The 288,358-nt window shown below is 45.8% G+C and overlaps 1 protein-coding gene across 1 annotated transcript; it reads left to right on the top strand.

Annotated features, from left to right (window-relative positions):
- The first annotated feature begins 84,065 nt into the window (after nucleotides 1-84,065).
- PI16 (peptidase inhibitor 16) lies at nucleotides 84,066-253,228 on the top strand. Its single transcript, XM_086923274.1, has 6 exons — nucleotides 84,066-84,325; nucleotides 183,638-183,859; nucleotides 201,075-201,184; nucleotides 229,542-229,630; nucleotides 231,110-231,562; nucleotides 252,223-253,228. Exons 1-6 carry the CDS (start codon nucleotides 84,176-84,178, stop codon nucleotides 252,351-252,353), a joined length of 1,155 nt encoding a protein of 384 aa, XP_086779400.1. The 5' UTR covers nucleotides 84,066-84,175; the 3' UTR covers nucleotides 252,354-253,228.
- The last annotated feature ends 35,130 nt before the right edge of the window (nucleotides 253,229-288,358 follow it).

Below are 288,358 nucleotides of genomic sequence, written 5' to 3'. Positions count from 1 at the left end.
AGCCAAAGAAGGTGAGTGCAAACAAAGACTTCTCAGTGCCCATGCACCTCCTTAAAAGTCAATCAGCTGGAAGATAAGGGAAACAGGAATTCCAGACCTGTTTTGTAGTCTGAGCTGCTAAAAATGTGTTTAATTACTCATGAAGGACCATCTGGAGTAGTTGTAGGCGTCTGATGTTGAGTGAAAAGAAGGGGTGGGAGGAAAGATGCAACAATAAAATACAGGGGAAGCTGAACACGCGCCCACAATGTAAGACCAGCAGGAAAGTAATTTAAAAAATAGTCCCCCAAACAATATATAAAGAACCACAGCGTAATGATACAGCACTTAGTCTCTGCTCTTTAGAAGAAACCAGACAGACAAAAGGAGGGATAAAGAGATAGATTGACCACTAGCAATTAAGGATTTTTAAAGGACACTGAAACAAACAAATGACAAGCAGTGGGCCGACTGTAAGCCCACAAAGAAGATACAACAGGTCTCGAAAGCTTGACCTAAAAAGACAACAAATAAGAAAAGGTATTTACAATGTACAGTATTGGCCCACCAGCTCTCACACTGCAATGTTCTTCTTTTTAGTCCAATGTGCACATGTGATCAAGCAAGATGCTGCTCTCAAAGTGCCAGAGGATAATGGCTGATGTCAGCTAACCTATTGCCCCTTAGTGTATGCTCTATCGGGTGGAAGAAACATATGAGTGACACAATAACAGACCAATGGATGAAGTCGGCTGGCTGGAAAATTCTTTATGAATGTATATATGTAGTGACAAATTTATGAAAGACATGCGTCGCCATAGCGCAATGCAATGGGGCACAAGAGAGACGCATCTCTTAAGTTAGATTTATCAAGCCTCTCTCAAGGCCACCTTGCATGGCGATGCGTGGCTTGATAGATGTAGAGTAACGCAACACAGCGTAAATCACTGCGTTGCATTACTCTGCCCCAGGGAGGCATTCCATGAGTGATGCATGGGTGTTCCCATGCAACCACCCGTGGATTTTGAAGGATTCCCAGATTTACCAACACTGGTAGACCTGGGAATGCATCAAACTACACCTCCCCAGGTGAGGCATGACAAGGAGAAATACCTTTATTTCTCCTTGTTACTTCCTTTTTCTATGTGTGCTGCATTTTGGAGCACACATAGAAAGAGGAAAATGTCCCAGAGGATTGTCCTTCCTGAACAAAGACAGTTCTGCTTACAACCATGGTGCAAGGGTGGCTGAGTTGGCTCTAGGCAGCAAATTTTGCGCCAGCGCAGGGAAAAGACAGGAATGCGCTGTATAATGTTAAATACGATGCATTCCTGTCCTTTCCCTATCGTGTAGTTTTCCGTCAGCAGTACCCCTGCGCGTCAGTAGGTGGCGTTGTGCGGCTCCGCATCCGTTGCTGGTGGCATAAGCGCCAAGATGACGTCACAGAGACTACTTAGGCGCCACCCATGTGCACTGACATCAGTTCTTTCTTTTTCCGCGCCAGCAAGCTTAGATCCGGTTCGAGCATGTACCCTAGTCAATTTTTGACTAACTTTTTGAGACTTTTGTCTTTTGAGTCTTTGACTCCAGGTGCCACGTAGGGAGCCTGGATTTAAATCCTCCGGGGTCTGTCACCGTAAGATGCCTGTGGCCGACCCCCACGGCGTTTGTCTCTACAGTCTGAAGCGCGACCATGACTCCCGGACATGTTCCGACTGTCTGGCCATGGCTCCGAAGGCTTTGCGGGAGCGATCCGAAAGCTGCTGAAGGCCAGGCAGTCGTCTCCACACTGTTCGAGGTCCAGGGGTCGCTCAACGGACCGACCGTAAAGCCATCATCATCGCTCCTCGGACCAGAAAAAGTCAAAGAAGCGTGTTTTTGGACACAGATGAGGGGGCCAGGGGTCCTTCCCCTGCGGCTGTTTGGAGCCTGAGAGTCCCGCAGCCTACCGGCCCTACCTGGGTCCATCGACGACTCCTGCCCAGGTGCAAGAGTTTCTTGTCGCCTGGCCTTTTCTGGCCTAGGGCTCCTGCCGGCACGCCTTCGGACCCCATGGTCCCTATGGAGGGCCCTTGCTTGCCACAGGCTCTGCCATCGATGCTGTAGGAGGTTCCAGCCCCGGTGCCGCAGGGTCCTCCGCCGGTGGCTCTGGCCCCAGAGCCACTGGGTCCTCCGCCAGCAGCTCTGGCCCCAGTGCCCCCTTCGGCTCCGTTCCTGGTACTGGCATGGGCTCCATTCATCCCACCACTACCCTTGCCCAAGTTTACAGGCAATTTTGCTCCGGCTTGGGACCCGAATTGGGACATGGAGCCAGATCGACGCCGACCGGTGCCGTTCCCGGTGCCGTTCCCGACGCCGTAGGAGCATTTGCTTTCTCTTGTGCCTACCCCGCCGCTGCTGCCTGTGCCTCGGGCTGTGGAGGAGAGGGATGACTGGGAGGGGTTGGTGGACCCTCTTGCACGGCAGTGGGAGTCTGAACATGAATGGGCAGAGGAATCGGAGGACACAGGTGGCCTTGACCTCTCCTCTGAGCCTGGGTTTCTGTGTCCTCCAGCTGTCATGGAGGAAGGCGCCACATACACTTGATATGCCTACTGTTACCCTTAAAACAAACCTTCTTACTGAAGTGCTTCAGCCGGCAGCAAGGTCTCTGGAACCTCTGCTTTCGTTGAATTAGGCCTTGAAGGATGTTTTGATGGGCATTTGGTCTCGCCCAGCCACTGGGGTTCAGCTGCATAAAAACGTAGCCAGGTGTCATTGCCTGGCACCGGTGACCCTACCTTTTTAACAAATCATCCGACCCCGGAGAACCTGGTCATTCAGGCCTCCTCTTCCCAAAGCGCATTCCTTACCGCTCCGCCGGATAAGGAATTGAAGAAACTGGAGCAGTTTGGCAAGAAGTTGTTTTCCTCTGCCAGCATGGGGCTGCGGTCAGTCAACACCACATGCCTCTTGGGCCGCTACTCTCACGCTCTGTGCGACATGGTGGTGCAAGCTCTGCCCCAGTGCCGGGAGGAGGTTCGGGCTTTACTTTCCCAAGCTGTTGCGGAGGGGAAGGATGCAGTGAAGTTCACCATTCGGTGTGGGCTGGACGCCGCGGACTCTTTGGGGGCAGCCATCTCCACGACGGTGGCCTTGCATCGCCATGCCTGGCTGACGTCCACGGGGTTTTCAGGGGATGTCCAGAGTTTCCTCATGGACATGCCTTTTGATGGGACTCGCCTGTTTGGCGATAAGGCAGACAGTGTGCTGGAGCGTTTCAAGGACTCTTGATCTACGGCAAAGTCCTTGGGTCTCTCCATCACATGCCCAGCCACGTCTACCTTTTGTTCCTTTCGTGGCCACAGAAGGGGCACCCCTACATGTTTGTTCAGCCAGAAACCTACGCAGAGTCAACCTTGCGGCAGCCACGGGCATGCTGTCCGCCGTGGCGGCACAGTGGGTCAGCGTGCGGGTCAGTCCACCTCCGCTCCCCAAGCATCAGCCTCAAAGCCTTCCTAGTCCAAGCTTTGGGGTGCACCCAATGCCAGTGGGTGGCAGGATTCAACAACACCTCCCCCATTGGTGCTCTGTCACTTCGGACAGGTGGGTGCTGTAGATCGTCTGAAGGCGATATTCCCTCCCCTTTGAGTCTACCCCGCCCCAGCCATGCCACCTCAGTTCCACCGCATGTCGAGGGATCACTTTGTGCTTCTCCAACAGGAAGTCACAGCCCTCTTGGCCAAGGCGGCCATAGAGCACGTTCCTGGGCCAGAAGTAGTACGTGGTTGTTATTCCCACTACTTTCTGGTCCCCAAAAAGTTTAAAGGGGGCGAGCACCCCTTCTTGGACCTCAGGAATTTCAATTGCTTCCTCCGGAAGCAGAAGTTCAAGATGTTGACTCTGGCTCAGGTCTTGGCTGCCTTAAATCCTGGAGACTGGATGGTAGCGTTGGACTTGCAGGACGCATATTTTCACATTTCCGTCCTGCTGGCCCACCGGCATTACCTGTGGTTCACAGTAGGCCAGGAGCATTTTCAGTTTGCCGTGCTCCCCTTCAGCCTTACCAGCGCCCCTCGGGTGTTCACGAAGGTGATGGCAGTGGTCGCAGCTTATCTGCGCAGGTCAGGGGTGTTAGTCTTCCCCAACCTTGACGACTGGTTGTTGAAGGCAGCTCACCCCAGACAGTCGTCACCCACCTTCAGACTACGTCCGACCTCCTGCATTTGCTGGGGTGCTCCATCAACATGCCAAAGACACACCTGAGTCCCTCTCAGAAGCTCCTCTTCATCCTAGCGGTTCTGGATTCGACGCAGTTTCAGGTTTATCCTCCCGAGCAGCGAGTCTGGGATATTCAGGCTATGATTCCAATCTTTCAGCCTCTGTCCCGGGTTTCAGTCAGGTTGACCCTCTGGCTTCTGGGCCTGATGGCCTCCTGCATCCTGCTGGTGCAACATGCCAGATGGCATATGCTGGCTCTGCAGTGGGACTTGAAGTTCCAGTGGGCACAGCACCAGGGCAACCTGTACGATCATGTCCAGATCTCGGAGGGCACTGCACAACAATTGCAGTTGTGGCTCACAAATCACAATTGAGTCAATGGCAGATCCCTCTCCCTTCCTGAACCGGAGCACACAGTGGTGAGGGATGCGTCCCTCCTGGGATGGGGCGGCCACTTGGGAGAGGCAGAGATCAGAGGCCTCTGGTCTCTGGCAGAGTCCCGTCTCAATATCAACCTTTTGGAGCTTCGGGCGATTCATCTGGCACTGAAGGCATTCCTTCCCTCTGTCCGGGGAAGTGTAGTGCAGGTGTTCATGAACAACTGTGTCAAAGGGTCTATAAAGTCTATGTGTGGTACATTAAACTAAAGAAGTCTTTGTCAACCCATTCAAAAACTATGAAGAGACATAGATATGTATCCTCGACGGGAACCCAGAATTCCGACGATATATACTTCTTCCGTGAGGCAGAGGACCTAACCATGAGGCTAAGGAAACGTGGCTATCCTTCAGGGTTACTCAAACGTGCAAAAAAACGTGCATGGTATTAACCACAGGAACAGCTACTGGAAGTAAAAGAAAGAACAGAAGAAACAAGGGGCATTGTCTGCGTGACCACATACAATACAAGGAGTGCGGAGATCAAAAAGATCATCAAAAGATATTGGAATCTTGTGGCAACTGAGCTACAAATGGAAGAACAACCACTCTTCGCATTCAGAAGAGGAAAAAACATCAAAGACACTGTGATCAGGGCATTTCTAGAACCCCCCAAACAACCAGACCTGAGAAGTATGCTGAGCCTACCGCCAGTGGTTGGGCACCACAAGTGTGGGAGCTGTAAAGCTTGTGATCTGTGTCAGGAAGGATCCAGTTTTACCTACAACTCTAAAGTACATAGACTACGCCACTTTACAAACTGCAATAGCACCAACGTCATATATACCATCACTTGTCCTTGTGGGTTGATGTACGTCGGGCAAACGATGCAAAAAGTTAAGACTAGAATCTTACAACACATGAGCAGACTGAGATGTAACACAACTGGGGCCCCACTTGTAGAACACTATAATACCCACAGACACAAACCAAATGAATTGGAATGGAGGGTGTTAGAAAAAATAACCACAGGTGCAAGAGGGGGGTCGATATCAAAGGCAATGAACTATAAGGAATGCAGATGGATACACACCCTAAATAGTGTACAGCAAGGGTTAAATGAGAGAGAGGAAACAGCGAGGCAGATGGGGCAGCTGTAAAATGTACACCTATGAAATGTTTAACAATATGACCATGAGCTATCTGTACAACAAAAAAACAGCATGTGCTCATATGTAAGATGCGATTTTCGCATTATGATTTTGAGCTTTTTGTATAACTTTTTTATGAAATCTAAACCAATGTTATTAATGTTGTCTGTGATTTTGAGTTTGAGTTAGTTGTACAATGGTTTTCCTTAAAATAATTCAGTATAGTATTGTGATCAGAATCGTATGACTATTGTCACACTGCCCCCTCCTTCCTTCCTATTTATAAAATAAACCCAGCAAGGTTTCACATAACCAGAACATACGGCATGTTCTACATGGATGTGTGGTTACAAGGATCCTGTTTCGAATGGGCAGATACGCGCGGTAGTAAGTCGCCTAGCAACACAATCAGACACATTTCCAGGCGTCATGACGTCATATAGATAGGCGGGACTTGAGACGCGCACGCAACGTATCCTAGCAACGAGGCAACGTCCTCGAGGGATCAACCAGGCCAGCTCGGTGGTTCCGCGTCCATAAACTGAATAATCACGGACGATTAACAAAACAGAATCCCGATATGGAAAGCGACCACCTACCACAGGTGAGTTTATTGCCAACACAGAACGAGTAGAGTGCTAGGTTCGGAAACCCGAAAAAATGTTTACCGCTAAGGCGTTGACCTATGTGGGTTTCCTTTAAATCCACAGATCGCCATAATTAATTGAAGGACGATCTGCACACAACAGACGGGATCATTCATTAAGAAATACTTTTTCTTTACGGTGAGTCCCAAGTTATTTGTTTCTCATGTTTAATGGAAATGGAACAATCTCTGAATCTATGAAAGACGCTTTTTTGTTTAGATAATAAGATCGTAAGCGAATCAAGTTTGAAATGCTGAGAGCCATATAATTTGCATGTCTACAATGCTTGTGACACGGTTTCCCCCTTTTTTAAAAAAATCTACAGATCGCCAAATTAATTGAAGGACGATCTACACACAACAGAGGGAATCATTGATTGAGAAATACCTCTCTTTTATGGTGAGTCCTAATTTACTTGACTCTCAGGTCCAAATTAAAATGAAACAAGCCTAGAAACAACGAAAGACGTTAATTGTATATACAATATGACTGGAAGCATTCTAAGTATGAAATGCTGAGAACAATAGAAATTGTATGTGTACATTACTTGAGACACAGTTTAATGCATAAACATTGACCGACCAGCATGTTTTAATTCGCAGATCACCTACTAGAAATCGCTAGATGGTCTGGGTACCACTACTTAAACGCACTGGAATAAGATACGTCTTTTAAATCTAACCACCGGAGGCTCATACGTGAATGCTACGGTGGTGAGTCAAGTTATATATGTACCCTATGCATGTAATAATTGGAGAGGGAGTACATATGTGACATTCCTGATAAAATTCTATCATGTTACACAGATTCGTCATCCGAGAATGAGACCAACGTAGTTCCATGTTGTCCAAATAATTAAGGGAACAAAGGTGAGTGTCTTAATAAATTAGTCACTCCCGGGACCTTTTGCCCAATTTTATATCCCCTTTTAAATTCTATGCAGAATCCAAACTGATGGTTTTCCATCTAAATTCATAGGCGCAACATCACCACCCCTCCCCCGTCCTGAAGAAGACCCGCCAGAGACCCACAATTAGGGCGTCAACAGGGTCGAAACGTCGATGAAAAACTTTGAGGACCAGCCAACAGAATCCAACACCAGAGCCAATTAATATGGCGAATCACTGACAGAATTTCGATTACACAAAAATCGACCTACTATAACATCGAGTCTCAAACATCGATATCACTAATATCGACACCCTATACTTAACATGAAAACGACAAAAATATCGAGCAAACTATATCGATGTACAAAAATATCGTCGACACAAATATCGTTAACAGTATTTTCGACTACCATAATATCGACACTCAATACTACATATAGCACACTACAATAATATCGAATACTAAAAAATCGAGAACACTATTTTCGTCTATATAAAAATATCGATTGCTAAATAATACTCAATTTTTAATATATAACACCAATAAATCTATTCTCTTAGTAATACACACATTTTAAAAGACTTCACTATTTTCTTTTTCAAATTATTAAGTAAGATAAACTGTAAAAAATTGTGTTTTCGCACACTAACGATATTTGGATATAAAGTCATTGTAAACATACATTTTTTAGACTTAGTACTCATTGTACATATTCTATATTAATTACAAGAGTTTTTTATTACATAAATATATCATTTCAGTTCCTCTACATAAACAATATAAGAAGATATATCTTAAATGTTTAAGTTAAAAAAAATTCAAACTAACCAATAGTAACTCGTCTTTACATATCTGACCAATCAGATAGCAAACTTAATTACACATAGACTATCACAAAGTCACCAGTCACAAACAGCCATACAACTTGCAGGGAATATTCTTCGTGACCACATACTGCCAATTTTGGGAGCACCATCTATATTCTTCTGTGCAAGAAAATTCGTCCTGAAACTACAAGTAAGTAATAATATAACTCTGTTAATAAATGCTAATCTTTTTTACTATTACTTATAGACCAAGATTTGTAACCTAAATTGTTGTTTCTTTATGTACTTTGCCTTTAAACAGACTCTACAAACAAATAAAGTTATACTTCAACTTCAAGATACTGGACACTTTACATTTAAAAAAGGTATCTATATATTTTTAGTATTTACTTAACGTTATTTGCCAATTAGTGTCCTAATTTCTAACTCTCTAATTTGTTTCTTCGGCTGTAACTCTTAATACATATTGTGAAGCCAGAATGTTTTGGGGAAAAAACGTTACAATGCTGTGTGAAAAATTATTTAATCCTGTTCTTAAATATGTTTCTTTTGCTTTAACTCATAATACATGTGTCATCCCAGGTTCTTTTCAGCAAATAAGTAACAATGCTTTATAACAAGTGTGTATTTTTTATGGGACATATAAACGCATTGGTAATTTTCATAAACTTTCTCTCTAAACAGACCTCAAAGCTACAGAAAACAGATACTTCACATCAAAGAACAAACATTCTGCTACTACTCTAATTCTCTAGGTAAGTTCAGAAATAAAACATAACTAGTCCTTATAAACTCTATAGAATATACTTGAACAAAAAATGACTCTTTGTATGCTTCTGTTAATATTATCTTGGAAATGTCTCTTTTAAAATCCAATTAAACTAAAGTATTAACTACCAAAAATGTAACCAAAAAACAAATTGTAACTTTTACTATAACAAACGTAATTTTTTTTCAACAGCCCGTGGCAATAGAACAACAACATCGGACTCAACAAGCACCTACTTTCGATACATAGAACATTACTACTGGTAAGTAAATTACTATAAGAGTACTTGCTTTATTTAAAATCTTTTATACATTTCACATTTTATTAATATTTATATATTAACTTTTCTAGATACCAGAACTCAAGAATGACTGATGATGCAAGATTTATTACATCTCAGAAAGGCAAATTTTTGTTATGCTATATGGGCTACATTTATACTCAGGAGAAACAAAAAGACCTAAAAGTAAATTGGAAGTGTACGAAATATTACTCCAATAAATGCTATGGCCGTGCTACAACAAGGGAAACTAGTGTTCTTAATACCACTGAACATAATCACCCACCAAACATCTCGGAAATCGAAGTGAGATCCACTCTCGATATTATCAAAGAATTAAGTAGCAGATCAGAACTACCTACCAACGTAATTCTGAAAGAATTACTACCTAAAGTTCCCAGAGAAGCAAGAGGTCAGCTGCCATCTATTGCTTCCATTAAAAGAACAATAGCAAGGACAAAGAAAGCAAGTAGACCCAATATACCAACTCCTAAAACTTTTGAGGAAGTCATAATTCCGCCTGAGCTTGTAATCACTTGTAATCACTCATAATGACGAGCCATTTATTTTGTATGATAAACATAGCAAGGACAAAAGAATAATAATGTTTGCAACTAATAACAATATGAAAAAAATAACAGAAAGTGCTACTTGGATGATGGATGGAACTTTTTCTATATGCCCAAAACCTTTCTACCAATTATACACAATTCATGGGCAATATCATAATACCTGTATCCCCTTCATATACTGTTTATTACCGAACAAACAAGCCACAACTTACTCAGAAATTTTGCAAAAAATAAAAGAACAAACTTCTGACTACTTCCCAATGAAAATCATCATAGACTTTGAACAAGCTATGATTAATTCTATTTTGAAAAGTTACCCACACACATCCATTCAAGGATGTTATTTTCATTTCAATCAATGTCTCTGGAGACATTTACAAAAATCTGCCCTTAGTGTTGAGTATGCAACAAATATAACTTTTGCATACCAAATCAAACATCTCATTGCTCTGGCATATGTACCAGTAACTGATGTGGCAGAACATTACAATCTATTAATTGAAAGTCCTTTCTACACCCAAAATGAGCAAAGACTCGCCCCACTTTTAGATTACTTTGAGGACAACTGGGTAGGAAGACTACATAGGTCAGGCCACAGACGCCAGCCTAAATTTTTAATTCCCTGGTGGAATGTGTATCTACCAACGCTGAACCAAGAGGCAAAAACGAACAATGCTGTTGAAGGTTGGCACAATGCCTTCCTCTCTTCTACTGGACGTACAACACCCACATTACACAAGCTACTCACAGCTATACAAAAAGAGCAAAGCTTTCAGGAATTACGTATAGAGCAATCTGTCATACAACTAAAACCAAAAATCTCTAGACAAACTGCTCAAATGTATCTATATCTTCAACAGCAAGTCCAACTATATCCTACAACAAGAGGACTGGAATATTTAAAAATGATAGCCAAAACATTAAACTAATTGCAATAAGTAAATCAATGGATAAACATCAAACAATATCCTGAATATGATAACACACATATTCTAATATAATAAATCTATATTTATTTAGTCAAAAATAATTTTTTACACTATTATAAAAAGACTAAATAAATATATCATTATATGATTTTTTTTTTTAAATACTGTTTCCATCAAAACAAAATAATAAAAATGAATAACTTACCTTTAAAAGAACATCATAAAGATTAATCCTTTACCGACAATTGGGCTCGATTCCGATCCGGTAAAATGCGCTCCGAATCGTCGTACGGAGCAATTTTCCCCGTACGAATCGTACCCGTACACGTCCCCGTACGTACGACGAAGTACGATCCGTACCAGGAGCCAAAGACCGTACGAGTCGTACAGGACTCCGTACGACTAAAATATCCGTACGAGTCTCACTCGGAACGCGCTGTACGTGACATCGCTACGGGTCGCGGCTGGTTTTTACGACCCAGCAAGTACGATTCGTGTCGGGTACGCAACGTACGAGCCTTTTTTTTACAGGAGCTGGAAACAGCCGTAAACGCATAGTTCGCGCCGAAACAAGTACAGAACGCCCACCCCCGGGGACGCCGCGTACCCCACATGATCGCCGGGGTACGCGCCGTACCCCTGCGATCATGTGGGGTACGCGCCGTACACCCAGCGTACATGGGGTACGCACCGTACCCCATGTACGATGGGTGTACGGTGCGCACCCCATGTACGCTGGGTGTACGGCGCGTACCCCACATGATCGCAGGGGTACGGCGCGTACCCCGGGTATCATATGGGGTACGCGGCGTACGGTGTGTATGTGATTGAGCGCTTTTCCGTACGGATCGCCCTTACCTGACGCGGACCGTACGAATAGCCTCCTGGTCACCCGGTCCGGATCGTACTCGCCGGGTCGTACGGTGTGTTTACGATTCGTACGGAAACGGCTCCGGATACGAATCGTACGGGGATTTTTTTTACCGGATCGGAATCGAGCTTGTGTAAATCTCAAACACTTAATCCAACAAATCATTAAATATTTTTCTATTAACTGTGCTAAAACTATCCATCATCCAAATAAAACGACTATTTAAATGCCATTGAAAATGACGACAGTTATCTAAAACTGTGATAAATATTTCAAAGAACTCAAAATATGAAGGAAGAATGTTATACATCTCCGTTCTAACAACTGAAACACACTTCCTTTCCCAAAAAAAAGAGTAATCGGAAACGGAAATAGCTATTTCAAAATACGAAACAAAAAAAATGAAAACAATCCCACCGACATAACACTAAGGAGTATACCATAATATATAAACATAACATTCCGATTTGTTTTAATTTTAATTAAATGATACCACATACTCATTAACTCCAACTATTTCAAATGGCCCAAAAACTCGTTAACGAAAATACGTATTGAGTGCACTCCATTATATCATACTTTATTTACCAACCCCAAAATAACAAAGGAGTACCTTTAATTTTTAATTACAATACTGTAAAAAGATAAAAGTAGAATCGTACGTACTCAAACGTGAACCTGCTTCCAACCGCGACTTTCCCTTTCCCAAAATAACGCAAAAAGACAAAGAGTGGTTACAAAATAAAAGAACCGAATTATATGTAACTGTGAAAAGTACTACTATAAATGTCCATTATTGTTATAAAAATGGTTCGAAATTATGTGTAATGTATAAAATATTGCATAGTACATTGTGAAATGTACATATTTTTTGCTGTATATTAATTATATTTTACATACTTTTAATATTTATTACATTAAGTATAAAAATGTAGAAATATTTAATGTAATATTTATTAAAATTATTATATAACTAAATGTGTAATATTGTATTTTTTTTCCTGATTTACTTTTTTACAATATGACGAATATGTGAATATTATTATTATTAAAACGTATTTATTAATAATAATAATTATACATAACAATATTGTATTGTTAAAAAAATCATTGATGATGATGTAAATGTTCCAATAAAGATATTTATATTATATTATACATTTAAAAGTGTTCATATATTAATATCATCATCTGTATATCACTATATTTACAGAAAATTTGTGATTTATGTTTTTCATTACACATGTTTAATGTTTTATTAAGAAATAATATTTATATTATGTATGTATAATATCATATATTGCATTATGTAAACTAACCACTTTTTCTCTACAAATTAAAAGTACTTTTCAAGAAAACTACTCAAAAATGTGATTATTAAAAGAACATTGTCCTTCTTTTTTTTAATATTTATACCAAACATAGCTTGATAAAATGTATATGTGATCGTATTTTTCAATTGTTCAATTAAAAAAATTATAGTCAACAAAAATTGTGTAATTATTTTCTATTACCTATTACAAAAGCATTTTTATATATTTTTGCAAATGTATTATAACTGTAATGTTCTATCTATTTCTATATACCACATGTAATTAGAGTACATACTATACACTGAACCTATAACAGTTATTAATCATACACCCATATACATATAATATCAATATTTGAAGGACACAGAATTAATAAATATAATATTCCGACTCCAATCACCATTTACTTTAGGTAATAGCTTGTCAAAAATCGTTAATAATTTACTATTACAACTGCAATCACCATTTAATTAGGGTAAGTGCAGGACACAGAACCTATTTAACTTACTATTCTAACTCCAATCACCAATTAATTTGAGTAAGTGCTGGACATTAATTCAATGTAAATTACTATCGTAAATTAAATGAATTAAAAAAAAGTAATGTAATATATTATTTTTTAATTTCATTTAAATAATTTAATTTAAATTTAATCTTAATTTATTTTTTTCCCTGTACCCCTGTACCGCAAAAACTAAAAACTGACCCAGAACACCATAATACCCCTTTACCCAAAAACTAACAACTGACCCTGAAATCTGAAAATACCCCTTTACCCACAAACTAAAAACTGACCCTGAAACCTAAAAATACCCCTTTACCCACAAACTAAAAACTGACCCTGAAACCTGAAAATACCCCTTTACCCACAAACTAAAAACTGACCCTGAAACCTAAAAATACCCCTTTACCGACAAACTAAAAACTGACCCTGAACCCAAAAAAACCCCTTTACCCACAAACTAAAAACTGACCCTGAAACCTAAAAATACCCCTTTACCCACAAACTAAAAACTGACCCTGAAACCTAAAAATACCCCTTTACCCATAAACTAAAAACTGACCCTGAAACCTAAAAATACCCCTTTACCGACAAACTAAAAACTGACCCTGAACCCCAAAAAAAACCCTTTACCCACAAACTAAAAACTGACCCTGAAACCTAAAAATACCCCTTTACCCACAACTAAAAACTGACCCTGAAACCTAAAAATACCCCTTTACCCACAAACTAAAAACTGACCCTGTAACCTAAAAATACACCTTTACCCACAAACTAAAAACTGACCCTGAACTAAAAAAAAACCCTTTACCCACAAACTAAAAACTGACCCTGAAACCTAAAAATACCCCTTTACCCACAAACTAAAAACTGACCCTGAACACTAACTAAACCCCTTTACCCACAAACTAAAAACTGACCCTGAACTCTAAAAAAAACCCTTTACCCACAAACTAAAAACTGACCCTGAAACCTAAAAATACCCCTTTACCCACAAACTAAAAACTGACCCTGAAACCTAAAAATACACCTTTACCCACAAACTAAAAACTGACCCTGAACTAAAAAAAAACCCCTTTACCCACAAACTAAAAACTGACCCTGAAACCTAAAAATACCCCTTTACCCACAAACTAAAAACTGACCCTGAACACTAACTAAACCCCTTTACCCACAAACTAAAAACTGACCCTGAACTCTAAAAAAAACCCTTTACCCACAAACTAAAAACTGACCCTGAAACCTAAAAATACCCCTTTACCCACAAACTAAAAACTGACCCTGAACACTAACAAAACACCTTTACCCACAAACTAAAAACTGACCCTGAAACATAAAAATACCCCTTTACCCACAAACTAAAAACTGACCCTGAAACCTAAAAATACCCCTTTACCCACAAACTAAAAACTGACCCTGAAACCTAAAATACCCCTTTACCCACAAACTAAAAACTGACCCTGAACCCTTAAAATTTCCCTAGAAAAACACTACCCACCCTTATTCACTATAAACTCGACATCCCGCTCCTAAAATTATGATACATTTCTTTATTAAATATCTAAGAAAATATATATTTATTATACTTTTTACTACATACACAAAATCACAAAATTAAAAAACATCACATAATTGTGTATAAAATTACGCATTTAACAAATATGTTTTTAAAATTTCGAAATGTAGAAATAATTTAATAAAATACGAAATTTATTATTGTATGATTAAAGTATACTTTTTTTATACACTACCCACCCTTATCCCCTTGAAACTCTACATCCCACTCCTAAAATAATTATACAAATATATGTTAAATATATATAAAAAGTTTATATTTACAATTCTTTTTAGTACATACACAAAATCACACAAAAAAATGTTGTACTATACTCCATAAATTTCGATATAATTTCGACTTGTTCAAATATTTATTTCAAATTTCTAAATTTAGAAATTTTAATTAAAAAGCGAAATTTTAATTTCTATAATTAAAATATATATTTTAAAACACTACCCACCCTTATCCCCTATAAACTCTACATCCCGCTCCAAAAATTATTTTACAAATATTTATAAAATTTAAAAAAATATTTAATATTTTCTAAACTTTGTAGTACATACACAAAAGAACATTTAAATATTAATTTATATACTCCCAAAATTTCTAAAAAATTTCGAAAAGTTCTAACATTTATTTCAATAATCGAAATTTAAAAATTTAATTGAAATTTCGAAATTTTAAATTGTATAATTACACTATACTTTTTTAAAACACTACCCACCCTTATCCCCTATAAACTCTACATCCCGCTCCAAAAATTATTATACAATTATTTCGTAAATATTTAAATATCAATATATATTTTCAAAAATTTCTACTACATACACAAAATCAAACTACAATTAATTTAACAATACTCCATAAATTTATATAAAATTTCGCCTTTTACAAATATTTAAATCAAATTTCGAAAATGTACAATTTTACTTAAAATTCGAAATTTAATATTCAATAATTACAATATACTTTTTTAAAACACTACCCACCCTTATCCCCTATAAACTCTACATCCCGCTCCTACACTTATAACTAAAATTATTGGAATTATATATATAAATTACCTTATATATAGACAACATTTTACTATATCATTACTTAACTTACTTTAAAACATCCCTTTTACATATCGATATTTTTGACTATCGATATTTTAAGCTTCGATATTACTGATTTCGAAATTCATGTCTTCGATAATATTGACACACACATAAATCGATATTTTCTACAACGATATTTTGGTTGTCGATATTTCTAACCATCGACTTTTAGGACTCGATAATATGGTACTTCGACATTAACAACTCGATATATAGACTGCCTACCTAATATGGCATGCTGGATTCAATATCCATTAAGTTATAGACTGGCCCGTGGTTTCCAAAGAATTCCTTTCTTTCCTATATCCGTCACTCATGTGTATATAACTCACGTATCACTATGTCACTTAGTCACAATGTTTTCACGATATGTCACTCTTTCACTTAAATGAATGCGCCGTAATGTGTGATTAACTCTCATGTATAACTGGAGGGTCTCAATGAAAACTCAGTGAAAACCAAATCCTGAATGAAAAACAACTTAATGATTAAAACGTCTATTTGACCCTCCTCCTGTTTGGATTCGCACTTTATAATTTGGTTTAACAGTGATAAGAAGTAACAAAATTATGTCTGAATGCAGGTTAAAACAGATGTACATACTCTGAAGCAATCAGGTTCAAACCTGACAGAACCACTGTTGATATTAACACCTTCCTGAACCGGAGCACACAGTTGTGAGGGATGCGTCCCTCCTGGGATAGGGCGGCCACTTGGGAGAGGCAGAGATCAGAGGCCTCTGGTCTCTGGCAGAGTCCCGTCTCAATATCAACCTTTTGGAGCTTCGGGCGATTCATCTGGCACTGAAGGCATTCCTTCCCTCTGTCCGGGGAAGTGTAGTGCAGGTGTTCATGGACAACTGTGTCAAAGGGTCTATAAAGTCAATGTGTGGTACCTTAAACTAAAGAAGTCTGTGTCAACCCATTCAAAAACTATGAAGAGACATAGATAAGTATCCTCTGATCCCTAACAGGATACCCATCAGTCACCACTCGGAACCGCCCTTCATCATTTGGGATTCCTGTTAACCATATGATAGGTCCACTACCGGTTGGGATGGAAGGTCAGATATTATAACCTCTTGTGAACCTAGTAGTGGCCAATATGGTTTAGAGTGTCACAAACTACCCATCAATAAAAATTAGGGTGACCGATTTGCAGTGCTAGTGAAGAAAAGTGTGCTCAGTGAAAATAAAATTGCGTGCACTTCAGATACGAGATACGAGAGCGCACGTTTTGGGTTCAGACGGTGGAGCCTCTCTTCCTCTTTCGAGTGATGCGGAGGCGGAAAGAATGAATGAATGAATGATGATACTTATAAAGCGCACTGTTACCCCATCTCGGGGTGTCCTGGCGCTGAAGACCGCTGGGGAACCCGTCCTGGCTTTCCCTGTGAGATGGTCCCTTCTGGGTATCTCCAAGGTGAAACCAGGCATCCCCGGCGTCTGTGGGGGGCCGTTGTAGAGATGAGGCAAGCTTAATGCCCAGAGTTGCCGAGTGTGATCCCTGGTTAGAGTAGGCACCAAGGCGAGAATTATCGAGTCCGTTGACCCTGGTCCACAACCCTGCCGCGTCGGGAATTGAACCCTGGTCCCGGGCCGTTCTCTGCTTCCCGGTCTGCCGCCTCTAACCAGTGAGCCACACCACTCCACTGAAGGTGGGCAAAGTGGGCAAAGTGGTGGTCTGCCCGATGTGGAAGGGCATGACAACCTTTGGCATGAAAGAAAGACGGGTCCAACAGTTCCGGGTGGATAACCAGCTCTTTGTTGGCAATGTGGGCACCAAAAAAGGTTGGGCCATGCACAAACGAACCATTTCTCGGTGAGTCATTTTGTGCATCAAAGCATGTTACTCGTGGCCAAGAAGGAGCTTCCTGTGGGGCTGCATGCCCATTCTACCAGGGTGACAGCAGCCACTACTGCCTTGGGACGCGGCGTTCCCTTGCAGGACATTTCTCAGGCAGCTACGTGGGCCTAGCCGCACACGTTTACCAAGCATTATTGCCTTGACAGTCAAGTTCGGAGAGACTGCTTCTTTGCCGTTCTGTTCTCCATGACTTTCTGGTATAATCTTGTTCGCAGACCCACCACCGGGGTTGGTATTGCTGGGGTATCTATTCTAAGGTAAGGAATCTATCACTAACGTGTCTCTTTCAGATGCACAAGTTACTACTTGTGTAACAATATATCTGTAAGAGGCATTAGTTTGGATTGTGATTGACTCGTGTGGCTGATCCCATAGAGGTGCTGCGGGACAAAGCAGCGGGCGCCTGAACGCAGGACAGAACTGCGGCCACGGGGATGCAAAGAGGTACAACACGAATGCTGAGTCCAGCGAGCCCCCGGCGGGCATGGTATCTGCAACATGACTCCTCGCCACAGCTCTCCCCTTGCCAGAAACCCGGATGGAACAGACCGCGGGGCGGGAAATCAACTGAGGGGGGGGAGAGCGCAACTCGGGTTGTGAGACGGTGCAGCATGGAACAGCATCATATATATTAAGGACACTGCCAAAACCCATCTAATGAGGTGCATACAGTGCGAGGGCCCCTGGATATGATCTGAGTTGGGGGGGGTCTATGAGGCTAAGAGTAACCTGAGTGGAAGAGCGTCCCGCCGCCAGTGAGGCAGGGTAGAAGCCACCGGAATTGCAAACGATAAGAGACACGCCACTACTCGAACACTGAGGCACATAAAGTGGGTGGCCCCCTGACTTAGAACAAAGTCAAACACCAGTTCTGCTTGCCTTCGGAGGTTCCTCAGCACCGCTATGCACAGTAGAACAAAGTCCCCGACTTAGCTCTCAAAAGGCGCTTGTCTGCCCGTTGCCTGTTACGTGCATAGCCCTCGCCCGACCCATATACCCTCTCATAAGTGTCCAAAGTCTCTGCTTGCACGCTTTGGGTTCCGATGGCCGCCATTTTCTAGTAGCATTAACTGGGACCTTGTGGTTTCGGTTTCAGTTTCTGTTGTGGGTCGGGAGCCCACGACTATGTACAATGGTTTACTGATTTACCCCCTCATTGCATCTTAATGGGGTCGCGATATGCCTAACCCGCCTCTGGCTTGCAGTTTCCCTGCAGGGTCTTGCAGCGTTGGGACACGATTTGTGACCACCGTCGCTGTTGCTGACACACTCAGTCTGGCACCCTGCCGCTAACTACTATACGCTTTTTCTTTCACCTGTGGTGCACAATGCTCACAGTTGTTGGTTGTTGCTGTTCCGGTGGGGTAAGCACTATGCCTTCGGTTCTCACACTGGTGTCTCCCCCGCATCTGTGGATGGCTCCGACACTGCAGCAGGAAGGGGAGCTGCCATTTTCCACTCACTCGCCCTCACTCTCTCCCACATTCCCCTCGCCTGGGCCCTCATTCTTACTGCCGTCTTGGCCGCATTCATCCTGCACGGTGCCCAGGCCGCCCCCTTCGATCTTCTGCCCGTTCACCTCTGCACAGACCTCGGCATGGGAGACAGGAAGTGTGGGAGCCCTCAGTCCACTGCTCCTCCTTCCACACGAGCCGAGCACATCTAGTTCCGGGAAAAGAGGTTCCTAGGAGGAGCTTAGAATCAGAGACTACAATATACGTCATTGCAAATCTCATACCCGGTAGCATTTATTCTTATTTATTGAATTTTTATATAGCACGGACTTTACCCGAAGGTGTCAGAGCGCTGTACAAGCAAAATGGTGGCAGCAGCTGCGGATAAGCCCCGTCCTTTTCAGACTGGGAGGCGTGTTTTTTGTTGAGTGACTGAAGACGTCACGGAGAGAAAGGACAGCAAAAAACACGCCCCTCAATCCGAAACGGACGGGGCTTAAAGTGACAGACAAAGCTCTTCTCCAATGGCTGGCCACCGTTTAGGAAGTCAGCCAATGGAGAAGAGCTAGCTCGTTTACCTCCGTACTAGAAAACATTAAATCTCGCCAGCGAGACTGCGCAAGCGCAGCCTACGCTAGCCGATACCTAAAAAACAGCCGCAGCGCAAACCTTCGGGTCAATGCGCAAGACCATTCCGAAGAGAACTCGAAGGCTGTAGTTAAGGGAGGGCCGGGTATAAAGCTGGACTGTTCCGGCCCTATTACTCCAGGAAGCAGAGGTGCCACCCGATTGTCTGAAACTTTTGCAAAGAGTCTAGTGTCTGTATTTACGAGTGATACCAGTCAATAGGAGGAACAATTATCGGATGGTTTGCCTGGTTTCGAGTAAGGTGACCAATAATACTTCATGCATTGTTGGGGGCATGGAGTCATCCTATACTATTTCCTCAAAAAGATTAACTAAATGCGGAATGAGTTTTTCCTGGTAGACCTTGTAGAAGGCTACTATCAGCCTGTCGGAGCCCGGCGCCTTGCACCCTGGCATATTTTTTAATGCTGCCACAATCTTTGCAGGATGCAGCGCTGCCATTAGCCATTCCCTATGTGTATCCGACAGCCACCTCATGGAGATATGTGCTAGGTAGTCAGCGTTAGCCCGTTTGTCATATGTAACACATGAGTTATACATCTAAGTGTAATGGCGGCATAACTGCTCTGCCACTTGTGCTTCCCCATGTATATATTCCCCATTCCCATCAATAATGGATAGCACATCACTGTCTTCATGACTAGGCCAGATTAGGGCAGCAAGAGTGGCGCTAGGTCTCTTTTCCTCACCATATACTCTGACCGTGACACACTCGCCCAGGTTTGTAACCTCATTCTGAGCCAGCTCAATATACTTATCTAGCTTTGCTTTAATGTCACCCAATAACCTTTGCTCTGCCTTTTACAGATGTGAACGTTCTAGGTTAGCTAAGTCTGCTTCCAGTCGTTCAAGATGGCCCTAAATAGAACAGAGCAGTGGCAGCTCCTTCGCTAAGGCGGAGGAGCATCACCCCACTGCATTACAGCGTTGCGATTGGCTTAGGGGTGGAAGCCTGCTGGCCTGCTACCTGTTCCGACCTGGAGTCGGACACAGGCGAGCAGGAGAGAAGATGTGGGACCCGGCGGCAAGGTAAGAGTTATGTTTTTAAATGTAGCCCACGAACGTGTGGCTGCACCACCCACCCGTGAGTCGTGCCGGCCGCCCTTGGAACAGAGAACCCCTGCATGTTTTGAGATGGTGACTTCACGTATGTAGACCTTAAAGGCCTCCCCTTTGAAATCAAATTTTGTTACAGAATCCAGTTTGGTGTGGAAATATCGGTCAATTGCTTGCTCTAGTTCCTCAGGAGCCTTGCGTCCAGCAGTGAGGTCTCTGGAAAATGCCAGGAGAACGCTCTCGGGGGCAGGTTCTCTAGCTCTAAAGCAAGGCGAACTGGGGAATGATCTGAGTAGGTGCAGGGTAGATGCTCGCACTGTCTAACTATGGATAACACACTACATGAAATAAGCCAATAGTAAATCTGCATATGTAATCATGGCCGGTGGAATAGTGACTATACTTCCTACCCTGTGGTGTACAATAATGCCATACATCCACAAGACCACAGGTTTCCAATATCGCTACAATTACACAGGCTGCCGTGGAAGGTCTCAGAGGAGGGCACCGAGAAGGGTCCAGCTCCGGTGCAAGAACACAATTGAAGTCGCCTGTCCACATGTGCGGCATAGTACCATAGATGGCAAGTTTAGCATGCAGTGTATGATAAAATTGCGGGTCGTTGTAACTGGGTCCATAGATCCCTACTAACAGTATGTCAAAATGGCCTTTGCAACAGCATGTCACCACGTAAGCAGTAGGTATCCTCTTTTTTTCAGGGTCAGCGCGGCTCTTCGGTCTTTCTTCTTTCTTCCTCAATTCTAAGGATGCAATGATTGGATTTGCCCCTAAATACTAGATTTAGTGGTGTTAAAGGGGTGTGCAGGTTGGGACTAATATGTCCCTTCATTGGGGTGGGTACAGCCCCTATTATGCCACCTTTCAGTGGGAGGGGACATGAGCCTCTCCCTGAATGGCTGAGTTCCCCCATCTTCAAAATGGAGGGGACTGAGATGTGTGCTTCACATCACCTCCCCCACCTTTGGGGTAGAGTTGGCAAAGGTGGGCATACCTCTATTCCTAGCTTGGCCCAGGGATCCAGAAACCTGGTCAATTTTCAGGGGGCCTATCTAAGATGCCCTCTGAGTGCATTTTACATTAAACCCCACACTGGCATCAGTGTGGTTTTAAGGTGCTGAGAAGCTTTCTACCAAGCTGTGGAATAAATGACCAACTCCCAGACCATATACTCTTTTTAAGACTTTACTACACTTACTGTGTTTAAGAATTAACTTAGACACTGAAGGGGCACAGGGCTCAGGCCACTGTATCCTCACCTGGTGGCTAGTGCACCCTGCTAGAGGGTGACTTACCTAGGCCTCAGGCCTCTTCACTTTTCTCTGCACCAAAACATGAAGCCTGCAATGGCAGTGTTTGGGTGTTAAGGTACAGGGCCTCTAAGGGTGGCACAAGGGGTGCAGCAGCCCTTGGGGGCCTTCCCTGTTAACAGTGCCCTTGGTACCCATGGTACCTTTTACAAGGGGCTTACCTGTGGCCATGGATGTGCCAATTGTGGGTGAAAAGGTACAGTTTTGGGAAGGAACACAGGCCCTGGGAACCTGATTGGCAGGGGCCCGGGGCACATCAGAGGTCAGGGACCCAGGGAACATCAGAGGTCAGGTGAAAAGTGGGGGGTAACCACGCAAAAATAGGCTGTTTCCTATAGCTCCGAAGCAGCACATCTCCTGTAGTATAGGATTCGGGGGACACGTCGCACCACGTGGCAGTATGTTGTGAGTACAGTCAGCCTGCGCGCACTTTCACCTTATAACGCTGTGCTGCACCAGGACGCCGCAGTGCAATGCAAATCTTCAGGCCCTCGGGGCTCAGCCCTCCACATGGCAACGATGTTGGGCCGATGGTCTCTGGGTCAAGTAGGGTGTTGTTTAGGGTCCGGGGCAACCTCCACTATCTGCAGCCCCCGTCCGCTGACTCCAGGGGTTCTGCTAAGCACCAGCAGAGGGTCACAGTCAGGCAGCCGTCCAGGCCAGGCCCAGAGCGTGTCACATCCCGGTCAGCGGGTAGGCCGCATCGGGATACAGCAAACCTCCAGGAGCCTCCCCGCAGCTGGAATTTTGGGCACAAGAAGTGCAGCGGTGCACAAGGAGCACAGATTAACATTTGAAGATATGCTCTGCAGCCCGATAGAGCAGGATGATTAACTAATGGCCGAAGGAGCTCGCCTAGCAGGAGGTCATCTTCAGGCCAGGCAAGCTCCACCCCTGGCCCCAGTGAAATGTGCTGAATATATCCCAGTACAATTTCCTGACACCAGGATTGTCTGGTTTCCGTTCAGTAAAGAATACGTAAAAAAATGAAAGGTGGAATGCTTGAATTAATCTTAGCCACTGTAATTAATCTGGGCCACATCTAAGTCCATTGTTATTTGAACTTTGCAGTTCAATCCAGATTGTTCCCATTGGAACAAGGTCAAAATTGTTTTTAGACAACTGGATCCAAACTGAGGCGGCATAGTATGCAAAAATAACAATGGATTGGGATGCGGCTCTAGTGATTACCAGTGCCTGATATTATTTTATGGATTCCATCCATCACATTTTGGTTCCCTCGCATACTCACTTGCTGTTTGCTATACTTCTGGGAACTGCTGCTGCTAACTCCCTCGCTCCTGACCTCTGGGAATCCACCAGCAACTTGCTGGACCCGCTTCGCGGGTCCCGCAGCGCGAGTTCAATCAGCGGGAGTTGCTGCTGGGAGAGGGGCTGTCTTCACGAAAGGAACTCTGGGCGTGTTGGCGTTGCTGGCAGGGCTGCGAGCACGTAGGCAGGGACTCCATCACCCAGGAGTCCCTGCGAGCCTAATTTGTTTCATCTGGGCTGCTCTCCCTGCTGGCCCCGCCCCCCGCCCACGGAGTAAAAGTGATCTTCGGGTCTTTGTTTGTGGAACCCTCACGTACTCACTTGCTGTTTGCTGGACTTCTGGGAACTGCTGCTGCTAACTCCCTCGCTCCTGACCTCTGGGAATCCACCAGCAACTCGCGGCCTGCTGGCCCCGCCCCCCCCCGGCCCATCATCTTTTTTTACTGTTATATAAGAAGGACGTGCAGCCGCGGCACTGGAGCGCGCGGGAGCGTCCCGGGAGAAGCCCGGGACAAGGGCGGGACCGTCTGTGGCCATCAGGGGCTGAAGGAGGCTGGGCTGGGCCCGCCCTCTGACATTGCGCCTTTTTGACGGCCTGACACAGTACGTTCCCTGTTTTGAGAAATTCCTGGTGTTTGCTCATATAGTATTGTTTATTTTAAAGTTTGTTGGCTGCAAAGTATGTCTTCTCCTTCAAACACCACTGCCCAGATCCCTACTCAGGCTGAGGTGGGGTTAGCCATCTTGGGTCCTCTAGACAAATACTTTAGTCAGGTAACCCAAGATATTGACAAAGAAATCGCTTTGGCGGAGAGGCGCGCAGAGCGTAGGTTATCTATTGAACTCCTTAAAATTCCCCTGGAGAAACAGCTACCTCAGGGTTTCCCGGCATTGGCATTGGTTCCTCCCCTGTCATCTCTGACCCTGCCAGTTGTACTGGAAACGCCTTATGCCTTTCCCCCCTTCATCAGAGCTGTTGGCTGGCTCGTCTGCGGGTCACGACGTGCCCATTTTGCCTTCCAACTCGCCCACAATACCAACTGGCTTACCTATAGGGCAGGTGGCCACTACCCAACCGAGTGTGCCCATTTTGCCTTCCACCTCGTCCACAATACCAACTGGCTTACATACAGGGCAGATGGCCACTGCCCAATCGAGCGTGTCAACTCACGTAGATAAAACCAAACCAAGTATTAAAAGGAAAAGAAGTGCTGCCCCGAAGAAGTGCTATCTTCCCAAACATCCGAAAAAAATAAGGAAGGTTGGAATATCCCTGCGCCCTTCCTGCGAGTCTATTGGGGCTGGCTCTGTTGGGGTTGAGACTATTAAGGACGGAGTTGTTCCGGCTAGTTCAGTATCCAACACGAATGACCCTTCATCGATGGGATCGGCTGAGACCTTATCTTCTGCTCCAGCCCTGCTCTTCGAGTTGGAGAGGCTGATGAGGTCTCTCCTGATTCCTATCGAGGAACGAGTTAAAAAATTAGCTGATCGTTAGATCATTTCGAGCAGGCTACTCTAGATAACTTTTTTTCCACCAAAGCCCTAATTAAGTCCCACCCTAGGACGGGGGATAGCATTAATTCTCTGAAACCTAATGGCCAGGTAAATGGTGTGTCCATCGCTGTGCCCCCTCCCCCCATAGTTAGCATTGCAAGTAGGCCTCAGTCAAAGGGACAAATCCCCAAGACCAACTTAGATTTGTCGGACCGCCCAAGTAGTAATACCACCAAACAAACCAAGCTCCATGATACTGTGGCTATGGGTAATAAAGACAGTTCCAAAAGTGGCAACCCTGTATCTAATGGTTCCCAACCCTCACCAAGCAGTTCAAAACCTCGTCTTGGCGTTCCTGTTAGGGGTAACAAAGACAGCCCCAAAACTAATAACACTGCATTGAATAGCTCCCAACCACTATCAAGTATTTCAATATCCCGTCCTGCTGCTCCTGCCACTAGCCTGCCTAACACCCTCCTGATGAAGGCACCCCGTAGGATACCTCCTATGAATCTCACCCCAGATTCCTATCCTTTCGTGGCTGTCCTCACTAATATTCCACCTTTGTTGGCCGGGCAAAGAGAATCCTTCCAGATGCTAAAAAACAAGGTAATGCACTGGTTGAAGGCAAATAGACCACTGCCCGGGAAGTGGACGGGCTGATTATTGGAGTGAGAAGGACAGACTGGATAGGTTGTACTCCTAAGAACTTGGGGGGGGGGAGTGGATAGTTGTTAATTTTCAAGATCCTAGGGTGGCACGTCTGATTGCGAAGCAAAATTGGGCACAAGCAGTGGTGGAATTGGTGTTGTTGATCTCACATTCTTCTATCCAAGACGGACAGGTGTTCAATTTGGTATGACCAGTGAATCAGGTTGCTGTAACAATTTACCCTCCCCAGGGTTTGTTCCTTTCACTGTACCCTTACAACGGGGCAATTTTTATAATGGACCAATGTATAATCGTTTTGAAGTAATGAAAGATCCAGGGTGGGTCCATTGACCAAATTCTGATTATTGCCCGAACAATAGGGAAGGTATGACCGGTTAGTCAAGTCAAGTCATAAAATTTGTATAGCGCACTACATACCCAGAGGGTTTCAAGGCGCTTAGGAAGGGGGTGAGGATTATTTGTCAAATATCCACGTTTTAAGCTACTTTCTGAACGCTAGGTGGTTCTGGGTGAGGCGAAGGTAAGCGGGGAGTGAGTTCCATGTTTTAGCAGCCAGGTATGAAAAGGATCTGCCTCCCATGGTGGTCTTGTTGATGCGAGGTACAGTGGCGAAGGCTTGACTGGAAGAACGTAGTTGGCGGGAGGGGGTGTAGAAGGACAGTCGAGAGTTGAGGCAATCTGGTCCGATGTCGTAGAGTGATTTGTGTGCGTGGGTAAGCAGTCGGAAAGTGATCCTCTTATGACGGGTAGCCAGTGGAGGTCTTTAAGGTGACCAGAGATGTGTTTGTTGCGTGGGATGTCTAATATGAGCCTGGCTGAGGCGTTTTGGATTCGTTGGAGTTTCTTCTGGAGTTTAGCGGTGGTACCTGCGTAGAGGGTGTTTCCGTAGTCCAGTCAGCTCGTGACCAGAGCGTGGGTGACTGTTTTCCTTGTTTCGGAGGGGATCCAGCGAAATGTTTTTCTGAGCATGCGAAGAATGTTGAAGCAGGAAGAGGATACGGCGCTGACTTGTCTGTTCATTGAGAGTGAAGAATCCAGGATGACGCCTAGGTTCCGTGCGTGGTCTGTCGGAATGGGTGCTTTTCCGAGGGCTTCCGGCCACCAGGAGTCGTCCCAGGCAGAGGGGGATGTACCTAAGATGAGGACTTCTGTTTTGTCTGAGTTCAGTTTCAGACGGCTTTGTTTCATCCATTCGGCGACTTCTTTCATTCCTTCGTGTAGGTTAGTTTTGGCGGTGCTGGGGTCCTTGGTGAGAGAAAGGATCAGTTGAGTGTCATCCGCGTAAGAGATGATGTTGAGGTTGTGTTGGCGGGCGATGGCCGCGAGGGGGCTCATGTATACGTTGAAGAGGGTGGGACTGAGTGAGGATCCTTGAGGTACGCCGCAGATGACTTCAGAGGCCTCGGACTTGAATGGAGGAAGGCGGACTCTCTGGGTTCTTCCGGTGAGGAACGAGGTGATCCATTCAAGTGCTTTTCCTTGGATTCCGATGTTATTGAGGCGTTGTAGAAGGGTGCTGTGGCAGACTGTGTCGAATGCTGCAGAGAGGTCGAGGAGGATGAGGGCGACTGTGTCTCCATTGTCCAGTAGAGTTCGAATGTCGTCTGTTGCTGCGATGAGGGCGGTCTCAGTGCTGTGTTTTGCTCGGAAGCCAGATTGTGAGGGGTCGAGGGATTTGTTGGCTTCGAGGAAGGCGGCGAGCTGGTTGTTGACGGCTTTCTCGATGACTTTGGCCGGGAAAGGAAGAAGCGAGATGGGGCGGTAGTTTTTGAGTTCGGTGGGGTCCGCTGTTGGTTTTTTCAGAAGGGCGGTGAGTTCAGCGTGTTTCCAGTCTTCTGGGAAGGTAGCGGAGTTGAAGGAGCGGTTGATGACGTCTCGGAGGTGCGGTGCTATGGCGGAGTCTGCTTTGTTAAAGATGTGGTGAGGGCATGGGTCTGTGGGGGATCCAGAATGGATGGAATTCATCAGGCGGATGGTTTCCTCAGTGGAGATTGGGTTCCAGGCGTTAAGGGTGTTTACGGGGGGAAGATGGTCAGCAGGTGGTAGGGTGGGTTGGATTTCGGGTTGGTTGTCAAAGCTGTTGTGGATGTCTGCAATCTTGTTGTGGAAAAAAGAGGCTAGGGAGTCGCAGAGGGTTTGAGAGGGGGTGATGTCGTTGGAGTTGGCCGAGGGGTTGGAAAATTCCTTGACGATGTTGAAAAGTTCCTTGCTGTTGTGGGCGTTGTTGTCAAGTCGATCCTTGAATGCTATTTTCTTGGCTTTTCGGATCAGTTGGTGGTGAGTGCGGGTGGCGCTTTTGAAGGCGTCCTTGGTGCTGGTGGATGGATCTTTTTTCCAGGCCTTTTCAAGGGAGCGGCAGAGTTTCTTGGATTTCTTAAGATCATCGTTGAACCATGAGGTCTTCTTGCTGCCAGGTTTGCTTTGACGTTTTTTCAGTGGTGCTAAGGTGTCGGCGGTGTTGGATAACCATAGGGTGAGGTTGGCGGCGGCTTCGTTGGCGTTAGAAGAGAGGGCTGGGGAGTTTCGAAGGAGCGATGCGGAGATTTGGTCCGTGGTGATTTTGTTCCAGTTTCTTTGCAGGGTAGGTTGGAGGTGGATGTTGGGTTTTGGTTTGTTGTAGGTGAAGTGAACGCAGCTGTGGTCAGTCCAGAGGAGGTCCGTGGTGTGGCTGAAGGAGACATGATTGCTGGATGTGAAGATGGGGTCGAGTGTGTGACCTGCGATGTGGGTGGAGGAAGTGACTAGTTGTTTAAGTCCGAGGTTGCCGAGGTTGTCCACGAGGGTGGCGGTGTTGCGGTCGTTGATCCTTTCAAGGTGAAAGTTGAGGTCTCCCAGAAGGATGTATTCTTTGGAGGGGAGCGCGTGAGGAGTGATGAAGTCCGTGATGTCTTCACTGAATTTAGCGCGGGGTCCTGGTGGTCTGTAGAGGAGAGTGCCTCTGAGTGTTGTTTTGGGGTCGATGTGGATCTGGAAGTGAAGGTGTTCGGAGTTGACGAGGTTGGCGTCAGAGCTGGTTGAGATGCGGATTGATTTCTTATGGACGATAGCGAGTCCTCCTCCTGTGTGGCTGGTACGGTCTTTGCGAGTAATCTTATAGTCTTCAGGGATGGCAATGGTGATGTCTGGTGCGGAGGAAGCGTTCATCCATGTTTCCGTAAGGAAGGCGATGTCCGGAGAAATGGTGTCTAGTAGATTCCATAGGTCAATGGCGTGCCTGTGGACCGATCGGGTGTTGAGGAGGATGCATTGTAGGTGGTTGGGGTCGGGAATCTGTGGTGAGGTCGTAGCGGAGATGTTGACGGTGCCGCTGAATTTGCAGGAGTAGCAAGAGAAAGGTCCATGGGTGCGTCCAGGAGCGGCTTGGACGCAGTTGGGGGTGCGACCGGGGTTAAGGGCTAGGAGGGAGGCGGCATCGTAGGTAATGCCGGAAGGCTGGGAGCCGTGAGGGGCAGGGGGTCTGGCGCTGGGCGCGGTCCAGGCGCGGACGGGCGTAGACGGGCTTACCTTTGGCGCACCTTCGGCGTGTCCGTAGCGCGTGGACGCTGCGCGTGGGGGCATCTGTCCATAAATGGAGAGGGGATGGGGCGGAGCGTGGGAGGGGCAGCAGCTGGGAGGCGGTAGCAGGGAGGAGGGGCGGGCCAGGGAACACACAACAAGATGGAGGGTCAAAGGGCACCGGGGGCTAAAGGCTAAATGTATTCAATAAACACAGCGCGAGGCAGAAATAAATAAATAAACACAGCGCAAGGCAGAATTAATTAAATAAATGCAGCGCGAGGCAGAAATAAATAAATAAACACAGCGCAAGGCAGAATTAAATAAATAAACCCAGCGCGAGGCAGAATTAATTAAATAAATGCAGCGCGAGGCAGAAATAAATAAATAAACACAGCGCAAGGCAGAATTAAATAAATAAACCCAGCGCGAGGCTAAATTAATTAAATAAACCCAGCGCGAGGCTAAATTAATTTAAATAAGCAGTTACAGCTCTGTAGTCTCGAAGCAGTGCCACCAGCCGGCCAGATCGTCAACAGGAGCTGGGATCAGGGAGCATGGGGGGAGCGACCGTGCTGGAGGAGGACCAGGTGATCACAGCGCGTCAGAGGAGGTAGGGAGCACTCTGTTCGTGGGTGGGAGGGGCAGCAGCTGGGAGGCGGTAGCAGGGAGGAGGGGCGGGCCAGGGAACACACAACAAGATGGAGGGTCAAAGGGCACCGGGGGCTAAAGGCTAAATGTATTCAATAAACACAGCGCGAGGCAGAAATAAATAAATAAACACAGCGCAAGGCAGAATTAATTAAATAAATGCAGTTTAGGTTGGGATATATGTGGGAAGCCTGTGTTAACTGTTTTGTCTAAAAATGTGGAATCAATTGAAATGAGAACTGGTTGGGAGACTGTGATTTTGGAGGAAACTTGTGGGGAGTGTATTCCAATTTCTGGGGACTCTGGAAATGAGGAACTAATTACACTTAGCACTGTTGGCACCCAGGAGGTTGATCACAACATAGAGGATATCAGCCGCGAGAGGGAAGGACATGACGGAATTTTAGCAAACGATTCTGGGATGTCCTGTGTAGGAGCAGTACCCACGGACGGCCCCAGTCTAGGGAAGTTTTTTTCATGGAACATCGCGGGGTTGAGTAGCAAGCTGATGTCCCAAAACTGTATTGATTTCGTCAATGGCTTTGAAGTCTGTTTATTCCAGGAGACATGGGCTTGCGATCCTATATTTCTCCCTGGCTATTTAAATTTTTCAATTCCGGCCAGTAGAGGTTCTAGGGGCCGACCGATGGGAGGCCTAACTATTTGGGTAAGGCAATGTCTTCAGATAACAATCAAAGTGGTGGATCTGGGTTGCAAAGACATCCAAATGCTAAGAATAACCTCAGGAAAGTGGGGAGGGATAGATATATACAACATCTATGCCAGGGGCAGTACCCCTGGGAGTTCACCCATTCTAGAGGCCTTGTCCACTTTTTTGGAATCGCAGTCCCTAGGTAACAAAGTTGTAGTAGCTGGTGACCTAAATAGGACTTTCGAACCATTGGATAGTTCGGACGATCCCCTAGGGCAAGAAGAGGATATACAATGGGGTGTTCCGACTTTATATCTGGCTCCGGTTAAGCGGTGGACGAAAGATATATAACAACTGAACGCCATTTGCTTGGAACATGGGTTGAGAGCCCTAAATGGGAGGACGAAGGGCGATAGGGAAGGGGCCTGTACATTCGACAATGGTCATAACCAAAGTCGGATAGACTATGTCCTTTGCAGCCTTAGTATGCGACATGAAAATCGAGGGTAGACTGGAAAGTGACCACAATCCCCTCTGTGTGACCCACGACTGGTGGATGGCCATATTAGGGAACCCTCAATCAAGCGACGGCCCAATGCCTACTATGGCCAATGACATGCGCAGACTCAACTGGCCGAGTGTACTGGCGAATGCAGAGTCTATGTTCTTTATAAGTTCTGAGGTGGATGCTGCAATTGCTGCTATGGAGGCTGCAAACTCTGTAACCCCAGGTCCAAGGGAAATAACGGACATACACAACAAGCTCTTTTCCCTTTTAAAACCGCATTTTTTGAGGTCCCGCAACACAAATAGGAAAAAACCACCCAAACCAGCTAGGTGGTTTAACCATCAGTGCATGGAAGCCAGGTTAAGCTTGGGAAGAGCAATCAGGAATAGGGATAAGGCAGCGATTGGCGAGGCTAGGAAGCATTACAAGGTTAGCATATCACTAGCAAAAAAAACATGGGACGAAAAGTATTGGGCAGAACTAAAGGAGGCCTCAGGGGCTAAGGATTCCAGGTTATTCTGGAATATTGTCAAGTGGGGTAGAGGTGGATCTCCAAACAAACCCGACAATAATGTCGCTGAGGGTGCCTGGGTGGATTATTTCAAACCCCAATATGCTGAGACTACTGAGTTTAATGATGTGGAGGTAATTTCAGCTGTATTCCCCACTGGGAATTTATTTTCCCCTAAAGAAACTGAAGTTGCAATATGCGCTGCCAAAGGGAGAAGGGCCCCGGGTCTAGATGGGATACCCTCTGATGTTTTTATAAACGATAAGGCGAGGTGGGTTAGGTATGTATTCCTTTTAGGAAATGCAATTCCAAAGGGAACGGCAGTCCCAGAATTATGGAAGGGAGCAACTATTATACCCATATATAAAAAAGGGGATCGGTCCCTCCCGGCCAATTATAGGCCGATAAGTTTAACTGCCACTATACAAAAAGTGGTGGGGAGAATGGTGGTAAACAAACTAATGGATTGGGTAGACGAGAACAACGCCCTGTCCCCATATCAGGCTGGATTCCGGCGGGCTACAAGCACAGTCGACCAGGTGTTTCGCTTTGCTCTGCTGCAGTGGGGGACGGTGGGGCTCGGCGAGGGCAGCCTGTATGTTGCCTTTGTCGATTTGCGGGCTGCTTTCGACCTGGTCCCAAGGAGAAAGCTCTGGGCAGTTCTGAGCGAAATAGGCCTTCCGGCTGAGTTACTCACCCTGATAATGAGGCTGCATGAGTGTAACTTCGCCAAAGTTCAGTGGGGTACAAATGGTAAATCATCTGCCGACTTTCCAATTGGGCGCGGAGTAAGACAGGGGTGCACTATGGCCCCCCTGCTTTTTTCCCTATTCATTAACGGTATTGTGGCTCGGATGCTGGATGCCAGTGTTGATGCACCTTCGTTGGCGGGCCTCAGGGTTCCGATCCTGATGTTCGCCGACGATACGCTGATTTTATCCAAAACACCGTCCGGCTTGCAGCGAGTTTTAAACATCTTCGATCTCTTCTGTGGGGAACATGGCCTGGAAGTTAACGTTGGCAAGACTAAGCTGATGGCCTTCTCACCAAAACGTAGACCACGGCCTAAAATACTTCTGAACCATTGTGAGCTAGAGGTTGTTACTGTATTTACCTACCTTGGGTTGAAGATAGCAAACAATCTAAAATGGTCCCAACCCATAGAAAAGGCGGTCCTGAGGCATCAACAGATTTCGGGGGCACTTCGGGTGGAAAAGTCAAAATCAAAGCCTATAAAACCAGTCCTGGCAGTATATGATGCCAACGCTATTGGGTCTGCCCTATATGGGGCTGAGCTGTGGGGCTTCGATAGGCTTCTCCCCCTGCAAATATCGGAGAATAGGTTCCTTAGGGGAATCACGGGTCTCCCCCAGAGTACACCTCTAATCCCGCTTGGTCTTGATTTAATGAGAAGATCAGTTAGCGACCGAGCGCGATTGTGCCCGATTCTCTATTGGAGACGCCTCTGGACTACCCAGAGATACGGCACTATGCAGAGGGGTTCCTTGCCATAATGAAAGCTGACACCTTTCATAAAATAGTATGGTTAAAAAATCTTAGGACTGCTCTAGGTGACCTCGGCCTCTCCAATCTATGGGATAATCCATCTGGGGAACCCTTTCCAAGTAAAAACATAATTAAAAGTTTATATTGGGATTGGATAGATGGCAGACTCTGGAGTAGAACGAGATCAGATACAATGGCGGGGTGCTTCTTAGAAATCAAAAACTGTGTCCTATTATGGAACTATACTGGGACAGTATTACTAACCCAGGGGATAGGAAGCTTTTCTTCCAGTTAAGATCAGGTGCCCTCCCTTTGAGATCACTGACGGGTAGGTGGAGGAGTGCAACTACCTCGTGCTGCCCGGTTTGTGGTGCAACCGAGGAAAGTATAGGTCACTTTTTATTTTTGTGTAAAGCTTATGCCACCCCGAGAAGAGTTTGGCTAGCTCCCGTTTGTAGAAATCTAGGGACATCCAGGGTTGTTGAGGCGCTACGAATTATTTGCACCGCCACTGATATGCCTATTGTTCTAGGAACAGCAAAGTATCTGGGGTGGGCATGGTCCATTAGACGGAGGGCAATTTCTATTAATGTAATATAATTAGGGTATCAAGTGATTTCTGTGTAAATGTACACCAAAGATTTTTATTGCTTATGCATGTATAAATGTTTTAAAAGTATGTATAAATAAGATTTTTTTTAATGTGATGTATTTTAAATGTATGTTTATGCTTTTATGAGTATATACCTCGAATAAAGCTTTGAATACCTACCCGGTTTTAGAGCAGCAATCTGCAATGGTGAGTGGATTTCTTATTTTCAATTCCAGCTGGGTCTAATATAAAAGCATCATTTTGTTACAGTTCCATCCTGGGTGTGAGCAATCTGGAGCCTACAAGCCACCACAATGGAGGGAAACTAAAGGCACCAAGATTGTTATCACTTCAAAATTGCTTAAGAGAAATTATGATTTGGAGGCAGTTTGACTTTGCTTAGCCACTGTCCACTGTCCCTGTCAGGATTCAAAATGTAATGCAGTGCTTGGATTTCCCATATAAATAAGATTGTATTACTCCTTAAGGAACCGATTTTAACAACCTTAAAATGATAAAAGATTGAGGAAAAAATAAGGCTCGAAACCAATGCCTTGTAGTTTGATTGTAGCTCCTTGATCACTCAACATAACTCAGCATGCTGTATTCGAATAATTTGAATCTATGTATGTAGGTAATAATATGATCTCTGTGACAAAAGCAGGAACCAACTGAGCTAACTACATACAATACAAATCTGTGATCTGTATGTTACAGGTTGTGCTTTGTAGCAGGTACATAAAACCTATATGCTACCTTATGATGAGTCACATTGTTACTAAACAAAATACAGATCTCTCTAACAACTGCTGTCTACCTTAACTGTGCTGCACATTGCCTCACTACCGGGCCTGGGCCCAATCTCTTTCTTTCTGGACAGGTAGGGACCAACTTAGAACTCAGAGAATACATTACAAAGGACACTATGTCATGACAATGTATTTTCTATTTTTATCTTAAAACATTGTTGACATGCAAGCTATAAACACCACAATAAATAGTGCATCATAATGAATTCATCATTTTATTACTAGTGGGGTAACTGTACTGTGCAACACCTAACAATTTAAATACGGCAAGCAAGAAGACCACCTGCTTTTATCTGGTCACCATGTAAGTAGAGTCTCTGCTACGAGTATAGGCTTTAGAGCTGTGAAAAGAAGTTGCACAGGAGTGAGAAAGGCAAAATGTTCTCTGGAAGTGCAAGGATCCTCATCTTCCTTCTTGTGAGCCTCTCACTGCTATGTGGGCCACTTGCGGCACCTAACATTTGGTTTGACCTGAGGCGACTCCATAGCAGGGAGGTGGTAACAGCATTCATTGGCTTCATGATACAAGTGCATGCAAAGCTTTAAGTGGGACGAAGATGAGCAGTCTCTAAAAGGGGTGTGGTCAAAGAAGCATAAGTAGCAAGCCTTTACCAGAGGTCTGGTATATACTCTGCAACACTTTTACGCTGCTGTTGCGTCACTTTTGTGACACAGCGGCATCGTAACAATTCACCACGTTGTGGCACATTTACAACATGACACATATAGGGAGATGCGCCACGTTGTAAAGCCCTGCTTCACGTCATACCTGTGTCAGGTATAATGTATGCAGATTGGGCGTTCTGACGCAAGAAAGCCTCTTAAAAGTGATGCTGTGAAATCTACAAGATTACACAGCGTCACTACTACGACGCCCCTGCTTCAAATCCATACGCCTGCTTGAAGCTGGCATAGGGAGTGACGCAGCACAATAGGAATAGGCATTCCCAAGCATTGCAGGAGTTGCGTCGTGCTTGCGACACAACTCCAGCAATATATTACCTTTACACCAACAGATGCATGACGCATCTGTCAATCCTTGCGCCGCGGTGTGCCGCATTGTATGGTGGCGCAAGGGTTTTATTGCATGACGCAATTTAACTGACGCATCTCTGCTAATATGCAGAGATGCGTCAATTCTTGTAAATCTGCCCCTCTGTGCTTTCTGTTAGTGCATCCAAATACATTAGACAACAATAAACACAAACACCTAAAACAGCCTAATGGTTTTGCAAATGCTTGTTAGCATTCACTGATTTGCATTCAATATCAGATACATAACACAACTTCGCTTGCCATCTCTTTGCGAACTATGTGTTAGTCACTTAAATCCTTTATCTCCATATATCTCCGTCATGTCTTTTCATTCTCTCTTTCTCTTTATACTACTTTTTGTCTTCTCCTTTGGCACTATCAATAGTTTGACAAATGTATATCTCTTTCAGACACTTGCCCAAAGAATCAATCTTGCAAGTGACACATATTTTACCATTGCTGTGTGCACTATGCAGGAAGGCTAATGACTGGATCTCGTATTTTTTGCTGGGTTTCCTGATATTACAACTCTGTGCACAACGTTAAGGACCGTGGTCTCTTTCAATCATCAAAAGGTAAATGAGTTCAAATGTTAACCATCAAAAGGTTTATTCCAAAAGATAAAGTCAATGGACATTCCAGTCCGTGAAAATATGTCATCAAATATTGATCATCGGAAGACAAGTCTTTAGGTGCGTCAAGTTGCCACAAACATAAACATCAAACATCCCGATGCATTTCGGGCGGGTGCCCTTTGTCAAGGGATTACTCTACGAGGCAAAAAAGAATAAAGCAACACTGTAACTATATGAATACATAGACAATGAGCAATAACATAAGCATGCAATTGGTAAAACTGAAAGGAATCAGGTAAGATTACATGCTAACCAAAGAGTGGTGTGGAAGGTGTCTAACGAAATAAATTAGAAAGAGAGAGTATTCCGAAATATCAGTGAATCGCCCAACGTGTGAACTCTTATGAAGAAATCACCCAGTATTGAAGACGCTACATGCGTGAGGAAACCAACGTGCCCGGAGGGTGAAATTGAGCAAAAAAACGCTCGAGGGTGAAAACGGAATATCGGCGAGTCTGTGTGTGATAATACAATATGATTGAAAGAGACCACGGTCCTTAACGTTGTGCACAGAGTTGTTCTTCCCCGAGTAGGGGGAGCCCAGGACAATCTTCATTTACACTCACACTGCCTGGCCAGACAGTGTTTTTCCTCTTGCTGCACACTACAATCCATCACCATCCTACACCATTGGAACATTTTGCTGTGCGAGCTCCTTCCACATTTGAATATTTCCTGATATTACCACAGCATTGTGTGCATGAGGCACAAATACATTTAGTCTGCCATACCTTGAAAAACAGTTAGTGTGCCCTTGCAAGTTCAAAACTGCCCCGATTTGCAAATATGGCCCACTTTTTTAGTTAACGCAAGGAGATAATGGAGGGACCGCTGAAAAGTTTAAGACACTCACCTCCAGTCACAGATCTGGATTGAATCCATCATCATTCTTTAGCTCACTTCACCACCTCAGTTCAGACCCAGCTATATGCAAATCAGTCTTGACCCTGTGCCTCATGGGAACAGTGCAGCCCGAACTGCCAAGCCAGGTCTTCCCTGAACCGGAAACAAGCATCCTGGGACCAGTTTTTTAGCTAGCTGAATCACTAATGGGGGCCACTTTAATTTGGGTGCCCACGTTTATTTTCTGTCCTTGTCCGACCATGATGCCCCATCATGCACAATACAGACGCCTAGAGGTGACTCAGATTGCTGTATGTACTGTACAATATTTCCATACTGCATGAAAAACAAAACCACAGAAATGTGTGGAAATAAAATACTCATAAAACCAAGGTACCTTAAGTGTTCATGCACATATTGTTGAGCAAGAGATAACTGATATTAATAACTGATAGAGACATCTTGCCACAGATTACTTACCCAGGCGTCAGACTGGATCTGTTAGATTTTTATTGAACAGTACCCCTGCATGCCGGTAGGTTTGTGTGGGTCAGCTCTGCGTGGCATCATCGCCAGTGTTCGTGCCAGAACTCATGCCCGCGTCACCTATATACATGCCACTTTGGCGCGCTAACATCAGTTACTTTTCGGTTCTTTTCTTTCCACGCCAGCCAGTGCAGATTCAACAAGAGAGCTACCTCTCTGTCAGTTTTTAAAGTATTTTTACCTTCTTTTTTGAGGTTGCCTACCAGCATGCCAAGGAATGTCATCGAAGAAGACAGGTTTCCTGTCACCGCGCCATGTCGGTGACAGAGTCTCACCTTGTGTGATTGTTGTGTTTAGAGCACGACCACGGTTGCAAGTGGTGCTCCAACTGCCAGATCATGGTGCTAAAGGCTTTGATGGAGCGGTCGCTGAAGCTGCTCACGGCCTGGCATGCAACTCCACTGAAGTCATGATCCTGCTCAAGAGAAAGGTCTTGGAACTGTTCCAGGAGTCCAAAGTCCTCTTCGTCCCACTCCAAATTGTTGGGGCACTAAGGTAAGAGGCATAAAAAATAACCCTGGGCAGTGAACACCTCTCCACTCGTGGAGTTTGCAGAGTTTTCTGCACTCCGCGTTACGCAGAGCTTGCGGAGTTCCGAAAAATTCTGCTTAGTGCTGCGGAGCGGAGTTTTTTCCTCGCTCGCGTTAACCAACATCAAGTTGGTGAGTGCAAGCGAAGAAAAAAACCCTCCTGGCGAGATTTTTCCTTGTTAGCGATCATCAACATCAAGTTGGCGAGCGCGAGCATTGAAAATAAACCTCCCGCAAGATTTTTCAACGTGGGGGGGGGAGGTTTCTCATTGTGAGTGGTTGTGTATGTTCACGACTGCTCATGTTGAGAAACTGCCCATTCGTGTTAAGAAAGCTGCTGCTCAAGTAAAAATCTACTCGAGCAGCGGAAAATGAAATTGTGCGCTGTGCATGGTGCCGTTCGCAATGATTGCACAGGACACACTCTCGACGGTCTGTTCACGAATAACCCTGACACCCCGCTGCTTACCGTCCTCCCTTTAGCGTGGTTGGACCGCCACGCAGTCATCTTTACTATGAGAGCCCACAATCCTAACCCTCCCCAGTCCAAAGCTCGCATTCCCAAGAGCACTCGAGTCTGGAAAAACCTGGATATCCCTCTATTTACTCATATCCTTACTAAATCCCCTTATGAGGCCTCTTCCAATCCCAGTTTAGTGTCCAATGTGTACCAGGACTGGATCCAGGATGCGGTCAATCGGGTAGCTCCGATTAAATCCATCTTTCCCAACCGCGCCACTCCATCTTCTCAATGGACCTTAGACTCCAGAGACAGTACTGTAGGAACCTCGAGAGACACTGGCGCAAACATTACAGTCCTTTGGACAAGCAAACTTATAAAGCTGCGCTAGCTATATATAAGAGATCCATTGTCACGCACAAGAGCACCTTCTTCTTATCCCAAAATTGAGTCTGCCCAGACCTCGGCTAAGAAGTTGTTCCAAGTAGTTAACACTCTCTCCAATCCCCCGACGGTATACAACCGTTTCAACGCAACTTTTACAACGGACTACTTTTACAACGCAACTACTACAACGCAGGATCCTTTACAACGAATGCCTTTACAATGCATGACATTACATAGCAGATGCTATTACAAAGCATGCCATTACAACGTAAGTATAGGTAAGTATATCATTTTATTTAAACATTTATTTAATTCCAATTTTTTTTAATCAATTTAATAAATATTAAAAATAAATTAAATAAATTAATTTAAGTAATTTTATATATATAGTTTTGGGTTATGGAGTATAGGGGTATTATTAGGGTTCAGGGCTAGGTTTGGGTTATGGCGTACAGGATTATTATTAGGGTTCAGGGCTAGGTTTGGGTTATGGGGTACAGGGGTATTTTTAGGGTTCAGGGCTGGGTTTGGGTTTTGGGGTACAGGGGTATTTTTAGGGTTCAGGGCTGGGTTTGGGTTATGGGGTACAGGGGTATTATTAGGGTTCAGGGCTAGGTTTGGGTTATGGGGTACAGGGGTATTTTTAGGGTTCAGGGCTGGGTTTGGGTTTTGGGGTACAGGGGTATTTTTAGGGTTCAGGGATGGGTTTGGGTTTTGGGGTACAGGGGTATTTTTAGGGTTCAGGGCTGGGTTTGGGTTATGGGGTACAGGGGTATTTTTAGGGTTCAGGGCTGGGTTTGGGTTATGGGGTACAGGGGTATTTTTAGGGTACAGGGCTGGGTTTGGGTTATGGGGTACAGGGGTATTTTTAGGGTTCAGGGCTGGGTTTGGGTTTTAGACTAACTGGATTTTGTATACTATTTTTAAACAACTACACTATTTTGAAAAAATATATAAATATATTTACAAATATATTAATAAAAAATTAATTTAATGAATAAAATTAAGTAAATATTTATTAATTACATTTAAAAAAAACCTATATTTTTACCTAGACTTACGTTGTAATGGCATGCGTTGTAATAGCATCTGCTATGTAATGTCATGCGTTGTAAAGGCTTTCGTTGTAAAGGATCCTGCGTTGTAAAAATTGCGTTGTAATGTTGTGCATTGAAAAAGTATGCGTTGTTACGTCATACATCCCCCCCGACAGGCCCTTCCATTGAGGCATCTCAAGATCTCTGCAATTCGGTAGCCACATTTTTTGCCACCAAGGTTACCAATATATACTCAGCTTTCTCTTCCCAAAACCACCCCGAGGGCTCTGATCTCCACCTCCTGCCCTCACCCCCCAGACCGACTTTCTCTAATTTTCATACAGTTTCGGCTGAACAGATTAGTAAACTCACTACCTCCATTAGGTCAGGCTCTTCTCTAGATCCGTGCGCTCCCTCCATGTTGAATCTAATCACTGAGGTTATTACACCTCCCCTCACGGACATTTGTAATTCCATCTTTCTGACAGGCTCATACCGGAAATATGTAAAAAAGCTGTCATTACACCGCTGCTAAAAAAACCTTCACTTGACGCCTCTGATTCAGCCAACTAAAGACCCATTGCTTGCCTTCCCTTCCCCGCAAAAATATTTGAAACACTTATGAACCAGCAGCTCTCTGAGTTCATCGATCACCATCAACTCTTAAACGATACCCAATTCGGGTTCAGGAAGGGCATGGTACAGAAACTGCCCTGATAAAGGCTTCTGATGAGATCAGGGCTATTCTAGACCAAGGCGGGGCTGCGGTCCTCATACTTTTAGATCTGTTCGCTGCCTTTGACACGGTCGATCATTCCATCCTGATCGACCGTGTCTCAACCTTAGGGATCAATCATCTGGCTAAGGATCTCCTCGCCTCATTTTTGGCCATCCGCACGCAGGCAGTGAAGTTGGGCACATTTTATTCGCCCTTCTTCACTCTACCCTGTGGGGTGCCCCAGGGTTCTTCGCTAAGTCCGACACTATTTAACATATATGTGTCGGACTTGGTGAGGGTCATTAAAGCACACGGGCTGTGTTTAACCACCTATGCGGACGACACCCAGCTGGTGTTGGCAGTGCATAAGGATGGATCAGCGGTTGCTTCGAGATTCCAGGAGGGGATGTTAGCCATCTGCTCCTGGATATCGAGTAACTGCTTGAAATTAAACTTGGACAAAACCGAGTTCATGACCTTTGGCAACCTTTCTCCTGAATGGTCTTCCATCTGGTGGCCTAGCGAAATTGGTCCACCGCCAGTCCCAGTGGCCAGGGTCAGAAACCTCGGGGTCATGCTCGATGACAAACTGTTATTCAAACACCACGTGAACACAGTGGTCTCATCCTCTTTCTACATGTTAAGGAAAATTAAGAAGTTACTTCCATATCTCACAGCATCAGCAGGAAAAACTTTGATCACCACTCCTATCTTTTCCAAAATGGATTACGGTAACGCTCTTTTCCTTAACACGCAAGAACAGGTCTTAAATAAGCTCCAATCTATCCAAAATGCGGCAGCTAGAGTCCTGCTTAGCATCCCTAAACACCACTCCACCTCTACGGCCATACGTCACTTGCATTGGCTACGAGTCAGAAGCCGGATCAAATTTAAAGCGCTCTGTATCGCCTAAAAGGCCATTTACAATACTGGACCACGGTTCCTGAAGAAAGCTTTCCGGATTTATGCCCCTATCCCTACGCTCATCTTCCACCTGTCTCCTACTAGTCCCATGTACTAGAACCTCCACCTGGGGAGACAGACGTTTCCTAGTGGCGACTCCTAGGCTTTGGAATTCGCTTCCTTTGTCCATCAAAACCAGTCCTACTGCGCCGAGACACCTCAGGGTATTTGTGCGCAATACAAATCACGAAAACATAAACATAAACATAAACATAAACAAAAACATAAATACAGTGCGGACATGCATCTGGCACTGGGCAATCATCGCAAACAGCATTTTTCAACCGCACTCCGCCACTTGCAGAGCTCCGCGTAGTGCAGCAGAGTTTTTCCCCACTTCCCTGAGTTTCGCGTAGCGCAACTCCGCAAACTCCGCCAAAGGTTAATAAAAAACACAAGAAGTTGAAGCACGCTTCAACTACTCCTCATCTGTTGGTCAACACAAGGAAGGAACATTGGCGTTCAAGGTCTGGTTCCTCGGAACCTGCGCCGGAGCCGACTGCACGCCCCTCCTTCTTTTCCAGGAGAGTGAGCAACCCCCGCTTAAATCAAGGAATTTTATGAGGCCATGCGCCTGATTTGTGTGTAGCCCTACCCCTCCAGCATGCCTTCAGGGCCTGCAGGGTAGGAGGGGAGCCACCTGATTCCAGCCCGGCTCCGATGGGACCCAATGCTCAGGACCGGTTCCGATCGTGCCACTGTGTCTTTCCTCTGCAGTGGCCTGACGCCAATGCTCCCCGCACCCCCGGCAACCACTGGTGCGCTAGCCCCATTCTGATACTCAACAACACAGAGCCAGAGCCATGTCAGCACTGACAGAACCACTGCATCCTTGATCGAGCCTACACCATTTTTACTTGAGCAAAAACATCTTCAAAAGACAAGAAGCGTTTGGCAAAGCAGGAACAGTTTGTTTAATTTAACAATGCGTCCAGGAGCACAGTCACAGGCATAAGGTCTGAAGACTGTCTCAATCTACAATTGGTCTAACATAGATTCTTATACAGTTCATTAAATGCAATAAAATAGTTCCAGAGATCCTTTTTTGGTAAGGAATGTAAACTCTGTCTTTAGAGCCACGAATGAATGTACTGGATGAGGAATCCAGGTGAGCCTCAACCTTGCGTGGACACAATGCGGCCAGTGGGTAACGTGTCCAAATGCCTGGCATGGGGAGCGCCTGATCACTGTTTGTACTGTGTGTGCTGTATCTTGATTGGCTAAGTGCTCCTAACTTTATGTAGTATCTGAATGTATGGTGTTTTGGGAACGCTTGCAACCCTCTGGCCATGTATGCTTTATTGGGGCTAATCTCCCTTGATCATTGTGGTGTCGCTATGCCTATCTGTGGGATTGATGTGAGATTTCCTGCTTGCGCATTTGTCTGCTGGCTATGTGTGTCAGCCACATGCGATCTGTTAATCAGTGACTTCAGGCCTGGGTTTTAGGGCCTGCCTAACTACATATTTCTGAGTAAAGGTTGACGTGAGTTCTCAGTGGGTGAATACATCAATAAAGGTGCGATTATGTTTTTATACATGAATGTGTCACTATTCATATTGACATCAATTCTTTCAATATTAACATTCCTCCCTCTAGTTGAATTTTCATCTCCATTTGGCTTGAGGCTTTTAGTTTTTGGGGGAGCTGTTGTAATTTCACACCATGAAGGAAATATGGGTCCCTGGCCGAATGCCTGAGATTGAGGAGCTTTCGATGTGGTAATTGGAAACCGTCCCATTTACTTTGGATGCGGGAACCTGGGTGCCTGCATTTAAGTACTTGGCAAGGGAGCCGCCTGCACCCTAGTCAGACTGCCCTCCACCTGGAGTGTGGCCTGCCAAACTCACCCTGGTGGATCAGCAGGAGAGTGGGGTCTTGGCTCAGGCAGGCACCCTTAATGGCAAACTTTAGTGAGGATACCCAATTGGCAGAACAAATATAGCAGCCCTGAATCATCATAAGCAAGTCAAAGTTTGTATTCTAAGAATTGTCACCTTGGTCTTTCTTTTGGCTTTCGAACAGTAAATTCTTGAGATGTGGTTGAATGGGTTCTATTTTGCTCTGAGCTTTATCTTACTGTGCATATGGACTCTGTGTTTATGTGACGGTATTACGTCCTCAGACAGTTACCCCTCTCTGCCAAGGCTGAGGCCCTGGTTCCTGTTGGGCTGGGTTTCCTGTCTGCGCTTGCTGTTGCCATGTGTTTGTCCAACTACCTGAACACTGTTGCGGGGTTCGGCAGCTGATTGGCCTCTCTGCTGCTGAATGTGTTTTCAGGTTCACCAGGCCTTGGTTTTGTGGATTATGGATTTGTGGTGGCTTACACTGGCCCAACGATCTCTGTCTGATCTAGGCCTGGGTCGATTTTGTGGGGTTCCGCTGAGTTGGAACCCCGATAACTGACCAAAAAACCTCCACACGCGGAGTTCCGCAAGCAGTAGAGTGTGTTACATCACGCCGTTTTTAGCACTGGGTGTTTGTCCCATGATGTAAAATCAGTGCGAATGGTACCACAATCAACGTAAGAGGGCACTGCTTCTCTCTGTTGCTCGAGTAGAAGTTCTACTCGAACAGCAGCTACCTCAATGCCAACAGAAAGTTTCTCAACATGAGCGGTAGCGACCATCTCGCTGGGTGATGGTCTGGAGTAAGATTTTCCTTACTCCCACTCCCCAGCTTAACATTGTAGAGCGAAGAAAAAATCATTTTGGAATTCCGAGCGCTACGCAGAGCGAGGAGTGAGAAAAACTCTGCAAACTCCGCGAGCGGAGCAGAATTTCACTCCCGGGCCTACTTTTAAGTGCCATCTGTCTATTAGATGGCAATAGTATTATTCCCAGTGATCTGGTTGCTGCCGACCTCCCTGGCATCTGCCGCTATAGATAGGACAGGATAGAATAGGATAGGATAGGATAGGATAGGATAGGATAGGATAGGATAGGATAGGAAAGGATAGATTTTATAGAGCACACTAAAACCCAGAAGTGCCAAGGCGCTATAGCGGATAAGAAGAGACAGCAAGAGAAGTGCAGCTAAACAGTAAGGTTTTCAGAAGTTTTTAAAGGACATTAATGAATCTGCTTCTGAGATATAGGTTAGGTTGAAACCCTCTGAGGTTTTGCAGTGGAGCCCCCTTTAAGACTGGTACCATTTGCACACTTGTGGCCAACGTGGCCTCCTTGAGGGCGGTCTTTTCCAAATTTGTGTTGGACCAATTTAGCAGTATCTCTCTGGGCTTGCTCCTGTTTTTCTCTATCCTTCCCCTGCTTCTTTTTGTGGTAATGCAATATACAGGCTTGTATCTCCTGCCAGGGCTTGATTTCTAACCCAACCACGCTGTCCAATACACTTTGTATCTCAGTGGCAGCCCCTTTTTGAGAATATTGCAAAAGAATGCTACAGGTTGACCCATGTCAGTCCACGGCTGCCCTGTCTCTTGTCCGCATTGTTCCCTCATCCTATTGGTTAGTGTCTCCCCAGGCTTCTTAGTCTCCGGCATTAACCTTCCTACATTAGGGTGGTCAGGGAACGTCTTCCTCAGGGCATCCATATTCGGAGTCTGTATGAATTGAATGCGGCCCGTCAAGCTCAATGTTTGTTAGTGTAATTGCTGGGATGGTAGCACGAGTAAAACCTTGTTAGTCTGCTCTCTGATAAGACTAATTAGCAGACTTTTGATATCGCCTATCACTAGGTTTATTCCCCAGGTGTTTTTCTCAAAGCATGAGATTTATTTCCCCGCTCCATCCAGCAATAGTGATATCTTTGTCCTTAGTCATTCCTTATCCATTTGAGCCCACAGCACATAGATGGTCCCTGACATGTCCTTCTGTAGCAGCAGGTACATTTTTACTTTGGGTAACTTTACTGGTATCTCCCTAACATGGCGTTCACATGTTTTTAGGCATTCCTGCCTGTAAGGGAAGTTCCACTCTGGATCTCTGCCATGCCGGATGCAGTCTTCCACTATGGCCATGTCCTCTGGTTTAAAGGATCCTCCTCCCTTGTCCCTATCCGGTTCCTAAAACCATTTCTTACAGAACAAAAAAAATATAAGCCCAGTACTAGGACGCAAATGGCCAAGTCAGGCACCCGCAGCATGGGTCACGGGCCTTGAGCCATCAGCTCCACCAGAATCCATAGATCTAAAAGAAGTGGTCATCTTGGATAAGAGGATCCATAGACAGTAATTTCAGGAAGCCAGGCCCTCTAAAACCAAAAAACACTAACAGATCTTCTTGGTTTAGTCCTGAACTGGTCACCCAAAAAAAACTTGTAAAAAGCTCGAATGAAGTTGGAGAAAAACCTATGACCTGGAACTCAGAATAGCCTACAAATCAGCCATTCAGCAATACCACAAGAAAATCAGGAACGCTCAAGCGGCCTACTTTGAGGAAAAAATTGAGAACTCCTCCAACTCCTCAAAGGAGCTGTTCAAAATAGTAAAATCTCTCTCCACAATCGGCCCAGATGCCAATAGGCCCCAAGGCTCAAAAGAGAGATGCAGTGAGCTAGCCTCATTCTTCAAGAGTAAGGTGGAAACAATCTACAACTCACTACACACCAACACAAGCCCGACTGCAACATCCACCGAAGCCCCCGCATCCTCCATAGAACGCCACAAGACTATAGAACTGCCACCACCCCCTCCCCCCTGAACTACATTCTTTCCCCAAACTGAGTGAGGATCAGGTTGGCTCCCTGTTATTAAACATAAAATCAGGATCACCCTTAGACCCAGCACCCCCACACATTCTTGCGCAAGGGGGTGGGGGGGGAAGATTCTTACTCAACTCTCCTACCTCATCTCCTTATCCCTCAAAAGTGGCACAGTACTCAAAGAGTGGAAACATGCCGTTGTGAAACCCCTTCATAAAAAACCCCAACTCGACCCGCCTCACTGTCAAACTACCGTCCGATCTCACTGCTATCCATCTTGGGCAAAATCACGGAAAAACATGTGAATAAGACAGTTTCACAATTCCTGTAGGACAATATAATCTTATACCAAACACATATCGGATTCCGACCAAGACACAGCACAGATTCAGCCCTGCTTGTTGTCACAGAAAAACTAAAAGCCACCCTAGTGAGGAGCTTCGCGCGTTTCCAAGATGGACGCGTGAGCACAGGGCTCCCGAGACCCTCTTCGCCTCCCGCATCTATCCTGCCACAAATCCTGATTTGGACGACGGGTACCTATTGCTGATGCCCTGCTGATTCCAAAAACTTTTTTCGAAAATCAATTTGGCCGCCGGAACCCGGACTTATTGTGCCTTGAAGTTTGCGGCCTACATCGTAGACCATCTCCGGACTTGAGTCCCCGAGGTACCCAGGTGGCAATTGAACAACAACGGCTGGTGTGACACGCCCACAGCCCCTGTGGTACTTTCGGTTTCGCTCTTGGTCATTGTTGACGGCGATCTACGGCCGTTCTACACGACTGTCCTGATCTTGCTGCCGGACCTACACTTGCTTTGGACCCTAGCCCTCTCGCCTTTGCGGGCTGCCGTGAACGGGACCATTTTGACCAGATCCCACCGGTTCCGTCGGAGCTCATCGCTCATCATGGCGGGCAAGGCGGATGCCGAGAAACGGAACACCAAGGGTTCATATCGTGGTGGAGTTCCCCAATCCCAGACCATAGAGCGCTATACTCGCCCTAAAGGATCCCCAGGCGGAGCGAGCAAGGCTCTTGAGGGGACCGGAGATGGTCCTCCTCCAACTGTGGAGCCGACATTGAAAGATGTTATGGGCGCCATCGCAAGTGTTAGAACAACTATGGGTCAACAGTATGAAACCCTTGCTGCTAAGATCGACACGGTGGCGATCGAGGTCAATCTTATTAGGACGGACTTGGGCAAAACCAATGAGCGGGTCAAGTCCCTGGATATTAAGACTGCGAGTCTGACCACAGATGTCTCGGACCTCCAGGCTGAAGTTCGCAATCTCCGGACCTCCAATGACTTGTTTGCCCGCCGGCTGGAGAATTTCGAAAGCCGGGCCAGGCGCAATAACGACCGCATCGTGGGGGTTCCGGAGAACTCTGCGGATGTGTCTGCGGACCTTCTGGTGGAAGATCTTGTCTTAAAACACCTTATACCTAAGGGCCTCAGCAACTTTTTCACGGTGGAGCGCGCTCACAGAGTCCCCGGTGGAAAGCCCAAGCTGGGGGCCACTCCAAGGCCTATCATAGCCAGGATTTTTAATTTCCGGGACAGGGACGCTATCCTGCAAGCTTCACGTACTAATGGTCCCACTACGTTTGAAAACGCGTCAGTCAGTTTTTATCCGGACTTCACGCAGGCTGTACAGAAACAACGCATGGGTTTTACCGGGGTGAAGAGGCAGCTCAGAGATATGGGACTGAAATATGCCATGCTTTTTCCGGCCCGCCTGAGGATTGAATACGAGGAACGTGCATTCTTTTTTGACCGCCCCGAGGTGGCCAGTGACTGGTTGGACACATTGCCTGCAAACCGTGGCAACAACGAGAGTTTGAGAGGGGCCGAAGGTGGTTTGGAAGAACAGGAGTAGTGAGTCTGCGCCGGCGAGCCAATTTTTCTGGACTTATGGCAGTGGCTTTGTGTTCGTTCTGTTCTACAGTGTGGATACCCGGGGGTGGGGGGAATCGGGACTCTCCCTCCTCTGGGGACTTTTTTCTCTCTTCTTGTAGGTTAGTTTAATGGGGCGACAGGCACACTGCAAGTTGGGGTGGCTTTCTGGTCTACCGCAGGGGTGTAGTGTGGGGGTGTGTGTTTTGAGGGGTTCATTGGGGATGGTGGGGGGTCTTTTCCTTTTTGTTTCTCTCGAGGCTGCGCTTTGTTCTGGCTTTTATCCTATGTACCTGTTCCGGGGCGGGGGAGGCAGAGTACTCAATGCTGGGATGGGGGGTAGGGGGCTAAGGGTGCTAAGCTGGAACGTTAACGGTCTTGGTGATAGGATAAAACGGGGGATAGTTTGCAATATTTGAAACGATGTTCCCCAGATATGATTTTACTCCAGGAGACGCATTTAGTTGGAAATACGTGCCATGCACTGAATAGACGGGGCTACCGTTTGGTGGCCCACTCTGGATTTACCACTGGTTCGAGAGGGGCGGGGGTCCTGGTTAGAAATTCCCTCCCCCTGGAAATAGATGACGTAGTGTTGGACGACAGGGGCCGCTATGCGGCTATTACGGGTCGTTGGGAGGGGAAGACGATCTCCATTTTGTCTGTATATGTTCCGCCTGGCCTGCAATCCACCACATTTGCGGATTTGAGTAATGTGATCCCGGGGTTTCCTGACGGCATACTGGTTGTGGGTGGCGATTTTAATTCTGTAGTCAGTGGGGATGAAGACCGTAGCCCCCCCAGAACCCTGCCCGCTTCACAGTTATGGCTGGGGAGTCTCTTGGACACGTTTGGTCTAGTTGATTGTTGGAGGCAACTGCACCCTGGACAGCTCCAATATACTTTCTACTCGGGAGCTCATGGGAGTCTCTCGAGACTTGGTTATATTCTCATGCCAGCGGTGCAGATGGTCTCTGTAAGGGAAATCAGACATTTGGCTCGGGGGATCTCTGACCACTCTCCGCTTTGGCTTACTATTGATATACAGATGGGGGCCGAGGGCCGGATCGCTCCGATCAACCCCTGGCACTTTCGTAATCCCAAGATTAGGTCGGAGGTGGTTAAGTGTATGGATTACTACTTCGCTGAGCATGAGGGATCGGTATCCTCCCCTGTCTCTTTGTGGGAGGCGTATAAAACTGTGATTCGTGGCCAAACCCTGTTCCTAATTGCTAGCGAGAGAAAGCGCAAGAATGCGGTGGTCGTGGGCCTGGAGAATGAAATCATCGAGTTGGAGGAACGGATGGAGTCTGGAGTCACACCTGAGGGGCTACATTCTTTGGCCCTTAAACAAGCTGAATACAGGGCACTGGTCACTGACGTGGCCAAGGTGATGAATCGTGAGCAGCAGGGTCATTTGTATGATGTTGGTGATAAGGCGGGAAAGTTGATTGCTTGGCTGGATAAAAGGGATAGATTGAATCGGGTGGTGCCTGTTGTTGAAAGGGTGGATGGTACGCGAGAGGTGGACCCGATTGAGATAGTCCAGGTCTTTGCCCAGCATTTCCAGGCGGTTTATGCGCCGGTCTCGGATAGGCCGGAAGAGGACTCGCATTTGTTGCTTCGAGATATCGCACTGCCCAGCTTGTCGGATTCGGACAAGGAGCTTATGGAGGCGGAATTTTTCACCGATGAAGTAGCGCTCGCTATCCGCTCACTTCGTTCTGGGAAGGCCTCAGGTCCGAATGGTATACCAGTGGAATTGTACAAATTGTGCCCTGACAAAATGGCGCCATATCCTCATCGGATGTTCTCGTTATCGCGAGATCTTGGATCTCTTCCCCGAGATCAGAGATTAGCGTCCATTGTGGTCATCCACAAAGACGGCAAGCCTTGTGAACACTGCTCATCGTACCGGCCGATTTCGCTTTTGAACGTAGAACGCAAAATCCTGGCGAAACTTTTGGGAAATTGGCTGATTACGGTGATTACTGACTTGATCCATCCGGACCAGTCTGGCTTCATCCCCCATCGCAATATCGCGCTCAATCTTCGTCGTCTTCATGGCGTCTTAGCAAGGGCGGGGTCCCTTGAGGAGCTGGCCATCTTGGTTTCGCTCGATGCCTCGATGGCCTTCGATACGGTGGAGTGGCCATATTTGTGGGCAGCCCTTGCTAAGTTTGGTTTCGGCCCTAAATTCATTGGGTGGGTCAAGCTTCTGTATGAGCAGCCACTGGCTCAGGTGGTGGTTAATGGCAGGGCTTCGGAACCCTTTGCTCGCGGACGCTGCACGAGACAGGGATGCCCGTTGTCGCCGCTCCTCTTCGCGCTTGCCCTTGAACCCCTGGCCGCATGGCTTCGTTGGGGACCTTCGCTTAAGGGCATGCGATGGTCCCCTGACTTCGAGGACCGAATATCGCTATATGCCGACCACATATTGCTGTATCTTACCTCTCCCCGTAAGTCACTGGGTGTCCTGTTTGATGTATTGAGTTCCTTTGGGAAGAACTCTGGTTTGGTCATTAACTGGGCTAAGTCCTGTATCTACCCGCTCACGGGAGACCCACCCTCTCTACCCCGCGTTTGCCCGATACCTGTTCCTAGAGTCTGCTTTAAGTATTTGGTGATCTACATCTCACTGGACCTCACAGTCCGCTATGAGCGGAATTTGCTACCTCCGCTTTCCCGGCTTAGGTCGGATGTTGCGGCGTGGTGTGGCTTGCCTCTATCCCCTTTGGAATGAGCGGCCCTGTTCAAAATGATGTCTCTCCCCCAATTCTTGTATGCCATCCAAAACACACTTGATTTGGTACCGGCCAGCTATTTCCGTGAGATTGAGGGCCTACAGAGGAAGTTGCTGTGGGGCGGGCGACCGCGCATCGCGTTGGCAAAATTGACTTTGCCCTGGTACGACGGTGGTATTGCGTTGCCTGACATCAAACGCTACTACTGGGCGTCCCAGTTGAGTGCTATAAATCACGCCATGTACGGTCCTGTCCCGAATCCCGCATTCGAGATGGACAGGTGGCAGCTGCCCGGAGGCGACTACAATAGAGCGCTCTATTCTAGAGTCAAAAGGAAGCACCTGACGGGCCCCACTGCGGTTGCGGTGCGAATATGGGGAAGTGCGACCGCGGCCACGGGATGGACGGATAAGCTGACTAAATCGACCCCCTTATACGCTGCAGAGAAACTGGGTGGTCTATGGACGTCGAAGGGTTTCGATAGGTGGGACCTTATTGGTATTAGTAAAGTGGGCGACCTCTGGGCTAAGGGCAGAGTTAAGACCTTTGATGAACTCCAGCGGGAGTATAAATTGAGTGACAGGGAATATTTTCGTTATCTCCAAATCCGACACGCACTCGATTCGGTTATCCCGGCTGGAACTACGATCCCGGAGTCCTCCCCCCTTAAGGATAGAGTGCTAGACGGGTACATCCCTGACAGCACCATCTCTCTTATTTACAAAAAACTGATTAACGACCGCTCGGACCTTCTTGTACAACTTCGGAGTGCCTGGACCAGCGACGGGCTGGAATTGGATGATGAAGACTGGCAGGCGGCGATATCCTCCCCCAAAGAGGTCGCGATTCCGGCACGTCTCAAACTGGTGCAACTTAAGATACTGCACCGGGTCTATGTCACGGGTCCACGATTGGTACATATGGGTTACTCTGTGGATGGGTTGTGTAGGCGTGGTTGTGGTATGCTGGCTACATTCCTTCACATTCTGTGGGAATGTCCGGAGGTGGCGGTTTTCTGGCATCGAGTGCATGCGGTGATGGGTGAGGTGACGGGTGTTGAGTTATTGCCTGAGGCCAGACACTGCCTATTGAATGTTTGGGAGCCGAATGACTGCACTGTTGCTCAGACTCAATGGGTCACACTAGGTAACATGGTCGCGAAACGAGACATAGCCCAATTGTGGGGTTCTCAGAGGCCACCATCACTCTTAACTTGGAAAGAAAACATGGACTGGTCCCTGTTTTGGGAAAAAACTGTATATGTCTCCCGTGGAAGGCCCAAGAAATGGGGTAGGATCTGGGGTCAATGGAATTCGTACCGTGGAGAGATTTGCACCCCCCCTTTCACTGATGCTCCAGATCCGCTTCACCTCCCTTGACTGTGCGTTTCAGATTCTTAGCTCCCCGATGTCTGTGTTGTATCATTTTGCCCTTGGCCCCCCCCCTCTCCAGGATTTCTCCTCTTTCGTAGTGTTGCACATCCGTCACCCGTCTCCCCCTGCCGTAAGGGTCAGCCAATCTATTGCACAGTAATGCCTCGATCTTTTTTGTGTTTTGTTTTTTTGTTATTATTTATAAAATATAAAATGTGAAACCTTTCACTCATCCTCTTTATACCACATGCTTATCACATGATTGTGACTTTTCGCTGCCGGGCCCTCGGGTTGTCGGCTGGTGAGCTGTGTATTATTGTGCTATTACTGATTTGTGTAACTGACCAGCCTCCGTGGTTGTAGGTCTGTAACTGTATCTTCTTTTTACAAAATAAAGGTTTAAAAAAAAAAACCACCCTAGATCAGGGAAGAGCCGCAGCACTCGTGCTCCTGGATCTCAGCGCTGCCTTCAATACTGTTGACCACGCAGTACTGATAAGCAGACATTGGAATCAAAGGCACAGCCAACAAATGGCTAGCCTCCTTCCTGAATGGGAGAACATTCCAATGCATGGAGGCTGGAATCTTCTCAGACGCCCTCTCAGCCCCATGGGGGGTTCCTCAAGGATCCAACCCTCTTTAATATATACTTGAGCCCACTGGCCTCTCTATCGTGTCATACGCCGATGACACACAACTAGTGGTATCAATCTCAGAATCCATCAACTCGGTCCACAGGCATCTTGCTCCTTGCCTGGAAAAAAATTGGGTCCTGGATGGCAGAGTGCAGCCTTAAACTAAATGGGGATAAAACAGAGCTCATGATCCTAGGCAGTAACTTCAGCCCACAATTAGAGATACCCTGGCCAGCAAAATGGGGTTCCCCCCCACCCAAAACCTGTATAAAAAAAACTTAGGAATGTGGCTTACCCAGAATCTAATGATGGAGACCCAAGCAAAAAAACTGGCGATCATCTGCTTTGGGATGCTTCGAATGATTAAAAAAATATCGGGCCTGCTCCCAGAAAAATCAAGGAAGACAGTGGTTAAAGCCTTAGTGGTGTAACTAACCAATGTTTCTTACAGATATATTGTTACCGAAGGTAAGTTATTTGTATATATATATATATATATATATATATATATATATATATATATATATATATATATATATATATATATATATATATATAAAAGGAAATGTTGCCATCTAGGAACTTCAATGTGATGATAGACCTAAAAGACAACACGAATCCCAAGCTTAGGCATGGATGTATTTATTTTCGGAGCTGCAAGATCTTATGCGTTTCGGGCGGTTGCCCTTGTTCACAGATAGCCAATTCTTGGCCTGCCATTTTTTTAAATACTTTAACAAACACCACATGTGACAATGAACATGGAAAACATACTATGCACAAGTTAGTGATCTATCAGCTGTATCCTGTATGGTAAGTCTTTCTCCTTTTTAATTCAATATCGTCCGATATTTAAAATTAAAAAAAAGGTTTTAATAAACTTGCTTTTAATTTTAAATATCACCCTGTATTTATAACTGCATAAATGCATATTCTATGTGAAATAAAACAGCCAACAGTTTTGTCTATCCTTTCAATTTAATTTACATAAAGTTTAAATATTGATAACCCGTCTTGCCTTAAAACCATTTAGTAATCACAGAAAAAACAGCCATTTATCCTTTGAGGAGTGTGCAAACTTATCGCAATTATCTGTGCAGACAACGCAATAAATATGTAAAAACATCCATATATAGTATGTGCAAAATCCGCAAATATTATGTTCTTGTGCAAAAAAAATAGCTTTTGTACATGTGCGAAAATATGGTGAAATGTAAACAATTAGTATTTCACTTGTGCAAAATGTACTTCTTTTTTGAAACAAGAATGCGGAAAAAGGCTGTTAAGACTTTTTTTAAACTTGATGGTTAAACATAATTATTTTCTTACTTGCTTTAATGCTGAATAATTCAAAAAGGGCAAGAATAGCTATATATAGAAACTTTTTTCGAAAAGATGAACTGATGTTATCTACCATTCCCACAAGAAAGCACCTGCCACGTTATTTCCTGAACTGATTTCTAAACTGCTACAGTATTGTGTGCAATCCATGCATAATTATATATTGAGAAAATCCCAAACTAAAGTTTAAAAAGTGTTATACATTTAAAAGTAGAAAAAAAGAGAGAGTGAGCAGAGCGACAGGGAAGCTGCCTTTTCTTGGGTAGTATTAATCAATTGATCATTGCTCTTGATCCAGCGGGTCTAAAGAAATTCAGTGACAAATATATTTTCTACACCAGGATACTCACCATTATTTATAAATATATCACTCGGTCCATATTTAGCAGATAGCTGTATTTGACCTACTGAATCATATGACCTAATTATCTTAATCAAACAACACTCATTAATTAAGTCACATATAAAGGCAATGGATTAACTAATGGTAACACAAAAAGAAACAATCAAGATCAGCTTGTTATTTCAAAATCTATTTTATTAAATTTTATTTCATAAAGAAAGCTCAAACTTTTTATTAGCAGTTTTATTTTTCAATCATTAATTATTAATGGCACAAAAAGTCATGTAAATTCAAAGAACCAACATCAGCATGAGAAAAGCTCAAACAGTTATTTATTTATTTCTCCATAGCCTATTTCCCTAATTTAGCTAAAGAAGAGACCTGTAAGTAAGCAAAATAATAGAGTCTTACATGAAAGGGAAAACTGGCAGCGTCTCTGGAGCACAGGTTCGATCGAACAGAGCTCTTAGCAAGGGGGCAATTCTTATAGTATTTTCCTATCTAAAACTAACTAAAAGAATACAAATATTTGAGCAAAACTGAATCTCATTGGCTGTTAGATGTCATACGATGCAGTCATCATCCGTCTTCCACATAGCCAGAGTCACTTTCAAAAGTACTATTGTTCATGAGTATGACACCGGCAGCTTCCGAAGAAAGTAACATTTAACAAGAGCAAAGGCTTCCTTCGTCCGCTCATGTTTTTCCGTCTTTCCGTTGCCGAACGACAAGTACGGCCTTGACCAAGGAACAAATTGAACCAAATGTCCTAAACTTCCACACAGCCTTTGTTTGCAAGCCTCTCCAAGAATTAATGTAGAAAGATATTTAATTTTTTATTCCTGCGTAGCTGTGCAAGGCTCACTCTGGTCAAGCTTTTTATCATCCATTTTAGAAGTAGGCCTCAAGCCTTTTGCATGCAATGCAATGAGGGTGACTAGTATGCAAAGAAACACAAGACAATAATTAATTCAAGAAATATTAATTATTCTGTTACCCACCCTTTTCCCACTAAGTTTAACCCATTAGCTATGTTACCTAATTTTGCATTACAAACAAATAAACAAACACATACACATGAAATGACAATACATAAACAAAAGCACATTTAAAGAATGCACATGCTATTATTCCAAAATGGCTACAGTTAATAAATGACAAACGAAAAGACAAAGTGAATGTATTATTTAAAGCAAGACGACAAACATAACAAGAGCACAAATGATTAAACCCGCATGTTCATGATGGTGCATTTAAATCTAAGTTGAGTCAGTGAACATATAAATCATGCAACACACGTTAGTAAAAATAAAAATCACGAGTTTCATTTGTCACGAACTTTTTAGAAATAAATCTGTAAGTCTGCTCCATCAACTCCCTCCTCTGGTGATTTTAAAATCACCAAAAAAAAAACACAAAAATTTATACTAAATTTTTACTTTTATAAATGTCATATAATGAGTTCTCTCAATATTAGTAAGTCTAAACTCCTGTCTCATCATGCTGTCTCTGTCTTGGTCTATCATTTTGAGTCCTGCGGAACTCATCTATTTCAATCTCTTTCTATTGAGCCTTTTTGAGCTTATAAATCCTCCTTTTTTCCCTCATGTGCTTCTTTGTTATGTGAATCATGCAACTGATTTTCAACAGAAGTGTCACTATAACAATAACTATAACAGGATAGAGTACTTTGCCAATAATTGAACTGCCAATGTCAGCGAACCATTCCTTAATTGCCCCAAATCTTTTTGCCAAACGTTCAGAAAAACTGTCATCTTCCATAGGTTCTATTTCAGAGTGGAATTCTGTAATATTCTTAATTAAAGATTCAATATTCTGGCTTTTATCTGGGATACATGTGCAGCAGTGCTGAACATGCAAAATCCCACAGACTCCTCCCTCTTTTGCTAAAAGGATACCAAGGGCACGCCGGTTTTGCATAACCATACTTCTGGTAGCAATAAGCTCTGTGTTGACCAACTGGAAACCACTTGCTGTGTCAGTGGACAATCTATCAACAATTGTGGAAACTTTTCTAATTTTTATTGCGTTCAGGGTAATTCCCACCATAGGAATTATTGCACCAAATATATCTCCCATGATTTCTGAAAAACTTTCCCTTTTCATTCTATTTAGGTGTTTGCCAATTTCAGATGATCCTTCATTATTTCTGTCAACATGGAAAAGTTTAGGAAAAACAAGACCAAGGTAACATGTGCCATACCAATGGTCAGGAAGACTAAAATATGCCTTATTCCCACAGACAAAATAAATTCCTGGAAAAATCGGGTCTTTGCCACCTTTAAATCCCCAACCCTCAATAATCCGATAGGTATCTTCACATTGACTTGAACCAACAAAATAATTATCATATAGTGTATTATCTCTTCTGATACAAAGTTTTCCACTCACTGGTTCATCAATATGAATGGCAGCAAATCTGTTTTCTCCATTATGTTTTTCATCCTCTATCTGCCAAAACTTTGACTTAGTCTGTTTCAGCATTTCATTCCTTTTATAAATTGCCCTTCTCTCCTCAACCTGATCAAAAAATGATTTCTCTTCATCTCAAATTTTGCAAGTTAAATTATTCTTAAATGCATATTCATAAGTTAGTTCATTAGTAACCAGAAAGAATTCTCTCATTTGTTTGGCAGGCTTAACTTTGTTTAGACTGCTCACAACTTTCAGATTTGCAAAACTGTCGTCATAGTCTGAATAATAATATTCCAGACAACCAGTTTGATAGAACAAGCTTGATATAACACTACAGGTAATCCCATATGTTAGGGGAAGCATATTGTACTTGACCCCTTCAGAAACAGAAGTAGGAAGCTTAACACACACGTAACAATCTTTAACATCCATGACTCTAACATATTCTGAAAGAAGTCTGGAAAATGAGTTAGTAGAAAAATCCCCAACTGATCTGTCCTGATGGACATCTGGTTTATGCTCAATAATTGTATTAGTTTTGCCTACTACATCATGATTAACTTGCTTTAATTCAACTTTACTTGTTAAATTTGCTCTAAAATGCTCTTTGTCAATTCCAAAAGGGAAAATGACTGCTAAAATTAGCCAAACTAAAATAATCATAATAACACAAATTGAAGATATTTTACAGCATCTCCTAAAAATAGCACGCCTAGAGTTATCATCATTAGGCATTTTAATCTATTAAACAAAAAAATTTTAAACTATGTAAAAATATATTACCCTCCTCTTAATTTTATTTTTTTAAGAGAACCTTCTAACAGCTTTTCTTCGACCTTGCGTCCGTAAAAAGTATTCAGCTGACACAATTTCTTCGACCTTGTGTCACCTAACACAATTTCTTCAGCCTTATGCCAGAAATAAAATCAACCCTATCTTAACTGAAATTTAAACTTCAATCATTGTCACTGTTTTCTTCCAAATCCTCCTGACTGCTGCTGCTTACTTCAACTATCGGTGGGATAATTAAATAGGCCCACTCTGGAGATTTATACTTCTGATTAGGCTTCAATGGTCTTTTTACTTTTTCTGTTTATTACTTCGATTTTCTTTCCAACTTGATCTTGTTTGTCTGTATCACCTTTTTGACTTGAAATCTCGTTTACTTGATCCTTCGACTTGTTGATCAATTTGAACTTCAAATTTTCTTTAGGCCAAACATCACCTTTTCTCAAGACTTTCTTTTTCGGCTCTACTTCATTATTCTCAGCTTTCCAAGCCCTTTTTCTGAATTTTCTTATTTCTGATTCTTCATCACTGTCTTCTGAGTCAGTTTGAGAGATTTCAATACTGTATCTAGGAACTTCTTTACTCGGCAGTTTCACTCCGTTAGGAACCACATCTCTGTAGCTGGTACTTGGTAATTCGTCTTCTTCTCTTTCCTCTGGAATTACTTCTAACTTCCCAGTATCAGAATTTCCGTTCCTGTCTTCAGAATTTTCAATCTGCTTTTCAATACTCCCCTGATCTTGAATCTCTTCTGACACAATTTCCTCTTCAGTTCTTTTCACTAAAACATCTTCATCATTATCCGAATCAACAACAACAATGTCTAGATCTTTCTCATTAGATGCTTGTTTTGCTTCTGATTCCTCCAGATGTCGACTTCTGTGTCGATCTGCAGAATCTGGATTTTCAGGATTTTCTTCTTCTTCAGAATCTGAATCTGATGTAGTCTCGTCACTGTCTTCAGGATTGTCTGGGGCAGGTACACGAATGGTATGACTAGGATGCAGCCATCTTTTCAAGCCCTAGCATTTGACAGCATTAGTTGTTACCAGAATTACTTGCCTTGCTTTCTGCCACTTAGGTACCAAACAGTTCCTTCTTCGATGAACTTCTGTTCTCACCCAGTCTCCCGGCAAAAGATCATGAGCTTGTTCCTTTTCTTTTGAAATCACATCTGTTCCCACCTGATGGAATACAGAGGTTACCACGTCAGAAAGTTGCTTACAGTAGTCTAAAATTGCACTGTCATTTATTGCTAGCAACTTTCCAACTGGAACATGAGCTTGTCTCATTACTCTTCCCATAAGCATATTCTCTTCCCATAAGTATATCATGAGGGCTAAGACCTGTTTTCTTATCTGGAGTGCTTCTCAATGACATCAAAACAAGTGGAAGAGCGTCTGTCCATTTAATTCCTGCAGCTAGACACATTTTTGAAATTCTGTTTTTAATTGTTCCATTAATCTGTTCAACAACACCTGATGCTTCTGGTCTGTATGCACAGTGCAGTTTCTGTTTGATGCCAAATGCTTCACAAATCAGTTCAATTAGTCTGTTTTCAAAATGTCTTTCGCAATCACTTTCAATAGTTACTGGAAAAACATATCTAGGTATGATCTCCCTCAAAAGCAATTTTGCCACAGTGATTGAATCATTGTGACGAGTTGGGAAAGCTTCAACCCATCTTGAAAACAAACAGACAATTACCAACACATATCTGAGCTTATTATGTTGAGGCATGTCAATGAAATCCATCTGCAATCTGGTGAAAGGACCACCCTCCCGACCTATGGTTCCCATGCTCACCACAGTCTTTCTGTTTGGATTGATTTGCTGACAGATCAAACAACGTTGGCAAAGTGACTCTGCAATAACCCTGAATTTTGGATTATACCAAGTTTCTCTGAATTGTCTAATCATTGTGTCTCTACCTAAGTGACCTGGTCCATGGTACATCCTTGCCATGCCAGCAATCATACAATTAGGCATAACAGGTCTTCCATCTTTGTAAACCCAAATTCCATCTTCCTCTCGCTGTCTGCAATCTTCCTTGAGCCAAGTATTTTTCTCCTCATCTTCAGCCTCATCTTGTAAATCTTTTACTCCCTGCCATGTTTCTACCACAGATATTAGCATGAGAGAATTCATTACATGCTCATTGTTCTTTTCCCGATTAAGTGAAAGATTATTCTTTGCACAGTAACGTGAAGTTTCATCAGCAAATGCATTTCCTTTAGTGATGTAATCTTGACTCTTTTTATGCGCACCACATTTAACTACTGCTATTTTTTCTGGCAATTGAATTCCATCAATTAATCTTTTAATTAATTTTGCATTTCTGATTGGAGTCCCTGCAGATGTTAAGTAACCTCTTTGAGACCAGAGCTGTCCGTAATCATGGACCACTCCATAGCCATACTGACTATCAGTCACTATGGTAACTTTTTTCCCTTCAGCTGTTTCACAGGCACGAATTAAAGCCACCAATTCTGCTATTTGTGCAGAACGAATTCCTTCAAGAGTTGAACCTTCAATTATCTCAGAAACTGTACAGATTGCATGTGCTGCTCTTAGGATGCCTTCATCTGTTCTTAAACATGAGCCATCCACAAAAAAAAACAATGTCGGATTCTGGCAAAGGTACATCTTTAATGTCCTTCCTGGGTTTAGTGCAATATTCTAGAACATCCAGACATTGATGTTCTACATTATCATCATCATCAGGAGTTACATCAGGCAAAAGTGTGGCTGGATTGAGATTCAAACATCTCGCAATAGATACATTATCTGATCCCAGAATAACTTTTTCATATTTCGTTAACCTATTGCTAGACAGATGCTGTGTTTTACTTCTAGTAAGAAGTGTTTCAACAGAATGAGGTACATATACCTTTACAGGAAATCCCATTATGATTCCTTCACTTTGCTCAAGACTTACACTAGTTGCAGCCACTGCTTTTAAGCAACCTGGCAAAGCCTTTGCAACAGGATCTAGGACAGCTGAAAAATAAGCTATGGGCTTTCTCATGTTCCCATGCTTCTGTATGAGAACTGATAAAGCACAACCTTCTCTTTCACTGCAATATAGTTCACATTCATTGTCATAATCTGGCATATCCAGTGCAGGTGCTTCACAAAGGCTTTTCTTGAATTTTTCAAAAGCTTCTAGTTCTGTTTTTGTCAAAACAATTGGATCTTTAATGTCCGCCTTTGTCAATCTTTGTAATGGTTTTGCAATAACTGAAAACCCACAGATCCATTGGCGACAATAACCAACCATTCCTAGAAACATTCTGATCGTCTCTGAGTTGTTGGTGGCTGTATTGCTCGAATCATTTTTATTCTCTCAATTGTCACTTGTCTGATGCCTTTTGCAATCCTGTGACCTAGGTATTTAACCTCTTGCAGGTGACACTTTATGCCCTTCATCTGCCAAACGATTCAGGAGTGTAATGGTGTCAGTCACACAGTTTTCTCTTGTTTTACCTGCGACAAGAAGGTCATCAATATATTGAACCAATGTTGACTCTCCAGGCAATTTTAAGTCTTCCAGGGACTTTTTTAACAACTGATTAAAAATGGATGGACTCTCTGTATACCCCTGAGGAATACGACACCATGCTAATATTCGATCCTGGAACCGAAATGCAAAAATTTGCTGGCTATCTGGATGCAATGGAACTGTAAAGAATGCATTGCACAGGTCAATGTCTGTGTACCATTCTGCATCAAGTGGAATCTGATATAGAATTACTGCTGGATTTGGTACAACTGGACAACAAGGAACAACTATTTTATTAATTCTTCTCAGGTCCTGAACTATTCTATATATTCCATTTGGCTTTTTAATACCCATAATCGGTGAATTACATGGGCTGCTTTCAATTTCTTTTAAAACTCCTTGTTTAATTAATTTTTCAATAACAGGAATTACACCTTCAATTGTTTCAGGTTTCATTTTGTACTGAGGAACATTTGGAAAATCTATTCCCTGCCTCACGGTTATTTTAACTGGGTCAACATGCTTCATTAAACCCATTTCATCACCTGTCAAATCCCAAATTTTTGGATTCACTGTTTCTTTCAGCTCTTCTGGCAAATTATTTTTATGAAAAGCAGGAAACATTTTATTTTCCTCATCAATCATTAATTGTGTCAATTTATACAGACCATCTTCTTCTAAAGTCTGTAGCTCAATACCTTCAGGTGAACATTAAATTTTGCAGTTCATCTTACACAACAGATCCCTACCTAACAGATTAACAGGACTACTGTCACAAACAATAAATCTGTGTTTATCTTTGTAGTTTCAAATTTCTACATTTACAGGATTTGTCAAAGTAGTTTTAATATGCTGATTAGCTACACCAACAACCTGGATCGTGTCACCCGAGAGAGGAAGATTTTCAATTTCCACTGATCTAACAGTAGAACGGGTAGCAGCAGTGTCCACAAGAAAAGTGATATCCTTATCATTCACTTTACCATTTACAAATGGACCTGACTGATCCACCTCAAGAGTTGCTCCAATTACACACTCTTCTTCCCCTCTCAGGCACCATCATGAAAAATCTTCCGAATCACTGCTCTCATTTTCTTTAAACCAGAACTGTTGAGAAACATTCAACACATTTTGTGATCTTTTTACCGCAGAAACCTGTTTCCGGATTGTATCTCTGTGTATTACTGCAATTTGGTAGAGGTGGCTGTGGAATTTGGCCTTGCTGAATGAATTGATTCTGTTGCTGATTCACTAACTGTCGCTGTAGCTGTTGAGGCTGACTTATTTAATTTAACTGTTGCTGAAGCCGTTGCTGTTGCTGCTGATTTATATCATTCTGCATCTGTGGATTTAATGATGAATTCTTTAAATTTCTGGGCGGATTTTTACACTCTTGCTTCCAGTGTCCAATTTCCCCGCAATTAAAACAGGGTAATTTTTGTTTTAACTCTTCAATGTTTATATTAAATTTTGGCTTGTTTGTAAAATTTCCCTTAAACTTGCCAGGATTCTGATTCTGATGAAAACCTTTATTTTCTAAAGCTGCTATCTGTTGCTCAGCTACCTTCACTTGTGCCCACATTGCCTTTTCCTTGAGTTTCTTCTGTTTTGCATCTATTTCATCACTGCAATATTTTGCTTTTCTCAGGATGTCATCAACTGAAAGAGCTTGCCAGTCTACAATTCCTGTTCTAATCATGTCCCCTATTTCAGGTCTCAGGCCATAAACAAATCTGTAAATGAAGTGGCTCATGTCACTTTCACTTAATTTTTCATAGCCACTGTATTGTTTAAATATCAGAAGCAATCTTTCATAATAAGAGTGAACTGATTCTTTTGGTTCCTGGTTAGTTCTGTCAATTTTAACCCAGTCCACTTCCTTCGCAGGTATTTTGTCTTTCAACCAAACAATTACTTTGTCATAATAATCCATGACAGTGTCTGAAGGAGCACCTGTTACTCTATGCCTTTGTGGTTCCTCTATCGGCCAGCCCACGGAAATTTTGCATTCTGTCCAGAGATCTGACGGGACAACAATGTCAAAGAAACCATCAAGATCAACCCACAGAACTTTGGAAACTTTAATAAACCTGTCTACCTGACGATACCACTCCACTGGCTTTTCTCTGAGTCTGGGAAATCATTTGTAAATAATAATATGTCCTGTCGTGTCCATGGAACATGAACATAACCCCCACCAGCTATTTCTCTCATTGGGAATTCACCAAAAACTTCTCCCCTGTCCTTCTTTTCTTCTTCTCTTTTCTTTGTCCATTTAACTCTCCATTTACTTAAGTCGCCTAATCTTTTCAGGAACACAATTAATTCTTTTATATGTGTTATTCTTCCTGTAGTATTAAGATTTTATATGTCCCTTTCAGAAAAATCCACTTTGTAATGCTTTTGTAATTGTTTTTGACGAGTCAAATCTATTTCCAATTCAGCAGCCACCTCTTCAAACTGATCATATTTATTCTTTGTTTTCCACTGAATACTTTTACATAGAAAAAGCAATTCATCATCCTGATATTGTTTCAGACGATCAGTACCAATTGTGCCAATAATCAATTCCTCTAAATCTGCTTTTAATTTTGCAATATCAAGCTGTCTCGATTCAGGAATTTGTGTTAACTCTGTTCCATTTACAGAGCCAGAATCTGATTCTGCAACCAATGGTGTGACATTTGACAAACCTTGATTTAAAGTTAAATTTGGCATTGTTTTATCTTTATGAATTTCTGTTAATTCAGAATAAAATTTTTCAGCCACTTTCTGAATTTCCACATTCAAAGGATTCGCTATCAGTGACTGCCTTGTTTTATTTTCATCAAAAACTGGCACAACAGGACCAATCGTAACTGGTACTGTTACTGCTTCCATGCTTTTTGTCAATTGTTGAATTAATTCTCCCTTTGCCTTCAAATGATCTGTTATAATTTGGAATATCAGACAGAGTCTTTTTATTATTTTTCTGAACATTATTTCTAGAATTCGAATTTTCTCCCAAGGACCTTGTTTTGCTTCTCGATCTTTCTCTATCAGGTAATCTCAGAAATCTGGGTGACTCCTCAACTTCCTCCTTAGGTGCAGAAGGAGAAACACCTGAAACATTTCTTGGAGTTGAATGTGAACAACCTGGTTGCTGATATGGCGGAGGACTGTTTAGCATGTCCTCTAAAACGCCATCAAATTCTTGATCTAATTCGCCTTTCTCTTGAGAGCCCTTTTGATTGGTTTCTAAAACCATTTCTAATACTGGATATAATCCTTCCTGCATATCTCCTTTCCTCCAACGACGTACTTTTTCCTGATGAGTTTCTTTATATAAACTCCTTGGTGTTCCCCAATTTTATCGCTCCAGCTCCATCATTTCAATTTCCCATTCAACTAATGCTTCAAATTGAGTGGGTCTGGGTCTTGGTGAAAGAGCCATCATTTTATCTCTTAAATTTCTTAAAACTTTAACATTAAATGACCCATCCTCCGGCCAGGCTAAAACTCCATCATCCCTTGTATATTGCATCCAATTTTCAAACCAGAGAACAGTATGATACCCATATTCTCCTTCCATATATTCCGCGGGTGTTTTATACTTATGAAGCAATTTTCCACCACGCGTTTTAATTTTCTTGTCAGGAGTAAATACATTTTTAATTTTCTGAACAAATGAAGGCTTTTTCTCTTCTTTATACCAATAACTCATGATTTAAAATGAGTTTGTAAGCTTTGAAAAAGATCGTAATAATTTCCTTGTTGCTTCGCTACTCCGACCAATCCGTGCGCGAAACACACCAACAAACCGATGAGGTTAAGCCACGTCACCACCTTGCTCAACCAATAAGAACCCTGTTTTCAGAATCAACCAATCAGCTAACAGCTCAACTTGATCATGTGAACCAATCAGTGCGCTCGCTATGACGTTTGTCAGCCAATCACAGCGCGAACCCTGTGACGTACACTGCATGAAATAGACGACGCTATTTTCATTTAAAACATGTTTTCAGCAATTCATACAGAAACCTAACCATTTATACATGAATTCTTCAGTCGGACTTTAACCAACCAATGAATCCCTGCTTACGCCAGTAAGAAAAAGCTATCTTACCCTTCACACAAGTTCGGAAAGTCCTACTACTCTTTTTACATCGAGCTTTAAAACTGGCTCCAAGTCCCTATACTTCAATGCTACGATTTCATAGTTAATCCTCACTATTCATGTAATCTGTCATACCTAAATCCCTAAACTTGTGTTGTACGTCCACAACACTTAGTGATAATTCTGTACCACTATTCTGAAACGGAACAAATGAACTGTGTAACTTCACCTGTCACACTACTCTGCCAGCTGGCTCATAGATTTTTCACACTGCTGGAAAAACCTGATAACAAACATATAACATCTAGACAAAACTTAACATGTGTTAAACATGTATCCTATGTAATTACCATGTAACATGTATGTTACCATAGTAACCGAACTCTGCTACCAGAGATTTGATCCAGCGGGTCTAAAGAAATTCAATGACATATATATTTTCTACACCAGGATACTCACCATTATTTATAAATCTATCACTAGGCCCATATTTAGCAGATAACTGTATTTGACCTACTGAATCATATGACCTAATTATATTAATCAAACAACACTCATTAATTAAGTCACATATAAAGGCAATGGATTAACTAATGGTAACACAAAAAGAAACGATCAAGACCAGCTTGTCATTTCAAAATCTATTTTATTAAATTTTATTTCATAAAGAAAGCTCAAACTTTTTATTAGCAGTTTTATTTTTCAATCATTAATTATTAATGGCACAAAAAGGCATGTAAATTCAATGAACCAACATCAGCATGAGAAAAGCTCAAACAGTTATTTATTTATTTCTCCATAGCCTATTTCCCTAACTTAGCTAAAGAAGAGACCTGTAAGTAAGCAAAATAATAGAGTCTTACGTGAAAGGGAAAACTGGCAGCGTCTCTGGAGCACAGGTTCGATCGAACAGTGCTCTTAGCAAGGGGGCAATTCTTATAGTATTTTCCTATCTAAAACTAACTAAAAGAATACAAATATTCGAGCAAAACTGAATCTCATTGGCTGTTAGATGTCATACAATGCGGTCATCATCTGTCTTCCACATAGCCAGAGTCACTTTGAAAAGTACTATTGTTCATGAGTATGACACCGGCAGCTTCCGAAGAAAGTAACATTTAACAAGAGCAAAGGCTTCCTTCGTCCGCTCATGTTTTTCCGTCTTTCCGTTGCCGAACGACAAGTACGGCCTTGACCAAGGAACAAATTGAACCAAATGTCCTAAACTTCCACACAGCCTTTGTTTGCAAGCCTCTCCAAGAATTAATGTAGAAAGATATTTAATTTTTCATTCCTGCATAGCTGTGCAAGGCTCACTCTGGTCAAGCTTTTTATCATCCATTTTAGAAGTAGGCCTCAAGCCTTTTGCATGCAATGCAATGAGGGTGTCTAGTATGCAAAGAAACACAAGACAATAATTAATTCAAGAAATAATAATTATTCTGTTACCCACCCTTTTCCCACTAAGTTTAACCCATTAGCTATGTTACCTAATTTTGCATTACAAACAAATAAACAAACACATACACATGAAACGACAATACATAAACAAAGCACATTTAAAGAATGCACATGCTATTATTCCAAAACGATGCAGTTAATAAATGATAAACGAAAAGACAAAGTGAATGTATTATTTAAAGCAAGACGACAAACATAACAAGAGCACAAATGATTAAACCCGCATGTTCATGATGGTGCATTTTAATCTAAGTTGAGTCAGTGAACATATAAATCATGCAACACACGTTAGTAAAAATAAAAATCATGAGAGTTTCATTTGTCACGAACTTTTTAGAAATAAATCTGTAAGTCCGCTCCATCACTCTAATACTGTTTATTACAAAGAATTATATAAATCTTTTGTAGTGTTGAGCCCATTGGGAAATTTGCTGTCAAGTTCTAAAATCATTTATGATTCCATTTTTCTTAACATTTTCTCTCTGTCTCCTCCCCTTCGCGGTTTGGCAATGGCTGTTAATACAAATTATTTGAGGCACTGCAAGTCATTATTGTGCACAGACCTGAAGTGCCTTGCCACTGGGTATGAGCTATCGTTGTTGATGATAGCCTGGAGATGCTGGAGAATCCTGACATGCACCCGTAGCTTTGTGCTGCCCACATATCTCAGGCCACAGGTGCATGCCAGGACATAGTCCGCAAATTCCGTTTTGCAATTGTAGGACCCCTTGATCTTTACTATGTCAGAACTGAATGGGGTGGAATATTCTGTAGTATTTGCTCCAAATCTGCAGGCTCTGCAGCTGGAGCACTTCACAAATCCCGGCCAGGATTGTAATCATGTTTGATTTTTGCTCAACTCCGGAAAGCTTTTACTGATTTGAGCTTTCATGGAAGGTCCCTTCCTGTAAGTGATCGTTGGAGTATTGGGAAGTCTGGGAGCTAAGACTGCATCAGTTAAAAGAATAGGCCAAGAGTGTGTAACTATGGACCTGATCTTTCTTTCCTGATGATTGAAAGTCGTTATAAGTCTGGGGGCAGGATGTGGGTCATTTACCTTTCCCATTGCTTTTGGACTTTCATCATGTTTCAGTAATGAATCCCTGGATCTGGCTTGGACTTTCTTAACTGCTTTATTTAGAATAGCACCCTTATACCCCCTTTGCTTGAATAGTTCCAGTGCTTGTGAGGTACAGATATTTAAATCCTCCTCTGTGCTACATATGCGTTTCAGTCTTAGTAATTCCCCGTAGGGAATATTGTTAATGACATGTTTTGGGTGAGCACTGCTGGCGTGCAATGTAGTATTGCCAGCAGTGCTTTTCCTATGGAGTTTTGTGGTGATTTGTCCCTCATGAATAAAAACCTTCACATCTAAAAAATCACATTCCTGTTCGCTAATAAATGACGTAAATTTAAAATTTTCATGATTTTTGTTAATTTCATTCACAAATTCCATGGCACTTGATTTATCACCCTTCCATAAGACAAAAACGTCATCTATATAACGTATCCATTGTACAACATGCCCCGTAAAGGCTGCATTGTGTGTGCGCATGAGGACCTGCTCCTCCCACCAGCCCAAGCGTAAACACGCGTAGCTGGGGGAGAAACAGGTCCCCATCGCCACACCTCGTTTCTGCAGATAGATTTCATTGCCAAATATAAAATATTTGTTATTTAGACACTATGTTACCAATTCTAAAATCATTTTGTTATGGTTATAACAGTGTATTGGTCTTGTCCCCAAGAAATGTTCCAACGCTTTTATTTGCGTATGATGCTCTATACCTGTACATAATCGATATCAAGTGTCATGAATATCAAATCTTCGGACCATAGAACATGTTTCATTTTTCTGAGGAAATCACCGGTGTCTTTAATGAATGTTGGCAAACATCTTGCCAGATCCTGCAAGAAATAGTTGATCTATTCTGTGATGTGTGCCGCACACTTTGTATCGCTGATAGAATAGGACGCCCTGGGACTGGGAATATTCCTTTGTGCACCTTTGGAATTAAGTACAGTCTAGGTAGAACAGGATTCTCCACTTGTAGGAATTGAAGCTCTTGTGTGGATATCATTCCCTCTCTTTTCCACTTGAAAAGGATCTTTTTGATTTGATCTCGGGCCGCATTGTATTGTTCAAAGGTGGTTTTGGCATAACAACTCGGATCCCCAAGTTGTTTGTGCACTTCTGCAATGTACTCTTTTTGCGGCCAAGTAACAATGTTTCCACCCTTGTCCGATGTTGTGACAATGATTTGATGGTCGTTGTTTAACCTTTTGATTAGGGATTCGTATTCCAATTCCTGTTTGCTTTTGTACCTTCTTCTATGTTTGATTTTAAAGTGCAATTTCTTCAAATAATTCACAATAACATCGTGGAAGGTATCTATGGTGTCCTTGGGCATGTTGGGCATGAATACAGATTTAGGTTTGAAAAGGACTTGTATTGGCTCCAATTTGCGTGACTGCTGCTTCAGCTAGTTCGAGTTGAGTCGATCTTTGTTCTGATTTTGCAGCAGTATTGTTATGTGCAAGCTGGTGCATGGTAAGAAACATTTTAGTATCGGCCGCTGTGAGCTCGAGATTGGATTGATTGTTTGCAAGGGTTTCCATTTATTTCAAACCTTCTTTTATACTAAAAAACGTTCGCAACTTTAACTTTCGTATATAACAAAAGATATCTACACGTGTTCGTGTGTAGTTGAAATCCGAAATAGGGCAATGCGACAGACCTAGCCTAAGAAGTTGTTTCTCAGCCTCGGTAAGAACAGCAGAAGACAAGTTGATTATAGTGTTTGCATTTATTGATTTTTCCGCCAGTACTGCTTTTTTGGTTTTCTGAAGGAGTTTCTGCTTTTTGCGGTGCTCTCCCCGTCTTTTGTTGTTTCGTTTTCTTTTTTCTTTTGGTGGTGTGGTCTCAAGGTTTGCAAGCGGTCGAACACTAAAAAATCAACCTCTTCTCCTAGGTCTAATATTCTTGATTTGTCAGCTATATCCGATCTGCTTGAGCTTCCCTCTCCACATGACATGGAGCTCACCAAAGAATCACTGTCACTGCTGCCTGCCACTAATTCAGTGTTGTCATTCTCTCCTGGTACCCCTGTTCGCATATTAGATGGAGTTTGCTGATTGAATTTTGACCTTTTAGCATTTTCATATTTTCGCGCAAACGTGTAAATGCGCCCTTGCTCATAATCTTCCTTGTCACGAGCGAACTTGTATACTTTGCGTGCCTTCATTTTTTCTTCTTGCTTGGTTAGCCTTTCTTGCATTTCCTTTCTAGTTTTGTTTATGAGCTCATTTGGTTAAAAAATTGTTATTTGTTCATTGAGATCATCAATCTCAATGAACAAATAACAATTTCATCAATCTCGATTCCAGGAAACGTTGGTAGAGACAAGATGGCGGTCGTGCTCTAGACCGCAATGCAGCACAGATTGAGGCTCCAGTGATGTGAAGATAGGAAACCGGGCTAAGATCACGAGCCAGTCTCTCATTACGAGGCAACTCCACATTTTTATGATTACTATGAAATGCGGGATGAAACCGGACTTCGCTAGCTTCTAAGAATGCAAGAATGCATGAGCACATATACACTATCAGCACCTACATTTGACTTATGGTGCTTCGTGCTCTTGTAGCCAGAGCCTACCCCTCGGCAGATGAACGCCACGCTAAAATGCAAATAAAAGCGAATTCAGGCACTCAGCTTCAGCCTTACCAGCTACGCGATCCGGATACCTCCTGCAGCAGCCTGAAACACTCGACTATGGCTCCAAAGATAAACCCGGCTCAAAAACCAGCAATGAAACCTGCGGCGGTGGCGATTCCACCATCAATGTCCGCGGCCGCCAAAACCAGGGCGGCGAAGTTAGCAAAGCAGGACGATGTCCCGGGGGTAAGCTCAGGCTCTCTAAAAGCTCTTCCACCCGACCCTCCAAGCCTGAAGAAAAAGGGCACCGCTCACCGCAGCACCGGCCCTTCCGTTGCAGATCTCTTCCGTGGAACAGGAGCAGGAAAGCCGGTTCCTGTTCCGGGGCGCCAGAAGCAGAGTGAGCTGGCTCCCTCGGAGGGATTACAGAAAGAAACGGATCCGGATCAGAAGCAGCAGAGTGAGCCAGCTGTGGGAATACAGAATAGAGCCGGACTCACGGAACCAGACCCTGAGTCACCAGCACACAACCAGGAGGACGCTGTTGCCGATGGTGTTACATTAATGACCCCAGAGGTGAGAGGAGGAAATATCTTGCCAATACTCAACACTAACTGTAAAGCTAATATGCTGATAATAACCCCTGATGCTAAAGGTGAACAATTCGATGATAATATTATAGCAGCCTGTCCTGAGAGGCAGGGGGTAGCCGGTGACATGCTGCAAGAGGGAGGGGCTGCAAGCAGGGAGCCTCATCCCACAGGATCAATGGCAGAGGATGATATGTTAGCCTTAGCAGACCTTGAGGCTGAAAAAGATCCGAGTGACTTTTTTTCTTTCTCTGAGAGGGGTGAATGGTCAGATGATGTGGATGAGCTTTCTGCTACTACCGATGAAAATCCCAGCGATCAATCAGATGCCCCAAACTCCAGGGCTAAAACTGTACTAAGAAAAAGAGGCAAAAGACAGGGATCTAGAGATCTAGCATGGGATCATTCGATTAATCCACTTAATACTCCACTTGAAACTCTTTCGAATGATCAACCGGGGTCAGAATTTCAATCACATACATTACCAACCTCTGCAGTACTATTCTTCAGGCTATTGCTACACACAGAGAAGAAACTCGGCATGATGCACGCAAAAACCAAGCCGCAATGCGCAAGATGCAGGGGGTAGTGCGTAAGCTAGCCAAAACATGTAGCTCTTTTGGGGACAGACTTACAGAAATGGAGTCTCGCATTGTGACCAATGAAGCAGAGCTGGCCACTCATCAGGGCCGCGTTGATTCTCATGAAGAGCAATTGACGGATATTAAGTGGAAGCTGGAAGAATTTGAAAATCGGAAACGAAGAAACAACTTACGAGTTTTAGGCGTTCCGGAAGGGGAAGAAGGGGGGGATGCCTGACTATATGTTATCGATCTTTTACGTGATTCCCTTCCTGAAATTACTGCATGGAACTGGGCGGCTGAGGTCCAGAGAGCCCATCGGGTACCTCTCACTTTGAAACAACCACAGAAACCCGGGGGATACCCTCGGGCCATTTTGGTTTATTTTGGAAACTTTTTGTTACGTCAGTTAGTTTTTGAGAAGGCCCGACCCGAGGCAAAGAGAGTCAGGAATGAGGTGACCTATTTTGTCCGCCCGGATTTCTGCCACACTACAGTGGAAAGACGTTGGAGGCTAGGCCAGCTTATTAAGCCATTTCAAGATGTAAAGGCCCAAGCATACCTCAACAATCCCGCCCGATTAAAAGTTATTTGGGAAGGACAACCTAAGTTTTTTACATCAGAGATAAAAGCAAAAGAATTTCTGGATGAAATCTCATCCAAACGTTAATAGTGATGAACTTCCAAGCTTTAATCAATGTCATGTAGATTAGGCTGAAGGTAACATAAGCAAGATGCCTGATAAGTTAATTTCACGGGGGTATGGTTGATCTATATGGCTTATTGAAAGGGTGAAAGGGTGGTGGCTCATTAAAGGGAGTTTTGATGTTCTAAATGGAGTATAGGCGGGGGATTGGTTTGCGATTTGATTCTTACAAGTATTTTGTTTCTTTTTTGGTAAAGTTGTAGCTCGGTTTCTGTTAGAGATTTATTATGATATGATAAAGGAGCCTGAATCACATGCTGCATGCTCATCATTACGGACTCTTACAGAGTCTGTTGTCTCATTTGGGTGGGAAGGGTAGAGAGGGGGTGGGATGGAGGGGTGTTTGTCGTGAGGGAGGGGGGTGGAAGGAAAAATCTAAAAAATATCAGCATCACTGTTAAACTCACAACTACATGCTTTAAAGTTGCAGTAAAAGTATTACTAAATTTATGGAACCCAATAGAAAGCCATGATCAGACCAGGTCAGGAAGAATACTTAAAATTTCAGAGGACTATATAGAATATTTTTCTAAACAACAATGGGGAAATTAACTATATGCTCATGGAACGTGGCAGGTCTGAACGATAAAACTAAGCGGATTCGTTTGAGTGAGATTATTAGGCAAGGCTCCTTTGACATAATTTGCCTACAAGAGACCCATCTCCCTTGGGATAAAAGAGATCTACTAAGGTTCTTCGGTTATAATCTATGTGTCTCCACATCTCGGACATCTAACACCCGTGGAGTCGCGATTATTACCAAATATTATTTGGGGGAGCCTGTTCGTAAGAAAGGTGATACACAAGGAAGATGGGTTATTGCAACCTTATCTTCTGGCTTAACCATCTGTTCAATATATGGTTCAAACTATGATGAACCCGCAATTATAGAAAATGTAGAAATGGAGCTTGCCTCTTGGTCCAAAACACTTATAGTATGTGGAGATCTGAATATTTCATTAGGGACAGGTTGTAGAAACTTCGGACAAGATACTTATGTGGGCCGAAAACCCAAGGTATTTAGAGCCATTAATCAGCTAATGCAGAGCCATGATTTAACGGATATGTGGGATTTAAAAAATCATAACGATCCCGGCTATACATACTTTTCATATCCGCATAACAGATATGTGAGATTAGACTACTTCTTAATAGTACGGGGCTTGACAAATAGAGCTGAGATCAAAAAACTCCCAAAGATCCTTTCAGATCATAACCCACTAGTTTTAACGGTGGATTTATGCAACTTTGTTAGACCAGCTACTAAATGGACTTTTGATAGAAAACTCTTGGTTGATGAAGGATATGTGAGTTTTATCAAGAAATGGGCAGAAGGCTTTTTTGATATGAATCAATATAGTGCTTCTAGATTGATGGTATGGGATTGTTTTAAAGCAGCACTCAGAGGTGAAACCATAAGCTACATTTCACGTATTAAGAAATTACGAGTAGCTAAGAACTTACAGCTAACCCGCGATCTGATTCATGCTGAAGAAGAACATATCTTAGCAATATCCCAGGGTATAGAAGGGAAACATATCCTGCACCGGATAATTATTCTCAAAACTGAAATGAATAATTGGTTAACTAAGCGCTCTGCTGCGACATTCCAAACACAACAAAACAATTTGTATGAAAACGGTGAGAGAGTGGGGAAACAGCTGGCACTCCGCACCCGTCAGAAGGCCTCGTACAATGCGATACCGTGTATAAGTATAAATAATATCAAATATACTGAACCCCAGGAAATAATTGAAGGGTTCCGGCAGTATTATCAAGACCTCTACTCCGATGATAATTCACAAACTGAACTCGAAGTTAGCAATGCAATAAATCAATTTATTGATGACATAGACTCAATAATTACATTAGATAATCTATCGAAACTTGATTTGGAGAAACAAATTACTATAACCGAGTTACAGCTAGCATTGGCAGGTCTGGCATCAGGAAAAGCAGCCGGCCCAGATAAAATTCCTTTGGAATTATATAAAATTTTAGGTTCAGTTATAATGCCCTTTCTGTTAGACCTCTTTACAGGCATACAAATAACGGGTACAACTCCAGATTCTTGGAAAGAAACAGATCTAATAATTTTTCACAAAAAAAACAAACCTGTTGAGAACCCAGCGTCATACCGACCCATCTCCCTGATCAACTCTGATTCTAAACTCTATGCAAAAATTTTGGCTAATCGGCTCGGGGGGGGTAATTGAACATCTGGTTTCCCCCTGGCAACACGGTTTCATTCCTGGCAAGGGTACGATCGATCATATCTGCAGAGCCATTGCGCTATTTGATTTCGTGTCTGCAGAGGGCGGCCAGATGTCGATGATCCTCCTCGATGCCGAAAAAGCCTTTGATCGCGTATCATGGGAGTTTCTGTGGACTATTCCTCGCCTAAAGAATTTTGGAGACAATTTCATCAGATCTATTCAAGCTATGTATTTTCAACCTAGAGCCAGGCTTCAGATTATGGGGAAAGAATCAAAGGTAATAGAGGTGTCTAGGGGGACAAGGCAGGGGTGTCCCTGTTCTCCGATCCTTTTTGCCTTATATATTAATCCTCTAATCATAAAATTACTTCATAATAGCACTATCAAACCCATCTCTATAGGTAATTTTGATACGAAGGTTCTAGCCTATGCCGATGATGTGGCAATTGTAACACCTGATCCCGCGGAGGCAATTGAACAAATTGAAGCAATAACTCAACAATTTGGTTCATTTTCAGGTTATTCACTTAATACATCCAAGACAATTATCATTTGTACTGAAAATACAGATTATAATGATAATCCTAGAAGAGTAGAAAAGGCCACATATTTAGGGATATGCTTAACACCGAAAGTTGAATTGATCACTAATTTGAATTTTAATCCTCTAATTAAAATTATAGGAAAAGATCTCAAGAGAGTAGACAGTCTACACTTATCAATTATTGGCAGGGGTAATTTTGTAAAAATGAATATTTTTCCAAAACTTTTGTATTTATTTCGAGCAATACCATTAGCAGTGGAGGACAGTACACTCAAAGCGATAGAATCACTAATTTCATCTTTTATGTGGCAATATGGGAAAACTAGAAGGTCTCTTAAATATTTATCATTACCACAGCATAGAGGAGGCTTAGCCATTCCTAATATTCTGCTATATCAATGGGCGGTTTTTCTCCAACAAATGGCTCCCATGCTCCATACAAAAATGCTAGATTCCATAACACCAACAGTTCCCTCCATATATGAATTACTACTTGGGAATAAACATCATGGTCTTCTATTAAAACAAATAGAACCAAGTTATTTCAAGAAAATAAAATGTAAAATAATTATGAGCTCTTGGAAAGTTTGGGTAAAGATCTCGAAATTTTTATCAATCCCAAAACATAATAGATATACTCCTCTTTGGGACTCCTTCCTTCTTCCCCGGTTGGTAAATGATGATATGGCCAAGAAATGGAACAGAGCTGGTATAACCACAATATCGGATTTATGCGAGAATTCTACAGACCTTCATTTCTCTTATATTCAGGAGAAATATAATATTCCCAATAATCACCAATTTAAATTTTATCAGATTAAAGCGATCTTGAAAGCAAAAATTCCAGAGATATCATTTGATACAATACCTATTTTGAATATATTGACTATTAAAACAGTAAGAATAGGGATAATATATGATTTACTCTTAGAAAAAATAAAAGATGATATAGAACATACGGAATCATCATGGGCATCTAGATTAAACGATCCAAATGTTGATATTGACTATAGTTTACTATTAACATCTAAAATAATTATGTCTTCAAACTTACAAGCTCAGGCTTATAAAACGATTTTTAATTTATATTTTACTCCAGCAAAATTGTTTAAATGGGGTAAAAGATCTGATGATCTCTGTCCAAGATGCGCGCAGGGCCCCGCTGACCTAATTCATATGTTTTATGGCTGCCGTGTGTTAATTCCACTCAAAAATGATTTGATTAAATTTTGGGAAGAATTATTTGGACAACAGCTCCCGGTGTCAGCTATGCTATTCATGTTGGGCTCCGATAATACATTGGGATTGAATAAAGTTCAAGAATCATGTTTATGTATTGGGGTAACTGTATATAAAATTTTATTAGCAGCCAGTTGGAAGGATGCAAATCCCCCAACCTACCAAATGTGGCTGGCAAGATTTTTGGCTATTTATAATCAAGAAACAGCAATATATGCAGCTAAAGGATTGCGGTCTCGAATGCGGGGTCAGAAAATTTGGGAACCGGTTGAAAGATGGATGCATGGGTCTAAGGGGTAATTACTTAATCGTTAGTTAAATAGTTTAAGAAAAAAAAAATGTTTTACCTAACCAAGTTGAACACATAAGAAAAATGGTCAAGCATAGAATATCTGTATTAACAGCCTTCTGAAGAGTTTCTTTTCTTTTCTTTATTTGTCTTTTTTATTATTTTATTCCTTTATGCTTTCTGTTCTTTATAAATATTGAAACGCTTATATGGATGATTAAGTTAAAATATTTTCATGACTGTGAATTTATATGTGATGCTGTTTAATAAATACATTTAAAAAAAAAAAGAGATCATCAATCTCTTTCATCAATGCTACCCTATCAATGGTTGCATACTTCGCTAAAATTTTGACTAAGTTTGTTGATGCTTCTAAATTGCTATGTCCCCATTCCTTCAACATTTCAGGATTCACGCTCTCGTAACTTGGGGCCAATAAGATACGAAGTCCTCTGGGCAGTAGCGGTCGGCAGTAGGTGTTTCTATAGGGCGGTGACGTGGGCAGGAGGAGGGGCAGGGTGGGGGGAAATAATGTATGGATTACGGAGTTTTACAGGTAAGTAAACATTTAAATACATAAAATCACATTTGGTGATGCAGTGTGCGCAACGAAATTCGTTTTATGTATTTAAATGTTTACTTACCTGTAAAACTCCGTAATCCATACATTATTTCCCCCCACCCTGCCCCTCCTCCTGCCCACGTCACCGCCCTATAGAAACACCTACTGCCGACCGCTACTGCCTCTGGGTACTCGCCCCTCCTCGAGATATTTTGATAACGATTTGTGCTCCCACCATTTGGTGACTTCTGAGCGCATGCATTTTTCCAAGCGCTTGAGCAAATTTCGAATTTGGTTCTCACTCGTGGTTTCAACTTTCCCGGGCGTCGTCTTTGCCGACACCCCTCTGCCTGTTATTTTTGGCAAGTTTGAAAATAGTGCATCAGCGGCTGCCTCCCTGCCGCGCACTGTCTCTGCTGACATAATTCTGCACGCTCCTGATTTTTACAAATGATATTACTGCGGACACCTTTTCTTTAGTGTTTGTTTAAAAAGGGTTCCGCTTGTGCCTTTTAATCCTCCCCACCGTTCATATCTCTGTTACACTCACTGCGGATGGGTTGCGTCACTGCACGAGCAGTGTGGCTCGCGTTGTCGTTTCCCTTCGTCACGGATATGTGTCCTGCTGAAAGCGGGGGCTGCTGCAACGAACTTCGTTATCCAAAAATCCAAATGTTGGTTGAAAGCAGCAGCCAACTTCCGGGGAGTGGATTCGTCTCGGAAGCAACCACCTTCCCGAGTCTACATGAAGGAAATTTTGCCGTCTAGGAACTTCAATGCGGTAGACCCAAAAGACAACACAAATCCCAAGCTTAGGCACAGATGTATTAATTTTATATATATATATATATGTATGTATGTATGTATTCCTATCCGCATAGTCCCATTTTTCTGGCTATGTGGGCGCTTCTAGGGTGGTGCATTCCGAGTACGGCAGGACCAAGCCGTTTCAATTATTGCCACACTTCCCCTGCAAGGGATTTCTCGCCACACTCACTGCTCTGTGTATTTGAAAATAAAAACGACTGTTTGTCTGTTTTTTACCCCGTGAACAAGGTGAGACAAAAACGAGTTGGGGTGTGTTGGCAGATTTTAAATTAAACAACCTTGAACCACAAATGGATGGATTGTGATACATTTTTTTTTTAAATACACGGAGCAGTGAGTGCGGTGAGAAATCCCATGCAGGGGAAGTGTGGCAATATATATATATATATTAATATATATATCCCATATGTATACATCCTTATGGCGAGATTTTATACATCAAGCATATTTGATGAAACCTATAGCAGATTCACAGCTGTTTGGTGTCATTTTTTTAAAACATTTTTACAATGTATGATGTAACCTTCTGGTGGTCATTTTGTTCAAGCAAATGCTCTTTATACCAGGAAGGTTTTATTTTTCTCCTTTAATGGTGGATGGATTATGTCTTCAGTAGGTACCGAGGCTCATTCATCTTAGTATGGAGATGAGCCCTGGAGGGTCCTTCACATGGAGTATATCAAGACGGCTCTGTGCTGATATTTCTTTATTGATGCGAAGAATGCGGATTACAAGGCTTTTGTCTTTTTCTTGACCCTCATGGGTCCACAAATTCTCTTTCCCTTTAGAGGATAGATACTAGCATGTGATAATTGTCAGATAGTTATTAGAGTTTCTCACATTTTCCCTTGATTTTTTTGGGCCTAGGGCTCGAAAAATCTGAAAAATTGTACTAGTCCTGCAGGTCTAGTACCTTGAAAAATCTCCTTGACCTAATTTCAACCTACTTGACCTCCGTGGAGCAAATGTGACAAGATAACAAGATTAAAAGGAATCTTTATTGCTCATTCACTTTTGTGAGCAATAAAAATGCCTTTAAATCTTAACTTGTCACATTTACTCTGTTTTCAGAGACAGAGGACAAAATTTAGTTTGCCTTCTTACCCACCAGAAAGGGCGAGTGGGACCTAAAAATAGCTTGTCCTCATTAATTCTACCTCGCAGCGGGAGAGTGCATTTGTCGAGCCCTGGGGCCTATAGGGTCTTATTATTTTTATAGTGGCTCACTGGTTAGAGGCGGCAGACCCGAGAGCAGAGGACGGCCCGGGACCAGGGTTCGATTCCCGGCGCGGCAGGTTTCTGGACCAGGGTCAGCAGACTCGATAATTCTCTCGCCTCGGTGCCCACTCTAATCAGCGACCACACTCGGCAACTCTGGGCATTAGCTTGCCTCATCTTCACTAACAGCCCCACCAGACCGCCGGGGATGCCTGGTCTCACCCTGGAGATACCCATTAAGGGACCATCTCTCAGGGAAGCCAGGAAGGGTTTCGCAGCGGTCGAAGCGCCTTGGGACCCTACGGGTAAGTAGTGCGCTATATAAATGCCAATACATTTACATTTACATATTTTGTGAAAGTTATCATGAATGCTATTAAGACCCGGGTTCTTTTCCTACTATTCCTACATACATTTAGACCTTTTTTGATTTCAACCAGCGGCTTCTCTTTGAGAAATGTTGTAGGATTAGTTCGCAGACCCCCCTCCGGTGGGTATTGCTATGGTATTTAATTCAAAATTAAGGAACCGGCAGCTCAATGTCTCTGTCAGATGTACAAGCTACTTACCTTCGGTAACGTAATATCTGGTAGAGACACAGTCTGGCCGCAGATTCCTTAACGCCCTGCCCATCCTCCCCACTCTGTAAAAGACCTTTGAGACCAAGGGTTATAGCCTGTATCAATTCTGGTTTGTATACCAGTGGTCGATATCTCATGTAATGGTGACTATACAAACATTTTGTTGTTTCATGAGTCTTGTATTGGTATGACCATATCTTTCACTTCCATTGCTAAGTAGTCTGTAGAGTGGAGGGTGTTCCCCTTTTTAAGGATGGTTCTGCTTCGAGGTGCAGGGTTTGTGTACCCTAAGAATCGTTGTTTAATTTACGTTAAACCCTTTGGATGGTATTGGCATACCATTTCATGTTGTTCGTAATTGGTGTTTTTTTTAAAAAGGGAAAAAATGTTTTTTTAATAATTTTTGGGCACACAGCCAGTTTCTAGAATGACTCCGCGTTTTGATGCATACTTTTTCACAGGAGAAACTGACGGTCACGCGCCGGAGGTGACTTATATGGCTCGACTGACATCATATCCAGAGACAATTTCATCACGAAGCTGTATTACGCCGCCCCCTGGCGTGCATAGATACTGCTAGAAAACATTTCCAGATCCAGACTGGCGCCTGGGGAGAATTCAAAGTTAAGGATCTGCAGCTAGACAGAGGGGCCAAATCACAAAAGTAATCTGAGCCAAAAGTTCAAATTTACGATTTTTGGTATTTACAGAAGTCACTTATGATTTTTGGTATTCACAAAAGTAATTTACTACCTATATCTTTACATCGGATTTCCGCACTTGGGCGGAATTTCCGCACTCAGGCCAGAAATCCCGCACCTGGGCTGGAATTTCCGCCCTCAGGGCAGAATCTCTGATTCCAGGCTGGAATATCTGTATTCGGGCGGGATGATCATTTTCTTCAATGCTATACATAGTGCAAGTACCTACCATCCCCCACCATGCTCCAGCTGAAACACTGCCCCCCAACAGCCAATCCCAGCCCTCTAGCACATATAAAATCAGAGCTGACATACACAAATCTTCCAACAAGTTGCTGAATGTGTTTGTTGCTCTGCCCCTTGCCATGCAGCAAGAAGACTTGAGGAGGAGGAGGAGGAGAGTAGAAAGGCTATTCAGACAAAGGATCAACCTATTTGAGATGTCCAGCCAAGATGTCAGGGCCAGATACCATTTCGCTCCAGAAGTCATCTTGGAGATGGTATGTGAGTGGGATTAGGAACTTGACTCTGTGACCTGCTGCTCCCATGCCAGTCCAGCATTTCTCAAAATATTTTCTGCTCTCCATTTCTATGCTACGGTGTCGTTCCAAAGTGTCTCCAGTGACCTTGTGGGCAGCACTTAGGCAAGCCAGTTGCTGTCCTTGCATCAGGTATTGAGCTGCATCAATTCAAGAGCCCAGCTCCACATATGTATACTGGACAGGAGAGAAAGGGCAGCTAGGGATTTCTATCTCATTTCCTGCTTCCCACGTGTGCTGGGTGCAATTGATTGTACCCATGCAGCTCTTCAGCCACCCCTCCGCATTGCACACATCTTCTGCAAAAGACACCAATGGCATTCCATCAATGTGCAGGCTGTCTGTGATGCCAGTGGGAGATTCATAGATGTGCATGCAGTGTTTCCAGGCAGTACCCATAACAGCTTTGTATTCCACATGTCACCTCTTGCCCGGCGGATGGCTGTGGGAGAATTTGGCAATGTGTGGCTACTGGGTAAGTACCAAGCACTAACAATGAGGGATATGTGTAAATGAAATGTATGAATGCCACCTTACATTAACAACTATTGTACAATAGAATCATCAAGCCACATACACGGCCTCAACAGAAAAGCATGTACCAAAGTAAAGATCATGTTCTGTTCAAATTTAAGAGGGAAATGTAACCTATTGCCCTATCTTCCCTCCTCAGGCGATGCTGGGTGTTACAATAGGGCACACATACGAACTTGAGCCATCTTAGAGCCACTTTTGGTCTTTTCAAGTCGTGATTCAGATGTCTTGACCATACAGGGGGTGTGCTGATGTACTCCCCTGAAGTTGTGTGCAAGATCATATTAGCATGTTGTGTTTTGCACAACATAGCTTTAAGTCAGGCTTACACATACATCTTGTACCTTGGCTAGGTCTGTATCCTGGCAAATGGGCCATTGCACATAACTGAGATCAGAGTATGCAAGTCTGTGATCAGCTGGTTGCCACTTTTTTTCACATGAGCAACCTGCTGTGTTATGGACCAAATATGGTATGCAGTCTGTTCTCAATGATGAAAGTTGGATAATTACGACTGTCCAAAAAATTCCATCCTGAGACTACTTTGCAAGCCACACTAACTGTATGTAAACAACAGCTGTTGACAGGAGTCAAAAGATTGACTTGCATCAGGTCATGTACCGATATCAGCAGTCAGTGGTGTTGATGTCCCAAAGGAATCCATTGACCCAGAGGATTAGACGTATATGTTCTGAGAGATGTTCCAGTGCCTTTTGATAATGGGTGTCTGTATCACAAAAGGCCCTAACTATTGCATTGTTGAGTTCTTGCCCCAACTGATTTGACTCCTCCACAACTAATGGGCCCCCAACGTGAGTGATGATGTTCTGAGTGAATATGGCACTACGTGTCTGGGATACACAGCACTGTTTCCCCCGAATTTACTGTAAAACAACAGTAAACTCTTGTGTTGAGCAGAAAATATGGACTACATGTACCATAATGCAAATGAGGAGCAAACTCTCCTGGGGTGTGATGTTTTTCCATACCCCCCCCCCCTTGTCCCAGCCCAAATTTCATTTAATGGTCTGCTCTAGCTTTTGTTTAATGTCTATGATGTTCTCTTAAACTGTCATTTCAGGTTTCTCCGCTACAGAATAACAGGATGGCAGAGGATCTGATCTGTGATGGACAATGACTCAGAATGAACACAAAATGTCTGTCAAAAACTTCCTGTGATGTATTTCCTGTATGTCATTTCTTGTATGAAAGAATGGGTTCCATTCCGTTTTAGGAACTTCCGGCCCAAATACGGAGATTCCGACCGATTGAGGTAATTCGAGCCTGGGTGCGGGATTTCCGGCCCGGTTGTGGAAATTCCACCCCAAGTGCGGAAATTCCAGGCAGAGTGCAGACTTAAAGATACAAGTCCTAAGTGACTTTTGTGAATACCAAAAGTCGTAAATTTAGACTTTTGGCTCAGATTACTTTTGAGAAGCGGCCCCAGAGTCTCTACCAGATATTACGTTACCGAAGGTAAGTAACTTGTACATTAGTGCATTGCAACAAGATGAGGAATAACAAAGACGAGGAAGAACACATGTACCTCATCCATGGGCCAGGGAGGAGATAACACAAGAAAGATAGGGAAGCCTATGGGAGCTAAGCAATTGAAAGATTGAAAATAAAACTGACAACAAAAGTCGTCCAGCACAACATGGAAACCCTTCCCAAATAGACACAAAGCAAAGACAATGCACTTCCCATCACACATCGACACGGTATCCATATAGATAAGTGTTTTGTTTCAGTGCCAAAATAGGGGTAATTAGTGATGTGCAAAAGCTAAAATACAATACGTTTGCCTAATACTAAGACCAATCATAGGGCAGGAGGCCCGCAGTATATTCTTTGTCACACACAAAAGCATAATATGGACAGCAACATTGCAATATTCTCCGGATTCCCTCACATTTTTGGGTGATAAAGCTGTCGAAGTATCTCTGCGATAACACAGAAAAGGTAAGCCTCATATAAGATAGCACGTATGCGACAATTTACACCTGTGTGATTCAGAAACCGTGTAAAATTAAATTAAGATGTTCTACCCGTTGACACCAATAAACAAATTTATACACACAAGTTAAACTGGCTTTGGATTTGCTTTATTTGTACATCTGGAAAAAAAAGTATTCGCATTTTCAGATATGGCCACCTGGAGAAAATAATGAAATATTTTTTCAGCAAGTTTCGTCTGTCAATTTTCAGTGATTGGTGGTTTGGTACATAATGACAGTGATTCACCAACAGAGATGAGAGCACGAATAGGCTTGACCGTGTTAAGCCACTTTGTAACCATGATTTAAGTTCTCGAAACAATGTCTGGGTGTGGCTGTGAAAAGCAGAACCATACGAAATCCAAGGCTCTGCTCCCAATTTGAGACAGGGAGTTCCTAACGTTTTGAGCTCTTACAAAGCAGTTCGCCGGTTGCTCTGACTGCGGAGAGGAACACGAACAGCCGAACAGCCAAGATGCTTTGTCCGCGTGCCGTTGTGCTGCTTGTTCTTGTGGCTACAGAAGGAAGTTGGGCCCTCACAGAGAAAGATAAAAGCTCGATTGTTCAGCTGCACAACAACTATCGCTCAAGGGTGTCCCCTTCTGCCGCCGACATGCTTAAAATGGTAAGTGATGAATTCATGTTTGGTGTTTTCTGCAGCGCCAAACACATCTCATCCTGCGGCTTTAGCGCGCTTCTGGTCTTAGTGCTGTGAGTTAGTAGAGACATTTCAGTGTGTTCGTGTAATGTTGGCAGGTAGGACGACAACGGCGACGAATTCACTGATAGTGTTTCTCTGTAAAAAAAATGAACATGTGGAATAAATGCGCTGTATACATATTTTACACATGTAACATAACACATTTGAGTTTCTTTTTATATAATGCAAAAGAAAAATATTGGGCAGTCCTGTGACACATGTGAGAAGCTTCTCTTTTTTAAAATGTTGTATTACTTTACCAAAACGTTGCCTGCCAGGTAAGATTGCAGACCTAATAATTTGACTAGCCAGAGATCCCGGTTTGCTATGCTGGTAGTTAGCATAGCGTGTAACATGCTCCTGACCCGAAACGGACTGAACCCGGCCTACTAGACCGCTGATCGTGCAGGTGGGGTACATGGGTGCAGTTAATGTGCCTCTTAATAGTTGCATCAAATATGGCAAAAAATCACACACGTCCTGGATCGAATGTGGGCAGCAGAGCGTAGACCCTGAGCATGGTGGTGAAGATGCCTGGTACTGATTTCTTTAGTTCTCTCAAGCTTTATTTAAAACCATTGATCACAAACTGCTTTCATAGGTCTGGTTGGAAGGTCGTGTTTCTTAACAAATCAGTCAGTGCACCTCCTCACATTCACGCCTCACACATTAGGTCTGGCTTGACAGCTTGGCTGCCAAACACATATTTTAAGCAACAGAAAATATAGCTTCGTGGAATACTACAGATTGCTTTCAGGAGTACTAAATACAAAGTGTGACTTTGGCCCTGCCCAGATGTTGGTTATCCCGAGTACAGATTTTGATTTGACATAAGTTGTGTGCTTCCACTAAAAAAGAGAACTTGTGTTGCAGTTGTGGGAAAGTGTGTGTTGAACACAGCAGGACAAAACGGGTTAGGGTAGGAAGCCACTGAGCAAGGCTATAGGACTGATCTGTTTATTAGGACAAAGGCAACAGGCCTGACTAATTTATTGTGAAAAGCATATGTAAAAAGCCAATTGGCCTTTAAGGGTGGATTGTCATTACATTGTGTTAAACCCTGGACACCGATATTTTGTTACAAGGAATCACACAAATTACCATCATGGGCAAGGATTTGTGTGCTTTTGCTGAAAGAGCGTGCTTGTATTGCACTTTTACCTTGTAGGAAAGCGTATCATTGTAACAGCAGGGGTGAACTGGTTATTATGACTTTCCACTGAGCAAGGCTATAGGCTTGATATGTTTAATATGATAAGTTACAACAAAAGCATTAGGCCTGGCTAATTTATTGTAAAAAAAAAACAGGCATTGGCATAGCCAATAGGTCTCGCCTTTGGGACCTTATAAGTGTTTTGTCAGAGCTATTGGCTTTGCAAATGTGTTCAAGCTATGTTGTGGAGCAGTGTGGCTGCTGTACAGCATGTTGAAAAGTAAGTTATAATAAAGTGTTATACACATTTTTGTTACGTTGGGGTGGTGCTGCACTGGGGCTGAGTGAAGCTCAGGTGGTGCTGCTGCTGTAGTGGTGATGAGTGACACTGACTGGTGCTGAGCAGAAGCTGGGGAGGTGCTGTGATAGTGTTGCACTGGTGCAGAGGTGATGCTGTGATGCTAAAATGGTGCTGTGCTGGTGCTGAGTGAGGCTGAGGTGGAACTGAGTTAAGCTGAGGTGGTGGTGCTGTGCTGGTGCTGAGTGATGCTAAGTCAAGCTGAGGTGGTGGTGCTGTGCAGGTCTATGACATTTATTTTATGAAATTCCGTCTGCTTACAGTGTCTTAAACCCTCTGAAGATGATAAAGTGCAACACATTGGCTGCCAAAACAATTAAATAAACATACATATAAATCAGCCTAAACACAACAGCACCATCATTAATTTATAGTCAATACAATTTTACAGCTTAAAATAACTACGACGGAAGAGCAAAGCAAAGAGAAAGAGCTGCAACAAAAAATGTCTTTTTGGCACAAAAAGAGAAGTTCCTTGTTTTAAGTCAACAGCACAATAACTTTCTGTGTGGTGCAACTGTAAGAGTATTGAACAACATCCTATGAAAACAAATACACATTTGGACTGTTGAGATCTGGTTTGTGTTATATCCTGTGTCTCCAAGTTCTTTGCTGCTCAGCCTGCGTGAGTGTGATGTAATAGAATGTTCATGAGTGCATGGTTTGGATGAGTGACTTACATTGATATGCCTATCATGAAGTGTATGCAGAACACCGAGCTTCAGTTCTCACATTCTGTTTATCTCCCAGAAACCTGATTTATGTGGGAGTTAATAAATAGAAAGAAACTTAGCTGGCTGGCAGCAACTGCTCTCATTATGATGGACCTGTGAATGTGAAAGGCTATGTGGACCAACCAGGATTCCATGAGGTGGGGCGGTCCAAAGGGCAGATGCTTAGATACCTTGCATCTTTCCTCAAAATCCCTAAACTATCCTTTTGTGGAGCGAGTCACCACATTGAGGTTGAAAACATTTGGCCAAATCAAAGTACAAATCCCCCCCCCCCACCCCCCGCTCCCCTTTGGAGGTCAACTTTCTTCAGGCTGCTGCTCTACTGTGCACTTAATTTGTGCAGGTGCTATACATTAGAGTCATGGAGGGGGCTTCTTTTTATGCATCAGTCTTTGAGGGCAAGGGAGAGGAAGTACGAAGAATGCAAAAGTAGTAAAACGGCGATGACAAGGGAATAAAGCCGGGATGAAAAAGAACTTATACAAGCGATACATGGTGACAGGAAATGTAGGGTGGTAGAAGAAAGAAGCTGGACTGGGAAGCCTCAGAATTGAGACACCCAGCATTCGTAGTGGGCCTCTCTAATAAACCGTAGACCCCGGCACTTATTTACAAATTAAGCAGTGGCAATACCAGGAAGTGCATCTATAGGAGTGTTCCACTTCCACTGTTCTATTCCAGACTCTTGCACCCACGTCACTGCCCTGCAACAGAAACTGAGCAATGTGCACCACCGCCCACACCTCAGGAAGGTAAAACATTGCCGGAAGGTCAATGCTGCCCACTGATGTGCAATAGTACACTGTGTTCTCTTATATGCACTAGTCGAGAGAACCTTGCTCCACTGCTCTGATAGCTTGTATTCTAACATAAAGTGTTGCAATGTGGGTACTTCGTTATTTCTCAAACCCATATGTCGAGAAGCCAGTGTGGTTAGACGAAGACTGTTGAGGACCGTGCGAAGGGCCAGATCAAGCGATTACAAATCATAATAGACTCAGAAATGTTCAAAAAAGATGTACATTAGTGGTGCAGCTGTAGATGGGCGAATTAAACAAGGCTCGAGCTGAATGTCTGGCTCGGGTCAGGCCCTTCTACCATGGAACTGTCAAGCCGTAGTAGAGCAGAGCCCGTCCCCCTGCCCAATCAACTAAATAATTACATTTTTAAAAGACAAAACGGCTAATATGAACACAGCTGGAAATTATATCTGAAAAGGAAAAATAAAGAATATATAATCCGGTGCTCTGTTTCTTAAACCTTTTTTCATTGACATTTGGGTTTAAATGTTGAAAATGTCTGTGAACACCTATGGGTTTCAAAGCCTCGTCGGGGGTAGTAAGCGCCACATAAATGCAAATAGAAGCCAATGTCTGCAATTCATACATGTCCCACTGGTGGTGTGAGCATAAAGCAAACCCTCTGGGATCTCTTAGGTTTGCCAATCCGCGAAATTTTGCTAATCTGTTCAATTTTCTTCATTTGGGATGTGACACCGGCTGGGACATTTTTATGAGTAGTTCGGGGGATGTCAGTGGGTCTAACAGAGTGTCTTGTCCTTACACGTCACCTTGTACAATGGACAGCAACTTAGATGCGCTTTCCATGCACTTTGCTCATGTGTTACAACTACTTTTTTTTTTGCAGTTTTGTATAGCGCACACTGCCAAAGGACATGAAAGTTACATTACACAGGGTCAGCTTCAATTTTTTTAGAAGATTACCCACATTTCTAAAGTTGGCAACTCTGGTTGTTAAGCCCCATCTCCTCTCCTAGTCATTCTCTTTTCTGATTTAGCCCTTCTTTGTAATCAATCACGCAAACATCTACACCTATGAAGACACCCGCCCCCCCCAGCGTCAGAGTCCCATAACAAACATAGATCAGCAAGCAATTCAATATAACCTATGTTTCCGCCTTAAACTAGAAAGAAAGGATTGTATATACAATGACCAAATTGCACAATGGGGTGATTCAGGCGATTTACTAATTATATTAACATAACACAATGTGTTAACAGGAAACCTTTGCTCAATTCCGGGGTTCTCTCTGTACAAACTGTTGATCTTATGGAAAACGGTTTAATTCACTGTAGCTCGTTTCCATGACTGTCCAATTAAGAGCCCCTTTAAGTAAGTTGGGTCAGCATATGCACCATACAACCCCCCCATTCAGATACTGTTTCACACAATGCATATTTGACCCCGGTATAATAGGAACAATGGCCATATATATTTCAGAACTGACCCGAATCATGGCGCTTGGTTCACTCATGGATACACCGCAGGGCGTGTAAGTGTGGAGAGGGTTTTGGTGTTGGTTTCCCTCTAACAGTCCTTAGTGGTACAATATTTGCACTATTCCTTGTTATGCCATTTTAGGAAGTGTTGTATATTGGTTTTCCCACTGTAATTTTGTACATAGTTTAATGACTGCGTACCGATAGTTGATTTGTGTAAAAGCTTATGCATTATAGTTGGCCTGAGTTGGTTATGGTGACAAGCCGGTGATAAATGCTATACGCCTGATTGGTTTATTAGAAGTTACATCGTAGCCTATAGGTCTAATATTTCTGTTATGAAAGTTTACGACAAACGAAGTAGGCCTGACTTGTTGTGAAAGCAATATTTTAAAGTCAACAGCCCTTTAAGTGTGGATTGTTATTTTGCTTTGGGAGAGGTGTAGCGCCGTGGCCAGGGTGAGGGAGAGGTGTGGCGCCGCGGCCAGGGTGACTGACTTCGGAATCTGGGGATCAAGGTTCGATCCTTGGGGACAAAGACAGATTAGCCCAGCACCATGTGACTCTGGGCAATAGCTTGCTTAATCTTCCTAACGGCCCCTAGAGACCCTAACGGGTGATGGTTCGCACTTTACAAATGTGGATTATTATTATTAAATATATTTGTTCTGACTGTATGCCTGAGGGCTGCGGTGTGGAAAGCTTATAAAGATTTCAATAGTCTTGATTTGGTTATGTTGACAAGCCAATTATAATGGCTATAGACTCAGCTGGTTCTTTGGCAAAATGAATGTCAGTTGCCATAGGTATGATATGATTGAATATGTTATCAAAGTTACGAAAAAGGCAGTAAGCTTGACCCATTTATTGCGAAAAGCAGTCTATTCGCCCCAATAAAACTTTAAGGGTGAATTGTAATTACAATGTCTTAAAGGCTTAAAGACTGATATTTTGTTAGATAGATTCCAACAGATTACTGCAGTAGGCAATGGTTTTGCTGTTAGTTAACCCATCTGACAAACACATAGAGTCGAAGATTTACAATGCGATAATCCTTCTTTGGCTCTGTTCATAAAAGATGTTGAAAGTTTTGACAGCTGTAATTTTGTATATATTTGTGATTTTATGACTTCCTGAATGTTGCAAGCCGTTTGCACACCAACATAAAATAAATCTATATATATACATACACATTCATAGAGAGTCTATGGGGGTCACCCTTTTCTGTTCAAGCATTATTCTCATTCTGCTTCACCCTATGACAGCATACTGTATGGGGTGATCAGTTAGCCTATTTATGCCAATAGCTCTATTGCAATGTGAGCAACAGTATTTTGCTTATCACATGTGCACATCTATCTAAAAAATTAGTTTGCTTCTTTGTCTGGGTTGGTGGCCAGTCCTTTAGTTTTACATAGTTTACCTTCTTTATGTCCCCTTTCACTTCTTTACTTCCCGTTGTTTGTGCCCCCTGTAGCTCTCCTGAAAATCCTACTGGGCTGCTCACTTACTTCTCATTTCATCTGGAGTTTGCTGCATCCTAGGTGGCCCATAGTTCTAAACCTGAAAGCCATCTCCGAATGGTATTGCCAGTAATGAATAATGGTTTTACTATTCCAAGATGGCCACCACCTTTAGAAGGATTATGAGGCATATTATCAAGGGTGGGGATAGGGAATTTTCAGCAGTTAGCGACAGCTTTTAGGTGATAGTGAGTGGTTTGGGGCACGCTTTGCATGTTAGCGATATTTATCGCTAATGGCATGCAAAGTGGGCGTACCCAAACTGTTAGCGACTGAAAACAGTCGCTAACATCGCTATCGCCTATTAGCAAGGCAGGCGTAGCGCGAATATCTCCAAATACTAACACCTGCCCAGACCAGTTCTTAGCCATGTTATCCAATGGGAGGTGGATAACATGGCTAAGAGCATTTTGTCGCTAATGCGTGAATATCGCTTTATTCTCAGCGATATTCACGCATTTCACTACTATCGCCGGAAAATGTATCGCTTTGGAGATAAACGTTGCTAATAGCACGTTATCCCAGCGATAAATTCCGGCGATGCTCAGCGATAAATAAATCGTCGCTAAGCCTATTTAGCAATAAATATCGCTACTTGTTGGTAATATGCCCCTAAATTTCTACCTTAGTTTCATACAGCAGGCATGCACTATACACGTTAGCATTTGTAGATGTATACCCAGTGCGAATTTTGCTCAGAGGACACCTTGTATTATGAATAGTGTATCATTGTTTTTACCGCTGCGAAATGGTCAACGCATTGCTTCGAAATGTGGTAGCTGAGCTGGAACTTAGAAACAATGATATACTTTGTACAATACCAATGAAAGATGGCTACCCACTACTATATTTCCGTTTAATTTTTTATTGTAAATACATGCTGCTAAGTTTTTTTTTTAACTTTTATTCTTATAATTTATTTTCCACATGCCTATGGGATATTGTGTGTCAATTTTATTACAGATTGGGAAGTGAGAAAGTGCAAGAAGGAGTCAGCGAGTGGCTAGCATGATGTATGAGGGCAAGAATGAGTGCCAGAGTTCATGCATGATGATTTATTGGTAGCCTAAAAATATGTAAAAGACACTTTTAGTTATAAACTTAGGCCTATTGACATTGTGAATGGTTGTTTATTCATTTTTTATTGCTATTTGTCTAGTGGCACCAGGGACCCACGTTTATAAATACCTTTTTACCTTTTATCTTTAGAATCACTAACACCCATGTTGGGTCTAAACTGAATGGTGGCGAATGGTAATGAAAAGCCCTATTGTGCTGCGTTTATCTTTCCAAGACCCTACTTTAATGGATCTAACTTTTCTACAAAAAGTTTAGTGAACGTGTGAGTAGTTGAGCGTAATATTGAATCAACGGGTGGGTTGATGGATGGATGAATGAGAACGTGCATGTATAGATGAATGGATGGGTAAATTAGTGCCTGGATGAATTGGTGAGTGTGTGGTTTATGATTGATTAGGTGAGCGAATAAGTGATTGCGTATAAGAAAAGTACACATTGCTTTTCAGCTCATTTCGGGCAGTCTAGAATTTGCTTGCTCTCATATGCAGATTATTTGATTTTTTATCAGACTCCAATTGGCTTACAGAGATTGTTAAATTCCTAGACGATGTATAAGAACATCAATAAACTGTCAATGAGCATCTCCAAAACAAAAGTAATATCCTTTGGAAGACATAGTGATAATCACACAAATGAGTTAACACTGGAAATAGTGCACAGATACAAGTTCTTAGGAGTCACCTTAGCCTCACCAAAAGAGGAAACATCACCTTATAGACCTTACAGTAGGAACCGCAAATTGCTTCAGCAGATCAATGTTTCAACATCCAGCACTGCATGGGTTATAGTTTCCCTTATTGAAAGTCTTCTCGGCCAAGGCGATCTCCAGGTTGCTATTATGTTCCTCTCTGTAATTAATAGAATTGAAAGCAGTGGGTTTTGGGAGCGCTTTCGCTTTAGCTTCATGACACCTCAATGTAAGATTAGATTAGAATTATTTGACACAATACGACCTAGTGACAGTTTGGGAAGCAGTTAAGTCATCCAAGCATGGTCTGAAGGTTTTTATTTATAGGAAACTGCTTAATATAGCTCTATACTGATATTACACACTTTGGTAGACTGGAAACTAGTGGCACATTAGAAGGTTCCTATAGTTTATTTACTATCTTCCCATGTTTGTCTGACATCAGGGCTTCGCCTCTTTACTCGTAGATCCTACACAAAAATTCGTTTTCATCAGTTGGACCTTAAGGCGAGTGGTGGGCACTCGAATATCCCTAGCAATAGAAGTCAATATTATTGATTATGAAATGAGTCCTTGTGTCACCTAATCTCTGTCTGTCGAAGCCTTGATTTTGTTAGAAGAATTTTTCTTGTATGAGTTATTTCATGAAAACAAAGTAGGATCTTCTATAGATTTTTTGCTTTGTGTCCAAGTGTTCAATATAGCAAGATTTTATAGTGACTGGTTACATTAGTCTCAGAATCCAACAAGACATTCAATCTACATGCAAAAGACGAGGCATAAGGTTAGATTTTGTGCTTCCACTTGCTGCAGTAACAAACGTGCTCTTAGCTTCTGTGTGAAGGGCCTGTTCCAAATTGTTGGAAATTCATTTCTGTATTTCAATTTTATATTGTATTTAGACTAGAATACAACATCATACAAGAACGTAAACAAATCCTGGGCACACGTATAGATTTAAAGGTTGATACAGTTTTTAACAGATAATGCAAATGACACCGCTGGTTTTCTTAAGTGTTTTTTTATGTGAAAATGTTCATGAGAAATACAAAACGCCAGCCGACACGTGTTTTGTCAACAGGTCAGTGCCTGTGACTCTTCAGGGCTGGGAAATTTGTGATACAAAAAAATATAAATAACAAATCTAGTTGTAAGTTACAAATGAGACCACAGCTCAATGAGCATGAAAAGGTGACTTGGGTGGGGTGACTGATGTAACACCATTCTTACAGTGGAGACCCTATGGAAATGCATTTTGGACATAACAATTCTAAAGGCGGATGCATCGGAAAAGTGTAAAAAGTAAAGGAAACAAAAGTATTAAAATACATAGATAAATTAAGACCCGGTTGATTCTCTTGGAAAGCATACAAAAGTAGTAGTTCTCAAGGAATGTGATGAAAAGACATTGTTCAACAAGCGATTCACTTGGATAGCATACAACAGTAGTGCTTCTCAAGGAATAGGAGCATACATTGTGATGAGCTGTCAAATAGCATAACAAGCGGTAAGAAGACAACATCATACAACTTGTCTGTTTTCAACACATTGTAGTTGAGTTGCATGCCTAAACGTAAGGCTAGATGAAACTGTAACCTGTAGCTGAATGAGTGAGTGAGTGAGTCGATTCGATTTGAAAAACTGTATTCGCTATGCATAAAACAACCATATAAGTATACATACTTCAAAAGTAAAAGCAGATAACATCTGATGTGCAACATCTGTCCAACATTAAAACCAAGTAAATTACATATAGAAGAATCAAGTAAAACGGAGCAGATGGCACAAGGTTTGTGACATGGGGCCAAAATTAATCACATTTAAAAGACATAAAATGTTATAAAAAAGGCACACACAAATTCATAAAAGACTTCAGAGGGTCATTACTATATCGATACACTTTTACTTTTGCGTTCATTAAAAGCATTTACAATATAAAGTGCCACGTTAAGACAAACCCTAACGTCGTTAAGTTCAAAGAGATATTTTAATGCAGCACGTTGTGAACCACTGCCATAAGCAAGCAAAAGTGGTTTTAAATGCAAATTTCTAAAACCTGAATACAACCCGCAAAACAGCATAAAGTTCACAGTGCTCTGTCTGCTCTGTCCATCGCATGGGCAGGGAATCGTGGCTGAAGGGCACATTTTCATGTTAGGGAAAGCCACTAAATGGTGGACAATTCCCAATCTAAATCTAATACAAACCGATGCATAAGATTGAGAATATATATTAAGTAGTCTTGACAGCCCACGTTAGAGGTAAGTGAGTGAGTCAATGTGTGGGCGAATGGGTGGATGAGTAAATGTGAGTACTCGACTGGATGAATGAATGCGTGGATTAGTGAGGCCATGGATAGATGAATGAGTGGAAGGGTGGATGAGTGAGTTTGAGTATCGATGGCTTGGTGGATGAGTGCGTGCTCTAGAGCATCTCTCTTTTGTAGCCCAGAGACTGCCTGCCATGAAATGCCCTACACACTCAGCCAGCCACCCAGAATGGCAACTACACAGTGTGAGACATGGTATCAGTGGAGGATGGTAGGGAACGATGGGGGGGGGGGGGGGGGGGGGGGGGGAGTGGAGAACATGCTAAGTGCGCATTATGGTTTGGCTGGCCCAAGACGGCCGGCCAAACAGTCATGGCACTTATGGTGCAGCAGCAACCACTCCTCCACCCTCTCTCTGTGACAAGTCCAGCCCCGCCTCAACCTGGCTCGCTCATTACTGAAGAAGACACTATTAACGGTATTAATGTTGCATTATTATCATTTTCTTTTTCCACTTAGTTGGGCAATGCTCATCCACCTTAGCGGAGAAGCCGCTCCTCAATGGTATGTGTTGTGCTGCACTCTCAGACTACATCTGTATAGCTTGGAGCACATCCTGTTCCATGGCTACCACAATCTGCCTTAGAAGTTGCCACTTTGATTGAAATATAACGAGGTACATGCTACGACTTGATTGGGCTTGGTTCATCCATTCCCACTGTGTCTCACACAGAGAGAGCCTGTCTTCTTTTACTCGGTGCCTTTCAAACCCAGCCTCTTATCTGCCACTAACCCAGCCTCGCCTCTGATTCCGACCATTCTTGGCAACTCCTAGGCCTGCTTCTAGTCATGCTCTATGCTTTACTCTGGAGGGATGAAATGCTAATTCATAACTGGCACTATAATGTACGACCTCGTTCGTGGCAGCACAGGCGTCTTCTGCGTCCCATGCTCTAACCCAAACACCGACTTGACCTCGTCACAGTGACCCCTGTGGCAGTTCGTGTGCTCCACCCTGTCCTGAGCGCAATTCTGTTAATACAATTGTTGATAGGGCAGAACCTTGGCCTGCGCCCTCCCCACAATGTCCGCAGGCCATGCTGCAGCTGTCGGGTTCTTTTATCTACAAGAGCTGCTCCCTCAGCCAGAGACAGAGTCCAGAGCTTTGCATGCCCTTTCCGAGCACTCCTTTCATCATAAGTAGCAGTATGAACTGAAGCCTCAAAGTCTCGGCGCACACAGCCTAGAGCACCACTGGCCCGTGGGTGGCTGGGGATCACTTCCGGGCCAGCTGCCGAAGCGGGGCCCATCAATAGCAGCAGCAGGGGGGTACTTTCAACGAGGACCGACGAGGCTCTAACGTGGATATGTATGTTTTTAACCGGCTACAGGATTTATGGGACAGTACTTTCTGTTTGTTTTTGTTTTTTAAAGTGGAAGTGTTCCAAAATAGATAGCAATAGAGGGGCACAATAATAAGCCATGAACAGAAAAGTATCAGATTATTACAACATGCAAAGTTCCAGGAAGTGCCAATCATTGCACCAGAACCTTCCCCCAATATGTATTAATGTGAGGGCATACCCTTGCGATGCAGGAAACCAGCCTCATCACTGCTGGATTTCCCAAATTTGTGATCCTCCACTAACCCACATTGTGGCAGGCTTAGAGGCTAGCAGTTGGTTATTCCATCACAAATACAAGAAATATCCTGTCATTCTTATTACAAGTGTCATAGGATATAATGCACTTGTAAAAAGGCGGACAGGATATCCCTCAAGCCTGTGACTGCATAACAAGACCGCCAAACTCGAAACCAGGGCCTTAATTTTGTATTATAAATTCTATGAATATATTTTAAGTGAACTATGTTGTGTTTACTAATAGGAAACAGACCCCATGTCTGTGAAGAACAAAATCTGCAGTCATGATTGGAGCTCTGCTCCCCAGCTCAGTGCACCATTTATCCTGCGAGGATGGTACCATATTCAGTGTCTCTCTGTGCAGTAGAGAAGCTATGCACCTCAATCAATCAATCAATCAAGACATTTATAGAGCGCACTACTTACCCGTAGGGTCTCAAGGCGCTTAGGGAGGGGGGGGGGGGTGCCGTTACTGCTCGAACAGCCAGGTCTTGAGCTTCTTCCTGAAGGAGAGGTGGTCTTGGGTCAGGCGCAGGTCGGTCGGGAGGGAGTTCCAGGTCTTGGCGGCCAGGTAGGAGAAGGACCTTCCTCCTGTTGTAGCTCTACGGATGCGTGGGACGGCGGCGAGGGCGTGGCTGGTTGAACGGAGGTGGCGTTTGGGAGCGTAGAAGTAGCATTGGGAGAGGAGAACATCAACGTCAACCATTTGAACTCCGGATTTTCTCGACAAAATGTAGGGAATTCACTTTTGTTCGCCCGTCGCTGCCCTTAGTTTATTGTGCAAACAAACATCTGAGGGGGTGTGATTGGGTTTCATCCTTATGCCTTGATGAGCTTCTGAGAACACTACAGAGGGTAGTTAAATCAAGGGAGCGAAGCTCTAAAACTTTTTTATCATGTTATAGTCAGGGTGATTAAGCAGAGGCTGTTTTAGGAAATACATATTATCCAGCTGGGCTGTATAGCGAAGTCTGCACCAAGCCTTAACAGTGCAGGCCACCGTGTCTATAGTGAATGGTTTGGGTGATGGCAGATGGCATAGCACAGAATTAAGAGATTTGGGGTGCACTTTGCCCCTTCCAATAGCCACAGGAGGCATAAGAGGTGGTGGGAGGTACCAGCAAGGAACAAAATGTACCTATGCAATCAAGTAATATAGTTCTAAATCTATGGTCATCAAGACTCCTTGGTCATACCAGAGAGCTAGCTTTGTCCACCTTCTTGTAGGCTGCCTGCTCGCCCACAGCAACTTTATCTTTAAGGATCCTCTAGTCCCGAAGAACTGTGGGGAGACACTAGAGGGTACACTAAGGAACAAATTCACCAATTATGGGACAGTAATCGTCTTCATTAGGCTATATGGTCTGCCATTGACAACAGAAGTGTAACCCACCACTTTACCTGTGCCTACATTCGTGTTATAGTGACATGTTCCCTGATAATAGTATGTGCATTAAGACTATTTCAAATGCCTAGATACTTTGTTGAATCTCTATACCATTGCAACGGATAGTCTGAGGAACATTTAGGGGAACTGCTTTTGAGGGTAGATATTAGGGATTTGTTACAATTAGTGTACGCCTGGATAGAACACTAAACCTAATAATCCCATAGGCTACTGATGAGTTATTACTACTCGGTTCTTTGAAGAATAGCACAATATAATCTGCGCTTCTTCTATCGAATGGTGCTTCCTGAGTTATGAGCAGGGAGATGGATTGCTCAGGCATAAAAGATGGGGTACCATGGACTTCACTCACGAGTGCAGCTGGTAGAAATTCTGATTCACTTGAATGGGAGCACCTCTTCATTATATAGGAAATGATGGGCATTCTGAAATCCTTTCTGGATTGGATTGGGCTACTTTATGCCTGTCCCAGGGCCTGGATTTAGGTAAATGGCTAGTGGTCCAACTCAATTGCAATACCAACTACGGTTTCGAAATTCAGTCTACTCGTGTAGTTAACTACCAGGTCCCTACTTTCATCTTTTAGTGTAGCCATATGCTCTTTAAGATATCCTATTTTTTTTAGGCATACAAACTCCTCTGGTGAGAACTTTGAATGTACCCCACAATGTACTGACACTTTCCACTGACCTCCCACATTTTTAAATTTTCTGACTGAGATGCAGACTGATCACTATCAGTGATCCGGCGGAGTGTATAGCGTCAAGAGTGAGTCTTGATTTCCTGGCTCATTTATGCCCATGTTTCTGATGAGAAACTACAAGTAGGTGTAGTGCTATTGCCTGTCCTCTGGTCCCCGTCGAGGGTACTGTTTACAGGTTGGTGAACGTTGTATTCCGCCCACTTTGCATAAAAAGTGAACTAATATGATCAGATGAGCACAATAAATAGCAGGCGATCATGGTCTCTGGAAGCAAAACAACCATGTGTGTGTTTCACTCATCAGTTGCAGCAGTTACCCTCATAGATGTAGAGTTCAGGTGAACCTGTATGGGGCAGATAGCAGTTTGATACCTGGGGTAGTGCCTACAGATGCCCGGCAGGAGTTTTGAACCTGCTCCGTGATTCTATAGAGCACCACTCCTCATTAAATATGAACTGACACAGCTAGGAAGCCACGGCAGTAGCTCCAGGCCGATACATAACCTCTTGATCTCCCAGCGAAGCCTGGTGAATTTTAACCAAACTGTGCCTGGCCACATCTGCTCAATGCTGAAACGACATGCATGGGCACCTACGACCAATCGCAGGCAATCAGGTTCATCCAACCAGCTGAATGCACAGACTCCTACACACCTGCAGAGCAGGTAGGCCAGCCAAAACCAGATAAGGTCCGCAGGATCTATGCATCTTCCCTTCACTCGCTGGGCGGGATGGAATAAACCTCCCATGCTCCTATTATCCAGACGGGAAAACAAGGATCACCCATCCTGGCAGTGACCCCGTGCAATGCAAGTGTCAGCAGTGCTCGTTCGCTAGCCCTAAGACAAACAAAATGCCCAGCTCACCCTACTCTGAGGCAGATGTGTCTGATTGACTCTAAGTTGTCTGCACTGTGTTGCACAGCCATGCTTCAGGGTTTCAGCGGGATCACATCTGTTCGACTCCAGGACACAGACTTTGGCACAGGTGGCCACATATCCATGGGCAGATTGCACAAAGCTCTAGGTATCAGCGCCTCCCATATGGGCCCAGCGTATCCCTGACCGTTGGTGATTCCCCCATCTGCCAATCTCAGTCCCGGTTCTAGGAATTTTCATCTGGATGGGCAATGGATTCGTTCGGGTGGGCCAATGCGGTCCTAATTTTTGTCAATTCTATAGGTAGCCTAAAAACCCAACATTTACATCATATCTTCTTCCAAACATGCAACAGTGCGTCTAGAGAGCTACTTGAGAGTAAGAGTTGATGCCTGATGCCTATACTCAATAGCCCAACCTTTATAACTTCCAGCAGGCTAGTCTTTAGCACCAATATAAATGAGCAACAACGGTCCTTGACAAAAGGGAGGTACAATATTAAATAATTATAGGCCACAATCTGCGCTATAATGAACAGGAAGTCCAGCCGGACCTCAAAATGTAATCGATAATGTAATAAGAGAAATAACAAACCAACATATATACAGTGGGACACAATACTGTCGACGGCGTTTCGATCCTGTTAAAATCAAGGATAATCATCAGGACAACCCATGTATTGCCTGAATGTGCAAGCCTTGGGTGAGGGACCGAGGAAGGCAATTGCCGTGCCTGTGTGTAGTAGCCTCGGTGATCTGCAGGATTAGATTCAAGGTGGATGAGCGTGGGATATCGGGCTCAGACACCTAAGTGGCGCGGGACACGTCTGCAGCGTGTACCGCTACGATGAATTAGAGGAGATAGTCCAGGTGAGGATCACCAAGATTGAAGGTAGATCCCAGGTTTTGAACTCCAAGGTTGCCTCATTGTAGGCTTACACTGCTACGCGGCATTATCCAATCTCTGGAATCTCCGTCCCAACCTGGGATCTACTGATGATGATCCTTGATTTCAACAGGATCGAAACGCCGTCGACAGTTAATGCAGTCTAAACACTAGTTCACTACTATGTGCCATAATTGCATTTTTTGTACATGAGCCAAGCTAAATTGATTCCATCTAACTTCTAGCTGCTCACAAATTGTAACTTGCCTGAGAAACTCCCTACCCCTTGTATACTGTAAATTGTTTGCTTAGCCTTGTTGGATATAGGAGTGGGACCATTTAGTGGCCAGTAGCGACATCCTCCTCTTTCAAGAAACGTGGGCGCGGGACACTGTAACCAAGAACGGGTTTGAAGTATTTGAAATTCCTGCCAAATGGGGTGGGAGGGGGAGGCCGTCAGGTGGGCTGGCAATCTGGATCGCGAGTCACACTGGATGCCAGGCGGAACAGGTACATACGTCCTCGCAGGACATCCAGTGTGTTCGGCTCACATGGCCTGGTAAACCATCATGGGCCATTGTGAATGTCTACTCTCGACCGGGTGCCGCGCCAAACGAATCCCCAACCCTAAACGACCTCTCCTCCTTCCTGGGGCAACTCCCGGGAGACCTCAGGGTGGTGCTTGGAGGAGACTTCAACTGCCACTTTGAACCTCTTGAGGGCATGTCGGAGGGTGCCCTCACGGCAGAGGATGATTATTGGGGTGTCCCACCCTCGTCCTCCCCCTATCCCAAAGCCTGGTCCCCCCTTGCAATACAACTCATGTCCCTTACCCTGAACTACGCACTGAGGGCTTGTAATGGACGCACCCCTTCCGATACCCCCTCAATGTGCACTTTTAATAGGAGGGGTCACGAGTCGAGGCTAGATTACATCATGCTAGACATTACACTCTGGCCTAAAGTCCTCGACTAAATAGGTCAGATAGCGACCATAATGCCCTTTGTTTAAATAGCCAGTGGCCCCCCCATGTAGCGGGTAAAGTGGTAGAAAACCCAGGGGGAGATGAGGGGGAATTGGTTCTCACAACCAGCAGGCGCCGGGTTAAGTGGGGAAAACTTGTGAGCTCAGAAGAGGCCATTAGCAAGCTATATGAGTTGGCACTCCCAAGGTTTATGGAGGTGGATGCACTTCTAAACGCACCAAGAACTCCGGAATACAATGAGAAATTGGGTGATATCCATCAGGGTCTTGTAAGAGACTTGGCTGAGGTATTCCACCCGCTGGTGCCAAATAGAAAGAAAAAGACCCATGTTCCCACCTGGTATACCTCCTCTTGTAGGGCAGCAAAGTCTGAGCTCATTGCTGCAATAAAAGAGGGGTCAAATAAGGCCAAGGTACGTGACCATAGGAAAAACTATAAAGCAATGATGGCGTCTGCCAGGACCGAGTGGGACTGGAACCATTGGCAAGATCTCCATGATGCCCTAAAAATTAGGGACTCCCGCAAATTCTGGGCCCTTGTTAATAATGGCATAGGGGAACTCAAAAATGCAGTGGAACCCAATATTGCCCCCGAGGTTTGGGAGGCCCATTTTGGGGAGCTCTATCAAGATACCAATCCGTGCCCTGTCACATCTCTGGTTGCGCCCTGTGGTACACAGGACTGTGAAATGGAACTATCCCTGGGGGAAGTGGAGGCAGCCCTGAAGCAATTATCAGCGGGGAAGGCGCCAGGTCTGGATAGGCTACCTGGGGATTTGTTTAGGCACCACTTGGACATCTGGGGCCCATACCTTCTTATTCTTTTTAATGCCATCCTAGGAGGTATGTCAATCCCCGGGTCGTGGCTGGGGGCAGAGATTGTTCCGATCCACAAGAAGGGATCCACTCTGCTCCCCGCCAACTACAGGCCCATTAGCCTAATAGATGTACCCCAAAAGCTTTTTGCGCGCCTCATCCTTAATCACCTCCTGGACTGGGTGGAGGACAATGACATCATGACCCCCCTTCAGGCTGGCTTCAGAAAGAACACGTCGACCATGGACCAGATCTTCCGCCTTCTTCTCCTATATTGGAAGACTGTAACCATAGAGGGAGGAAGACTGTACATGGTCTTCGTGGATCTGAGGTCAGCCTTTGACCTAGTCCCTAGAGGTAAACTTTGGGAGGTTTTGCAGAAGCTAGGAGTGCCCCCACACCTTCTTAGTATTATTATCAGGCTCCACGAGAACAACTATGCCCAAGTAAGGTGTGGGAGGGATGGTAAGCTCTCGGGCGAATTTCCGGTCCGTAGAGGAGTCAGACAGGGCTGTGTCTTGGCGCCAACCCTGTTCTGCCTTTTCATTAACAGTGTCATTCAACATCTTGCCACTGTTGAGGACAATGATGCCCCGGTTTTGGCAGGCAGGAGGGTTCCGGCAATTATGTTTGCTGATGATACCCTCCTGCTTTCCAAATCCCCCATGGGGATTCGGAGGATTGTGAATGGTTTTGGCCTTTTCTGTCGGCAACACGGGTTGGAGGTCAACACAGAAAAAACTAAGTTTATGATCTTCAATCCCCCCACCAAAACCAGACCAAATCCAAAACTGGGGGAAGTCAGTCTTGAGAGGGTCTCGACCTTTATTTATTTGGGGGTAACATTACAAGAAAACTTGGCTTGGGACTGCCAGATAGCGAGATCAAGGCTGAAACTATCCCAGCTAGCGGGCGCACTCCTGAAGGTGGCCAATAAGTCCACCTTTAAGCCAGTAAGCCCGGCCCTTGAAACCTATAGATCCCAAGCGAAGGCAGCAGCCATGTATGGCAGCGAGCTGTGGGGTCACAAAGCAGGGAAGGCACTGGTAGCGGTGGAAAATAGTTTCTTGAGACGCCTACTTGCTCTCCCGCAAGGCACGCCACTCCTCCCCCTAAGATTGGATTTGGGGTTACACTCCATTGCTGAAGATCTCCTGTCGAAACCCGTGAAGTTTTGGCACCGGATATGGACTACCGAGGAATTGCACCATTATAGACAGGACCTTATCCATGTACTGAGGCTGAATGGTAGTAACAAAATTCCCTGGCTGGCTTTTATTAAGTCAGAACTGTCCAGTTTGAATTTGCCAGACCTTTGGGATGATCCAGCTCAGGGTTGTCAAAGGATCACACGTAAAAGTCTTGCCCAGCTTTACAAAAACAAAAATTTGGCTGACATGGACAATGCTCATAGCACCGGCACTTTGACGGGTCGTTTTATGGAGTCCAAAAATTCTTACCTTTTTGAACCTTTTATGGATTTTATCTTTCCTCTTCTGGCGAGGAAACTGTTCCTGCAATGGAGGTTTGGCACACTCCCCACTAAAGTATTTACCCATAAATGGCACATTGGGGGTGACAAACTCTGTCCTTGTTGTAAAACCAAGGATGAAGATGATTTGCACATAATGTTTGTTTGCCACGCATACCAGAATCCCAGGAAGCGTTGGATTGCACCGCTGTGCCGAAACCTGGGTTTTCGGGAATACCTACAAGCATACAGGGTCATGAAAACCAATACCCTGGGACATATTGTCTTTGCTGTATCAAAATTCCTAATGGCAGCTTGGTTAATAAGGAAGAAAATGTCCCCCTGAATTGGTGCTACTGTGTTCTCCTTACCCCATGCAGACCCTCCAGACCTTTTTATATGTATATATTGTGTAATATATGTATTGTATTTTACTGTGTAATATATGTACTGTATTTTACTGCATCTTTTATGGCCTATGCGGCCGAAATAAAGAATTTTTGGAATTGGAATTGGATATAGGATTGTGTCCCACTGTATATATGTTGGTTTGTTATTTCTCTTATTACATTATCGATAACATTTTGAGGTCCGGCTGGACTTCCTGCTCATTTATACCTATACCCTTGGTCCTTGCTTATTGATGGGTTCCCTTGTTCTTCTCAATAGTCTTTAGCACCAGCACCAGGATTCCAAGCAGTAGTTCAAGGTTAAGGAGGTCACTGTTACCACACCTAAGCCTTGACATTATGCACTACAAAGTCTGGCACTGAATGCCTGATCCAGCTCGAGGTCCTGTTGGAATGTCGAGCCCATAATGAGCCGAGCTTGCATGTACCTTCTGCCTGCCACCCTCAATCTACCCAGGATGTGGCCTTACGGCAAGAGCTTCCAACTTTGGCACTGAAGAAGCTTGGACAAAGTCTCAGCATTGGCTAAACATTCTGAGATTCTAGGCAAATCTCTAATGCCTAAAAGAAATTAATGTGACCGTGTACAATGTAACTGGTGTTCATGTAAAGCACTTCAATATCGCCAGGTCGAGTTCCCACTATAGAAAAACAGCAGAAAACTGCACAAAGTAGTAAACACAAAACATTAACATAAAAAGGAGAGACAAATAGATAGCCATTTAGTGGCTGATTTGTACAAAGTGAAAAAATAAAACCTGGATAAATTGGAGCTTTCCCACTTAAATTGTGTGAGCGTGGGCAAATATTTTATTTCACCAAAATTTGTTTTTTTTTTCATATTTGAGCATGAAAGCACATTCAAATACGCCAATCAGAAAACCAACTATACAAAAACCTATTGTGTTTGATTTAATAGGCAACTGTTGCTCTATAAGAATCTGGGCCACATACAAGGTCCACATGACAACCATCTTGCCTCTCGATTCACTAATGGCTCTGTCACCAGTGTGAGGACAGGGCAGGAATGACTGTAAGCTCATGTTAAAAAACTATCCATTTTTATAAGTACTTCTCAGTGCAGCGCTATATTGTGAGATTAATGTAAAAGCTTCCAGGTGTTAAAGAAATACAAATCTTTGAATTTTGAAGAGACTGTCATATTTGGCAAGATGTTTGTTGTATGTTTCACATATCACACATTTTCAGGGCTTGGCTTGTGCATGGGCTCCAAGGGCCAAGCTAGAGCCTTAGCTCGGCTCTCCCTTTTAATTTGTTTTCTCGCCCACCTCTATCCCAAAACACACCACTCAATTTCAGTTTTAACCACAGTGGAACAAACATTTCGACATTCGGACGTTGAAATTGAGGAAGCACTTAAGGGGCCCAGCTGCTAGAACCGGGCCTGGCCAGTCTCATTGCATATGTCACCTCTTCTACCTTAGCAGATATTCGAAGCATCGTAATGCGGTTATGAGCCGAAAAAACGCCCTCAAGGCGCCGATGTTGTTGGATTATTGGCCCTGGCTCAAGGACACTCACCGAAATATGGCCCTCTAGGAGCGGAGCACTTTGATTCTCAGTTTTTTCAGTTTATTTTATTATGATTTAGAATTCCAAGGAATTCCACATAAAATACAAAATAAAACATCATTTCATACATGTAAATATGCAAAACACAAAATTACAACGTCAATTTTATACTAAAATACATCCAGTTAAAAGTAGACAATTTCTTCTTCATTAGTCTAGGCACTACAGTGGTCGACATATTTCAAGGCAGATGCGCTTGCAGCTGAAACAGTCTTTTTTTCAATTAGAACGCACTATTGGCTATCACACTATGGGCTATCACATTAAACTACTTATAGAAGGCACACAGAAGAAATAATATGCGGTTGTCATCCAATATGCAAATATCAATCAACTGAAACAGTTAAAAAGCTTATTTTAGGGAAATAATCATGGTATAATGCTAGCAGCAAGAAATTTTTATAAAGTGCTTAAGAAAGTGCTAATGCATTAAATATCCTCTTCCAGGACATATTTTTTACCGATAACTAACTAGCAGCAATATATCTAAGGAGATGCACGTGGTAAATTATATGTCATAAGAAAGTGCTAGTGCTCAATACGATTTAATAGGAGAGTATAATACTAGCAGCAGAAAACTTTTATAAAGTGCTTGAAAAAGTGCTTCGATTCTCAGTATTTTCTTAACCAGCTTTCTGTTTGCCTCTCCTTGCCTCACTTAATGAAGGTGTTTGAGCTTAAATCTGTGGAGACAATGGGATGTTTAAGTTCTTAGGCTAAGCCCGCGTTCGGAAACCTACGGTCTGAGGGTTAGTGCATTTGTTGGGATGGCATAAGGTGTTGATAGAGAGGCAATGTAAGACACAAACAAGACAGCGCCAATACGTCTCTGGGCATACGACGTACTTTTACAAAATTTCAATCAAATCAAATACGTTTTAGTATGGCTACCATTACACCAAAGGCTCCAGTGAAATGAGTGCCCACTGCATATAATGTAGCAAGAGTGAAACTCAATATGTCAGCATGACTACCGAGTTCCTCATCAAAACAACACAACTGATGAGAACCAAAAGAAACCAACATTTTATTTACATTACACAAAACTCCTTAGGTGATTCTTACATTTGAAATGAATGTTGCCCAATACCGATAATGTCACTAACAATGTGATTACAGTTATTATCCCAAACATTGGTTGTATTGTTATCCAGAGTCCCTTCTCTTTCAAAATTGTGTTTCTATCCTTGTTTTATTTCCTGTCTGCAATTTGGCTGTGCTCCAGAGCTGGCTGTCTAAGTGTAATTATCACAATTATCACTAACATTTCATTGTGAGCGTGTTCCTAATGTATGCATAGATAGATTTGTTCTTGTTTTAGCTCTGTGACTGCATTTAACCTTCTCTGCTAAAATTGTTTTCCATTTACTGTTTTATTTCTGTGACAAAATGTCATGGATACTTCTAACTACAAGTCCGTGAGTCTCCTCAGGTGAGAGAACGAATCTGGAAATTCTTTGCAATAACTCCTGTGCACAGCCAGGTGACACCATCGACATCCACTGCCTCCAGACTTAATGCCACAAATTCACATATAGGCTCCACCCCTACTCGCTGACTTGAGGTGCCCTCCGCTGCTAATAGTTTTGGTGCATTCCAAAGTTTTTTCCAAAATTGTTGGCAGTGTGCGGGCATGTTGCCCCCTAAAAAGAGAGGATTTAAACCATGTAACAAACAGATGTCAGTTTGAGGCCTCTGCGTCGTCTGTTCTTGTTGCTTCTGCACCAAGCATGGCTCCCAGCAGGGCCGGACTGGGAACTGAAAGCAGCCCTGGCAAATTTTGGCAGACCAGCCCCCGCCCGGCGCGTAGCGAGCGAGCGCAGCGAGCGAGCCCGACTGCTACTAGGGGGGTTTGGGGGGGTTCTCCCCCTACGAAATTTTTGGAAAAAGACAGACCAAAATGGTGAATTTTACAGCACCTTTTTCATTACATATTCAATTGTATCAACTTTCAAAGCCAGTAAATAGTAGATGATGACCTTAAAGAGCACCAGGTTACCCACCCAGTCATATGTACTTATAGACATTCTTTCAGAGAGCACCAAAAATAGGCACAAGTAGTGAATCTGCGAGAACAAAGTAAAAGTGAACTGGCACAAGAAAAAAATTCTATACAATTTCAATGTTTTGCATATGCAAGTGAATTCAAGCTTCACCATTTCCGAAATGTCCATCCACAGCACAAGATTCCCTAATGCAGACAGCACAGTTACGAGATGTGCATCAAGCATGCGCACTTTCCTAACACACGGGCGCAAGGGAACATAAGAGGAAGCAGTGCAAGCTTCCCCCTCAGGCAGGTACATATCACGGTCTGCAGTATTTTTTTTTGTTTTTATTTAATGCAAAAGATCAGTAAAGCACAGCGACAGTGCATGCTTTGCCAACACGCATCAACATGTTAGCATGGGCAGAATGACTGCAAGGTTTCTTCACACAAATTTCAGTGAGAAGGATAAGCTACCCTCACCTAGTAACCATATAGGAGAATGCGGGTTGAAAACAGCTAAAGCCATGGCAGATTTAGAATGCCCACAAAAAAATTTGCATGCATCTAAATCCAAACGAGAATCATTTACGTAATTCAAGATTACAAAATAGATGTGGAAGTACTTCTAAAGCATGAATGTGTTTGGAGAAGCAATAGAGCAATAAAGGTCAGGAGCCCAAGGTACATTGTAGATGTGTAACCAACAAGTAAGGTGGCAGTATTTAGTGAACAAGGGCTTTTTCGAGATCTTCTGAACCGCAGGATTTGAGTAGTTTTTAGGTCAGTCTGGATGCTGCTCCAGACTCCTGCTATAGAGGGCAGCGTTCCAGTCTTTTGGCCCAGTGTCTCCAGGTCTCCAATTTGGCAATGTTTTGGCTTCCTGTGTGCACTGCTCACCTGAGATTGCCAAGTTCTGGTCTAGGTGTGCAGGGATGTTGTTTCTGAAGTCCGTTTAAGTGACGCATGATGGTTTTAAACATGATGCAGCTCCACGGCCAGAGCCAGCATGGCTACTTCAGGGAGGGAATGGCTATTTTCTACATACCAATGAGAAGACCAGCAGCAGTATTTACGATTCGTTTAACATAGCTGCCAAGGTTTCAGAATGTTGTGTGTGGCATTTTCACAATTTCAGTGTAATTATGAGTGACATTTCAACTTCTATGAGTTGCACTTTCTTGCAAACAAAAATCAAGCATTGAAGAGGAGGGAAACATAGAAATATCAGACATTACACCCATTGGAGCATCGAGAAACTTTAAGAAGATCTTGCAACTGCTGCAAAGCACCAGAAATCAGGAGAGTGAGGCACACATTACAGCCAGCCAGGACACTGTATTAGACTTGACTATAGAACTGCTTGCTCAACCCTAATAAAAGTGATTACCAGCACTGCTGAGCGGTGTCTGCCCCAGTGGGCGCCCCGCTGCCTGCTGCACAACCCCGCAGCACCAGATGACAGCAACAGGTGGTGGCTGCCAAGGAGCTACTACAAACACCAGGCTCTTCACTATGTCACGCCGGATGCACTGAAAGTTGGACCAGCACCAGCGTGGTCACTGCGCGCTAGATCTATAATTATAGGCTGCACTGACTAGGGCTGCCTGAAGCTCCAGAGCTCTCTTGGTACTAAGAGGAGTTATCTCAGGCCAGTTTCCTAGGAAGCACTGTGCGGCCATAGTCCGCGTCCCACCCAGTGTGGGTGCTGCAAGATGGCATCAGGTTGACCACTGCTTAGAAGAGGTAGCTGCGTCTGATACTAGTTCTGTACACCATTTGATCATTGCCCAGATTGACCAGATAAGTTGCAGAGCCTGTGGTATCAGGCTAACACCATTGGCGCTGCGAGGCACAAGCAGGGACCAAGGTAAAAGTACTCAGAAAGCCACCACTGTAGACTTTGATGCGAAGTGTACAAATACAGGCAAAGAGATGCACGTATTCAGCAGATGGAGCAAGATAGGTGTGACTGTGTGTGCATTATCAAGTATATAGTACCAGGTAATGTAACACACCTGTATTGTATTCAGGGGCTGATGCTGTTTCTCCGCCTTTGGGTTTCAGGTATGATGATCAACTTGGCTTTCTGGAATATCCGAAGCGGTTATTGTGTCTGTTAGTGAACAGAATGAATGCTTTTACTGTGTTACGGCGTATAGTGTCACTATAAAAACAATTACAGGGGTTAAGCCCTTCCCAAGCGGAGCAACATATGTCCGGGATTCGTCATCCCTGTGTGCAATGTAAGAAGGACCTGAAAATGCTCCTCAGAAGGTGCTGAATCAACGTATGCTCCTTGTGTGCAGCGATGCTTGAAGAGCTGTTTCAGACACTGGCTTACGTCTGCTCCTGGGGATAGGAACCCCTGTTATCTAGGCCACAAAGGCATCGGCTACAAGTGGCATCTCTCAGGCTGCTGCCACTGATGGCTGTCATCACTCAGGCTTGAGACTGCAATGGCGGAAGTACAGCTCACCAGAAAATCATTCACCTACAATCCACCCTTTCCGGAATAGCTAGAAATGTGATGTATGTGCACGCCAATACAGTATATATCTAAAGCCAGTTACTAGCAAGAGAATCGAGGCTGCCGATCCTGCGCTTTAAGTTCAACGCAGAAAAAAAATTCTATTACCATGTTTTTTTTCTCCCCGTTGCATTTCTATTTTTGCAATATCTTGCTACGTCACTTGTCTTGTCTTTTTATTTGACACTTTTATGCATGGAAAAAGCTTGTGTCATTACAAATAATGAATTTCATAATGTTTACCTTCTTGTCAAATACATTGAGGCAGCAGGCCGTGGTTTCAGGCTTACCCCAGGGCTCTGGTCCCATCACCCAGACTGAGCCACCCTTATGCCTAGGAATGCAGACACTTCCGCTAAGCATGGACAACGAGGACAGTTCAAGTGGTTCAAGCCCTGCTCCTTGATCATTAAACCATACACTTCTCGCTTTCATCCTTTTCCTGCTCTGCCTCCGACCAGCACTTGTTTCTGTACCTTGTGATCTGCAGCGGCTCTCTCGTCCAGCCCTGCAACTAATTTAAAAGTCTGAGTTGATCACGACTTTATTGTGTGCCTGTGCCTCACTGCTAGTGTCCCTATGTTCAAGTGATGCTCTCTTTGTACATGTGCCTGGTTGTGGGCCTTTGCCTCTCTGCTTGTGTCCCTATGACCAAGTGATGCTCTCTTTGTACCTGTGTCTGGTTGTGTGCCTGTGCCTCTCTGCTAGTGTCCCTATGTTCAAGTGATGCTCTCTTTGTACATGTGCCTGGTTGTGGGCCTTTGCCTCTCTGCTTGTGTCCCTATGTCTAAGTGATGCTCTCTTTGTACGTGTGCCTGGTTGTGGGCCTTTGCCTCTCTGCTTGTGTCCCTATGTCCAAGTGATGCTCTCTTTGTACCTGTGTCTGGTTGTGTGCCTGTGCCTCTCTGCTAGTTTCCCTATGTTCAAGTGATGCTCTCTTTGTACCTGTGTCTGGTTGTGTGCCTGTGCCTCTCTGCTAGTGTCCCTATGTTCAAGTGATGCTCTCTTTGTACATGTGCCTGGTTGTGGGCCTTTGCCTCTCTGCTTGTGTCCCTATGTCCAAGTGATGCTCTCTTTGTACCTGTGTCTGGTTGTGTGCCTGTGCCTCTCCGCTAGTGTCCCTATGTTCAAGTGATGCTCTCTTTGTACCTGTGTCTGGTTGTGTTTCTATGTTCTAGTGTTCTCTTCTCTTTCTCTTTGTTTGGTTGTGTGCCTTATCCTTTCTTTCCTGCTGGTGTCGCTCTGTTCTAGCAATGGTGCTGGTTCATTTTTCAGAGTGGGGGTGCTGCCATCAAGGTAACTGCACTGAAGTCACAGGAGTTGTGAAACATCCAAACATCACACAAACAGCTAGTGTTACAAATGAGCCACGCCCCTTCAGCAGGAGAGGGGTGAGGGTGGGGTGTGTAGCCTGATGTGTATTAGGTCACACTCTCACAAATATACTACTAACGGGGTGTATAGTAGTACAGTCATTTACAGACAGCACCTTTTCCATCGAGATGGGCATTACATGTGCACAGGTATCCAGTTTTACTTGTGAAACTACCTACAGCATAAACAATAATATTTGTGGAAATCTGTTTTCAGCAAATATTTGTTGTGTACATCCCCATGTAAAGTCTTGTGACTTTGTTTTGATCCTAGTAAAATCGTTGTTTCCTTCACACTTCTAAATTACAAAAAGTGCTTATTTTCTGGTTTCCGAACAGCTGACGCAGAAAATAAAGAAAACACCAATCTCCAGGTTAAAAGAATAAGCATTGATTTGTCTAAAGGCATGCATGGCCTGGCGTTTGACCTCCGTCTATGAACTCACAGTAAACGTGACAAAATAAAAACACAAGTTAAGGCGTTTTATTCCTAATTCACTTCTAAACTCCAAGGTGGTTATTTTGGGGTTGCAGCAGCCCCCCTACACTCAGTGCCGCTGGGTTGTAGCAGTCCTCTCTATGGTGTATCTTTGTCTAGTGGTGTGTTTGTGTCTCTCTCCTCATGTCCATGGGTTCTAGGGTTTCTCTCTTTGCCTGGTTTTGTGTGTGTGTTTTTCTGCTCACGTCTCTTAAGTTCTAGTTTCTCCCTCTCTTCCTCTTTGTCAGGTTGTGTACATGTCTCTGTCTGTTCATTTACTTCTGTTCTTGTCTCTGCATCTGTGTTCAGTTGTGTGCCTGTATCTTTCTGCTCTACTGGTGTCCCCCGGCTCTATTGTTCCTCTCTCTGTATCTTTATCTGGTTGTGTGTCTGTGTCTACCAGTACCTGCTCTAGTTCTCGAGAACAATTCGTAATGTATGTTCACAACAGCGCTCCACGTGTCTTAAATTCAAAGAAACACTTTCACGGCTGCGATGCCAGTTCCAGCAAACTCCAGGCAGGCCCTGTATTTTGGCGATTAATGATCAGGAGCTTCCTTGCCGATTATCATGGGTATGGCTTTTGTTTTTAATTGCGGGCCGGGTGGAATTTCTGCAGGACACACACGTCGACCTCTCCGTCTCACACGGAAGATAGCCACTTATTCCGGGCCCTGCTACTGTCACCAGTGGTGGCCTGGCGAGTGGCGACTGTATTTAGCAAGGGGGTAGGGTATCTGATGGGGTTGTCTGTAGAGTAAACCCTTCTCGCCTGAGTCACCTCCAATGTATAAACTACCCCCACCCAGGCGTGAAGCTGCCATTTCAGAGTATTCTCATCCCCCCTCCCAGATCTCTCTCAATAAAAGGGTCTGCGGCAAGGTGCGCGCAAAGGAGACTTGTATATCCAATTAATTATAATAAAACGTTAGTGCAGGACATGCGGACTGAAAAATAACATGCCAATTTAAAATTTACATGAAACTTACTGGCAAAGAGTGTCCCTCGAGGATTGTCAGGGTTGTACATGACAAAGTACAGAACATCAACTACAATATGGTGCGCAGTTTATGATGAATGCAATAACAATAACATGAATATTAATAAGTACAATTATTTTATATGAAGGAGATCGGCGTATACGAACACTTGCAGATACAACGGCTTGCATTAATAGTAATTCATGGTCGGTAAACTCAATACCATTGAATTGGTTGCTGCTAGTAATGTTTACAGCACATACGAACACTTGCAGATACAACGGCTTGCATTAATAGTAATTCATGGTCGGTAAACTCAATACCATTAAATTGGTTTGCTAGTAATGTTTACAGCACATAGAGCGATAGAGGTGCTATTGAAGCGCTACATTTAAAACATGTTGTTATTCGGAGAGCTGCACCGGGGCGAGCGTGGCTGAGACCGGATGTGACACCCCCATCGGACTACTCCCACACTGCTGGACGGACCGTCCTGGTGGTGGTCGCAGAGGGGAATGAATGAGTCCTGCAGTGCAACCGCTCTGGAAATGTTGCAAAGGCTGCGAAGTTAGCACTTGTTAGGGGCCTACTGCTAGTGCCAATTCCTGCTGCCTGTACAACCCCCCCCCCCAGCACCTGACTACGGTGGGGCATTGTCTGTGGAAGGGTCGGTCGCCCCTAGAACAACACAACATATTAAGTGTATCCCGCGCCTGAGAAATAAACAGCCGAGATGACACATGATGGTGGCGCTGCCTCTGTAAGTGGGCCTGTAGACCACTGGTCCCGAATAGCAGTTTGCTATCCTGTGTAAACTCCCTCAGCTGTCGAATTACCAGCCCAGGCGCTATTTGTGCCCGGGCCCGATCGCACGGCATTCGCCCCCACTCCCTCCCTCCACCCCACCCCACCCCCCAGCCTGGCCATGAAAATCAAGCAGGGGATGGCCTGTCACTCACCTTTGGCTGCGGCCGCCGGGCGGGAGACACGAGGGCAGGCTCCACTCCATCCATGCCAGCCTGTCTTTCAGTCATCTCTCCCATGCGCACTTTTTATTGCCAGAACCGCCGACCCCCAATGCGCTTGCGCTCCCTCCAGGCTCCACCCTAAGGGTGAATAGCTATACCGCGGCACGTGATCTCACTGCGCACCGCGCATCACGGTGCGGTGCACCCTGGCCCATCACCCAACCCAGGTCAGAGGTGACAGGCGGAATTTTAATAATTAAAATAAAATCGGCTGACCTCAAAAACACGGTCCCGGACGGTGCGTGCAGCACCAGCAGCAGCTGCATTTTATACAGATTGTGCTTGTTTGCTCCGTCACGCCTCAGGGTCCAAATCGGCCCCAGAAACAAAACCGGCCCCCCTGTCACCAAACCGGCCCCCACCCCGTCCAGCCTACCGGGGAATTGCCCGGTGCCCGGAATTGCCAGTCCGGACCTGGCTCCCAGCCCCGTGACAAATGCTCCTTGAATCATCTGAAGGCATCAAGAACACAAAATACTTAGGGGCATATTTACAACAGTTTATCGCCACAGGAACGTCACTTTTTATCACGTTCCTGTGGCGATAAACCCTTCGCCTTATTTACAAGGTGGCTTTAAGCCACTTTCACGCTGCACTTAGCGTGAAAGGGGCAGGTAATGTGTTTTGTGTAGGCATTCCCTCACAACACTCATTGCTTTTTGTTGCTGCCCCCTATTTACAAGGGTGGCGTAAATCTGGGGCAGCGCCAAAATTAAGAACAAGAAAAAACATGATCTTAACATGGCGAAACAAGGAGAAATTATACATTTCTCCTTGTTTTTGCTGTTTCTACGTGTGCTGCACTCTCCAGAGCTCATGGAAACAGCAAATCACCATGAATGATTGTTTATGTGCAGGAAGGTATCCCTTCCTGCACATAAACAATCATTAAACCATGACGATTTGCAACTTCTAGTGTGCTGCACAATGCAGCACAAATAGGAGTTACAAATCACCATTAGTGATTGTTTATGTTTTTTTTCCCCGTAATTCTATATAGATCAAACTTGACCCAAAGATATCCGGTATCTGAGCGCTTTATTTGAGCAGCTTATGCGTTACATAAGGACACATTCTTTTTTGTTAGGCACGGGCAAATTAAGTGATTTGCCCAGAATCATAAGATGTTGAGCGTTGTTGCTGAGACTCAAACCCGATTCCCCACATTTCAGGTAGAGCGCCCTATCCATTAGGCCACATCTTCTCCCCAAGGGACACCTTCCTGCACATTAACAATCATTCCCTCAATCCAGGCACCCCTGCACTATGGTGCAAGGGTGCCTGCAGTGGCTCTAGAAAGCTGAATTTATCACCATCGCTAGGGAAAACACACAGATGGTACGTATCATTGTGTAAATACGGCGCATCCCTGCATTTTCGGAATGGCAGAGCGCGGCGTTAGTAATTTTGGCTTAAGGCCGCGCTCCACCATTCTCTTGTAAATATTCCCCTTGGTTGGTTCTATTCAAAGTCTTGAGTCTGCTCCTGTTCTCGCTTGTCTTCCTCAGGTGTGTCCAAGCAGAAGTCGCAGGACAAGTTCTTCAATGTCCAGATGCATTTGTTTGAGATAGAGGTCATAGGGTCAGTGTTGGAAGAACCCAATTCTGTCTTTGACTTCTGACTTGGACACAATGCCAAATCTGAATCCATTGCACTCAGAGTTGCCTTTACCATCGTCAACTCCATAGGACATTGCTTCCTCCAAAACAGCCTTTCACAAACGTTTCAATATGATTCCAGAGCTCCCTAGCCTCCTACTTCCCCAGGGTCCTGTCCAGGTTTCCAGCTGGATTTCTGTTGGAAAAATCCTACCTTGACAGTGGCGTAGCTAGAGCTTCTGGCGCCCAGGGCTGTCCCTCAGATCCCTCAGATTGCCGCCCATGGCAGGTAGCGGTGGGAGGGAGCGGAGTGTCTATGGACAAATTACGTCGAGCAGCAGGTGTGGATTGGCAGGGTTTAAGTTACTACGCCACTCTCTACTCCACTGCATAAGAAAGGGCGTGAAGCTGCAGCGTAAGCGTAGAGCAATCCTCGAAGGTCAAGTCTCAGCTGATGAAAGCCCACCAGCACTAAAAAACTGCAGCACTGCAATCCACAAACTTCAGAAAATACCGCAGTGGTAGATTTAGTGAGAGGTGCTGCCAGTACAAACTATAATAATGGTAGTGGGGCAAGGAGTTGCACATACAAAGAGAGTACAGGTTTGGTAAGAAAAAAACAAGGTTGATAGAAGGGATTGTCTGTATAATATTGTGGTGCTCATCATTCGAACACCCTGCTACCCGCAGGTGTGACACAAATGACCAAAAAGGAACAGTCATTCATAAACAAAGATCAGAAGATGGAGGCACACCAATGAAGCAACATAGGCCTATGATTCTTTAATAAATATACATGAGCACTCAAAGTTGGAGTAGTGAATGTATCTGTTGGTGTTCGCAGTAGTCTAGAGTTGGGATACCATATCAGTTACATCGTTTACATCTAACAAGTATTTCATCTTTAACACTTTCTCAAGACCCTGGGGCACTTTTTTACACAGCACTCCGTTTCATGAAGAACAGTAAATCTGGGCCTTGGTTTTCTGACGGTTGCTTTGTTTTAAGACTAAGTATGATCTTGTTTTGGTATTCCATATAAATAAAGACTGGGATGAGGACAAAAGGCGTAGAGATAATGGCCCAATTACTTAACAGTAACCTTCATTCCACCCAGTCTTCCTTGTCCCAGCCATCACACTTGAATGTATGGCCTTTAGGTAGGCAATGTACTTCTGCATGATGCAGTGAATGCCATTCTTCTATGGCACAAGTGTGGGTATATGGGCTGGCCCAAAATGATGCCCAGGGCCTTCAATGGTAGCGCTTTCGCTGCTACCCCTACGTCAGAGGGGAGCTTACAAATACAGCTAAACCTAACTAGATGTGCCCCCCTGTCGCTTTGTGCTCCCCCGACATCAGAGGGGAGGTACAAGTACAGCTATAACCTGCATGATGGTGCCTGTCCATATGTCTATGCCTCCCCTAAAGCGCTGCAGCTGTTTGTGCGTGCGCCTGACCGAAAACTGTTATGGCATGCGTAAAGTTGACAAACAATTACTGCTTTAAGCAATAATTTTGAATCTATTTTCGTATGTGTCTTCACAGGCTGGTTACCTCATGAAAGTCCAGGCCTGGTCCATGCAGCACGCTGCGGTTGCGCGCTGTCTTCAAAGGCGGGTTAACTGCCACAATCACTGGTAGTGGTGGTAACGCTGCTGCGGGAGCTTCAAATTGAATGACAAATGACTTAGTGCGCATGCGTGAAATGTAACGCATGCGCGCTAAAACGGAAGAACACTGGGGGAGCGTGAAAATACCTGTATTTAGGAAAAGAGCATTCTGCGCATGCGTTTACTGATAAGCATGCGTACAAACAAGGAGGGAGCACAGCCAGATGGGGGGATGGAAATGAGGGAACACCGGCCGCCCCCAAAATAGTACCGCCTGGGGTGGACAGCACCGACCGCCCCCCAGCTACCCTACTGTACCTTGGTGTTGACTGACCTGTGCAAAGTCAGTTGATCCAACATCCACGCCCGAGGAGCTGAGGAAGCCTGCCATAAGCTGCATTTTAGAGACTGGGCCTTGGGAGGACCACACCTCCCAGACTCCCCAGTCCCCCGCTGTGTAACTGCCGCACCTGGAGGTGCTTTAAGCATTTCTGCAGGCCCACGGCGCAGGAAGCTCGAGCAGCAAAGGAAGCCTCTAACAAGCCGCACTTTGGAGACCAGGCAGGGGAGGACTACACCTCCTAGACTCCCCAGTCCCCCGCTCCGTCACTGCCCTGCCCAGAGGCACTTTAGGCATTTCTGTAGCCCACCGCATGGGAAGCCCGAGGAGCTGAGGTAGTCTGCCACAAACCACATTTTGAATACTGGGCTGGGAGAGCACTACACCTCCCAGACTCCCCAGTCTCCCGCTGCATCACTGCCATGCCCGGAGGCACTTTAAGCATTTATGCAGCTCTGCAGCTCAGAGCCCGGAAGAGGCTGTGCTGGGCCACACCTCTTACATCTGCACTTCGAAACCCCACTCAAGCTAATGTGTACATTTGTGAAAAGTTGGCCTTGTATATGCTGTCCACTAATTAAGGTGGGCAGCCTGTACCCGTCCAAACAACCCTGATGGTGATTTAATAGGTCCAAGATAACCTGAGAAAGCTATCAAGTGGTAGCTGTGGAGAGCAGCCTTCAGGCTTAGTCTTAAAGGAATGTTAAGCAGTTTGTTTTACCAGAATGCAACCTTATACTATGATTTAATGAAAGGGGAACCGCATAGCAGTTATACAAATATGTATTTATTAGTATTACACACTAAAAGTATGACACAGTATCTTCTACATGAAGATACTCCCAAAGCACACAATAGAACAATCGGAAGTAGCGCTAATACACAGTAGGCTCCCGGGGAAGACCAAACCATATACTAAAATAGTGGTATAAGAACCACGACTCGGGTCAAGACAGTGTCTAGAGGATATAGAATCGTTGGGACCTCTAGGAACCACCCAAGGTGAGTAAGTAGGGACTCTACTGAGAACGTGTGCTGTGTGGGAACACGACCGCGTGCACCATACAAATCTATGGGAAAGTCGCAATTGCAGTTTTAAAGTTTAAGGACCCTTCTGAGTGGACTTCAAAGAAACCCGTTTGAACTTAGGAGGTTGGAGAGCCACCCCACCCGTGGATACCGTAGTACCAGAGTTACCTATCCCAGGGAAGCCGGGTGTATAGGTCTGGAGTGACTTCGAAGAAGAGCCATTGCTGGGAAGAAGAAAAGTGTCAGTCGGAATCCAAAGGTGGATTCTTGGCGAAGATTATCTGAAAGCAGAGGGGACAGAGTCTGGGTCACTCAGGAGTGACCAGGGGCTCGGTAGACAAATGCCTACGAATGTTGGGTGCTTCAGGTGCATTGAAGGGGTTCTTGGCTCTGCAGCCACCGGGACCAGAAGACGCCGAGAATGACCAGGAGCCGGATACAATTTGTCCCACAAAGGATGTTGAGTGTTAAGGAGTCGGTGTCCAGCTGGAGCACCAACAGGCCTTGGCAGTGGCAACCCACGAAGAAGGTCAAGAAAGGTTATGGTTCGGACCAGCAAGGTCCAGGAGACCCACCAAACAAAGGGGAGCTGGGTCAAGCCTGGAGCAACCAGGGGAGGCCAAGAAAAGCAAAGATGACCCTCAAGAGGACCCACAGGCTGGAGGCACAGGAGTCGCGAGGGGACCTCGAGCAGTTTCACCAAGCTACAGCCCACAGAGCATTCAGTACGGGAGGCCAAAGTTCTTTGAGAGAAAGGGTGCCAGAGGTTGGGGCTACTTGGAGCCCAGTGCACTGCTTTCTGAAACGCCAACAAGCATATGCACTTGCAAAAGTATGCTGCGCACAAGGGTACGTGTATTGCAGACTCCACAAGGGATTCTGACCTCAAACTTGATGGACGGGCAGCTTGGACTTCGAGTGACTTGGAAATCCATCTTTTGTGTTGCTGGAGCCTTCAGAGTCCATAGGAGCTCAGGAGCAGCAGACCGGTCATTCGTGATGTGGTGCCTGCAGTAGCAGGGGAGTGACTCCTTCACTCCAAGGAAGATATCTTCGGTTGTCCTTGATGCTTCATAGGTCCTGCATGAAGTCTGTATGGTGCAAGGGCGCAGACGATTCTTTGGACGGAGTGGGGGACGAAGTCGGGCCCAAACAACGTCCAGCGAAGTCCAGAGTGTCCAGATGGTCGAAGTTCAGTGGTTTCTGGTTCAGAATCTTGTCCACGTCAAATCTAGGGTCCTTCAAGCCCTTTTGTACCCACGGGAGAGGGTTGGACAGATTCAGGGGACCCTTCCAGGGGAGGGTTTGGACAGTGGGGAAGTTACACCCATGTCCTTTGTCTAGTTTTGCGCCAGAGCAGGAGCCAACAGCTCCCAGGACTGGTTGGAACTGGACTATGCACACGGACACCAAATGGACCCCTCATGCAGACTTTCGGTCACTGGCAAGCACACCCACCAAGGACTAATACACTAAATCCTGTCTGGGAGGTGGACACACCTCCCTGTGACAGGATGTCTATTGTTCTGCCTTCCCCTGATCGAAGCTTGGCTCAGCAGCAGGAGGGCAGAAATGTGTCTCTGGTCAGCAGCAACCCTTTTGGGTTGCCCGGGACTAGAAGGCTGGTACCGGGAACACCAGTGACCTCACAAAGCTTGTTTCTGAGGGGTAGAATCAAACCTCCCACACCGGTTACTGAGGTGGGGGCATGATTCCACAATGTTTGATACCAAATACGATAGGGTTACTTTCAGCAGTTTTAGAGTTGATCATCCTAGTGGTCGCGTAATGCCACTCTGTATGTCGTAAAAGGCTGAAAAACTAACAACTCATTAGAATGGACTCCGTAGGCTGCAGGGCTGTCCTTCTCATGCAGTGGCACCCTCTCACTTAGAACCAAGCACCCTGCCTTCAGGATTGTAAAGGCCTGCTAGAGGGGTGACATAGGTTTTAAGTGTAGTGACCCTCAGATAAAGTAAACCTACACCTTAAGTAAGTAGTGAAACTTACACAGGCTGCAATGGCAGGCCTGTAGGTCCATTTTACATGGCCTCCCATGGGTGGCCTAACATAGGATACGCCTATGAGAAGGAGAACTTACGGCTGGCTGGAGTTCCTTTGTGACAGGAAGTGGAGAGCCGGTACGACTGACTTGGGCTCCCACATGTAATTTTTAGTAAGTTGCACTAGTGTCCGATATTAGTGATGAATGATCATGCCCTGACAAAATTGCCTGAAAGATTGAATGACAATGAAACATGTCAGCTGAGAAAAGAAGTGGTCTGCATACATGCAGCCGGTTTTAAATTTTTGAATAAGCGCACATGAAAAGAATAAAATTGGTAAACTGTCCGTCTTATTTTTTTTGGACACTATATATCTTTTTGTAAGCAAAATGGTTACCAATGATGATACAAGTGAGCATAGCTGGTGAGTACCAATCAGCAAGCTCGACTGGTGGTGCGCATGTGAGGTGCCATTTTGCTTTTTCGCAATTTTTGTAATATAAACACATCTATTGGTGTGATTTTTGGTAGACACACCATTACTTCCCAGTCTTGAATATTAGATGGGATATGTGACTGTCATTTGATAAAAACACTATTTCACAAAATAGGGCAAATAAAGTGGAAGGACACTATCTCGTAAGAAAGTGAGGAGTGATTAGTGTAGAAGAAAGAAAAAACGTACACGTCCACTTTTATGAGTTTAAGAGCCCAAGGTGACAGGTCTTTTGTGTGTATTTGATATAATCTGAGAGGAGGGCGACCTGTTCACTTTATCCCCTCTGCAGCTCCGTATTGATAGAGGGTAACATCTTGTACCTTCTGGCCAGGATTTGAGTCTAGGTCATAAAAGGTGTCACCTTCTGACCTGTCCTCCTTGTGAGAAGTTGGCCTGGGATATGCTGACCACTAGTTATAGTGGGCACCTTGCACCAGTCCAAACAACCCTTATTGATGATTAGGTTAAAGACAACCTTTAAAGAAAGCTATCCCAGTGGTAGCTGTGGAGAGCAGCCTTCAGGCTAAGTCTCGAAGGAATGTAAAGCAACTTGTTTTACCAGTCTATAACCTCCTGAATGACCAAATGAAAGGAGAACCACACAGGTGTTTTTTTTCATAAAAATATGTATTTATTACTAAACACTCTCTACTAATCTCTTCATGAGATTAGAGCACAAAGTACACTATATTAAATCACTAGAACCACAACACAGCACAATTCACAGTGGGCTCCATGGAAAGACCAAACCATGTACTAAGAAAGTGATATAACAACCACAACTTGACTAGACACAGTGCCTAGAGCATGCAGACTTGCTGGGACCCCAAAGAACTCCCAAGGTAGTGACACAAGGGATCCACGGGGGACGCGTGCCGTGTGGGAACACAGCTGTGAGCTCCGTACAACTCTTTGAAAAAGTCGCAGTTGGAATTTTAGAGTTTAAGGACACTTAGGAGAGGACTTTGAGCAAACCCTTTCAAACTTAGAAGGTTCTAAGGCCAGCCCCCATGTGAGCACCAGAGTACTCCTGTTACCTAATCCAGGGAAGCCGGGTGCATAGGTGTCAAAAGGTGTTGGGAATCTTCGTTGTTTTCAATGGCGTGATGCTGAAAAGTGCTGCTGCTGTGAAGAGGAAAAGTGTCCGGTTGGATCCAAGTCTGGATTGGGGATGAGAAGAACCTAAAAGCAAAGGGGACAGAGTCTGGGTCACTTGCCAGTGACCAGGGGCTCAGTAGACGAATGCCCACCGATGTCGGGTGCTTCAGGTGAGAAGAGGTGATGCTTGACTCTGCAGCCACGGGAACCAGAAGATGTCGAGGACAACCAAAGTCCACAGGTGAGCTGTCCCACAAAGGATGTCGAGTGCTAGGGTGTCAGTGTCCGAATTGAACACCAACAAGCCTTGGCAACTGCAACCCACAAGGTCAGAGAAAAGATGGTGACTCCCCAAGTGACCCACAGGCCAAGGGACCCGGGATCATAAAGGGACCTTGAGAGGAATCACTAAATACTAGCCCATAGAACACTCGTGGAGTGTAGGCCAGTAATCTGTAGTGAAATCACTGCTGGGGGTCTGGACTACAAGTATCCCAAAGCACAGCTTCAGGGATTGCCTGAAAGCAGATGCTTCTGCAAATGGACACTGTGCCCAGGGGTTCAGGTTGCACAGTCCCCATGAGGGATACGGGTCTCAGGTTTGCTGAGCACTCTAGTTGATCTTGATGACACTTGGAAATCCACCTCCTGTGTTGCAAAAGTCTTCAGAGTCCTCAGGAACTTCGGAGTTTCAAACCGGGCAGATGCATCTTTGGTGCCTGCTTAGCGGGGGAGTAACTCCTTTACTCCACGGGAGATTCTTCAGTCATCTAGCGCAGTGTAGATCATTGAAGTACTTGGTTATCTGTAGTAGAGTTTCGTCCAGGTAAATCTAAAGTCCTGTAGTCAGGGGTTCCTACTTTATACCCAAGGAAGGGATGGGACAAACTCGGGGGACCCACCTATGGAAGGGTCAGGACAGAGGGGTGACTACACCCATATCCTTTGTTCAGAGCAGGAGCAAATGGCTCCTTCAACCGGTTTGAGCTGGACTATGCACAGGGACACCAAATGTGCCCCCAGTGCAAACATCAAAGCACTCTCAGAGTGCACCCACACAGCCCCAATACACTAAAACCTGTCTGGGAGGTGGTTACTCCTCCCTGTGGCAGGAAACCTATTGTCCAGCCTCCCCTGCAGAAGTTTCGTCCAGCAGCAGGAGGGCAGACGCATGTCTATAGCTGGCAGCATCCATCTTGTGATGCCAGGGTTCTGTAAAGCTGGTACCTAGGAGGGAGGAATCATACCTCCCACAGCAGTTACTGGTGTGGAGGTATGATTCTAAGGTGTTTGACACCAAACACTACAGGTTTCTGTGCAGCCGTTTTAAAGTTGGCGTTTCCTGTGAGGTTATAATGCACTTAAGAGTGTATGGTAGGCTGCATCATAGAACAACCCTGGATAATAGATTCCAAAGGCTGCGGAAGGGCTCTGCTCATGCAGGGGCACCCTCTCACATAAAACCCATCACCCTGCATCCAGGATTGATAAGGCCTGCCATAGGGGTGACTGATAGGTTTATATGTGCAGTGATAGGGTAGATATACTGAACCTATATCTAAGTAAGGGTGCATGCACCATGTTACACAGATTGCAGTAGCAGACCTGTGGTGTCAATTTGAGTGGCCTCTCAGGGGTGTCATAATACATGCTGCAGCCCCTGGAAGGCCTCTGGGGTACCTTTGCCGTGGGTATATAGTATACCATTTACTAGGGACTTATAAGGGTACACCAGAATCCAATCTGGAGTGTTCCTAAAGTACATGCAATCAATGTAGGGAGAAAGCAGATAGACTGGGGTCCAAATTATCAGGATTCCAGTCAAACTAAGTCGAAAACCAGCAAAACACCAGGAAAAAAGTGGGGGTAACCATGCAGTCAGATTCTACCTTCCTACACTCATTCCCTGTCCCACCCACTCTCTCCGGTTCATCTGACCCTGGGGTTCTTCCTAAGGTCATGAAGCAGTAACATCTCTATTAGACATTGAGTGCTGACATTTCTCCCTGTCTTCAGCTTTCTTGAAAGGCACAGGTCTTTCAATTCTTGGAATGGAAGCTCACTGTATCTAGAGGGCAGAGAGCCACTGGTATCGTCTTATGAGACATAATAAGTGTGGTGAGGTGTTGCATCTGCCTAACCTAGTGGGAAATAAACTCTCTGAGGTTGGAGAAAGGGTGTGTTAGTCCCTTGACCTACCCAACCCTAAGTTCAGTAGAACTTACTTATTCTAAGCTATTATTATATGTACCTAGTACTTAGTGGTTTTCAGTTATTCAATACAAAGATCTATCTGGTAAAACAATGCAGGCTTGAATCCCAAACTCTGCACACCAATGTGAGAAGTTGGCCTGGTATATGCTGTCTACTAATTAAGATGGGAACCCTGTACCAGTCCAAACAACCCTGAAGATGATTTAAGAGGTCAAAGATAACCCGAGAAAGCTATCCAAGTGGAGAGCAGCCTTCAGGCTTAGTATTGAAGGATGTTAAGCAGCTTGTTTTACCAGAATACAACCGTATAGTTTTCATTAAATGAAAGGAGACCACACAGTAGTTCTAAAAATATGTATTTATTAGTATAACACACTAAATGTTCGACACAGTATCTTTTACATGAAGATACTCCCAAAACACACAATCCTGTAGCACAGAAAAAATTGTAAGTAGCACTAATTCACAGTGGCGACCCGGAGAAGACCAAACCATATACTAAAATAGTGGTATAAGAACTACGACTCGGGTCAAGACAGTGTCTAGAGGATGTAGAATCGCTCTGACCCCAAGGAACCACCCAAGGTGCATAAATAGGGAACCCACGGTGGTCAGGTGCAGTGTGGGAATATGACCGCATGCGCCGTACAATTCTTTGGGTAGAGTCGCGATGCAGTTTTAAAGTTTAATGACCCTTCTGAGTCGACTTCAAAGAAACCCCTTGGAAATTAGGAGGTTGAAGAGCTACCCCACCCATGGATACCATAGTACCAGAGTTACCTATCCTAGGGAAGCCGGGTGCATAGGTCTGAAGTGGCGTCGGAAACCGTTGTCGTTCTTAATGGAGGACTTCAAAGAAGAGCCACTGCTGGGAACAAGAAAAGTTTCAGTTGGAATCCAAAGGTGGATTCTTGGTGAAGAGTAACTGAAAGCAGTGGGGACAGAGTCTGGGTCACTCAGGAGAGACCAGGGACTCGGAAGACGAATGCCCACCGATGTCGGGTGCTTCAGGTGGGTTGAGGGGGCTCTTGACTCTGCAGCCACTGGGACCAGGAGATGTTGAGTACAGCCAGGAGCCGGATATGAGCTGTCCCACAAAGGATGCCGAGTGCCGAGGGGTCGATGTCCCGCAGGAGCACCGACAGGCCTTGGCAGAGGCAACCCACGAAGATGGTCAAGAATGGTTACGGTTTGAACCAGCAAGGTCCAGGAGACCCAACCAACACAGAAGAGTTGGGGCAAGCCTGAAGCAACCAGGGGAGCCCAAGAAAAGCAAAGATGACCCCAAAGAGGACCCACAGGCGGGAGGCACAGAAGTTGCAAGGGGACCTCGAGCAGTTTCACCAAGCAACAGCCCAGGGAACACTCAGTGCGGGGAGGCCAAAGTTCTTTGGTGGAAAGGGTGCCAGAGGTTGGGACTACTTGGAGCCCAGTGCAATTGTTTCGGAAATGCTAACAAGCATATGCACTTACAATACAAAAGTATGCAGTGCACAGGGGTACAGATATTGCAGCTCCCACGAGAGTTTTTGACCTCAAACTCGGTGAGAGGGCAGCTCAGACCTCGAGGGACTTGGAAACCCACCTCCTGTGTTGCTGGAGCCTTCAGAGTCCGTAGGAGCTCAGGAGCACAGACAGGTCAATTGTGATGTTGTGCCTGCTGTTGCAGGGGAGTGGGTCCTACAGCCAGGGGAGCCCTTTTGTACCCACGGGAGAGGGTTGAACAGACTCGGGGCCCTCCCAGGGAGGGTCTGGACAGTGGGGAGGTTACGCCCATTTCCTTTGTTCAGTTACGCGCCAGAGCAGGAGCCAACGGCTCCCAGGGCTAGTTTGAACTGGACTATGCCCAGGGACACCAAATTTGCCCCTCATGGAGACTTTCAGTCGCTGGCAATCGGACCCACCCAGACCTAATACACCAAATCCTGTCTGGGAAGTGGTCACACTGCCCTGTGACAGGATGGCTATTGTTCTGCCATCCCCTGCTTGAGCTTTCCTCAGCATCAGGAAGGCAAAAAAGTATCTCTGTCGGCAGCAAGCCTTTTGGGCTGCCCGGGACTAGAACGGGAACATGAGGGACCTCACAAACCTCATTTCTGAGGGATGGAATCATACCTCCCACACCGGTTATATCTTAAGTAAGTGGTGCATGCAGCAACTTATACATGCTGCAATGGCAGGCTTGTAGGTCCATTTTGCATGGCCTCTCATGGGTGGGATAATACATGCTTCAGCCCATGGGAGGTCTCTGGGGTACCTTTGTTCTTGGTACATGGGCACCCTATACTTGGGACTGACAAGGGTACCCCAGTATCCAATCTGGAATGTACCTGAGTACATGACATAACAGTTTAGGGATAAAGCAGATAGACTGGGGTCCTGAGTAGCAGGATCCCAGTCAGACTATTCAAAAACAGTGTACCATGAAGCAAACTTGGGGGTAGCCATAAGAAGCAGATCCTACTTTCCTACAGCATTGTAACCTCATTAGTGTTTGCTACCTTTTATTATTTGACGTCTTGGTTTGGGGCCTCAAAGCTTTGCATAAGGGAGCTTTACTTAAGGCACTGTGCTTGTTGAAGTCCAGATAGGGCTTTATTTACACCCTTTTTTTGGGTGCCCTGACCTGGGAATTTATCTTTTCCCCTTGTGTTTCTCTTTTTGTCCTCCTAAAGGTTTTTGGAGGTTCTATGGGGAAAAGGAAGGTTGTGGAGGGATTTGGAGGGGTTGGTGGAGTGCATAAAGCACCCAACAAATCTAAGAAGATGCAGAGTTATGCAAAGGGGAGGTGTGTACTTGATCGCATCGACGATTTACTGACCAAGTGTGAGGGACTATTGGCTCCTACTGCTACTAACATTGTGCCTAAACCCAAGGCGATACAGTTCATGGATCTACTGCCAACAAAGGGTGCATACCCAGTATGTTTAGGAAGATGAACACTGGAAATGGCAATCAGCCCCGGGAAGCTCCAGGAATGCTTGTGGACGATTCACAAAATATGACTATTGACTTATTAACATCAACTACTGAGCTTCCATGTAGCAATAGATGCTTACCCCTGCTAGACCTGTCAGAAATTAGCAATACTATTGAGGACCAAGACAAAAGGGTGGAAGCCAAAAAAACAAGTACCTCTTCACCTATTGATTTTTTTAACCATATTTTATTGCCTTTTAGAAAACATCAGTACATTATATTTGAGTATTCTCATTTCCATATCCAGTGTTTATTGTACATGGCATTCTGCGTTCATTCCCTGGCGTATTTTCTTCAACATTCCCTCTGTAAACCAAACTATCCCCCTGCCCCTTTGAGTTGTGCTTATGTAAACATGTGAGTGTGTCTACGTGTTGTTGGCTTCTCACACATCTATCGCTTAAAGTATGTGCGTTGTGGCGCTGTACCGTCAGACTTCTTTAGGCTGTATGTCCCTCCTGCCTATTCTCCTTCTCTGGCTCTGCCAACCTCGGGGTTCTTGCCCTACTATTGTTGTCCTGCCTGCCTGCTCCCAACTCACACACTAGGATTTTCCATGCCCTGGCACTCTCTATTTTGCCTTTTCCCCGGTTGGCCTCTCTGAGCAATAGTCTTCCTTCTGCTCCTGCCCACTTCTCTAGCTCTTCTTTCTAGGTGACAATCCGCAGCCCTCCCTGTGTTTTTCAATTCCTGGCCATCTCTCTCTTGGCTAGAACGAAGCGAGATCCTGGAACTTTCCCATTACTTTGTTTTTGGCCGTGTTTGGGAATCACCCTAGTAGGAAGTGTGCTTTGGGGCCTGCAGGAGCTCTTTGTCAATAAGGTTGCCTACCACCTGTCTTACCGCTTCCCAAAAGGATCTCAATTTGGGACAGCTCCAAAACATGTGAAGTATGTGCTCCTCCCTCTCCCCGTGTCTCAGTCACACTGCCGTTTCTGCCCCAAAATATCTCCTCATTTCGGCCGGCGTTAGATACGCTCTATGTAGCATGTAATATTTAACCAATTTATATCTCATATCTCTAGACACTTTCGGGGTTTGCTCTAGGATGTTGTGCCAATCTCCCTTCGTAATCTATTTACCCAGGTCCTCTTCTCATTGTAATCGCAAATGATCTAACAGCTTTTGAGTATCCCCCTGTATTGCCTTGTACAGGCAGGACACCGTCTTAATTCTCCGTGCTGATAGCACAACATACCTACACCCAGCTAGTGCTCTAAGTTCCGCACCCCCAACATTCCTGCGCTTTCTAATCCTTAGTGTGAAGGCCCGTGCTTCAGGAAGTGACCGCCAGGTAAATCGTATGCAGGTTGCAATTCTTCAAATGATAGTAGCGTGGACTCTTGGTATAGGTCCCCCAGAACTCTTAGTCCTGCCTCAACCCTGTCCTACAGCCTCTGCAGAAGATAGCGTAGCATTGAAATAGGAATGTCAGGGGAATAGGGGGTCGCAGCGCCCCCCCTCCCCCTTCTCAGGTACCTAGCCCAACAGCGCACCACCACCTTAGTTTTGGTTGTGTCGTCAGACGTATTCCAAAGCACTCGCAGCAGGATTTTTGCCAGGGTTGCGGGTTACAATGCGCTGCCAGCCATTTGATCAGCCAGTATACCTGTTCAGCTAGGTAGTAACTCTCAAAATCAGGCACTGCAAACCCACCCTCTTTCGTGGGACGGCGCAATGAGGCCAACGGCACTCTCCTACGACCTGCACCCCAAAGGAATGTCGTAATCATTCAGTCAAGCTCTTTGAATATCGCTCGTGGGATCCATACTGGGAGAGCCCAAAAGTAGTACAGTGGCACAGCAGCGTTACTATCTTCAAGACGGCCACTCTCCCAACTACTGACAGCGGCAGCGTACCCCAAAAATCCATCGTCATTTTCACTGATCCTATCGCTCTGCCCACATTACCTTCCAGTAATTCCACCTCTCAGTGATATATTTTAACTCCCAGGTACTGTAAGCAGCTAGGGTCCCACTTCAAATGTTCTAGATCAGGCGGCAGGGGGGTATCCGGCGTCATTGGGTATAAGCGGGATTTTTACCAATTGACTTTAGGGCCAGACACAATGCCAAATCGGGCTAGCATGTCAAGCGCTCCGCGCAGTTCGTCCGTTGTATTACATAAGATCCTCTTCACCCATTGATGCAGTCCTAGTTGACCCTGAAGTTACCAGCTCTGCTTCTGACTTATATATATTTTTTTAAACATACTTTGTTGATTTTACAATCACATCTAGAATTGGAGCGAAAATATTGAATGCATAGGCAGAGCTACTAATATTGAATTAGGAGAAACTTCTCAATTCAGATAAGATACATTCAAGAAATAGGCGGCTACCTATGCTAGACATCAACATTGTAACACTCACATGCGATTGAGGATTTATCGGAGGTTAATTGTCAATCAATGACCATATGTAAGCATTATAATTTGAAAAAACATCTCTGGAAACCCACCCTCCTCCCGCTCATCTGGCTCACTCCTTTTTCTAAAACATATCCGGAACTCGGTTTTGCTCTAGCCTTCCCCTCACCGGGGGATTTATTCATTCAGCAGGGCGTTTTTATTACTGCCACGTCATGTGGCCGACCGTGGTGGGGGCCCGGGCATGGCAGTATGTCAGGGGAAAGGGGACATGTGCTTTGTTTGCTTTGTGGGATAGGGGATTTGACTGCCTTGAGTGCCTCAAGCATTAATTCCCATTCCACGGAGATCAGTGTTTTCCTTAGGCCCCTATATTTTTCCCTCTTGATGGCTGCACTTTCTGCACTGCACCATCGGACTACCTCACATGCCATTAGTGTAATGTTGTGGGAAGGGCCAACTTTCACCTCATAGTGATGGAGCGCTTCGCTATAAGTAGGGCCAAATCAGCAAACCCTGTGCTGTACTGTCTGTGACTTGGGGTGGCAATAAAGGCCCAATAGACACCGTCCTCTGTTTCCCAACAAGGGATACCTGTAATGTCTTCCACAGTTTGGGCAATCTCGGACAAGAATCCCCTAAGACGTGGGCATGTGCATAACCTGTGCATTATGTCTGCATTCTCCGTCTGGCATCTTGGACAGGACACCTGGGCGGTGGGGTACATGCGGTTGAGGCAGTGTGGCCTGAGGTAGGCCCTGTGAAGTGAGGTAGGCCCTGTGAAGAATTATATATTGTATGAGCTTGAATTTGGCGTTACAGGATACTTTTTTAGAGTATTCTAGAAGAGAGGTCCAGTCCTTGTCCGTCAAGTCGCTACCCAGGTTATTCTCCCATTTTTCTGTAGGTGTAGTGAGGGGGTCTCCCCATGTGCCCTGATGCCCCTATAAAGACATCTAATCAGGTGACGCCCATTATCCATAAGGTATACCGCATATGTCAACTAATGTGTCGGAGGTTCCTCGCCATTTGGTGCCCAGTATTTCTTCACGTAACTAATCAGAGCTGCATGCAATAGAAAGAGAGAGGGCAAGGTCCCTTGTGCTCAGGAAAAATTCTCATGTTGCCTTCTGTAAATAATGCCCCACCGTGAAGACACCCTCACACGTCTATTTAAGTATACTACGTGAGGTGGAGGGCGTGGCTTCGCTGGGCTGCGAAATGGTCGCACACTAGCACGTCTCCGCCGGCCGGGCTCTGATAATCCGTCCAAAATCCAACTAACAAGCAGAGGTTCAGGCAAAATAGGAGGCAGAACAAACAGGACTCACCCCAGAACTCGGTAAAGGAGAGACGGAGGCGTGGAACCCACGGACACCAAGTGTACGGCTGAGCTGTGCGCGGAGCTGAGGTGCGGCCTGCCCGAGAGCTGCAGCCGGGACCTCGAGTAGCTGTGGTCAAGAGACGAAGGCTGCTGTGCGCCAAATCTAAGGGCGGCTACTGAGTACTGAACAGGGCAGCGAGAACTTTGTCGAGACGAGAGGATCAGCAGGAAGGCATGGGGCACTGGCCGCGGAGGCGGCTGAGGTACTTTGCTAGCGGGGACAAACTATGTCGGAGAGGGGGTGGATCATTCCGCCAGGCTGCAGTTTAAGGGACAGATGGAGGGTGCGACCCATGCGGATGGCAGAGTGCCTGATGCAGCTGCTGATGCGAGTGCGAGTGAGCAACGGCTTGTCCCCAGGCGCAACTGCTACCTGTTGAAGAACTACTCAGACCCTGGGGAAGGCGGTCCGCGAAAGTAAGCGAGGAGACACTGCCATGTTGTGAACCACGGACTACGCATCGAACGCTGTGAATGGGAGCCGGAGTGCGGTAGGAGGCCAATGCACATTAATAGTAGTGAGGTGCGGCACCCCCAACCTCTGGAGATGGAGAAAAGGAGTGGACGACGCAGTGGGGTGCAAGTGTTCACTGCCGTGGTAATTAGGCGGATTGGACGTTATCTGCGCGGAGGGGGTGCGCCCACTGGAACAGACTGCTTTGTAACTGTAGGGGGCAAATGCTATGAAGACGGGATACCTGTAAAGCTATGCGGCAGGGTTGTGTCACGGGGTAGTGGATGACCGGACTGCGAGGGGGACTACATGTAAGGACCTGATCTATTTATTCCCTGCGTGCGAGTGATGAGTGGTGCCTGACCCGTGGAGGCCGGACAACGAAGGCTGGAGGTCGGTGTATGGACCATGTGAAACTTAGCTGACCACGACACCCCAGACTGGAGGGCACCTTATATGGAATATTGTGGACATCTGGCCACTGCGGAGGGCAATTGCGGTCCAGTTGTGTGGCTAAACAGGGACACCTAGAGACATAGAACACGGCGAGTTGGGAAACTCGGACACTAGTGAGACCCTGTGGGCGCAGTGACGTGGTGTCAGTGAGCGCGGATGGAAGTCTCTAAGGATAATTGAGAATCAAGACGTGACTCGCGCTCATACAAATCACGCGATTGATACTGCTGGAACGAGCTGGGAACCATCGGCCGCTTATATTATCTCCCTTCTGTTAAGATAAACACGTGACCATGGGCAAGCCGGATACTCGACAGCCCCGGATCAACTTCGACAAAAACAATCCAAACAGGCTGAGAATGATGTTGGACACCAAGACAATGGAGAAGATGCAGGCTCTGGGCAGCTGCCAGATGAAGGCATACGTACCATGTTTAAAGAACTGAAACCAGTTTGCAGGGCATAGACTCCAAGATGGATACCCTAGCGGAACGCATGGATAGAATCACGCAGCAGGTTGAAAAGCAGGAAGGGTGCCTAAGCGTACTGGAAATGCGAGTGACGGAAACTGAAGAGGGTCAGACTGAAGTGGACAAGAAGCTACGTGGTATGGACAAGGTGCTGGAAGTGATTCAACAGAAGAATGAGGATTTAGAAGCCAGTTCGCGAAGGAACAACGTGCGGATCACGTGAGTGGTGGAAACGACGGACATTCAAAATATGGAGAAGTATATTTAAACAATGATGAGAGACCTTTTTGGCCCTGACCTGTCCGCGATGTTCCTTATTGAGAGAGCGCACAGATCGCTCGGCCCAAGGCCGCGGCCGAGAGCACCAGCATGGCCGATCATAGCGAGAGTACTAAATTATAGAGACCGGGACACAATACTCCGCCTAGCCAGAGAGAAGGGCGCTATCCAATACCAAGGAAACAACATTGCGCTATATCCTGACTTCACATTACAGGTACAGGCAGCCCGCAGGAATTTATTCCCGCCAAGAAAATTTTCCAACAAATAGGTACGAAATATGCACTGATATATCCGGCCATATTGTGCATAGTGGGGAAATGGAAGCCCACCTTCTTCATGGACGCTAAAGCAGCATTTACTAATGCGAAACAAATGGCAAGGGACCAAAGGAAACGGAAGGTGTCAGGTAAAGAGCAGGCGGAAGCTGGACTGAGTGATAATGATTGAAACTAACAAACGGTAATACATGCTGCGGAGTGTTGCAACACGCTTGGCAGAGCACCGCTGGAGGGGCTGACAAAAAATGGTAAGGCGAGCACACGTCATTGAACGAGGGAAGGTAGATGTCTCCACCCGAACTGTCGCCTGCTCCCGCCATAGCTTGTTGTCATGTAATTTTGTGAGATTCCTGGACCCTGGGTGTGGTAGTACATGCTCGGCCACCCTGCCACAAGTGCAGGGCAGTTAGCCGGCGGCCCCACACACCCCATGGGATGATTCCCTTGTTACTGTTGCTCTATATAGTTAGATTAAAATTGTGGGAAGTGGGAGGGGGTATTACACAACCTGATTGGGGGGTTGGTGTGGATGGAGGGGGGAAAGTTGTATTGTTTGTTAAGTTCGCCCTGCCAGGTACTGCACTAAGAAGAGGACACATTAAGGAACTGCCATGCATTGAGAAATGTGCCTATGTACAGGAATATAATGCTATGCTGCATTTCAAGCACACCAACAGCTTCCAGCCGCGAACTGTTAGAAAGCGTTGCCACTGTAGGCCTAACACACTCATAATCACTGATGACACAACCACCTAAACCACCTTCCTTAACATGCCTTCCGTGGAATGTAAGAAGCCTGAATGACCGGCGGAAAACAAGACTAATCCACTCTTATCTTACACGAAATGCGGTAGATATATGCTTTCAACAGGAAACACACTTAACTAGTACACTAGCTGGAATGCTGAGAAACAAGCGGTGGGGCGAGGTGACAGAGACCGGATATTCCAATTACTCCAGAAGGGTGGCAATACTGTTGCGAAGGGGGTTGCATTGGCAGACTCACCAAACAATTATAGACAGAGAAGGTTGGCATATTATATTACAGGGAACGCTATGCCACACCCCTGTGACGTTAGTGAATACATATGGACCAAATTCAGATATCTCAGATTTCTTTCAGAACATTTGGCAGAAATTACAAGCGCTGGGACACACAGCAGTAATGTGGGGAGATTTTAACGTAGTACTCTTGACATACGCAGACAGGCAAGGAACATCCTGAGTGCATCCCCCGAGAGCGACAGAAATGTTGCATAGCATAATGGAAGATCTCCATTTAGTGGACTCCTGGAGGGCACTACACCCGTCAGCTAGGGAGAGGACATGTATTACACACCATCGAAATGCGTGGTCGCGTTTAGATTTTTGGTTGGTCTCTAAAGATCTACACACATGGTTGCTAGATGCCACACACCTTCCCCGTACTTTTTCAGACCATGCACTCGCTCAGTTGCACTTGTGCTGCCCTCCTGCATATGTCCAGCCTTTTACATGGAGATTCCCCTCTACAGCATTATTGGATCTGGTCTTCCGTGAGGAGTTAAGGGACAAAATAACAGAATACTGTACGCTAAATGATGGCACAGTGGACTCGCCGGGAATTTAAGGTGGTTGTCAGAGGCGAGTGCATAGTGCTTAAATCAGAAGTATTGAAAGATATACGCAATACCTTACATAGATTAGAGCGGGAGATAGGAGACTTGGAGCGTACACAAATGTTGAATCCGGCCCCTGAAATTTCATCACAAATATGGACCGTCTTGTCCAAATATCAGGAAGAGGCGTTAAGGGAAACAAGATATATAAATAAATATACACAAGCGAGAAGGTATGGGGAGAGTGATAGACCAGGGAAAACATTAGCAGGACTGTTACGTACACCCAGAGGGTCAGCGTACATCACCTAGCTTCGCTCAGAAAGAGTGGACTTAGTTAGGACACCACCAGATATACTAAGTGAAATGTCTTCATTTTATAAAAAGCTATACACTTCACAAACAGACCTGTCCCAATCGGAGATAATTGACTACCTTGAGATATAGCACTGGCATAGTTTAATAACGGAGCCAGGGAATATATGGAGCTGCCAATTACGACTGAAGACATGAGGCAGGTCATTGGCAGTTTGCCGGCTGATAAGGCCCCAGGAGCGGACGGCTTGACGGCGGCATTTTATAAGGAATATGCTGATATACTGACCCCTAGTATACTGCAGGTATTTTTGGAGGCAATGGAGACTGGTGTGCTGCCTCCAACCCTTCGCGAAGCAACTATCATAACTATATTAAAGCCAAATAAGGACCCAGTTAACCCGGATTCATATCGACCATTGTCCATAATAAACTTAAACGCCAAAATTTACCACAAATTAATAACAAACAAATCAAAACCCACGCTACCTCAGATAGCGTTACCAGATCAATCGGGATTTATACCAGGGCGCTCCACGGCACACAATTTGAGAACGATTTTTGGCATGCTGCATTATCTAGCCCCCCACGTACAGGCCATTGCGGCACTGTTAGACGCCACAAAAGCGTTTGACTCGCTAGAATGGAAATTCCTATTCACTTTACTGACTAGACTGGGCCTTAGCCCCATATTCATCAGGCAGATTCAAATACTATAGACGAACCCAACAGCGCGAGTTAAGGTTAATGGACAGACATTTGAACCTTTTTCTATTACGAGAGGGATGAGACAAGGCTGCCCACTGTCGCCATTACTGTTCGCCATCGCTACGGAGCCTCTGGCTGTTAAGCTAAGGTAATATCATACACAAAAAAGCATTGGGTTCACAACGAGGGGCCTTTTAAAATCTATGTATGCAGATGACATGACAATATATCCGGCTAATCCCAGGGAGAATTTTGACAGGGTCATGAGGGAACTGATTAGGTATGGAGGTCTAACTGGGATGCCACTAACAGATGATAAACTACCGTTTGACTCAGAATTCCCGATCCAGTGGACAGAAGGGGAGACACACGATACCTGGGCATTTCGGTTAGTTGATCGATGCAGGAAATATGGGTAGCTAATCATGGCAAAGCAATAGATTGGCTGAAAAGTAAAATTCTTAAGATGGAAGAAGCTGCCACTGTCCTTGATGGGGAGAATAGCCATCATGAAAATGGTTATATTGCCTAAACTACTTTATTTACTTGTGAACATCCCTATGCCGTTGAACGCAAACTTTTTCAAACGACTACGGTCCAGCATTTTAGAACTTATCTGGGCGGGCAGGCAACCTTGTGTCTCCTGGAAGGTGTTGACGCTACTGTTCATGCAAGGAGGGTTAGGCGCTCCAGATTTTGAACTATATGCCTAAAGTGCGCAGGCGCAGTTTTTACATTTTTGGCACCACCCCACACCGTATCAGCCCCATGTTGCGATAGAAAAAGATAGAGCCACGCCCCTTCTACTGAACATGGCTGTATACGTGCCCTATAAACGTCCACATCAGGAAATAGATACAGTGGAAACAATGAGATGGGAGTGGAAAGGTATTGCGAAAAGAGCGCAACAAGAAGTATTGTATGCTCCCTCTGTGCCCATAGGAGATAATCCGTTGAGTGGGCCATTATTAGTCAAGGCAATTAAGCTGAGACAAATTGGAGATAGGCAGTGATCTATTTCCAAACAGTGAATTTTTAACTATAACGCAGATGTGCGATTCACAGACGCTCACTGCATCTGACATGCTGTTGTTTTACCAGATCAGAGCAGCATGCAAATCCAGATTTGCCGCGTTCCCTAGTGCACCGCCCACGCTATTAACACTGGAGAATATTCTAATTAATCCATCTCCCTGTAAACTAATCACACATATATATATACACCATAACACAGAGGGAATATCCAATTACCTGCACTACATCCAAGGGGGACTGGGAAAGAGATGTCGGTATCACCATCACGGAAAGTCAATGGCAATTCTGTTGCTCCCAGTTGGAGCAGCTTTCGCCAAACTATAGGCTACGGCTCATCCACTTCAATTTTCTACATAGATTGTACCGCACACCGTCGCAGCTGCATTGCATGGGGCTACACCGAGACGCGAGGTGCTGGAGTTGCGGAGCACAGGAGGCCACCTTTGCTCATTTGGCCTGGTATTGTAAGCCAATATTGCAATACTGGGCAGATATATTTAAGTATACAGGTTGTATAATACATGCCAAGATACTTGATACACCTCTGATGGCACTTTTGGGATGTGTAAAAGACGTACCGAAAGAACACCGCAAGCTAACGGCTATGCTCCTGATATTAGCGAAGAGACAGGTGGCCATACACTGGAAAAAGCAGACACCACCCACGATCGCAGGATGGATAAGGGCTATTACATATTGCAAGGATCAACTGTACACTTTCTGGGAATTAATGCCTAACAGATCTAGACCGGTTGACATTTGGGAACCATTTGCGGACTGGATGAGGTCAGGTGAGGAAGGCTTGCAGCTGGATCATTCCACGTAGGAAGGGGTGGAGGAATAAGACCTATGGGACACTATAGGGGACATGGTGGTAAATGGAATATGGCCAAACTTTTATGTGGCACATGAGGAGCTGCGAAGTGTAGGTAATGTGCAAGCTGTTTATGCACAACTACATTGATGACTTGTTTACGAATGCACAACTAGAGTGGTTTTTTTTTATTTGACAGGATGGCAGTGGTTGGGGGGGAGAGGGAGTTCTGAGTCCCGTTAGAGTTCATGATTATACAGTGCAGACCTCACAGGTGCAAGCCGCATACAGGAGAGACATTGCATATTGATTGATTGTCGCTGCCTGCCCATGGGGTGTTGGCAAATACAGCTGTGTAAAATAACCTCAAAATAACGCTGCCGGCCTCAGGGTTGTAGGCAAATGGCTGTGTACTTTAACGTATTTTTTGCAATAAACACTGTTTGAAACAAAACCAAAAAAAAGTATACTAGCGGAGTGACCAAGCCAGTGGGCATAGGGATTCCTAATAGGGGAGTGTAAGGGGTGTAGGGAGTGTTTGGCTTGTGTATTGTAGCGTCCGCTTCCAGTAGGCAAACGGTGTGGACAGCAGTAGAGGAATTTCTGAGGGGATTATACTCTGTGGGAATATTAAGGTGTAGAGGGTGCTGTGAGAAAGCAGTAGCGGTGTGTAGTCCAGTTCATGTAGGTTGTGTACTGCTAGCCAATATGATAGCCATTGTAACTGGCTTACATAGCAATAGTCTCGAAGGTCTGGCACCCCTAGGCCTGCCTTGTCCGTCCCCGGTTGTAATTTGGCCAACCCCACTCTCTTGCGGCCCCTTCCCTATATGAGGTCTGCGAGCAGTCTGTCCAGTGTTTTAAAAAGGGGCGTGGGGATCAGCAGTGGCAAGTTTGTGAAGAAATATAACAGCCTTGGAAGCATGACCATCTTGGAGATTGCTAGTCTGGCCATTACCCAAAGGGGCAGTGAAGTCCAGAAGGATGTCTGTGTGCGAAGCGCTTTTATTGCCTTCAACAGGTTGCCCTCTAACAGGTCCTGCCGGGATCTATAATATTTAGATGCCTAAATATTTAAAGGTGTCTGGCTCTACTTTGAGAACGAGTCGCCCAAAAGTAATAGCGTCCAAGTGCCCTACTAGTCAGATAAAGAATGCATGATATTTCTTCTCGTTAATAGCTAGGGCTGAGATACACTCAAAATGAGCGAAGATATGTGGTAGGGGTTCCAGATCATTTGCCAAATTATTAATGTATAGTATGAGGTCATTGGCGTAAGATGACATATGTGTTGTATTGCCCACTCGGATCCCGGTTTCTACCGCCTCCTTTCGGATTCCAATGGGCAAGGGCTCCAGTGCTAGCACAAAGAGCAATGACCATAGGGGACAACTATGTTGGGTGCCTCTGCTCACAAAATATGGTCGCAAAATGTGAGCGCCAGTTCGGACTCATGCTGTGGGGGCTGTGTAAAGCAGCCTGACTCATTTTACATTTTCAGGAGGTATGCCAAACTTATCCAGTGCTTCAAACATATATCCCTAGTTTAGAGTATTAAAAGCTTGCTGCAGGTCAAGGGTAATGCATCCTGTACTCTCAAAGTTATTGGAAGTGACCTCCATTACATGGTAGCAGCGTCTGATATTCAAGGAGGTACTGCAGGTTGCGATCCGTTCTGGTCAGTGTGGATAAGTTGTGGCATGAAGGGGAGTAGATGGTGAGATAATATTTTACCCAGGATCTTGAATTCTGTTGATAGGAGTGATAAAGGGCGGCAGCCTGACATGTCCAAGGGGTCCCTGCCTAGTTTAGGAAGTGAAGTGACCAAGACTTGCGAAGTGGTGAGGGGGGGTGCCCTCCTCTGGTGCTGTTTGATACAGTCGCTCCAGGTGTGGAACCAGAATATCCGAGAAGGTGTCATAGAATTCCACCGGCAGGCCGTCTAGACCAGGAGCCTTACTTCTGGGGAGCTCTCGGATGGCTTCCCTGATTTTCTGTTTATTGATAGGGCCAGTCAGACTTCATGGTCTGTCTGTGAAATTTGGGGATAGTGGAGATCATTTTAAAAGGTTTCTATGTGTTCCTCCATTGTCTCCTCAGGGGCCTTGTTTAAAGATTCGTAATATTCACAGACGGCTAAGTTTATGTAGTGTTGTGTGTTCACCTTAGTCCCATCTGGTAAGGCTAGCTCGTGTATAGAGGTGGGGGAAGGTGCCTCCTGCAGCAGTCGTGCAAGAAGCGATTCCGACTTGTCGGCTTCTGTATGCTTTATTTGAGTATATGACAGGTAATCAAGTATTCGGAGGTGCTCCAGCAGTTCAGCATGTTGTATGCATGCTTCCTATAGCTCCTCCTTTTTAGTGGGGCTGCTAATTGTCGCTTGTTCTACCTTATTCAGAGTGTCCTCCACAGACTTCATTTTTTTTTATTTTTTATGTTATTTGAGCAAGTTCAATTCTATATCACAATAGAGAAAGAAAAAGAAAAAAAGAACATGGTTCAATTCATATGTAACAGACATTATAAACAGTTAATAATACAGAATATATCTAAGGTTCTCAAGTCATGATCTCTGATTACGAAGAAAATAAAAAAACAAAGGGGAAAAGGAAATAATAACAGTGATCACATACACAATTATAGAACATTTAAGAAAACTGATACTGATATAAAGTAGGTGTTTCTTGTCCTAAGGTCTCCTTTCATTCTCATACCATAGGGTTATGGGAGCCCATATCTGGGCTCCGAGCAATCTAGATTTCTTCCCTCTTGTTTTATATATAGCTGATTCTTGTTTATAAGCCCCCAAAAACCGGCTTAGCCACATTTGAAAGGTAGGTGCCTCTAGATCTTTCCAGCGGGCAGCAAGTATGATTCGAAGGACTGCCATACCTAGAAATACGGATGTTACTTGCTCCTTTTTATATCCCAAAGAATCGTCATAGCCAAATATATATAGGGTCAATGAAGTTCTTAGATTATGTCCAAATATTTCTGCCCAATAATCAGAAATCATTTTTTTAATTAGATCTAATTTGGGACAGTCGGTGAACATATGTACAAGGTTCGCTGGAGACAGTCCACACCTTGGACAATGATCGTTAAGTCTTTGGCCCCAGGTAAATAATTTGGCGGGTGTATAATAAAGGTCATATACAGTTCAATAGTGTTGTGCTTTTAGATTAGATGCCAAAAATAATTTAGAGGATAGCATCAATGACATATCTAAATCTATATTAGGAGTATCAAGTTTTATTGCCCATCCTCTCTCAACTAGCTCTAAATCATCACGATGACTCTTAATTAGAAGATCATAGATATGGGCTATCCTAGTGCCCCGCCTAGTTATGATTTCAAAGAAAGGGATGGTCCCTGATTGCATATTCGGTAAGAGTTGACGAATGATAGTGTGCACTTGTATATATTTTAGATAATCAGTGTGAGAAGTTGGCCTGATATATAATGTTCACTATTCTAGTGAGCACTTTGTATCAGTCCAAACAACCCTTATTGATGATTGGTTGTAAGTCAACCTTATAGACCAGCTATCCTAGTAGCATGGATACGAGCAGTCTTCGGGCTAAACTCTAGAGGGCGTGTTGAGCCATCTGTTATACCATCACATATACCCCTTGAACACCAAGTGAAAGGACACCACACAAGTGTTATGAAAATAAACAGTGTATTTATTTAGATCACAACAGCCCTGTACTCTTTATGAGGACAGGGTACTAAGCACACAACAAAACTCTTACGAAAATACTTTAAGTTGCACAATTTACACAAATGCCCGAGGGGCACAAAAAACCATATACTCTAAAAGTGGAATGCGAAATTACTAGCAGGTAAGTACTAATCTCATAGGGTTTGGAATCGCTAGGACTGGACTACTGAACCTTCAGATTGCTAGCAGGAGGCCTAGGGGACTCGGGTGCAGAGTGTGCACTCTCACGCGGGATGCGGGACAAAGTCTATGGATACTAGTAAATGCAAAGTTAGTGTTCTCGGGCGAACCCGACCAGGTAGGTCAAAAACGAAAGTGGATCTAGGCACTTAGGGCCCGATGTAGGTAGCCCTTTACCGATCGGAATCGGACGAAAATCGGTATTTTAGGCTGATTCCGATCGGTAAAGGGCTATCGAGATGTAGGGGCACATTTTCGGTAATTTTACCGAATCGTTATCATTACCGAATCGGTAAATTTACCGAATCGGTAATATTTACCGATTCGGCAATGATAACGATTCGGTAAAATTACCGAAAATGCAATGTAGGTAGCCAATGTTCCATCAGCACATGGCTTACAGAATCGGTATTTTACAATGGAATACAAATCCATGGTAAAATACTGATTCCTGTGTACATGCACATCTGTGCATGTACACATGTGCCATGTGACAGACAGACCTGCCCTTAGGGCATGTCTGTGTGCCACATTGCACACATGCCCGTTTTGGGGGTGCTAGAGGGTGTCAAAGTGACACCCCCTGCACCCTTGCCAAATTCGGTATTTACCGATTCGGTAAATACCGATTCGGTATTTGACTTTAATCCTATGGGCTTCAAAGGCCCATAGGATTCAATAGCAAATACCGATAAGGTATTTACCGAATCGGTAATTACCGAATTTGTAAGGAATCGGTAACGATTCCAGATGTTGGGACCTACATCCCATTTACCGATTTTGAAATACCGAATCGGTAAAATTCGGTATTTCAAAATCGGTAAATGGGATTTACCTACATCGGGCCCTTAGAGAGTTGTTCTACGCTGGAGCACCGTGGTACTCGGTTTACCTAGCCCAGGGGCTGCGGCTGCAAAGGGTTCAAGTGTCGTCGGAAACCCTCGTTGACGAACCAGGAGCCTGAAAGAAGAAGTTGCTGGCAGGCGACCAGTGAAGAAATTCGGATGGATCCAAGCCTGGATCGGAGATGGAAGACACCTGTAAGCAGAGGGGACAAAGTTCTGAATCACTAGCCAGTGATTAGATGGGCACCAGGATGGCACCGGCTGAAGTCACCTCGACCAGGTGAGTGGGCGACGCTGGGCACTGCAGTCTCACGGACCAGGAGGCGTTGTCGGCAACCAGGATGGAAGTGCGAGCTGTCCCACAATGGTATCTGCTGTCGACGTCGCTGGACCCAGGATTGGGGCAACAAGTCTTGGCAAATGCAAGCCCACGCGGTGGACTCAAAATGGCGTCTGGAGTGGACCAGGAGGGTCCGGGGTGCTCCTCTTTTGGAGGGGAGCAAGGGCCAGTCTGGAGCAACCAGACCAGCTGTGTTGATGTCGTCGTTCGTCGTCGGGAAGGCCACAAGCCAGCGGGCTAGTAGCCAGACAACGCGGTGAGCAGCAAAAAGCAGAAGGGCCCCACGCAGATCTGGTGGATGCTGGAGGGCTGAACTTCGGTGCTGGAGCTGCTCAGGGTTGGGGCTTCTCGGACCCCAAAGCACTCACTCGAGGATCCCTCGGCGGTTGTGCTGGGCAAGAGTCGTGCAGTCTTGAAGATGGCCGGTCCCTCGAGGTCTCGTCGCACCCACGGATCTCAGCTGAGCTGACGATGTGGGTAGAGGTCAGAGGTGCCAGGGAAGCCGGGTCTCGTTGTGCTGGTCAGTCGGATTCCGGAGGAAGGACGTGCAGCAAACCGCAGTGTTCTTGGATGGTGCCTGCGGGTGCAGGGTGACTACTCCTTAGTCACAAGGGAGAAATCATGAGAAGAAGTCGAGAGTTCCTTTCGTAGAAAGTAGTTTCAGGATTCAAAGATGATCTAATTTGGAAGGGGGCCCGCTCCTATATTTATACTAGGAAAAGGGGCTGGCACGCGACTAGGTCCTGCCCATGGGTGGGACCAGGAAGGGGGGTGGTTACACCCCTCTCCCATGCCGGACTTTCCCCAGCTCAGGGGCTGGTGTGCCCCTGGAACTGGTTCTAGCCGGCAGATGCATAGTGAGCACCGGGGTGCCACTTGCAGTCACCTTCCTCTAAAGCCCTGCCTACCCAGGATACACAAAACCCTGTCTGGGATGGTGCTAGCACCGCCCCTGACAGGAAACCCTTTGTCCAAGCTCCCCTCGCTGGAAGGACTCCCAGCTGCAGGGGGTCAGACTAGTGTCTGTGGTGGCAGCATCCATTTTTGAATTATGAGGCTTGAGTTAACTTTAACCGGGGTTCACAGTTACATACATGTCATGTCCCTCTAGAAGGGTGGAATGCTAACCCCGTCGCCAGAATTGGCGAGGGGTTAGTATTCCAATTCGTATGACACCTTACTCAACATGTTTTGATAAAGCGATACCAAAGATAGCATATAACCGCGAGGATTATAATGCACTTAAGAGTATATGGTATGCGTTATCATGGAACAGCTATTAGGACTTGGTTCTGCAAGCTGCAAACGGGCTCAGCTCATGCCAGAGCACCATCTCACACGATTCCAAGCACTCTGCCTTCAGGATTGTCAAGGCCTGCCATAGGAGTGACTGATAGGAATCTGTGTGTCCATTTTAGGGTTAGATATAGGTATACTATATCTAAAGCAAAGGGTGATTACACCACCTTGCCCCAGCTGTCGTGCAGCCAGTTGTGTCAGATTTAGATGGCCAGCCAGGGGTGGCATAATACATGCTGCAGCCCCTGGTAGGCCCTGGGTACACCTATGCCCTGAGTTACAGGGTCTGATAAGGTGGCCCGGGACCAATTGGTAAATGCACCTAAGGTACACGTGTCAATTTAGTGAGAGAACAGCAAGGCTGTGGGTCTGATTAGCAGGCCCACAGCCAGAGAAGTCGTAAACCAGTGAAGCAAAAAGCAAAAATCTGGGGTGATCATAGGATTGCAGACCCTACTCTCCTACATGACCCCCCCCAAACTTTGGGACAATAAACTAACCTTGACCAGGTGAGTCTTCTTGCTCTAAGTGGAAATACCTGGAGAGCCCATCTGCATTGCCATGATCAGTGCCAGGTCTATGCTCCACTGTAAAATCCATCCCCTGTAGGGAAATGGACCACCTAAGCAGTTTGGGGTTTTCACCCTTCATCTGATTTAGCCACAAGAGTGGCTTATGGTCGGTCTGAATCTTGAAATGAGTGCCAAACAAGTATGGCCTCAGTTTCTCCAGGGCCCAAACCACAGCAAAGGCCTCCCTCTCAATAGCTGACCAATTTTTCTCTCGGGGGGTCAGCCTTCTGCTTATAAAAGCAATGGGCTGGTCATGACCATCAAAATTCAGTTGAGATAGAACAGCTCCCACACCCAACTCAGAAGCATCTGTTTGGACAATGAATGGTTTGGAGTAGTCTGAACTCTTTAGGATAGGTGCTGTGCACATGGCCTGCTTTAGGTCATCGAATGCTTTTTGACAGCCTGCTGTCCACTGAACTTTCTTTGGCATCTTTTTACTTGTCAGTTCATTAAGTGGAGTCACAATTGATCCATAATTCCTGACAAACTTTCTGTAATAACCAGTCAGGCCCAAGAAAGCTCGAACCTGAGTCTGGGTGGTTGGATGAGCCCAATCCTTGATGGATTGTATCTTGCTCTCCAGTGGCTGAACCTGGCCTCACCTACAAGGTGGCCCAGGTACACAACCTGTGTCTGACCTATCTGGCACTTTGTGGCCTTGATAGTGAGACCTGCTGCTTGCAGTGCCTCTAACACTTTCCTCAGGTGGACCAGGTGATCCTCCCAGGTGGAACTAAAGACAGCTATATCATCAAGATATGATATGCTGCACAGAAGTCATCCAGCCCAGTGAGAACTTGATTCACCAGCCTTTGGAACGTGGCAAGTGCATTTTTCAGACCAAAGATCATTACCACAAACTGATAAAGTCCACCAGGGGTTGAAAATGCTGTCTTGGGCTTGGCATCCTCAGCTAACCTGATTTGCCAATACCCAGCTGTCAGGTCAAATGTACTTAAGTAGTTGGCAGAAGCCAATCTATCTATAAGTTCCTCTGCCCTTGGTATTGGGTGGGCATCAGTCTTAGTGACTGCATTGAGGACTCTGTAGTCTACGCAAAACCTCATCTCTTTCTTACCATCCTGAGTGTGAGGCTTTGGCACTAGAACTACTGGACTAGCCCAAGGGCTATCTGAGGGCTCAATGACTCCCAGCTCCAACATTTTCTATACTTCTGTCTTGATGCAGTTTCTAACATGATCAGGCTGCCTGTAGATTTTACTCTTGACTGGCAGGCTGTCACCAGTGTCAACCTCATGGGTACACCAATTGGTTTGACTGGGTGTCAGAGAGAACATATGTCTGAAGGATTGAAGAACTTGTTTGCAATCCTTCTGTTGATGGTCAGAGAGGCTGCCACAAAAGACAACACCATCTACTGATCCATCATCAGGATTCTGAGTGAGCAGGTCTGGGAGAGGGTCACTCTCCTCCTCCTGTCCCTCATCTGTGGCCATGAGCAAGCTCATGTCCTTCCTGTCAACATATGCTTTGAGCCTGTTCACATGGAGCACCCTGTGGGGGCTCCTGGGAGTTCCAAGGTCCACCAGGTAGGTGACCTCTCCCTTTTGCTCAAGGATTGTGTGGGGCTCAGACCATTTGTCTTTGAGTGCTGCTGGGGCCACTGGCTCCAACACCCACACCTTCTGTCCAGGCTTGTACACAGTCAGGACAGCCTTTTGGTCATGCCAAGCTTTTTGGAGTTCTTGGCTTGCCTCAAGGTTTTTAGAAGCCTTTTCCATATACTCAGCCATCCTGGAGCGGAGACCAAGTACATAGTCCACTATGTTGGTTGCAGACTTTTTGAGAGGTCTCTCCCATCCTTCCTTCACCAAACATAGGGGTCCTCTCACAGGATGCCCATACAGAAGTTCAAAAGGGCTGAAGCCAACCCCCTTCTGTGGGACCTCTTTGTAAGCAAACAAAAGGCAGGGTATCAGGACATCCCATCTACGCCTGAGCTTTTCAGGTAGTCCATGAATCATCCCTTTTAGGGTCCTGTTGAACCTTTCAACAAGCGCATTGCATTGTGGGTGATAGGGTGTAGTGAACTTGTAGTTGACACCACATTCCTTCCACATAGCAGTCAAATATCCTGACATGAAGTTTGCACCTCTGTCAGAGACACCCTCCTTAGGGAAGCCCACTCTGGAGAACACTCCAACTAGGGCTCTTGCCACAACAGGTGCTGTAGTGGTCCTAAGGGGAATAGCTTCAGGATACCTGGTGGCATGGTCCACCACCACCAGTATAAACTTGTGCCCTGATGCTGTCTGGGGTTCCATTGGACCAACAATGTCAATCCCCACTCTTTCAAAGGGCACCCCCACCACAGGCATTGGTATAAGGGGGGCCTTTGTTGTGCCACCTGACTTACCACTAGCTTGGCAAGTGACACAGGAGCGACAAAACTCCTTGGTATCTTCATTCATGTGAGGCCAGTGAAAGTGTGAGACAATTCTGTCCCAAGTCTTGTTCTGGCCTAGGTGACCTGCAAGGGGAATCTCATGGGCCAAGGTGAGAAGGAAACCTCTCAGAGACAAGGGGATGACCAGCCTCCTGGTTGCACCAGGCATGGGGTCTCTTGACTCAGAGTACAGGAGTCCATCTTCCCAGTATACCTTGTGGGCACCTGTGGCGTTCCCTGCAGCCTCAGCAGCAGCCGGCTGTCTGAGGGGTTCAAGAGAAGGGCAGGCTAACTGTTCCTTCCCCAGGTCTTCTCTGGAGGGTCCCCCTGAACCCAGAAACTCAACCTGATCAGGTTCAAGTTCTTTAGGCTCAATTTCCCTCAGCTCTTTGAGGTCAGCCTCCTCTGAGACTTGATCCACAACCTGGGGAAAGGGGGAAGGCAATGCCTTAACCCTACTGCTCTTCTTCTTGGAAGGTGTCTGGTCCATTGTTCCAGGATCCAGCACCTGTTCAGTGGGGCATCTTCTGGCCTGTGACCATAGTCACAGCAAGCACATGTGCTGGCAAGCCTAACATTTCCATGTGAGTCCTCTGCTCCACTTCTGACCATAGGGATGACTCCAAATCATTGCCCAACAAACATTCAACTGGGAGGTCTGAACTAACAACAACCTTCTTTTGGCCACTTACCCCTCCCCAGGAGAAATCAACAATTGCCATATTATGGTGGGTAGTGACATTGCTGGCATTGGTCACTAGGTACTCCGGACCTAGCATGATCTGTCCAGGGTCCACAAAGTTAGGTGTCACCATTGTGACACTGGCACAAGTATCCCTGTAGGCCTGAGCCATCTTGCCATTGATAAAAGGTGTCTGTCTGTATTTGCCCAAAGTATTGGGACTGGCATCAGGGGATATATCCACATCCCCTGTACAGACAAGGACAGCCTGAGTGAGTGTGCCAACTAAGTTGTCATACCCCTCAGAACCCAAGGTTAACCCAACTAATCCCTTGGGAGGTGCACTACCACTGCTGACTGTACTAGGGGGTGCAGGTGCCTTAGGGGCTGCAGTGGCAGGAGTTTGCCCTCCTTTCTTGGTGCACTCACTAAACCAGTGAGTTTTACTTTTACAGTATTGGCACCACCTTTTAGACTGGCCTTCTTGAGGCTTCTTCTTCTGGGAAGCCTGACCCCCACCCTCTTTGGTTTGTTGGGGACCTGTCGAAGACTTCTGGTCATTTTGTTCACCTTTGGTATTATTACCCTTCTGGTCTGCTTTCTTCTGACCACCCTGGTTCTGGCCCTGGTTCTGCTTAACCCTTGTTCTGACCCATCTGTCTGCCTTCTTTCCCAATTCTTGGGGAGAGGTCAGATCTGAATCAACAAGGTGCTGATGCAACAACTGGTTCTGACAATTGTTTAAAATCTGTTCCCTCATGATCAGATTGTACAATCCTGTATAATCAGTAACCTTACTGCCCAGCAACCAGCCCTCCAAAGCCTTAGTGGCACAATCTACAAAATCAGACCAATCCTGAGACTGAGTTTTCTGGGTATCCCTGAACAGCAACCTGTACTGCTCAGTGGTTAGGCCAAACCCATCTATCAGTGTACTTTTCAGGACTTGGTAATTGTTAGCATCCTCAGCTCTAGTAGTGAGGAGCTTATCTCTACCTTTGCCTTCAAAGGAGAGCCACAAGACAGCTGCCCACTGACTCTGGGGGACGCACTGGACAGTGCAGGCCCTCTCCAAAGCAGTTATCCATTTGTGGATATCATCCCCTTGTTTAAAGGGGGTCACTATCTTACTCAGGTGTCTAGTGTCTAAACTCCTGTCTTTTTCTCTTGGGAGAATGCTGCCACCAGTGAGATCCAACCCACTTAACTTTTGCTCTCTAGCAAAGGCAAGCCTCTCTTTGGCCAGGGCAAGTTCTTCCCTTTCAATCCTCAGATTGGCTTCCCTCATCTTAGCTTCATGCTCCCTTCTCTTAGGGGATGACATCCCTCTATGAGAAGAGGTCTGAGAGCCATTGGTTCGAATGGATCTGTTAGAGCCTCTGGATAGAGACCTAACTCGTCCATTCCCAATGTTAAGTCTGCCTGAGAGTGGCCCTGGGGGTCCCCCAAATCCATTCTCATGCCTACTTAAGTTGGTCCTAGTGAGTCTGCTGACTTCTACCTGACCTTTATCTGCCTCATCCTCTGATAACTCCTCTTCCTCCTCCTCCTCAGCATCATCTGCTGCCTGGAGGTGGCGGTCAGGGTCACCAGTGGTTCCCTCTAGGGGGGGCATATTCCCATCTGGATTAGAAGAATCTGGGTTAGCAGTTCTCCTGGCATCATAAGTCTCTAAGAGACCAATCAGAAAGGGAATGGTAGGGTTAGAACCCTGTTTTAGCTTCCTGGAGGTACACAATTGTCTCATCTCCTGGAAGCTAAGAGCTGCATATCTGGACATGACCTGTGGAGGGTCAACTGACACAAGGGGAGACTCAGAGTTTCCTCCTTTGTCTGACATGCTTTTCTAGTGTGGTGTAAGTGATGCACCTACCTACACTATATGTTTGCCTACTGATCCCTTGCTAAGAGTTGTAGTCAGGGTGTGCTATGCCCTGTTGAACTACAACAGCTGGTTCAGTAGAACTCAGAGTATTCTAAGCTAAGTTATATGTACCTAAGTACTTATGTGATCTTTCACAATGATATTCTTAGGATACGTGTGGTAAAACAACAGCAAGCTCAAATCCCAACCGCTGCTCACCAATGTGAGAAGTTGGCCTGATATATAATGTTCACTATTCTAATGAGCACTTTGTATCAGTCCAAACAACCCTTATTGATGATTGGTTGTAAGTCAACCTTATAGACCAGCTATCCTAGTAGCATGGATACGAGCAGTCTTCGGGCTAAACTCTAGAGGGCGTGTTAAGCCAGCTGTTATACCATCACATATACCCCTTGAACACCAAGTGAAAGGACACCACACAAGTGTTATGAAAATAAACAGTGTATTGATTTAGCTCACAACAGCCCTGTACTCTTTATGAGGACAGGGTACTAAGCACACAACAAAACTCTTACGAAAATACTTTAAGTTGCACAATTTACACAAATGCCCGAGGGGCACGAAAAACCACATACTCTAAAAGTGGAATGCGAAATTACTAGCAGGTAAGTACTAATCTCATAGGGTTTGGAATCGCTAGGACTGGACTACTGAACCTTCAGATTGCTAGCAGGAGGCCTAGGGGACTCGGGTGCAGAGTGTGCACTCTCACGCGGGATGCGGGAAAAAGTCTATGAATACTAGTAAATGCAAAGTTAGTGTTCTCGGGTGAACCCGACTAGGTAGGTCAAAAACGAAAGTGGATCTAGGCACTTAGAGAGTTGTTCTATGCTGGAGCACCGGGGTACTCGGTTTACCTAGCCCAGGGGCTGCGTCTGCATAGGGTTCAAGTGTCGTCGGAAACCCTTGTTGACGAACCAGGAGCCTGAAAGAAGAAGTTGCTGGCAGGCGACCAGTGAAGAAATTCGGATGGATCCAAGCCTGGATCGGAGATGGAAGACACCTATAAGCAGAGGGGACCAAGTTCTGAATCACTAGCCAGTGATTAGATGGTCACCAGGATGGCACTGGCTGAAGTCACCTCGACCAGGTGAGTGGGCGACGCTGGGCTCTGCAGTCTCACGGACCAGGAGGCGTTGTCGGCGACCAGGATGGAGGTGCGAGCTGTCCCACGATGGTATCTGCTGTCGACTTCGCTGGACCCAGGATTGGGGCAACAAGTCTTGGCAAATGCAAGCCCACGCGGTGGACTCAAAATGGCGTCTGGAGTGGACCAGGAGGGTCCGGGGTGCTTCTCTTTTGGAGGGGAGCAAGGGCCAGTCTTGAGCAACCAGACCAGCGGTGTTGATGTCGTCGTTCGTTGTCGGGAAGGCCACAAGCCAGCGGGCTAGTAGCCAGACAACACGGTGAGCAGCAAAAAGCAGAAGGGCCCCACGCAGATCTGGTGGATGCTGGAGGGCTGAACTTCGGTGCTGGAGCTGCTCAGGGTTGGGGCTTCTCGGACCCCAAAGCACTCACTCGAGGATCCCTCGGCGGTCGTGCTGTGCAAGAGTCGTGCAGTCTTGAAGATGGCCGGTCCCTCGAGGTCTCGTCGCACCCACGGATCTCAGCTGAGCTGACGATGTGGGTAGAGGTCAGAGGTGCCAGGGAAGCCGGGTCTCGTTGTGCTGGTCAGTCGGATTCCGGAGGAAGGACGTGCAGCAAACCGCAGTGTTCTTGGATGGTGCCTGCGGGTGCAGGGTGACTAGAAGTCGAGAGTTCCTTTCGTAGAAAGTAGTTTCAGGATTCAAAGATGATCTAATTTGGAAGGGGGCCCGCTCCTATCTTTATACTAGGAAAAGGGGCTGGCACGCGACTAGGTCCTGCCCATGGGTGGGACCAGGAAGGGGGGTGGTTACACCCCTCTCCCATGCCGGACTTTCCCCAGCTCAGGGGCTGGTGTGCCCCTGGAACTGGTTCTAGCCGGCAGATGCATAGTGAGCACCGGGGTGCCACTTGCAGTCACCTTCCTCTAAAGCCCTGCCTACCCAGGATACACAAAACCCTGTCTGGGATGGTGCTAGCACCGCCCCTGACAGGAAACCCTTTGTCCAAGCTCCCCTTGCTGGAAGGACTCCCAGCTGCAGGGGGTCAGACTTGTGTCTGTGGTGGCAGCATCCATTTTGTGATGCTGAGGCTTGAGTTAACTTTAACCGGGGTTCACAGTTACATACATGTCGTGTCCCTCTAGAAGGGTGGAATGCTAACCCCGTCGCCAGAATTGGCGAGGGGTTAGTATTCCAATTCGTATGACACCTTACTCGACATGTTTTGATAAAGCGATACCAAAGATAGCATATAACCGCGAGTATTATAATGCACTTAAGAGTATATGGTATGCGTTATCATGGAACAGCTATTAGGACTTGGTTCCGCAAGCTGCAAACGGGCTCAGCTCATGCCAGAGCACCATCTCACACGATTCCAAGCACTCTGCCTTCAGGATTGTCAAGGCCTGCCATAGGAGTGACTGATAGGAATCTGTGTGTCCATTTTAGAGTTAGATATAGGTATACTATATCTAAAGCAAAGGGTGATTACACCACCTTGCCCCAGCTGTCGTGCAGCCAGTTGTGTCAGATTTAGATGGCCAGCCAGGGGTGGCATAATACAAGCTGCAGCCCCTGGTAGGCCCTGGGTACACCTATGCCCTGAGTTACAGGGTCTGATAAGGTGGCCCGGTACCAATTGGTAAATGCACCTAAGGTACACGTGTCAATTTAGTGAGAGAACAGCAAGGCTGTGGGTCTGATTAGCAGGCCCACAGCCAGAGAAGTCGTAAACCAGTGAAGCAAAAAGCAAAAATCTGGGGTGATCATAGGATTGCAGACCCTACTCTCCTACGGTCAGTGGGAGGGATCAAGAATTTCTGTTGTATATCCCCAAATGATGCTATAGAGCCTTGTTTAAGGAGATCGCCCACCCTAGCAATCCCTATATTCTCCCATTTTCGAGAAGTGGAGTCAATAAGCCAAGATGGTAGAATCAAGCTATGCCAGAGAGGAGTGTATTTAGTATATTTTGAGAATACTAGATGTTTCGATGCACGTTTCCATATCCTCCATGAGTCGGTAATAATTTTAAATTTAATTTCTTTAAAGTATGAAGGCTCTATTTGCCTTAACAGCAGCCCTCTGGCTTTGTTTCCTAATGCCAATTCATATATTGATGGTATATTATGTTCTAATAAAGCAACTGCTGTTGGCTTGATGTTAAATAGAGGGTCCATTTGCTGAAGGAGAGTCGCCCATAGGTAAAGAGTCAGATTTGGTATGGCTAACCCTCCCCTACATTGTGGTAGAGTCAGATATGGCATTGCCCTCCTGATTTTCCCATAGCTCCATACAAATTTAGACATACAAGAGTCCATAATTTTAATCATTTTGTCATCGACCATCAACGGGATTGCCCGAAATAGATATAATATTTTCGGGAAGACGTTCATCTTGAGGTAGTTCCCTCTACCTATGATTGAGAGATGGAGATTGTTCACTCTTGAAAGATCTTTTTTAATTTTCTTTATCAATGGATCGTAGTTAAGTTGGTTAATGTCTTTTACTTTAGGAGAAATACAAACACCGAGATAGGTGGCCTGATTCACTCTATAAGGACTTTCAAAAAAGGTGTTATCTGTGCATAAAACCATTGTCTTATCCCTATTGAGGGAGTATCCTGAGTAGGACCCGAAAGTCTGAGTAATTTGTTCTATCTCTTGGATTGCCTCAGTAGGATTTGGTGTTAATACCGCCACGTCATCGGCATAAGCCAGAATTTTAGTATGAAATATACCTACTGTAATGGGTTGAATTAGATTGGAGATAAGGAGTTTTGAGATTAGTGGGATGATGTAAAGGGCAAACAGTATGGGGGAGCACGGACATCCCTGTCTCGTGCCCCTTTCAATGTTAATAAACTCCGATTCGACACCCTTTATGGCAAGTCTAGCTTTTGGATCCACATATAAAGCTTTGATGGATTTAATGAAGCATGGTCCAAAGTTGTTTGATTCCAAAACTTGCCATAGAAATTGCCAAGAGACTCGGTTGAAAGCACTCTCGGCGTCGAGCAGGATCATCGACATCTGCCCCCCCGAAACCCCTATGATGTCAAAAAGGGAGATGGCTCTACGGGTGTGATCTGTAGTGCCTTTTCCAGGGATAAAGCCATGTTGCCACGGGGAGACCAGATGTTCGACAATCCTGCTGAGCCGATTAGCGAGAATCTTGGCATAGAGTTTCGAATCAGAGTTTATAAGAGAAATAGGCCGATATGAGGATGGCAGCTCAGGAGGTTTTCCTTTTTTTGGGAATATGGCTATATTTGTAAATTTTCAGGTTTCGGGTGGGTTGCCGTGCCATTGTACACCAAGAAACAAATCTAGTAGATATGGCAGTATTTGTTTTCCAAGTATTTTATAAAGGTCCAGGGGAATTTTATCTGGACCGGCGGTTTTGCCGTTAGCGAGCTCGGAGAGTGCTAATTCGAGCTCGGTAGATGAGATTTCTTCATCCAGGTCTTCCTTGGTTGATTCATCAATCATCTTAAGTGAGTCAGGATCACCCAGCCAGTCCCTTAGGAAATCTTTAATGGCTACTACTGCAGTTTCGTCTGCATTCTGATAAAGCCTTTGATAATAACATTGGAAAGCACCTGTAATATCTACGGGTGACGTATGATTCTGCCCCTCAAAGTCAATAGACTGTATAGTACTGTAAGATTGTTTTTGGCGTGTGCGGAGAGCGAGTTGTTTTCCCACATTTTCCCCATTTTCATAAACGCTGTTTTGATTTACCTGAAAAATTTCAGCTGCTTTTTGTGTCAAACCACTATTAATCTCTGTTTTTAGAACCAGTATTTTACGCAGTGTGCTCTTACCATCTTCCCCACGGTGTAATTGCGTGGCATGTTGTTCTTCTAAATTTATTAGTTCAGCGCTAAGTTGTTCTCTTGCAATATCCTGATCCTTCTTGCGTTTGGCAACAAAAGCAATAGTCTCACCCCTTAAGGCTGCCTTAAAGCAATCCCAGACCACCAGTCTAGGGGCACTGTACTGATTATAGTAAAAAAATTCCTGTGCCCAATGTGTTATGTATGTTGCGTACTCTTGATTTACCAAAAGCTTCTGGTCAAATGACCATTGAGAGTAAGGCCTTTTGTAATTACTAATGTCCAGAGTAAGAGTAAGTGCGTTATGGTCTGACAGTGTTTTGGGGGATTTAGTTATGGCTGCAGTTATAGAGTTCCCTATAGACATCATTATATAATCGATCCAGACATATTTATTGTGGGGAAAGGAAAAGTAAGTATATCCGGGGTCATGTTTCTTTTTCAAGTTCCAGAGATCGATTAGATTATGACTATCCATAAGTTGCATTAGAGCCCTATAAACTTTAGTCTGACGGCCCTTATAGATCTGCTGTAAGGATGTATTCTGTGATAGCCCAAGAGCTATATTAAAATCGCCACAAACCACTAATGACCCTGACCAAGACGCGAGTTCTAGCTCGAGATCATGAAATATCTGAGGATCGTCTTGGTTTGACCCATACAATGAGCAGATGGTAATGCCCAGTTCCAATTGGGCTATCGCCCACCTGCCGTGGGGATCAGCCAATCTACGTCTGGGTTGACCCAAAGCGGTTTTTGCTAAGATAGCCACCCCTCGTGTCTTAGATGTTTGCGTTGTTAGAGTAAGAACGTTATACACAGGAATCTTCAACAGTTCTTTATCTCCTACAGAGATGTGGGTTTCCTGTAAACAAAGGACATCGTATGACCCTTGTCGAATTATCTGATTGAATTGAGCTCTTTTACCCTTATCATTGAGGCCTGCAACGTTCCAACAATAAAGTTTTAATTTCCCCATCTTACATATTGAGCAATCAACCTATCAGCTGTGTCATATATTCTTATTTGTTTAAGTAGAAAAAACATCCAGCTCGACTTTTCATCATTTCTTAGGCAAAATTGTATGGCTTTTTTATACAGTTTTAGTATGATCTTTATGCATTTGAACTTGCTCTCGTTTTTATTTTTCTGTTGCCACCCCCTCCCCTCCCCTTCAAGGCCCTCCCAGCCCTGTATCCCCACCCCCCCTTAGCCCCAAACGATGGGCAATTAGACTCATGAGAGTCTGTGGTGATGGATAAGTGCTACCTAACAAGTGCTCGATGGACGTACGATAGTGACGATAGTGTGATAAAAGAAAAAAAAAGAAGAGAAAAGAGAAAAAAAAAACAGAGAAAAGAAAGGGAAAAAAATTACTACACAAGAATAAAAAAGAAAAAATAGGCAGCGAGGTCAAGAAGGTAGGAAGAGCAAGAGGAGATAATATAGTTTCCAGAAATTGGTTTACCATATCATGAGACATCACATCTATACATTTAATATTCTTCTCTATTAAGTAAAGTTTCCAATCTATTCCCTCTAATTCTCGAATGCCGATAGATTAGTTTTAATCACATTAAACCTTTGAGGTAGAGAAAAGAGAGAAAAGAAAAAACCAAGGAGAGAAGAAAGAAAAAAAGCTTGTATCCCACAACAATCCTAACAATCATAGTATAGGATACCGCGTGTACCTCTAGAGAAAAATATAACAATATAACAATGCTACCCCCCTCTTGGCCTCCACCCCCTCTTGAATCGTCAGTTAACCCAGGCTATCCAAATATTCTTTTGCCTTAACCTCAGAGGTAAAAAAACTCGTTTGACCTCTGAAAACCACTTTCAGCCTGGCCGGATTGTTAAGATAAGCCTGTGCATTTTTCTATACAAATGGTTTGACCATCTGTCGCAGGCGCCATCTCCTCTCCACTGTGACGTGGCAAAAATCTGGTCGGACAAAATACGAAATAGAATCTCTGCTACGTCGTGTCTCAGGCCTTGCTTTGTCAAAGATGGCTTGTCTTAGGAGAAAATTTCCAAAGTACACAAGAATCGCACGAGGGTACTTCCCCGGTTTTGTTGCAGATTTTAACGTCAGTGGAACTCTATGGGCACGTTGTACTTCCAGGTCCCAACTCCAACTGGAAAGTTCAGGGAGAGTATCCCGGAATAGCTGAATGATGTATGAACGAACATCGTCCCCCTGGATGTTTTCGGGAATGCCTAGGACACGTAAGTTGTTTCGACGTAAGCGGTTTTCACAGTCCTCAAGCTTCCATCTTACGTCCTCTAGTTCTGCCCCGTGGGAGTCGACCCATTCCTGGACTAGAGAGGCTTCAGTTTCATTGGATACGATGCGATCTTCAATCTCAGTCATCCGCTCACTAAAAGTGCCGACGGTTTTTGCTAGCTTGCGAACAACCCCCTGAACCTTATGCAGGGCTGCCTGAGCCCTACGCCCATCTTTAGAAGTTTCCTCTCGATGTGAGGCAATGGCATGAAGAACAGTGTCCATAACTGAGGTCAGCATGGTCCCTGGTTGATCCGAGTGATCAAGTGAAGGTAATGGTGGCCCAACAAAGTGAGAGGGATTAGTTTGATTTATAGCCTGCAGTGTTGGAGAATAATCCCAGGTCAAATCTGTTGCGCCATGGTGGCTTTTTTTCTTTTTCAGGACTGTTTTCCGACCAACCCTGAGTCCATTTTCTTTTATATTTTGATCACTTTCAGTGGACAAATCAAATTCAGAATTGTCTACAAGATCCTCTTCGGTATCAGCCGAGCAACCGGCATCTTCAGAAAAAGAGTAGAAGTCTGTGGGGTCTCTATCCGTCTCTGCTATCTCAGCAGCTGTTTCAACAAAATTAGCTATGCGTGGCTCGGTACCCCCTAAGCCCATCAATTTATCACCAAATTCCTGACTGGTAGAGTTAACTTCAACAACATTTAGCAGTTCTGACACTACTGGTGGTTCAGGAATCTCAGATTGGTGAGTAATATCGTTATTTTCATAAGATATAGAGGCAGTCTTGAATAAAGCAGGTTCAAGGAGATTTGTTAACTTGGGGGTCATACCTTTTAGCTGTGCTGCTTCCTGGTCACCATCATGCACCATGACAGCAGCCTCCAGTTGACCCGTGGCAGCAGCAGTTGGGAAAGTCTCTGTAGATGCAGTGACTCCCGCAGTAGCTCCAGTCCGCTCCCCCGCTGGCACTCCAATCCTGCCTTCCATCTCCTCCTGTGCAATCGAAGGTGTTAGCACTACGGGTCGAGCGCCGAGAGCAGGCAGCCTCAAGGGCGTTCCAGCGGAAGTCGATCCGGGGGGTCTACGGAGCAGATCCACGACTGAGGGGCCGGGCGTCACCACCGGTTGCTTGGTCCTCCTTGGAGGGGGGGTCACGCTTGCATCAGGCCCACCTGCCTCACCAACAGACTTCAGGTGTTTCTGGAATTCTTGCCTGGCCCCCACAGTGGTACAAAAGGGGGTGGTGATGGACGGAGCATCTGAATCAATCAAACACTCACACCCAGTCAAAAGATCTGGTTTTAATCCATCACCGTTCTTTACCCCACTCTGCCACTGGAACAGTCCAGCCCGAACTGCCAAGCCATGTCTTCCCTGAACCGGAAACAAGCTTCCGAGGACCGGTTTCTGGCATTCCAGCCGTCTTCAGCCCGGCTTGCTTGAATCCAGTGGCAAAGTGAGCAAGGGACTCACGTCTGAGCATACCCTGACTCACTTATGGCGGCCAAAAACAGTAAAAAAGGGGGTGGTGATGGACGGAGCATCTGAATCAATCAAACACTCACACCCAGTCAAAAGATCTGGGTTTAATCCATCACCGTTCTTTAGCCCACTCTGCCACCCCAGTTCGGACATGGCTATATACAAATCAGTCTGACCCCGTGCCTCATGGGAACAGTCCAGCCCGAACTGCCAAGCCATGTCTTCCCTGGACCGGAAACAAGCTTCCGAGGACTGGTTTCTGGCATTCCAGCCGTCTTCAGCCCGGCTTGCTTGAATCCAGTGGCAAAGTGAGCAAGGGACTCACGTCTGAGCATACCCTGCCTCACTTATGGCGGCCAAAAGCGGTACAAAAGGGGGTGGTGATGGACGGAGCATCTGAATCAATCAAACACTCACACCCAGTCAAAAGATCTGGGTTAAATCCATCACCGTTCTTTAGCCCACTCTGCCACCCCAGTTCAGACATGGCTATATGCAAATCAGTCTGACCCTGTGCCTCATGGGAACAGTCCAGCCCGAACTGCCAAGCCATGTCTTCCCTGGACCGGAAACAAGCTTCCGAGGACCGGTTTCTGGCATTCCAGCCGTCTTCAGCCCGGCTTGCTTGAATCCAGTGGCAAAGTGAGCAAGGGGCTCACTTTGCCACTGGATTCAAGCCATGTCTGAATGTGGGTGTGAGTGTTTAATTGATTCAGATGCTCCGTCCATCACCACCCCCTTTTGTACCGCTGGCCCCACAGTGGCGCCAGTAGCGGCACCCTTTATGACTGTCTTGAACGCGGCCCATTATATTAGGCGCAAGGATGCAGTGTTGTCATTTTCGGCAAAGTATTTAGTAATGGCTGATGCCATAGTGGATTAAAGACTGTGTCTTCAACCATCTGTGACCACAACTTCCAGTTAGGAATGGGTGTAGGTATTCTCCCCCATGCCAGCATAACCTCTACGGGGTTATGGTCACTCAAGGTCTTTCCTAGGTAAGTGTTGTCAGCCACCTGGGTGGTGTTGGCCAGGGAGCAGATATTCTGTCCAGTGGAGTATGAAGCTGGTGTGGTGGGGAATAAAATTAATATTGCCGGCTGTTTGGATTCTTGTGACGCCAGACGTCCCCCAGAGACCAGCCCTACGCCCAACCCCGGAGTGTGTCCACCTGCTTTACTGAGACCACGCCTTGAAGGGGAGGGTGAGAGCAGTCCAGTTGGATATCTAGAACCGCATTTTTATCTCTTCCCAGCACTCATGGGTATCCAACCCAAACCGCTAGCACAGTTCTGAGGCTCTATAAGAATTTGTCTTGGTCTATTACTATATGTGCATTGTCAAGTGTGCTGTGAATAATACCATATCTGCCAATTGCATCTATACACAGCTCTAAGGCCACAAACAGGACCCCACCTCGAACCCAGACAGTAGCCCCATACGCAAAGGTGGAATATGATGTGGTGAACACTTGTCCCCTCCATTTCCTGCGTAACTTTCACCTGTGTTGCATTTGTCCAAATGGTTGCGGGCCATAGTTGTGTGTTTGTGAAGACCCGACGCTTCGCTTTCAAAAGAGCTAACAACCTAAAAGACCAGCTGGTATCCACACGGCCCAGAACCAGTCCTAAACCCACTGACAACACCATCCTCAACACCTGGGGATTACCCAAAGTAACTGACCACTACCCTTTCAAACAAATGTAGTGTTTGTCACCTCACTAAACCATCTAAGACCCTCGACCTTGAAGAAGGCAAAACATGGACCCAACGTAAGTTCAAGAATTGCAATTCCAGTAATCTAGTGTAACTCATCATCTGCCCGTGTGGGCTCCGATATGTGGGCATGACAACATGAAAAGTGAGAACGAGAGTGGTTGAGCATAGAAGCACGATAATATATGGAAAAAACATCAGTAAATTGACAGAACACTTCCTATCCAATCGCCACACCCCCAATGACCTGTCCTGGACTGTCATTGAGCAGTTCACAACCACCCAGCAAGACAACGAGAAGATACTACTAACAAAACAGCAAAGGTGGATTTATCGACTTTCCACACAACTCCATGGCCTGAATGACTCCATACCCTGGAGCTCCCTTAAACCCTGAATTCCTGTGATTTTTTAACTTGCTGCCTATCCTACGCATGACAAACCTTCTACTAACTCCATTAGGGCCCTTTCCCGGCCTGTGTGTCTATCTGTGTGCCACCTAACCCTGATTTTTAACTCAACTGGCCTCAGTTAATAATGCCATCAGTTATTAATACCATCACTCCACGTGTCTTTCAGCCCCCACAGACACGCTTTACCTGTGATACATCAAAGCCATCATTGGTTTCAGTTAATAACGCATTTCCAGTTACCATACTATCACTCTGATTAGCCCACATGTGTTTTTTAGCCTCCACAGTTACATTCTATATGCGATACACCTAACTCGCGCATATTGGCATTTCAATCGGCAGGAGCAATAGCTTACATGCAGGTGCCAGGTAATTCCTTAACGCTCATGCGCAGATCTTGCCACAACGCGCATGCGCGCACGCCAGACACTAGCTCCCCAAACACGCGCCGCCGGCGCGTGACTCAGCGAGGGAGTCTGTCGTCTATGTCTCCACCCCTACAGGTGAAACTAATGGAGCCGGACTACTTAAAACAAGCACATGCCGCAAGACAGTCTCACGGAATACCTCGGCAGGACACAGATTCACAGAAGGTCCCGACTGATAGTCTTGTGAGTACCATGCTCTTCAGCGACAGCCTGGGTAAGCTACCACTGTATTTCTCCACAGGTTGCCCCTTACTCTTGGACCCTTCATTTTTCTAGGGTCAGACCTCTGCCAGGTGATTTCATGAAGTATTAATGGCAAAAAGCCAGTGTGAGGATACTTTACTTTTACTTTTTATGTGCACACAACCTCACTTGTGAGTGCCGCTTACGCTGTTTAGCCCACCACAAGAACCCACGCATATCAAGTTAGTCCTCACTCTAACCATACCACCCATATGGTTACACAAATTGCCGCATATTTAGAGTCAACACAGCACTTTAGAAACCGGCAATTATACTGTTTTGAGACCTCACGCTATAATGCTAAGACTCTACCTTGCATGTTTGTTATGTCATTTATGTTGTATGTCCAGTAATGCGCGTAGAAGGAATCCCCCTCACACATATACAGCACCTTAGCAAGTGCTTCACATTCTTTACATACTACACTTTCACTTTCACTTAAATTAAGACTGCACTATCACATATTTATTGGTCCTGAGGAAAGCCAGTTTTAACAGAAAAGGCCTGGCTGAAACATGTAGACCACACCTGGATGCAGGACAGCCACGGCCGGTAGTAGGTGTAACTGCAGGGCGGTGACGTAGGGAGGGGGAGGGGCAGTGTGCGGGGTTGTACTGTATGGATTACGGACTATAACAGGTAAGTAAACATATAAATAAATAAATCGAATTTCGTTGTGTGCGCTGCATCGCATTTGGTGATGCAGTGCACACAACGAAATTCGTTTCATTTATTTATAAGTTTACTTACCTGTTATAGTCCGTAATCCATACATTACAATGCCCCACCTTGCCCCTCCCCCTCCCTACGTCACCACCCTGCAGTTACACCTACTACCGGCCGTGGCTGATGCAGGAGGCCCTCATCTATACTCCTATACATTCACTAGCCTTTTTTAATGCTAACAGAGGCCCATTTATTAATGTACTGATTACCCTCAGGTTCTGGGACCACTGTATAGCTTTTAACTTTCACCTTCACGCCACTACACTGCACACTCAGAAATATACCTGGTCCGCTGTATGCAGGCGTCGAAGCACACCCGGTACACACTCGGTGTCACTGGGTGGCCCGATGATGAAGCATGCCACCAACTAGGTTGGTGGGTGAGAGCTTCATGATCAAACCCAATGGTTTACCCTCTAAACATACAAACTCTGAGTCACTTCACTAATTGGCTAGTCCTTGTTGATAATACACAGTAGGGAAGACAAACAATTTGCTACAGACACTTGAGTAACTTGCACAGCGCAGGTGTCTTTAGTGCGATCAGGCTGTATTATATCGTCGGCTGTGGGAGTCCCCCAGTGTCCCGGTCTCAGCTCAGGGTTGGGCTGCCGCAATCAGGGTAGGAGGGCCCTTCATTTATTCCACTCTAGGGTGCTGAGCGTATGTGAACGCCTCCAGTCTGCAGTGAGCCCCCCGCAGTGATCAGGTAGTCCTCAGGGGAGGGCCACTTCTGTTCTGATGTGAAAACACCCCGTCCACTCCGCCTCAAGGTGCTAAGAGCAGGCGAGCGACCCCCAACTGCGGCACGCCCCCTCATAGTGGCCAGGTAGTCCCCATTCTCTCTGATAGTCAGTTCATGGGTGCTCAAGCAGGCAAGAGGGAATGGTACTCACAGTTGGATGCCTCGCCCATATTGCTCCTGCGGAACCTGGAGGCAGAACAGATCACGGACAAGGCAGCGCCCTCTCTCAAATTTGCTGTCTCAAGGCCAATCTCTCAGTGCCTGCCCAACTCTGCCCACAGAGTTCGCATGTATCTTGAAGGCCCTCCGCAGCGCGGAGCCTGCTCGTCTCAATTCTCCTCGTGGCTCCTTCCTGCAAGGCAGTGGGCTGAGGTCCCGCCCAGGAGTCAATAGATTCGGGCCGAGGCCAGCAGCGCTGCTTCATCAGTCGTCCGGGTCCAGGGTTGATCCTCCCAGGTCGGCGTTTGCCAGATTGCCTACGTCGTCATCCCAGGGCTGCAGCAGATTGCCTGTGTCTCTGGTCTGCGCCAGCCCAGTCACACCGCAGCATCATAGTGCTCTGGATAAGCCACAGCAGGCATATTTACAAGCCCCTATTGCCACCACAACTTTTAGTTACATTGTTTTGGCAATAGGGGTTTCGCCTTATTTATAAGGCAGCGTTAAGCCACTTAATGTGGCTTAATACAGCCTTGTAAATAAGGCACCCTTTCCCACTGTACTCAGCTTGAAAGGGGAGGGCAATGGGTGTTGTGATGGGCGTTCCACCATAACACCCTTTGATGTTGACGCTGCCTCCTATTTTTATGGGTGGCGTAAATAGGAGGCAGCGCAAAAATTAAGACCAGGGATAACGTGGTCTTACACAGGCAAAATGAGGAGAAATGCTTTATTTCCTCTCGTTTTTGTTGTTTCAATGTGTGCTGTGTTGTGCAGCGCACATAGAAACAGCAAATTGCCTATGATTGTTTATGTGCATGAAGTTGACACTTCCTTCACATTAAAAAATCCCTCAAAAATGACGTTTTGAAACTTCTATGTGTGCTGCATTAAGTAGCACACATAGAAGTTTCAAAACGCCATGAATGATTGTTGATGTGAAGGAAGAGAGACCTTCCTGCACATAAACAATCATTTTCCCAAAGCTGACGCTATAGCGCTATGGTGCAAGGGTGCCTGCGTTGGCTCTAGGCAGCTGCACTCAGCGCCACCGCAGGGGAAAACGCAGGGGTGCGCCTTCATACGTGTGAATACGGCACATTGCTGCATTTTTAGAATGGGGAAGCGTGGCATTAGCAATATTTCCTTCATGCCACGCTTCTCAATTCAGTTGTAAATATGCCCCAGCGTATGTCTCTTTTGTTTGTGTGTCAAGTTCAGAGTAGCCTTTTTGGGTCTGGGTTTATAGAGTAGTTGTTTGCATTACGCATGTTACAAATTCATTAATATATACATAAAGTGTCCGCCGACCCCCCCTAAAGTAAAACTTTGTCACTTCATGTTCTTAACTATTTAATTATTTGTTCTTCCTTCTTGGAAACACTCCCATTGGAAAGCATACGGGAATATTTTCACCTGCAAACAACACTAAATCATCACAATGGGGCATATTATCAACAACTAGCGATATTTATCGCTAAATAAGCTTAGCGTCATTTTTTTTATCGCCGCGCATCGCCGGATTTTATCGCAGAGATAATGTGCTATTAGCAACATTTATCTCCAAAGCGATAAAATATCCGTCTATATCGGCGAAGTGCGTGAATATCGCTGGACATCCAGCGATATTCAGGCATTATCGCTAGTAGGGACTTAACCTGAATATCCACCTCCCATTGGATATACAGGCTAAGAACTGGTCTGAGCAGGCGATATTCGCGCTTAGCGTGAATTTTTTTGTCGCTATGCCTGCGTTGATAATAGGCGATAGCGATGTTAGCGACTGCTTTTAGTCGCTAACAGGTTGGGTACGCCCACTTTGCATGTCATTAGCGATAAATATCACTGACATGCAAAGCGGGCCCCAAACCGCTCGCTATCTCCTAAAAGCTGTCGCTAACTGATGTTAGTGACAGCTCGCTAATAGGGCAATGAAATTATCGGCGCTTTGCGGCTGAAAGCGGCTGCAAAAGCGGCGATAATTTCATTTTGAATGCCTTGGTAATAGGCCCCAATGTTTGTAACATGCAATGAATCTTTTTTCTAATCAAATTTTTTTTCCTCCCCCCTCCCCTTCAACATAAGCAGCGCTTATATGGCAGGCGTTAAGGTGATAAACGGAAGGATATAGAATGCTTTACATCTAAATACTAATATACATGGTACATTGAACCCGTCCTATTGTCATTGCCAATGCTTGTTAAATTTGTCGCTGGAGTCTTTGCAGTCCCGTATTGATTGCAAGATTTCACATTTGTCAGTACAGTAAAGAGTATCTGCTTCACATATGGTACCTTGTTTGGAAAAACTGAGAACGTGTTACAAAAAATAATTTTAGATTGCACAAAATTCACAGATTAACTTTAGGCTACACTGCCAATGACTGATTATCAGTCATCGGCTGCACATCTCTGAACTTCCTTCCTCAGTTCTACTAATAACAGTGCAACTTCCTCTGTTAGAACGTCGATGTTATCAATGGTGACAGCTTTGAATCCCCACCTCACAGGGTCGGATTGGGATCACAATTCGGCCCGGGCACTGACGAAAAAAGTGGCCCACATTCAAGAGGCATGGCCCATATTTAAGGGGCGTGGCCCACATTCAAGGGGCGTGCCCTTTCATGAAACACCATTTGCACAGACAAGGAATGAAAGTGGGAGGATACTGTTCTTGCACACGACACAGGGCCAAGGTGACAATGGCCTACATGCTGAGCAACTAAAAAAAAATAGCAAGGCCGCTTTTTGTCACAAAATTATTCCTGCCCTCCAGCACAGGAGCACCTGAAAAGCAGCAAAGCCCCTGCTATTACCAACCTACTCAGCCCTCCCCAGACCTTCAGCTCAGGAGCACATGAACAGAGGTAAGGCCCCTGCAATTAGTAAATTAATCAACCCTCCAGGCCTTGGGAAAATGTCCTGGCAGGGGAGCACAAAACGCAGCTTTCCGGGTCATCCAAGGTAGCCAGGTAGCCAGGGGGGAGGCTGAGGTGAAGCTGGTGCATGGGAAGTGCCTTCCCAGTGTGTTCTGGCAGTTTGAGTGTTTACCATTTACTGTAGTATTACCCTTGTACCTGTGTATGGTACCCTTTTGTAACTTGCACAAGTCACTTTTCTCTTGTAACACACTGTTTGCTACCTCTCACTTTTGTTTGCTTTAGATACTTGCACAAGTGCCACCATTGCCTACGTAACGTTTGTTCTTGTGCTGGAGTGTCTGCCATTAATTGCAGTATTATACCTCTACTTGTATTTTTTACTCTTTTGTAACCTGCACACATATCTCTTTTTCCTCCTGTAATGTATCGTTTGCTCCTCTTGTATTTTGGTTGCTCACTATTGTCACTTTTGATTCATGTAACTTAACGTTTGCTTTTGTAATTTGTCCACTTATAATTTTCTCCTCATGTATTATTGCTGTTCCTAGTGTGAAGCGCTCTGACACCTTCGGGTACAGTCCGCGCTATATAAAATCGCATAAATAAATAAATAAAACAAAAAAAATTCAAACATCACCAGGCCCCCACAGCAAGACCCATTCTTCCTCGCCCACTATGCCCTGAATGTGAAGGGCTGTGGGCGAGGTGTTAAGACTAACACCGTTTCTGGGCTGCATGGGCCCCAGGGGGACCCGAGGTGAAAATGGCTCAAAGGCCTGAGAAACACCTGGCCCCCAGGGAGGCCGTTTATTGCAAACAATCACCCCTCCCCAGCCCAGCCTCAGCTTGATTGCTTGGCAGGGTAGGGGTGAAGGAGAGCCCACAGCTGACAATCGCTGTCTGTCCGCACAGCGTGGCTGTTTTCATTTTCTCTGTCTGTCTCCGTGCACTCTGTGGGCCGTTTTTTTTTTCCCCTTTCCTAGTCCACTCTCTGTGGACTGGGACAGGGGAGAAAAAAAACGGCCCACAGAGGGCACTGAGGCACCGGCCCTTCGGCCCATTCCCGAATGCCCGCCTTGCCAATCCGCCCCTGCCACCTCAGCCCAACCGTCCTCCCTGCGCCGCAGCCCGACCCACCCCAGCCCCATCAGCCTCCCGTGCTTCTGACCGGCAGCAGATAAGCCCACCTTTGACCCCTGCTGTGGTGAGAGCCGACCATGGCGCACACCTGCCCTCTCACCTCTGCCTGAAGATACAAACCCCAGTCCCTCCCTGTGGTGGAGTCGTAGATGGCCTCTGCATCAGGTCAGCAGAATGAGTGTTAGAAAAAACAGAGCGAGAATTTGCCCTGTTACAAAAGAACCCAGACAATCTTGACACAAGTTATTATTCTCAAACTCTTCTGGCGGTTAAACAAGAGCCATTTTATGTTTTTGCTTTCTCACACTGCGAGAAAGCAGTGGGGCGACGCACCTCCGCCCAAGTGGACAAGCCACCCTTGGGTGCCTGGTGGCTGTTCCAACTGTGGAGTTACAAGCACAGTGCAGCAGCCTTTGAGTAGCAGTGCCACACTCTGAGAACCATTCTTTCGGCGCTGAACCTACTCTTCGTCAAAATCAGCAGGCCTGACAGATACTATTTGACCAGCAACAAGTTGGAGATCCATAGAAGGCTGATTGATTACTCAAGAAAGACTAACATCCCTAAAGGACTTCCATGTAAGCAATGCAGCCTACCTTTACATTTCAAGTGTATTATTTAATCTTGCTTTCCTGTCGAGTGTTCACCTTTACCAGATGTCATCTTTAAGTAGTTTTTTCAAACAGCATACACTGTATTTTGTGAACCAATTCTCTTCTCGTTGTGTAAATAAGTTCCGTTTGTTGGTGGACGTTCATGATGGGGGCAAGATTTGTGAGGTTAAGACTGCCTGGTCATCCAATCCCTGGCTTTTCCGCAGAGAACAAGTTCAAGTTCAGGTTCAAATTCAAGTTCAAGTTCAAAAATTTGTATAGCGCACTACTCACCCAGAGGGTCTCAAGGCGCTTGAGGGAGGGGGGGGTATTTTACTTATCGAATATCCAAGTTTTTAGTTGCTTTCTGAAGGAGAGGTGGTTCTGTGTAAGGCGGAGGTGGGTGGGGAGAGAATTCCAAGTTTTGGCCGCTAAGAAGGAGAAGGATCTACCTCCCATGGTGGATCTATGGATGCGTGGAATTGCGGCGAGGGCTTGATTGGACGATCGCAGTTGTCGGGTGGGGGTGTAAAAGGACAGGCGCGTGTTGAGGCATTCGGGTCCTAGGTCGTAGAAGGCTTTGTATGCGTGGGTGAGGAAACGGAACGTTATTCTCTTGTTGACGGGTAGCCAGTGGAGGTCTTTCAGGTGACCAGAAATGTGATCTTGGCGGAGGATGTCTAGTATGAGTCTGGCTGAGGCGTTTTGGATGCGTTGGAATTTTTTCTGTAGTTTAGCTGTGGTTCCGGCGTAAAGGGTGTTTCCTTAATCCAGTCGGATAGTGACCAGTGCGTGGGTGACCGTTTTTCTTGTTTCGGCGGGGATCCAACGGAAGATTTTTTTGAGCATGCGTAGGATGTTGAAGCATGATGATGAGACGGCGTTGACTTGTCTGGTCATCGAGAGGGAGGAGTCCAGGATGAAGCCCAGGTTACGTGCGTGGTCCGTTGGTATGGGTGCTGTTCCCAGGGCCGGTGGCCACCATGAGTCGTCCCAAGCAGAGGGGGATGAGCCTAAGATGAGGACTTCCGTTTTGTCCGAGTTCAGTTTTAAACGGCTGTTCTTCATCCACTCGGCTACATCTTTCATTCCTTCGTGTAAGTTGGTTTTGGCGGTGTTTGGGTCTTTGGTGAGGGAGAGGATCAGCTGGGTGTCGTCAGCGTAGGAGAGGATGTTGAGGTTGTGTTGGCGCGCGATGGATGCGAGGGGACTCATGTATATGTTGAAGAGGGTGGGACTGAGTGATGATCCTTGTGGTATGCCGCAGATGACTTCGGTGGCATCTGATCTAAAAGGGCGGATGCGGACTCTCTGGGTTCTTCCAGCGAGGAACGAGATGATCCAGTCCAATGCTTTTCCTTGTATTCCGACGTTGCTGAGGTGTTGTATGAGGGTGCTATGACAGACTGTGTCGAAGGCTGCGGAGAGGTCAAGTAGGATGAGGGCAACTGTTTCTCCGTTGTCCAGTAGTGTTCGAATGTCGTCTGTTGCTGCGATGAGGGCGGTTTCGGTGCTGTGTTTGGCTCGGAAGCCGGACTGTGAGGGGTCGAGGGATTTGTTGGATTCGAGGAAGGCGGCAAGCTGACTGTTGACGGCTTTCTCAATGACTTTGGCAGGGAATGGGAGGAGCGAGATGGGGCGGTAGTTCTTAAGTTCAGTGGGGTCTGCTGTGGGTTTCTTCAGAAGGGCACTGAGTTCGGCGTGTTTCCAGCTTTCCAGGAAGGTGGCGGAGTTGAGGGAGCAGTTTATGATGTCTCGGAGATGGGGTGCGATGATGGAGTCTGCTTTGTTGAAGATGTGGTGGGGACATGGGTCGGTTGGCGATCCTGAGTGGATGGAGTTCATTAGGCGGATGGTGTCTTCAATGGTGATTGGGTTCCAAGCGCAAAGGTTGTTAGAGGGGGGTTTTGGTTCGGAGGTGGGTGGAGCGGACTGGTCTCCGGGCTCGTTTTCAAAGCTGTTATGTATGTCGGCGATTTTGTTGTGGAAGAATGAGGCTAGGGAGTCACAGAGGTCTTGGGAGGGAGTGATGTCGCTGGTGCCGGCGGTGGGGTTGGTAAATTCTTTATCGATGTTGAATAGTTCCTTGCTGTTGTGGGCGTTGTTGTCAAGTCGATCCTTGAATGCTGATTTCTTGGTGGATCGGATCAGTTGGTGGTGTTTGCGGGTGGCGTTCTTGAAGGTGGTCAGGTTGTCAGTGGTTGGGTTTTTTCTCCAGGCTTTCTCGAGGGTGCGACAGAACATTTTTTTTTTTTTTTTTTTAAATCTGTTTATTAGCATAGTAGGTAAAGCAGTTACAGAAATTTCCAGTCCCAGTAGGAAGCAGGGTAATACATTCATGTGTTCGCTTAGAACATATAATTGCATAGTTATCTTGATTTTTCATTTTGTTGATGACTATAACCGTCACAAAATAGACAAACCCCGGTCAATGCTATCCCTCCCCCACCCTCAACCAACCCACCCGACACTCTCACAACAACATATGACTGAATGATCATTAAACTGGGTCACGTACGGCATTACAACATATAGCTTCATCTGTCTGTACACACAGGTGGAGCGAGGCAAGTACAGTGGTTTGAGGTTCCTCGCACCTCATCATAGCGCACCACAGTCAGTGACAGTGCTTGACAGTCTGGCTAAGGACACATTTATCCTACATTCGGCGAGGCACACCATGAGTCGTCCCAAGCAGAGGGGGATGAGCCTAAGATGAGGACTTCCGTTTTGTCCGAGTTCAGTTTTAAACGGCTGTTCTTCATCCACTCGGCTACATCTTTCATTCCTTCGTGTAAGTTGGTTTTGGCGGTGTTTGGGTCTTTGGTGAGGGAGAGGATCAGCTGGGTGTCGTCAGCGTAGGAGAGGATGTTGAGGTTTTGTTGTCGCGCGATGGATGCGAGGGGACTCATGTATATGTTGAAGAGGGTGGGACTGAGTGATGATCCTTGTGGTATGCCGCAGATGACTTCGGTGGCATCTGATCTAAAAGGGGGGATGCGGACTCTCTGGGTTCTTCCAGCGAGGAACGAGATGATCCAGTCCAATGCTTTTCCTTGTATTCCGACGTTGCTGAGGTGTTGTATGAGGGTGCTATGACAGACTGTGTCGAAGGCTGTGGAGAGGTCAAGTAGGATGAGGGCAACTGTTTCTCCGTTGTCCAGTAGTGTTCGAATGTCGTCTGTTGCTGCGATGAGGGCGGTTTCGGTGCTGTGTTTGGCTCGGAAGCCGGACTGTGAGGGGTCGAGGGATTTGTTGGATTCGAGGAAGGCGGCGAGCTGACTGTTGACGGCTTTCTCAATGACTTTGGCAGGGAATGGGAGGAGCGAGATGGGGCGGTAGTTCTTAAGTTCAGTGGGGTCTGCTGTGGGTTTCTTCAGAAGGGCACTGAGTTCGGCGTGTTTCCAGCTTTCCGGGAAGGTGGCGGAGTTGAGGGAGCAGTTTATGATGTCTCGGAGATGGGGTGCGATGATGGAGTCTGCTTTGTTGAAGATGTGGTGGGGACATGGGTCGGTTGGCGATCCTGAGTGGATGGAGTTCATTAGGCGGATGGTGTCTTCAATGGTGATTGGGTTCCAAGCGCAAAGGTTGTTAGAGGGGGGTTTTGGTTCGGAGGTGGGTGGAGCGGACTGGTCTCCGGGTTCGTTTTCAAAGCTGTTATGTATGTCGGCGATTTTGTTGTAGAAGAATGAGGCTAGGGAGTCACAGAGGTCTTGGGAGGGAGTGATGTCGCTGGTGCCGGCGGTGGGGTTGGTAAATTCTTTGACGATGTTGAATAGTTCCTTGCTGTTGTGGGCGTTGTTGTCAAGTCGATCCTTGAATGCTGATTTCTTGGTGGATCGGATCAGTTGGTGGTGTTTGCGGGTGGCGTTCTTGAAGGTGGTCAGGTTGTCAGTGGTTGGGTTTTTTCTCCAGGCTTTCTCGAGGGTGCGACAGAACATTTTTTTGTTTTTTTTTGAAAATCTGTTTATTAGCATAGTAGGTAAAGCAGTTACAGAAATTTCCAGTCCCAGTAGGAAGCAGGGTAATACATTCATGTGTTCGCTTAGAACATATAATTGCATAGTTATCTTGATTTTTCATTTTGTTGAGGACCATAACCGTCACAAAATAGACAAACCCCGGTCAATGCTATCCCTCCCCTACCCTCAACCAACCCACCCGACACTCTCACAACAACATATGACTGAATGATCATTAAACTGGGTCACTTACGGCATTACAACATATAGCTTCATCTGTCTGTACACACAGGTGGAGCGAGGCAAGTACAGTGGTTTGAGGTTCCTCGCACCTCATCATAGCGCACCACAGTCAGTGACAGTGCTTGACAGTCTGGCTAAGGACACATTTATCCTACATTCGGCGAGGCACATGTATCCCCGTCATCCCCGTCGTCCCCAGTTTCAAACATTCCCAGTGTGGCAAACCAGTCCAGTGAGATTGGCGTTTTCCTCAGGGCTCTGTATTCCTCCCGCTGCAGTGCCTCTCCCTCTGCCTTACCCCATCGCACCACCTCCGCCTTCCACAGTTCAGGGTTGGGAGGTTTGGGTGACTTCCATCTCATCGTGATGGCACGCTTCGCCAGCAACAGGGCCAGATCCGAGAAACGTACCGCCACGGTTCTGGTGCGTTGTGAGGGTCCCAACCCCAGTAATGTGCATTCCAGTGTAGGAGATCGGGACAGAGCACCCGCTCTCTCGAGCGAATCATGGACTGTGGTCCAGTAATATCCTAGTTTGGGGCATTGCCAAAGCATGTGCATCAGTGATGCGTCTTCGGTGTCGCATCGGGGGCAATTGCTACTCGCATCAGGGAACATCATATGTATGCGGTGCGGAGTCAGGTAGGCTCTATGTAGTAGCATCAATTGAATGAACTTAAACTTGGGGTTCCTAGCTACTTTTTTGGGAAACTGAAGGATACGTTCCCACTCTTTGTCTCTCAGGGGCCTACCAATGTCTCCCTCCCATGCTTCCCGAAGTGGTGACAGATCGAATGCCCTCCCCCTCTTAATGCTAGCAGTGAGCCATCTTGTCAGGTGGGCGCCCGTGCCCATCAGGTAGTGCATTGTGATGAGAGGGTTTGTAACCGGCTCTTGGCCCTCAGGGGACCACTTGTGTGTGATATAATGGCGAAGGCCAGCGTGTAGGAGGAAGGTGCCTCTAGGGACTCAATGGGTGGTTCTAAAGTCTTCAAAGGACAACAGGTGCTCTTCTGCAAACAGGTCACCTACATGCGACACTCCTGCGTCATGCCATTGCTCCAGCGAGTCCACCGTTAGAGTTCCCGTGGCCAGCGGGATGCCCAAGAGCGGGATCGTGGGTGCATAAGATGACGCAGGGGACGTATACTTTAATGCCTTCCGCCAGTAAATTATCGCTAGTTTGAGGAGAGGTGGGGCATCTCTCGGTATAACCGAGTTGGGCAAAAGTAACGTGTGTATTTTCCCTATTGCATGCTCCCTATCCGTCATATCGATCTCCTGAAGATTGCGACCCGCCACCCAGAAGGCCAGCCATTGTAGCTGACACGCATAGTTGTAAGCTCTAAAGTCCGGCAGGCCCATACCACCGGCGTCAGAGGGGAGCTGCAGCTTGGACAGACCTATACGCCTGCGGCCGTGCCCCCATACAAGTTCGGTGAGTAGAGTGTCTAGAGTCTTAAATGTCGCTGCTGGGATCAGGTGTGGTAAGTTAGTGAAGTGGTAGAGAAGACGGGGGAGCATCACCATCTTGGATATCGCCGCTCTGCCGGGCATGGAGAGTGGTAGTGTGAGCCAAAATTGTATCTGCGATTTCAGTGCTCTGATGGCCCTCCCAAGGTTACCGTCAATCATCTTGTCAGCTTCCCTATAAATCTGCATCCCCAGGTATCTGAAGGTGGTTTCAGCCATCTGGAACTCGTGGGGGGCGAAGGGTAGGGGGGTAGTCAGGCCTGCGGTTGCAAATGTGAACCCATAGGACTTGGATTCGCTTATGGTCAGGCCAGAGATCGTCCTAAAGTCCTCGAAGACCTGGGCAATAGGGCTCAAGTCGTCCCTCAAGTCCCGGAGATATAAGATAATATCATCCGCGTAAGCGGACACTATGTGTGCCGTCCCATGCCTTAGAATGCCATATCGGGGGGCCATCAACCGGAGTTTACAGAGCATAGGCTCAAGGGCAAGGACAAAGAGGAGAGGGGAGAGTGGGCAGCCCTGTCTGGTGCGGGTGCGACAGAACTTCTTGGATTTCTTAAGGTCATTGTTGAACCAGGGGGCTTTTTTGCTACCTTGCTTGAATTGATGGTTTTTCAATGGTGCTAGTTCGTAGGCGCTGAGGGTGATCCATTGTGTGAGGTTGGTGGCAGCTTGGTTTGGGTCCAATTATTTGGCAGGAGGGTTTTGGTGGAGCGATGTGAAGAGCTGGTCGGTGGTAATTTTGTTCCAGTTTCTTCGGGGAACTGGTTGTGGGTTGTGGACTTTTTGTAGTCGAAGTGAACACAGCTGTGGTCTGTCCAATGGAGAGCTGTGGTGTGGTTGAAGGAGATGTGCTTGCTGGAGGTGAAGATTGCGTCAAGTGTGTGTCCGGCATAGTGGGTGGGGGTATCAACAAGTTGTTCGAGTCCGAGGTTGGCCAGGTTGTCCAGGAGGGTGGTGGTGTTGCTGTTGTATTTCTTTTCAAGGTGGAAGTTGAGGTCTCCCAGTAGAATGTAGTCCTTGGAGGGGAGGGCGTGTGGGCTGATGAAGTCAGTGATGTCTTCGCTGAATTGTGTGCGGGGTCCTGGTGGCCTGTAGATGAGGGTGCCTCTGAGTGTGGTCTTGGGGTCGGTGTGGATCTGGAAGTGAAGGTGTTCGGCGGTTGTGAGGTTGTCGTCGGGACTGGTCGTGATGCGGATGGTGTTCTTATGGACGATGGCGATGCCTCCTCCTGTTTGGTTGGTGCGGTCCTTTCAGATGATCTTGTCGCCGTCCGGGATGGCTATGGCGATGTCTGGAGCTGAGGAGGCATTCATCCAGGTTTCTGTAAGGAAGGCGACGTCCGGCGATGTAGTGTCGAGTAGGTTCCAAAGGTCAATGGCGAGTCTGTGGACCGAAAGGGTGTTGAGTAGGATGCATTTCAGGTGGTTAGTGTTGGAGCTCTGTTTGGAGTCAGTGGATTTGGTATGGGTCCTGATGCTGTCGAACTTGCAGGAGCGGCAGGTGAAGGGTCCATGGGTGTGTCCTGGGGCGGCTTGGTAGCAGTTTGGGATTCGGCCGGGGTTAAGTGCTGAGAGGGTAGCGGTGTCGTACGTTATGCGGGCAGAGTGGAATTTGCAGGGAACAGGGGGTCTGGCGCTGGGCGCAGTCCAGGCGCGGACGGGCGTAGACTGGCTTACCTTTGGCGCACCTTCGGCGCGAATGGGGCGCGATCGCTGCGCGTGAAAGCTGCGCGCAAAAGCGTCTGTCATAAGTGGATAGTGGAGTGGGGTGGGGCGAGGGAGGAGCAGCTGGGAGGCGGGAGCGGGGTGGAGGGACGGGCTGGGAGGCAAACAAACAAAAAAATGGCATCAGCAACAAAAGCGAAACCAGGTGCAGCAAACACACCGGCAATGCGATATAGCGCTACGATATAGCGCTACGATGTGGCACAATTCAAATGCAGGCAATATTACAGTCCAGCGCAGCGCTACGATACCAATCTGGCACGGTATGAATCAGGCAATGTAGCAGTCCAGCGCTATGAGATCAGGGAGCGTGGGGAGCGACCACCTCTGCAGGAGTCAGGATGGTCACAGCGCTGGGGGAGGTAGGACGATTCCTTTGCTATCTGTGGGAGAGAGGAGCAGCTGGGAGGCGGGAGCGGGGTGGTGGGACGGGCTGGGAGGCAAACAAACAACAAAATGGCATCAGCAACAAAAGCGAAACCAGGTGCAGCAAACACACAGGCAATGCGATATAGTGCTACGATATAGCGTTACGATGTGGCACAATTCAAATGCAGGCAATATTACAGTCCAGCGCAGCGCTACGATACCAATCTGGCACAGTATGAATCAGGCAATGTAGCAGTCCAGCACTACGAGATCAGGGAGCGTGGGGAGCGACCACCTCTGCAGGAGTCAGGATGGTCACAGCGCTGGGGGAGGCAGGACGATTCCTATGCTATCTGTGGGAGGGAGGAGCAGCTGGGAGGCGGGAGCGGGGTGGAGGGACGGGCTTGGAGGCAAACAAACAACAGAATGGCATCAGCAACAAAAGTGAAACCAGTTGCAGCAAACACACCGACAATGCGATATAGCGCTACGATATAGCGCTACGATGTGGCACAATTCAAATGCAGGCAATATTACAGTCCAGCGCAGCGCTACGATACCAATGTGGCACGGTATGAATCAGGCAATGTAGCAGTCCAGCGCTACGAGATCAGGGAGCGTGGGGAGCGACCACCTCTGCAGGAGTCAGGATGGTCACAGCGCTGGGGGAGGCAGGATGATTCCTATGCTATCTGTGGGAGGGAGGAGCAGCTGGGAGGCGGGAGTGGGGTGGAGGGACGGGCTGGGAGGCAAACAAACAACAAAATGGCATCAGCAACAAAAGCGAAACCAGGTGCAGCAAACACACAGGCAATGCGATATAGCGCTACGATATAGCGCTACGATGTGGCACAATTCAAATGCAGGCAATATTACAGTCCAACGCAGCGCTACAATACCAATCTGGCACAGTATGAATCAGGCAATGTAGCAGTCCAGCGCTACGAGATCAGGGAGCGTGGGGAGCGACCACCTCTGCAGGAGTCAGGATGGTCACAGCGCTGGGGGAGGCAGGACGATTCCTATGCTATCTGTGGGAGGGAGGAGCAGCTGGGAGACGGGAGCGGGGTGGAGGGACGGGCTGGGAGGCAAACAAACAACAAAATGGCATCAGCAACAAAAGCGAAACCAGGTGCAGCAAACACACAGGCAATGCGATATAGCGCTACGATATAGCGCTACGATGTGGCACAATTCAAATGCAGGCAATATTACAGTCCAGCGCAGGGCTACGATACCAATCTGGCACGGTATGAATCAGGCAATGTAGCAGTCCAGTGCTACGAGATCAGGGAGCGTGGGGAGCGACCACCTCTGCAGGAGTCAGGATGGTCACAGCGCTGGGGGAGGCAGGACGATTCCTATGCTATCTGTGGGAGGGAGGAGCAGCTGGGAGGTGGGAGCGGGGTGGAGGGATGGGCTGTGAGGCAAACAAACAACAAAATGGCATCAGCAACAAAAGCGAAACCAGGTGCAGCAAACACATAGGCAATGCGATATAGCGCTACGATATAGCGCTACGATGTGGCACAATTCAAATGCAGGCAATATTACAGTCCAGCGCAGCGCTAGGATACCAATCTGGCACGGTATGAATCAGGCAATGTAGCAGTCCAGCGCTACGAGATCAGGGAGCGTGGGGAGCGACCACCTCTGCAGGAGTCAGGATGGTCACAGCGCTGGGGGAGGCAGGACGATTCCTATGCTATTTGTGGGAGGGAGGAGCCGCTGGGAGGCGGGAGCGGGGTGGAGGGACGGGCTGGGAGGCCGACAAACAACAAAATGGCATCAGCAACAAAAGAGAAACCAGGTGCAGCAAACACACAGGCAATGCGATATAGCGCTACGATATAGCGCTACGATGTGGCTCAATTCAAATGCAGGCAATATTACAGTCCAGCGCAGCGCTATGATACCAATCTGGCACGGTATGAATTAGGCAATGTAGTAGTCCAGCGCTACGAGATCAGGGAGCGTGGGGAGCGTGGGGAACGACCACCTCTGCAGAACACACAGTGATTATCACATAAATGCTAACTATAATAACCCTTTGATTTGAAAATGTGTGAAGGACATCTGTTGAAATATTGGCAAACACAAGGAGATAATGAACGGAGCGCTGAAACTTTTTAGACACTCACCCCCAATCACAGATCTGGGTTGAGCCCTTCATCGTTCTTTAGCTCATTTTGCCACCCCAGTTCAGAACCAGCCATATGCAAATCAGTCTTAACTCTGTTTCTCATGGGATGGGAACAGTCCAGCTGAACTGCCAAGTCAGGTCTTCCCTGGACCTGAAAAAAGGTTCAGCATCTCCTTGTGTTTGCTTAGTTCGCCCTAAGTTGGCAGGGTATGGCCAGACGTGGGTCCCTTCCTCACTTTGCTACTAAGCTAGTCTGGCTGATGAGGGGTGAAACCCCGAAACCGGTCCCAGGATGATTGTTTCCGGTCCAGGGAAGACCTAGCTTTACAGTTCGAGCTGACTGTTCCCAGAAGCAACAGGGTGAGCACTGCATTGCGCATCGCTGGGTCTGAACTTGGGTGACGATGTGAGCTAAAAAACATGAATGAATGAATGAATTAAACCCAGATCTGTGACTGGGAGTGAGTGTCTGAAAAGTTTCAGCGCTCAGTCCATCATCTCCTTGTGTTTGCTGTGATCTGTTGAAATATTGGCAGCTGCCACGAAAAAGAAAGGGTGTTTGTAGATGAAGAGAGAGTCCAAGTTTGTGTGAGCATGAGCATGGTGGAGGGGGGGGGCACGAGTACGTAAATGTTGAAGGTTGGAATGTGATAAAAGTGATGTTGTGGGTGATGTATGTAAAATTTCTAAAATATCTGGGGAGACAAATAATGTAAGTGGCTAAAAAAGAATGAGAAATTGCAGAGAAAAATGGTGTGAATGGGAGAAAGTGAGTTATTGAAAAACTCTGAATAGCTCTCGCCTTCCAGAAACCTTATTAAGTTTCAATTCACAGACTAATATGTTCCGAAAAGAAACATGTTTAATTCTAATCGACAAAAAAAAAAAAAATTCTAATCGACAACAACATCTTTTTTTATTACTCTTTCATCTGATACAATTAGCAAGCATTTGGCGCATCAACTGGTCCTGTTTGTTTTATGACATGTTGATTATCGTGTTAGATATCTGGGAACAATAATAGAAAACTCAGAGGCACACAAACACTAGTTGTTGCTGTACTTTTAAAGGAGGAAATTTCACTTGAAATTGCCACACAATGAGCAGTAGAATGTCACTCATTCACACATTCAAACCAAAGAAATGATGCACATAAGCAAATCGAAACCTTAAAAGCTATGTATTTGGGCCACAGAGGGAGAAGAACTTACATAAGGCAATTGGTTCTAGGGGTACAGTGTTTTGGGGGGACTTGAAATAGATACATTGGTGATACTCAGAAATGTGTTTCTCTGGAATGGGGAAGTGAAAAACAGGTAAGCTGCGTATCTGGGTAATTCCGGTGGGAAGTGTTCATTTGCTCAGCTGCCAGCTGAATAAACACACTTGTTCAAAATATTCACCCAGCAAAGTGGGTTTCAGGCATGGATGCTTGTTGGTCAAAGTCATGAGCGCATGCATGCAACCTTTTGAAATCAGAAAAAGGGAGATTTTGAGACCTGGATTTTCCTATTGATATACATTAAAGCAGAGGCAGTTTTAAGCAGGAGACAGATAAAATAAAGCCATTTTTAGGTTAAAAAAATGAGTAGTCTCCTGCCCTAATCGGGCCTGTTGGCATGTCTGTAAGTGGTTCCTTCTGCCACACTGACATTTCAGTCGCCCACTCAATGTATCTTAGGCATTGTAGTTTTGTTTTTAATATGCTACGCAATGTTTAAACAGCCTAGGTACTGTGTCTACTGGGCACTCATTTTTGTGGTGGACAGGGCAGCCTCTGTAGAAGAAATCTGGAAACCAAAAACTAAATGTGACTAACAGGTTTGGAGTCTGGACAGTCTGGGTATAGTGTTTCAGTGAAATTCGTAGATAAGATTGCAACCTGGTAACTGCGTTTCTATTTAAACTGTGCAGTATTTAATGTTATACTAAAATTAAAGAACTTTCTTCACACTAAACTATTCACAGGGCCGAACAATATGTTTGGGTGTCTGTTGCTTGACTGTTGAGGTCTGAAAAATAGGACTGATGTATAATATCTATCAAATGTAAATAAAGAATTGCACTTAAATATGAATAAGGCCAATGTGTTTGTGTTTATGGTTATGCTAATAATTGCATTACTAATATTCACAATAAAATATAGATATGTTAAAATGTGTTAGTTTCTTCTTTTAACGATTATCTTTTTGATAACTAGTGATAATATAGCTGGATTTATGAATGCAACCTCAACTATTTTGATATATTTCCAAAGTTCTGCCCAAAGAAGTCAAGTCGAATATGCTGCACAAACCCGCTAAAACAAAATGGTCATTGCAAGGGTATGGTTGCTCAATTTACTACTGTCTCCGGTTGCACATTCTCTTTTTTATGGGCACAGGAAAAAATCTCGACTATTGCACGGTCTGGCTCCAGTTATTCGTGGAGTGATTACTTATTTTGTTCCCACACAGATAATCATACCTAGGTCAGATTAGAGGATGATGGTATTGATCCACAGGTTTGACTTACACTTCCCTGCCCACTCCATTCATAAAAGCTCTTGCAAGACTGTTGTTGTTGATTGGAACATTCCTTCCAACTTCCTATTTGCAACCTAATACTTCTCTAATATGCCAGATTATAAACCCACATTCTACCATCCAAATCACAACCGCCGCATAGATGGTACCAGTCTGAAAATTAATCTCTATCTCTCTTAAAATAGACTGCTTCACTTCATACTCGAACACAACCACAAGTTGCCTATGAAATGATGGAAACACATTCCCAACGCTCACGCATGATACCCAGGGACAGATCTACAAGAAAGTGCAGCAGCGCGGCACCGCAAGCCCTTTGGCTGTGCCACGCTGTGGCACTTTCAAAGCACAGGAATGTGACATATTTAGAATGATATGTTGCATTCCTGTGCTCTCCACTGCGCTGGAACACAAACAGCTGCCATGCGCCGGCGCAGGCACCCTTGCATCATGGTGCGAGGATGCCTGCATCATGGGGAGATTGTTTTGTGCAGGAAGTGGTACCTTCCTTCACAAAAACAATCAGTACAGGCATTTTCCTCTTTCAATGCGTGCTGTAGAATGCAACATGCATTGAAAGAGGAAAAAACAAGGAGAAATTAAAACATTTCTCCTCGATACGCCTCGCTACGCCTCGCTACACCACCCCTAGGGTGTCCTAGCATTCTAACGCATTTCCAGGTGTAGGATTCCTTGTAAATCTGGAAATGTGTTAGGTTCCATATGTGTTGCGTGGGAACATCCAAAGCAACACCAATGGTATGCCCCTTTTACTCAAAGTGCTGCGTGTAAAGGGGCCATATTTACAAGGACAGGAATTGCTTTAACCACGCATATCCGTGGTTAAGGGAAAGCGTGATCCGGCTTGCGGGGAAATTGTACACGTGGCTGAGCCCACTTTGTTAAGGCTCTTTCTCCATTGAGCTATGAAGCAAGGCTGTTTCCCCAGTGAGCTATGAACTAGCATCAAAGGCTGCAATCAAAATGCAAGTTATGGATTTAGCACCTTTTTTCCTCAATCTGTCATCATTCTAAGATCGCTAAAAGGGGTTCCTTTGGATAGTAACAAATGGGCTGATTCGGATATCAGAATAACTGCTGCAGACCCCTGCGGACAACTGTTACATTGGCAGGACCCACCATCATTGTGATTTCTGTTGATGCATTGAAAGTGTGCTGTATGGCTCTGTAAACATATCAGTGCCATCCAGCACACTTTCAATATATTTCTAACTTTGAAAAACAAAATTCCAAAGCAGCATTTTGTTTATAAAAAGAAAAGAACAATGGCCCTCATGCCATGGAGTTTTCTCCCATGGTGTTGGGGGCCATTAGTATGTTCTTACTTTCACTTACCCCCATGCTTTGTATGGCAGTGTGTGAACTTAAAAACTGGCCATATGTCTCTCGACTCTAAGTAGGGTTGGCGGACAAATGGACAAACCTCCCACAGTACTCACTTCATCAGTTGTTGGAAAAGTGTGCCAGTGGCAGAGACAAAGTAGTCTCCGACGCTGAAATACTTAAGTTCTGCCTGGCTGTAAATGAGGCGGGCGGAGCTTGAGTTTGGTGCAGGAGGTCCTCTGTTGTGACAAAGTATATTCTCTGCCAAACTCGTAATCATTCCCTAAGTCTTTTAAGTACAGACTACCCCAACCACTGCATTAAATTTTGAATCCTAACTTTGTGTTTCTCCTGATAATGCCCTCGTAAGATATAATGCCTACCAGTAAGTAGGATATGTGACTCCTACACCTTGTAAGCCTCATTTACTTATGTAAGATATCCTTTACATTGATTTATACACTTGTATGATTTATTGTGTCTATATAATGTGTGCATGTAATAAAACGTGCTCTAACTCCCTCAATTGGGATGAATGGCTCTATAAAATAATTAATAAAAAGAAAACATTAAAAAATAAGTAAATGCTATTAAATGTGTTATTTGATAAATTACTCATACAGACTGATGCATCTGACCTAGTTACAGTGAATGCATATCTCTTGTACACCAGGGTTGAATAACGTTAAAAAAACTGCCTCGAAATTGTAGTTTCTCTTAAGTTCTTGTAGAGGGATTACAAGCTGTGTGTCTTTCTCTCCACTCATTGGATTGGCATCTAGGTCTTAGGCTCCAGATAGTTCCTAGCCAGGATTATACTCAAACAAAAGAAGGGCTGACGGCAGCAGAGGATGCTGCCAAAAAACAGTGCTGGGGCAGCACTAATGGAAGATACTTTTTTAAAAGCACTTACCTGCTACTCCTGCTGCTGGCTGCCTCAGTGCTCCTCCTTTCCGGAAGTCCCTGGGCCAGCACAGGCTCCAACACTGTTCTGAGCGACATGTTTAAGCGCTCACTAAGCGACTGAGAGCCTGTGCGAGTTCGCCACCCAACCGTATAATACATCTAATTTTTGGAGAAATCTAAGTGCGCATGAATATTTGGCCTGCCTAAGACTGCCATCCAAACTGACATGCGCCCCTAACAGTGCCCTCCACTCCTCCCAGTCCTGGAGCTGTCAAGAGAGTATTGCCTGGCCTCACCCTAGACTCAGCAGTGACTGCCAGTGAAAAACAAAACGATGATAAAATTGTTTTATTATCGTTTCAGTTTTCATTCTTCAGTGGGGTGACCCTCCTCCACCTTTAAGGAGGAGCCGCAGATGGCTGATGGTTCTTTAAATCAGGCCAGTTTTTTAGCCTAGATAGAGGGAAAATTAGAAAGCCTCTCACGGACTGCATCTTGTTGTATGGAACTGAAAGCAGACAATGTGAGGGTGCTGCTGAAAGTGGTGCCAGGCTCAATAATAGCTGCCAGATCCTCGATCTGTTTGGATATCCTCCAAATGCCTGCAATGCCCGAGGCCAAACAGTATATATTCTCTGTTATATAGACCGCAGCTGAGTAAATAGTGACGTTTCTTTACTATTTGCACAACCACTGACCAAACTGCGGAATCTCTACGCTTTAGACAGCAGATAACTAAATAGTAAAGTTTGCCTGGCATCTGCATTGCCACTGGCCACATAGTAAATAATCTCTACTATTTAGCCAAAACCCAGGTAAATAGAAAAGAAAATGCATAATTTACCCAGTGGCTGGCTAAATAGCCACCACGCTTTAATAAAGCACTAGACACTCAATGGCTCTTTATCTCACTCTCAAGGGTTCTTTTTCATTCCTGCTCTTTGTCCCCATTCTCTTCCTCCTTCTTTCCTCCTTTTGTGTTCTCTCTTTGTTGCTCTGGATGAAAGTTTGTTAAAGAAAAATGGGTGCTGCCCCTCAAAAATGAGTGTGGGTGGGCTCCATCTGCAACCCCCAGCTCAAATTGAAGCACACAGCTTCGTTGGCCAGGCTAAGGTGACCACTTCTATTTAAGTCATCATAGAACTGTCTCCAGTTCTGAGCATTTTACCAAGAGATCTTTTTTTTCAGGGTTGTTATTCTAATTAGTTCAGAAGCGGCAAAACAAGAATACTACATCCAGAATTAATTAGATTTTCACACACAAAAAGTCCAGGATCTGGAAAGTAGTGGTCATCCTAGTCAGACCTAAACTTTTAAGTTAAAGCCCCGTCCCTAGCTGGAATTGAGCAGGACGCAGAGCTGCGTGCAGGTCTGGCAGGACAAATCCAACTTGCTCACTCTCAACTGAGAACCCGGAGTACAATCAACCTTGTTTTCTGAGTTTGAGTTTAGCCCTTTCATTTTGATTGGAACAGTCATCTGTTTTGTCTCAGTTCGGGGTAGGACTATCTCTTCTTGCTCTTGTGCAAACTGGATAGAAATGTTCCCTATCTTGGAGGTTAGAATCATCCACACTCACTGCAGTCACAGATGTGGGTTTAGTCCATCTTCGTTCTTTAGCTCACTTCGCCACCCCAGTTCAAACCCAGCCATGTGAAAATCAGTCTTGACCATGTTCCTCATGGGAACAGTCCAGCCCGAACTGCCATGTCAGGTCTTTCCTGGACCGCAAACAAGCATCCTGGGACCCGTTTCCCGGTTTCACCCCTCATCAGCCTGGCTAGCTCGAATCCAGTGGCAAAGACAGCAAGGGATCCACATCTGGGCATACCCTGCCAACTTAGGGCAAACGCAAGGAGATGATGGACGGAGCGCTGAAACTTTTCAGACACTCACCTCCAGTCTCAGATTTGGGTTTAATGATCACTTCTTGCTCGCATGAATGTAGAATATGTCAAGTATACCTGGCCTCTTGATCTGGTAGAATCTTCTTAGATTTTTCTGGTCCTACATACTTGCCAGATATGGTTGTACAGTAGACTAATTTGACACCCTGGCTATACCTAGTGAGGCACGTCAGAATGGTGTGACTATTAAGAACAGTGGAAAATGTTGCTCAGTGAATTGACTAAAACATTCAGATTATTTCTTTGTATTACAGGAATGGGATAAAACATTGGAAGATTTTGCAACGGCCTACGCAAAGAAATGCATTTGGGCCCACAACCCAGACAATGGTCAAAGGGGAGAAAACCTATTCCTGATCACCACTCCAACCGTGAATGTAGACGTTGCTGTTGGAGATTGGTACAATGAATATAAAAATTACAATTTTGCTACTTCAACGTGTGCCGCTAATCAAATGTGTGGCCATTATACCCAGGTAGGTTGCTTGTTTTTGCACAAAACCATATTGCACGTCGTTCTATCATTGCATTGCTCGGATTAGGTGGTCCATTGTGCAATGCCTATTGTAACATGATCGTGGCTGAAATCTGTTCAATCCTACTTTAATGTAGAGGGCAAAGTGTCTTACACAACATTCTAAAATAGTTATAGTAAAAAGTACATTAAAAGTTATACTTACATTGTCACTTTTGTTAAGGTAGAGAGATATATAAAAACATTGTTGCTAGGAGGTCAAAACTCTTAATTACGAATAAAATAGGACGCTCAAGCTCCAGCTTGTGAAACTCACAGGCACCCCATGGGCAATCACTAAGGAACCTCCTGAGGTGAGGCTGGTGATACCGTAGGTGTGAAACTTAGAATGAAGTAACTGGCAACACATATTCGTTCTGCAACTGCAATGTGGTGTTTAAGGAGCAGCTGGATTTGTAAATTGACTACTTTTGTTGTGTTTTTTAATCCTACTTTCTTCTGGACGCTGCATGTCACACATATCCCCTATTCATTTGCATACCAATGACAAGATATGCAAGAGAACTTGTTTGTAATAAGGATTTCAGCACAAAAAACTTGAAAAAGCATAAAAACCACTTCCAAGCAAAGTGAAGTTTATAAAAGAACAAAAACAATGAGGTAGGTATGATGCTGAAATTAGCCTCTTATGCGGTCAGCATCTTATTCGCAGGCTGAAGCCAGCATCTTATTTGGCCAGCATCTTTTTCACAGAATAGAAGCTAGAGTTATATATAACCAGCATCTTATTTGCAGGCAACATGTTATACAACACATATTCCACTTACTGAACCTTACATTATTCAGCTAACTCCATCTATTTAATAAGACTTTGTATTGTAAGTCTATGAATATGTTGTATTTCAAACACAACACATACCCCGATAAAGTCAATTAGGATCTAGCCTAAGCCAAGCAACTTTTCCACCAAAACATTGGACAACTATGTCACCCTCAAAATTCACCTTACGCTTAATAAATGGAGCACCCTTCTACACTACCTGCATATAAATTATCTGGGTCGAGCAAAATCTTTCTCAAAACTGGCACCAAACGGGTTGCCCTCACCTCAGTGTATTCCATCATAGTTACATATTTGTCCTACTGGAAAATCACAGTGGCTCACAAATATTTATGCTGCTTTGTAAAACACCACATCCCACTACAAAGTCCATTAGTACTTAGCCTGAGTTAAGCAAGGGTTTTAGAGGGCCCCTTCTGCACCCTCCAGCCAATGCATTCCTATGGAGTTATAGACAAGTAAGTAACCATCCTTTCTCTCATGGATATCACCTTGGCTCTCAAATATTCATATTGATCCTAATAAAGGTAGCATCCATCTACGCTACCTAGTAGTAAATCATCTGAAACAAGCAAAGTTTGTGGCAACAGTTGGCACCAAACAGGCCACCGTCATCTCAACGCATTCCTATGCAGTTATATTCACATACATCATTTTATTTGTTCTATTGTAAAATCACATTGGCTTGTAAATGTTTATGCTGTTTTTAAAACGCACCACAACCACTTACAGGGTTCAATAGAATTTATCCTGAGCTAAGCACTTTTCCTCCTGAAACCTGGGCCTACTCTGCCCCTTCTGCTAACCCATTCCTATGGAGTTCTAGACAAATAAGTAACCATCATTTCTCTCACAAATATTACCTTGGCTCTACACTACCTGTATGTAAATCGTCTGAGCCTAGCAAAATTTGTCACAGTGGCCCTCACCTCAATACAATTCTATGCAAGGTCAAAATAAGTAATCATATTTGTCCTAAAGGAAAATCACATTTGCTCACTAAGGGGCATATTATCAAGACAGGCGATAAAATTATCGCAGTTTTAGTGGCAGAAAACTGCCGCTAAAACGGCTATAATGGGCTTGATAATATGCTCTATTGAATTCCAATTCAAGCCCATGTTAAATGTGAAGGACATCTAACATGGGCTTCAAATGGGATTCCATAGAGCATATTATCAAGCCCATTATCGCCGTTTTAGCTGCAATTTTCTGTCGCTAAAACGGCGATAATTTCATGGCCTGTCTTGATAATATGCCCCCAGTATTTATGTTTCTTTTCAAACACACCACACCCTCCTCCAAGGTCCATGAGAGGGGTTTAGCCTGAGCTAAGCAACATTTCCAACAAGAACCTGGGCACTGGTGTTAAAGAGAAATAAGTAACCATCCCTTCTCTCATGAAGATCAACTTGGCTCACCAGTATTCATAATTATCCTAATAAAAGGATTATACCTCTACATTACCTGAATGTAATTTGTCTGAGCTGAGCAAATTTGCCACACCAAACGGGTTCCCCTCTTCTCAATATATAATTCTATACAGTTCAATCTAAATAAGTTATCATACTTGTCCTATAAGAAAATAACATTGGTTCACAAATATGTATAAGATTATTTAAAATCATCCTCCTTTCTGCACTTTTTATTGTTATTTGCACGAGCCAAGCAGGAATTGTCACAATACGTGGCCTCAAAGCGTTAATGATCAGTTCAATGCAGTTCCAAGCAGTTATGTCCAATCTCCAATCAAATGACTATACTTTTCCTACATTAAAGTCACATTGTCTCACAAATGTTTGGTTTATTTTCACAGAGGCCATTTAAAAGGCGAAGCAACATTTTTAATGAAGTATGATGCCAATATGTCCCAATCCCATCAATACATGAAGCTATGTACAAATAACTAACCATCCTTTTTAGCATTATGAGTTTGGCACACAAATAATCATGTGTTTTTATCAATGGTGTACCCCTCTCCACTTTCTATGTGTAATCTTCCTGAGCCTTGCATGATTCTCCTTGGCATGTAGCGCCAAGATGCTCCATGGAGTGTATGTGCGCTATATAAAAACCAAAAAACATCAAACATCAAACATGTGGCATCAAAAGTGCGTCACCCTCAAACCAATGCTTTTCTTTGGACCTTTATGCAAATATGCTGCTATCTCTTTCTGTCGATCAAAGAATATCTAAACAGCATCTGGCTCTTTGCTGGGAACAGATATCCACCTCCGTCATTTCACAGTGCTTACCTTAAACCGAGGAGCATTGTGGAATGAAGGTGCTGCGGAAGAAGTGCTGATTGGTTCATTAATCAACCTGGTTCATTGATGTGCATGGTATTTTTTGTAAATAGGGCAGCTCTCTAGACGAAAAATGTGTAATTTTTCTCAGTTACTCTCAGTACTGCATTCCTATGGACGCATATGTGTTTAAATAACCATTTTTTCTTTATGAAGATCAGCCTGACTCACAAATATGTATCTTGTTCTTCATGAATCTCGCTACCTCGGTCCTAGGTAGGATTTCCTATAGAAGGTGGAAACCGGTGGATGAATGAATACTTATGCTTTTTCTATATAATTGCCAAATTGGCTCACTATTTCTTCTGTTGGTATACATCCCCGTACACGTCTCACCTGCAAAGGATGACAGACGTGAAGCTTCACCAGTGCCCCTGCAGAATTGTACAATCTTCTTTCCTCATCTCTCGCTGCAGAACATGAAAGCTCCTTTAAGAGTCTCCCTTGGCAGTAAGATACTGAAGATGGTCCTCCTTTTGACTGTCTGGCTCCTTTTCCCCTCTTGTTCTTCCTCCGTTGGTTCGGCTCCCTGGTTTTTGTTGGACTTGGCCCTCGTAACTTTGGACTGGAACTTGTGTGCGCCCCCCCATTTTGGGACCCTCTCCTGTTGTCACTCTTGCCCTGGGTGCATCTTGCCATGTTGAGATGGTTTCCATCGATGCCCACGACCCGGGTACGACATTTTGTTGATTCTTGTCCTTTCCTTTGGTCCCATGGATTCCATCCTGCTGAACTTCAGACATTTCACTTACGCTGGACTGCCTTATCTCTTTCTCCCCCTCAGGTCCCCCTCTCTCCTCTCGCCAATCTCAGCCTCCAACTCTTCTCCCCACACACCGCTCTCTACCCCTTTTTATTTTTATTTTTATTTAATTTAAATTATTATTTTGTTTATTTCTCTTTTCACTCTGTAAGTATGTGCTATATACTTGTCCAAGCCAAATCACTGGTAAAATGGAATCCTAAGAAAATCTACTATTTGTATATATATATATGTGTATAATATATATATATATATATATATATATATATATATATATATAGAGAGAGAGAGAGAGAGAGAGAGAGAGAGAGAGAGAGAGAGAGAGAGAGAGAGAGAGAGAGAGAGAGAGAAATCTAACCACTAATATATGTAGTAGACCTTTGTACTCACTACCATTCCTATGTGATTCTTAGAGTTTATCCATTTGTATCTTTTCCTTGAGTGACTTTACAACTTGTACATTTGCAATTTTTTCTATTTGTATCTCTTCCCTGTGTGACTTTATAACTTGTACATTTGCCATTTTTTCTATTTGTATCTCTTCCCTGTGTGACTTTATAACTTGTACATTTGCCATTTTTTGACTGTTTGTATCTTTTATGTAACTCATGTAATCCTAAATCCTTATGTATCGCAACTGGTTCTTTTGTAAAGCGCTCTGACACCTTCGGGTAATGGTCGCGCTATAGAAAATCGCATTAAATAAAAAAAATAACAAAAATAAACTCAGGCTTGCTGAGGAGGTCCGACACTGGAGTGTAAGCTAAATTATGAATGTAACCTTATTTCCTGCAGGCTGCCCGCCTGCTGAGCAGAGGTGAGCTACAGCCATGTTGTGAATACACTCTAACACTTCAAGTACGTGTTTTGTTCAGATTACAGTATTAGAAAACTATTAATAAAAGAGAAAAATATACTTAACAATACCAGTAAAATATCAACTATAAATCTATTCAAAAGGTAGTATATCCTTGCACATAACAAAATGGCCCCCCTGTAGTGCAGAAATGAAGACAATGAATTCATTGATTAGGATAGGATAGGATAGAATAGGATAGGATATGGTTTTATAGAGCGCTCGAATGCTGAAGCGTCTTGGCGCTGAGAGGTGAGATAAGGGAATTGGGCGGCTATGACTAAGTTTAAGGAGGTGGAAACAACCGTGTTTTTAGTACCTTCCTGAAATGAAGCCTGTTGGACATTAATCTCAAGGAAATCCGCAGCTGGTTCCAGAGTTTGACTGCACAGTGGGACAGACTTCTGCCTTTCCATCGAGCTTTGCGAATCCTAGGGGTGGAAATGAAACAAGCATCCGAGGATCTGAGGTTTCTGGTGGGGGAATACCAGGAGAAAAGATTCCGAAAGTTGTCAGGCCTTCCGCTGAACAGAGTCTTATGAATAACGATTCAAAAAAGGGGGTGGTGATGAACAGAGTGTCTGAATTAAGCAGACCACTCTTACCCAGTCCAAAGATCAGGGCTTGATCCATCACCGTTATTTATCTCACTGCACCATCCCAGCTCAGAACCTGGCTATATGCAAATCAGTCTGTCCCTGGCCCAGTGCATCATGGGAACAGGGCAGACTAAACTACCAAGCCAATTCTTCACCAGAAAGGAGACAAGCTACCGGGGACCGGTTTCTGGCATTTCAGCCGTCTTCGGCCCGGCTTGCTTGAAACCTGATGGTGCAGTGAGAAAGGGACTCATGTCTGAGTATACCCTTCCACACCTATAGTGGCCAAAAACGATTCAGAAAAGGGGGTGGTGATGAACAGAGTGTCTGAATTAAGCAGACCACTCTTACCGAGTCCAAAGATCAGGGCTTGATCCATCACCGTTATTTATCTCACTGCACCATCCCAGCTCAGAACCTGGCTATATGCAAATCAGTCTGTCCCTGGCCCAGTGCATCATGGGAACAGGGCAGACTAAACTACCAAGCCAATTCTTCACCAGAAAGGAGACAAGCTACCGGGGACCGGTTTCTGGCATTTCAGCCGTCTTCGGCCCGGCTTGCTTGAATCCTGATGGTGCAGTGAGAAAGGGACTCATGTCTGAGTATACCCTGCCACACCTATAGTGGCCAAAAACGATTCAGAAAAGGGGGTGGTGATGAACAGAGTGTTTGAATTAAGCAGACCACTCTTACCCAGTCCAAAGATCAGGGCTTGATCCATCACCGTTATTTATCTCACTGCACCATCCCAGCTCAGAACCTGGCTATATGCAAATCAGTCTGTCCCTGGCCCAGTGCATCATGGGAACAGGGCAGACTAAACTACCAAGCCAATTCTTCACCAGAAAGGAGACAAGCTACCGGGGACCGGTTTCTGGCATTTCAGCCGTCTTCGGCCCGGCTTGCTTGAATCCTGATGGTGCAGTGAGAAAGGGACTCATGTCTGAGTATACCCTGCCACACCTATAGTGGCCAAAAACGATTCAGAAAAGGGGGTGGTGATGAACAGGTGAATAAGGCACAGGGCCTTGAACTCCGACCTTTGCTGGATCGGGACCCAGTGCAGTGACCTGATAGCAGCAGAAGTGGGGTGTCCTTTAGGGACGTTTAGCAGTAACCAAGCAGCGTTTTTCATGGATTACAGTTTAGCCTCTGGGCTTTATCCATGCCTATATATGGCGCATTGCAGTAATCAACCGCGAGAGGACGAGGGCAATTACCACAGATTTCCTCCAATCATGTGGTATTAAAGGGAATATCTAGCTGAGAAGCTTCAATGTGAAGAAACAGGAAGAGGTCACGCTGTTAATCTGGGGCAAAAAATTCAGCTGGTCGTCAAAAATGACCCCAAGGTTCAGGATGGAACCAGACATTGACCTGCCTCTGTCGGCCACCATGTAGAGTTCCATAGGGACGGCCCGCAGCCAAATTCCATCACATCATCAGTGCTGAGCACATACATTGCAAGGGAAAACATTGTGAACGTTTCAGTCGTTCTACACAAATGTGACAAAGTTTAGGATTTTAACAAGCAAAATAAAATCGGGAGCTGCAAGGCACATGGTAATGCAGTCAGCCGTTGCATGCACACTCATTGGTGACAAGAGACTTTACAATATGAGACCATCACAGGCAACAACAAATGAGGCAGCAGTAAAATTTGAAATATGAATTCTATCATGTCAAATAAAAAGCACAAGGAGCCTGAGGTGCCACACATGGTCACTACTGTAGCTGGAAACCGGATTTTTTAAATAAAGTGAGCTAATGTAGTTCTAAATGTTTATACTATAAAATGTGCCCATATATTTGCCCGACAATGTCTTTAAAGTAAATAGGTAAAGGACAGCTTTCTCATACTTGATTACACAAGCATATGTTTTCAAATGTGGTCATTGAACTGCTTGCCTATATGTCTTGGATAAGGTCAGGTCTTTCCGGTGGCCCACAGAGGACTGGGTATTTGTTACTCACTCTGTGTCATATTGCCATTTGGAAAGAGGCTGCAGGAGTTGGTGAAGGGTGACTACTGGCTCCTCTGTCATCCAGAGAATGTAGCTGACCAGAGAGAAGCAGTACACCTGTTACCCGCCCTCATTTGAGAACTTGGCATGGAGGCAGTTGAAAAGTCACCTGCATTTTTAAGCGCCCCAATCCCGAAGACACCATTTCCTGGGTTCACTTTTTAGGGTCTAGCTTGTTAAGAAAAAGGGCTTTGAGACCGCCCACTGCTTTTGTTGGCTTGTGTGGCACACTTCTTTAATGCCTCATAATTTGTCAAAACAAGTCTATCATCATTTCCGTTCCTCTCTGTGGAGCAGGGACCAAGCATTGGTTGATTCAACTTAATGAGTGCCTGTCCGCTGCTCTCAAAGTGAATGATTTTGTTTTTTTAACTTTTAGTGCCAACCCATACAGAAGGCATGTGACTGACAAAAACATGACTAACAGGCCACAAACCACCCCACTCCAATCGAAAACAATTTGCTTGCTTTAATCTGCCCAATCCAATCTGCCCCACAGCAATCTGCCCGACTCCAGTCCAAAATAATCTGCCTCACTCCAATCAAAAACAGTTCAAACACCCCATGCTAAAACAATTCACCTCACCCCAATCTAATCCACTCCATTACAATCTAATTCACACGACTCCAATCTAATCCACCCCAAACTACTTCAATCCACCTCAATCCAATCCACCACATCCCAGTTCAGTTTATCCCGCCAAACCAAATTTAATCCAATCCACCCCACCCCAATTCAATGCACCTAATTTTATTCCACCCCAATCCAATCCACCTTACTCCAATTCAATCCACCCCACTCCAATCTAATTTACTCAACTACAATCCATCCCACTCCCTCCCCAATCCACCCCACTCATATAAAAAACAATCTGCCCCACTCTAATCTGGCCCACTCCAATCTTCCCCAGACCAATCTGTCCCACTCTAATCCAAAACAATATGGTCCACTCCAATCCAAAACATCCACCCCACTCCAATCCAAAACAATCCAATCACCCCATTCCATTACAATCAACACTATCCCAATCCAAACCACCCTACTCCAATCTAATCCAAACCACCCTACTCCAATCTAATCCATCCCATTACAATCCAACCCACCCCACACCAATCCAATCCAACCCTATCCAGCCAAATCCAATCAACCCCACTCCAATACAACCCACCCCACTCCAATCCACGCCGCCCATATCCAATCCACTTAAATTTAATACATCCCACCCAACTCCAGTTCACCCCAATCAAGTTCACTCCAACCCAATCTAATCCACCTCATTCCAATTCACCCCAGTCCAATCCACCCCACTCAATCCAATCCACCTCACTCCAATCCAGTTCAATCCAATTCAATCCACCCCACCCACTGCAATCCAATATACTCCAATCAGCTCCAAACCACCCCACCCCACTTCAATCCACCCTACTCCAATTCACCCCAATCCATTCCACCCCACCCCAGTAAACCCCCTCCTGTCCACCCTACTCCAGTCAACTCCACTCTAATTCAAGTGTGCTCCAAATGGTACTTGTAAATCCAGCAGACCTGTCAAACGAAGGGCCCTCACCAAGTATCAGCTAACATTTACCTGTGGCGGGGGGGGGTGGGGGGGGGTTTGAAGTGCGCCCCAAGTGTCATATGAAAAGAGCCAGTGGTACTGTCAAGCAGGATGTGACATTCACACAGGACTGGTAATTTTTAATGTCAAAAAGGATCATCTTCCCAGCCCCCGGCATAGTCTGTCAGGTTCAGATGAGTCATCATTGCCCATTCAGGTCATTCTATTGTTTGCTCCAGGAGCAAGTTCACAGCTCATTCATGCTTATTTAAATTCTAATTACTGACTGTCAGAAGAGAGCAAAATGCAGATTAAGCTTCCAGGGACTTCAGGCAGGGAAAACCTAACTTTCTAAAAGTCATTTTTCCAAAATATTTATTACAAATCTGACTTCATCAATGAATTGGGCTTGTAATAAATATTTCAAAAAGTCCCAAAATTACATTGTTAGCTGTTTCCTAGGTCAAGATAACATTTATTAAACTTAGTATTGTACCCCAATGCTTTCATATGGAACAACCAACACTGCTTCAGTGAAAGTAGATATTACGGCTTTTTCACTGTAAGGACATTTTTTTTACATATTCTACTTATAAATACCATGCACCCTTCCTCATTTGCAATATGTCCTCCTTAAGGGTGACTTAATATTATATTAACAGAAGGTTTAGGCCTTTCAAAAGGGGTTATTTTGACAGGTTACATGTGTAGTTTTAAAACTGCACAGTCAGGCTATAATCATAGGCACAGAGACTTGCTTTACAGTGAATGGCACAATTAATGCTTCAGTCCACTAGTAGCATTTAATGTACTGGTTCTGGGTACACTTGGTCCCATATGCTAGGGACGGATGAGTAAAATAAATGTACCATTCAGGAGTATTCCAATTCCTCTAATGTTTTGAAGTAGTAGATGTTAATGTTTTTGAAGAAAAGTTCACAACTCTGGATATCTCCCAGCTTGTGGCTATGAGTCTTCCCCACACTTTTTTTGCCTTGTGTCTGTACCTACCCAAGAGGCTGCTCAAATGTTTTAGCTTTTTTTGGCACAATTGCATTTTTTGGACATTGCTCCTTTTTCAGGTGGGAATAAATGTATGCAATCACTCTGGTGATTCTAACCTTCCCCAATTCTGAAGCGCTGCTGATCAAAGTCATGGATTTTAAAAGTAATGTTTTAGGACTGTTTAATGCATTTAGCCCAAAAAATTAAGCTGATGCAGAAGCCATTGACCAGTAGTTTACTCATTTACCTCAATTGTTGGTACAGTTGCTCCTATTCCTCAAGAGTAAGAAGTCTACTGCAGCATGGATTTTGCAGGAGCTAAATCAGGCAAAAAGGCTTATAAATGCCCTGCAACCACTTTCATACTTGTTCCGCCCCCCATTCTAAAGCAGTATAGTATCTCATGAGCAAGGAGTGACTACTACTCTTGTGATTTCTATCATACATATATTCTACAGGCTGAGAGCAGTCAAAAATGTTGTATTGTCAACCTGCCTCTTGATTGTAGTATTAGACATCATGCTAATTTCTCCCTCTCTATCACTATTTTTGTGATGACAACTATATTGGACACTTTTTAGTCTGCTTCTTTACACTTTTACAACCATGGAAAGGTTATTCTTTCTAAAATCTACTCTTTGACTCGCTTTGACCCTTGTCTAATGAGACGATCAAGAACTGCCAACAGACTATAGCTCCATGGTTCTACGCAACTTCAGTTTGACTCAGGTTCTGGTTCACCTTTTGTCGATAAGGCCACTGTGATCCCCTCCTTAAGACACCTAAATCAAACTTAGCATTTTTTTCCCATTCTCTCCTTTTATTTCCTCCCAAAAGTACAGTAAGCATAGTTAATGTGAAACAGTCTGCCCGAATTTAGAAGCAAAAGATCCTTAACTCATCCCAGGTGGGCTTGTACCATGACCACTGGACTGAAGCTGTTCTGTTAGCTTATAATGATCATACACATATGCTCGTTGAGAGAAGCTTGGCTGCCCTGGTAAGCTGGAAGCACCTGGGACTAATTGGCTTTATTTCCCTTTCTAAGAGAGGTCAACAACCTAGATTGGTTAGAAATAGGGGAAATTCCAGGGTACTCATGATGAGAAAAGAATTTCAGTGGCTGAAGTGACATGCCAGAATGCATATGGCCACCTATATGGCAATTGGACAAAGGTTTGTGGACAACAAAGGGAGAGATGAAGTTAACAATAACACAATCAACAGGAGCACATTTGAGCAGCAGACCAACCCCCTCCTACTCTTCGAACCATCAATATACCTGAGGCCATTGAGTAAGGAAAAGTGACATGTGAATGTAACCAATAAAGTTGCTTATTCTTAAGCTGGATGACTGGCTCAGTAGTGTTCATTGGTAAACAGGGCATGTTAGATAACACTACCACATGAGGGCAGACCTGAGGAAGAAGATCAATACCAACAGCATTAGGTAGAGCTTTGGTGTCACTTTTCCACAGCCCCGCTGCCTTCCTTACACCCCGATTCAGCATCATTCCTGCCCTCGGTGGAACATGCCTGTATACCCCCCCCCCCCCCCGCCCCCCCCCACACACACACTTCTAATAAGTGAAGGGTGCAGTGCGCAGCCCCTATCTGAGGAGCAATTTCCTGTACAAGTAGCACCCCAATTCTTTGTGGTGACAGATACAGTAGAAATAGAGTCTCTAGCCCTTGAGGCAACCATTACTGCTAGTAGGCAGATCAAGATGACAAAGTTCAGCTTGTACTACAGTTAACCAATCATGTACTGGCTTCAGCTTTACTTCTAGTTCGCCTACAAATCTTCCATATGGCTTCTCCAGCAAATCCTCAGTCTCTGTCTTATTGCAAACCTCAGCATGCCCCTGCCATCGTCCGTGGGCATTTAGGCCTGTTGCACATTTCCACCCTGTTTCTCTTCCCTCTTGAGCCTTTACACGCCAAAGGGACAATTTAAATGTGAGGCTCCGGGAGCACACACTGTCCCGAGGTAGAAGGGACCGTGAGAGAAGTAATAACATTTGGAGCCGCTAAATTACTTAAGGTCACATCATCCAAGCCAGAGACCTCCAGAGAAAGGTTCGGAGGCGGCATGCAGGGATGTGAGGAAAGGGAAAGACAGTGCTCCTCTAATTCAATATCTTTAATAAGCATCTTCACAGCCGCTGTAAAAAAACATCTAGGGAAGTGCTAGTGTGGGGCTTGGTTGTGCTAAAAGGTAGCTTATGTTTTCCCATTGCAATATAAAATGTGACTGCACACTTTCTAAGAAAGTAAAAATTCCACCAACAACTGTTTAAAAAAATATATATTTGAAAAAAAGTTTGCCCGCCCAGGCTTCTCCAACCAACAGATAAAATCAAGAGTTCGCCAAACAAAGATTCACCTTCCCTGTCAGATCATCAAGTTGATCAGCGGGCATTTTTGATAGCCACATGGGTCCTTGGTGATGAAGTTCATGATTTTCCCCGTTTAGCTTTAAAGAAGAGATTCATAGGTATTCAATGTAGGTCTGCTGTCTTCCTCAAATGACAACCCACAATATTCTTTGGACATTTTTAATATTTCAGGGCAAATACTTCAAAGGTCTAATATTTTTGAATGGATTATGATTTCCAAACATTAGACCTGATTTATCTGTTTGCAGGAAAGGAGCTCCTTCATGTCGGCGATGGAGTTGCCTCCCCGCCAAACATAGTGATCGGCCCACCCAATTTAATTTGGGTGAACCGTAAGTTTGGCTACAGCGGAGACTAGTTTGTCTCTGCCGTGCCAAACTTCTCTAACAGCCCTGGGGAGTAAGTGCCATCAAATGGCTACTTGTCCACCCGCTCAATTTAGATGGTTGGACATGTAGCCATTTTTTACTGTCTTTCAGTAGTGAGGGACAGTAAAATAGTAATAATTCTCCCCCTGCCGTGGTAGAAGACTCCCATGGTGAGGAGAGAATTACTTTTTTTCTTTACAAAAATAAAATACCATTTTGGGATTTTTAAGCACAAATTGCACTTTCTTCTATGTAACAGCAACATCTATCAAGTTACGTATCTCGCTGTAAACTCCGCCCACTCTTTTTATATTCAGATAGCACAGTCTCACTCAATTGAGTCACTGCAATGCCATATCAAAAATAGGCACTAGCATAAGGGGGACCGGATGAATCCATGTCACAGGGCCAAAACTGTCCCGGTTCTGGCATAATATTTTATGTATCACTGTATTCTGGGAGTTTATTTTACTATTTTATTTAGCCAATAGAACTAAAATTCTAATTATATGTAAAAGCAAAGTCAAGTAGTAGAAAGGTGGTGCCAGGGTGACATTGATCCATCTCATCAAATAATTAACACACTACTGTTGCAAATATGGTTCTCATCAATAACAGTAAATGTAAATATGTGTGTCTTGTAAAGCGCACTGTTACCCGGAGGCGTCCTGGCGCTATAGATCGCTGGGAAACCCGACCTGGCTTTCCCTGTGAGATGTTCCCTCCTGGGTATCTCCAAGGTGAAACCAGGCATCCCCGGCGTTTGTGGGGGGCCGTTGTGGAGATGAGGCAAGCTAATGCCCAGAGTTGCTGAGTGTGATGCCTGGTTAGAGTAGGCACCGAGGCGAGAATTATCGAGTCCGCTGACCCTGGTACACGACCCTGCCGCGTCGGGAATTGAACCCTGGTCCCGGGCCGTCCTCTGCTTCCAGGTCTGCCACCTCTAACCAGTGAGCCACACCACTCCACTGTGAGTAGGACAGGGCTTGAAAAGTGCAAGGACTCTTCTGTTTTATTGTAAAACCCAACTCACATACATTATTCCATCTACCCTGAAGAGAAAATAGAGCAAGGTATATGTAAGTCATTGAAGAGTACTGCAAAGTGGCCTGTGCCTGCTGACCAGAGTGGTGCAGCTGTGTCACTCAACTATGAATCATCAAACCTCCGGTATCAACACATTTGAAGTGAAAGAGATACCTTTGTCTGCTAATGGTCCGAGATACTTGAGGAGTCTGTAGCACAAACACAGTCACAGATACTATGATGGGTAGTGCAACATCTGCATTGTGTATCTTGATAATATTCCTAATAGTACAAAAGGGGTTGGGCGGAGTCACAAGGAATCAGCAATCTTGGCTCTTTGCCTCACACTTGCATATCGCCTATCTGAAATTGTGTGTAGTTTATGTATATTTTTTTTAAATTAAGAAAGTCCTTTTATTACTGAAACTGAAACATTTTGACACTCAATTTATGTAATGAACACTAGATTGTATGTGCTTTATACCCACACTAACCTTCTTGAGAAGCCTATGATTAGTCGCCATTACTAACATTGACAGTCATATGCTTGAGTAGTTGTACTAAGCACTGTTTTGCTATAGCGTAGGTCGAGCCAAATAACCCTGGGCTCTACAGCTGCAAACCACTAGGTCAACCCAGCCCTGTGGACCTCACAAATGCTTTAATTTCACACTGTATCAATAGGCCACTCATTAGATATCTTAAAATTAAAATTGGTCCCCTCAATTCCATTAATAGGGCAATGAAAATTAGTGATGAGCTGCCAGACTTTACAAGCATCAAAAAGGGTAAATGTTTAATAGCGTACAATCTCAATTTATGTAGTAACAACGATAATTTCCACAAAGTCATGTTGATTCTTTTTGTTATATTTGTTCAACGTGACATCAAGATCACAGTGCTATGCCTTGACTGCATTGTCCACTCTGCATGAGGAGACAAGATTCCAGGTCTTCAGTGGGAGCAGTACTACTGTAGACGAAGTAGATATTGAAGACCAGCCTGATCCTTCAGGATTGGCTTACCAGTGCCCAAGACCTCTCTCTCTCACTGAGGATGTAAGATCAAAAACATCCAGCAGAGTTGTGCCTCCATTAGCAACATCAGTACCCCGATAAGCCTCATGTGGGCCCACCTCTCCAACAACTGCTGTGCCCACTGTCCTGGCTACTGTGACAACAACAGCCATAACATCTGTCTTCAACCAGACCGCCTTGTCCGCCAAGTCAAGGTCATAGAATGGGTTGGAAAGTGCCGATGCAGGACCTGTTGAGGTCAGGAAAGCTCCGATTGAGGTCACTAATGTGAACATCATGAGTAGAAACCTGATGGGTACAGTCAGACAGCAGGACTATCAACTGGACCAGATTATTAAACTTCCAAGCGCCCAGAATGATATCAGGAAGCATCACCTGAGTGTTCAAACTCTACATTCTGGGGTGCAGCATTGTCTGATTTAGCGGACACTTTCTGTGGTCATGTATCATCTTCTTAAAGCTCGGTCCTAGAAATATTTCCAGCTGGCATCTCCATGAAACAGGACACTGCTGCCCACTGACCCTGGCTTGGTTGATAATAACAACAACAAATCAAAGAGGGAGGGGGTAGCTTGCACTAGAGCTTCACTCAGCTTCAATAGAGATAACAGAGAAATCAAACAGAGGGGAGGAGGACAAAACCAAATCGAGGATCCCTAAACAGGAATTCTTATAGGACCCTCAACAGTGAGTCTGTCTGTGGCATGTTCCCCGCTGATATACTGATGACTGATAGCAACAACGTTAGGTTTTTCCTACACCAGGTGGAGATGTTTCTCATGCCAGAGGCATTCTGGAATCCTTGATAAAAACAATATGTTTGAAATTACATCATACCTCCAAAATCTTTTGACTTTATTTTCAATATATATGTGAGCAATGTTGGTGAGATTAGTCATACGCAACAGTCACAAATAAATAATATTTTACAAATATGTATCTTCACCTATACACACACTCTCAAACATATTTTGTTTATGTTTTCAATTGTATATTTTTTTAAATAAAGGTCCACGTTTCAATAGTTCAATATTGTAAGGCGTTTTATTACAAGTAAATTATGTATTTATTTACACATAAACCATTTCACCACTTATGTGCATCTCTTTCTATAGTGAACAATATCTACAAAACCAAGAAGTCAAAATAAAACATAGATGCCTAGATTATCATCCAGGCATTTGGAATGTTATAAACTATCTACTTGTCAAAGAGATGGAATGATTCGGAAATATGCTTGTCTTGGAAACAAAAATTCCCCCATCCCTTTTCCAGTGATGTGAGAAATTCCAGCAGAATTCTCATTATATCAGAGAATATCTCACGCCTCTGAACCTAAGGGGCATATGTACAAGCCCCTATTGGCACGAGAATGTCACTTTTTGTGACGTTACGGTGGCGATAAGGGCCTTGCTTGCCTTATGTACAAGGCAACGTTAAGCCACTTAACCTGACTCAAGCTGCCTTGTAAATAAGGCCCCCTTTCACTCTATGGTTAGTGTGAATGGGGTGGGCAATGGGTGTTGCGGTGGGCGTCCCACAGCAACACTCATTGTATTTGACGCTCTCCTCAATGTACAAGGGTCACGTACATAGAAGGCAGCGCCAAAATTTAGACCAGGAAATCATTTCTCCTCGTTTTTTGCTTTTTCCATGTGTGCAGCACACATGGAAAAAGCAAAATGCCATGGTTTGTTTATGTGTAGGAAGGTGTCCCTTCCTGTATATAAACAAACCTTTAATAAAATGCAATTTTGTCACTTCCATGTGTGCTGCTTTATGCAGCACACATGGAAGTGACAGAATTGCATTTCAGGATTGTTTATGTGCAGGGAGGGACAGCTTCCTACACATAAACAATCCTCCCCTGCATGCAGAAACCCTTGCACTCTGGTGCAAGGGGGCCTGCGTTGGTGCAAAGGTATTAAACTTAGCACCATCGCAGGGGGACACACAAGCCTGCACCACATTCTTGTGAATATGGTGCAGCCTTGCGTTTCCCAAATGGCGTAGTGTGTCGTTAAGCAAAGCAGGCTAACAACACTCTCTGCCACTTCATTGTACATTTCCCGCTAATTTTCCAACTACCCCATCTGACTGCCCGTGCTTTCATGTTGCTGCAGACGATATCCTCCACATGTTCTGAGGGTGTCCTCAGTCGACCCTTTATTGGACAGAGGTGGTTCGTCTTTTGGCTGAGGCTACAGATCATGCCCTTACTCCTACGCCCCAGTTGTGACTTCTGGGCCCTTATCCTCGCCCTGCTAAATATAGAGTCACCGGCCGGTTCATAGACCTAGCTTTGGTGTTGTCTAACCATAGAATCACCATGCTTTGGAAACATGCCGAGGGTCCCGCTTAGAAAATACACTATTACTCTGTAAATTATTGTAAGAGAACGAAGAGTTTGACTTTTCTCTCTCCCTCCAGGTGGTGTGGGCGACCAGTACCAAAGTCGGATGTGGCGAGAATTTCTGTGAACAAGTACAAGGAAGCGAACTTTCCAAGGCGTCTCTGCTGGTGTGTAACTACGAGCCCGCGTAAGTGACGTTTCAAGAATTAACCTGTGCCTTGTATGTTTGAGAGAGACGGTGGAGAGGCGGTGTGAGCTGCAGGCCCAGCTGTAGAGACAATGGAGAGGTGGTGAGATCTGCAGGCCCAGCCGTAGAGACGGTGGAGAGGCGGTGTGAGCGCCAGGCCCAGCCATAGAGTCGGTGGAGAGGCGGCCGATGTGAGCTACAGGCCTAGCCGTAGAGACAGTGGAGAGGCGGTGTGAGCTGCAGGACCAGCCGTAGAGATGGTGGAGAGGCGGTGTGAGCTGCAGGCCCAGCCGTAGAGATGGTGGAGAGGCGGTGTGAGCTGCAGGCGCAGCCTTAGAGACGGTGGAGAGGCGTTGTGAGCTGCAGGCCCAGCCGTAGAGACGGTGGAGAGGCGGTGTGAGATGCAGGCCCAGCCGTAGAGACGGTGGAGAGGCGGTGTGAGCTGCAGGCTCAGCCGTAGAGACAGCAGAGAGGCGGTGTGAGCTGCAGGCCCAGCCGTAGAGATGGTGGTGAGGCAGTGTGAGCTGCAGGCTCAGCCGTAGAGACAGCGGAAAGGCGGTGTGAGCTGCAGGCCCAGCCGTAGAGACGGTGGAGAGGCAGTGTGAGCTGCAGGCTCAGCCGTAGAGACGGCGGAGAGGCGGTGTGAGCTGCAGGCCCAGCCGTAGAGACGGTGGAGAGGCAGTGTGAGCTGCAGGCCCAGCCGTAGAGACGGTGGAGAGGCGGTGTGAGCTGCAGGCCCAGCCGTAGAGACGGTGGAGAGGCAGTGTGAGCTGCAGGCTCAGCCGTAGAGACGGTGGAGAGGTGTTTGAGCTGCAGGCTCAGCCGTAGAGACGGTGGTGAGGCAGTGTGAGCTGCAGGCTCAGCCGTAGAGACAGCGGAAAGGCGGTGTGAGCTGCAGGCCCAGCAGTAGAGACGGTGGAGAGGCAGTGTGAGCTGCAGGCTCAGCCGTAGAGACGGCAGAGAGGCGGTGTGAGCTGCAGGCCCAGCCGTAGAGACGGTGGAGAGGCAGTGTGAGCTGTAGGCCCAGCCGTAGAGACGGTGGAGAGGCGGTGTGAGCTGCAGGCCCAGCCGTAGAGACGGTGGAGAGGCAGTGTGAGCTGCAGGCTCAGCCGTAGAGACGGTGGAGAGGTGTTTGAGCTGCAGGCTCAGCCGTAGAGACGGTGGTGAGGCAGTGTGAGCTGCAGGCTCAGCCGTAGAGACAGCGGAAAGGCGGTGTGAGCTGCAGGCCCAGCCGTAGAGACGGTGGAGAGGCAGTGTGAGCTGCAGGCTCAGCCGTAGAGACGGCGGAGAGGCGGTGTGAGCTGCAGGCTCAGCCGTAGAGACGGTGGAGAGGTGTTTGAGCTGCAGGCTCAGCCGTAGAGACGGCGGAGAGGCAGTGCGAGCTGCAGGCTCAGCCGTAGAGACGGTGGAGAGGTGGTGTGAGCTGCAGGCTCAGCCGTAGAGACGGTGAAGAGGTGTTTGAGCTGCAGGCTCAGCCGTAGAGACGGCGGAGAGGCAGTGCGAGCTGCAGGCTCAGCCGTAGAGACGGTGGAGAGGCAGTGTGAGCTGCAGGCTCAGCCGTAGAGACGGTGGAGAGGTGTTTGAGCTGCAGGCTCAGCCGTAGAGACGGCGGAGAGGCAGTGCGAGCTGCAGGCTCAGCCGTAGAGACGGTGGAGAGGCGGTGTGAGCTGCAGGTGCAGCCGTAGAGACGGCGGAGAGGCGGTGTGAGCTGCAGGTGCAGCCGTAGAGACGGTGGAGAGGTGTTTGAGCTGCAGGCCCAGCCGTAGCTGCTTGCAGTGCTTTACGGGCTGCTAGAGCCCCGCGCGAAGGTCCATTGCTTGTTCATTCATACATTGACCAACAAAAAGAATGGAACTGCAAATAATGACTGTAAAGGGAGGGGCCTGTCCCTGTGAGTTTTGGAAGGTCAGCGGCTTTGGTGGAAATCTTTGAAAGTGATGTGAATGCTGTAGTGTGTTGTAATGTTTAACCAGGAACAAATGATGATGATGAAGGAGGAGGAGGGAAGTGAAAAAATGGAGTAAAGGAAAATGGGAAGAAATCGCTAAAATGCTTTAGTGCGAGGATGGAAGTACTGGGTGAGCTAAAAAGAAAAGGTAATGGGGAGGACCAAGGGGCGAGAAAACATGTTACTCTTTTATATGAGTCATATGCGCGAGGGGCGAGAGGAAGGATGAAAACCTGCACCCCTTTTCATTTTCTGGCTGTGGCTGCTGCTCTTTGTAAAAGATGCAAACCCAGCTCCTCATTTCACCGTGTGAGCCACCTTAGTGAGTGAAACCTTAGCTATGAGTCTTCAATGGGTAGGACCGGTTCCACACTATGTGCCAAAAGAAAACGTAATTTCAAAACGACACTGTTTCACTGTGGACTCAATTAGATTAAATCATCAAGACTAGTGGATATACAAACATGATCCAACATGTAGTTAATACTTGCAAACAGCAATCAGTCAAATCCTACTAATCCGTACAGAAACTTAAGTCAATTAACTCATCATCTACTAAATGACTAACATAAATGAAAGGCAATGGAGAGCTTAAAGAAGTGATCACTCAGGACAGCAGACATGAAGGGTTTAGGTGTGTGTACTAATGAATGACTCAAGACTCAGAGATGCAAGGACGAGCAAGGCTATGAAGCCTAATAGCATCTACCTGGGTGCTTTCCAAGCTCTTATCAAATGCAAAGGTCATCATCAGGACAAAAGGTACATGTGAGCGCTCAAACTGAAAGCAAGATTATGAAGTATCAAGAACAGAGGGACATATTTACAAGGAATGTTGTTTGCAACAAAACGATGCCCTCCTGTGTTTTCCCTAGCGCGGGTGCTAAAAACAGCTGCCTAGAGCCAACACAGACAGCCTTTGCGCCATAGTGTAAGGATGTCTGCGTTGCAGGGAATGATTGTTTATGTGCAGGAAGGTGTCCCTTCCTGCACATAAGTTATCATTAAATAATGGCGATATGCTACTTCTGCAGCGCACCATTAGTTAATGATTGTTTGTGTGCAGGAAGGCACACCTTCCTGCTCATGTGTCATATTTCCCTAATTTTTATGATTATCTCACTTTGTAAAATTGTTAACAAGTCCCTCAAAATTAGACATCAACATACCATCAAAAGCGAGACAACATTGTGGACATCTCTGAAAAGATCATGCTTTGCACGCTAAAAAACAGGTGGGTGATGTTATGGCAAGGCTAAAGACAGCAGCACGCCAGAATATGGCCATGCTGGGGAAATGCACCTTCGTTAAACAACTTGAAATCATATCGACATCAACAACTGATAGTGCCTTCTGTCAGACGTTCACTTACAAATGACAACAGCACAACATTGGATTCCATGAAAGTACACCGAGTCACACATGTCCAGGTTGAACTCTGGCTTCGCACTGAAGAGGGGAACCTTTGATGCATACACAGGCGGTCGTGGCATAGACACCAGGAGTGAGCACTTCGAACAAGGACAGGCCAATGATGCCCGCAGCGCTTATCTCTTCTCCTTCATGAGGTAGTCATTATGATGCCGGATCATCTACGTTGATGTGCAGGCTCCAACAGTGTTATAACAAAGACAAATCTCTCTCTCAAAAAAGAAAGAATAAAAGGTTTTCTGGCCCTAAAGCTGATTAGAATTATAGATAACTTAAAATCACTGCTTGTTTTCTTTTTGCTCCAACATAAAGGCTGAAAATATAGGCAGTACCCTTAATGAGAGACATTGGCCTGTGCACCTTTAAGGCAGTCGCGTTGCTCCAGAGTCCCTTACAGACAGTAAGCACCAGTTCATTTTCTACTCCATTTGATATTTTACCTCTGTTATATTTAATGCTGCAGCTATATTCAGATTTACTCTCCTCTACCCTTTTGACCTCCACCAAGCGTTTCCAGCAGTTACTGCTGTCAAATTAAACACCCGGATAAGGGAAGGCCTTAAATTTGCACGAGGTAAAATTAGATATCTTGAAGGTCTTACTGCTGGTAGATTTGGGGCCCACAGCCATTACGTAGGACTTCAAATAATTGACCGTCGGGTCCAGGAGTCCCATAAAAGACACATAGTTGGCCAGGAACAGGTCCAACCCCTTTGCGATCTGAGTCATGAGGAGCCCATCGTCCGCATATAGCAGAACGGGGAGAAATCTGTCCCCGGTCTTAGGGCAGTTGGTCGATACCGCACAAGGATAATAAAAGCGTTCCTTTTGGAAAAAGAAATCTTCTAAATCCCAGAAACGTTTGTTTCCTCAAGCCAGTACTGAATGAACAGCCAGATATATCCCTTTTCTTCTGGGATCAATTGCATCATGCATTATGGTGCCACATTATAAACATCTGACAGGCAGTGCTTAATCTGTAAAAAAAGAAGTGCTAGTGCTCTCTTCAGGAGGCCACTGCAGCTTGCACCACACATTTCCCCTACCATGCTGCCAATGATCGCAATTACACAACTGCTTACCATCACACTCTTGCAAGTGTGACAATTCAGACTATTCTAAGCCCCCAAACATATAAGAATGGCTAGGGTGACAATTAATAGTCATTTTAATGTATAGTGGATTAATAATTAACTGTTGTTGTGGTTATCTTTAAATCAGCCAGACAATGACGCCTTGTCACAAGCGCCGGTGTTGACAATTAAATGCCAGTGCCGAGCACCGGAAACCACAGGCTCAAATTAAGCACTGCTGATGAGAGACCTCTGCAAAAACGTCTTCACTATCAGTTGTTCCAGATATCAGGCAACTGCAATGACAAAGTGTCATACACCTCCAAATCTATACACCGTCTTTTCAGATCCACAACCTGAAGCAATAGCCTGTAATTGCTCAACAACCAATGTGAGCTGGGCTGTAAAGATAACAGAGCCAAGGGCAGCGCACTCTGTTGAGCTGACCACCGTACAGTTATTGATTCAACTTGTCTTGTGCAGGCCTTCGTGGCAGTCAGGGGTTAGCTCTGCTCACTGCTGGACTGTTTAGCTCCAGTTCTACTGCTCGATACAGCATCAAGGACTCGCCATGGCTCAAAGCTCACCAGCCTCAAAGGAAAACCACAAACAACCAGTAAACGTCCCATCATCTCGGGCACTTCACTGCCAGCAGTGGCATGAATGCCCCCTCAGGTCCAGATGAAGTATATGTTACTGGCTCAAGGTGGGCCCTACTGAGTCCACTTTGGATTCATGTGGGGGAAGACCGAGTCAACCAATGCCCAGTTGTATTCAAAGTTCAAATCCCCTCCAATCCTTGAGGAGTGCACAGTGCCCTTTTCTGCAGCAGCAGCCACATGTGTGACAGTCATAACACTTCAAGGTCAGGAAGTGTACCTGAGCTGAAACCAATACAGCCAGAGAGCTCCCTCTGCAAAGGCACAGCCAGCAACAAATGAAGCAAAGGGAGTGGCAGCCTCCCTGAGCTAAGAAGAACCCCATGCTTACAAAACAGGAGCAGCAACTCCTCTCCTTCTACAGCTTCAGGGATGGGGCACTGAGCAGAGGAATCGGCAGGGCGTTTCATCTGCCGTGGACAACGAATAGTCTGCAGGGAAAACCAACAAGCTGTGCAGCCATGCACTTTGTGTCCCAAGTGGACATCTTGGGAAACATCCTTTACAGCGAAACTTTTACAACGCAGTGCTATTACAACGCAGGTTTTACAACGAAAACCATTACAACGCATTGCGCTGGAGGGCGCTCTAGGATAGGGAATAGATTTAATTTACTATCCAACACCTTCCCTAGTGTCCATGGGGACTGGAGTTGGAATAGTAAATTAAACTATTCACTATCCAGCACCCCAAAGCACTATGCGTTGTAAAGGTTTGCGTTGTAAAACTGGCGTTGTAACAGCATGCGTGGTAAAAGCATGCGTTGTAACGTCATACATCCGGACATCTTCAATTGGATGTAGACCCAGGTGAAACACGCTCATGTGCACTTTGATATCCCACACATAAAGAGAGGTGAGGATCTCAGTTTATGGGAAGCTAGGTAGACCTTCGCAAGTGAAGGAGAGCAGGCCTCCTCTCATTCAGGGTCACAGGTAAACAAAAAGCCTGCGTAATAATTCACCGCCACCACCAAGAGTCTCCTGACAATAGGTTAAAAAGGGCAATACAGCCATACACTATGGTTGAGGAGATAGTTCAGGTGTACCCAACTTCAACAGAGTTATGCTGTGTTATTAGAAATTGAAAAAATGTTTCACCTCCATACGTCTTGCAGATTATTGTTTTCACTGGAGTAAAAACACAAAGAAGGTGAAAAAACATCCGCTATGGCACGAAAGCTTCACCAAGGAATGCTTAGAACTTTATTTCAAACATAGGTGCCCATGTATAAGGTGGACAATTTGGGCCATGCCTCCTTTACATTAAGTGATTTCGGCTGTCAGGTTCCTGACTTGTTGGAAGTTGTGCTTATCTTCTGGAGTAGGTGAACTTGAACCACTCTCAGGGGCCCTGAGGGTTTACACAGCCATGTGTGTGTGCCTGCAGCACTCACTCATCTTAGTCTCTGCACGATTACCATAGTTTGTGCTGTAGTCCATCAGGAGCCTTACTCCTTTCTAGTGCTTCATCTACAAACTTCGGGACAGATTTACAAGCCCCGTGTGCCACTTTTCTCAAATACATTTTTTTTTCGTTTACCCTTAAAGACCTTGATGCAAAATCAACGGTCAATTCAGATGAACCCTTCAGCTGGGCAATGGTGGCACCTAAACAGTGGTTGCTTGCATCAACATTAATAATACACTCTTTGGAGGGGTATAATGGTGCAAGAACACCTGCCGAGCCAGTCTCATTCTTCAAAGCTTGAAACTCATCCTGACACAAATCATCCCACACAAATGTTTTTTAAAAGCTCTCTCAAATTATCAGTTTTTACTGAAATATTCTGAATGAACTTCTAGTAAACTTCACAGAGAGCTGGTAAGGATGCTTCATGCTCAGGATTTAGTGATTGCATCGACTAAACCAGGTCTGGGCTCAACCCCCTCTTCAGAGATTACATGCCCCAGATACTCAATGTCTCTCTTTGCAAATTCAAATTTACTAAAGTTGGTGACAACCCCAAACTTTTGTAGACTCTCCAACACACCGTGCATGCATCTATCGTGAAGGGTAAGATCTTCACCAGCGACAAGTATATTGTCCTGGAATGTCACAACACCATCAATCTCTTTTAGAACATTTTCAAGCACACGCTGCAAAACAGAAGCTGCTGGCGCTAAGCCGAAAGGCATCCTCCTGAATTGAAAAGTCCCCACCGGCGACACAAAAGCTGTGAGGTGCCATGAAGATTCATCAAGCACCACCTGATGGTAGGTGGACGTCAGGTCAGTTTTTGAAAAGTATTCTGCACCAGAGAAAGTACTGATGATGTCATCAATTCTGGGTAGAGGATGAAAATCCACCCAAATAGCTTTGTTAAGGCTCCTAAGGTCAATGCAGGCTCTCAATTGGCCATTCTTTTTCCTGCCACTGACCAAAGGAGATAACCACAAAAATGACTCAATCAGTTCAATCACACCATCTGCACACATTTGTTTTGAGTATGTTGGCAAACTCATCACGAACACTGAAAGGTACATTTCGTAATTTGTGCTTAACAGGGGGGACATCACTTTGAACTTTGATCCTGTGTTTGAACCCTTCGATCTTACCTAACTTGTCAATAAAGACTGAACCAAACAACCCAGTCCACTGTGTACTGTGATCAATAGCCCAAAGAACTATCAGTTTGAACTCTATCAGTAACCAAAGAGACCAGAACTCTCCTCCCAGGCCTAAGTGTCATTCCGAAAATGCCTTGATGGTACCAACCAAGGATTTTTAAACCTTTCTTGGCAAAATACACTTTGCCAAAAATAGTACGAGTTTTAAATTTGAGATTACACTCAAAATACCCAGACAGTTCAATCTTCCTCCCAGCATAAGTTACAGGATTCCTGTCAGGCGAGAGCAATTCCCGGTTACCCCAAACCTCTAAGAACAACTCATCAGTCCACCTTGTCATCCTTGCACCTGAATCAATGAGTAGTCTCAACATCTTACCATCAACCAAGATGTTTTCATAAGGATCAACACAGTTTAACTCACCACCCTATACAACAAAATCAATCTCTCTCCCAACGCTCTGTTCTTCTTCAGAGCTGTCACACAAATCACCATCTGGCATGGCGTTGACCTTATCCTTGGATAACTGACAAACTTTTGCAAGTGGTCAATTTTCCCACATAACCTGCATTTAACATTCTTAGCAGGACATGGTCAACCATTGGGACCATGATTAGAGTAACCATACCGGGAGGCGTGGCTTGGGCGCCGATGGCGATGGTCGCCTGAGAGCTCGGCTCCGGGACTAAGCCCGAAATTATCCTGAACATCGGAGGCTGAGGGGCACCCCAGACCCCGCAATTGGTTGAGCGAGGCGACGACACCCTGCCGAGGGCCCTGGTGGAGTTTGGACGGAGGTGGCTTTGAGGAAATGCCGAAGTTTGCGGAGTGGCGGAGAGCGACCCAATATGGCGCCCGGACCCCTTTGTCTCCTTGATCGATCCTACGGAGTTGAGGAGGTCTCGCGGATGTCGCCCGGCACCCGGCTTCACCAGCCTCAGTGGTTTTAGACATTGGACATTGGCTGGTTCGGACCCTCTACAGCGGGACCATACTCGATTGGACGACCGGGCGGGTGCCCACGCGTTAGAGGGCGCCGGGCACGGGTGCCCTCAGTTCCAGGCGGTGGTCTGCACCGCGACTCCGCAACTAGCTGCGAGTTCCTGGCCACCCCAACTACATGGATGGCGCGACACTCGGGCGCCACAGGACAACCGGGGGAGTTGGTGGCCCTAGCCCCGGAGCTATAGTGGGTGAGTGGGCCTGCCCGACTCGGAGACGGGTGTCTCCGCCCCCTTATCGGTGCCCTCGGACGCCGTGGCGGTGGCGTGAGCCGAAACGGCGGAGTCTCCACAGGCTCTGGAGAAGGAGATCGCCCATTCCGGACTTGAGGGCGAAATCCCGGGAAAGTCGTGCTGGACACTTGCACACGGAGACGCCTACTCCGGGACCTTTGCGGAGAGCCCCTGGCAGCATGGGGAAACCTAAGGGAGCCAAGGGATCCAGCCAGGCCACCTCGGACTCTGAGGCCCAGGACAAGGAAGAGCATGGAGATCCTAAACGACCTGGTGGCGCACCACTCCAGCAACAATTCGACCGTGTACTGGAAGCCATAGAGGCAACTCGGTCGGCTCTACAACAGGACATTGCCCAGGTGGCGACCGGCCTGGGCCTCCTTAGGGCAGACCATGGTAAACTCTCAGACCGGGTCAAGGAGGTGGAGAGCACGGTGAAGACTATCGAACCGGCGCAGAGAACCCTGGCTGCGATGATAAAGGATGCCATGTCCCGAATCGAGACCCTCGAACGGAGGGCGGAGGATGCGGAAGGCCGAAACAGGAGGAATAACATTCGGGTAGTGGGCCTGCCGGAAAAGGTCGAGGAAGGCGATATGGTGTGCTATTTGGAGACCTGGCTCCGAGACACGGTGGTCCCGGAGGGCCTGTCTTCCTTTTACACTCTAGAACGGGCCCACAGAGTTCCAGCGCGGCCCCCACAGCTGGGACGAGCCCCAAGGCCGGTGGTGGCGCGGTTGCTACATTTCCGGGACAGAGACCTGATCCTAAATGCCGCCAGACACAATGGCCCGTTCCAGGTTGCAAACAGTCAGGTGAATATCTTCCCTGACTATACCTACGAGACGCAGCGCAAGCGGTTCTCCTTCCTGGCGGTTAAGCGTGAACTCAGGAGTGAGGGCATCCAATATTCACTCCTATTTCCCGCGAGGCTCCGAGTCATTGTCGACGACAAAACCCAGTTCTTCGACACCCCGGAGGGGGTCTGTGACTGGCTCGAACTGTACCGAACGGGGAAGGATGGTTATAACGCCTCGACCCATCAGGCGGAGGAGCCGGAACAAAGGAGGCGCTCTAAAAGGGTCAGGAACCGCCGCGGCCGCACGGGAGGGCCCTCGACAGCGGAGACATCATCTGAGCGGAGGGGAGTGTTGGAAGTTCTGTCGGAACTGTCGGGAGCAAGGGGCGAAGACATCGAAGAGGAGGAAGAAAACCCGGGTGCTCAGGGGGCACCATCGGACTCGGAAGACTCAGTGGCAGACAGTACCCACACACCGGTGATCACACCGAAATCGGTGGAGGACCTTTTGGACGGACAAGGGTAATGGGATAGGTTGCCTTGTTTTGGGTGGGGGCCCGACAGGGGGGAGGCGGCTGCCGTTCTTTATTGCTGACAATGGGAGAGGGAGGGTTGGGAGGCTTCTGCTCTTGCCCCGAAAGTTTTTGACACAGGGGGGGGCTTATTATAGTCCTGGTGGCCTGGGCGACGAGGGCCCACTGCCTCCGCTCAGCCCGCACCTGGCCCATAAGGCCTTCCTACGGTGGCGACAGTAGGACTAGTGGGGGTTTTGGGGTTGTTCTCCGTAGAAGTTTGGATGGGATCTAGATGGTGCAGTTTGGGTCCTGTTCTGGGGTGGTTGGGAGGGGGTTTTGTTGGTTTTTGGGGGGTTTGGTTTTGGTTGGGGAAAATGGCCGCCGTCAGCGCTGGGAGGATTGATGTCTTTTCTTTGTGGGGACCCGGACGGGGAGACTGTGCAAGAACACTCTGGGACAATGGCTGATGTTGCTAACTTGAAATGTATTACTTGGAACGTGAGGGGGCTTCACACTATGTCCAGGCGCCACAGGGTCCACGCTTATTTAGTGCGTAGGGGAGTGCAAATGGCGCTGCTGCAGGAAACGCATCTGAACAAGGCGGAAGGGGCGGCGCTTCAGCGTAGGTGGCGAGGGCAGGTCTTTTCCACGGCGTACTCTGCTTATGCCAGGGGGGCGCTAATATGGATCAGGGCAGGAGTCCCCTTCCAGGTCACGAGGACAGTGTTGGACCCAGAGGGGCGTTTCGTGGCCATATCAGGCACGCTGGGAGGGAGGGACTTGAATGTTTGCTGTGTGTATGCCCCTAATGTGGACCAGACTGCCTTCCTTTCCGGGTTATCGGGCTCGTTGGCTCACTTTTTCGCCGGTCCCCTCCTGCTGGGGGGAGACTTTAACTCCGTAGTAGATGTAGACATACACCGCTCGCATCCCCCGCTCCCCGATTCCCCGGTCCGGCGGACGGCTAAGGGCCGTCAAGATTGGCAGACCCGCTGGGGTTTGACGGATATCTGGAGGGCGCATCACCCCGCGTCTAGAGATTATTCGTACTTTTCGAGCCTTCATGAGCTGCATGTCAGACTGGATGGCTTTCTTGGTTCGTCCGAATTAGTCTCGGCAGCGGTCCGATCGGAGTATTTATCGCGGACCATCTCGGACCATAACCCCCTCCTGCTGGACATTCGCTGGTTCCCTGGGACGCCGACGGTACCCACCTGGAAGATGCGCCCCGAGATCCTCGAGGACAGTGTCTTCAAGGCAGACCTAGGGGAGAGAATCACGGATTATTTTGCATCCAACGGCGGCTCCGCGAGTACTAGGGCGTTCGAATGGGACGCTTTCAAGGTGGTGGTGAGGGGGTACTGTATCTCTAAGAAGGTGGGCATGCGGCGTGTTATCCTGGCTGATCTAGACGCAGCGGACCGAACGCTCCGCGAGCTCGAAATTAGCCGACCCGGACACCCGGAATTGCAAACACAAACGGTAGAGGCGAGGGAGAAGGTGGCGGTGGAGGTCGAACGGCTCCGCTGTTTCGATTATAAGGCCTACACGGTCCGATCTATAGCGGAGGGCGACAGATCGAGCGCGTTACTGGCGTGGTTGGCCAACCCTACGCGCCAGTCCCAAACGACGACTAGGATGCGTAGGGCGGATGGGACCGAGGTGTACACCCAACCGGAGATTCTTAATTGCTTCCGGCATTATTACGAATGTTTATACCGCAGTCGCTCCGCGCGTGACCCAGACCGGCTTGATAACTATCTTAGCCCGCTGGAACTCCGCACAGTGGAACAAGAAGTGGCAGACGCCCTGGGATCAGACATCGGCTTGGGGGAGATCCGCGGGGCCATCAAACGGATGGCGAGGAACAAGACCCCGGGCCTAGATGGCCTGCCGGTGGAGTTCTATGCAGCTTATGCTGACCTCCTGGCCCCTCGTTTACTGGTGGTCTACAGGGAGGCGAAGAGGCTGGGTCGCCTCCCCGGCTCGATGTGTGAGGCGTTGGTGGTTCCTCTCCTCAAGCCAGGCCGAGACTCGTCTGACCCGGGGTCCTACCGTCCCCTCTCAATGCTGACGGTGGACTACAAAATATTGAGCAGCATCTTGGCCTCGAGGCTGTTAGGACATATGAGCTCCCTAGTACACGAGGACCAAGCCGGTTTCATCCCACGGCGAAATACGACCATGAACATCCGAAGGTTGTTTCGCTTGCTTGGGGAACCATTCGTGGATGCCCCGTCCCCGGTAGTTTTGTCGGTGGACCTGGAGAAGGCTTTTGATAGCCTGGAGTGGGACTACTTAAGCGCGGTATTGCGGAAATTCGGCCTCGGGGAGGGATTTATCAAATGGACAGCAGCTCTCTACGCTTCCGCTTCAGCCAGGGTTAGATCGGGCCCTTTGATTTCATCGCGATATCCGGTGGAGCGTGGCACGCGGCAAGGGTGCTCCTTATCCCCGCTTCTTTTTGCACTAGCGGTGGAGCCACTAGCGATGCATCTTCGCTCGGGAGCCCACTATACGGGCTTATGGACAGCGGCGGGCCCACATTACGTCTCGCTCTATGCGGACGACCTGTTGCTCTTCCTGGAGGATCCGGTCGACGCATTACGGGGAGCGGAATTAGCGCTTACGGAGTTTGGAGACGTCTCAGGCCTACAAGTGAACTGGTCTAAGACCTGCCTCTTCCCGATGCGTAGGGGTGTCCCCACTCCGGCGCTAAGTAAGGAGATCAGATGGGAATCAGACTGCTTTAAATACCTTGGGGTATTTGTGTACCACGACCAGCCCGACCTCCTAGACGGAAACATTGCCCGTTGCATAAGAGCACTCCGAGGCAGCATGGACTTCTGGGCCACGCTGCCGCTTTCCGTGGCAGGTCGCATAGCCCTGCTCAAAATGGTGGCGCTCCCCCGATTATTGTATTACTTTCGGACTTTGCCGATCTGGGTCCCGCCGGCTACGTTTCGCCGCTTGCGTTCTATGGTGGTCGGGTTCCTTTGGGGCACGGGCCGGCGGCGGGTGGCCCTCAATACCCTGATGAGGCCGAAGGACGAGGGGGGGCTCGCTGTGCCGGACTTCGAGAAGTATTACCTAGCGGCGCAGCTCCAGACATACACCCAGGAGATAGCCAGGGAGTTCAGAGGCCCGGAAGACGGTAGAGGGACGGGTATGGCCAGGCACGTCCTCTCCTTTATCGCGCTGCGACAGCGTTTAGTCCTTCGGGACCTGTCGATGGAGGAGCGGACTATCCGACTCTGTTGGAATCGGGCTCATAACAGAGGTCACCTGCGGACCCCATATGCACCTGAAATTCCATTGGGGATGCTGACGGCCCTCCCCCACGGAGGAGACTGGTCGCGACTGGCGGACTGGGAGGATTCGGGTTTACAGCTCGTCGGGGACCTGTATGAGGACGGAGTGCTCCTGTCCTTTCAGGATCTCATTGACCGCTTTGGGATCCCCCGGGGCGACTTCCTGCTGCACTCGGCCATTGTGCGAGTGATCCAGGCGCACTGGCAAAACGGACTAGAGGAACCTCAATTGTCCCAGGTGTGCCAGTATGTAATGATGTCGGCGGGCACAGTGAAGGCGGTCACTTGCCTTTACGGCAGGCTGATTACCGAGGGGTTGGTCCCTCTCGCCACACTGAAGTCCCGCTGGGAAGAGGACATCGGTAGGGAGATCCCGGAGACGGCCTGGTCCCAGCTGGTGAGGCGAGCATGGAAGGGTACACGTAGCGCCCGTTTCCAACTGGTCCACTATTATGTTCTCCATAGGGCGTACCTGACCCCGGTTAAGATCAGGCGTTATTTTGCCACGGCTTCGGCGGAATGCCCTAGGTGCCCGGCTCAGGAGGCGGACCTCCTACACATGCTATGGGCCTGTCCAGGATTGACGTCCTATTGGCAGGAGGTGGCGGCGACTTTGGAAGAGGTGACGGGGAGGCACTTATCGTTCGATGCGGCGGTAGGGCTATTGCACTGGTTCCCCCATACCCCCCGGAATAAAATCACCAGTAAATTTATCGACCTGGGGCTCCTACTTGCTAAGCGAGAGGTGACCAGGAACTGGAAGGCACGTGCTGGTCCTACGGGCAGCAGATGGCACGGTGAACTTTTGAAATGGGCGGCGGGTGAAAGCGCGCTGCGATATCAGTTGGCTTGGAGGCAAAGCAATGAGAAGGCGCAGGAGGCCGCGTTAGAATGGGAAACGCTGGTGCAGGCCCTCAGGGATTATTGTGCCCCCAGCGACTCCGAAAGCGAAGAAGCAACTAGACCCGAGTCCCGTTAGACACTAGCATTAACAGCACCATTACCTTCCCCGTGGGTCAAGCAGTGGATCCTAAAGTGATAAGCTCCCTGGCGCTGATGGTGGGGGGGGGGGGGGAGGGGGGAGTTTCACAATGACTGGAAGTTTGAGGGGGGGGTATCTTTTTGGGGGTTGGGGTTTGTTTAGAAAAGCAGATGACGGACAGTGTGTTATCCGGACCAGCTCCCGCATCCTACTGACCCCAGCTACATTTGCCGCCCAACCCCAGGGATATGGGCTGCTTGGCTGTATAGCAATGCAATGGAAGGGGGTCGGTGGGCTATATCTTGTAAAAGTTGGCTATAATATGATGCTGGTCGTTACTGTGTTGTTGTACTGATTCCTGCAATAAAAATATATTTAAAAAAAAAAAAAAAAAAAAAATTAGAGTAACCATACCTGAAACAGATATTTTTCTGGGCGAAACCCCCCACTCCTTTGGATTCTATCTTCTTAGTGTTTTTTTTGTAAGCAGTCTTTTGTTTGGAACTGCCATTGTCATTCACCACAGATACACCACAGGTTTCCCTGCGTGTAAGTTCCTTACAAGCCTTACGTGAAACTTCAATGCCTTTCACTACATCAATAGTTTCTGTCAAACTGGCATTTCTCATAGTGAGTAGTTTCTGATGGACCTTTTTGTCCCAACAGCGTACTACTATCTGGTCACGAATAAGCTGATTTGTGAAATTCTCAAACTCACATTCTGCAGCCAACATGCGTAACACTGGTACAAATTTCATCAGAATCCCTCTTCAAGAAATCCTTGAAGACCTGGGTCTTCACGCTTACCGATGCTGCCTGTAGAGCTTTAGTGTAAAGGATTTAGTTCTTGGGAATTGCTCCAGCTTACCACCTTTTCCATTCTGGGCTGGTATTAAGCGCCAAGATGCTCCTTGGAGTGATAGAATGCGCTATAAAAAAGCTGTTTTACATTACATATGTGTCAATTGACATATCCTGTAATTGCTCCCTAGTGAAAACTTTGTTTCTGTTTACAATCAAGCTTGGTTGAACCTCAAATTGTTTTTCCAATTTTTTACAGCTAACTCATACTCATCTAACTCATTTACATCCTGCTGTATTTGGTATGGTGGCAAATGCTCATAAATAGATTTACCCTCAAACCCCAGATTGTGTTCCAATAAAAATCTTTTGCGTTCGGGCGATATCTGTTCCCCCCTAATAGCTCCCAGGTACGTGGTGAAAGCCCTGTACCAATTTCTCCATGAAACAGGTGATTGGAGAAATGGAGGAGGAACATTAATATTTTGCATAGTAGCCATGAGTGAAAAATGAAAATTAAAAAAATAAGAAAAATATTGGGGCAGAAAATTATCAAAGTTAGACCAAAGGCTTTAACATAAAACAGAACAAAGTTACTGGTCTTGTTGATCCATACAACATTTGTGTGTGGATCACAGATGATAGAAATACGCGAGTTAGATACCTTGAACTGAGTGTGCATGTCACGGATTCACAATCCTCAGAGCTTAGTAGTCTTGCTGACGTGTGCCTATCACAGATGCTGTAGATACATTCTGTGAAACACAGCAGATGTTTTATTTTAAGCAAAAGTGCTTGAAAACCAAAAGGCAGTAAAAGCAGCTTGGCCCACTAAGGAATACGGTTTAGAAAACGACTATGAAGCTGGATTAGGAAAAGCGTTGGAAGATGTTTTCCAATGTAATCGGTGTAGCTGCTAATCAAAAATTTGCTAGCATTCGCGCCAAGAATTTTCAATTCTATTAAGGACACGGAGGCGAGGATTATGCTTCTCAATCTTTACTGCAATAAACACAGCAGCCAATGAAAATGAATATTTTCATAAAAAACAGTAAAACAAACTACATTTCCCATGAGTACACATGAGTATAGGCATGCCCCCATAGTCCATAAGAACCCATTGCGTGCTCCCACCATCCTCTTTCTTTGAGGCAAACCAAGTCCAACAATAACTTGAATAACGAATAACTCCTCCAACATGGAAGAAAACCAGGCTTCAGGGCAAACATCCTGATGTCCGTCGACGCTCAGTCAGACTTCTTATCTGATCCTGAAAGAAAGGAAACACACCACCGTAATCAATGCATAATTGGGTGGGTAAACTTATTTACTGTAAAAGTTAAGCCGGGTGGGATAATTCTCGCCTCCGTGTCCTTAATAGAATTGAAAATTCTTGGCGCGAATGCTAGCAAATTTGTGATTCTATTACAGGACCGGAGGCTTCAGATTATGCTAGTTTAACGCTCATTAAAAACCACAGAAGTAATATCTCCCACTGGCTTATAATAAAACGTTTTAAACATTGATTCAGAAGACCAATCTGCACATCGCATGATATCTTGGATACTAGATCCCAAACCATAAGACTTTGACGCCATAGCGCCTCTGACAGAATGAGCACCAAAGATCTGCGTATCAACACCTGCTTCCTTCATTATGAAGCAAAGCCATCTGGCCATTGTGGCAGCTGCCATAGGTCTAAATGGTTTTTGCACAGCAATCAATAATTGTGAACAACCTTGAGGCCTCAAGGCCTTTGTACATTCTTCATATGCTTTCAAACATTTAACTACACATACTTTTTCATTGTCAGCGAAAGCATTATAATCAATGTGTCTTGACATCGTTTTGGTACGACCTGTAATAGTAAAAGAAACCCCTTCCGGGGTAAACACTCTTCCTGTAACGTCGAGTGCTCTCACGTCCGAAGATCTTCTGCATGCTGATAGACAAAGTAACATGGCCAACTTTGCTGATAATTGTTTCCTAGACAACAGTGCATTATCCGGCCATCTGTTGAACAATGAAATGACTAGTGAAACGTCCCACAAACCCGTGTGTTTGGGTTTGGGAGGATTAGCCACCCTAATTCCTTTTAGTAGTTTACAAACCATCGGGTGCATGCCTACCGGTTTCCGGTCTATCTGGGCATGCCCTGCAGAAATAGCTGAATGGAAATTGTTGACCGAGCGATAGGCTAGGCCACTAGCAGCCTTATTAGCCAAAAAATTCAACACGTGGGGAAGTCCTGCCCCCACGGGATCCACCTGTCTTCCAATGCACCAATCTACCCAGCTCTTCCAGGCCGCGGAGTAACGCTTCCTGGTAGAGGGTGCCCATGCCTGTTTGATGAAGTCTGAAGTCTCTCTCGAAACTCCTGGCAAATGCCACTGTTCCCTGAAAGCCTCCATGCCATCAGGGTTAGCCTGCCCTCTAGCAGCAGAGGGTGCTGCTCCTGACGAGGGCCCTGCAATAACCACTTCGAGTCCGGCAACAACCGTGGACGATCGCAACTTCACTGCAACAGCTTGGGGAACCAAGCCTGAGCTGTCCACCACGGTGTCACCAAGACCACTTCCGCCCGTTGTCTGATCACCTGTGTCATAACCCTGGGGATTAACAAGAACGGGGGAAAGGCATACTGAATCCCCTGCGACCAATCCTGGAGAAAGGCATCGGTAGCCGTCGCCATCAGATCCGGTCTCCAGCTGAAAAACCTGGGAATCTGATAGGTCAGTCTGGATGCGAATAGGTCCGTGTGAAATGGACCCCAAATTGTCTGCAACCACTGAAACACTTGAGGAAGCAACTTCCAATCGCTGTAGTCCCTGAGGTGTCTGGAATTCCAGTCCGCTACCTGATTGGATTGCCCCGGAATGTACTCCGCTATCACCGAGATCTGATTCTCGATGCAATAGTGCCAAAAGTCCTTGGCCATTTGCACAATAGGAGACGACCTTGTGCCGCCCAACTTGTTGATATATCTCACTGCGGACACATTGTCCAATCGCAGTAGGATACAACAAGATGTCTGCTTCGGGGACAACGTGCGGATCGCAAACTATCCCACGAGCAGCTCTAAGCAATTTATGTGCAATTCGAGTTCTGTCGTCGACCATCTGCCTCCTGTGGAAATATCTCCGCAGCGCGTGCCCCAGCCCCACCTGCTGGCGTCCGACTCTATTACTACTTCTGGTTGCGAGCCGAATATTGCCCTGCCGTTCTAGGCCTCTACATGCCCGAGCCACGACTGCAGCTCTGTCCGGACTACCTCCGACAGTGGAATTGAGTCCGTATATGACAGGCCTCTCTGAAGATGTTTGATCTTCAGGCGTTGAAGGGTCCTGTAGTGAAGAGGGCCCGGGAATATCGCTTGAATGGACAAGGCTAATATTCCCACCACTCTGGCGATAGTGTGACTGTCTGGCTGTCCAGCAGTTTCAGAATTTCCTTATTCAAGTCCCTCAACTTCGCTTGGGGAAGGGGGAAGGCACAGTTGTGCTGCCTGGGAGTCTATCGTGAACCCTAGAAAATCTATCACTTGGGTGGGTACCATTACCAACTTCTTCTGGTTGATGACAAAACCTAAGCTCTGCAGCAGTGACGTTGTCATGTGTAAATGCTGCACAAGCGTGGTCTGGCTCTGCGCCATGATCAGTATGTCGTCTAGGTAAATTATAAGCCTGATCCCCCTCTCTCTGAGGTGAGCCACCACAGGTTTCATTACCTTGGTGAAGCACCAGGGAGCTGAGGAGAGCCCGAAAGGAAGAGCCGAATATTCGTAATACTGGCCGTTCCAAAGAAGCTGCAGGAACCTGCGGTGTGGAGAAAAAATTGGTATGGACAGATACGCATCCTTGAGATCTAGATGGACTAACCAATCACAGTCTTGTAACAGATCCGCTAACAGGTGAATACCTTCCATTTTGAAATGGTTGTACGTAAGGTACTGGTTGAACTCCTTGAGGTTGAGCACTAACCTGTTGCCACCTCCTTTCTTCTGAACAATAAAGACGTTGCTGCAGAAGCCGCGGGGTCCGTCCCGACATTGTACAATCGCGTGTTTCTGCAGCAAGTCTGCAACCTCTCTGTCTATGAAATTGTGATCTTGTTGGGAAAAATGGAGAGGGCGGGGAGGGAAAACTTGAGTAGGATGGGAGTAAAATTCCAACTGAAACCCTTGTACTGTCTGCAAAACCCACACATCCTGGGTCAAGGTCTGCCATTGCGGAAGACAATGCCGTGTGCGACCCCCCAGCGGAAACAGAGAGAGATCTTGTACACTCACCTGTCTTTTGCTGAGATTTAAAGTTGGCTCTGTTGTTTCCGGATTGGAAACGGCCCCTGTTGAAGCCTCTGCGGGACGGGTAAAAGGTACCACCTCGGGTGGAATCCCACTCTCCTCTTCCACGGCCATAGTCACCTCTCTGGGAGCCTTGCTGATAGACCCGGCCTGACGAGCGGCCCCCGCCTCGCCCGGCCCTGTTGAAAACACGCTGAGTAAGGGCACGCTTAATACCACTCTGCACTTTATCCAAAGCCGTGAAAGTTCCTACGTATTTGGATACGTCCTTGACGAAACGGTCTCTAAACAAATGACCATCCGCCAGGGGGCCTGGTTCTGCCTCTGCCAGTTCCGCTAGGTTGCTGTCCATTCTAAGCAACAGGGATTCGCGCCTTTCTGCCGAAATCGCGCAGTTCGTATTGCCGATGAGGCAGATAGCGCGCTGAGTCCAGCCTGCCAAAATGTCCGGGTCAACTGGTGTGGCACCTTCCTTGGCCGCTAGAGCCATCTCCAGTATCTTTGCTAGGGGACCCACCACGTCGAGCATCTTATCCTGGCAGCCCCGCCAAGCACGGTCGAGTCCACGTTGGGGGTCCTTCGAGAACTTTTTCAGGAAGGTTAGCATACTGGCATCCATTTCCGGAGTTTCCGCCACACTGTCTGGTAAGTCCGGGCGGGGACACTCGGATTTCAAACGGTTGCGTACTTCTCTAGAGAAGCTCTTTCTCAAGTTGTCATGAAGGTATTCAGACACCGCCGGGGGCGGGACCCTGTCTGAAGATCGGGGATGCATAATGTCCGAAGGGTCAAAGGTGAAGGGGGTGCTGACCTTGTCTGTCGTGGGCTTGGGGGCCTCTTTAGGGGCCACTTTGGCCTTCTTCTGGGGAGGAGGTTCCTCAGAGGTATCTGTGTCAGTGTCTGTATTGGTTGTGGTTGTATCTGTATCCGGGGCCGGGCGTTTAGCCTTCGCCTTTCCGCCTGCATACGTGTGTTCCACCGCACCTGACGCTGGTAAAGATGCCAGCGGTTGAGAATGCGGCCACTGATCTTGGGAGTTCGAAGTAGTGGCAGTGGAAGGAGCCTGCACCTTCTTCTGCTTCTTTGGCTTGTCATATCCATGACGCTTAGCAAATCCTTCCAATTGTTTCCTGATAGGGCGAAGAGCCACAGCTAGTGCTTGCTGCACTGTTTGAGGAACCTTAGTTTCCATGGCTTTGTTCACTGAAGCCTGAACTGAGGCATCCAGGGCCTCCACAATGTTGTACTCTAGCACAGCCTCCTGCTGTCTGTCTCCAACTTCCTCCTCTCCTTCATAAAACTCCTGGGGGTCTTGTGCCCACTCTTCCATGACTGGAGTAAATAATACACTGGGACTACTGTCCACACACTGGAGGGGTAATGGGGGGGGGGGGGGGTCAGCCCACAGCACACTAATAATTTGGAACAGTACCTAGACCCCCTCAGCAAAGCTGTACTCTATAAGGTCAATGACCTGGCCAAATATTCTTAGGAGCGTGTGCTCACTCCAAGGCCTTGTATTTTAAAACATTTCCCACTATTTTCCAAAAGGCGATCACCCAGGGAGCCTGCCGGTGTGTTGGACGCACAGAAATGTGCCCTTTGTGTGATCGGGGATCGTGCCGAGGCGCGCAGCCCAAACATGACCAAATTCTACTAGAAACAAGCCCAAATTGGTCAGCGTTTGGGCGTGCGCGTCGGCCGTGAGCCACCCGACCTGAACGCGGAGGGCGTACTGGGGAGCCCAACGCGCGCCGCAGCGCTACCGGGAAAATGGCTCTTCTGAACAAAGCGACCAGCTCCCTGCCGATCAAAGACCCCGTAATAGCCGCGCTTGAAGCGCGTGACGGAAAGCGAGCGCCGAGAGATATTAAACACTAGCGGCGCCGAATACAACTCCCTGAGCGCTTCAGAGCGCAAACAGCTCAATAAAGGTAACCAAACCAATAACTGGCATACATAGTATTAAAGCATTGCGCTAACCACAATCGGAATAAGCACATTAACAAAATCTCATAACAGATTAAGAGCATTCAATACAAATAGAATATCCCCATGCTACAGCAGATTGAGGGGACCAGAAAATAGGTGCACTTAACTCTTGCTGTGAGCAGCAAAGAAAGAGGATGATGGGAGCACGCAAGGGGTTCTTATGGACTATGGGGGCGTGCCTATACTCATGTGTACTCATGGGAAATGTAGTTTGTTTTACTGTTTTTTTTTAAAATATTCATTTTCATTGGCTGCTGTGTTTATTGCAGTAAAGATTGAGAAGCATAATATGAAGCCTCCGGTCCTATAATAGAATCATACATCCCTGAAAACATTGACAACCCCGTTCCAAAATGGCCGCTGGCGTGAGTATGAAGTAAACGGGATGACGTCCTTTCCTGATGCTTGATTTATCCGTGCACCTGCCGCTCACTTGTAAAATGGCCACTGGTGTTAGTGGAAACTGAACGTGATGACGTAGGAGATAATTGATGCCTGAACTCTCCGTGCTTGCGCATCACCACATACATGCCATAATGATGAGAAGACACGCTGGAACGCAGCAAAGTCACTGCTGTGCACGCACAGCTCGGAAGGCTAGGTGAATGTTCGAGCGACAAACCACATGTTGACACGTGCACACTGTAAAGTTAATATCTTTCGAGTCTATTGCTCCACATAAATGTTTAAAATCCCGCATATCCAGACATAAAAGATACTCAGCCTCAATAAGTCTTGTACATCATCAAATAAATTATACTAAGACTGGCCTCTTGCTTCCGTTTTCTTCTTCCCTGACATGGTACATGTGCTGTCAGTAAGACGAGTTGCGGTAATTCAATGATGGGTGGGTTCCTCGCTGTGGCTAAAATCGACGCTAAATTGTAGTAGCGCAGAGTGAATGAAAAGACAGGAAACGTAAGTCTTCGAGTGCTGGATCTATTAGCCACAGCGTCTGCACTCAGGTGCAACTGGCGAACCTGGAATCTGGTTTTACACCAAACCAACCTAAGCATACTACATTCCAGAGAAACAGAAGTGGAATGTAAAAGAAATGACATCACAACACTATGGTAGACGTGATGAACAATTAAGGTTTCATTATAAGAAGGTATTGCTTGGTAGAGGCAGGGCCCAGTACAACAAAATGATCACAGTTCCAGTAAATATGTGAATGTCCAACCACGGTTGTCAGTTTCAGTAGAGAAACAGTGCTTCAATGATATCTCAGTATACAAAGTTAGGCTCAGTACAAACAAATGCCGTGTAGTAAAATCATGCGAACTCATTATCTATACTACTATTATAAAGAGAGAACACAAACCTTTTGGCAAGGAAAACTCAGGAACCACAGCGCCAATCCACACACCCAATACATTGTTGTAATCCTCAGGGTGTGCAGATGGACATAGGCTATAGAAAATAAAAAAAAACGTAAATTTAAAAATATAACTTAAAAAAAAGTAGTGCCCTGAAAGTAGCGCCGGCCGCGACGCTGATGGCCATGACGTAGCGCTGGCCACAACGTACGTGATGACGAGGAGGAGCGGCGGTGAAGGGAGGAGCTCGGGGAGGAGCGGCGGCTCAGGTAAGGCTCTGGGACACGGGACGGGAGGGAGCCGGTGCGGGAGGTTGGCCCGGAACAACTGCGGTAAGGCTCAGGGTTTGGGGGCAGCATTTCAGGCTTGCGAGGAGGAGGGGCGGTGAAGTGAGGAGCTCGGGGAGGAGCGGCGGCTCAGGTAAGGCTCTGGGACACGGGACGGGAGGGAGCCGGTGCGGGAGGTTGGGCCGGAACAACTGCGGTAAGGCTCAGGGTCTGGGGGCAGCATTTCAGGGTTGAGTGCACTCCAGCCCCGGCCCCCACCCGCCACGACATTGTCCGCGACACAGACAATGTTGTGGCGGGCGGGGGCCGGGGCGGGAGTGCACGCAAGCCTGAAATGCTGCCCCCAGGCCCCTTCTGCCCCAGGCAATGCTGGGGGGGCTGCTAGTACTAAATAAAATGATAATATAATACAATAAAGTGAACAAACAAAGTTTGTGGATATAAAAGCTCTGTGCCATTCTCGATCGCTACATTATCATGACACCGGAACACACGAGCATAAAAGCAACTCAATGTATATACGGATGAAGAATGGTTGGATGGTTCATACAATCTGCACGAATATGTAACATTTGTATTTAGCACCGTTTACGAGTACTGTAAAGTTGAATTTCCGAGGTCTCCCGCCAAAACGTGGTTACCTTACATTGGCTTTGTGAATCTTTCCAATTCTTGATAAGAGCGCGGGCCAAATATGCGCTGAAGGTCTGCACAGTAAGGCCGCATCAGGGGTCACAAAACAACATACAAGATGGTGCAGAGAAGAAGAGAGCTGCCACAGTCACCGCTCGGCTCACCTGCGCACTATGCAGGGTTCGAGGTCTCCTTCAAAGACTGGAGGCTTTAAGTGTTCTTTTACTCCACCGTCACTGATTACAGATCACATTACTGCTCAATATGGGGGCAAGGCCAGACTACAGGGATCTCTTGGTCGGAGCAAGCTGCCCGTAGAGGGCCAGAGATTAGGGGGGCTGGAGAGAGGCCCCGTCCGGTAGGCATGCTGGTCCAAAGAGCGAGAAGGGCACTTAAGGAAGGGGCTCTACGTAGAGCTGGCTCTAACGAGAGGCCGAGGGAGGAGAGGGGTGGGCTTTTACAGGCGATGGGCGAAATCAGGACCTCGGGGACCGGAAGCCAGAGAGAGGAAGGTCCTAGTGTCCTGGCCCTCTGGCCTTTAGAGTACAGAGACGTCCCCAGCTCTAAGGAAGCGTCGGGAGGCTCTAGCAACCTAACGCCTGTGTCTTTTGCAAAGCACACATTCACTCTGAGGGGTTGCTTCCCCCCCATTACAGATCTTTATTGTTATCAAGCATACTCATTCTATCGCCTTCCCCCTCCAGAGAGTCTGAAGCTGAGGGAAGACACGTTCGGGGGCTGGGACAACTGAGCACGAGCAGCAGTGGCTGCTGTGGTGGACATGACATGGAGTGTGCCACAAAGGCACTGGTATTATAAGGGTGCCATGGACCATAGTGCAAAGAATGAACATGTGCCCCAGACCTCTGCTTGGCAGTGGCATAACGAAACTTGCCCCCCCCCTGCTAAGTACAACGAGGGGGCCTCCTAGGCCCACCACCTATCCATCACTTTTGCTGAAGGGGGGCCTCCTAGAGGTCAGCCCCTCCCCCGCACCACAGGGGATACTGAGGCTTTTGTTACACCACTGCTGCTTTGCAAGAACATAGAGCAATAATCAAAATAGAGAAATAATCAGGGCTCCCTTGGCCCTTCAGGAATCTGGGCCTAGTGGCATTGCACCTCCTGCTCAGTTGATAAGCCCAGGACAAAGGGGCACGCACCTGGGTAACACAGGACGTTCATGCCCCGCGACAGATGTGCGCTGCCATGGAACAAAGAGGTCAAAGAAGGGCTGGATTACCATTGAACAAACTGAGAACTATCAGTTTGGTGCCATACTGCTGCCCTAACCAAAATAAAGGAAGCAGGATAACTCCTTTCACCACATTATCTCTTTTTCAACTACTAATAATGAAAGTGAAAGTTGTTCTGGCAGGAAACTCTAGAAGGTCAGGAGGAGGCCTCATTATGTAAAGAAGAATACTAGAGGTCTTTGGGTTTCAAGAACACTATTGGGCGCACATGGAGGGGTGAGGACCCAGGATAATACAAGGCAAGCCGGTAAGTTCTTTCACCGTCAAGGCAGCGACCTATCATGCTCGAATGTGCCGGCTGCCCACCTAGATGGTGTTTGAGCTACTAGCTGTCTATGGCTAGGGCTCATCCAGCTTCGAGATCCTGAGAGGGGCTTGAGACTTAAACCTCATTACCAAATTGTGGTTTCTTTCAGTCTAGCAGGAGTAGGTGGCTTGTGTCATTTTTGCTCCAGTTGCCAGCCTTGAATGCTCTTCCACATCCCTCATCTTACATGGGATGTATTCGTCCCTGAGTAGGCAGTATAGCTGCCTTTTAAAAATAGAAAAGTAAAATAACATGATGCACAACTACTGCTTATGGTACTAACTCCCATTCTTCCCGTTTTGCTATCCTTTTGCTCATATTTTTTAAAGCATGGTCAAAGTGGGAAATTGCACGAAATCCCCACCTCCCAGAGGGAACCCGAGGAACATTAACTTTCTTTCATGCTCGCTTCTTTTTCCCTGGCAAAATGGCCGACCGGTGAAGAGCTCCAGCCGGGAGCTCCTGGCCAGGGATTGCCTTTTTGGCTTAAATCCCCTAATTTACAACCCCTCCTAGACCCTTTCCACTCACCTGGGTTGTGCCTTGACAGCTGTCCTCGTCTCTCCAATATCCTGTTCTTGGATCCGAGATCTTCGGATGAAATCAGGATTATTACTCTGACCAGCGGAGCCCAAGCAACATGGCTGATGCCCAGTGGAGCTGCATCAACAGCTATTGGGGAGATTGACTCCGGCTCACCGCCATGGCCGTCACCTACCCAGCCGGACATCTGGCATAGTTCTCCTAGTCTCTCCGCTGATGTCTCCTTCCTCCCTCTGCCTTCCGATGAATCGTTGATGGTCGGCTGTCAACGGAGCCAGTCTCGGTGGTGCTGATGCCTTGTGGCCTTCTCCAGATGGCTGTTGAGGAGCTGGAATGAGGTTCACCCCTCCTGATGTCTGCCGGGTTCGACTGCTGCTGCTTGCCCTACTGCCTGCCCTCCAGTTTCCCCTCCTGCGGGACAACTGGGACTTGTGAGTCTTCTTTCCAGATACGGGGGTGCAGTGGCAGTGAGTTCCACTTTCACTACAGTGCAAAGCAGCCACTGCCACATCTGCCAACACCCATGGTCACTACACTGGCTCCCTGTCAAGAAGAGAATCACCTTCAAGCTTCTCGCCCACACCCACAAGGCCCCCCACAACACCGGTCCCGTCTACATAAACCACCGCCTCACGTTCCACGCACCCCAAAGAGCACTCCGCTCAGCTCTCTCTTGCGACCGTACCACACCTCAAGAAGTCCAGCACAGGAGGACGCTCCTTCTCCATTCTCGCGGCCAAGGCATGGAACACCCTCCCTCTCCTCCTATGACAAACACCTTCACTCTCCAAGTTCTTGAAGGACCTCAAGACTTGGCTCTTCGAAGAATCACAGTGATCACCCAGGAGCTGCGCGCCTCCCCCCTCAGCACCTTGAGACCCTTTCGGGTGAGTAGTTGTGTTTTACAAACCATTGATTGATTGATTCATTGATTGGGCAGAGGATCGTAGCCTTGCCACATGTCCTTGTGTTGTAGGAGATTCCGTGGTACTCACTGGGTCCTCTCTTTGCAGTGCTTCAAAGTTCTCCTCCTGTGTGGTGTGTAGGCACCTCTTTGATGTTATGGTGCTGGGATTCGCTTGGAAGGTTCTTTAAAGTGTTCATGTCCTGGGGGGCTTTTCTGCATCATTTTTTCTCTTCTTCTCAGCAGCTTTTCTAGTAGGTCATGGTTGGGAGGATCGCAGATATGGCACATGCTCATGGACTAGAGACAATGATACGTGTGGCAGCAGGGGGCTATGGCTTTAGATTCCAGTCCAGGCTGATAAATTCTGTTGCCTTAATGCACAAACACCCGCTTCTATTCAGAGTGCAATTCTCTGACTTCCCCCTTAAACTTTCCCACACAGTGTGGATCTATCAAGGAGCCTCAAAGTTTGTAATCAGGTGCGAGCTGCTTCTGCTGATTACCCATCGGAGCACCTAAAGACCAAACCTAATTGTTGTTACATTTGCCAGCCCCTAACCCGTTTCAGAATTTCTCCAGGCCACTATACATCTTGGTGCCTTGAAGCACCACTTCTTGATGCTACAAAGGCGCACAAAGTGTAGGAGATCGGGGCATTTTTTTTCAATCTATTGTTCCACAACAAACAACCTTGCATCCTGATACTGTCCTGTAATGTATATCTCTGCCATCAGTTAGCACCCGCCAACTCTTTTCTTTTGCCCAGTGATTTGCAAGAATGATGGATTTTATTTACTTACCACAACCTTCTACTGAGCCAGGCTTGGCATCAGTGCCTGACAGTACTGTATTGGAACAGGCCCTCCAAGGCCATTTCCATTCATTTTCTTTGAACTGAGAAGCAGTTTGGTAGTTGACCAGGATTGTTTGTCAGTATTTACTAAGGTTCAGATTACAAGTAAATTAAGATTACTGCCCGGTGAAATGATACAGCAGTAGAGAGTTCCCTCAGATTCATGATGATATCTCTCCCAGTCGTTTACAAAAAAAGTATGCAAACAATTATAAAGGCTGCACACATTACTATGGTAACTAGTGATTTCACACAGGAGGCCAAATCACTACTCTCTAGATGATTTTTGAAGTGACACGTTTTGGATAAAACACACTATTGCTGGAAGACTTTCATCGACCCGTCGCTTGTACAAATGAAGTGTTCGATACAAACCACCAGTGAATTCTATCTCTCACTGAAACTTCAAAGTGAGTGTCCACAACAGAGAAAGTGTTCACTTCAAATAGTGTATTTGTCATTGAGAATACTTTCGGTTTTGAATTTTGCTTTTCATTACAGTTTTTAATGATTTCAGAAGTTAGTCGAGCTGGGCTTTTGTAGTACAAACTGAAATGATATCTGTTGTATATAAAAGTGCCCTGTGAGAATAAAGGCAGCATTTCCATCATAACATGTCAATCTTCTTGCAGGGGTAACATAGTGGGAAGGAAGCCTTACACCGAAGGACCCACCTGCTCCAAGTGTCCAGCAAACCACATATGTGTCAACTCTCTGTGTGGTAAGTCCCAGAACCACTAAAGTCGAGGCAATGGTGATGTAACAGAAGTGCAGAACATACACACAAGAGAGATACCAGAAGTATTCACTGTAACAAGAATCTTATCATAGATCGCTTTATGACAGTGTGACTGGATGAAGAATGAAGTAGAGATCAGTTTTCTGTGACTATTAACACAAGGGTGTCTAAAGCCGGTCCAGGAGAATGGATGCCAGATTCAGGATATCCACAAGATATGTTTCCGTACAATGAGTCCAAAGGAGAATCCTTTACACAAGCAGGGGTACATCTGAAGATCTGGCATGGCTTTGACATTCATTGACCAACTTTAGAAAGCCCTGACAACAACCTGTCTATTTAGGTCTATACTGTGTACTCATTTATTATAATTTTCTGATAAATCGAGGCTACAGTTAGCATCGCATGTCTTTTGAATCTATTCACCAAAAATTGCTCTAGTGTAAGCTCCATTATTGTTGGGCAGCTATTCCTCGCTGATGTTTTAATCACTATGTCAATGCCAAGCTTCAGTTATTTATTCAGCAGTTGAGGGTAGCATTTAAACCATTACTATATGTTTCCAGTTGCCACAGATATGGAAACTGTAATCCAGACAGATGAATTATCTTGATCAAAAATAATGAAATGTGGCTAAACCTGAGAGTTGGAACAGGACTTCATGTCTCCGGGATTCATGGTTGGCAATTTAGCAACAAAGCCAAAATTCCTCACTTGGTTATTGTTATAATCTTCCTAGTCATCATTATCATCATTGCCATCATTATCATCATCATCATCATCATCTTCATCATTATCATCCTCCTCCATCATCATCATCATCGTCATTCATTTTTGTAGCATGTAACACAACCCAGTCAGGGGGTTCTCTGCACAGATTATAAAAATGTGGTATATCAATAACAAAAAAGTTCAAAAGTAGCCTCCACTCACACAGGGTTGGCGAAATGGAAATCTATGCACAACTGAGCTGTTTTAGGTGTAAATTGTACGCCTCCACAGCAGCACTCACCAGCTTGTGTTCAACCAATTTTGGTTTGACTACCCTAAGTCTTGGCAGAAGGACACCATCTGATAATCTTATATTGTAATTCTTGGTCCTTTGATAAACCAACTGAATATGCAAATGGTGTGTCCTCAGACTCTAGGCACAATTAAAGACTATTATTCTGAACTCAATCTCACATGGAAGATAACCAGAGCAGATCGCTCCTGAGAAAGAATTTTGAGCCTTAATCGATAAAGCCATAACAGCATTGAAGATGCTAATTTCAGCGCTGTGTAACACATTATAGTAAGGCATTTGAGGAGTTTTGTCTGCTTTGCAGTACATCACTGTCTTTAAGCCACATCAGCTGAGAGGCACCTTCCTGGAGGTGTGTGTCATTAGTATTAGCGCTCCGTTTTGTTTCTGTTGGAGAAGTCTAGGTGTTAACTATAGCCCTTTATGTTTTTCATTAGTGGAAGAATTAGACTTGGAAGGCACTACAAGTGCATTCTTCACAAAAGAAGAAATTCTGCCTTATAGGAGGCCTACATCCCCTGGTCTTTACACCTCTTTCGATGTAGATGTAAGCTTGGAAGAGGTCAGCACACCCCGTGCTACAACAGAGGCGACCACTTCCAAACTTCGGACATCATCCCACAGCCTTGTGCCATCTACAGATATAGAAGTGGAGTTGGAAGACACAACAGAATCAAACATCGCAACAGAGACAAATGGGTTTCTTCAGCTGTTTACATCCATCGGCTCTAGAACGTCTCCAGAAGTAGAGAAGGACCGTGGAGAAAGCAGCCAACCACCCTTTAACACAGAACAAGCAATCACCACTGAGGGAACTGTCCTCTTGAGCAAAACTCCTTCCCAAGAATATGCAGAAGGCCTCCACCTGTTTTACCATTCTGGTGCAGCAGGTAAGGTGGTCTACCCACTCGGCATGTCTTGCTGCATGTTGGGAAAACAGACCTATAGATGGCCTTGAACACATACAGTTGTTCGTTTATACAGTTCATTATTTAAATTTTCCGTCAAGAGAATTTTGCTAAAACGCAGCTTCCATTTTCCCTGCAATACTAACTTTTGGCTTACAGCAGCTAAACTTACGCATGTTTTGGAGAGAAAAGAATTTCCGATAACCTAGAGAAATTCTCTTGCATGGCAAAATAAAAACGAGCTCACCCGTTTAATAAGAATTCTGGACTTGCATTATGCGTTTTTTGTTGTAATATATTTCCTTTTATGTTTTGCCTTTCCCCTTAAGTAGGTAAAGTACGTAATACACGCTCTACGGAGGGACCTCATTCCTCCTGCCATCCGATAGTGTGTATGGACAAACGGGGGTCGCAAAGAGGCATTCACCGCCTTCCTTGTGCTATGCAAGGATACGGAGCAATGGTCTGTGGCCGGTCTGCCTCTGGCACTCCTTTGTATCGCGGAAGCAGTCCTTCTGTCCTTCAAAGTCTGTGGTGGCGGGAGAAGCTGCTTCCTTTACCACGTTGGAGCCCTGTGCATGTGAGCACAGAGTGAGACACCTCCTGTCGGTTGCAGGCCTCCCTCTCTGCATTTTCAGCTAGTCACAAGAATTTGCACAAGACATCCTTCCTCATTAATTTTTACGCGGAAGGACTTCTACAATCCTTGTGACCTGCCTTTTCACTTGGTGCCAGATGAATAGACTGGACACAGTGCAAAGAACTGTCCGGATCACATCACATGCACTGTGCAAACAGAGCACCATTATCAATCCTGGCAAATAACTCATGTATTCTCATATCTCGTATGTTTGTGCAGAGGTCCTGCTGTCTCTAGCGCTGCTACAATTACCGTGCCAATTCGGCGCAACATTGTATTTTTGTAATTCTGCACTGACGAGGCATCCAAGTGTCTGGAGTGCAACCTGCTTTAGTGGCAGTGCTTGCAAAAGCATGACTGCATGTATGCCAGAAGAGGAGTGTCTGGCTGGGAGTAAAGTCTGAAGCCTGATTTGGATACAATTGGTATCACATGTTCATAAAATAGTTGAGTCAGATCTTCTAACTTCAGAGTCGGTGTTTGCAATCAATCTGTTTTAATAAATCCATTACAATTAATAGTCAACATGTCCCTTAATTTTCCGAATAGTGCTTTGGCAGCTTAATTTATATTGTACTTCACTCTGACTGCAGGTACATTTGAAGTTTACAATGATGTCCCTAAACCAATAATATTTCCAAATGATGTCCCGAGATCTTCTATTTTTTTCAAATATCTCAAATTCCTCCATTTTTATAGTCAGACTTGACAATGCAGATGTCACAAGACGATTATTTGAGCATTACATGAGAGGAGCGTTGGCTCCGCCCACATATTTGGATCCAGGAGAACATGTTTTAATTGGGTAGAAGTGTGCTTCCACAAAAATGTGCTTGCCCTTTAAACAGCTGTAATAATTTTATTTATTTAGCTGCCAGAACTTCAACTTTCTGGGGCACACACATGGCACTGTACTGCTATTTAAATGTCTCAGATACCTAGATAAATGATGGTGTATTTCTGTGGCAGCAGCACAGAGGGAGGAGGGTAGCCATTAACCTACATGGATGTATAGATCTGACTTGACAGTGCAATGGTCATATGATCTTTAACCTACACCAATATTGTTCTTCAGTTCTTTGCTTCCATACAAATACATATTCATTTCCATGCTATTTACTTGTAATGCTTTACATTACCATACTCGCAGCTCCATATGATATTATAAGGGAAGGAGTGCATCCTCATTCATTGTACTTTTTGCATCACATTACCATACAACATTCCTTTAAAGCGTTGGCATTGGCAATGCTTGTTGCAAATGTTGTCCTAAATTCCTCTAGTGCCGTCCCTTTTTGTGGATGTTTTTCAAATTCTTCTGTTTCATTTCTTTATTTCCTTGCACCAGCTCAGGCCCCATGGACAGCTGTGTTGCTGAATTGAAGTGTCCATGCCCATTGATAGTTGTTAATGCTTTGTCAGTTTTGGTAATCCACAGGGATTTACACTACCATTGAAGGGTGGAAGGTTGTGGTGTACGTTGAGGCTTGGAGAAGCTGCTGCCAAGTCTAGGACATAAGGACATGCAAACTGATCACAACTAAAATATGGAGAAAATGTGCCAAAATATAGCAAAGTATGATTAAAAGATTATTTTTTACAAACTTACCAACTGTATGCCTATGACACAGAGCATGTGTAGGAACTTTACTTCAAAATCACTATAAAGAAATTCGCAATCAAAATAGGAAGGAGTATTCTGAAAGTGTCCTGAGCACAATAGAACAGTCAATGGTAGGTCTTGAGGCAAACTGCAAACAGTCCTGCCTTATCAGTCTCCAACCTTGCATCCCTGGCATTGACACAATACAAACAAGATCTGCTTCAGATAAACATAAGCATGGACGGCTCTATCTTGGATGCAAGTCAAAATCCCTAGAAATCCTGGGACTGGACAATGGAGGTAAGGCAGTTTTAATACTGCTGGACCTCTCAGCAGCTTTTGATACCGTGCCCCATTGACGTCTCCTTCAGAGACTCAGGGAATGTGGCTTCTGGGGCACGGTTCTTAGGTGGTTTGCTTCTTTTTTGGAAGGCCGTCAGCAATCTGTCTGATCCCCACCTTTTTCAGCTGATATTCCTTCGCTGAATGTTGGAGTGCCTCAGGGCCCAGTTTTGAGCCCAACTCGTTTTAATATTTATATGGCACCACTGGCACCTCTAGCGGAGAAACTTGGGGCAAAGGTTATAACCTACGCCGATGACTCCCAACTATTGTTCAGGTATGAAAAGGATGAGCCGCTAAATGAAAGTTTAATACACCAATGCCTGAATAAAGTGTTTGATTGGTTTCGACAGAACCAACTGTCATGCAATTCCACCAAAACTGAAATTATCGTTTTTGGTCACACCCTGGGTGATGAATCGCGGAATTGGTGGCCCCAGGATCAACCTTCTACATCCAGTCCTGTCTCCACTGTGAAAAATCTTGGAGTCAAGCTTGATTCGGATCTTTCTATGAAGTCGCAGGTTCAATCTGTGGCTGGCACGTGTTTTAGGCTCCTAAAAATGACTAGGAACTTTCGACCACTGCTGCCACTGTCCCACAGGAAGACGGTAGACCAAGCCTTGATTATGTCATGGCTGGACTATGCCAATGTATTATACCTGGGCATCCCAAATTATTTACTGGGCAGCCTACAGGTTGTGCAAAATGCGGCAGCCAGAGCGATCTCTTTGGTTGGGCTTAGGACTCACATGGCGAGTCATTTGAAAACCCTTCATTGGTTATCAGTGAAAAACAAGATTGATTTCAAGTCTCTTGTGCTGGCCTTTAAGGCTCTTCATAATAGCGGGGCTCAGTACATCAGAAAGAGAATCACGCCCTATATCCCAGACAGGAATTTGATGTCATCTGCCCAACATCTGTTACTGGTGCCAAAATTCTTTCAGTCCAGGAAGGAGGGACTCTCCTTCCAGGTGGTAGTGGGTAGACTTTGGAACTCGTTGCCTCTCTCCCTCAGACAAGAGCCAGAGCTGCTTAGCTTTAGATGCCAACTTAAGACCTGGCTGTTTCATCAGTAATGAAGCTGTGTTGGATTGTGAGTGACTAGGGTCCCTCTTTCTATGGGGGACTTCTCAGCGCCGGGACAATCCTAGGAGTAGCAGCGCACTTTACAAATCCCCCATAACATTAACATTAACATTGGGCCCATAATGGGGTGGGGGCAGCACATACCACAGACCAGCTTGTTGGTGTATAAAAGGCCGCTTTATTGGAAACAGGTGCACCTTACAAATACATACCCTTGGCCTGTGCCGTTCAAAACTAAACCTCACTAAATATATACTTTCTAACATACCCTGCACCCCCACCCCTAAAAATAGATCCCCCCTGCAACAATTATAAACACCAACTTGCAATTTCCAACTTACCTGCCTACCTAACTATATAACTTCTTATATCTACCTCAAATGTAAACCAGACCTCATAAAATCCCCCCTGCACTTTTAGGAAAAAACGCCACCAAAAGGCCTACAGAAACACACCAGCACCTGCTCCAGCGATGAAAACCCCATACAATATAACCCCCCGATGCACCTGGTCCCAACAAGACCACCTCAATAAAGTACAAACCCCCCAGAAGAAAAAGAAACCAAAGGCGGGCGGGAGGGAAAACAGAGAAGCCCCCAGGTCACCTACAACCATTTGCTGGGTAACTACCACGAAAATGGTGGATAGTTTCCCAAAATGTCCGGTTTAATATGCCCCCAGCTCAAAACTAGCCCAAAACCAGCCCACCCAACCCAAAAGGAGCCGACAAAGCCCAATCAGCCCAACTGGGGTACTGGCTGCCCTCCAGCCCCCCCTCCACCCTACTGGACAAAACCCCCCAAAGCCCGATTAGCACAAAGTTAGGTTTGGGTTACCAGATGGCATGTTCTCTTCCGAGGCAGCAATTTGGAGAGGATGAAGAGGTCATCCTGATCTGTGAAGACGTCATAGCTTTGACGTCATCACCCATGACACTCTCTTCAAGAACGTTTTAAAAACAAAACCTTCGAGCCACTCTCTAGACCATATCCCAAGCGACCTTCCAATAGATCTTCATACCCACACACTCCTCTTCTGGTCCAGTCTGATGAACCTCTTTCTTAGTCAGTGTTCCTTTCCTGGGGTCCTCAAAATAGGCCAGGTAACCACCACTACTGAAGAAACCCTGTGCTGATGTGAACAACCTTAACAATTTCGGCTCTATTGCCAACCTCTCTTTCCTTGACAAAAGCACAGAAAGTTGTGTAGTGGAGAAACTCACCCAACATATCAAGGACAATACATTCTGGATGAATTTCTATCTGGCTTCAATCAAGGCTGCAGCACCGAAACAGTGCTGCTGCAGATTATCGGCAATGCCCTCCGTATCCTTGATTCAGGCAGCTCCTGCCTTCTGATCCTGCTTGACCTCTCTGAAGTCTTAGACACTGTAAACCATCACACACTTCTTAACACTCTTAAAAAAAGAATGAGTTTTGAAGGAATAGTTCTTAAATGGTTTGAATCATACTTCACGGGCAGATCTCAGATGATCAAAATTGAAAACTTTCTTTCTACTTCAAAGGCTGTGGATCATGGCATCCCGCAAGGCTCTATCCTTGCTCCCACCCTAATCAATCTCTACATGGAACCGTTAGATGATCTATTACAAAAGTCTGGGATTCTTTATCACCCCTATGCTGATGACAGCCAACTGTACCTCAAGGTGTCCTCTGCACACAACACTTCACTCCTCGCTACCACCATCTACTCTACTCAAGAATTGATGACATCTCACTAACTAAAACTAAATCCCTCTAAAACCAAGCTCATTCTTATCACAAACTCAAATTATTCACCCCCTGTGCAATCATCGATGGAAAATCTGAACATTCTCGACTACAACCCCACCTTGATCGATAGTGATAATCCCTAGGAGTCATCCAGGACAAAAGACTCAACTTTGACTTCCAAATTAACACCTTTCCAAGAATGCATGGTACCAACTAGGCCTTCCTAGAGGGTTCTGTCATCTCATTCCATAACAAGACCTGAAAAATCTTGTTCAATATTTAGAACTCTCCAGACCGGACTATTGTAATTCTCTCCTTGCAGGCCTCCCAAGGTCCACCTCTCTCCTTTAAAATCTATCCTCCATTTGGCTGCACGCATTTTCCATGGGGCCAAAAGAAACAACCATATCACACCTTTGCCGAGAACTCTTCGCTGGCTTCCTATTACAGCTAAGTCAATATATAAGACTGCCTGTGTCACCTATAAAGCCATTCACAACTCCACCCAATGCTACTTAGCCAACAAACTTAAAATTGCAGGTGGCTCAAGACCCTCATGTAATGCTGAAAACCTACTACTTGAACATTCAACTTTCCAAAGGGAAAGACTTATGGCACAATCATTCTCAAGTAATGCAACTAGAATTTGGAACTTGCATCCATCAAATCTCTGCACCACCACCTCTTTCTGCATCTTCAAAAAGGACCATAAAACTCCTCTCACCCAAAGACACTTATCTCAATAATTCTCCTCTCGTCGCCTAGCGCCCCACTACATGCACCTAGCGTTACTCTGACTGTTTCATGACACTCACGAGAGAGCTAGTTAGCCCTTTTGCTTCGCTTCAACTTTGTAATTTGTAACATGTACTTTTGTCTCTCTAATCGCTCTAACTTTAGTGTTCAATTTGTATTATTTAGTTAATGTGTAATTTGTAAATCTGGAACCCTCACCATGAGTATGTATAGTAGTTATCACCTCTACCACTTTACTTGGAATTTCTCATGCCATGTACTTCACTCTATTGTAGAGCGCTCTAACTCCTATGGGTAAAATACGAGCTATATAAAATTGCATCAATAAATAAACAAATAAGGAGAGTGAGTGTAGGCTTGACCCTATAACTTATATGCAGCAGTAAGGGATTCATGTGCTGTATGTCACTACTTGTTAGGGCTGTCAAACGTGGTGAGTAAAACAGTGGGTCCTTGCTCCATTGTCTAAGGGGTTAGTTGTGTTCAAGACTTATTTGCCAAGTAAGAGTCAGCGGTCGATCTCTCCACTCAAAGTTCTCCACTTGTTCACCATTTTGATGAAACCATAGGAATGCAGGGCAGCTACAGCATTACGTTGGCCCACACACCTTTTATATTGCCTTCTATATAATGTTGTAGCATCCATAGGGACGGCTGGAGAAGCTCCTGAAGAGCAGTTAGAAATAGTAGCGTTTACCTCAGTGCCTAGGAAAGGAGCATAGACATTCTAAGCATGCAGCTTCATCTGAGTGTTGAAGAGTGTTTGGGGCCTGAATGATTGAGGCTAAATATATAGTTATGTGACCTGCTTTTCCGCATGGATGTGGTGAATTACTTAGTTGGATTAAATATGCCTTGTAGTCCCCGAGATGGATGACAAGCCCAGTGTGTATCAAAAACTTCATTTAATTTGTGAATGAAGATCAGAGAATGGATCCAAGACCCCAGCCTAAGTGGAGTCAGTGTGCCAGGTTGATTCTCCTCTTGGCTACTAAAATGTCCTTTGGAGTTGTGCCACTAACTCCCAAGTTATGAGAACACAAGACGCAGAAGCCCAGGTGATTTGTCACCTATTAAGTGGTGGGCCTACCTCCCAAGGCAGAATGCTACTTCACTGGATTCCTGTGGGTTCTGACGTCACTTGCCTTCCTTGGAAGTCTATTTGCAGCTGGCTAGCACCCGCCTACCTCACAGGCAGAAACTTGCCCAATTACCTGGATGGCAATCGGTGCAATACAGATGAAAGTCTGTCTGTTGTGCTGCCCTTTAAAGATTATTCTTCCAAGCGCCTTCAGTTTGGAACTCCGTTCCTTTTAAGCCACATGATCCCTCATTGACATATGTATATGTATGAAAAATGTGTATCCATTGCACTGTTAGGAAGTATATATGCATGTCTTTGGAAAACATACCTTTTCTGAGAATCATTGAAAAATAAGAGGAGTCCCCCCCCCCGCACAGTGTATGTGGTGCTTAATAAATGCACAGACCAGGCAGTCTGTAAAAAGGAAAACTGAAAAAAGTACAATTGAAATTATTAGAACTGATCACAGATTAAAGAATAAAGGAGAAGAAAAGTTTTTGTTAAACTTTGCACAATGAGAGGTCAACAAATCATAGCAAAACCACAGGTAGAATGAAGGGTCTTCAATATTACACTTGAGTCTGCTACCTTACCAAAAAGAGTTTGAAGCGCAGTGGCAGGGGGATTTTATGCTACAAATATTTGATGTTAAGCTACAGTTACAAGTGATCAACTTATGAAATGAAACAACCAGCTCTTTGAAGTGTGGAGACCTTCATCCTGATACCCTGGCTCTGGCAAATGTCACGTATCAGGGGTTGGACCATTGCTGTAAAGTTTCCAGTTTACCTATGTGTGACATTTCTGTATTCAGTGTGTGCTTATGTGTTACATTACAAGGCTTACATGTGACACTTTCAGTGGCACTACCAGTGTCAATTAAACATGTAATTATGCGTGTACGGTAAGGTTAGGTTCGGAAATGAGCCTCTTTAGTGCCTACTATTAACTATCTGAGGGAGTAGAGACGCTAGCTATGGGAATGAGGGCTACATTTGAACACTGTAGAACAGAAGCAGTACAAAATACCCACGAAGGAAAGGAGTGAGGCTGTACCATGCGGTGCTAGCCGCCTCAGCGGCACACAGTATAGGCACACTACAAATATAAGTGCATGGGCATACTAAGCAAGAAAGCTGAGAGGAACTGTTTTATGCTTCTGACTGTATACTGTGCACTTGTTCCCGTCGTCCGAATCCCTGGCTTTGGAAGAATCCTGCTAGAACAATGTGCTCATGTTGTATCACTTAAGGTTTAACATAGCCATGGGTGTACAACAAACAGAACAATGTTTGTGCTGATAGACATCTTCCTGGGATACAACATCTTCATTTTAAAATTCTCATGTGGAGATATTTGGTTGTTTCCACACAAAATGGCATTTCCGTACAGAAGGTTTAGGCTTCCTTGTCCTTGGAGCATGCATCGGTGCTGCACCTCAGAGTCCCCAAACCGTTTCCCCTTTGCTTAGTTTCTACATACAACAAAGACCTAGAGCAGAGAATTAAAAAAAAATTAGATCAGCCTGGGAATGTGGGTACCATGAGGGTCAACCCTACTGACTGCCTGGTGACCATCAGTGCCCACTCCCTTGTGTCCATTTGAGAGGTGTATGCGAGACACGGGTTCAGGAAAGTATAGCCTATGTTATGTTATGTTAGGTAAATGCCCACAAAGATGGGCCCACCACTGATTGGCTTGGGTTATGATTTTTGAAGCTGGCACTTGTTTACATTTGTTACAAGGTTCCCACTTGTTCAACCCTCCCTACTCCAAACTGGTAAAAACTAAGGGGCCGATTAGGATTGTGGTGATTCCACATCCTCCGGGCTGACGGAAGCCACCGACGGCCCGGAGGATGCGGAATCACTGCAGCAGTGCCTCCAAAGACCCCCCGCCAGATTAGGATGGCTGGGGGGTCATCGGCGGACGGGAAAACAATCCGCCGCTTTTCCGCCGCGGTCGCCTTCCAACCGTGGCGGAAAAGCTCTAATATGGTGGCGGTGTCTATCAGATACCCCCAGCCATATTAGGATGGGGCAGGAAACATGCTTTTCCATGGCGGCTTTTCCGCCGTGGAAAAGCACGTTGTCTTTTCAGTTTGGGGGCCCGTTGCGGGCCCCCAGGGTGTCAGGGGGTGCACATGCATTTACATGCACAAAGCGGCAGGCACCGCGCGGTGCCTGCCGCTTTGTGCATGTAAATGCAATACATGCATTTTTAACCTTGCGGCGGGTGCTGCTTCAAGCAGCACCCGCCGCAAGGTTAAAGATACGGGATGTGACCGCTAGGGTGCTGTTCACATCCTAATTTGCATGGAGGGACCGCCGCTGCCCATGCGGACGGTCCCTCTACCTCGGGGTGGCGGACGTACGCAGGTCCGTCCACCATCCTAATGACCCCCTAGGTCTCAAGAAGTTCTTTGAATTCACATTAAAATCGAAAGGAGATCTGCTGTACTACTTTGACAAGACATCTTACAAGGATTCCCATTGTTGTGTGCCCAAGGTTGTGGGAAACCTGTGTCTGCTTACATGATAGTGGGAGCTAGCATATGTCATTATCGGCCTGATAGGAGCATGGGTGGTTGCACTTACTCTAAGCCTTACAGTAGCGTTCGGATTCTTAACACCGGTCGCTCTGGTTTCGGCAATATTTAAATAATTTATTACAGTTACTGAGAATGCAAAATCTAAGGGTGCAATTTGTCCTTGGCCCGGAATCCTGTTTATCACGTTACAGCTACGACCCAGCGGGGAAAGTGGGTCCCCTAGTCCAGTTGGTAACATGCCATCTGAGACTTTTGATTGCAATCAGCCATTCATAAGATTCTGGGTAGTAAGGTTTGAAAGCCCCAATAGACCTACTGTGAGAACAATTCCAATTCCGGCATCAGTAATTCCCACAGTTGGAAATGTGAAGAAGCAGACCAGGGGAAGCTGTAAATTGCTCCTGTTTGTGTCCAGTGCTCCCTGTCACTAAGCCGAATTAGTATAGTCACTGCATTACCAGGATTTTAGAACTTTGACTTTGGTCTAGACCCATTCAGTACTCTAAAACAATACTTTTTTTAGGATTGGAATCTCAGTTCACTTGTTGGTGGAATTTTTTGACATGTTTAAAACATTATCATATTTTGCAACAATAATAATAATTCTTTCTTTATTTGGATGACAACACATCCATAAACAGGTACAACAAAACAGTCAGAAAAATCAGTTAAAACAGGTAAAAGTACGCAACTGGTTAAGACAAAGCAAAATACTAAGAACCCCACAAATCTATGGTTATGTACCCCATCCCGCGTATATTAACCTCATAAATACAAAGCAATAGGGGTTCAATCAATTCTTGATAACCTAGATCTGTAAGCTGCTCTAAAAAAACTAATCACAACAAGGAAGGTGTGGTGGTTTAGTAGCAACTGTAAATGCAAAAGTGCCACTTTTGCCTATCTAAACTGCAAGGTCTAAAGTAAGATCTAGAGGAACCGTTTTCTTGGCACTGAGATTGATTTACAAAGTAAAAGCGTGTCCTGTGGAGATCTAAGATCACAGCCACAGGGACCTCTTTGGGTTGAGGTAAAAAATACCGCTGGTGAGGCTAAAACATGGTGGAGTTGGTTAAATCTAAAGCGTGAAATAAAAATTCTATCATGGGCGCTCGAAAGTGCACTAAGGTATGGCTCCATACCCGGCACATACTTTAACATTACATAAGCCCTCACTAAAGGTTAACTAAGCTTAATATGTTCGCGCTGGGCAGTGACAAATTTATAGTATACCTCTTTTGTGCTATTCAAATCTCCAGGGCGTAAAGTGTCATGTGCAAAAAAAAGGTCTGGGCTTTAGCCTGTGCAGCTTCCTTAAAATAATGTATCCAGGGAATTTTAAAGGACTGATCCATGGCCAAATAATCTGCTAAAATCAAGCGGTTTAAACCCTTATCTTCATGTGATCAGATCTTTATCCAGCAAAGTAATGGGTTAATTGCCACTTGATCTACCAGATAATCCACCACTAGCTCTTCATGGACAGACCAAGCTGGTGTACCTTGGGGGATGCGCAAGATCCACCGTAAAAACTTATTTTCCACCACCTGTAAACTATGAGAGGGGATATACCCCCACACCTCACTGCCATATACATCTTTTGCAATAGTCTTGGATTTATATAGTTTTAAGACACTGCATCGTCGGCATAGAGTAAGGCTGGCAAGGCTCTCCTCCCCACTTTAGGAGAATCCGACTGAAGTGCCAATAGGGCTGCCTCAAGGCCATTAATATATACAAAAACTAAGACTGGATCTAAAATGCAGCCTTAGCACACTCCCCTCATGCAGTTAAAATGTTTTGTGAGTTCCCTCCCCCCAGGTTTATTTCTCACTGTTGCAGTCGTCTTGACATGAAGTGATATAAGTAGATGGACATTAGAAGGTTCCACTCCCAGGGAGATCAAGATATCCCATAGCTTAGTCTGGTTGACATGATGAAACGCAGACGTGAGGTCCATAAAGGCTAAGTCCGGGACGCCCGGTTGTGTCAGTGTGTATTTGGTAGTCCAAACATACGGATTGAGGCACTGGTCTGTAGCTGACATGCCTTCCCAGAAACCAAATCGGACTTCTGCTAAAATCTGGTTATCTATGGCCCACACAGACAATCTAGATAAAAGAACCTGACCCAAGACCTTTACAACAGCATCAATAAGAGAGATCGGGTGATACGAATGAGGATTGTCCTTGTCCTCTTTTTTTATAGATTGGAATAATTATGGCAGTAGACCAGGAGGGCAACATCCCCTTTAAGGCTACCGCATTAAAAACTTGGGTTCAAAGGGGGGCCCAGACCTTGATATTATCACAAAACAGATCTGGGGGTATTCCTTCGGGCCCGAGGCCTTATTTAGCGATAGCAGCTCTATACTTGAATGAACCTCACTCAGCGAAAAACTGATGGGAATTACAGATGGGCTAGGCGGTATATCTACCCTTGGCTCCTCCTGGGGTCCTATGGAATATACCTTTTCAAAGTGAGATACCCACTGTTCTGAAGTGATATGATGACATATGGAAGGTCTAGCTGATTCTTCAAAGCAGGGGCTATTATGGATTTTCCAAAATAGGGCTGAATCCCTCAACTCCCCTGCTTTCGCTAGCACCTCCCACGCCTGTTTTTGTAACTGGTGCCTGCGCAATTCCACCAACCCTTTGTATAGACGCCGGAACTGATTCACTCTATCTTTCAACCGAGGCACCTGCTTCAAGTCAGCCTTTAACCTCCTCAGTGCTTGAGAGCACTTGCGGTCAAACCACGAGTGAGGAGTCTGAACATGCCTCACTGACTGTGTCGTTAAGGAACCGGAGACCACCTGGGCAATAAGATAGAAGAGCTTAGAATGACCTTACTTGAGGTAGAGGTCCAAACAAAGGACTATCTCACGCCCTCAGCAGGTGAAAAGACTATGGTTAAAGGTCTTAGCATCTATGCTTGACCAACGTAGACGCCTACCCTGATCAGTCAAGGTTGGAGGTGCCTGTAAATTACAAGAGGCCATTGTATGAATGCCCTCCAACCTCAGTGTGGGTGTCAGGGGGTTATGGTCGCTAAAATGGTTTTTCTCTATGGTAAAAAGGCCTGGGCCCAAGCCTAGGGAGGCAGACACAAAAATATAGTCTATGGTGGTGGCAGATACCCTACCTTTATAGGATGGGGGCAGGTGGGAAATGGGTCCTGTGTGCCAGTGGTCCAGGGTGTGCACTAGTTTATGCGTAAATAAGGAAATGTTCAACTCATCACCTTCCATGGTATGCTCCATATGCAAGTCCTCTGTGAGTGGATAGGGCTGTGTGATAGGAGGGTCCATTAAAAAAATCAACATAGGTGGCAATTAAAATCATCCACTAAAATAAGGTTCATATGCCCAAGACCCTCACCCTTTAAGGTGTCTAGGGCAATGTTTAGAGCATTAATATTGGTCGGCCAGCCCTTACCCTTCTTCATGTTTTAGAAGTTGATTATCCCAAGTGGACGCTCTCTCCCTATACTCTATTTTATTCCCTGGAACACCCAAGAGTCCCACTTGAAAATCTGCACCTCTTGCAAAACTCTAGCTCAACAAATATGATAAGATCCCTGCTCGCTCTTCCCATGTTGGAATCTTGTGCTGGGCAAAAAAAAGTCTTATACCCATCCACAAATAATTCATTCTGTCTCTCCCAGGTTTCCTGTAGACATATAATTTTGAAAGATCTAATATATAAAAGCCATCAATCATCTGAAACTTTGGCGGGCCAGCTAGCCACATTCCAGGAGACAAGATTACATTTATTTTTGGGATTATAGTTAGAATCTCCTAAATCAGCCAAGGGGGACAAAAGCATATAAGACCTTGCCTGAGAGTCAGGATTGGCTTTGTACTTCACCTCGGGAGGAGGCTCTGATGATATCCTAGCCGGCAATTAAACCAATGGGGCACTAACTGCTTCAGGATCCTGACACAAGGGGCCTTTTTGATGGAGGGGCTGAGCATGTGTTGCCTCCAAATCACGAAGTCAATCCAACTCATTAAAGTCCTCTAAAGGGGCAAGACGGCTCAATGGAATTTATGGTGCTCCTGTCCCGCCTCTCTTCTCCACGTCAAAGCCCCGTAACCAGGGGCAGGGCAGACAAATAAACAGATTTCCACAACATTTGTGATGGATTTCAGCTGCCTGGGCCAAAGTACACTGAGCTGACCACAACCTGTTAAACCAGGGGTTGCTGAAAAACTAGACCAAACACAGAATATAGTTAATAAATTCAAAGTAAATGCAGTGCTAAGGAGGTAGGGAAAACCACTTTATTCCCTAATATGTGGTCAATGACAACCTGAATTTGCAAAAAAGATCTCCTGCACCTGCTCTAACACGTGTTTCGCCGTCCTAATGGGAAGAGATTCCACGACTTCCTCACGGTTAAAATATCTCTTTCAAAAACCCTTAAGTCCGGTTTTATTCCCGACCCGTAAGTCCTCTGAAAATTTTTCTCCTCAATATAATGTAATGTAAACTATATCCGAGTTAATTTCCTCCTCATTGCGATGCTCCAATTATGGAGACGATTTACAAAAGGGGGTGGTGATGAACAGAGTGTCTGAATTGAGCAGACCACTCTTACCCAGTCCAAAGATCAGGGCTTGATCCATCACCGTTATTTATCTCACTGCCCCATCCCAGCTCAGAACCTGGCTATATGCAAATCAGTCTGTCCCTGGCCCAGTGCATCATGGGAACAGGGCAGACTAAACTACCAAGCCTATTCTTTACCAGAAAGGAGACAAGCTACCAGGGACCGGTTTCTGGCATTTCAGCCGTCTTCGGCCCGGCTTGCTTGAATCCTGATGGAGCAGTGAGAAAGGGACTCATGTCTGAGTATACCCTGCCACACCTATAGTGGCCAAAATCGATTTACAAAAGGGGGTGGTGATGAACAGAGTGTCTGAATTGAGCAGACCACTCTTACCCAGTCCAAAGATCAGGGCTTGATCCATCACCGTTATTTATCTCACTGCCCCATCCCAGCTCAGAACCTGGCTATATGCAAATCAGTCTGTCCCTGGCCCAGTGCATCATGGGAACAGGGCAGACTAAACTACCAAGCCAATTCTTTACCAGAAAGGAGACAAGCTACCGGGGACCGGTTTCTGGCATTTCAGCCGTCTTCGGCCCGGCTTGCTTGAATCCTGATGGAGCAGTGAGAAAGGGACTCATGTCTGAGTATACCCTGCCACACCTATAGTGGCCAAAATCGATTTACAAAAGAGGGTGGTGATGAACAGAGTGTCTGAATTGAGCAGACCACTCTTACCCAGTCCAAAGATCAGGGCTTGATCCATCACCGTTATTTATCTCACTGCCCCATCCCAGCTCAGATTATGGAGACAGCTTATCCTCGTACCCAATCCGGCACGCTAAGTCATCAACGGTGTTCACAGACAGTGAGTACGCCGAGTGTGGTAATGAAACACATGTTGGCTAGAAGAGACTCAATTGGCTAAAAAGTGATTCAGCTCACTGCATAAAAAATCAATAAAGAACAGAAAGAAAGAAGGCGACTGCTTGAATATATTATTGTCCCTTGACTAGACTACATACTTTGAGGATGTGCAGGAGATCTTTTTTGCAAATTATCCATTAAGGTATACAGTACTTGCTGTGAGGTACTGCATCTGCTCATGGATTTCGGGATGTGGTCATCAGATGGAAACTAAACTTTGCTAATCAAGCTGTCTATGTTAAGAGAAAAGCCTCATCCCTGTCACTAAGGTGGTCTATGGGTAGCCACATAATTGCAGAGTGAAGGATCCTTAAAGATTAGAGGTCCCAAAACGTGAAGACCGTCCCCCTTTTTCCACATGGAGGGCTAAATGCCTGAATGAATAAAGGAAGTCAAAACGTACCAGAGATAAAAGAGCTGGCTACAATGCAGGTGTGAGAATGTTATTGCTGGTTGAGGCAATTGGCTTACTCAAACATTGAAGTGGTCACTCCATCTTTTAATAAATAAGGAAATGTTTCTGTTACTGTAACAAACAGGTGGCAAGAGGATCTACAGGTTTTTCAGATACTAGTTGGAGATACCTCTGCAAACCATATCAACTTTATTCACAAATTCTCGATTCATCTAATTCAGCCTCTTAACATTGGAACAGACAGAGAGAGAGAAAACTGTATTGAGACACTATGACTACGTGAGAGAAGAGAGAAGAGTTCTTACGCAACCCCTGGCCCTGCAGTGTGGATTCATAAGTGAAAGGGTTTGTCTAGTTTCAACAGCTTTGTGTAGCTTCAAGTGTGTCTCATTGTGATATTTATGTCAATTAGTGCATGTATAGTGAACCTATCTATTGATATCACAGAGATGCCTAACATACCAATGGTGTTAGTAATTGGGTTTCTGGTTGGCAGAGGTATGCACCCTGTCCAAGCAAGAACCACAATCCTAGTCAGGGTAAGCTAGATACCCACACAAAGCTAACCTGTCCTCACCATCTGGTAGCTTGGCATAGAGCAATCAGGCTTATCTAAAGTGTCAATATATAAAGTATTTGTGCAACACAAACACACAGTAACACAATCAAAACACCACAAAAACACACTAGACAGGTTTGGAAAAATAGACAATAACTTTATAAATAAATCAAGACCAAAACAACAAAGATCCAATGAGTAGAAGTTGAGTTATGAATAAAAAAAACCAGTTCTAGCCCTTAGAAGCAAAAAGCAGCGATGGGTGTAATCTGGTCATGCTGGACCAGGACAAAGTCAACAATTCAGGCCACCCACAATGGAGCACAGGCAAGCTACAGGAGCCAGGCAGAGCTCGCTGAGCAAAATTACCTTAAGCCTTGTAGCAGCACAAGATGTGTCAATGATCCGCCATGCAGGGGGCATGTTGTTGCACCAGATTTCTCCACGCAGCTGCACTGATGCATCAGGTCCATTAAGCGAAGCGCCAGTTCCGAGTGCAGCGGTTCTGAAGGTGATGCCCTGTGGGTTAACCCAACCTAGAGGGGCAATGAGTTGATCTTCTCCATGCAGTGGCAGCGATGCGTTGGTTCTCAAGCGATGATTCCGGATGTGATGCGGTGGTTTCGAGTGCAATGCAACAATTCTACTCCCTCAACAGGGTTGATGCACCAGTTCTTCTCCGAGCACACTGGAGATGCGTCGATTTCTCTGGTGCAAGTATCTGGATCCACTTTCAATGAACTAGGCACATGAGCAGGGGAAGAGACTTTGATAGCCCTGAGTCTCAAGCAACAGGAGGCAAGCCAGCAAGCCCTTGGGAATAACTCTGGGTTGAAGGCAGAGTCTCGCTCTCCCTCAGCAGGGTCAAAGAGCAGCAGGCAGCAGGGCAGCACAGCAGAAAAGCAGTTCTTCCAGAGTAGCAGTCCAGCAGAGTGACAGTTCTAGGGTCAGCACATCAGTTCTTCTGCCAGAGGTTCTTTCCAGGTCCAGAAGTGTCTGAATTGGTGGGGTCAGAGACCCAGTACTTGTACCCAACTGTGCCTTTGAAGTGGGGTTCACTTCAAAGAAGGGTCTTTGAAGTGCACAAAAGCCTTTATGTGGGGACAGGTCCTCAGCTCTAAGTGTCAGCTCCTTCCTCCCTTCATGCCCAGGAGGGGCCATCAGAATGGAAATGAGTACTCAGACACACCTAACCTTCCTGTGTTTGTGGCTGTCTAGAGGGAATGTACAAGGTGTAGCTGTAACCCACCCCAGACATGTATTGGAGAAAGGCTGCAGGCACTCAGAGCTGTAAAAGTAGAGAAATGTCCACTTTCTAAAATAGTAATGTAAAATCCAATTTTACTAGTAATGAGGACTTGTCATTACCATTCCAAAGATATAAAACATGACACAGCTACTCCTTTATACTGCAGTATACATCGAAGGAAGAAAATGCCATCAATTAATGCTTTTGTGCAGGAAGGTGTCCCTTCCTGCACCAAAATACGCATCCCTGCAATGCAGGCACCCTTGCACCATGGTGCAAGGGTGCCTGTGTTTGCGCTAGGTGGCCAAATTTGTGCCAGCGCAGAGGAAAGTACAGGGAAGCGTTGTATTCCAGTAAATATGACACATCCCTGAACTCACCTAATGACACAGCTCGGAGCAGCAAGATCGCTTACAGTGCTGTGCTGAGTCTTTTTCTAGTAAATAATTATGCCCCTAAGTCTAGCAAAGTTAACAATTATTTGTGTGATTGAGAGTTCATGCCTAAGTAATTAATGCTTTCCCCACACACAATATTATTTAATAATTGTATTGTCAAAGCCAGATGACATGTACCTCCCACTTAATATTGTGCATGTCTAAAAGTGTTGATTATCCTGATTATACAGCGATGGAGTGACAGCAATGCGTGTCGGGGCACTCCCGCCTCCATGACCTTCTTGTTTAGGATTGGGAGGTGGCTGTTGACGGAAACATAGCCAGATATCTGAGTCAAGATCCTTCAGCAAATTACAAGGGTGTGAATAGCATTCAGTCTCAATTTGCTGGTTATGCCTGCTGTGAATCACAAACCTTTCAGTATTATTGACTGGGGTGAGGCACTGTCTTTGCCAACAATCATCAGTATGCAGTAGGATGTATAAAGTGGTGGGTCTTCGGGGAGGGAATCTTCTTGCCACTCTTAAGTTTTGATTCATATTTCGTCACTGAGGAGACATCTTGGAACCTTGCTTGTATTTGCCCCCATATAATAATCTAAATATCATAGGTTTTGCTCTGATCCGCTATAGGGTTTTACTTCCATCATTTCAACATCAATTTGGAAACAGTCTTTTCAAGCAGACATAGCTGTGCAGGTACAGGGAAGCAGGCTTCCCAGCTAAATTATGCAGGGCCCTTTGCAATGCATGCTCTTTTCATTCCTTAGAGGTCGCAGGTCCTTTGATACTTCTTCCGCTTACCCTATTATTAAAAGTATCCACGAGCTATATACTCTTGATTCAGAACTTCTGGAACTCCAGTTCATTGATGAGCAAACCTAGGGGGGCCTGATTTGAGGTTTGACAGACATGGTACTTCCAACACAAACGTGGTGGAGTACCCTGCCCAGCAAACCCTTGGACGGCCTGCTCTATTAGGAATAATGCACAGCGAGGGTTGGCTGCAGGACCAGTACTGAGGTCAGCCTGCTGTGGTCACCAAGGCCATGCTGCTCACAGCTGAAGGCATGCAATGTGTGAGCTATCTGCAGGGATTGGCCTTCGGCCACCCCATTGTGGCTGCTGAACCCACTCTGGACATGGCAAAACCCCCTAGTCTGAGCTGACACACGAGTTTCAAGATGGCAGAAAAAACATGTTAGTCTTAATCCAGCAATCACATTGCATTAACATTTGAAAATGTAATGGCAGGATTAACCCTTGAGATTAAATGGCAAAGACAGAAGTGTTAACCCTTAAATACTTGCTCTCCGCCGTTTTTAAATGCTAATATCTCGAAAACTGCCATTTGGATTTACACCAAAGGGAAAAAAAGCTAGCTCTCTGCTAAAAGTCCTACTTGTGTGCCAAGTGCGGGATAAATCCGTTCAGCGTTTGGGCTGTAGCTGAGATTAACATTTTCACAATGGAGCTAAAAGAGGAAATTACTTATTTTTTCATTTTCACTCTATAACTTTTTGCCCTGTGAACGGCTCTTCAAGGAATTTGTCATGTCAAAACGTACCTCAACGAACGTACAGACAAGTTTATGGCAAATCCATCCACAGGGTGAAAAGGTATAGAACTGCCTTTTTAATGGAAAGTGTTCGCGCTATATACAACTTTATACATAAATAAATAAATAAATACATACTAACATAACTAAACAGTGGCTATGCCAGTTTGTAATATATTTGCCATGTCAGTGAAAATAAATCTGGCACAAAACTGTACGTTGTTTAGAGCAACTCTACCAACCAAAACACATTCATGCATTTATTACTACAATGCACAGATCAAAAATGAATTTACTACCCTGGGACAGGAAAAGTGAAATGAGAAAAACACGTATTACTGGCTCACAGATTGCATCTAACAATTACTTTGCACAGGAAAACAACTCTTCTAATACTCACAAAATCTCTTCAGTGTGACTTTACCTTGTTGCATAAATGTAACACCTTACAGCCTGGTTTTGGTTAAATATATTTTGCTTCTTATTGCTATTGCCTTGATCACGAGCATGTTCGGCCTTTGCCTCCAGATAGTACTGGTGGTAATAGCAACTACTGCAACTTGTACTAACACTGTTTTTGCGACAGCTTTGAGGTGCAGTCAGTTTCTCTCTCTTTGGCCTATGGCAAGGCCCCAAATTGTTTTCACACTTTAAATGATGTGTTTTATGCACTCCTCTCTGTCCTGTTTGCACGTGGCTTTATGGGAGGTTCTGATTAGGGTCCTGGGTTGGCATCATCGAGAAATTCAAAGACCAGGAATAATGGGCTTTTCTTCATCATTTTGGATTAGAGTTTGACAACAATGTAAAATACTCCAATTTCCAAAGAACGTGCTATATCAAGCAGAATTTCCTTCAGCATGGCAACGGCAAGATGGAGGCCATTTCACCAGAGGGTGTAACACATACCCCTAGGAAACTGGAGGATTTCTCATCACGATTAATTTCGTGTTTGCGCCTGTATCTTGTAATTCGCAGAGAGTGGGGTAGAGATGAAAGGTGAGGGAAGACTGACAACCTAAATGTTTGTTCGTAAATCGCTTGAATCTAAACTATGATACCGTTTAATGGCCCCAAAACTCTAGGGCAGCAGCTTTTGGGGGGACACACTTCGATATTTCTCTGTGCCGTTGTTACTTACCGGTCCTTCTCATTCTGACGTAAATGTATCTTTTGTTGCAGAAAGTGAAAGTGGAGCTGGCGGTGGTACTCAAGCTGGCGGTGGTACTCAAACTGGCGGTGCTCCTGGAACAGAAGCCGGCCCCTTGGCACTCCTTGCTGTCATTTTAGCCACTTACCTCTTCTTATTTTAATGACTCCATGACTCACCGGTAATCTTCATTCCCCGAAAGACCTCTTCATTAGGCCTCAAATTTTTCCTGCCGCTAGGAAATGTGTTTAATCTTGTAACCTCTATCTAGCTTGTGTGCACGTGTGCCCTGTGGCACCGGGGGTGTCGCATTCAGGCCTACGGCTACGTATGTGATGCATGATACGGTGTGACCGAATTTAGCTTTAAAATCAATTTGTGCGCAGTCTGGGGAGTAAAGTAAAAGGTACCAGTAGCGCCTTCATCCTCCGGGGGTCTCAGGCAGAGCATTGGCGCAGCAGGAATGAATGTCACAGACAGGCATGGTTCAGCAACGTTTACCTCTGTCATAAAGTTCATTTGAAGACAGTTTAACCGCTGTACCATCCGTATTTATGAAGACGAATGGTTCCCTGTTTGTTTTAATAAGAAAGGGGTATCCGTACAGCACTCTGGGGGAATGGCCTGTCGCCCAATGACAGTAACCAGGCCCGGACTGGCCATAGCGGGCACCGGGCAACCCCCGGTGCGCCGCGCGGGTGGGGGCCGGACATATAACATGACGTGGGACATAGCGTGACCATTGGCGCCCGTGGCGGGGGGTGCGGGTGCCCTGGTCAGGGGCTCAGCAGGGGCTCCAAGGATTCTCCCATCATAGGAGGCAGGGATGTCAGGAAGTGCTGTTTTGTAGGACAGACTGTATAACTAATTTATGGGCATTGCTGGGGCAAGGCATTATGGGAGCGGTGATTTCTGCAGGCTACTTGCGTCCCTCTGACTAGTAGCTCAAAATTAATAAAATGTATTATTGTGCCTATGCGTTTAACACATTGTATTGTAAGAACAAGTAATGCAATAAAAAGTGTTACTCCAATGAGAGACGGCCTGGCTCCAGTTTGTTCCTCACTCTCCCTGTTTTCCTGTGTTCCCTTCCCCTCTTCCTCTGCTGCTGTCTCACACCATCTCGCACTTTCTGGCCTCTTCTGCCTATTGACTAATACATGGTGTTGCCAGGAATGTGCCTGTTCCCTGGAGATGTGACTACACCACTGCAGCGCGCACGGTACACACTGTGCGTGACCTACGTCTTTACACTAACGTGTTTATCAGTTCTGAGTTTGCAGTAGGAGCCAGAGCAGATCGTCGACACCCTCCCTCTGGCCAGTGGTTGCACCCGCGGCATGAATGTACATACACGTGCCTTCTCCCGGGTTAGTTTATACCCAGCTTCATATTTGTCTTTTTATAGCACAAACTCCCCCCAGTGAGGTTTCAGAGCGCTGCACAGGGTATTGTAAACACATGCGTACAGGTAGCATAGTCTGGTCCCAGGGGCGGCTCTAGGCTCATGGCGGCCCTGGGCAGGGAGCGTAGGTAGGGGGCCCCGGAAGAGGGGGTCCGGGCGGGGCGGAGCCCCCCTGAGCGCAGGAAGGTAGGGGGGGGGGGGCGCAGCGCTCCCATGCTTGTGACGGAACCGCTCTTTCACGAGCCTCGGGCGCGCTGTGCTTGTGATGGAGCCGCTCCGTCACAAGCACAGCGCAACCGAGGCTATTGGCGGAGCGGTTCCGTCACCAGCATGGAAGGTGTTAATAAAATGTCCAGAAATGCGTTAGATGACCAGTACCTGCGACTGCTCCTATCCTTCCGAATTCGTAGCAGAACGATAAAATTTAGGAGGAGGGTTTTGTGAAACACGACGTGGCATGCCGTGGGTAGGGAAAAAAAGAAGCCAACCAGGAACCAGGAGGAATGCAGGAGCGGAGCCCATTGAAGAGAGGGGGGTCAGGGTGTTTGGAAGTGGGACAGAGCCCGGAGGCCGCCAGATCCCTGCCAGGGGCCGCCACGCAAATATGTATCCATCGTCAGAGTATTATTATATTAAGGATATATAGGATATATATTGGCGTGGCAGCCCCTGGGGTTTGGCGTCCCTGTGCAGGTGCACAGCTTCCACATGCCTAGGGCCGCCCCTGCTGGAATTATTTTAGAGCCCTAGAAAGAGCATTTGCAAGTTTAAGACCACAAGAGGCATCGAGAGGAACAACTTCAGAGCCCTGTTCAAATGCATATGCACTCATAGGAGTAAAATAAGTCTTTAGTGACAAAAACTAGATACTATTTTCAAGCCTTTCTAACAGGAGGAGATGCAGCATTGAAATAAAACAGTTAGAGTACCACTAGGCCGCAAGGGCTAATCATCGCTTGAGTGCGGTATAACTTGTGAACACTGCAGTAATGAACATTATGGGGCTTGTTTATAAGAAAGTACCGCAGCGCGGCACAGCAAGCCCTTTGGCTGCGGCACTTTCAAAACACAGGGATATGTCATATTTACAACAATCTGACGCATCCCTGTGCATTTCCCTACTCTGGTGCACATTCAGCTGCCATGCAAAAAGCAGGCACCCTTGCGCCATGTTGCAAGGGTGCTTGCATTGCAGGGAGATTGTTTCTGTGCAATAAGGTGTACCTTCCTGCACAAATATTTTTTTAAAAAGAGGTGATTTCCTCTTCCTATTTGTGCTGGCAAATGCTCACCCCCAGAAAGAGGAAAAAACAAGGAGAAATGTAAAAATTTCTCCTTGTTGCACCACGCGTAGTATTCTGACGCATTTCCAGGTTTACGAATTCCTCTAAATCTGGAAATTGCGGCAGAATACATGGGTGTTGGATGAGAACACGCATAGCAAAACACTGGTCACGCCCTTTTCACGCAAAGTGTTGTGTGAGAAGGGGCCATATTTACAGGGACAGGAAAAGCCACGCAGGGTGGCTTTACGTGTCCTTGTAAATATGGGGCAGGAGGTTGGGCCAGCGAGGAGTCACAAAAAGTGACGCACTGGTGGTACAAGGGGCTTGTAAATAAGCAGTCCGCTACTCTCTGCTACCTGTCTACCTCCTGCCCTCTGTTTGTGCCTCCTCTGCTCCTTTCTTGTTTTGCCTTTTCTACTAGTTTTCTTCTCTCTGTTTTTCCCTCTTCTGCTCCATTTTGCCTTTTCTACTTGTTTTTCTGCCCTCTGTTGTGCCTTCTCTTCTTGTGGTTCGGCCCTATGTTTAACCTTCTCTGCTAGTCTTCTGCCCTGTTTTGCCCTCTTCTGCTCTGTTTTGGCTTTTCTGCTAAATTTTCTGTCCTCTGTTTTGCCTTTCTGCTCGTTTTTCTGTCTTCTTTTTGCCTTTTTCTGCTCGCTTCTACCTTCTTAACACCATGTCCCTCCTCCTGCCATTTCCCTCCTCCCACCACCCAGCGCTCGACCCTCCCCAGGACCTACTTAGTGGAGGCCCCAGCACAACTCAATTGAGCATATCCTCGTGCCGGCTCCCCCTGTGACAGTTCTCCTTCCCAGCTTACCAGCAGTTCGCTACCCTCTTCTGCCTCTCTACCTGCTGCCCTCTGTTTATGCCCAACCCTATCAAGTTTCCCAAGTCCATGCATGATGTGCTGCTCCAGTCCAGAACTTTTACTAGAATTCTACAGCTTCTAGTCTTGTTTGTTCCATTATAAAACAGAACTACAAGTCCCAAAATTCAAAGAAAAAACCTGGAGTGGAGCAGCACATCACGCATAGACCTGGGGAAATTGGCAGCTATGCGTGCCTCCTCTGCTCATTTCTTGCTCTGTTTTGCCTTTTCTGTTTGTTTATCTAGTCTCTGTTTTGTCTTTTTCTGCTCGTTTTTCTGCCCTCCATTTTGCCTCTTCTGCTATTTTTCTGCCCTCTGGCTTGCCCTCTTATGCTCTGTTTTACTTTTTCTGCCCACTGTTTTGCCTTTTCTGCTTGCTCATTTTTCTGTCTTCTGTTTTCTTCTGCTCAGTTCTTCCATTTTCTTCCATTTTCCCACCTTATCCTCAAGACTGGCTTTTAGACAGAGACCTTGCACTCAGCTCCCAGATACTCCCAGGGGTGACAGTGTTGCACTCTCCAAATGCTGACTGATTGATTGTTTGAACTTGGCACTCAAAAGCCCAGTCATTATAGCAGTAGTTTCCTTGCAACTTTAACTACTGTCTCTCCTGCAGAGACTCTGGAAGTTCCTTGTGGCCAGAAGATTTAGTGGTTCTTGCTGCTGTTCCCGAACAAGTACTTTTTTTTTTATAGAATCAGGTTGTTAGCTTTATGCCCAACACCCAACCAAAAGGACCAGTGGCTGATGCTTCTTCAGGTCTCTACCCATTGACCTGTACATTTTGGGTGAAACTGGCACCTGTCTAAGCTCCGACCAGGATAGCTCTCCAGGTCACTGAGACACCCACGCCTTCAACCACTTGCTTGAATGTGGTATAACCTGTTGACAAAGCAATACTGAATGTTGTAAGATTGAAACATTAGCACACAGGGAGTGATCATTGATTGAGTGGGGTATAGCCTGTGGACTTAGTAATGCTGAACGTTTTATGAGTGTAACATTAGCAAACAGGAGTGATCATTGCTTGAGTGAGGTGCAACCTGTGAACACTGCAGTACTGAAAGTTGGAAGACTGTAACATTATCATGTGGGTAGTAGTCATTGGTTGAGTATGGGACAAACTGTGGGCACAGCGGTACTGAAAACGGACTCTAGTACACCTGCACTGTAACGTTAACATTTGTAGGCCAGCTAAACTGAGCATTGGGCATAATACAAAATACTTTATTTCTGGATTTAACTTAAACACAAAATATAGTAGGATTTCAGGTTGAGTTCTCACTTCTAGAGCTACGTTATGACCCACTTGGACAATGGCATTTTCTGAAACATGAATATCTAATTCAACAAGCAATGTCTTCCAGGTGCATACCATACCAGAGCTCTGATAAGGACTGGCGTAGACAGACCTGCACCTTGTGTATCTTGGTTGTGTGTATGAATTACATTAGAACACCTTACAAACTGGATATGGTCACTGTATTGCATTTCCTCAAAATACCTAGCTAGAAAACAATTGCTTTGCTTTTCCAGCCCGACATGTTTTCCCATTTTCCTGGATGTCTCCCAGTATGTTTTCCTTTTTGTGACAGTATTTTGGTCCCTTATCCAAGAAAACTCTCAAACTGCAGATCTGGTTCTCATTAAGGTATGATTAGGGAGATGCTCCATTGGTCTATCAACACTTTACTGCGCTGGTCAGATGTGATCCCATTAATCAGGTGACAGTACTGTAAAAACTATGGGGCATATTTACTAGAAGACGTTGGTGCGCGGAGCTGCACCACATCTGGCAGCGCCGCATTCCAACATTTTCAAAATGCAGGGATGCACAGTATTTACAACAATATGACGCACCCCTTTGTTTTCCCTAGCTCTGGCTGTAGTGCTGTAGTGCAAGTGTGCCTGCGTTGCAGGGAATGATTGCTTATGTGCAGAAAGGTGCCCCTTCCGGTACATGAACAATATTTAATGATTGCTTATGTATAGGAAGGGACACCTTCTAGCGCATAAACAATAATTAATGCTCCTTCTATGTGTGCTGTGGAATTCTCCTTCTGCGCCATTCTCCTTGTAAATCTGGGGCAGCATCAAAAAGTCATTGGTGTTGCAGTGGAACGGTCAGAGATCACCCATTGCATGCCCCTTTGTCATAGAGGACCACGGTGGAAAGAGACATATTTATAAGGTGGCGTCAAGCCAAGCTAAGTGGCTTAGCGCCACCTTGTAAATATTGAAAATGGAGGTATGCCACCGGAGCGTAAAAAAAATTTACGCTCTGGTGGCAATAGGGGCTTGTAAATTTGCCCCTACATTTCATATCATCCTGCTCTGCATTAGACCCATGTCCTGCTAGACCATTAATAATATTACACCCTCCACTGCTTCGGCTATTACCCTGGCCTGTAATAGATCAATTGCCATTGGCAAGGTCCCTGATTTCTATAAAACAGTGATAGTTAATCCTCTTCTGAAAAAAAAACGAATCTGGCGGCCACAATGTTATCCAATTATCACCATGTTCCCCTTCTTCCTGTACGGCTAAAATGATTGAGAGCTGTGTTAACTTGCAGTGATGGAAGACAATTTTGTGTCAAAGAACTATCAATCAGGGTTCGTCCTATAGTCTGTACTGAAACTGTGTTTACTGCCACCAGCAATGATATCTGCATTATGTTAGATGCTGGAGGCTCAGCTGCTCTTATTCGTCTTGATTTGCCAGCAGTTTTTGAGACATCTTCTCATGTCATTCTCCAGTACAGGCACTTGCCTGGCCTTCCTGAGCGGGTTCTTATACTTACTAAAGGACTGCAAACAGGTGGCACTTTGTGCGGCCTTGGGTGACCATAAATCTGGAGTAAAGCAACGCTGTGTAAATCACTGCATTGCCTTACTCTGCACTAGAGAGGCATTCCATGGATGTTGCATGGGTGTTTTTGACGCATTCCCAGAGTTACCAGAACTGGTAGACCTGGTAATGTGCCAAAAAGATACGCTTTCCCAGGAGAGGCGTAAGAGAAGAAAGATATTGATTTCTCCTTGTTACTGCCTCTTTCTATGTGTGCTGCATTGTGCAGCACACATAAAGGAAATGCCTTTCAGGGTTGTTTTTGTGGAGGAAGGTGCCCCTTCGTGCACAAGCATAATACTGCATGCAACAGAGGCTCCCTCGTACCATGAAGCAAGGGTGCCTGGTATGGCCCAAGGCTGCCAACAGTGCACCAGCACAGGGAAAAAAGGCAGGAATGCACCATATTCTTTTAAATACCACGCATTCCTTACCTTTCACTGTCACGCAGTGCAGCTCAGCAAGGTGACTTGCTGTGCTGCACGGCGTGATAATCTCTTAAATCTGCCTCTCAGTCTTGCCTTCTGTTTCCCTTTAGCACAAGGACACCCTCAGGTACTTGCTCGCTTTTATAAATTTGAATTCAAATCATTATATTTGCCTGACATCACGCAGCCAACAGCTAGGAGAGAATATTCTGAGACGAAAAAGGGGTGTGCTCTTCTCAAAAGCCCCAATGAGATAAATATTTGTTTCTAAAACTGGTTAGCTGTCACTTCAGACTATGGAAATGCAAAATCACTACACTGAAATATTGCAAATGTAAGCTGGATTTTCACTCCACTAACTCAGAACTGTGTGGACTTTACTGTGGTGCTTCGTGAATGTCATGGTTCGTGCATCCCATTTCCTCAAGCCTAGGACTTAGGGGCTTATTTATGAGAACCCAGCATCGCTTTTTCACCACATAAAGTAGCACATGAGTGACGCAGGGCTCTCATAAAGATTTATGAAGCCACACAAAGCCATCCTGCGTGGATTTGAGTGGCCTCATAAATCATGAGTAAGGCGACGCAGTGCAAATTGCTGAGTCACCTTACTCCACGCCTGGGAGGCATTCTTTGGGCGTTGCGGTGGGGTTTCCCATGCAAAGCCCACGGAATTTGCGCTGCCCCAGATTTACAAAGTGATGTCAACTTGGGGAAGCATCAAATACGTACCCGTCTACCCTCTGAGATGAGGCGTAACATGGAGACATATGTTAATTTCTCCTTGTTTTTTTCTCTTGCAATGTGTGCTCACACATAGAGGACAAATGCCTCATAACATTGTTTTTGTGCAAGAAGGTGCCTCTTCCTGCTCAAAAACAATCCTGCCTGCGATTGAGGCAATCTTGCACCATGGTGCAAGGGTTCCTACATTGCCCTAGTCTGCCAGAACAGCACCAGCGCAGCCAGAAAGGATAGGAATGCACCATATTGCTTAAATACGGTGAATTCCTGCCCTTGCACTTTGGCATAGGGCAGCGCAGCAAGGTGCTTAGCTGCGCTGCCATAAGCCAAAATGCCATACGTGAAGCTCTGAGTGTGTGAGTGAGTTTCCCTGCAAAGGCTCTGCTAGCCTGCCCTGCTACTCCTGAACCGGCCTGCGTCACAGGCTGTGTGGCAGCCTAGCCCTGCCAAGTACCACGCATCAGGTGTGAGACTAATGCTTTTCAGTGTAGTGGTCCGCATGACCGCACTGAAATGCGAAGTCAAGCATTACAGGCCTCCTCAGCAGTCTGGCTAGAGCGATGTATATTTAGCACTCAGCAATTAGCAAAAGCAGCTGTCTACCGGTCCGCGCTGTTCGCAGCCTACGGGGCTGCCAATACAGTGCTCCTTGCCCGCTCCATTCACATTCACTGTGCCGGTATGAGTCAGCACACCATGTTACATGGTGTCATGGTGAGGCTGCAACAATGAGTGCTTTCTTCCCAATGGTTGCAGAGAGACCAGAGTTATAGGCGTGCCGCCCGCGTCGCGTGTAAGCGGGTGGCCATTATGTTTTCTAGTTTGGCAGCTACAGAGCTGTTGTGCCCTCACCAATAGTGTTGTACTATGCTGATTCGTTGCTGCCTCAGAGTGATGCGGTATGCAGCGCGACTTCGAACTTCACCCAGCTGACCGGACGGTACGCGTGGCTATGTTGCAGCTGGCTCTCATGTCAGCCACTCTAGTCCCTGGACTGGACTGCTGCAGGAGAAGTCGCCGCGGCTGGCATATACATGCCGTGGCTCATTCTGAGTGACTGTCACTCATTGTGAGGAAGTGCCATCTTTCTTGCATGGTATGCCCCCACGTTTTGCTGAATTGCTGCTGTGCTTTGATTGAGTGTGCCCTGGGCTCCTGCCTATCAGGTGCCCAGGGCCTGTGTTCCTTCCCTGAGACTGTGTTCAAACTAAAACCCAATTGGCATCTCTGGCCACATGTCAGCCCCTAGTAAATGGAACCCTAGGTACCCAGGGCATTGTGACCAGAGAAGACCCCCAAGGGCTGCAGCACTTATTGTGCCACCCTTATGGGCCCTGCACCCTGACACACACACACCGTCTTTGCAGGCTGAGTGTCCTGGTACAGAACTAAACAAAGAGTCAACAGGATACACATCCCTGTGTGCCATGCTCACAACCCCACTGCCCTGGCATACATCAGTCACACCTCTAGCTGGGTGCCCTATGCCAGTGGTGTGGGCCATTCCTGGGCACTGTAAGGGCAGTGAGGCCATTAAGAGTATATGGTGCTGGGAGGTTGTCATTACGAACTCCACAGCACCATAATGGCTACAGTGAAGACTGACAAGTTTGATATCAAACTTCTCAGCACACTAAACCCGCACTGATGCCAGTGTGGGATTTAATGTAAAATGCTCTACCTAACCTGCAATACACATCTTGTATGAGAGGCTGCCACAGCAGACATGTTGCAGGACCCCTGGTTGGAGAGCCCCCCCCACTCTCCTGGGCCTGCAACAATGCACATCCTGGGTGAGGTGCTAGGTCTCCTCCCCCAGGATGGGCAGGGGGAAGCTTCAAAGGCATGCCGCCTTTGTGAGCTTCTCCAGGCCACTTGCTGTACTCAACAACTGGCCCCACCCGTTCTGACCCCCACTCTGGCGGGAAGACTGGTGGGAAACCCTACATCAGGAAAGGGGTTGTGCCAGCCTGTGCCAACCCCTCCCCTCAGGAGGGAGAGGTGAGGTGAAGCACAACCCCGAGCTGCTGCCATCTTGAGGATGGGGAACTTCACCCACTCACAGCTAGGCTCATGCCCCCCTCCCACAGGAGAGGAGCAGGATACGGGGTGTACCCACCCAAGGACAGGGACCCATTGGTCCCTGCCCTCACCCTACGTGTAACACCCCTAAATCTAGTATTTAGGGGCACCCTGAACCTTCCTTTGACAGATCCAGATTGCAACAAGAAGAAGACCAAGAAACAAGAAGACCTGCCCTGCAACTGCTAACAAGAGGACGACGCCCACTGACTTGGCCCCAGAACCCTACAGGCCTGTTGATCCTTGACAGCAAGTCAGAGGGAAATCCCTGGAGTGCGCTAATGAACTTCACAGAACGTAACAATTACACTTATACATTTAAATCGAAAGCACCTATAGTATTACTGTACTTTAGGGGAAAACATAATAAAAATTTCCACATAGAAATAAAGTCGTTAACAATCTATTTTTAATAAAAACCATACATATATGCAATAAGAATACACAACAATTAAAATTTCAAAGAAATGGTCTTTGAAAAGTAAAAATACATAAGGTCAATATTTCATATACAAAATTAAACAATACAGTAATTAGAATTTCTGAAAAAAAGAGAATACATACATTACATCTCTGCAATTCATCAACAAAACAAAATTATTTTTAAGAAACACACTGCAAAGTGACTACCCCTAGTATGACTGTGGCTCCTAGATGCTTTTGCCACTACCGATCTATAGATCCAAAAGGCCTATGATTACATAGACTATCGTAGACAGCTGTGACATTAATACATGTGCATCCAGTGTTTACTCAGCCCTAAATGAATTCTTTATATCTGAGAAATGCGTCGACGCGTTTCGGTGTAATACATTTGATTCTGTGGCACCTTCTTCAGGACTTCTTGATAGGGGTTTCTTGTCTCAAGAGAGTTTCAAATTTTACTTTCTCTGTAAGTATTTAGGGAGAAAAGTAATATATCAATATCTGTTCTTTTGGAGTACTGACTTTTCATAGGTCGAATCATATATATAACTTAGATATTTGCTATGGTCTTACATGCACCTATATGATCAAGTGACAGACATCCAGATAGTGCCTCTGATCTCTCAAATGCTATATATGGTACACGTTTCAAGAATATATAGAATTTTTAATTAGGTGTATCAAAACATTTCATACGTTATTATAATAATCATGTTGATGCAGTTCTATGATCATGTCACCTTATTCCCTCCGAATTCATTTCAATGTGGAAACCATTGTAGTAAGGGTTGCTAGTCTATGGGGGGAGATATGCATGACTGATACATTTTTCTCACACTCTCGCTCCTAAAATATGGAATATTCTCACCCCCACTGAATCTAATAGGGGATCCAACTGTGGAAACCATTGCAGTAGGGGTTGCTAGTCTATAAGGGGAGATATACATGACTGATACATTTTTCTCACACTCTCGCTCTTAAATAAGGAATATTCTCACCACCACTGAATATAGTAGGGGATCCAACTGGGGTCTGGGTAGCATGTCATTCGATTTCTGTAATCTGCTACTCTGCCCTGATGAGAGACATATTTGGATGATAAGGGACATGATTTCTGGTTTTAGACCAATGTTTGACAAGGGTTAGGTTGATGTTTTAGTTACCTTCCTCTTTTTGAAGCACCTCCACATATAGGGGTATCTCTTTCGGTTGCTCAGTCTTTTGCTGTATAGGCTCGTGTATCTATTTAGACAGAGTATGTTCTGTGTTACATTTCTGTTTCTAATTTAAGGTCAGGCATGTAGTTTTATAATGCTAGTATCTTACCTTTAAAATGTTATAAAACCTTCTTCGAACGGGCATAGGATAACAGGGATCCTTCCAGGAACTGGATATGTTCTAGTGGAACCAAAGTGGGTATTAATTAATGTTTTGGCTTTATTTGACTTTAGTCTTTTCTACTATGCGTTATTGTTTGAGGCAATTATTATTTATTGGGGCATTGTTTACATCCAGTATTTTAAATATTTTAAATATTTTGACCTTCTCTGTATTAGGCAATAATACATTTTAAAAGTGTGGCTTTTACCACTGCTAGGTGTTTAGCATTGCAAACAAACATCACCGAGATTTGGGTTATACCATTAGTGACTCAAGGCTACATTTAATATGTTCCCTCTACCTCTTAGGATATTTACAAAAGTAGGTTGCTCCTTTCTGCAAGTTACAATTTAGCTCCAAAGGTTATCTATAACAAGAAACCTTTTTCTATCTATAATAGTAACACAGTTTTACAAGCAGCGCTAGTACAGGCTGCCTCCCGGAGCATTCTATTCGGCTCTTACCTCGGTTATTTGGGCGCCGCGTGTCTGCCTCGTTCGATTCACTCTCTGGAGTGTTAGACGAGAGCGCCTCTATTTACGCGTGTTCGCCGGTCGTTAATTATTCACAGCTGGCTGGTTATGCTCCGTAAGGGGCGTGTTGTATGTATGCGGTCGCGCCATCTTGTAACGGAGCCCGTATAGTTATATGTAGCCCACATTTAATCATTATTGCCATCTGTTTGCATGTACTCGTCATTTACGACCAGATCGAGACTTTTATGTTCATTTTGTCTTTATTTATGTTGTGACTTCGTCATTTTATCACAATTCGAGTGGGCGTGATTTAATAGCGCCATATTGGAACGGGGTCTCGCAAACAGAGATTTCTCTCTGTTTCACGAAACTGTCTATGAATCGCCGATATTTCTACCTGCTTTTTGATATATGTGTGCCGGACTCATAATGTACCCTACAACTTTTGTCTAGTAGGTTGTTTATTTAACTATTTAATTTTTAACGCTAGACAATGAAGGGAGGTTCATTCATTGATGTCTCTGTTCCCTCAACCAGTAAGTTCCGCGTGTATTGGTTATTAGTTTTTGAAGAGGCATGTTCTATCTTGTGTCTTTACTTTGTACCTCTTATAGATATGACATGTTTTTGCATAATCATTATGCATGTCTATATCTATTAGTGGATGTTGTATACGCAAGTGTCTCTAGATTGACAGCCAGCTGTTTGACTTTGAAATTTGTGTCATTTAGTTCTGGAGATCATAAGCCTGTATGTATGGACTAGATTCAAGTTTTTGTCATTAGGGATGTGTCTACGGGATGAATCTCTGTGAGGAAAAATAGATGGGAATGCTGATGTTCTACATTAGATTAAGGCTTCCCATTCTTCCCTCGAGTTTAGGCCTTTCTTAATCGTATTGAATTTAATCATATACCACTGCTCTTGTAGTTTGCGCCTGGTGGTACTATTCCCTAGTCTGGTCAGTTCTTTTATTCTTTCTAGAATGACCCATCTCAGGTCTTTTTCACTGTGGCCCTGTTCTTTCCAGTGGGAAACAAGTGGGGCATTTTCTTTATTGTTTCTAATGGCGGATCTGTGTTCACCTATCCTTAATCTTACCTCACGGCCAGTTTCTCCTATATATGCCTGCTCACACGGACACAGGACCATATATATAACGTTTTTAGTTCTGCAGTTGTTAAAGGTGGTGATCTCGTGTGTCACTCCATTGTGTTCCACCTTTTTTATGACTATACATAGTTCACAAATGCAGCAGTTGCCACATTTGTTGTTTCCAACTGCTCTGTTACCTGTCAGGGTAGTCTGGCTTTCTATGACGTCATCCCGGTATGTGTGTACCAGGTTAGATCTCAGATTCTTATTTTTTCTGTATGCGTATAATGGGCGTTCCAGAACAGTAACATCTGGTCCATTGTTCAGAATTTTCCAATTGTGATTAATAATGTTCTTCACTTGGTTTGCTATCACAGAGTGTTGGCTGACCATCACTATTTGGTCCTGTGTTTTATTTTTCTCTTTTTTCTTTGATAAACATTCCCTGTCATAGTATCGTGCTCTCTTCAGGGAATGGTCAATCAATTTTTTAGGGTAACCCCGCTCTTTGAATTTCTTTTTCATTTCTCCGGCATGTCTATGAAAGTCTGTTAGGTCTGTACAGTTTCTTCTCAGGCGGAGAAACTCCCCAAATGGTATTGAGTCTTTTTGACTTTTAGGGTGATAGCTGTTATAATGCAGGATGGAATTGCGGTCGGATTCTTTTTTATAGAGTTCTACTTTCAGTTGTTCATCATGGCTCTTGATACAGATATCTAAAAAGTTCACCCTCGTTTTGCTGTATGATGATGTAAATCTCAAATTGGGGTCTCCTAAATTGAGCCATGACAGGAACTCCTCTAGTTGTTCTGTGGTTCCCTGCCAGATAAAGAATATATCATCAATGAAGCGAGCCCAATTTCGAATATTTTCAAAAAATGGGCTCACTTCATTGTATATGCGCTTGTTCTCGAATACACTCACATATATACAGGCCAGACTAGGCGCTCAGGTCGCGCCCATGCTGGTCCCTTTCTTTTGGATGTACAGATCCTTTTTGAAAAGGAAAATATTGTTAAGTAGTACCATAGACACACACTTAACAATACATTCTTTATTTCCTCCTACAATGTCGGTCTCATCCAGGAGACTCTCTAGTGCTATGATAGTGTCTCTCTGCGGTATGTTTGTGTAGAGTGACTCTACATCGAGAGTCACCATGAGTTTGTTGTCTTCATCAAATTGGGTCCCTTCCACCTTCGCTATCATGTCCGCAGTATCGCGGATATATGATTTTTGTTTTTCTACCAATGGTTTAAGGAACCTGTCCGCGTACTGGCTCAAAGGTTCAAGTAGTGAGTCAATAGATGCCACTATCGGTCTCAGCGGGGGATTGTTAAGACTTTTGTGGACTTTTGGTAGTCCGTACAGGGCCGGCGTTTTGGGATTTTTGTTATTCAGGAATTTCCATTCTTCTTCAGTGATGCCACCCTCTTCCAAAGTTTTTTGGAGCAGAATTTCTACATCCTTCTTTAGTTTGTTAAGTCTGGATTGGGGAACTCTAGCGTAGTGTTGTTCGTTTGATAAGAGGAGCCTTACTCTTTCATCGTAGTCATTCGTGTCGAATACTACGACTCCTCCCCCTTTATCCGCAGGCTTTATTGTTATATTGGTGTCTTTGGATAAGGATTCGATGGCCTCTCTCTGTTCTTTAGTGATGTTCTGTTTTTGAAACAGTTTTTTCTCTAATAGTATGCCTATCTCAAGTTTCACAATGGATTCAAAAATCTCTAGATTTTTGTCAACCATGCCTAAACTGGGGGTAAAGGTGGATTTGATTCGTAGACCCGAGTCTGTAGGAGGATCTCTATTCGGTCTATTCTCAAAGAACCTACGCAGTCGAATTTTACGGAAAAAAACTCTAAGGTCTTTCTCTAACTGAAACTTGTTAATGCCTGTGGTGGGTACAAAATTAAAACCCATCCCCAATACCTGCTTTTCTGTATTTGTTAACGTTCTGTGGGATAGGTTTATAATAGGTGTTTTTTCTAGCGCCAGTATATTTTGTTTCTGGTTCGCTTGTATTCCTGAGGGGCCGGGGTTTGTTGGTAATCCTGATCCTGCTCTCTTGGAGCAGGTCTCTTGGAGTATTGACCCCTCCCTCTGCCACGGAAGTTCCTGCGACTTCTCTGTGAGCGCTGATCTAGTATTTAGGGGCACCCTGAACCTTCCTTCGACAGATCCAGATTGCAACAAGAAGAAGACCAAGAAACAAGAAGACCTGCCCTGCAACTGCTAACAAGAGGACGACGCCCACTGACTTGGCCCCAGAACCCTACAGGCCTGTTGATCCTTGAACCTGCTCCTGCTAAACTCCGGCATCTCCTGCGGACAGCAACCTCAAAAAAAATACCCGGAGGACCTGCCTGCCTTGAACCTTTCAAAAGACTAGGACTCCGACGAGCAGTGTTTCTGCTCAAACAGCAATACCCCTGGTGCCAGCCAGGAACCGCGAATCCAGCCCACTCTGCACCTGCCAGGCGCTGCCTGTGTCCGAGTGATCCAAGACCATGAGGACATCCCCCCAGTGACTGTGGCCCAGAGTCCAGTGCCCAAAGACCCTCCTCGACAACCCAGACGACGCCTGCAGCCTCAGAACCAGGGACTCCTGCAACCGCGACCAGCTGAGGGTAAGATTTCCTGACACCAAAAGACACCCCTGCACCAGGCGCCCTGCAGCTCCCTGTGCCTTCCTTTGGGGTACCTACCTCTTCTCCAAGATCGCAACTTACCTCTCGAAGTGGTGGTCACACCTGAAGAATCTCCGTCCCCGAGTCTGCAGCCTTTGTTCACTTTTTAACTTTCCAATTGAATAACATTGAGCTCAAAAGCACCCTGCACCCAGCCGCTCGAGTGCCGCTGGAAGTGCAGCTACTACTCTACTTTACTTCCCCACTAGCCCTGAGTAAGTGACCAGGACCTCAGCTCCCACAGCCGCGTGGTCTGCTTGCCTACAGCCACCAACCAAAGGCCCCCTAATCTCCATTGGATTGCATTGGGCCTACTCTCTCTGCACCCAGCTGCCCCTGTGCCGCTGAGGGTGCGACAACTGTACCTTTCTGACCCTGGGAGACCCCTGAGTCTATGCCCAGAATCTTAACTCCACCAGTCAAGTACTTACCTAAAAGCCGATGACGCATTTTCCTTCCATAGGTTAACATTAACTGGTTTTACTTGAAATTTCTTTTAAGTGTGAAGTTTTGAAACTTTAAAATATTCATTTAAAATCAGCTGAATAACGAATTCCGAATTACTCACCTGTGATCAGAAGAGAAGCCAGTACTGTACCTCTTAGCCCAGTACTGAACCGCAAAAGTAATCGTAACTATATTTACTAGTAACCTGAATTTTCCTCCATAGGAAACCATTGACTGTTTTTCTGTGAAATTTCTTCTGTGCCGATTTTTGCAAACTACAAATATTCTTTAAAAATCGAACCAACTACCAAAACGTAATTACTTGCCTGTCTTAGGTAGAGGTCCCAGTGCTGAACTTAGGAGTCCAGTACTGGATTACAAAAGTAACGAGAACCTACTTTACCTGTGACTTGAATTTCCTCCCATAGGATATCATTGCTTGGTTTTCACTGAAAAGTTTCTAAGTGTCAATTTTGAAAATACATTTATATTCTTTAAAAATCACTACAGTAACCAAAACGCTTTTACATAACTGTTTACAGTGCATGTCCGGAGCCTGAATCTAGGATCCAGTTCTGGGGTTAGAAAAGTATCCATAAAGTAATCAACTGCATTTATCTAGCAAAACCCATTGAGCTCAATGTTAAATTGTGTTTGAAATTGTGTTGCCTATTGCAACACATGTAGCTATTGTGTTTACAAAGTCTATTACCTTTTTGCAAAGTAATTACCTAAAGTCACTCATATTGAGAAAATTAGATTTTGATACCTGTTGGTTCTAAAAATAAAACAACTATAACTTTTGATATAAAACCATTGGCCTAGAGTTCAGTTCTTGAGTGTGTGAGACCATTTGCTGTCTGGGTGTGTTCAACAAATGCTTTACACTGTCCTCGGATACTGCCTTACTGCTCAACAAAGCTACCACTTTAGAGAGTAAGGTTATATCTACCTTTAGCCTCTGCCAAACCTCTGGGGTCTGGGGACTCTATACATACTGTACCTTACTTTGGTCCAGTATATATAGAGCCACTTTCCTACACTCATTGACAGGTATTTAACATTTTTCTAGTTTCATATTTTTAATTCAAAGCGTTGTGACACTGGATGCTGAGCCTGTTAGTTACTGCTCAGCCTACTGACTGACTGCGCCGGATGGTGCGTGCTACAGGCCATGAGCTGGGCTGCACTTTAACCAGATTAGTAGCATTAGTCTCCATTCATTAATGGGGTCCAACTGACGATCAACCGGGACACACAAGGAAGTAAAGGTGAACCTGCAAGGGGGCAGGTAGCAACCAGTGCAGAAAATTAAAATCTTCTCTGTGAGCACGAGGTACAAGGCCAAGAAAATCTCATGCAGGCTTGCATAGACCGGCGCTTCAGACCCCTATCACCACACTTTAAATGCAGCCCCCTGGCCCCCTACCCAGCCTGGCCATACACCCTTTCTATCTCAGTCTGACTGCATTCACCGGGAAGCACATATATGGCACAGTCACAAGTGAGTAAAGTACAGCTAAGCTCAGCCTGGATGCAGGGACTCGAAAAGCACATCTGTTGGAAGGTGGATTATTGGTAGGGGCAAATGTACGTCTGCCACTGGCAACAAGGCCACTAACACATGATAGGACTCAGCATAGGTCTTAGAAAATTATTCATATGCTCCATCCTTGGTAGCTGGCTGTGAGCAGGCCGGCTTAAGTTTAAAGACAGGTATGTAAAGCATTTAAAAACACAAATTCAGTAAATAATCAAGACACAACACATAATAAAAATACAACACCAATATACAAACATAGGAAATATTTGTATCTTTAAAATGAAACCAAAACAACAAAAATCCAATGTAGGGAACCCGAGATATGAATTTTCAAACATTTAGCATTATATAGCACTTAGAAACGTATAGCACCTTATTGGGATATCTGATTGCGATAGACCGGCTCAAAGTCAAAGTTTCAGGCCGACCGCAATGGAGCCCTGAGCTGCTACCACTCGCGGTAGGTCGGGTCACAGTTTTTTCCTTCGGATTTAGAAACTTTTCTGGAGCTTTTCTTCCCAGGGTTCCTCGAAGCTCTCAACCAGTCAGGATTCGGTGAGGGTTCGCCGGATTGCCTTGTGATGAGCTCCCGGTCAAACTTATGGAAGTCCGGCCTCTGGAGAGTTTCAGCTGGGCAAACCCAGGATCCAGGCCGACACACGGTTGAAGGCAGGCGGCTTGGCTTTCGTGGTTGCTCCTGGTCACCTTTTCTTCGTTCGGACGTAGAAACTTTTACAAGGCTTTTTCTCGCGGGGTCCCTCGATGCTCTTCACGAGGCCAGATTCGATGAGGGTTCGCCAGCCTTGGATTTCTTTTACTACTGGTCAAACTCTGGAAGTGGGACCTGTGAGAAGTTGGCCTGATATATAATGTTCACTATTCTAGTGAACACTTTGTATCAGTCCAAACAACCCTTATGGTGATTGGTTGTAAGTCAACCTTATAGACCAGCAATCCTAGTAGCGTGGATACGAGCAGTCTTTGGGCTAAACTCTAGAGGGCGTGTTAAGCCAGCTGTTATACCATCACATATACCCCTTGAACACCAAGTGAAAGGACACCACACAAGTGTTATGAAAATAAACAGTGTATTTATTTAGATCACAACAGCCCTGTACTCTTTATGAGGACAGGGTACTAAGCACACAACAAAACTCTTACGAAAATACTTTAAGTTGCACAATTTACACAAATGCCCGAGTGGCACGAAAAACCATATACTCTAAAAGTGGAATGCAAAATTACTAGCAGGTAAGTACTGTACTAATAGGCTTTGGAATCGCTAGGACTACGTTACTGAACCTTCAGATTACTAGTAGGAGGCCTAGGGGACTCGGGTGCAGAGTGTGCACTCTCACGCGGGATGCGGGACAAAGTCTATGGTAGCTAGATTTCACAAAGTTAGTGTTATCGGGCGAACCCGACTAGATAGGCTGAAAAACGAAAAGGATCTGGACCCTTGAATAGTGAGGCTATGCTGGGGCACCGAAATGCCGAAGTTACCTAGCCCAAGGGCTGCAGCTGCATAGGTCTGAAAAGACGTCGGGAATCCGCGTTGCAGTCTATGGAGCCTGAAGAAAGAAGTTGCTGGCAGGCGACCAGTGAAGAAGTTCGAAGTGATCCAAGCCTGGATCGAAGATGGATGACACCTGAAAGCAGAGGGGACCAAGTTCTTTAATCACTAGCCAGTGATTGTGTGGGCACCAGGATGGCACCGGGCGAAGTCACCTCGACCAGGTGAGTGGGCGACGCTGGGCTCTGCACTCTCACGGACCAGGAGGCGTTGTCGGCGACCAGGAGGGAGGTGCGAGCTGTCCCACGATGGTTGATGCTGTCGACGTCGCTGGACCCAGGATTGGGGCAACAAGTCTTGGCAAATTCAAGCCCACGCGGTGGACTCAAAATGGCGTCTGGAGTGGACCAGGAGGGTCCGGGGTGCTCCTCTTTTGGAAGGGAGCAAGGGCCAGTCTGGAGCAACCAGACCAACAGCGTTGTCGTCGTTGATCATCGTCGGGAAGGCCACAAGCCAGCGGGCTAGTAGCCAGACAACGCGGTGAGCAGCAAAAAGCAGAAGGGCCCCACGCAGATCGTGGAGAGGCTGGGGGGCTGGACTTCGGTGCTGGAGCTGCTCAGGGTCGGGGCTTCTCGGACCCCAAAGCACTCACCAGAGGATCCCTCGGCGGTCGTGCTGGATAGAAGTCGTGCAGTTCTGATGATGGCCGGTCCCTCGTGGTCTCGTCGCACCTACGGTTCTCTGCTTAGCTGTAGAGGTAGGTAGAGGTCAGAGGTGCCAGGGAAGCTGGGTGTTGTCGAGCTGGTCAGTCAGATTCCTGAGGAAGGACGTGCAGCAAACCACAGAGTTCTTAGATGGTGCCTGCGGATGCAGGGTGACTACTCCTTAGCCACAAGGGAGAAATCTTGAGAAGAAGTCGAGAGTTCCTTTCGTAGAAAGTAGTTTCTTGATTCAAAGATGATCTAATTTGGAAGGGTCCCCGCTCCTGCCTTTATCCTAAAGAAAGGGGTGGGATCGCGACTAGGTCCTGCCCAAGGGGTGGGACCAGGAAGGGGGGTGGTTACACCCCTCTCCCATGCCGGACTTTCCCCAGGCCAGGGGCTGGTGTGCCCCTGGAACTGGTTCTAGCCGGCAGATGCGTAGTGAGCACCGGGGTGCCACTTGCAGTCACCTTCCTGTAAAGCCCTGCCTACCCAGGATACACAAAACCCTGTCTGGGATGGTGCTAGCACCGCCCCTGACAGGAAACCCTTTGTCCAAGCTCCCCTCACTGGAAGGACTCCCAGCTGCAGGGGGTCAGACTCGTGTCTGTGGTGGCAGCATCCATTTTGTGGAGCTGAGGCTTCAGTTAACTTTAACCGGGGTTCACAGTTACATACATGTCGTGCCCCTCTAGAAGGGTGGAATGCTAACCCCGTCGCCAGAATTGGCGAGGGGTTAGTATTCCAATTCGTATGACACCTTACTCGACATGTTTTGATAAAGCAATACCAGAGATAGCACTTAACCGCGAGGATTATAATGCACTTAAGAGTATATGGCATGCGTTATCATGGAACAGCTATTAGGACTTGGTTCCGCAAGCTGCAAACGGGCTCAGCTCATGCCAGAGCACCATTTCACACGATTCCAAGCACTCTGCCTTCAGGATTGTCAAGGCCTGCCATAGGAGTGACTGATAGGAATCTGCGTGTCCATTTTAGGGTTAGATATAGGTATACTATATCTACAGCAAAGGGTGATTACACCACCTTGCCCCAGCTGTCGTGCAGCCATTTGTGTCAGATTTAGATGGCTATCCAGGGGTGGCATAATACATGCTTCAGCCTCTGGTAGGCCCTGGGTACACCTATGCCCTGAGTTACAGGGTCTGATAAGGTGGCCCAGTACCAATTGGAGAATGCACCTAAGGTACACATGTCAATTTAGTGAGAGAACAGCTAGGCTGTGGGTCTGATTGGCAGGCCCACAGCCAGAGAAAGTCGTAAACCAGTGAAACAAAAGCAAACAATCTGGGTGATCATAGGATTGCAGACCCTACTCTCCTACATGACCCCCCCCAAACTTTGGGACAATAAACTAACCTTGACCAGGTGAGTCTTCTTGCTCTAAGTGGAAATACCTGGAGAGCCCATCTGCATTGCCATGATCAGTGCCAGGTCTATGCTCCACTGTAAAATCCATCCCCTGTAGGGAAATGGACCACCTAAGCAGTTTGGGGTTTTCACCCTTCATCTGATTTAGCCACAAGAGGGGCTTATGGTGTATGGAATATGTGGGCCCACTCTGACCTCAATCCCAGAAATTAGTCTTGCTGAAGTAGAAACGCTTCTCAAATCAATCAAATCCGGATCACCGACTGACTTATTACCAGCTTCGGTGGCTGTGCTATTGGGCAGCATTCTTGCCCCAAGCCTTAGAGCACTGATCAATATCTCCCTTAGGGAAGGCAGAATTCCCCACGATTGGGAAATGGCGGTCGTGAACCCCATTCGTAAAAACACCACGTTACCGTGGTCAGATCTCAATAATCTGCGTCCCATATCCCTCCTACCCCACATCAGTAAGATGACTGAGAGACACGTTAACATCCATCTCTCTAAATTCATCGAGGCAGCGGACGGTCTGGACCCCTCTCAATCTGGGTTCAGACCAAATCATAGCACAGAATCAGCTCTCCTTTCCGTGACCAATACCATCCGAATGGCACAGGATGGGGGAGGCTCTATGATTCTGGTGCTATTCGATTTGTCCGCTGCCTTCGACACGGTGTCTCATGACACCTTGATCAGTCGTCTGGAGGGAGTAGGAGTGCAAGGAACTGCTCTATCTTGGCTGGAAAGCTTCATTTCCAACCGATCCCAAAATGTTCGCTTGGGCTCTCACTATTCCATCTCTAGAGAGCTCACCAAGGGGGTTCCACAGGGCTCATGCCTAAGCCCCACATTATTTAATGTGTATGTGGCCCCCCTGGCGAAGGTCGCTAGGAAATTTGGTTTCATACCAATATCCTATGCAGACGACACCCCGCTGTTGTTCCCATTCCAAAATATGACCCCCACAGTAAGGAATTCCTTCTCTGCTGGAATGAGAGCCATTACTGGATAGATGACCTCCAATTGCCTACAGTGCAATGTGGGCAAGACGGAGGTCATGCTTTTTGGGAACGCACCACTCCTCTGGACACCTGAGTGGTGGCCTCCAGAATTGGGCACAGCTCCTTGTCCTAAGGAAAGCGTGAAAAATTTGGGCGTTAAGCTAGATCAATCCCTGGTACTAAAAGATCATGCCACACAGGTTACAGGAACCTGCATGAGAGTCATTGGCCTACTCAGAAGGGTGTTCCCATACTTAGCTGACCATCACCGGAGAACACTCGTACAAACCCTAGTCATGAGTAGGGTAGACTACTGTAACGGATTGCTCATCTCCGCTAACACAGAACAGTTGAAGAGATTGCAGGTTGTTCAGAACACTGCTGCTAGATTGATCCTCAATGCCCCTGCGAGATCTCCCTCACATCCTTTACTGAGCAAGCTACACTGGCTTCCAATTCGCCAGAGAGTGCTATTCAAGATTTGTTGTACCATCCACAAATGCTTGTACGGTACTGGCCCTAGGTACTTAAATGAAATCTTCCAACTGTATCAGCCAGGTAGATCCTTAAGATCTGAAAATCAAGCCCTGCTGCAGATCCCTAGGATCAGAAGAGAAAGACAGGGAGGCCGAGCCCTAGCTTTTAGAGGTCCTACTCTATGGAACTCATTACCCCCATTCATAAGACTGAACTCCAATCTTACCACCTTCAGAAAATATCTAAAAACGTATCTGTTTCCCACCCAGCAACCCTAGTTAAGTCACTCATTCCTCTTGCTTCCACTGATCCTCAGTACAACACAGCGCGGAGATATCTCTTCGGAGATTGAATTCCTGCGCTTTACAAGTACCCAAATAAATAAATAAATAAATATGGTCGGTCTGAATCTTGAAATGAGTGCCAAACAAGTATGGCCTCAGTTTCTCCAGGGCCCAAACCACAGCAAAGGCCTCCCTCTCAATAGCTGACCAATTTTCTCTCTGGGGGTCAGCCTTCTGCTATAAAAGCAATGGGCTGGTCATTACCATCAAAATTCAGTTGAGATAGAACAGCTCCCACACCCAACTCAGAAGCATCTGTTTGGACAATGAATGGTTTGGAGTAGTCTGGACTCTTGAGGATAGGTGCTGTGCACATGGCCTGCTTTAGGTCATCGAATGCTTTTTGACAGCTTGCTGTCCACTGAACCTTTTTTGGCATTTTCTTACTTGTCAGTTCATTAAGTGGAGTCACAATTGATCCATAATTCCTGACAAACTTTCTGTAGTAACCAGTCAGGCCCAAGAAAGCTCGAACCTGAGTCTGGGTGGTTGGAGGAGCCCAGTCCCTGATTGACTGTATCTTGCTCTCCAGTGGCTGAACTTGGCCTCCACCTACAAGGTGGCCCAAGTATACAACCTGTGTCTGCCCTATCTGGCACTTTGTGGCCTTGATAGTGAGACCTGCTGCTTGCAGTGCCTCTAACACTTTCCTCAGGTGGACCAGGTGATCCTCCCAGGTGGAGCTAAAGACAGCTATATCATCAAGATATGCTGCACAGAAGTCATCCAGCCCAGTGAGAACATGATTCACCAGCCTTTGGAAGGTGGCAGGTGCATTTTCAGACCAAAGGGCATTACCACAAATTGATAATGTCCACCAGGGGTTGAAAATGCTGTCTTGGGCTTGGCATCCTCAGCTAACCTGGTTTGCCAATACCCAGCTGTCGGATCAAATGTACTTAAGTAGTTGGCAGAAGCCAATCTATCTATAAGTTCATCTACCCTTGGTATTGGGTGGGCATCAGTCTTAGTGACTGCATTGAGACCTCTCTAGTCTACGCAAAACCTCATCTCTTTCTTACCACCCTGGGTGTGAGGCTTTGGCACTAGAACTACTGGACTAGCCCAAGGGCTATTTGAGGGTTCAATGACTCCCAGCTCCAACATTTTCTGCACTTCTGTTTTGATGCAGTCTCTAACATGATCAGGCTGCCTGTAGATTTTACTCTTAACTGGCAAGCTGTCACCAGTGTCAACCTCATGGGTACACCAACTGGTTTGACAGGGTGTTAGAGAGAACATATGTCTGAAGGATTGAAGAACTTGTTTGCAATCCTTCTGTTGATGTTCAGAGAGGCTGCCACAAAAGATAACACCATCTACTGATCCATCATCAGGATTCTGAGTGAGCAGGTCTGGGAGAGGGTCACTCTCTTCCTCCTGTCCCTCATCTATGGCCATGAGCAAGCTCATGTCCTTCCTGTCGACATATGCTTTGAGCCTGTTAACATGGAGCACCCTGTGGGGGCTCCTGGGAGTTCCAAGGTCCACCAGGTAGGTGACCTCTCCCTTTTGCTCAAGAATTGTGTGGGGCCCAGACCATTTGTCTTTGAGTGCTGCTGGGGCAACTGGCTCCAACACCCACACCTTCTGTCCAGGCTGATACACATTCAGGACAGCCTTTTGGTCATTCCAAGCTTTTTGGAGTTCTTGGCTGGCCTTAAGGTTTTCAGATGCCTTCTCCATATACTCAGCCATCCTGGAGCGGGGACCAAGTACATAGTCCACTATGTTGGTTGCAGGCTTTTTGAGAGGTCTCTCCCATCCTTCCTTCACCAAACACAGGGGTCCTCTTACAGGATGCCCATACAAAAGTTCAAAAGGGCTGTAGCCAACCCCCTTTTGTGGGACCTCTCTGTAAGCAAACAGAAGGCAGGGTATCAGGACATCCCATCTACGCCTGAGCTTTTCAGGTAGTCCATGAATCATCCCTTTTAGGGTCCTGTTGAACCTTTCAACAAGCCCATTGCATTGTGGATGATAGGGTGTAGTGAACTTGTAGTTGATACCACATTCCTTCCACATAGCAGTTAAGTAGCTTGACATGAAGTTTGCACCTCTGTCAGAGACAACCTCCTTAGGGAAGCCCACTCTGGAGAACACTCCAACTAGGGCTCTTGCCACAACAGGTGCTGTAGTGGTCCTAGGGGGAATAGCTTCAGGATACCTGGTGGCATGATCCACTACCACCAGTATAAACTTGTGCCCTGATGCTGTCTGGGGTTCCATTGGACCAACAATGTCAATCCCCACTCTTTCAAAGAGCACCCCCACCACACGCATTGGTATAAGGGGGGCCTTTGTTGTGCCACCTGACTTACCACTGGCTTGGCAAGTGACACAGGAGCGACAAAACTCCTTGGTATCCTCATTCATGTGAGGCCAGTGAAAGTGTGAGACAAGTCTGTCCCAAGTCTTTGTCTGGCCTAAGTGTCCTGCTAAGGGAATCTCATGGGCCAAGGTAAGAAGGAAACCTCTCTGAGACAAGGGGATAACCAGCCTCCTGGCCATGCCAGGCTTGGGGTCTCTTGCCTCAGTGTACAGGAGTCCATCCTCCCAGTATACCTTGTGGGTACCTGTGGCTTTCCAAGCAGCCTCAGCAGCAGCCTGCTGTCTGAGGGGTTCAAGGGAAGGGCAGTCTAATTGTTCCTTCCCCAGGTCTTCTCTTGAGGGTCCCCCTGAGCCCAGAAATTCAACTTGATCAAGTTCAAATTCTTTAGGCTCAGTTTCCCTCAATTCCTGTAGGTCAGCCTCCTCTGAGACTTGATCCTCAACCTGGGGCAAGGGGGAAGGCAATGCCTTAACCCTACTGCTATTCTTCTTGGAAGGTGTCTGGTCCATTGTTCCAGGATCCAGCACCTGTTCAGTGGGGCATCTTCTGGCCTGTGACCTAGTCACAGCAAGCACATGTGCTGGCAAGCCGAACATCTCCATGTGAGTCCTATGCTCCACTTCCGACCATTGTGATGACTCCAAATCATTGCCCAACAAACAATCCACTGGGAGGTGTGAACTAACAACAACCTTCTTCTGGCCATTTACCCCTCCCCAGGAGAAAGCAGCAATCACCATACTATGACTGGTAGTGACGTTGCTGGCATTGGTCACCAGGAAATCTGTACCTGGCATGATCTGTCCAGGGTCCACAAAGTTAGGTGTCACCATGGTGACACTGGCACAAGTGTCCCTATAGGCCTGAGCCATTTGTCCATTGATTAAAGGTGTCTGCCTGTATTTGCCCAAAGTATTGGGACTGACATCAGGGGATATATCCATATCCCCTGTAAAGACAAGGACAGCCTGAGTGAGTGTGCCAACTAAGTTGTCATACCCCTCAGAACCCAAGGTTAGCCCAACTAAACCCTTGGGAGGTGCACTACTACTGCTGGCTGTACTAGGGGGCACAGGTACCTTAGGGGCTGCAGTAGCAGGAGTCTGCCCTCCTCCTTTCTTGGTGCACTCACTAAACCAGTGAGTTTTACTTTTACAGTATTGGCACCACCTTTTTGACTGGCCTTCTTGATTCTTCTTTTTCTGGGAAGCCTGACCCCCACCCTCTTTGGGTTGTTGGGGACCTGTTGAAGACTTCTGGTCATTTTGTTCACCTTTAGAATCTTTACCCTTCTGGTCTGCTTTCTTCTGACCACCCTGGTTCTGGCCCGGGTTTTGCTTAACTCTTGTTCTGACCCATCTGTCTGCCTTCTTTCCCAATTCTTGGGGAGAGGTCAGATCTGAGTCAACAAGATGCTGATGCAACAACTGGTTCTGACAATTGTTTAAAATCTGTTCCCTCATGATCAGATTATACAATCCTGTGTAATCAGTAACCTTACTGCCCAGCAACCAGCCCTCCAAAGCCTTAGTGGCACAATCAACAAAATCAGGCCAATCCTGAGACTGAGTTTTCTGGGTATCCCTGAACAGCAACCTGTACTGCTCAGTGGTTAGGCCAAACCCATCTATCAGTGTATTCTTCAGGACCTGGTAATTGTTAGCATCCTCAGCTCTAGTAGTGAGGAGCTTGTCTCTACCTTTACCTTCAAAGGAGAGCCACAAGATAGCTGCCCACTGACTCTGGGGGACACACTGTACAGTGCAAGCCCTCTCCAAAGCAGTTATTCATTTGTGGATATCATCCCCTTGCTTAAAGGGGGGCACTATCTTACTCAGGTGTCTAGTATCTAAACTCCTGTTTTCCCTTGGGGGAATGCTGCCACCAGTGGGGTTTGTCCCACTCAATTCTTGCTCTCTAGCAAAGGGAAGTCTCTCTTTGGCCAGGGCAAGTTCTTCCCTTTCAATCCTCAGATTGACTTCCCTTACTTTGGCTTCATATACTCTCCTCTGAGGGGATGTCATCCCTCTGTGAGAAGAGGCCTGAGAACCATTGGTTCGAATGGATCTGTTAGAGCCTCTGGATAGAGACCTAACTCGTCAATTCCCAATGTTAGGCTGGCCTGAGAGGGGTCCCAGGGGTCTCCTAGTACCACTCTCATGCCTGCTTAAGTTGTCCCTAGTTAGCTGGCTAACTATTTCTGGACCTTTGTCTGCCTCGTCCTCAGATGGCTCTAGATCCTCATCCTCCCCTTCACCTTCTGCAGAGAGATGGATAAGGTCAGGGTCACCTAAGGTTCCCTCTAAGGGAGGCATATTCCCATCTGGATGAGAAGAGTCTGTGTTACCAGCCCTCCTAGCATCATAAGTCTCTAAGAGACCAATCAGGAATGGGATTGTAGGGTTAGAACCCTGTTTTAGCTTCCTGGAGGTACACACTTGTCTCATCTCCTGGAAGCTAAGAGCAGCATATCTAGAAGTGACCTGTGGAGGGTCCACTGACACAAGGGGAGACTCAGAGTTTCCTCCTTTGTCTGACATGCTGTTTCTAGTGTGGTGTAAGTGATGCACCTACCTACACTATTTGTTTGCCTACTGATCCCTTGCTAAGAGTTGTAGCCAAGGTGTGCTAAGCCTTGAGGAGCTACAACAGCTGGTTCAGTAGAACTCAGAGTAATCTAAGCTAAGTTATATGTACCTGGAGTACTTATGTGATCTTTCACAAGATATTCTTAGGATACGTGTGGTAAAACAACAGCAAGCTCAAATCCCAACCGCTGCTCACCAATGTGAGAAGTTGGCCTGATATATAATGTTCACTATTCTAGTGAACACTTTGTATCAGTCCAAACAACCCTTATGGTGATTGGTTGTAAGTCAACCTTATAGACCAGCTATCCTAGTAGCGTGGATACGAGCAGTCTTCGGGCTAAACTCTAGAGGGCGTGTTAAGCCAGCTGTTATACCATCGCATATACCCCTTGAACACCAAGTGAAAGGACACCACACAAGTGTTATGAAAATAAACAGTGTATTTATTTAGATCACAACAGCCCTGTACTCTTTATGAGGACAGGGTACTAAGCACACAACAAAACTCTTACGAAAATACTTTAAGTTGCACAATTTACACAAATGCCCGAGGGGCACGAAAAACCATATACTCTAAAAGTGGAATGCGAAATTACTAGCAGGTAAGTACTGTACTAATAGGCTTTGGAATCGCTAGGACTACGTTACTGAACCTTCAGATTACTAGTAGGAGGCCTAGGGGACTCGGGTGCAGAGTGTGCACTCTCACGCGGGATGCGGGACAAAGTCTATGGTAGCTAGATTTCACAAAGTTAGTGTTATTGGGCGAACCCGACTAGATAGGCTGAAAAACGAAAAGGATCTGGACCCTTGGATAGTGAGGCTATGCTGGGGCACCGAAATGCCGAAGTTACCTAGCCCAGGGGCTGCAGCTGCATAGGTCTGAAAAGACGTCGGGAATCCTCGTTGCAGTCTATGGAGCCTGAAGAAAGAAGTTGCTGGCAGGCGACCAGTGAAGAAGTTCGAAGTGATCCAAGCCTGGATCGAAGATGGATGACACCTGAAAGCAGAGGGGACAAGTTCTTTAATCACTAGCCAGTGATTCTGTGGGCACCAGGATGGCACCGGGCGAAGTCACCTCGACCAGGTGAGTGGGCGACGCTGGGCTCTGCAGTCTCACGGACCAGGAGGCGTTGTCGGCGACCAGCAGGGAGGTGCGAGCTGTCCCACGATGGTTGATGCTGTCGACGTCGCTGGACCCAGGATTAGGGCAACAAGTCTTGGCAAATTCAAGCCCACGCGGTGGACTCAAAATGGCGTCTGGAGTGGACCAGGAGGGTCTGGGGTGCTCCTCTTTTGGAAGGGAGCAAGGGCCAGTCTGGAGCAACCAGACCAACAGTGTTGTCGTCGTTGATCATCGTCGGGAAGGCCACAAGCCAGCGGGCTAGTAGCCAGACAACGCGGTGAGCAGCAAAAAGCAGAAGGGCCCCACGCAGATCGTGGAGATGCTGGGGGGCTGGACTTCGGTGCTGGAGCTGCTCAGGGTCGGGGCTTCTCGGACCCCAAAGCACTCACCAGAGGATCTCTCGGCGGTCGTGCTGGATAGAAGTCGTGCAGTTCTGATGATGGCCGGTACCTCGAGGTCTCGTCGCACCTACGGTTCTCAGCTTAGCTGTAGTGGTAGGTAGAGGTCAGAGGTGCCAGGGAAGCCGGGTCTTGTCGAGCTGGTCGGTCGGATTCCTGAGGAAGGACGTGCAGCAAACCGCAGAGTTCTTAGATGGTGCCTGCGGATGCAGGGTGACTACTCCTTAGCCACAAGGGAGAAATCTTGAGAAGAAGTCGAGAGTTTCTTTCGTAGAAAGTAGTTTCTTGATTCAAAGATGATCTAATTTGGAAGGGTCCCCGCTCCTGCCTTTATCCTAAAGAAAGGGGTGGGTACGTGACTAGGTCCTGCCCTAGGGGTGGGACCAGGAAGGGGGGTGGTTACACCCCTCTCCCCTGTCTGGACTTTCCCCAGCTCAGGGGTTGGTGTGCCCCTGGAACTGGTTCTAGCTGGCATATGCACAGTGAGCACCAGGGTGCCACTTGCAGTCACCTTCCTATTCAGCCCTGCCTACCTAGGATACACAAAACCCTGTCTGGGATGGTGCTACCACCGCCCCTGACAGGAAACCCTTTGTCCAAGCTCCCCTCGCTGGAAGGACTCCCAGCTGCAGGGGGTCAGACTCGTGTCTGTGGTGGCAGCATCCATTTTGTGGAGCTGAGGCTTCAGTTAACTTTAACCGGGTTCACAGTTACATACATGTCGTGCCCCTCTAGAAGGGTGGAATGCTAACCCCGTCACCAGAATTGGCGAGGGGTTAGTATTCCAATTCGTATGACACCTTACTCAACATGTTTTGATAAAGCAATACCAGAGATAGCATTTAACCGCGAGGATTATAATGCACTTAGGAGTATATGGCATGCGTTATCATGGAACAGCTATTAGGACTTGGTTCCGCAAGCTGCAAACGGGCTCAGCTCATGCCAGAGCACCATTTCACACGATTCCAAGCACTCTGCCTTCAGGATTGTCAAGGCCTGCCATAGGAGTGACTGATAGGAATCTGTGTGTCCATTTTAGGGTTAGATATAGGTATACTATATCTACAGCAAAGGGTGATTACACCACCTTGCCCCAGCTGTCGTGCAGCCAGTTGTGTCAGATTTAGATGGCCATCCAGGGGTGGCATAATACATGCTTCAGCCCCTGGTAGGCCCTGGGTACACCTATGCCCTGAGTTACAGGGTCTGATAAGGTGGCCCAGTACCAATTGGAGAATGCACCTAAGGTACACATGTCAATTTAGTGAGAGAACAGCTAGGCTGTGGGTCTGATTGGCAGGCCCACAGCCAGAGAAAGTCGTAAACCAGTGAAACAAAAGCAAAAAATCTGGGTGATCATAGGATTGCAGACCCTACTTTCCTACAGGACCTACAGAGCTTTTAGAGGGACGAACCTGGATGGCTTATCTGGCTAGCAGTTGAAGGCAGGCAGCTTGGCTGGCCAGGTTGAGTCGGTCCCTCTATAGAGTTTTTTTACAAAGTTCCTCCAAAGTTATCCAAAATTCTAGAACTTGTTCCTGAAGTTCCTCAAGTGGTCTCAAAGTGTCTCAAACTCACTCCAAGGATCTGGAAGCTCCGAGATGTTCCATGAAAGTTGAGGACTTCAGTTCCCACAATCCACTTGGACAAAACCCTTACAAATCCACTGGTGTTCTCCAGGTTGAGGATCTTTGGTGGTGATGGTCCAGGTGAGCTCTGTTAACCTGTAGCTTGCAGGGAGTCCACTCTTTAGTTATTTTGTAGCAAGGTATTCCACAGGGCTGTAGTTTCACCTGGTGCAGTCTTCAGAGGACAGGCCTTAGAACTTTGCACCCCAACTTCTCAGCATGGCAACGTCTTGCTTCCTTAAGTTTTAAGCAGCAGATCTGAGAGGCTCTGCCTCTCTCAGATACTTATTCCCAATTCTCTGGGCCAAGCAGGAGGTCACTGCTGACCAATGGAAGAAGGCAAACTCCCCAAAAATATGACCACATCCTGTAGAGTGTGGCATTATTTTGTCCCAGGGTGCACCAAATCCTCCAAATTCATAATGGCTGATTTTCCAGCAGGGAGGTATGAGCTGGCTAAACACACCCTTAGGATGGCTTACTTTCCAAATACACTCCCCTTGCATCTATGCATTCCTTCCATAAGCCTGGCTCTGGCTGAGGAGGAGGGTTTAGAGTTGAAAATGACACTAAGGCCTCCTCTTCCCTTTGAAAACCTTGGTTTACGATTCCTCCCCCTGCTCTGGCATTCCTGTGTTGCTGTATAACAATAACGGATGTGACTCTAATCAGTAAAGCTGAGTCCTCTAAACCAAAACATCAACCAAAATGCCAGTATGATAAAAGTTTCAAACAATTAAATGAATGGTGCAAAGATGCTCAAACTATGCATCCATAAGGTCTTCAGTAGCCTTTATTTCCATATCAAAAGATTAATTCCTTGTTTGCATATAACATAAGGGAAAGATACTAGTACATACAATACATCAAAAAACATTAAAAAAATTCTTCATGACATTACTACCTTCAATACATTAACACATCACTTCCAATCAAACTCACACATTCACTCCATCTTCATTCAATCACCATACTCTCCACGCACCACAATAGTCCTTTGAGCCAAAATGACTTTTTCCACAACCTGTGGAATGACCCAGCCACCAACCAAACAAAACAATGGTGAATTCTATTTTTATGATGCACGTTACAAAATAATAATCACAACAATTAAAATTTGTAAGCCTTAGATTATGTTCCATGTGCACCAGAAAAGCCACAAGTTTGTAACAATTGTTTGGTGGTGAGAAACAAAATGTTTACGCGTATCAAACCCCCTGGATGACGGGGTTCTCATCAGGACCAAGCACCACTATTTCAAGAAAACCACAGCCATGGACTTCCCGTAAAACTGGACTAATTGTGTGATTTTGATAAAAATCCAGAAGTTGTAAACTGTATTAAAAGCTGTATAATCAACAAGCTCCCCGAGCGGGGCGTGGCCAAGCGTCGAACATGGCGGACGTGTAGTCCCTGAGCTCCGTCCCTAGCCCTAAATACTAGCAATCTATCCTGTCATCCCAGCCTGCAACCCACCTGAATCCTGTCCGTGAAGCCTCCGGGTGCAAGCGGCGTGCAGCGGTGAGGTGCTGTTCCTCCTGAACCACACCGGAACAGAAACACGGCAGTGGTGCCCATCGCGGCCTGCAGCGCATCGTGAAGCCTCGGCCTCAATTGAGTGGCCTGCTCCTGGCCACTGCCGCGCTTCGGCCGGGACCCCGGACCGGAAGTGAGCCGCGACTCCTGTGGAGGTAACGGGTGGCGGAGAGAGGTCCCTGCACTGCCTGTGTCCCCGCTGCCTCCCTCCTAGCTGCTTCAGCCACCAGCCGGCCTCCCCGGCCGTGAGCCCGCCCGGGACGCGGGGCCGCACCGGACCGGCCCGCGACCCGCCTGTAACACCGGCGGTGCCTGCACCATCGACTGCACGGGTGAGGAGAGCGGGACCGGTGGAGCATGTAGCCCACCGCCAGCGCTGTGGGCCCCGCTTCTCCCTGGCTGCGCCACACGCTACGAGCAAGGGGACGACCCGGCATTGAGGCTGCCCTGCCAGCGCCATTTTGTCTCCGCGCCGGGGCCGTGACGGGGCCCCGGGACTCTGGCCGTGCCACCTTGCCGACCCCTGGATAACTCGGCGACGGGCGGAGTGTGAGGATTTGAAGCGCAGTGGCACACATCAAGGCCCGCACACCTTCCAGTGAGACATAAGCCCCGAGTACCTGGCTGATAGTGCCAACCTGCGGCGTGGGAGTGCGTCACACACTGTGGCGCACTGCCGATACACCAAACACCTGGCTCCTTTGCGCTCCCAGTCTCTGGAGGACCCCACCTTGCTGTCACCTGAAACTGCGGACTTCCCCTGCCCACCTTGCGAGACTGTGGACGCAACTGCCTTCAAGGTCCCCAACAGGACGCCGTCCTGCCCTGCAGCGGCGCTACTAAAGCTTGCCAACACTACCCCTGCCGCCAGTGGGGTCTGTACCGCAGCACTGCCACTGCCTTCCACCGGCTCAGCTCAGACCCACCACAGCCACTGCCTGGCACCCTGCGTGGACACTTACAGAGGTTGCAGCAGCCGGCTGCAGCTACTACAACACCACCCTGCTCACGAGATCAATGGGAAAACACAGGGGCAGGACACAGGATCAGGGTGCTCCGACGGACATGCAGTCCACGGGCTCCGAGGACCCGCTAGCCTCTTCGAACGCGGACATCATACCGCCAACCGGAAAGGGGTCACAAGACGCCAAGTTGGACCTTATCCTGAACGAAATTCGCGCGACGCGCGAAGCCCTAGAATCGCGCATAGACAATATGGCGACTGGCCTATCCCTACTGCGAGCTGACCATAACAAACTGGCGGAGCGGGTCTCCGAAAAGAAGATAGCGCTGAGTGACCTCCTACCACAACAGACAGAACATTCCGCGAAACTAGAGAACGTGGAGAAACAGCTCAAACAACTATGGGATAGGGTGGATGATGCGGAAGGACGTGCCCGCCGCAATAACGTCCGCATCCTGGGCATTCCGGATGCCGTCGCGACCTCCGCAGCCGGGGGCGCCTCCTCACCCCTTGATTGCACGCCTTCTTCACTATAGGGATCGGGACACTGTTTTAAGAGCGGCTAGGGAGAAGGCACCGATACGCTTCGAGGACAAGAACATTTCAGTATACCCTGATTTCACGCCCGCAGTGCAACGCGCCAGGTCCACCTTCCTGGGTGTGAAGCGCAAACTGAGAGACAGGAACATGAAGTATGCGCTTCTATTCCCCGCACGGCTCAAGATACTGCATGACAACAAATCTCACTTCTTCGACTCGCCGGAGGAGGCGGAAGAATGGATGGAAGTCACACTAACCCCACCGACCTCTCAAGACCCATTCGCGGATCATCGCAGCGGTAGTCACGGGAGTCCGCCGGACCGACGGAAAGACACTTCCAGCCCCGGGCACCACCCTTCACAGGATTTGCCGACGACAACGCAACCCTCTGGAGGTCAGGAGGCAGGTCATCCGTCATTGAGGATGCGACTGACGGAGGAGGCACTTGCCGCACACGACGCGGAAGCAACCGGAGACAGAATCACCGTTACCACCGACACCCACACTGAGGTGTCTGGATCAGTGGACAGCCTACAACTATTCCCAAAAATCACGGCCCAGATGGCGGCGGAGTTCTGAGTGGCAGCACGATTGATCCCCTCCGGGTGGTAACGTATAACTGACTCTCTTCTTCAGATATGGTGGGTTGCATAAGGACCCACCCTTTCGAGGGCTAACTTGCCCATGTAGGCCATTAAGTGACAGTCATCAGAGGCCTACTACCCCCAGTATGTACACAAACCTAACTGACTTGTGCTCACGTTGGGCACCTTGGTTTGGCTCCCGGGCCCGTTGGCTTGGGGACCTTATTGTTAAGGGGTTACATGTTCATAAGACACTCTCACCTTGTAGCAAAACAGATCTGACACGGTCACCCAGATGTTCCATTCTATCGCATCACACAGATGGTCGTGGGTCACTTAATGTTTACCACTTGTGCACCTGGAATGTACGGGGCATGGGCTCTGTTCACAAGCACCATAGAATCTTGGCTCAACTCAACCGCAGGGGGACGCAGATTGCTTGCCTCCAAGAGACACATTTAAACAATGCTGAGAATGTGAAGCTACGCAAGAAATGGAGAGGGCAGCTCTTCGCCACCTCCTATTCAGCGTTCTCCAGGGGGGCGGCGATCTGGCTACGCAACTCTGTCCCTTTTAAGATGTTGGAGCAAAGGATAGATCAGGAAGGGCGATATGTATTTGTGCGGGGCCTATTGGACGGGGATGCCGTTGTGTTTGGATGTGTGTACTCCCCGAACACTGGTCAATCAGAGTTTCTGTTAACTGTAAATGGGATACTTGCAGATTGGGCTGACCATCGCTGGATAATTGGGGGAGATTTCAATGCTGTGCTCGATGTTACACTGGATAGGTCGCACTCCCCTTTGCAGGCCACTGAGAGCAGGAGGCAGGCGGACGCTCTAGCATGGTGGGCCGAGGGCTGGGATTTAGCGGACACATGGCGAAGCACTCACACGCAGGAGAGGGAATACACCTTTTTCTCCCCACCCCACCAGCTCCACACCAGGATCGACCATGTCTTCTGCTCCCGCTCCCTTACGGACTCCATAGTTCAGACCCAACACATGGGGAAAACTCTGTCCGACCACAACCCCGTGGAGCTCACTTGGCAGTGGGGCAGGCGGCTGGCCCCTATCCCGACCTGGAGACTGTCTCCAGATCTCCTTGAAGACTCGGTCTTCCGGTCGTCCCTGCCCCTCACGAATTCCAGATGGCGGATACCACCTTCCGATACCTTGGGATGCACATTTACAGGGAGGCTGACATGATGATAGACGGCAATCTCGGGAGGGCCATCAGAGCACTGAAATGACAAATTCAATTCTGGCTAACACTGCCCCTCTCAATAGCCGGCAGGGTGGCAATCTCTGAGATG

This window comes from Lissotriton vulgaris, chromosome 5 (assembly GCF_964263255.1).
Source record: "Lissotriton vulgaris chromosome 5, aLisVul1.2, whole genome shotgun sequence".
Lineage (NCBI taxonomy): Eukaryota > Metazoa > Chordata > Amphibia > Caudata > Salamandridae > Lissotriton > Lissotriton vulgaris.
This window is presented reverse-complemented; position numbering and strand designations above follow the sequence as displayed.

Bases quoted from the DNA above. Each gene is read 5' to 3' on its own strand.
- PI16 (XM_086923274.1), top strand. From the start codon at position 84,176: ATGCTTTGTCCGCGTGCCGTTGTGCTGCTTGTTCTTGTGGCTACAGAA. The intron at 84,326-183,637 runs GTAAGTGATGAA...TTTGTATTACAG, and splicing joins CCGCCGACATGCTTAAAATG to GAATGGGATAAAACATTGGA. The intron at 229,631-231,109 runs GTAAGTCCCAGA...GTTTTTCATTAG, and splicing joins ATGTGTCAACTCTCTGTGTG to TGGAAGAATTAGACTTGGAA.